Raw genomic sequence first — 222,434 nt, forward strand, 5'->3', positions numbered from 1 at the left:
TACCAGTTGGATCACGAGACCCAGCTTCCTCCATCTCAGTGATTTTTAAAAAAAGAAATATGATCTGCTTCTTCCAGTACTTAATATTGGATTTGATGAAATCTGTCGGACTTTATCTTAGAATGTTGTTATGTTCAAATTTTATTATAAAGTACTCAGAGGAAAAAAGATCACAGTCTGCTTTAAGATCAAAGAAGCAACTTTGTAAGCAAAAGTTAAAGTAAAAAAAAAACCAACCATGAAATAAATTTCAGGACCTCGATAACAAAAAATTTACTGGGAAAGGAATACTGATTAAAGAGTGAATAGGTAGGGAAATCAGCAGCTGGTTCATTAGAGCGACCTTCCCCCAACTAGATGGAGAGACAGTTATGGGCAACAGAACGGACTATGGAGCTGCCAGTGCCTCGGGCACCAGGAGACTATAAAAACTTGTGTAGAAACAACAAATGTAGAGGCTTCTCTATTCTGAGATAGAAGCTGGAGAACTATCAGGGCTAAGATACCCATTGCTAGGGTTTTTTTCCCCTTGAAAAGGACAAGGGTAACCTGATTTCTTTGGGACACGGAGCGAGATTTCTGGGATGCAAGCCAACAGGGCAGCGGGGCCATGGAGAAGGGTGGGTCCACTGGAGACATTTATATCACTTACTGAAACGATTTTCTCAGCAGTAACTCATTGATTGGAAATTTCAATGGAACAGAATATCCTTTCCTTGACACCAGTTACGGTCAATGACAGTGTGGACACACATTTGGGTGCCTGCTATGCATGATTAGGTGTTTGGGAAACTTACTGCTCCTTTTGTTAGTTCAGGAGAGTTATTTTTTTTAAAAAAAAACCTGTCTAAAAGGTCCTAAAGAGTAGAAACATTTTTTCCCCTGATTCTCTTTCCCAGGCTCATATCTCATACATATAATTACTCTGTATACAGAGCATAAGAGGATGAATGAACAAAGGAACAAACAGATTTGATGACAATCTGAGTTTCCCTAAGCGCCCGGCACCTGCAACACAAAACTAACGTGTAACTGAAAAGACAACATGTAACTGGAAGGACCGATGGACTGAATGATACTGCCTCCAGGCTGTTTTCTACTTTCTGTTGAGCCAATAGGTGTAGGTCAGAAAACTACAAAACTTTTTAGCAAAAAGGAACATCTGCTCTGTCCCTCCTACTTAAGAGGGGACAGTGAAGTCAGGAGAGAACAGGTGACTTGTCCAGGGCCAAGGGCACTCAGCAGCTGCCGTGGAGACACAGAAGGAGACGCGGGCCCCTTGACTCCTGGGCTGGTCTTCTCTTCGTTTCTCTGAGAGCTTCTTGGTCAGTGAAGCCTGTTTACTAACACCTGTGTACAGATCAGACTTTACATGCTGGAGCTCTACTCTCTCTCTGTAAAATATCTGTCCAGCTCTATTGGCAGAATTGGGCCATGCAGAGTTGACACCATGGCAAATCAACTTACAGTCTCTTGGTGTCATAACTTGAGAAATATAAGTTTGAGGATCAGCTTTATCATCTGACCTGACAACCTGATTCCTTCAGGTGAAAACCCATTGCTGACTCACGATGAATCAAACCAAACCCAAGGACAGGTTCCTGTTCGGCCTGATTCCGGTGAGCAAATGCGGTGCTCTGGCCTGGCTCCCAGAATGCTGCGGAGACATCAGATGTCAGGCTTTCTCTTACTGCCTTTGACACATTTAATAAACCCTGCATTTCACATATAAATTCCTTTGGGGAAATAAATAGCATCCGTACTTTATCTCCTATCAGACAATCAAAAAGCCATTTCTTGTTGCATGTGAGTGCAATGGAATAGCCCACGTGTTCACGTACTGGCACGCACGGTAGAAGGGCTACTGCACAAACGGACTGTGACCGCGCCGGGAGGCTCTGCGGTTTTCCAGACTGCGTGACCCTCAGTCATTTTCTAATACTCAAGTAAGAGTGGACCCGAATTTCTGAACTGGAAGGAAACTTAGGGAACATCTTTGTTTACTCCCTCATATCAGGGATTGAATAAATGAGAGATGACATGACTTGCTCAAGGTCAGACAGCCGAAGACACCAGGCCTGGGACACACGCCAGGCCCTGGGGCTCCTAGGCCAGGGTGCTTTCTCTATGTCCGTTCTCATTTGGTTCATAAAGAAACTGCTCAGACAGCTTTCCTCTCTGATGCTGGCAACTCGAAAATCTGCATTTCACACAACTTGCTTCCAACGTAGTCAGAAATAAGTTAGGACACAACCAGAAAGGGAAAGCTGGATGGGAAGGCCAGCAGGAAAGGAAGTGACCAAAGCTCAAAGTTCTTGTCCTGCTGTGGTTCATCAGTTTTACTGGTAGCTTGAAAGACAGGATAGCTAAGGAAGTTGATCAGGAAAATAGTAAGGGTTCCCAGAATCTTTATTATCTATTATTTTAAGAAAATGGAATCCCGTGAGCTTATTCTTTCGACTTTCTGCAGTGTTGCATGCCTCTGCTGAGACAGAGCGCCAAGATGGCCCTGTCAGGAAAATGGATTTGGATTTTGGGGGTGGCTCATTCCTTCTCTTCTCTCACAGTACATGGACCTCAGTTGGTGACATAAAAACAGAAGCTACACTTCCCAAAAGAAAAACAGAATACTGCATACTGAAACTCACCTTTACCTTTTAGAATATGGTAGAGCTTGAGAGTACATAACCAGGTGTGTGAAATGTTATTAAATATGAACTGCTGCTACCTTTGATACAGACTCACTGGGGAGATAAATAAGGACCTCAGAAACTCCTGCTTCTGCCCAGAAAGTTAAGGCCAACATGGTCTATGAAAGAGTTCCCTAGGAAACTTGATTTTAAATCCCCTCTCAGTTTTTATACACATATTTGTAAACGCATAGAAAAACTTCTGATTCTTAGGGATCGCCTCTGGAAAGGAGAATGGATTGGCCAGCACCTGTTCATACAGTTCACTTTAGATGTCTGTACTGAGTATTTTATAATGAGCATATATTCATGCATTTCTTGTTTAATTTTTAAAAATTTAAAATAAATGAAAAAATTTATAAGAATTTACTTTTAACACAGAAAAAATGCTGGTATAGGAGTTGGTGACCTGCTAAACCCTACCTTTGTCATTTAACTTAACAGTTTCTCTGTTTACTTATTTCTAAAACAAGGAGGTTTGATTAGATCATCTTTTTGATTCTATGATCCTTCTGGGGTCAATCTGCATTAGAGGAAGTCCAAATTAAATTGTAGTTTCTTAAAGAAGTATAATTTTCTAACGTTAAAGTAAATTAAAAGTCATTCTGGCCATTTGGCAAAGACCGCAGAAGGCTCCCTTTTAACCCGGAAGAGCCGGGAAGGAGCGCTGAGAGCACCGTGAGGGGGCTGATCTCTGGCAACTCCTTCGGAGCCACCAGCCTCGCACTGTACCAAGTCCAGCATGTTTAGAGTTAAAAGTCTGACGAATGTGGGTTTAAAAAAAAAATCATTTTACCAAAGTTGCTGAAATTAATTCTGTACTATCATTTTTTAGCTTTACAAAAATTTTTTTTAATTCTCCCTTCTTGAATGAACAGTGCAACAGTGCAGCTCGAGTGGGATAACATTTTTTTTTCTGGATAGTGCTTTTATTTTTTAAATTTTTTTTTATTTTTGCATTTTTTAATTGTATTTTTTTTCATTACGGGGTGCGGTAACATTTTGCTCTCTTTTCCAGTATGGGCTGAGGGGGAAGGGCACTCTTTGAGGGCTACCAGGTTCCAAAGCACAACAGGAGGACAACATAAGGCAATTTAATGTCCATATTCAAAAATGCAACAAAATAACAACTACAGAAACTTGTTAGAGACCTCTGCAATTCTCATTTCAGGGAAACAGTCTAACTTATTAGACTTGGCTGTGGGAACTGTTCAGTCTTTCTGGAGCACCTGGATTCACTTATGTTCTGATCGTGTTAGCATCCTGTTCAGGAGTCGGTCAGGACAGGGACTGGGGTTTCTGGCCTCTGAGCTTAGGGAGGGGGGCGAGGGGGTGACGGCACCTGTGTCAGGAAGACGGTTCAAGAGGAGGACATCGGGAGTCTCAGGGATGGAGCTGAGGTGTGAGTCATGGGAGGGCTCAGTAAGCTGAGGGACCAGGTAAGGGGGACGAGTGGAGAGCCTCAAAACACTGTTCAGTTAAACAAGAGGCTGATGTTTCAGCCCCGACCCAGGACAAACTTAAACTCTTCATAAAAAGGAGCATGGTTCAGGGGAGAGACTGCCTGCAGTCTCTGCCCACAGCCTCCGTCACTCCCATCCCCTGGCCCGAAATGACACTTTCAGGGGCCTTAGTATTAGTTCACCTCCTAACTCTGAGGTTCCAACTTAAACCAGACAACACCTGAAAAGAAATGGATACTCAGGGCAGCCAAGATTATGTCTGCTTACTGAGCAGACAACTCAGCTCTACGGAGCACGAAGTACCAATGGATGCTGTTATAAGGGAAGCTCCAAAGCTCCCTGCCAAGTTTTGTTCTTCTAGGATGGTCCAACACTTCCCCCCAAAATATTGCTTATATTTCCTAACAGGCTAGCAAACTGTTTGATAGTATAGAAATAAACTTCATCTTCTTCCTTTCTTTCTAATTCCAAATTAGAGTGGAATTCTATTTCTCCTATATTTGAGTCATACAGGCCTGATGGAATTTTCTCATATATACTTTTAATACGGCACTTCACGTCACAGCTTTTGCAGTTGCTTGATAATATGGTATAGTCATACTAACTCCTGTACTTATTATTTCAGGGACAAATGTGGAATTAAATGTGATTTTTAACATTAATTTAAAGCAAACTTACTATGCATCTGTATTTGATCATGAGTTTTAAAAGTGAAGCTTGTGCTTTGTAAACAGCAAGACGAGTGCCTAGATTTTAGTAAGTAGGAAAAAAAATAATTAAAACATAAGTAGATGGGAATTTAATCTCTTCAATTTAAAATCTCTTAGCTTGAATCCCTCATTAGAAGGGCTTCATAAAAAAACAAGTCGTAAACATTCTCAATGATTAAATATGTATATGTGATCTATGATAAAACTTAACCCCTAGGCCATTATATTCTTAACTATACAAAATTATACTTGTACGGATTCCCTTTTTATTAGCTCCATCTTCCAGTGAAATGTTCACATAACTGTCTTGTTTCTATTCCTCCACCATGGACCATTCAAAAAATGCTTCTTTCCAAAGACTGTGAAGCATTCATTGATAAGCCACAGGTAACTTAGACTATAACATGTCCTTTCCAATTAATAATGCTGTTGACTTGGTTTATGAGGACTGAATTATTCTTCAGAATCTTTTTATACCATGTCATCGCAAGCTAAGATTTAGAGATGTTAGAGCACCAACTGCATAAGGATGAAGAAAATGGAATGGTTTTACTTAAAAACCAAATTATCATCTCAATTTAATCTCTGTACTTTCCATACAAAATAATGGCAGTTGGCAGTTTACTCTTAAGCCCCATTGCTTTTGAATGAACACTATTCATGGAACAGTATTCACGAACACTGCCCAATGTCCAAATTCAGCTGCAATTCTGTGAATGTTTGGGAGTCAGCAGATGTGGGTTTTAGTTTTGCTTTTGTCATAAACTAGGGCTGTGCCTTTGGCAAGATCCTTAATCTCTCTAGGATTGTTTCTACAAGCTCTAAAATGAGGGCTTGGATTACTGGAAGGTTAAGATTTCTTTTGGTCACGGAATTTCATTAGGGCTCTATGTTTGTTTAGAAGATACAAAGATAACAGCTGGCCTAGTCTAATGCATGCTAGAAATAACAAAGAGAAAAAAAATATGATTTGAAAAATTCAGGTAAATAACTAATGCGTAGTCCTCCCCCACCCCAGAGCCTTTTGGTTCTCTTCTTATCAGGTTTGGTATATGAAATTTTGATCACTTCAAACAGCTGTAATTTGTGATTAGAACAGTTATCTGCTGGATGCATAAGTGGATGTAAACAAGACAGAGGAGCTCATATATGGTAAAAACAATGGCTGATGTCTGGCACATGCCAGAGTTTTCGATCACTACCCACTTGAGATGTTTTTGAATTGTTTAGTCATGTCAGGTAATATTTTTAAAGTGTTATTCTTTACTTTGCACTGTTAAAACTAGGATTAACCCTAATTAAAATATTCTCTATCAGAAGTCTTATTACAGCAAATTTTATACAGCAACGTTCTTAAACACAAGAGTTCTGACTAAAACCAAATACTTAATAATTCTTTTATCTGCTCTCTATCTTCTTTCTAAATAGAAGGGCTGGTGGTTATTTTAGCATCTGGATTGTGAACTAATGATATCCTTAATGACTGGCTTTCAATCATCTTTAAAAATTCTGTTTTCCTTTTATTTTAATTTAAAAAGAATGACAGAGTTAGTTGGAAATAAGTCTAACTTTCATGGGTTTTCTTTTACTTTTTAGCAACTTTGTTGGTTCCTTTGGTTCTTGTTGCTAAGTCAGCAAAGTGGTTATAAAATGGACATGATTTAAAGGTGACTCACAGATGTTAAATTGTAGGGTTTTCTTACTTTCCAAGTTGCACAATTAAGATCTTAGAAGAAGGCCCAGCAGTAATAGAATCTTCCTCCAGGACCAAGGTGAGTTAATGAATAGTGTTGAACCTATCAAGGGGGCAAGGAGGAACATTTGGAGGTACGCGTGAGTGTGTGCGATGGTATGTGCACAGATGCAGAGATGAGTAAAATTAAGTGCTGAACAGCTTTCCTTAACCATACCTCACCGCCCTGGCTAACCGAAGCAGCTGCCTTGTACTCTGCCCCAAAATACAAATATATATATAATACATACATTTAGCTGACAAGGAAGACACAATTTCAAGTGAGGGAAAGAGGAGAGATGGTTGAATGAGGCTGAGAATAATGAAGGCAAAATATTATTTTTGACTTTGGGGGAAATGTTTGGATTTTCTATGTGAGGGGAATTATGTAAATGTGAATAGTGGTAATAATGCTTATCTGACCAGAGCATATTTTATGTCACAGTGAAATACATATCTGAGACCTGTTTAATGAGTTATTCTTATTTTTTACAAAGTTATCCATAGACAGAACACCAGCACTGACAAAATACCACCCTCTCCAATACACTGACTCTATATAGAATTGAATGTTTTACAACCTGAATTGAAATACAAGAATGTAATTAGAAATCACTTAACAGAAGTTCAAATGTTGTAAGTTGTTATTTTCAAACATGGGTCATTTAATAAAGAGTAACCCTGTAAATAATAGCTGGTGCTGGACTTACATATCTCTCTCTCTCACACACACACACACACACACACACACACACACACACACACACACATACTGAAGACACAGAATGTTCTATGTGATTTGTCATTTTTCTTTTAACAAAGTGCTGAATCAGAACGAAATTACATTTTTCATACAATTTTAATGAGACTACATCAGATATTTAGTCACCTTCAATATAATTATTTAAGAGCCTAGTAGATGAAACTGTATTTCACAGAAACAACAATAAATTAAGAGCGAGACACAAAGTATGTGTTTAGAAGTCACTGGAAAGCACTTGATCACCATAATAAAGATGGCCACCGGTTTCTGACCTAATTAAAAATAAGGAGTCATGTAAGAAGTGGCTTTATTAGAAAAAAATGTAGTATACATGTGGCTAATTTCTATCATTGATAAATCTCTTGGCTATTTTAGAATTAAAATTGAACTTCTTTAGAAGTTATTGGCATTTCTTCCTATTCTGATATGTAACTTAGGGGAGGAGTTATCTTCCGGTAACAGACGCCCTTTATTTCTTTTCATAATTACAGCTAATCAATCAGTAGTTCAGCACTGGCACAGAACACAGAGGGAATCATTTAGGTAGTGCTTTGTGTGTAAGACATCACACTTCCAACCCCAGAATCAGGCACAGGTATGCCATTTCTAGAGTTTTTAAATCCCCTTTTATCACTCAAGTCCCACATTATTATTACTTAGTAGTAATTCAGTTAATGTGATCATCTGTAACCTAGCAAAACCTCTGAATGAAGTTTCTCTCTTCTCCTTTTTATCCCGTTAGGTGTGCAATTCCAAGCAAATGTGCAGAATGCAGTATTGATTTCCAGTCTCTTTGTATAAACTCCTTCAAGTCTGTGCTATTAAACTGAGACAACCACATCGAGATAGAGTCTGTCATAGGATTCCCTGAAGCACAGAATGAGGAGGAGACTGAGCAAACACGACCCGGGAAGGCACCAGTTGAACCAAGACAACTCTGTAAGACAAAAACATGCAGATGTAAGCACAGGGCAGTGTGCAGGCAACCTGCTCTGCACTCAAAGGCACTTATGATTAATGCGCCCTAGGAGGCCTGACAACTGGCTTTCAATAAACAGTGACAATCTGGAGTCTAAGTGATGCATGTAACATATTACAGAGCTTTCATGTGGAATATTTTTAATCAATATTGTTAATAACTTTTTATCAATTTAATCCACCTTGACTTTGATGGCAAAAAAAATCTATTAACTACAAAGAAAAAAAAGATCACCTTTAACTGTTTGTTAATTATTTTTTAAGTGCCCTCTATCACCCTCACTCTTGTCCTTGTTTAGAAATATCTGCTGGACTAGAAATACAAAATCATCTGAACTTTGAGATAACATTTCTGTATTTTTTTGGATAGAAATACCTAATTCTCAGCAAAAACATCAAGTAATAATTCATTGTAAAACTGATGAGAAAATAATTTTAAAAAATAAAGTAAAACATAAAAAATGTAATCCTAATTCTACTCTCAGAAAAACTACTGTGACTATTTTGGCTTATTTCCTTTTAGTCTTTTTTTTCCTACAAGCATAATTGTTATGGGTGATGCCAATTACCAGAAAACCTACAAGAATCATCTGAACAGACAACTCTGTTGTTATCTGACGTAAGGGAATCAAGAACATGCTTCTTCATAAAGGCCTGCTCATGACGTCTGGACTCTCCATCAGGCCACGCCTGGGTCCCTCGCGGGGGCTGCATGCCAGCTGATGGTGGCTGCCTCCAGCTGTTTCCTCCAGCTCCAGCAGCCCTTGAGCTCTACAGCTGTTCGGGTTTCTTCAACCCCGACCCCCTTTACCAGTCAGTCCCGAGGCTCTGTGAGCATAAGTGAGCAGCCTCTTGGCACTGGGGGCAGGGTGAGGGATAACTTCTCTAGTTTAATATCCATTTAGCAGTTTCAACTTTAAAAAACAACGCATGAGATAGAGAAGTTCCCTGGTATATTTTTTCTTTGGGCACTGCTATCAGTTTATATTTTCCTTTTGTACTTCTAAAGAATGCTAACACTGCCCTCATCTTCAAAAATCGTCCTAAAGATCTCCACACTGCTGCTTCAATTTAACATATAATTCATATGGGTAAAAGCAATTTATGCTCAGGAATGGAAATCCGAAAACCAACTGGTACAAAAAGGTGCTGAAATACCTTTTTTACTGGAATATGCTCACAAAACCTGCCCCCCCACACCTCTCAATTTCTACATTTAAAAGTTAGACATGCTACTATATAGCATGTAACAGAGACATGCATTTCAATGATAAATTCATGCAAAGCTATTTTCTGTGGTTTACTTGGATTGAATAGAATCTAACACTCAGAAAGGCTGTGAACTCTGGGATCTTGTCTTTATTCTGATATTTCCTGAGATGACACACCAGGCATTTCCTGCCTTTATGTTAACCATATAGCCTCTGGGGTTCTGATGCTAATTTTAATAGTCAAAAAAGAAGCAGTAAAAAATATGAAGAGAAAGAACAGCAAAAGAGTGACAACAGCAACAACAGCATACTGTTTGCAGTGAGCATTTTGACTTTAAAGTCAAATTTTAAGCATCATTTTATGGGGAAAGAGAACACACAACCATGCAGCAACAATTAACTGGTTCTTGCTCTTCTTAAACGTAATCAAGTTTTTGCCAAAGCAAACCTTATTTTATCAGAGTTGTAAAAGTATTCCTTCTACCTGGGTTCAGATGAATCCTTAAATATGCCTCATAATTGCTCTTTGGTGTCATGCTTGGTTGGTTCATTTTTACTATTATGCCTCTCTCTGAAAAGTCAAATCCACCCTTCTGTAAGTTCACCTGACTCAGCCAACTATAAACGTTCTTTGAAATTCTTTGCCTTTTAAGAAAGCAAAAGGTCAGAGTCTGGAACCTTTACATTTCCCACTGAAAACCAGTCACATAAATCACAATTTAGGTGCTCTAACAAGCAGGAAATGGTTTGTTTAAAAGCCTCATTCGACTTAGCAATAGCAAAGCCAACTGCTGTCTCTTCTGAGCCTGGTGTCTTATGACGTAATTGAGCCAATGGATTCCTGACCCATTGAAATTTTCTTATTTTTACCCTTTAAATCTTTTAAAGTAAGCACAGTTTGCTAAAACCCCTTCCCTTTGTCCTTAACTAGAGACCATATAAATCCATACTCCAAGGCTCCACAGTTTGCCTCTACATTTCTGCTGGTTCTCTACTATTTATTGTATACACTGTAACCTGAGCACTCACTCTCTTTGCCAATCTCCAGTTTAGACAGGTGCTGTATTTTACTCGGTGAAGTGGGCTCTGCACCAAATGGTGATGCTTTTTGGGATGGAACTAATTAGGATTTTGCTCATCTTACCTTTTTCTTCAAAAGCAGTATTATACTTCCCACTTCCTCCTTCCCTTCAATGATGCCATGCTTTCGGTTTCTACCACTTTCAAGTACTTGTCTGGTTCCAGATACCATCATCCAGAGCGAAGCTATTTTTCTTTGGTAGTTTAACTATAATTACAGTGATTTAGCAAAACTGTTTCCATTCTCATTTCAGAGGAGCCAGCTGACATCATGGATTCACACACGGTGTAACACCCTGCTCCCGGCGCTCCTCGTTCATAACCCAACAGACCTGACCATCACACACACTGCATTCTTTTACTCCTCAGATATAAAAATACTTCTCACTAGTTCGCATCTGTTGAACCTGTTCTGGTAACCAGTAGATAACGGCCTCCCACCTCAGCCAGGCCCCTGAATCTCTTGAGCCACAATGTAGCCTTGCATTCATGGTCAGCTACTTCAAAATGAAAGGACTGAAGTAAAAAAAAAAAAAAACAAAAAAAAAAAACACACACACAAACAAAAAACAAAACAAAACAAAAAAACCCAAAAAACTTTTACTGCTTTTAGTCAAAACCTGCTGCAAAGATTCTAGAACAACAACAACAAAACCTAGATAATACAAACTTCAGAATAAGTTACAAAGTATAAAATAGGATACTGGAACACATTTCAGAGGATCTAAGGAATAGAACAGCATTCCCAAATTGTTTCTGCAGGTGAAGCTATTAGAGAAAGGCATCACAGTGCTGTCTGAAATAACTTGCTGAGATCCTCAAAGCAAATATTATAGGAAGCAACTGAGTTTTACAACTATCTCTATATTAGGGAACAAGTAACAATTTTTTAAAAAGTGACCATGACAAAGCCAAGTCAGAAAAACTCTTAAGAAACTTCTGTCGCTGTCCCAGTTACCCAGGGCTCCGAATAAGCCAGTGGCATTGGTGTAAGGAGTCTGTGTGACGTTTGCTGTCACTGATGGTGATGGGCATAATCTGCAAGCCAATCACCAGTGGAGCCTTTCTTGCCAGGCAAACCAATCTCATGTGGTCATTCTGGGGTCAAAGAAACAAAGAAGCTGTCTCTGATATAATCACCTCCCAGATAGCACATTGTGGGGAGATAAAACTCTAGTCAGGAAGTATAGTACTTCTTTAAGAAGAGACCTAAAAAACCCACAGATCTTTATAATGATTAAAAAGCTAGCCTTCTAGTCATGTAATTCATAGTTGAATTGTAACATATAACTTAACTTCTGGGTAAGTTTTTCAAGTTTTAAAATGACTATTTATTATGACATTTGAACAGTGGCTTTAATGGAAAGGAATTCCATTTATCCTAAAAAATATTGAGCCCTGGCCAGGTGGCTCAGTTGGTGGGAGTGTCATCCTGTACACAAAAGGTTGCAGGTTTGATTCCCAGCCAGGGCACATATGTAGGTTGTGGATTCGATCCCCAATTAGGGCGCGTATGTAGGTAACCAATTGATGCTTCTCTCTCACACTGATGTTTCTCCACTCTGTCCCTTCCTCTCTCTCTACGATCAACAAAAACTTATCCATGGGTGAGGAGTAAAAAGAAAATGTTGAGGGCACTATAAGTTATTTTTAGGATATAATTTTACAAAATTTTCAGATGTGCAATTTTTGTGTCATCATAAGCTGTTTTAAGACATGTGGACTTTATCTGCTGTGGGACTTTTGGGACAACATCAATTAATTATATGTGAAAGAATCTCAATACAGTTTTCACAGTGCTAGTAACCTTAGCCTTAGAGAGACGTGGGGTATGCCTGTGTGTATTCAGTAGACACACTCATAAACAAACATATAAAAGCTTTTCTTTCAAATTGAAGTGTAGATAATTAAATTCCTAACACCAACCACCTAATCACCTAGAAGGAAATAAAACATTTGGGGAGCGCCAGTTATGCCCTATCTAGGCTCTTGCACATATGGTCCTCTCCTTAACTCTCTAAAATGTCCAAATGCTCTGAGATTTTTCTTCCTGAAAATCACCTTGTTGTATTAAAAGTATTTAGTATTTAAAAAGTTTCATTTTTCACAAGAATCATGGAGTTTAGGCAGAAACCTTCAACATCTACAGACACATATGAGAACGTGTTACCAGACACCAGCCAAAAAGAGGAAAGATTTTTTTTCCCTAGCTAGATGAATCCTTGATTACATCAGTGAGACAGGAAGGAGCAGAAATGGTACTATGGGCTTCTTCCGCTGCCTGAGTCAAAGAAACAAAAATACCTGCTGGTATCTGGTCACTATGAATCTGAAGAATGAGTGCGCATTGCCTGGCGTCAGTTCCAGTTATTTCATGTTGAACAGATTGACAGCGGCAGCCGGATCTAGGGGAGTGACAGGGATACCCTACTGGCCACGCAAAATGGTCAGGAGTGCACCGGGCTCCCCACAGTCAGACAGTGTAGGGATATTCCCTGCCTTAAACTGATCAACAAATAACGTGTTACAGTCTAGAGACCGCATCGCATGCAAGAGGTGTATTGGGGGAATAACATTATCTGGCATCTACTGTTGTTTTTAAATATCGGGAGGACAAAACTCCACTTCCAGCGGACAGGAAAAACCATGCTCTACTAGGCTGCAAGACCACTTACCAAACCTCTGCCCATGAACTGCAAAACTGCCCTTTAAGGGGCAACAGAGCCATGTCTGAAACTTTACCAGGCAAAAGAGAGGCACTGAGCCTTTTAACTGCAACTGTGATGTAACTGAAGTAGATTAAAGCTGATATGTAAGAGTAATTAGATGATTCTGTTTAGAAAACTCTTTGGAAACAAATACCTTAGTCCAACACTTAGGAATGGCATGTTCCCTAACAGAAACACCTTTTTCCAGAAGGACAGTCAGGAGTGGTCTGACGTCATTAATAGCCGTCTCCTTCATATAAACCAAACATACATCAAGTTTAGCAAAGTTAAAGCCTACTTAACATGCATTACTCATTGATTATTTCTATCAATGAGTAATAAAATTTCTATCAATTTTTGATAGAAATAATCAATGAGTAATTCTGTTGTTAACTGTAATAAGAAACTAATGTATCATTTGTATGCTTTTTGCTGTTAAGTGAAAATACTGTGCTAAAAGTTGCCTGAAACCCAGGGCAAATTCCCTTTCATGAGCTCTGAAAGTTTCAAAAATTTGTTTTCCTAAGGAGGTTAATGTGGTTACTATTTTAACTATAAGGCTGTCCGAAAGTTTTCCATAAACAAGTAGCCTCTTGGAGCATCATATTTTATACCACTTGTTATTACATTTGAATCTTACAGATTCCTTTATGTACAGGTTATCCAAATAAACTGGTATTTGATGAGTAGTCAGTAGAATAGCAACGAGGCGGGGGCAGGGTGGAGCAGGGAAGGTGGTAATATTAGACTGGTTAAGATGAGAAATAAAATGAAATATAAAACTAGTAGAAATTAATAAAAGCTTCATATTCAAGAACCACAAGTATAAATTCTTATTTTAACATGCAAAAAAAAAAAAATCCTAGATAATTTTACCCAAATTTTCTAAAATAGTAAAATAGAATTTGGATTACAGAAGGGAGAATACCAGAGAAAAGCAAACAATTGTTCATAACAAAGCCAATACAAACCCACAGACCCCAGCAGCAGGCAGGCCTGCCTCCGACAAGCTCAGCAATCTCCCCAGTTGTCCCTGCAGCGCCTCCTCCCAGCCCCTCAAAGATGGTCTGAAAGTCTCATTCTCCCCTGAAGCCCTTTCTCCACTTTCTTCCCACCAACTCTTAATAGATCAACTAAGCAGAAAGGTGATGCTATCGAGAATGAACTCTTTTGATAACCTACCCAGCAAAGGTATCTGCCCCTGGGCCCACTAACACGGCCTTCTCTTCCGCCTCCCTTTGCCCAGGGTGAGCTCCTCTGCTTGGGTTCAGGACCCCCTCCCTTCCTCCTTTGTAAGGCTCTCCCTCTTCTTCAAAGGGGTATCCCTGGGTTCTAATTTCAACCTTCTTTTCACTCTATACCTGCACTGACCACATGTAACTATTAAAACTTAATGAAATAAATCCAGTTCCTTAGCTGCACTTGCTTCACATGGCTAGTGGCTACTGTACTGGACAGTACAGATAAAACATTTTCATTGTCATAAAAAGTTCCATTTGGATAGTGCTGTTCTGTACATTCTGTACGCTCCTTAGGTGACCTCTCATTCATCCCTAAGGCTTTAAACTATGTAGCCCTGACATTACTGGTAACTAATACCCTATGTTAAGAAAGGAGATTCTAAGTATTTTTAAAAAAGCAATGAGAACCTGCATATTGGAATCACCTGGGGGGCTTTAAATATAAACGGTGGGCTCCAGTCCAGGTTAATTAAATCAGAACTTCTAGGGATGTAAGGGTGCATTAGATCAGATTAGGATGCATTTAAAGAAATAAACAACTGAAGGTATCTTCTTTTATTGGTATATAAAAGCCCAAATAAAGTAATCTGCATTAGTGAGAATTCTCCATATAAAATCCCTATACAGTAGTGCCACAAACTCTCTCATAACACATTTAGATAGTAATCAAAAGGTCAAATTTCTTACCTGTGTGATAAAATGTGAGAAAAAATAAAAGTACTCCCATGAATATATTACTTAAAAAAGTGACAACTCCACAAGTAATTCCTTCTGGAACTGGGTAGACAGTTTCCACAAAAAGCTCAAAAAATATAGGTATACTGCTATTCAAGAACACTCCCAGGAGAATACAGGAGGCGTACAATGTCACTGAAAGAAAAATACAAACATTTTAGTTTCCTGGTAGCAGCAGTGAGTCATATCAGATAGATCTTCTGGGTCTTCTCTTTTGTAAGTACTGACTCTGCCATTTCATCTCTTTTCAATGGTAGTCGATAAAGAAGTTTGACGAAGCATCATACATCTGTCGTCTTTTTGCTCAGGTGAGCAGATAGGACAAGGTTTTATTGCTGGAAGATTAGCAGTTTATTTGCTTTATGTTTTTGGTGGATTATTCCAAATATTCCAAAGCACAGAAACAATCTTACCACTATAATACAATTCAAAGGACTCTTACCTCTTAGTCGCACACTCCTGGCAAATAGAGAGATAGATAAAATATGGCAACTTAATTTGAAATCTAGACTCATTCTATAATTTTAAAGAGAACTTAAAATCTAAGAATAAATATAAGAAACATTAAGTGTTACTGAAAATTATGTATTTAAGAAGGCTGGTTAATAATAGTCCTCAAGTACAAAATAAAAATTCAGTATGTAATTCCTGGAGAAACACTTAAAATAGAATTAATTCTCCATTTTGGAGTAAGTTTTGTGTCAACTATTGTTTTGAAATTTGTAACTTTTTGGAACAGAAAAAATTTTCACCCAGAAATGTATAATTAACCCCAATAAAAAGCCTATTTATCCTGTTTTGTAGTGAAATCTTTGAATAAGGACATTACTGTTTTTCTTAGAAGAAAGTTTAGAGAAATGCACCCCACTCCAAATAACTACATTGTTTGCTATTATTAGCATACAAACCTTCATAAATTTTAATTTGACGGTGAAAACTATGAGGAAAAAATGATATTCTGTTTAGAAATCTAAGAGATCTCCTATAGACTATTAAATATATCATATCCACTAGTGATAATGAATAGAATTTATTCTAAGCTTCAGGTTACCAGGAAAATATTTTAATAAAAATATTTAAGAAAAAATTTCTGTACAGGAACTATAGAAACTGAGGGAGTTATCCTAAACCTATTATGCATTATTCATAGGACATATCAAATTACCAGAATTTATTATAACTGTTTACATAACAGTCCATGACATTGTTGAAGGGATAAAAACACAATATCCACTGTTTTCTAATAGAATTTCTCCAATTAACCTCAACTCCCACTTCCTCTTCCAATTATACTGGTCTTTCAGGGTTATAAAATATTTAGTGCATTCTAATATCATAAATTGCTGGTGATTACTTTGACTTTCTTTGCATAGACCGCACATGAGAAGATAGAACAAAAGATGACAATGAATAAAGAACATACTGTTGGCTAAAGCAGTGACCAAATTATCCACAGAATGAAATGGCAAGTATCTGATAGTTACTGTACCATTTAAATTAAATCACAAAGTAATTTTCAAGAGATTCTTAGAAACAACAACCACGCTTCATGCTCACTGTTTATTTGCTAGACATAGATCATGTAAATCAATCAACACATTCTACTTAACACACGACTCATTAGTCGCCCATTAGGAAATCTAGGGATGGAATATCACTAAAGCATTTATAGACTATTCTATCTACAAAACACTTTATAATTTATCGGTCAGTTCGTAGTAATCAGAGCAGAGATGGCTATTGACCCAAACACTGATGAGCCTAGGAGTTCAAAATAAGACAACACCGAAATGGACGACAGGAAAAAGCAAACCCTTGAGTACCAAGAAGTGTTACTTCTAAGTAAGAATTTGCCAGTGATAGACTTACCATTTTTTAGGAAATATGTGTGGAAATAATCCTTTTTGGCATTTATATTTCCGGAGGAAATATACCCTCACATGTAATTTGTAATCAGGCAAATTAAAATGTAGTACCTAAAAAATAATCATAATCTGTATATAATAAATGCATGTCGTAAAAGAATGATAATGTAATGATGAGGATATACTGTAAAGGGACTATCTATTGGTATAAAGTCTTGAAGAGAGATTTTATTGATTTTTATCAACCATGCTACCAAAAAAAAAAAAAAAAAAAAAAAAAGAGCAAGAGAGGGAGAGAGAGACATGGGATGTCTCCCAAGAGAATGTGATGAAGCAGGGCTCTGTCTGAACCACCCTCATGGCCACGCCACGCCCATGGATTCATTTTATGCTCATTACAAATCTTTTGACTTTGGTTTCCTAGGTGTCTATTTTCTGGAAAGGGAAGCGGAAATATTTGTCACTGGAAAAATAAAATTTATATTGATTAAATAGTTCATCTTCTAGTGGGTAATTAAGGATGTCTATCAAAATAAATAATGCACACTATTTGACCCAGCAATTCCAGATCTAGGAATTTATCCTACAGCTATCCAGGTGCAAGTATATAAAGTAGACTCACTGAAATATTGTTTGTAGTATAAAAATATATTAAAACCAACCTAAATGTCTACCAATAGGTTGGTTGTTAAAAAAACATATCAAACATCTAAACAAAGGCACATTATGTAACCACTAAAAATGAATTAACTCCAGCCTGGGCCAGGTGGCTCAGCTGGTTGGAGTGTCAACCCATTTACCAAAAGGTTGTGGGTCTGATCCCTGGTCAGGGCGCATATGGCGTATGGGAGGCAAGCAACTGATGTTCCTCTCTCACACTGGTGTTTCTCTCTCCCTCTCGTTCTCTCTCTCAAGTCAATAAACATGTAACAAAAAAGTGAATTAACTCTGTATGTACTGATATTAAGAACATCTAACATACATAAATAAAAAAGGTACAGAAGTGTTATATGAAGGTCTGTCTAGAAAAAGTCCAGCCATTGTTAATATAATGAGAAGTTTGTGCAACTTCAATGTAATCTGGCAGCCAAGGAGAGCGGGCTGGAACGCATGCATATGAACAATGAGGACTTCACTGTATTAGTCAGTGGCAGTGGCAGATGTCATTGAGTGAGCATGTGTACTGTGTGGCTGTCACATTCAAAATGACTGAGTAAGTGGAACAACGGATCTGCATCAAATTTTGCATTAAGCTTGAACTTTCCTCCATGGAAACTATTTGGATGATTCAGAAGGCTGCAGCTATGGGCAACAGGTGATTGGCAGCTTCATCATGACAATGTACCCACTCATGCATCATGTCTCATGCAGAATCTTTTGGCGAAACATCAAATCACCCAGAGGATTCAGCCCCTCTACAGCCCAGATTTGGTGCCCTGTGACTTCTGACTTTTCCCAAAACAAAAGTCACCTTTGGAAGGCAAGAGATTTCAGCCCATTGAGGAGATTCAGGAAAATACGACAGGGCAGCTGATCGCAATTTGAAAATTGTGTGAGGTCCCAAGGTGCCTACTTTGAAGGGGACTGAGCTGTCATTGTCAATGTTTCTTGTATCTTGTATCTTCTTCAGTAAATGTTTCAATTTTTCATAGTACATGGCTGGATCCATTCTGGACAGACATGGTATTTTTAAAAGGATACATACACATTTGTAAATGTATAGGATACTCTGGGCAAATACCCAAGAAAGTGACATTCAGGGTTGCCCCTTGAGAGGGAAACGGGGGATCCTCAGGAGGGCAGACCCTTTATCTACTATTTGAATTTGACTTTTTTACTATGTGCATATCATACCTATTTGACAAAATCAAAAGAGAAATTTCATTGGTAACAAATTAGTGAACTGGTAGCTGACCCAACTTCACTTCATGCAAGTTTGTTAGTTCACTGACTCATCATTGCTATCTACCTCTGGGAGCCACGTAACCCAGTCCTAGTGCAGGATCCTTCGCGTAAACATTCCCACTTATTTATGAGAATTTCTGTTCTATATAGAGAAAATGTACTGTGATGAATGATAGCTTCAGAGGCCAGTAATAAAAAAAGCAAGTATTTTCATTCAGTTCTCTTACTCTCAATGTTTGCTTCTTATACTATAAAAATGATGAGCTAAAGGTTATTTTACACTGGATCAATATACTGAAATCACTTCTTATTGTAGCAATTGAAAAAAAAATGAAAATAATTTGCAAGGAAAGGGTTAAATTAAGATCTTCATAATAGAATGTGGGAAAGGTGGCTGTGTCAGGGCTGATTTAACACACCCCTCCCCAGTGCTCTGGGGCATGCCTAAAGTAGAAGCTGATTATTAATAAGAGTCTGAATTTGACTTCCACTTGAGTTTCCAGTTTAGAGTCTGATGCAGTGTCTCTACACTGGTTTGGCAGATCTAGTGGGTGAATGTCATCTATTAAAGGTCAGGCAGACAAGATAATTTCCTGCTCATCAGAGATGGTTCAAATTACATGATCATTAAATATTTCCATGACTTTCTACAGAACTGATACTAAAATTATAACAGACTGTATTTCAATTAAAAAGCCAAGGTAATTTAGCAGAACAAACACAATGCTGATAAAGAGTTCTTTCAAAGAAGCTAATAAAATTCACAGGCCCACGATTTAAATTGAAAAAGAAAAAAAGTCCCATGTAGCACAAAATACAGTTACAATGGATGTGTTCCAAGAACATAAATTGGATTAAAACCCTGAAAATTACTAGTCCCCCAATGCCACTCCCAATGACAAACTAAGTTACTAAAATTTAGGGAAATAATACTATGTATATATACATTTTTATTAACTAAAACATTCAAATTTTAGATGAGTAGTAGTTATAAAACAAATCACAAAATTTCAGATAAGAATAAGAACTATTTCCACTCAACATTTAATGAGATTCTCAAGATATCATTGATAATAAGAACAATTTTAAACCTTGGATTTATATAACTTTTAAAACATTTTTTGGAAAATGCTTTCAAATATATTATTTTATTTGATCATCCTATCAACTCTTTGAGGCAGGTAGGGTATTTTACAGATGAACTGGCCAAAGTTCTGAAGGTCAAAATGACTTATTGAGAAACAATGTGAGTTAGCAGTGGTAACAATAACATAATTAAGGCCTACAGAATCTAGAACATTTTCCACCAATCCACTGTGTCAGATGGGAAAAATAAATAAAAATAAGGCTTGGTATTTCTTTTATTCAATGGTATTGACACAACAGGCATGCTTCCCAAATCTGCATTCAGCACAAAGCTGGAAGTGAGGCACATTAAGACACATGGCAGAATCAAAAATAGAGCACCGAAAGGTTACAAAGAAAAAGATGAACTTTAATCATGATAAATGGAAAACGGGCCCAAAAATTGTTGCTTAGGTATATAATAGGGAACACTTTAGCTTAAGCCTTTCTTGAAAACTATTTATCCGGGGCCTATTACATGTAAGCCACTATGCAAGAACAATAAATAGGATACACCTTGCCTTCAAATCACTCCTAATCTAAAGGAATATGAGAGATGCCTATTAGCTCAGCAGCCATTTTTGTGCACAAAAAGCATTCAGAAGATAATTATACTTCATCCTCTTAGAAGAAGTTATCTCTAATCATGGGAAACAAGAGCCTCCCAATATTAGGTGCCGAGTGCAGCAGGGAAAGGACGTTAAATTCTAGTAATACATTTCGAGAAGGACAATGGCAAGTGATGGTAGGTTTACAAGATAGTGACTATGCTGGTAAATGATATGGAATGCATGTCCAATGAGAAAAGGTTGTAAGAACTGGGAGATGTTTAGATAAAAAGGCTAAGGTCAGACATGATAAATACCTTCAAATGTTTTGAGGACCATCAATGGAAGAGGGAGGGAGCTAACTTGCTCTGTGGAAATCCTGTTGTTCCAATGTTATCTCAACAGGAGGAAGAGTTTCCCAGGACCCAGGGCTGACTAACAACAGAACTGGTAATGTGTTTCCTCTTTTGAGAGCTTTATAAGTTGCAGTTAGAAGAATATCTATCTGGATTATAATGGAAAACATAACTGATAACATTTGGGGTATGATAAATTATATCAGATGATGACCAAGGTGCAATAAGTAGATCATTAACAAAATTAAACAGATGTAGGTAGGAAAGCTTAATGAGAATATTGAAAATGAAAATGATACAGGTGCTTCTAGGTAGTTGAGAATAATAGAGGCCCTGACTGGTGTGGCTCAGCTGGTTGGGTGTTGACCTGCGAAGTGAAACTTCACCTGTTTCATTCCTGTCAGGGCTCATGCCTGGGTTGTGGGTTTAGTCCCTGGTTGAGGCACATATGAGACGCAAATGATCAATGTTTCTCACATCGACGTTTCTCTCCCTCTCTTTCTCCCTCCCTTCCCCTCTCTAAAAATAAATAAATAAAATCTTTAAAAAAAAAGGATAGAGAATTTGTTTACAGTTTTATTAAGAAGCATAAATAAGAATTAAGAAGGATTATAAAATAACAATACATTTTTATTATGAATTATTTTAAAAATTAGAATCAAGAAATTTCCCTAAAGAGTAGGTTTATAATATTAATACACTTTATTGGATAAACTTTTGTACTTGTGCATACTGACTGAATTTTTATTTTATGATAAGACTTAGAAAAGTTAACTGGGAATTATTAGATTAGACCTTGATTAAAAATGTCTCTATACTTCTGGCCAAGATGGAGGAATAGGTAGATACACTTTGCCTCCTCACACAGCCAAAAGGACAACAACAAATTTAAAAACAAAAAAACAACCAGAACTGCCAGAAAATCAAACTGTATGGAAGTCCAACAACCAAGCAGTTAAAGAAAAAACAATCATCCAGGCCAGTCGGAGGGGCAGAGATAGGCAGCCAGGGCAGAGAGGACATATAGCAAGGCAGCAGCTGGAGGACTGGGCGGTCCCACATTTTCCTGCGGATGAACTGGGAGGAACAGCTAGGGAGCGAGACAGACCGTGCAACCCAGGGTTCCAGTGAGGGAAAAGAAAGCCTTAAAACCTCTGGAGGTAAAAACCTGTGGGGGTTGCAGTGGCAGGAGAAACTCCCAGCCTCACAGGACAGAACATTGGAGAGACCAGACCTACAGGGTCCTAATGTACACAAACTCATCCACCTGGGAATCATCACCAGAAGGGCTCAATTTGCTTGTGGGCAGCAGGGAAAGTGACTGAAAGCTGCCTGAGAGCTAAGCAAGCTGCACTGTTCCCTCTTGGACCCCTCCCCAACACACAGCATCACAACACGACGACCTGGGTTGCTCCGCTCTGGTGAATACCTAAGGCTCTGCCCCTCCCAACATAACAGGCATGCCAAGAAAAAGGAATTGGGTCCAAATGAAAGAACAGATCAAAGCTCCAAAAATAGAACTAAGCAATGAACAGACAGCCCACCTATCAGGTGCACAGTTCAAAACACTGGTAATCTGGATGCTCACTCAGTTGGTTGAGTATGGTTGCAAAACAGAGGAAAAAGTGAAGGCTACACAATGTGAAATAAAGAAAAATAACACACAGGGAACCAACAGTAAAGGGAAGGAAACTGGGACTCAAATCAACAATTTGGAGCAGAAGGAAGCAATAAACATTCAACCAGAACAGAATGAAGAAAAAAGAATTCAAAAAAATGAAGAGAGGCTTAGGAACTTCTGGGACAACTTTAAACGTTCCAACATCCGAATCATAGGGGTGCCAGAAGGAGAAGAGGAAGAGCAAGAAATTGAAAACTTACTTGAAAATATAATGAAGGAGAACTTCTCCAATCTGTCCAAGGAAATAGACTTCCCAGGAGATCCAGGAAGTTCAAGAGTCCCAAAGAAGTTGGACCCATGGAAGCACACACCAAGGCACATCATAATTACATTACCCAGGATTAAAGATAAAGAGAGAATCTTAAAAGCAACAAGAGAAAAGCAGAGAGTTCCCTACAAAGGAGTTCCCATAAGACTATCGGCTGATTTCTCCAAAGAAAGCTTGCAGGCAAGAAGGGGCTGGAGAGAAGTATTCAAAGTCATGAAAAGCAAGGAACTACATCCAAGATTACTCTATCCAGCAAAGCTATCCTTTAGAATGGAAAGGCAGATAAAGTGCTTTCCAGATAAGGTCAAGTTAAAAGAGTTCATCATGACCAAGCCCTTATTATATGAAATGTTAAAGGGACTTACCTAAGAAAAATAAGAACATCAAAACTATGAATGGTAAAATGGCAATAAACTCACAACTATCAACAACTGAACCTGAAAAAACAAAGACACAAACAAACTAAGCAAACAACTAGAACAGGAACAGAATCATAGAAATGGAGCTCAAAGGGGAGGAGGTGGAGGAAGGGGAAGAATGGGGGGAAAGGTACAAGGAATAAGCAGCATAAATAGTACGTACAAAATAGACAGGGGGAGGTTAAGAATAGTATAGGAAATGGAGAAGCTAAAGAACTTATATGTATGACCCACAGACACGAACTAGGGGAGGCAATACTGGGGGTACAGGTGGTGTAGGGTAGAAGGGAATAAAGGGAAGGAAAAAAAATGTCTCCGCAACCTAAACTTGGTATTACAAGTAATAATACTCTTTTCAGAAATAAAGAAGCACCTACTTATAAAGAGAAAGAGTAAACATCCACACTGTTAACTACATAATTATTTTTTCATAGATTTTGAGCATGCAGAATAGACAGAATATATACGTCTGTGTGCACATACCGATACGCGTTTGTGTATCACTGAGCTGTGCCTCTTCTCTCAGAACCTCACAGTTTCTTCCTAAAAATGACTGCTGTGGCCTTCATGATCTACCACTAATTAAAATACACAGTGCATGAAACTGTGGTTCCAAAAGAGGATGGGCTTATTTTGTTGCAATATTTATTAATAGAGATGATTTTCTTTCTGTCTCAGTGCTATTAATCTAATCTGCAGTATTCCTTGTTTTGCCTCTTTGTTGACACAGTTTAGTCCTGTAAAAGTTGACCATTATGTCTGGAGTCTCTAAGGGCTAGAAGGCAAAGTAATTCTCTCTCAGGCATGAGGTACAACTAATAACCCTTTGTAACAATGGGCCCAGAGTAGAGACTAGTTGTGAAATCAGATATCGTAGAAATAGGTTTAATCAGTAACTTTCAACCTCCCAAAGATTTACTTATGGTTCTGAAGAAGGCAATGTACTATTAAGTCAGAAAACACTGACTAATCCCATGGTCAAGCCCCCTACTTTCAAGAAATAAAGATTCTGATTGAAGGCATACTTTTTCTTGAAAATATCATGGATAAACAAACAGTACATGGTTGTCCTCAACAGGCCCTTTAAGCATTTCATACTCTTACATTTAAGATTTTTTACAAATTCATTTTCTTCTTTTAATCTGTTGTATTTTTTTCATTCTCGATCAGTCATAAACATTAGTAACAGTTACTTTTAGTTCACAAAATTGAAAATAATTAAGTCATGTTTAGCCTTCTTTCCTTAAAGCTTAACATCCCTATTTTCTCAATATATGCATTTCTTCAATCACGTTCATTATTCTTTTCTGAATTTTCTTATTTACCATCCAACTTTTGGCAAGTGTTTTTACTTCTTTGCATGCTAATTAAAATGGGAAATAAATACCTTAATAAATACAAAATACATGAAAATACATGAAGAGGATTACTCTCTTATATATGTCACATGCCTTTCAATACAATCAAATATGTTTTCTTTCTTCGAATATCACTTGAAGTCAGCTTGTATCAGCTATCACTTTAAAGGGGCTTATGTCTAGCTAATCATCCCCCTCTACTCCCGGCACCCCGCCCGCCGCCCCCCCCACCCGTTATCTGTTGCCAACGTCATCATCATGGCAGGCTAGTAATTTGAAGCAGATGAAGAACCTCTCCCAGGGCAACTTCTGTTGAACACTCAAATTATACTGTTTCAACAAACTCAACACCAAAGTGCTAGCATTTTTCAAAATGCTGTTTTCAAGTATTCACCTGTTTTGTGAAAAACGATTCTGTGAGTTGTGTCTAACGGGGCTAAATGTCAAGTTCTCAGATAAGGTGAATAATGTATTTTCGTATTTTTTTCCATGGCATAAGCTTCAAGATTTTGAAACTTGCATTATCTAGGCATGGGTTAATTTATTTGCCCTATTGTAGATACTTCAATTAATGAAGATATAATGTAATTTTAAATATTGTTTCCCTAAGGAAATAAAAGGATACTGCTGGCAGTCTCCAAGGAGATGTATATAAGCAAGTATGTACATCAAAACAATATGCCTTTACTCACGATAAAATCATCCAGTTTTCTTCTGTATGGCACAATAATATCAAGATCAGTGGATTACGAAAAGATTGCAATGAAAGGTTTTAGGGGTAGTGGCACTAACAATAAACACATGGGTTGAACAAAATTAACTAGTTTTTAATTTATGTCAACAGTTATAATTAATGCATATATTTGTAAATACTTTTAATGTATATTCTTCTTATATACAAAAAGCAGTAACAAGACACTAAGTTTCCTAGAAATGGGGTATAAGACTAGATACTTTTCTGGTTTAAAAAAATGACTCGTAAAAAAAACATGGATTTGCTGTTACCTAAATAGCTTAAAGGTCTAACTTTGTCTGTCATTAGATTTTAAAGTAAGTTTTCTTTCATGAAGCCTCTTTTACTTAAAAAGAATTAAGCCAGGCTTTTACAAAGGTTGTAAGAGGATCTGTGACAGATTTATTCAAATATTCCACTGTCCCACTAAAATGTGCCTTTTTGCCTTCCTATAGCTAGAGCTGAATAACAAAGATTGGCTATGATTGCTGACTATTACTTGCAATAAGACATATCCACTGAAAACCAAAATGGAGATAACATACATTTCATTCATTCATTCATTCCTTCCTTCCTTCCTTCCTTCCTCAGGGCTTGTGGTAGGTATTGTGGTGGCAGTTGAGGCCAGAATTTACAAGGCACAAGCCCAGGCTCCAGATTTTCAGACAGGTAGGGGAGATGAAACATACACTCAAGTAACTATCAAGTGGTATCAGAAAAGAGAAATAAATATACCATAATTAAGAGAAGAAATGTGAACAAATCTAATCCTTAACCAAGTATATTTATGAAATATAAATATATACAAATATTAAAAATGAATCTTTCAGAAGTATCTAAGCAACATTTAAAAACTTACTGGCAACTGAAAACAACAGTAGAATTTATAAATTCAGTAGCTCTTAAGACAGCCACATCAAACTCAATCTCTTTCAGTTATGGTCTTGATTTAATTTAGAATTCTGCTTTCCTTTCTGTGCAACACAATTATTTTCAGGGACAGACTGGGAAAACAGTCTTGACCTAGGTTAATTACATCACTTTCTTTTAAGATTAAAAAGATGTATTATTTTCAAATCTACACTTTTTTCCTGATTACAAAAGTAAACATGTTCATTATCCAAAACCCAGACAAAAAAGGAGGTAAAAAGTTAAATTCATTCCTAGTGCCTCCATTCAGAGACAAAACTGTTAATTTATGATAATTAGAAAATACAAAAAATGTAATGAAAGTACGATTTTATAATGAATGTCCTACACTTAATTCAAAGGAAAAAAATCTGTTTGGTAGATACTCATGACTGTTCTTGTAAAACCTAGCAGATGCATGCTTGACATACAATATCACAAAAAAATCAGAGTGTAATGCCATGAATAAAAAAAGTTATAAACAAACTGTTCCACCAGAATGTTGTACAACTGCTAAATTATGAAATTATACCAGAATAAAATAAAATAAAATTCTGGCTCAGAATACTCTCTCAAATTGCTCAAAACCCTAAAGTGGGAATGTTGGTGTATAAAAAGTACACAGTATCCAAAAATTATTACTCTGAATAACTGGGCTTTACAGGAAAAGCAATAAACATTACATAAATGGTGATGGGAAAAAAATACTATAAAAAATGAAAAAAAACCCAAATACTACATTACAGAGAAGGATTCCCAGTGGTATGGTATAGAGCAGTGGTTTCCAAACCTTCCTTCTCAGTACTCTTAGTGTCTCAATAATTTTTTCATGGAGCTCTAATGCCAAAAGAAATAGCTAACAATCCTGTTAATTACATCCGATTTTAAAAATAGGTATATCCTAACAGTTTAGTAGCTATTTAAAAAATAATACCCATATATTGAAAGAAATATATTTTATTTCATTCTTTAATAACCACAATTACTTACTAATGGGATGGGTGCACCTGATGGGCACTGTTCAACTTCTGAAATCTTGGTACAAGATGGACACCACCACTCTATTCCCTGTTCCACACTGATTTTGGTGCAGTGTTTGCTTTTTATCACAGCAACTGCAGAAAGCCTAACTTTCCCAAGATAGGTCATCATCAAAAAGAACATAGCAGGTCTAATGCTGAAAGTGGGAACTTCCTGGAGCCAGAGGTTCACACAGCGTCTGGCAGATGTGGAATAGCCACTTCCTAGGGAAATTTAAAATAACTTGTGCTGCACTTGTAAGCTTGCTGTGGCACTCCATGGCAACTGGCTTGGCACGGTTTGGTAATTGTGGCTATAGGACAACCTTACCCCCTTGCCCCATTGTTACCACAATACTGTTCGGAACTTCCGAATAAACAGGTGCCTTGGAAAGACTTGATGCTTCTGATGTGTAAACTGCTGGTCCTTTTATCACAGAGCACGTAAGTCCAAAAGGGACACACAGTATTCTTAATTATCTGTAGACAAAAGGAACCCTCCTCCCATGGAGTCCCACAGAACATACATGCTACTCGGTTAATAGGTGGTTACAGAGCCACTTTCAGACTATTTACTCCTACCCATACAAGTGCTTGTAATAACAAATAATCCTATAAACCTACAGTCTTTCTTTACAACAAGTAATCCTACAATTAAACACATAATCCAACAGGCGGCTAAATATTATTTGCAAATAAGAGTAAAAAATACAGTATTGGATTGGCCAAAAAGTCTAGTTTTTTCCATAAAATAACAGACACAGTTTTCATTTTCACCAACAATTTTGTTGATTTGCATATTTTGAGTATGTCACCTATTTCCCACGTGGTATAGCATTGACCATTCTCAATTAATATCTCCATTTGATCACTGTCAACTTCAACTCGTCTGCCTGACCATGGAGTGTCATCCAGCAAAAAATCCCCAGCATGGATCTTCACAAACCACTTTTGACACAGTCAATCAATCACAGCACCTTCTCCATACACTGCACAAATCATATTTTGTGTTTCAGTTGTGTTTTTATCTTTTTGAAATAATAATGCATAATATGCTAAAAATATTGTGGATTTTCTTCAATCTTTAATATTAAGATGGCCATACAAAAATTTGCCAATTTTGTTAAGTTTTTTTAAATGCACACTGATATGACAACTGTGATAATACAATCTAACGAAATTGTTTCAAATGAAGTTAAAGACAACTAAGTGCTACTAGAGCCATCTTACAGAAAAAAACAAACTTTTTGGCCAACCCAATACTCTTCCCTAAGCTGTGGTTTTGATAACCCAAGGTCAACCTCAGCCTGAAAATACTAAATGAAAAACTCCATATAAAAATAATTTGTAAGTTCTAAATTGCACACCTTCCTGAGTAGCATGAAGAAATCTCTCACCTGGGACATGAATCATCTCTTGGTCCCGCACATCCATGGTGCACATGCTACCAGGTTATACTCACTGAGTAGCCTTCTCTGTCAACACATCAGCTGCCATGGTATCTCAGTGCTTGTGCAAATAATCCTTATTTTACTTAATAATGCCCTCCAAACATAAGAGTAGTGAGACTGGCAATTTGAATATGCCAAACAGAAGCCATAAAGAGATTTCTTTAAGTGAAAAATTACTTATGTGTAGGAAAAAACATAGTATATCCAGGGTTTGGTACTATCCAGACATTCAGGCATTCACTGGGGTTCTTGGAACATATCCCCCATGGACAAGGGTGGGGGATTACTGTATGCATCTTAAACAATCTTTGTTAAAGTAAAAAAAAGAAGCAATCACAGAGCCCTTCTGGTTTATAAAATAATCTGTCACAGTAATTTTACAAAGATTCTGTGGTAGGCAGAATAATGTCCCCCAATTCCCACTCCAAAATATATTCATGTCTTAGTTCCTGGAACCTGTGAATATGTTACCTTACATGGCTAAAAGATTAAGGCTACTAATCTGCTGACTTTAAAATTGGGATACTATCCTAGCTTATCTAGATGGGCTTAATGCAATCACAAGGATCCCTAAACATGGAAGAGGGAGACAGAAAATGAGAGTTCAGAGGAAGATTTGACCTTGGAAGGAAGGCGCAGATGATGTAATGTGAGAAGGATGTAATAGGATGTTTTGGGCTTTAAAGATGGAAGAAGGAAGCCACAAGCCAAGGAATGTGGGCAATCTCTAGAAGAAAGAAAAGGCAAGGAAATGGATCCATCCCGAGTCTGCCCACACTTTCATTTTAGCCTGGTAGGACCCAAGGCTAAACTTCCAATGTACAGAAATATAAGGAAATAATTTTGTGTTGTCTTAAGCCATTACCTTTGTGGTGACTTGTTACAACAGCCATAGAGAACTAATATACACCCCCAAAGATACCAATAACAGCAATAAAAACAACTACTATAAATGTTTCAGGTCAATTGGATGAGCTAAGTAAGATGCCTCTAATATACTTCCAAAAGGCATTTCCAGTAAGTTTTGTTTTGTATTGATGATGTAATAAGACTAAATATAAATAAATTTGTAGTTGCTGGTTTAAAGAATTTTACTGGAGTGTACTACAAATATCGTAGCTTTTTGCCTTTGTTCATTGTCCTTTCTGTTGCACAATGATATAATGGCTATAAAGAAGATACAAAATTTTTTATTATGCTTTGATATGAAATTTAAAAGCATATAAGCTTATCCATGCTTTATAAGCTTAAAGATTACATCTTTTTTCATATGTAAAATATCAGAGAAAATATTCTGTTTTTATTGAGTCTTTTTTTTTTTTTAGATTTTATTTATTTATTTTTAGAGAGAGGGGAAGGGAGGAAGAGTGAGAGAAACCTCAGTGGTTGCCTCTCACACCCCCCCCCACTGGGGACCTGGCCCACAAGCCAAGCATGTGCCCTGACTGGGAACTGAACCAGCTGACCCTTTGGTTTGGAGGCTGGGGCTCAATCCACTGAGCCACACCAGCCAGGGCACACTTTTCTTTTTTTTTTTAAAGATAGGATGATGGTTTTAAGGCTGGACAAAGGAGACCTTTTTGTATATTTAATAATTACTTATAAAAGCAAGAAAAAGTCTTACTGTCAGAGTATACATACTTCTATGAACTAAAAATACTTATTCAAAGTTCAAAAAGTCTGTGTTCACCTGTGGTTAAAGGCAGGTGTGTGATGCTGCTCAAACAGGTCAGGGTGAACCATGTGGATGATAATGTAGCCCCAGAGAACAGGAGGAGGAGAATTAGTTTCAGCATACCCCTGATAAAATCTGCAAACCTAAAAAAGAAACAATATGTTCTATTAATTCTAGCTGGATTTTAAAAATACTATTTAAATCAATGATATACTTTCATTTAATAATTTCTTAAAATTCCATACCTCCTTTTAAAAGCAAGTTAAAAATTTTTTTAAACTGATACATTTTGCATGTGTGATAAATGTTACTTTGTGATAAATGTTTTCTTCTCATAAAACACACAAAAAGTGATCTCTCTTCAGGATCTATAACTTACAGAGTGCATTCTGAGTTTTTAAATGCCACTTTTATAAACTTTCTATATTATTTTTCTATAATTGCTAAACGTCCCATAATGAGTGCATATTGTTTTAGTTCTAGAAAACAGGCTAACTTGTTGACATAAACTGGCAGAGATGGCTCTCCCTAAACTCAAACACATAATAAATACAAATGTTTGCAAGAGAGTCTTTGGGGTCCTACATGATCTGGTCTCTACCTCCACTCCCCCTTTGCCTTGCTGTGCTCTAGCTGGATGTCCCTGTTTCTATTTCTCATACTTGCTAGATCTTTTCCCACAGCAATGACCTTGTCCTGTCTGCCTGAAATGCTGGTGCTCCCTCCGCTGCTTGTTCCTCAGGTTATTCGGGTCTCAGTTCAACAAGGCTCTCCATGCTCACTGAAGAAACTCTCTCCATCCCACCTCCTGATTTTCTTCATAGTATTTATTTCTATTGGAATTTTTTTTGCATTACATTATTTTGTTGTTCCTATCGGACTGTAAGCTTCATGAAAGCAAGAACATAGCTCTGGAATAGTGAATACTATTCTTCAAACCTCATGACTGCTGTTTCATATCATTTTAAGTTCTTATAATCCCTGTTTTTTCCTGAATTAACATGAAACTAAAAGGCATCTGGTGGAGGTGCTCATCATTTAGTTATGACCAAAAATTTTTTCATCTGTTAATTGCTTTTCCTTATCTGCTGATTAACCGTTGATTGTAAAGGCACAATCCTCTCTGGCTGTGCCTGCATACAACTTACTCCATCCTTCAAATTGTTCCTATTGTAGAAAAACAGATTCTGCACCAAATAGGACATTTACCATGTTTTCTCTTTGAGGTTTTAAAAATGATTTTAATTTCTATTGTACTTATGTGACTGTCCCTATCCATACTTTTCCATACCATCTTTTGTTTTGCCCTTATTTGACATGATATGGTTAATCATGTTTGTAAGCATTATCTGGACTAAAATGACTTCCTATGAGAGCTGATGACATCTTTTGATAGGAAATAAGGCTGCACCTTTGCCCAGTGACAGGCTTGTTCTCAACTATGAAAGTTCACAGATAGAAAATTAGTCTGAAAATTTTGAGAGATGCTCCACAGCTTGATAGAAATGTCCCTCAAGAAAATCTAAGAAGCTTATTTTAATTCCATGTTCACCATACAGTTTTCTGATCTCTATTTTTGGCATGCTACCTGAACTTACTTGCCAGATAGGCAGATGGCCAGCTATGAGAGAATAAAACAGTTTTCTGTTACAATCAGAGCTGAGTGAAGTTGAACAGTTAGATAGTTTCACAGGGCCAGATCACCAAGAATAAACTGATCACTGGATCTGTTCTTTTTAGAGCCCTAGTCCTTTCAAATGGGCTAACAGTATCAAAGTATACTATTAGGACCAAAATAGTACATTTAGTAGTAGACTTTGGAAACATAATTTCCAAAAAGAAAAATCATCCAAAACACTCATGTCTATAAGGAGATTGCTTCTAGGAGTCCCAAAAATGGTGTTATAAATGTTATTTTATTATTTACTTAAGGCCGAGGCGATACCTACAATTGATTTCAAATCCCAGAGCAAAGATAGTACTTTTTAGAAATTCCATTTCAACAAATTAAAAACAGAAATGTCTTCATGCTACTTTTCCCTTCTAGTTCTATTTCTATGTAGTTAAAGATTTACAGGAAGAAAATAACGAGAAAGGAGAATGTGAGATGTCATTTCTGATATATAATGGTTCCCTCTGACCTATTTGGTGCTCAGAACAGAATTTGGTAAATGATGACTCACTCTAATTGGCTTGGAGATTTAATTAGAATAATTAGGTATAATTTTTATCAAATATGATAGGTCAATGCATTTCAGTATCAATATAGTGATTTTGCCACAATAGCTATCTTCCTATTCCTCCTCTTTAGCTTTTAGATTTTATATTTTCTGAATAAAAATCTCAAAGTGATTTAGAAATTACAGTGTCAATTTATTTTTTCATTATCCCAGAAACACTTTGCAAACTTTAAGATCTTTTCAAACTATTTTCTTGTGTTAAGCATGCTTAAGTGTTCAGACACTGAGATGATTTACCTATTTAAAATTTTTTTAAAATATATTTTATTGATTAGGCTATTACAGTTGTCCCATCTTTTTCTGCCCTTTATTCCACTCTGCCCTGCACCGCCTTCCCACCAGCATTCCCCCACCCCTTAGTTCATGTCCATGGGTCATACACAGAAGTTCTTGGCTTGTCCATTTCCTATACTATTCTTAACCTCCCCCTGTCTATTTTGTAACTACTATTTATGCTTCTTATTCCCTTTTCTTTTCCCCTCATCTCCCCCTCCCCTCCCCCTGATAACCCTACATGTGATCTCCATTTCTATGATTCTGTTCCTGTCCTAGTTGTTTGCTTAGTTTGTTTTTGTTTTTAGGTTCAGTTGTTGATAGTTGTGAGTTTGTTGTCATTTTACTGTTCATAGTTTTGATCATCTTTTTCTTAGACAAGACCCTTTAACATTTCATACAATAAGGGCTTGGTAATGATGAACTCCTTTAACTTTACCTTATCTGGGAAGTACTTTATCTGCCCTTCAATTCTAAATGACAGCTTTGCTGGATAGAGTAATCTTGGATGTAGGTCCTTGTCTTCCATGACTTTGAATACTTCTTTCCAGCCCCTTCTTGCCTGCAAGGTTTCTTTTGAGAAATCAACTGACAGTCTTATGGGAACTTTGTAGGTAACTGTCTCCTTTTCTCTTGCTTTTTTAAAAAAAAATATATATTTATTTATTTTTATACAGAGGGGAAGCAGGGGAGAGGGGGAGAGAAACATCAATGTGTGATTGCTGATTGCACACCCCCTACTGGAGACCTCACCCGCAATCCAGGCACGTGCCCTGATTGGAAATTGAACCACTGACCCGTTCGTTTGCAGGCTAGGGCTCAGTCCACTGAGACACACCAGTCAGGGTTCTCTTGCTGCTTTTAACAATATCTTCTTATCTTTAATCTTAGGTAATGTAATTATGATATGCCTTGGTGCATCCTTGGCTTCCCTGGGTCCAACTTCTTTGGGACTCTTGAACTTCCTGGATCTCCTGGGAAGTCTATTTCCTTGGCCAGATTGGGGAAGTTCTCCTTCATTATTTTTTCAAGTAAGTTTTCAATTTCTTGCTCTTCCTCTTCTCCTTCTGGCACCCCTATGATTTGGATCTTGGAATGTTTAAAGTTGTCCCAGAGGTTTCTAAGCCTATCCTCATATTTTTTAATTCTTTTTTCTTCATTCTGTTCTGGTTGAATGTTTATTTCTTCCTTCTGCTCCAATCACTGACTTGAGTCCCGGTTTCCTTCGCTTCACTGTTGGCTCTCCATATATTTTTCTTTATTTCGCTTTGCATAGCCTTCACTTTTCCCTCTATTTTGTGACCATATTCAACCATTTCTATAAGCATCCAGATTACCAGTATTTTGAACTGTGAGTCTACCAGGTTGGATATCTGTTCATCGCTTAGTTCTGTTTTTGGAGCTTTGATCTGTTCTTTCATTTGGGCCCTATTTCTTTTTCTTGGCATGCCTGTTATGTTGGGAGGGGCAGAGCCTTAGATATTCACTAGGGCGGGGCAACTCCAGCCACTTCATTGTGGCACTGTATGTTGGGGAGGGGTCAGAGAGGGAACAATGGCGCTTGCTCAGCTCTTGGCCAGCTTTCAGTCATTTCCCCTGCTGCCCACAAGCAAATTGGGCCCTTCAAGTACTGATTCCCAGGTGGGTGCATTTGTGTACATTCTAGGACCCTGTGGGGCTCTCCAACATTCTCTCCCGTGAGGCTGGAGGTTTCTCCTGCCACCGCAACCCCCACAGGTTTTTACCTCCAGAGGTTTTGAGGCTCTGTTTGCCACGCTGGAACCCTAGTTGCTGCGGTGTATCTTGCTCCCGTTGTTCCTCCCACTTTCTCCATATGCAAATGTAGGACTGCCTAGAGGGCCAGCCAGCACCTTGCCACGTGTCCTCTCTGCCCCTCCTACCATTCTGAATGAATGTTTATTCTATAACTCCTTGGTTGTTAGACTCCCAAACAGTTCGATTTTCTGGCGGTTCTGGTTGTTTTTGTTTTTAAATTTGTTGTTCTTCTTTTGGTTGTGCGAGGAGGCAAAGTGTATCTACCTACGCCTCCATATGGCTGGAAGTCACTGATTTACCTATCTTATTTGATCTCCCTAAATAATGTAATTAGATTTTTCCTTTCCTGGTGAAGTTAACTGCCAAATTTTGTTTTTGATTAAATAGGGTAAAATTATTTGGGAAGTAAATGAATATCATCTCTTTGGAAAGACCAAGAGTAGTTCTATAGGTAGTCACATATGGGAGTGACATTTTCATTCTTTTTTCTTTTTAGAATAAATGAGACTTTTTCCTTCTTCTCTCTCATTCTAAAAATGTGTAATCATAATGTGTTAGATCACAGTTTGATGAAACTACAAGTCTTTGTGGATATTTTTTCCATCAAAATGGAATAACTATTTAGACACACCTGCCAAAAAACCCACAAAAAATCTGCTAATCAGGATATACATGGCCTTTTCATGGAAACTTCTAGATGTGCTCTTACAAATGATGTTTTCAATTCTTTCCTATTGATAACTACCAATTTGCCTTTACTACTGTATCACCTTTCTTTGGGTTCCATTTGTAGATGTTGTTCTCTAATAAAATGGTAAGCGGCAACATAAATACACTGGAAATAGCTTCCAAAAACATTTCAGGACAAACCACTCTTGAGAAGGTTTATTGTAGCAGCAAATTCTACCTACTGCATGTTGATTTTCTCATAGCCTGAACAAGTGCCTTTGCCTATTTTACTTTTCCTTGAATTTTAACATTTATTTAGGGGAGCTGATGGTTCCTTTGGGCATTTTGTTTGTTTCTGGCTACTCCATGTTTAACATAAAATATTCTTACCTTGCTATAGCTATTCCAACAACACAGCCTCCAACTATGGACCAAAATCCAATCCAGCCAGCATCTACCTGTTAAGAGAGTGGTAGATACATTTAATACAAGACTATCGTGTTGAAACATAGAAGGCATGAAAAAAAAATCCTATATAATCCATATGTTAATAGCTAAATGGCAAAAAATCTAGGAAATACCATTTAAGAAAATGAATCAAATGAAAGGATTCATGTGTGACTAAGTAATACAAATATCTCAGTTACTAAATCCTTAACTTACTGAAATATTTGTATCAAAAAAATAATCAATGTCACAACAAATATTTTTCAAATATGTTCTACATGCCTAGCATTATAATAGGAAGTCAAGAAAACAGAAAAAGGACAAATGATGGTCATTGATCTCACCAAGTTTAAGTATAGCCAACATACTAGGAAATAAGTGTTAAAAACACCTAGCAACAACTAGTAATGTATTACTAGAACACAAATGGAGGGGGCAATGTAGGTTTGAAGGTTGAGCACCTGGGGAGACTGGATAGAGTAAGAATTTCAAATGTGTACCTCCGTCCACTCTTGAGAAAGCATTTCCAACACTGCCATCTACTAGCTTTGTGACCCTGGGCAAATTTTATCATGTCTTCTTATATATAAAATACACCAACTGAGATAATTTGTGTACAGATCTCAGATCAGTGGTCAGCATACAGGAAGTGCTCAATAAAGGTTATAGCTGTCATTAATACCTGATGATACTTCTCCACCTAATGTCTTATCTCTTTCCTACCTTCATGGCCAAACTTATTCAGAGCAATCTACAAATGTTGCCTTCATTTCCTCATCATGGCTGTATCTTTAATTCTTATTATGACTTGGCTCTGTCTCAACTCACACGCTAAGTCTCAGTTTTCTCATCAGTAGAATGGCGATAATTTTTGAGAATTAAATAAGTTAATAGATGTAAACTGCTCAGTACATGTTAGTTGTTGCTACCACTGAAATCCCCTGTGCCCCTAACAATACTGGTTCATTCTGTTTCCTCTTTCCCCTTCCCATGTCCACCACACTTGCTTATTATCTTATTTCTTACTCTGGACTCCTGTAATAGCATTTTGAACGGTTTCCACGATCTATTCTTCCCAATATTGACAGAATAATTATCCCAACCATTTTACTTCTCTGCTCAGAAATGGTCACTGGCTTCCCTGTTGGGCAGAGGGTGAAGTCCAAATCTGACCTGGCACTTGAGAGCTGCCTCAAATAACTTCTACCTTTTATTATTTTTTCTAGTCATATTTTTCATTATACCTGTGTCACAGATCTTCAGCTGTCCACCAAAACATGTTATCTTTTACTACCCGGGTACTTATCTAGATTAAAGGTCCCAGCCCCTTTTCAGTTACATGTGACCACATGATGTGGTTCTCATTAATGGAAGTAGGCTAGAACCTGGAATACAAATATATGCCTCCTCTGTGCTTTCCTTTCCTTTCTGCCAACTGGAATCCAGTGGGGTCACCCAGCTTCACCCATGCCTATGATGACAAGCTCCTAGGAGACAGAAGAGCTGCAAAGTGGAAGCAACCTTGGTCTGTAAATCAGTGTGAGGAAAAGACCTGTCCAAATTATGGGCAACTGTCCTAGGTTGTTAGGCAAAATGTCTTAGATTGCTATGTGAATGAGAAATGGATTTCCTCCTAAGTTTCAAAATTTTGGGATTTCTACCTCTCGTAACAGATTAGCTTACTCTAAGTAATATAATAATTTTACACAAGTTCTTTGCTGTACCAGTGTTTGGTGCACAGAAAACATAAAAGCTCTCTGGAAGAAGAGAACACCTGAAGCTTAAATTACCTCTATATTTTTTTATACCATTGGCATTTGGAGCTAGAGAATTCTCTGTTCTGCAGAAGTACTCCTCTCATTGCAGAGCACTGAGCATCCATTGTCTAAGGCCCACATAATGCTATTAGGTTCCACCAATATATCCACCTATCTTCCACGGGAATGGGGTCCTGTGCCAGGCTAAGGGCCTCTGTGCATCTAAGCATACCATGGTCCTTTCAGGACATCTTGTGCTTTTCTGCTTCCTTGTTCATGACATTTCCTTTAGTTAATAACATTCTGCACAATAATTAATTTTTTTTGTTTTGATTTTTTGCCTTCATTTAATTTTAAATTTCGCTTTACTTAATACCTGGTGTGATTAATTGTCTGTCTTTCAGAGTTTGTACAGAGATACTTGAAAGGGCTTCTCAGGATTTACAAGATGAAGCACAGGATCTCTGAAATCAGAATCATTTAAATGGGTGCTACCCTTCTCCTTCTTGAAAGTGAGCATGCTTGAAATACCTGCTATTCAGAAAAATACATTAGGAAATTAAAGAAGGCTTACTTCTTATGGTGAGGTATACTAGGTAATTTGGATCAATATTCTGATTGAGAATTAGAAAATCTGGGAGGAAGTGTATCTGATGGCATCAGAGAGCCAAGAAGGTAATCCATAATTATGGAAACATGATATAGAATGACAAGGAGACCAAGGGAGATAAACCTGGTATTTGCGGACACTTTTCTCTTGGGGGTGGGGTGTCTGCTGATTTTAGAAAAGGTGGCTAAGGGGCTGAGAAGTTATCAGCCTCATTGACATAGAGAAAAAGAAAAGTGAGGTCAAGCTTTACTGTGGGGTGGGTGGCCTTGTAAAAAATCCCAGCCTTTAGCTGGGGACTCTGAAGGGCTATACCTAAGAGCACAGTGACTTGAAAATATTATTTTAAGTGGCTAAAGCCCAGCTTTAAGTAGTCCCAACTCCTGAAACTGGATTGAGTGATTGCTAAACTCCTGCAAGAAAGACATAAATTCTTTTTGGAGGAAAATAATATCATCTTGCAGCTTATCTCTACTTTTCAGAGCACTACTATGTCTAGCACTCAGTCAAAAATATGAGAACACATAAGGAGGTAAGAAAATATCGATGGATACCACAAATATAAAAAGACTCACAGGGGATCCAGATAAAGGTATTGAGATACAGACTTTAAATAACTATTTTAATAGTTACATTTATACAGAAATTTGGGAACTGTGAAACAGTTTTATTAACAAAATAACAAAAATTTTATAACAAAAATATAATTGAAATTAATAATTCATAGATAAGTTTAATAGTATATTAGATTGAAAACTAAAATAGTGAGTAGGAAGAAAGGCTAGATAAAATATCCTGTATGAAGGCAAGAAAGACCAAAGGATAAAAAATATGGAAGAGAGAATAAGAGACATAGGGAATACAATATGAAGGTATTACATATAAGTCTCAAAGAAATATTGGCTAAGATTTTTCAGAAACTGATGAGAAACATGAAGCCATATATTCAAGAAGTTCTACAGACCTCAATCAGAATAAATTTTTAAAAAAACTGTCACCTACTTATATCATAATAAAACTGCTGAAACCAAAGACAAAGAGAAAACCTTTAATGCAGCAAGCTTTTAAATTTGAGAACTGACTTCTCTGTTAAAACAATGGAAGCCAGAAGAAAACAGAGTATTTCTGAAGAAACAAAGAAAAAAACTGCCAACCAAGAATATTATGGTCGACAAAAATAATTTTAAAATAAAGGTAAAATGAAGACATTTTCAAGTCATAATAAAAAAACTCCAAACGAGAATTTGTTGCAAATACACCACACACATACACACACACACACTAAAGGGTGCTCTTTAGACAGAAGAGAAAAACCACAGATATCTGACTAAAGATAAAGGATGAAAACAAAAAAATGGGTGACTATAAATAAATATTGACTGTGTAAACAACAATAATGCCTTGTGCAGTGTAAAATACATGGCAATTAAGAGCACAAAAATGCTAGACGGTTAAATGGAGCTAAAGGGTTCTAAAGACGTTGTAGACTATTTCAATTACTTGCAAAAATCAAATATATTCCTATATGACAGCCAAGAGAAAATATAATTTTAAAATTACCAATTATAATAGCTTCATAAAGTATCAGATACTTGGGAATAAATCTAACAAATATATAGATGGATCTTTGCAGAAAATCACAAAGCATCATCTGAAGACATTAGGGACTAAGCAAATTAAGAGAAATATAACGATCATGGTTTGGAAGACATGGTACGATAAAGAAGTTAATTCTCAAATTGACTTACAAATTTTTTTAAAAATTTCATCAAAATTCAAAAAAAAAAGGAATATTATTCTACTAGATACCAAAACTTTCAACATTCGAAAACTTAAGACAATTTGGTACTAGCACAAAGAGAGAGCAAAAATGGGTTAGAAACACATTCATGCATATGAGGACTCTTCATAGTGACAAAGATAACACTAGAGAGCAATGGGGAAAGTATGATCTTTACAAAAACTGCTATTAGGTTAATGGGTATTTATATTGGGAGAAAATTAACTCCTACCTTATAACAAGCACAAAATCCAATTCTAGGTTTAAATATGACAGGATTAACAATAAAACTACAACAGCACTATCTAATAGAACTTTCTGTGAAGATGGAAATGAAATATATCTGCACCAATCAATACGGTAGCCACAAATCACAAGTGGCTTGAAAAGTACCTAGTGCCATTGAAGAAGTGAATTTTTAATTTTTATTTCAACTGATTTAAATTTCAATTAAATAGCCATATGTTGTTAGTGGCTACTGTACAGGACAATGCAGTTCTACAAGGTAAAAGGGGAAATCCATTTATAAACTTGGAGCAATGATTTCTCTCTCTCTCTCTCTCACAAACACATGCACGCACGCACGCACGCACGCACGCACATTACAATCTCTGCTAACTCCAACATTTAGAATATCTCAAAGTTAGTTTCTAGTGACTACTTTGTTTTGTTTTTTAAAATATGGGTCACGTTTTTCTGTTCCTTTGTATGTCCTATGTTTAAGTGATTTTTTAAAAACTGGATAGTATATGTCATGGACAACACAAAGATTCTGGATAATTTCATTTTCTTTAAAATGGTTAATTTTTATGTTAATAGGCAGTTCAATTACTAAATGATCGCCTTGAACTTGTGTGGGCTTGATTCTGTGTTTTATTATGGCAGAGAAGTAGAAACCAAGTTGTTTCCCAAGTCCCTCTCACTTAGTAGGACTCAATCTCCAAATTGTCTCCTCTGCAGATTTCTGTTGGGACTTGGCTTTAGGCTTTGTTTATGGTGGTCTAAGGAGAATAGGCCTTACTCTTTCTAGAGCATGGTACTACATTCTGAAGTTTGGCCTTTCTGGTGTCTCAGCAGAAGGCCAAAATGCTCATGAGGTTTTTCCACTCTGGCTGGGCCAGAACTCCAAGAGCCCAGCATTGTTTGCTCCCTACTATTTGTTCTGCTTTCAAACCTACAGCAGTCTCTCCGTTAAACCTCTGGAAGTTTTGCCCTTTAAATGTGCAGTACATTTCTCACTTGCTGAGGACACCACCCAGTCTTCTGGGGGCCCCCTTCTGCACAGCTCTCTTCTTTACAAATCAGTAAGAAAAAGAAGCCCAATAGGGGGCAAAAGATGTGAATGGGTATGTCACAAAAAAGAATATTCAAATAGCTAACAAACACTTAAAAAGATATCACTATGATGGTGTACAACTGCACAGCCATCAGCATGTCTAAATAAAAAGACCAACTTCATCAAGTGCTGGTAATGATGTGGAACAATGAGAAATTTCATGTACTACTGGTGGGACTGTAAACTGATACTACTACTTGGGGGATGTTTGGCATCACCAATCAAACCAGGTACACGCTATAACCAGCAATTCCATTCCTAGCTATGTATCCAGCATAAATGTGTATAGAGGAGCATCAAGAAACATGCATGAGAATGTGGTTACATAGCACTGTTTGTGACAGTCGAAAACTGTAAACAACTGAAATGCTCACCAAGAGCAAAATGGACAAGTTGTTTTCTATTCAAACAACGGAAATATCAGACCAGTGTGCTGGATTTCTTCCAGGTACCCTTTCAATCTCTCTGTCCCTTCCTATCATGCTATCTGGAGGCAAGAGGAAGGAATGAATGGCATCAAGAATATAGATAAAATGGCTATTTTTAAAGACATGGATATTTTTATCCTGAGACTGGAGAGAAAGTAAGAAATCAGATGCAGGAGTATCCATATATTTGATGATGGGATCTTAATATTTATAAAGTATAAAGGAAAGAAAAAGGATGGAGCCAATAAAACTAAGGTTTTCTTTATTTTTCTGTATAATAGAATCATTAATAACATCCATATACATGTGAAATTTGTGACTTAACAAAAGCCAGGAAGAAAATCAATATTGTTTATAACTATTTCATATGGACCTTGCTTTTGCAATAATGGTATGGAATAATGTTTTACCCAGGCCTTAAAGCTAAAACCAAGAACATTTAAAACACCCACAACACATAAAGAAATAAAATGCTTACTTGGCTGACATGCACTGGTGTTAAAATTAAGTCCAGAACTCCAGACCAGCCAGCAAATACACCTAGTGGTATGGCATACGCTAACGCAATCATCAAAAATCTCAAATTGCTGTAAGAGAGAAGTAAAAGAAAACATTACAGATCAAAATCTAGAATTTAAACTCTTACTCATGAAAACAGTCATTTGAAAACTGGAACACAGGAGACAAAAATAAAAAATATTTGTCAGTTTAATAAATTCAAAGTTCTTTAAATTTTTTATTTTTATAAGAAGTCTTCTTTGTTCATATTGTTTAAAATTGTCAATGTTTATTATACAGATGAATTACCAACATTATTTCATAGAGTGAGTACATAGGTTCAGTTTTTAAAAAAGCTCTTATTTGAAAGGATAAACTACTGTTGTTTAGGTGGGTACTAGTCTTATCGGTGATCACTTTGTAAATTATATAAATGTCTAATCACTACATTATACATCTGAAACTAATATTGTACAACTATAATTGAAAAATTAAAAATTCCAATGTTAAAAAATTACTGTTTCTCCTCAAATAAGGTAGTGAAAAAAACAATTAAAAACAAATATATGTTTTATATTTGTTCATAGCAGCACAATTTACAATAATAGCCAAGTGTTGGAAGCAACCTAAATGCCCATCAGTAGATGATTGGATCAAAAAATTATGGTACATTTACAAAATGGAATATTACGCAGTAGAAAGAAAAAAAGAACTACGAAACTTTGTGACAGCATGGATGGAACTGGAGAGCATTATGCTAAGCGAAATAAGCCAGGGTGCGAAAAACAAATACCATAGATCTCACCTATAAGCAGAACCTAAAAAACAAAACAAAGATGCAATGAAAATAAGACCAGCAACACTGAAAGGAAAAGAAACCAACAGAGACAAGAGGGAAGGAGGGAGGGGTGGGTGGGGGAAAAGGAAGGGAAGGGGCAAGTCAAGGAACATATAGCAAGGACTCATGGACAAAGCCAAAGTGGGGAAGGAATGAGGGAGGGAGAGAAGGGAGGGGGCAGGGGAAAGTGGTGGAGGGGAGGCAGAGACAAATGTATTTGAAAAAATAAATTAAAATAAAATTTAAAAAAAAGAAAATAAAAAAACAAATATATGATTCATTAGTTTTACCATTTTCAGAGTACAGTTTTTTGCTTTATTATTATCATTTGTTTTACTATTGTTTTTGTTTTATAATTATTTAATAGGCAATACAATTCAAAAGGCTCAAAAACTAACAGGTATATAAATATGAGGAAATTGTCTCTCTCTAACCCTTACTTCCCTCTTCCCACAATTAAGTTATCACTTTCTTGGATAACTTCCTAGAAATATTTCAGAATACACAAGCCAATACAAAAATATATGTATATTTCCCTCAATCTTTTACATAAATGATAGCATATTACAACCATTTGCTGAACTTTCCTTTTTCAACTTTAAGTCTTAAATCTCCTGTACAGTCAATATATACAGAGCTTCCTCATTCTTCCTTATAATTGCATAGCAATCCATTATGTCAGTATATCATAATTTAATTAACCAGGCCCCTACTGAGATATAAACATAAATTTTATATGTTTTATATAATCTATAGTTTACATGTTTTTATATATAGCATATAATTTTATTTCTTTGCTGTTAGAGTCGTTTCACATGTATACTAGTGCAAGTGGAGAATCAATTTCAAACAAGTGCAACTGCCATATCACAGAGTATGTATATATTTGTAACTTTAATACAGAATGCAAATTACCCCCTACAGAAATGGTACCACTATGTACCTATCAAAATTGTTAAAATAAAAACATAGTGATAACATCAATGTCTAGTGAGGATGCACAGAAACTGGAAGACTTATATATTGCTCATGGTAATGAAAAATGGTATAGTCCCTTGTTGGGAACCATCCCGCCTGGTTTCAGGGACTGTAGCCTTGCTGACAGGCAAGACAGTCCCAAGGCTGGAGCTGAGCAAGGAGGCCTTGGGAAAATAGGCCACTGAGGAGACAAAACCTGTCCCCCTGGCAGGGACACTGCCCCTGCCTCCCTCACATCACCCTGCTTGGACCCTGAGGATAGCTGGTTAGTCAACGACGGGTAAGACCCCTTGGTGGCAGGGGCAACCTAAGACAGGCACAGTCGCACAGGGACCATCAGGTAAGGACTTGGGGGACACAGAGAAGGGGCAAAAGACCCTCATCCCTCAGCTTTGTCATGGCTTGGAGTCCTCATTCTATCTGAAAGAAGTCTCATCTCTTGGCTGCTCTGCTCCACTTGCCTGGCTCAGGCTTGAAACAATACTAAAGGCAGGTACAGCCCTAAATTGGATCAGGTGGTTCCCGGGGAAAATTAGGCCTGGAAAAAGGAATGCATTAAATCCTATGAAACTAACTTTGCTAAGAATGCCCTGGAGTTAATGAGTACTGATGTTTGGGGTTGAGCATAGAATGTGATCCATTTCTCAGGTTTCAGGACCAAATGGGTGAATGGGTGCCACCCTATCTACCAGACCCTGACCTGAGGCAAACCTCTGTGTTCCTTCAATTGTTATCTATGCTCTCTATCTGTTTTCTGTAACCATAGCTTTTTGACATTGATTGATAAGCTTTGCATCCATGCTGTATACCCCTGCACATATCATTCTCAATAAAAGCCACTTCAAGAGAAGGGCTCAAGGCATTCTCTACTGCAGGGAATCGCCACCCCCTTTTCCTGGCAAACCGAGAGTGTCTGGAACGACTTATTTTATTCTCCTCCATCCGCGGAGACGCAGGGGGACTCTGTGCTGGACGCAGTACCCCCCTCAGCCACTCTGGAAAATGGCATTTTTAAAAAATGAAATACATAATTACCATACTATTCAGCAATTTTACTCCTGGGCATTTATCCCAGAGAAATGAAACTTATGTTTGCACAAAAGCCTGTATACAAATATTTATAGCAGCTTTACTTGTAATAGCCAAGAAAAATAGAAACAACTCAGATGTCTACCAACAGTTAAATAAACTATGTACATAAATACAATGGAGTACTACTCAACAATAAAAAGAAATAAAAATTGATCCACAAAACCTGAATGATTCTCCAGGGAGTTATACTAAGTGAAAAAGCCAACCCCAATATTTTTGTACTATGTGATTCCAGTTATATAACATTTTTGAAGTGACATTATAGTAATGAGAACAGATTAGGTTTGCCAAGGGTTAAGGAATAGAGTGGGAGGGAAGTGGGTGTGACTATAAAAGGGCAACACAAGTGATCCTTGTGATGATAAAAATGTTCTGTATCTTCAATGTATCAATGCCAATATCCTGGTAGTGATATTGTACTATTGTTTCATAAGGTGTTACCACTGGGTGAAACTAGGGAAAGAGTTCATGATTCCTCTCTGCTTGTGAACCTGTAATTATCTCACAAAAAAAAGTTTAACTTTTAAAATATAATTAAAAGTAGATACCATTCAAAATACCTATTAACAAATTTTTAAACTATAAAATATCTAAGAATAATCCAGAAAGGCCCAAGACCTGGGAAGGGGAGCAGCAGCAGAAGCAAGTTTGAATCTAATTAAGAGAATAGAAAATGAAATCGATGAAGAGGCAGTCCATGCTGTCAATTTACCCCAAAATAAGTCTACAAATTCAACACAATCACAGTTAAAATTTCAGTTGCATCTTTTAGAAACTCAAGAACTATGTCTTAGAGTTTATATGGAAGAATAAAAGTCCTTGGAAAGCAAACATGTCCTTAAAAAAATATGTAAAAGAAGGCCTTTGCTCTATCAGATATTAGGACAAACTACCGTACATAACCAAAATAATAAAAAAAGTATGGGATTGGCTCAAGAACAAAGAGAACGATGGAGGAACATAGACACAGAAACTCAATATACACTAAAGTTGGCACCACAAATGAAAGGGCTAGGAATTCTTTAGCAAATGGTGCTAGTTCATTTTATGGAGGAAAAAACCCCAACACACCCTGTATCACTAGTTAACACCATAGACTGAGGTGGATTCTGGGCAGGTTGAAAACGTAAAAGAGAAAGGTAAAACAAGAAAGTTGATAACTAAGGAATTCATTGGCAAAATTAGTAGGCAGAATGGGAATAAATATTTGAACATTAAAATTTTAAATCAACAAGGAATTTATACATAGAATATGTAAATCATTAAGAAAATGATAGCAACCACTATTAATAAATGGGCAGAAACTAAGAGGTATTTATAATAGATGAAATCTAAAAAGCAAACAACTATATAAGAGTATCAAACTTATTAATAACCAGGAAATGCAAATTAAATAAAAGATATATTAGTTTATACCTATTAGACCAGCAAAAATTAGAAAGATGGATAATACCAAGTTTGTTGGGCATACAGGGGAAAGGCACTGCTGATAAGCACAGGGATTTTGTAGAACAATCTAGCAATACTTGGCAAGCTAAGTGTAACATATCTATGATGCAGCAATTCTGTTGTGGGGTCTATTTTCCAAAGAAATTCTCAGGTCTACTGTGATGCATATGAGGAATTCACTGCAGTAGTATTGTGGTGAAAATGAATTGGAGGCAATCTGGGTACACAGGTGCAGTGGGGTTGATAAAATGTGATGATTTCATACCATGGAGTACAGAGAACTAGTTGTATTCAGTCTTGAAAACAGGGTGCTAATATCACAAAATGATTTATCCAGATACCATATGCCTCCTGATGGAAGAAGGAAGCAAGCATCACTTATGAAGTAGTATTGTAAAACCAAAACCAAAGCAAAAGCAAAAATCTGAGTTAGATCATAGCTCTAGCTAACAATTTATAGGTAATACAAAGGGCAGAGAAACATGGCAAACTACACTACCAATAGGCAATCAACAAAATCGAGGCCTTGGAGACAAGGGTTGGCTCCTCAACAAATAAATTACCAGGGAAAAAGAGAGAGATGGAAAGGGAACCTATAAATGATGATAAATTTGAGCCAACTACATTGCGTGAACCTAATTTGGGCCCAATTCAAACAATCTTAAAAAAAATTTATGACATTTATGAGACAAATGAAAATTTAAACACTGATATGATACTAGCAAACTACTGTTAAAAAGTTTTTAGTTGTGACAATGGCAGTATATTTATGGTAAAGAGTCCCTATCTTTTTAACATATATTACACATATTGAAATATTTATGGATGAAATGATTTGTTATCTGGGATTTGCTTCATGATACAGGATGGGGGAAGTAGGCAGAGTACAGATTAAACAATATTAGCTATAAATAGGCAATTATTGATATTGGGTTATGGGGATATGGAGAGTATACTATTCTACCTTTGTATATTCTACCATTTCCAAAATGAAAAGTTATAAAAAACCACAGTGTTTAGTGAAAAGAGTCAAAAAGAATGAGATACATAATGTGCTATCATTTAGATAAATTAAACATAGATGCATACAAAACATACACATTGCAAAAGCACACAGACAGACACACATTAAATGCATTTGAGAGATGGCCTGGGGAGGAGAAGGGAACAGGAACGAGAGTGAGAAATATAAATAAAGAATGAACAAATAAATGTGTTCATGTGTCCTGAAGTAAGGAACATGTTCAACTCAATTCTCCACCTTTGAAATTTGCAGGCAAAAACAACATCTACCATCATCAAATATTAAACCAATATATTGACTTCAGGTCAAGATGAAGGCGTAGGTAAACAGGGCTCGCCTCCTTGCATAACCACATCAAAATTGCAATTAAACCGTAGAACGACCATCACTCAGGACCATCAGAAATTGAGTTGAATGGAAGTCTGACAATACAGAATTAAAGAAACCACATCCATCCAGACTGGTAAGAGAGGCAGAGATGGGGAGATATGAAACAGTTTAGTCTCACATCCACATGTGGTAGATAAAAATTTGGGAGGGATATCTTGGGAGCAAAGGGTCTCAGTGCCCCTCCCAGCCCAGGGTTCCAGTGCCAGGAAGACAAGCCCCCATAACTTCTGGCTGCAAAAACTAGTGGGGAATGAGTTGGTGGAAGAAGCTGCAGGGTACCCAAGCAGTTCCTCTTAAAGAACCCACACTCAAACTCATCCCCTCTTAAGCTCCAGCCCTACGGTAGCAGCTTGAAAGGTACCAGCTGCATATGGGGAAGAACTAAAGTGTCTGGCATCAGGGTGACAGCTGGAAGATACTTTTCTCCCAGAAAGAACAGGGGGCAGAGGCCACTGTTCCTTTTCTGAACTTTCCCCCTACGCAGCCAGAGCCGGCAGGTTAGTGTCATATCTGAAACTCCATCAACCTAGCTAACACTGTTTGCCCTGCTCTGGAGATCTCCTGAGACTACGACCCAACCAATTTAGGGGCCCACCCAAGCTGCTTTTCCACATGAATGGCTGGTCTTGGCTCATGCTTCACTACTCCCTAAATCCTATCAAATAAGCAATGCCAGCCTCAGTGAGCACCCAGCCCCTGTACCTCTTGCTAAGTGGTCCCAGGCTCGCCAATAGAGGCAACAAGCCTAGATTCACAGTTTGGCTCACCTGGGAATCTCCAAACCCAGCACAAGTAGCAGCCATCTCAGATTGCTTCTAGCTCAGGCAGGGTTGCCCAGGGCAAAACTCAGGTGGAGGCTGACCATAGTCTGCAACACCTGGGAAATCCCAGAGAGCACCCAGTGGACAGCTACAGACTTCATCAGAGTATCACCACCCTGCCCCTGAACAGCTGATCCTTCACAGAGGATGGATATTGGTGGTCAGTGGTCACAGCCAGTCCTTGCAGCTGACTGGCCTGGGTAAATCCCTCTCATTGACCTGCCAACAGGAATCAAGGCTCAACTACAAGAGAAGGGTGTACTCAGCCCACACAAAAGGTGCGCCTTGAGTACTCAGCTTGGTGACGGGGAGGTTGTGCCACTGGACCCTATAAGACACCTACTATATTAGGCCATTCTACCAAAACAGGGCATCAAAGCAGCTCTACCTAATACATAGAAACAAACACTGGGAGGCTGCCAAAATGAGCAGACAAAGAAACATGGCCCAAATGAAAGAACAGATCAAAACTCCAAAAAAGAGCTCAAAGCAATGGAGATAAGCAATCTATCAGATGCAGAGTTCAAAACACTGGTTAAGAGGACTCAAGGAACTGAGTGAGGACCTCAACAGCATAACAAAAGATCCAGTCAGAAACAAAGGACACACTAATTGAAATAAAGAATAATTTATAAGGAAACAACAGTAGAATGGATGAAACTGAGAATCAAATCAATGACTTGGAACTTACAGAAGAAAAAAACAACCAATCAGAACAAGAAGACAAAAAGACAATACAAAAAAACAAGAACAGTGTAAGCAGCCTCTGGGACTACTTCAAGTAGTCTAACATTTGCATCATAGGGGTGGCAGAAACAGAAGAGGAAGAGCAAGAAACTGGAATTCTATTTGAAATAATAATGAAAGAAAACTTCCCTAATTTGGTGAAGGAAATAGACATGCAAGTGCAGGAAGCACAGAGAGCCCCAAACAAGATGGATCCAAAGAGGCCCACTCCAAGAACTCCAAGACACATCATAATTAAAATGCGAAAGGTTAAAGATAAAGAGAGAATCTTAAAATCAGCAAGAGAAAAGCAGTTCATTATCTACAGGGGAATTCCCATAAGACTGTCAGCTGATTTCTCAAAAGAAACTTTGCAGGTTAGAAGGGATTGGCAAGAAATATTCAAAGTCATGAAAAACAGGGACCTACAGCCAAGATTGCTCTACCTAGTAAAGATATCATTTAGAATCGAAGGGCAGATAAAGAGGTTCCCAGACAAGAAAACAAGGGAGTTCATCATCACCAAACCATTACTATATGAAATGTTAAAGAGACTTACTCAAGAAAAAGTAGAAGGTCAAAATAATAAAATGAACAATAAAATGGCAATAAATACATATCTATCAACAATTGAATCTAAATAACAAACTAAGCAAACAAGAAGAAAAGAGACAGACTCATGGATGTGGAGAACTTTTTGATGGTTGCCAGATGGGAGGTGGGGTGTAGGAGAATGGGTGAAGAGGTGAGGTGATTAAGAAATACAAATTGGTAGTTAGAGAATAGCCAGGGGGATCTAAAGTACAGTACTGAAATGGAGTAGCCAAAGAACTTACACTCATGACCCAAGGATGTGACCAGAGGTGTGGGGATCGCCTGAGGGAATGTCGGGTGCTGGGTGGAGGGGGGCAAAGTGGAAAAAAAATTGTGACAACTGTAATAGCGCAATCGATAAAATATAATTTAAACCAATACATAAAGGGAGAGGATGTTTACTTTAGGTTACACAGGTTAAATGCACATGAAGAAATGGGAATAATATGAAGAGTAAATAAATAATTGTGGTGGAAACTTCGGCACATAACCATTGATTATTTTCCCCCAGATAATGTAATCAGAGTCTAGAAAGGCAATTATTCCAATTAACCCAGGAAGTAATGAAGTAATCAGGGCTTCTTTGAAGGACAAGAAAAAATTACATTGGTAGGCTAGGGAATAGAGCATGGCAGGCTCTAAGAACTCTGGCAAGCCCAAAAGTACAAGCAAGCAATCCTGCAAGTGAACAGATGACTATGGGAAGAGACAAAGGAATGTTAGGCATTAGCAAAAAGGGTTTGGTGTTTTGTTTTGTTTTTTAAATAGAGAAGAAAGATCTTACTCTTTCACGTTTAAACAGAGAATAAAGATCTTGACTCTAGAGTAATTAGAAGCAAACAGAGGGTGGTCAGAGAGATAATTTTAAGTTGTTTTTACTTATCAGAATACTCTCTTATATAACTCCTTAACTTAAAATGCGTCCTTCAATGACCCCTCATTTCCCACAGAATAGTCGAAAATTATTAGTATAGCTTAAGATGACCCTAACCTACCTCTCTAGCCTTATCCATTAGCCTCAATCTCTGGCTTGACATAATAAAAAGCATAAATAGCATTAAAAAAAAACTATCAATTTAACTGTCATCATACAAATGTGTGCCACTGACAATAATTCAATTTAATATTTTTTCTTTGCCTATTAGGTGGAAAGAAATATACTAGGTGCTATAGAGACCTGGTTTTCGAAAACTGTTCACAGTACTCCAGAGTAAGAAATATATTTTTACTTTGTGACCTACACATATACACTGAAACAAAATTCTCACAAAAGATATGTATCATTACTACAAGTGATACAATGTTTTCTATTCTATTTTATTCCATTCTACTTAAAAAAAAAAAAAAAAAAAAAGGTGGTCAACCTACTTTAGTTGGTTGTGAATCAAAGTTTGAAGAATAATGTTACATAGCTATGCTAACATGGTAGCCACTAGCCAAGTGTGGCTATTCAAAACTTGGAATGTGGCTAGTGCACATGAAGAATTAGTTTTTAATTTTAAACACAACTTTATTTTTTTTTGCTAGAACTACAATTCACTTTAACTGCTGCACTGGGTAAGATAATGCTGTGTGCATGTTGTAGTATGTGCTGCTTCTTGTACTATAACCTGGCACTGATCATCTTGGTGTCAGTGAACTACCTCAGTTCTAAATATTTTTTTACACATGACATAACATTGTAATTTTCTTATTTGAATATTTGATGGAGAAAAGAATAAGAGATTGGAAGAAAATATGCTGCAAATTTCACAATGAATGGCAATTGCAATTTGCTGCAGCAGAGCAATAATGCCTGTTGTGTAAAAAAATTTTAAGATAAGGGGGTAATATTAAAGAGACATGTTTGACAAATACACAGTGAATTTTATAAGAAGTTTCCAGAGAAGTGAAGAAAAAGATCTTCAATTAAGGCCCAAACAATTGTCCGTAGAATATAAGACCTTCCAAACAATATCAGAGATGTGTTGATTTTAAGCTGGAAAAATTGCAGGTACTTTTAACTTTTTAAAAAATCTATTGATTTTTAGAGAGAGGGGAATGGGGACGAGAAAGAGAGAGACAGGAAGAGAGAGAAAGAGAGAAAGGAAGAGAGCAAGAGAAAGAGGAAGAGAAATGATTTGTTTTTTCATTTTTTTATGGATTCATTGGTTGCTTCTTGTATGTGCCCTGACCAGAGATCAAACCTGCAACCTTGACGTATTGGGACGACACTCCAACCAACTGAACTACCTAGCCAGGGCTCTTATTTTTAATTTTAGATAAAATAATGCAATGTGGGAGACACTGCTCACTTGTTAATTTAATAAAATTTAAGTGCAGACCAAGTATTTCTAATCAAAATTTAGCATCTAAATTGAGATAAGCTGTAAGTGTAAAATACACACCAGATCCCAAAGATTCTGTATGAATAAAAGAATGTAAAATATCTCATAATAATTTTGAATACGGATTACATTTTAAAATAATATTTTAGATATAACAGGCCAAATAAAATATGCTACTTAAATTCATTTTTACCTGTTTTTACCTGAAACTGAAACTCTGAACCTATAAGTCAGTTTTGTTATACAATCACATTCCTCCACTCTAAAGAACAGTCTGATGTGTCTAAATTCTGGAGAACAAGATATTTAATGAAGTTACTAGAAAATTTTAAATTATCTATGATGTGGCTCAAATTTTAATTCTACTAGACAAGTTACTCTAAATTTCCAGAGTAACATCTAGAGATGTGATGAATCTCTCAAGAGTTATCACATCTAACTGGGGGAAAAATTCAAAAGATAAGCTGTAACGGCTCAACCGCAAACCATAATCACGGGTGATGGTCTATAAAAGTAAAGAACTGATTTCAGCACTGCAGCATTTGAGCCTTTTAAGGCAGAATTTAATCTAACTACATTTAAATTATACCAATAAAATAAAGTATGATCCTACTGGAGGTATATAGACATTATTTCTTTTATTCACTTTGGCTTAAGCGCCTAGCATTTGTTTATTTTAATATGTATTAAGAAATATAGAATGAATAAAAAGGATTTACATACTAGGAAAAATACAGTAAACACATAAAACCCATGATTTCACAGGTACTATTATGTGATATGGTTCCTCATAAAACATTTGATTTTTAAAATAGTAAGTAAATAATAATATAGGTGCTATGTAGAGAAGGCAAAAACTATACAGGTTTTCATTTTGGGTAATTTTTTAAGATAGATTTCTGATAGGAAGTCCCTTTAAAGTATTTAATCAGCTTTTCATCAATTATTTACAATCTGATTAATAGGTTGCTGAAAAATTACTATTTTAAATTATCTTAAATAAATGTGGAATTATTTTGAAGGTGCTAGTCAAAACCACTCAGTGATTCTAGGTATATTTACCTTAACAATCTGCAAAAGCTCCGCCGATAACTCAGCCGCTGGCTGGCTGCAGCCACACTGGGAGGAAGAGGAGGCCGGGGTGGGAAATAAACTAGAGTTGCAGAAAACAGCAAGCAGACAACTCCAAATTCTGGGGGGGGAGGGGGGAGGGGGAAGGAAAATGTTAACCAGACAACATAAAAAGTTCAATATTTCAAGTATTATTTAACTAACAAATATTTATTGATCATCAACTAAGCACTAGGCATATGAAGATAAACAAAACAGTACCTAACCACAAACAGCTCAGTCTTGTGATAAAGATAATATATAAAGATATAAATTTCGGCAGGTCATTGGTAGAAAGTCACACTACAAGCATGAAGTACGGTGGTATTATCGTACACTGCATAGACAAAAAGATCGAGGCAGTGAACAAATGTTACTCTATGGAGAAAACACATTAAAAACCAATGGTACTCAACTGTGAGATTTTGCAACAGATCTATAATGATTGTCTAGTAAACATAAATAAAGAACATGAGAAAATTGGTAAGAACAGGACAGGAGAAGGTCTGTTTGATAAACCTCAGGATATTCTGATGTAGACAGGCTTAATTTACAGATTATTATGGGAAATTTGAACAGAACAGGAAAGCATACAAAATAAGAAACCAAGGGACAGAGAACAAAACTTATTAACACAAGACTAGCTAATGCAGAATATTAAACAATCAGAACTAAAATGAATATCCCAACAATCTTAGTTTGGCAGCATCAGAGAAAGGAATGTTCCTAGGTACTCCAATTATTCCCTCCAGAGTTCTGGCTCCTTGAAGTCCCACTTTTTGTTAACTGTGCCTAATTTAGTACGAAAGTCAGAAAGTCTTGTAGTATAGACATGCCTATGCTATCAATTAGCTTTGGAACTTAAGTGAATCACTTACTCTTTCGGGGCCAATAAAGGGATTGGATTAAGTGATTTCCAAAGGACCTTTCAGCAGGATAACTCTAATACTCGGGCTAAAAAGGCACAATGTCCTATAAGACATTTAACCACAGACAATGTCTTTTTTCTTTGTCAATCTGAGAAGCAACAAAAGTTAATGAATTGTTTTCACTTACAGTTCTTTTATGTTAGTAACAATGAATGAGCATCTTCCATATGCCTACTGGCCCTTTGTATTTCTTCTGTGGTTGCCTTGTTCATAGTCTTTGCCCATCTTCCTACTGGCATTTTTGTAAACAGCTTGAGATATAATTCATATAACATACAATTCGCACATTTAAAGTTCACAATTCAGTGGTTTTTAGTATATTCACAATTGTGCAATTATCACCCAATTAATTTTAGAACTTTTGCCTCATCCCCAAAAGAAACTCTATCCATTCCCTGTTCAAATCTCCCAGCCCGAGGTTACCTTTCATCTACTTTAAGAATCTATGGATTTGAGTATTACAGACATTTCTTATAAATGGAATCATATAATATGTGGTCTTCTGTGACTGGCTCCTTTCACTTGGCATGTTTTCAAGGTTCATCCATGTTGGAGCCATGAATTTGGTTCATCCATATTCTTCTTTTTGCCAAGTAATAGTCCATTGAATGGATATACCACATTTTTTTCATATTCTTCCTGTTGTTAGCTTAATTGTTGTTTATTTAGAGGAAGAGGGCAGAAGGGAAAAAATGGTTTCAGGTAGAAGTCAAATACAAGCAATTTGCAGAGCAAGCCTATCAGATGTAGTTCCCTTGGTTTTGGTACCAGTATGATTTGTTCCTGTGGCCTCTCAGGAGGGTTTGGGTCATTGTAAGCAAGTTTACAAGCTGGGCTTAGAACACTAGCAGAAATACTGTAGAAAAATAACAAGGGCCCTACCAACATTATCCCTTCTGTGGAAGCAGACGGATAGATGTGTAGTTTGCTTCAGGGTCCTTTTCAAAGGTGCGTGAGTTCTTCCCAGGCTGGGGCGTTACCCCTGAGCACAAGGTTCTGTTCCAAGACTTGCCTGGGGCCTGACCAATCTTGAATGAGCACAGAGATGTCTGGGAACTGGGAGGACATTTGCAAAATAGTTTCAGAAGTTCAGCTGAGAGGGTGGGACCTGAGCTCCTAGCAAGTAGGAAAGGGGGAATCACTCAACCTAGTTCTAAAATAAACAGTGACTTTTCCTCAGAACAAAGAATATCCACAGCACAACTCGGCCCCTGAGAAGAGTGAAAACAAGGAAAGGGCCAGAAAACCCAAGGATCAGTTCTTCCTTCCCTCCTTCCCTCCCTCCCTTCTATTGTTAAATTCATTCTGAACACTTTTGAGGAGAGGGAGCAGAAGACTTGGGCAAGTTGTACAAACATATAGTGCCTTGGTTTTCCCATCTGTGTATCATGGGCTTTTTTTAGAAAATATTTTGTTAAATGTTCGTTGATTTTAGAGAGAGAGAGAGGAAGGATGAGAGACAGAGAGAGAAACATTGATTGCCTCCCATAAGCACCCTAACTGGGGAGTGAACCTACAACCTAGGTATGTGCCCTGACCAGTTATTGAACTCCCAGCCTTTTGGTGTACAAGATGATGCTCCAACCAAATAGGCCATCAGGCCAGGACTGTCACAAGGCTTTTGATGCCCAATACTCCCCATGAGGAAACTTTTAGCATCAGTTGATGCCCATCCAGGTGGCTGGGGCCAAGGTTAGGCATTTAGATCGTTTCTACTTTTAGGCTATTATGAATAATGCTACCATGAACATTTATGTGCAAATTCTTGCATAGATAGATGTGCTTTCATCTCACTTGGATATACACCTAGAAATGAAATTGCTGGGTCATATGGCAATTAGGTTTAACATTTTGAAGAAATGCCAAAATGTTTCCAAAGTGGCATTTTATATCCCTATCAGCAATGTATAAGGGTTCCATTGTATAATTTCTACACTTTCTCATCAACACTTATTTTCCATTTTATTGATTATAGTTATCCTGTTGGGTGTGAAGTCTATCTATTATGGTTTTCATTTGCATTTCCCTAATGACTAATAACAGTACGCATTTTTTTTCATGTGCTTATTTGCCATTTGTATATCTTCTTTGGAGAAATGTCTGTTCTGTTCTTTGCCCATTTTTTAATTGGGTTGTCTGCCTTTCTGATATTGAATTGCAAGTTTTAAAAAATATATTCTGGATAAAAGTCCCTTGTCAGATATGTATGCAACTATTTTCTCCCATTCTGTGGTCTTTTTACTTTGTTGATGGTGTTCTTTGAAGCACAAAAGTTTGAATTTTGATATAATCCAATTTACAAATTTTTATTTCATTTGTGCTTTTAGTGTTCTTTATGAAAAAGCTTTGCCTAAAGCAAAGTCAAGAAGGTTTACTCCAAAGCTTTCTTCTAAGAGTTTATAGTGTTAGCTTTCACATTTAAGTTTACAATCCATTTTGAGTTCATCTGTGTATGGTGTAAGGAAGTGGTTTGAATGAATTCTTTTGCATGTGGATAGCCAGTTATTTCCTACTATTTTTTGAGAAGACTATTCTTTCCTCCATTGAATTGTCTTAGCACCCTTGTGAAAAGTCAAATGACTATAAATAAAATGGTTGGGTTTTTTTTTTTGAGTCTCAGTTCTGTTCCATTGATTTATATATTTATCCTTATGCCAGTACAATGTGGTTTTGATTAGTATAGCTTTGCAGTAACTTTTGAAATTGTGAAGTGTGAGTTTTCCAACTTTGTTATTTTTCAAGGTTGTTTTGGCGATTCTGGGCCCCTTGCATTTCTACATAAATTTTAGAATTGGTTTGTCAATTTCTGTAACAAAGGCAACCAAATATTAATTGGGATTGCTCTGAATTTGTAGATAAATTTGGGGATATTAGCATCTTCACAATACTAACTTTTCCATCACTTAAACATGCGATGTCTTTCCATTTCTCTAGGTTTCTTTAACTTCTTTCAACACTGTTTTATAGTCTTCAGAGTGCAAATTTTACACCTATTTTGTTAAACTTATTCCTAAATATTTTATTCTTCTTGAGGCTATTATAAATTGTTTTCCTAATTTCATGTTAGGATTATTCATTGGTAACGTATATAAATACAACTGATTTTGATATATTAACCTTGCATCCTAAAAATTGTTTTTAGGATAAACTTGTTCATTCTTCCTGAACTTGTTTTTTCCTATTTTTTATTTTACTGTTGTTCTATTACAGTTGTCTCAGTTTTCCCCCCATTGCTCTCCGATGCCTTGCCCGCTCCACCCACAGTCAATCCTCACCCTGTTGTCCATGTCCATAGGTCATCCACACATGTTCCTTGACTAGTCCCTTCTCCTTCTTTCTCCCCTTTGCCCCGTCCCTCCTCCCCTATGGTCTCTGTCAGTCTGTTCCTTGTTTCTATGACTCTGGTTCTATTTTGCTCATTTGTTTGTTTTGTTCATTAGGTTCCTGTTTTTATTTTTTAAGAGTTTATTTATTTATTTTTAGGGAGAAGGGAAGGGAGTGAGAAAGCGAGAGAGAGAAGCATTGATGTGAGAGAGAAACATCTATCAGTTACCTCTCGTACACACCCCAACCAGGGACCGACTCCACAATCCAGGCGTGTGCTCTGACTGAGGAAATGGAACGAGTGACCTTTTACTTTGTGGGACAATGCCCCACCAACTGAACCACACGGTCAAGACCTAAACTTGTTTTTTAGATCTAATATGTTTTTAATGGATTACAGAGAATTTTCCATATTCAAGATCATGCCACTTTCAACTGAGATAGCCTTACTTCTTCCTTTCCAATCTAAAATGCGTTTTATTTCATTTTCTTACTTAGTGATCCTGGTTAGAACCTCCAGCACAATGTTAAGGAGACATGGTGAAGAGTGGACATCCTCGTCTTGTTCCTGATCTCAGGGGACTAGAGGGAACGCATTCAGTCTTTGACCAATAACTATGATCTTATTTGTGGATTTTTCGTATGTGCCCTTTATGAGGTTGAGGGAGCTCATGTCTCTATTTCTGATATGTTTTTTTATCTTCAAAGGGTTTTTGTCAACTGCTTCAAAAGGGATTTGTCAACTGCTTTTTTTTTCCCCATCTATCAAGATGATCACATGGTTTTTCTCCTTTATTCTATTTATATGGCATATTACATTAACTGAGTTTTGAATGTTCAATCAAACTTGCATTAGAAGAATAAATCCTATTTCGTTGTGGTATATAATCCTTTTTATATGTTGCTGGATTTGGTTTGCTAGTATTTTTTTAGGACTATGGATCTATATTCCTAAGAGATACTGGTCTATTGGTCTGTAGTTTACTTATGATGCCTTTGTCTGGAATAATTTAGTTTAAGAGTCATAAGTGATTTAACGTAAGAGTTCTGGCAAATATTTTTAATGGAAGAAAGGTTTATGGGACAACATTTCAGGGATGTTGATCAGCAAATATAAAAGCAATGAAGAAATAACTGGGAAGCTTTGAGTAGGGTTATCTGCTATATCAAAAAGTGCCTAATATCCAGTCATTGGAAGACACGATCACTGTTTAAGTTTTCAATAAAAAGAATGATATAACTAAAATAAAATTTAAAATTTGTTTTACCTGCTTTAAGTTTTATTAACTTATTTACTTTTACATTTCAGTGTATTTTTCTTTCAGAGGAGTAAGGTGTCTGTCTAAAGGAGGGATAAATGCTTTACATACTGCCACTACTTTTCACTTTCATTCCCTCCAAACCATATTTTGAAATATAAATCCCATCATGTAACTCACTAGTGTAAAATTCTTCAGAGTATGGCCACTGCCCACAATGTGGTAAATTTCAAACCCTTCAGCTCTGTTTAGAAGGCTTACATGGCCTGGCTTACTTCTCTAGCTTCGTTTATCACTACTCTCACCAGATCTAAGCCACTCTGGGTTCTAAACTGCTTCAGAGCAGCAGGTTCTCTCCCCTCACTGGGATTCTCCTCCATGGCTCTCTCTCCCTATTACATTCTTCCTCCTAACCATGGGTACTTGGCTAACTCTGCCATCTCTTAGGTTCCAGCTTAGACGCTCTATCTCTAGCAAACTCTACTTGATCTCCAAAATCTGGGTTAGGTGCTCCACCTCTGAGCTCTTAGAGCAACTGTAGGACTTAGGCTATAGTACTTTGTGTGTTTACCTGTTTGTATCCTTTGGGACACTGTAAGTTCTATGAGGACAGAAACCCTGTTTACCTCAGTGCCTAGCACAGTGACAGATACACAGAAGCTCAAAATATATGTTAAATTAATAAATGAATAAATAAATTAATACAAAGTTTATTATAATCTGGTTCCTTATCTTTCCAGCCTTATTTTATGCCACTTGCCACCTACACCCAAACTCACGTATTTATACTAACATAGCCCTATCAAATTACATGCAGATCCCTAGACATATTGAGATCTCCTCAGTTTCTCTGTCTTTGTGGTTGCTATTCCTTCTATACACAACACCCTAACTCACTTAAACATTTGGTGAACTCCTATGAAATTCTTATTTTTATGTATCACAATGCTGGTGAAACCTTCCCTGACTCTGCAAATTCTCTCCAAACTCAGGCTGCCTTCCAAGCTCTGTCTATGTCTATCTGTATTACAATTCTCTCTTCAGTGATCTTACCAATTTCTAGTGTTTACTTACCAAAGTGCTTGGTATATTATAAACACATAAAAAGTTTTCTGAATGCAGAAAGAAATAATAAACAGGTATATGGGGAAGAGGAATATATTTAAGGAGATCTGTAGGAGACTGTAATGTAAGAGTGGACTACGGCTTGGCTCTAGAAATAAAGAGAAAGGATCAAAGAGAATGTTTTGGAAAGGTCATTACCTCTTATTAATAGACTAAACATACAAAGAGTAGGAAATGAAGAGAATAAACTGTGGGTGACCTGGATTTATTAGATAAGAGAATATGGCCAATAAAGGGGAAATTGCAAGGGAGAAAGTGTTTTAACACCTACCAATAGATGCTTAACTAATGTTTATCGTTGATCATGCTCTTTAGTTTTATATACTGATAAGATGTCTAGAATGTGCAGACATTAGACAATATGTTACACAGAGCTTAACTGTAAATGGATGGGAAAAGTAAAGTTAAGAAATAACCTTCCAGGTAGCAATAATACATTTGAAACTTAGTAACTTCCCAGAAAGGGTAAGCTTCAAATAGGCATCTCCATATTATATAACAAAGAAAGCACGTACATACACATGTATACATTAGTCCTTTTAAGTATTTCATAAGAAGTGATCTGGTATATAAAAGCAGAGAGAAGATGACTGGGATAGAAACAAAACATTATAGGAAGAAAATAAACTTCAAAATACCTGCATATAATACAGTCTCTATACGATCTTGAATGTGGGCTCTGCTATTCTCTGAAGCAAGAAGAGGCGACGTCCCATTGGGGGCTGGAACAAGAAGTGGTCCAACTAAAAATGCACATGCTCCACCGAGATAACTGAGCATTGATGCAATAGCTGTGGCAGTGGCCCGTTCATCTGCAGAAAACCATGTTGTGGAGAGGAATGGAGCTGCATTCATTACGGTTGGACCTGCCAGTCCATTCAAAAGCTGTCCTCCATGGATTAATCTGGAATTAAACAAATTAAAAGGCTATGAGGAGGTGAAGCAGGTGTTTTCTAGATAAAAAGATAGTGGCCAAACAGCAGTAAACTAGGGCAATAAGAAAACATATCCCACACCTGAAGGGTAAAGAATGTTGACTCTTGCACTGGCTGGTGTGGCTCAGTGGACTGAGTGCCGGCCTGTGAACCAAAGGGTTGCGGGTTCGATTCCCAGTTAGGGTGCATGCCTACATTGAGGCCAAGTCCCCAGTGGGGGGCGCATGAGAGGCAACCACACACTGATATTTCTCTCCCTTTCTTTCTCCCTCCCTTCCCCTCTCTCTAAAACTAAATAAATAAAATCTTTACCAAAAAAAAAAAAAAAGTGTTTCCTCTAACAGAATAGTTACCATTAAAAAAAAAAGTTGACTCTCTCTGAGGGAGATTAACTACAGTAATAGTTACCCCTTATTCATTTCACAAATATTTACTTAAGTCTATAATCTGTGCAACATACCAAACTAAATACTTCCAAATAACCTTGTTTCATTTGTTTTCACAACTGTATGTGGAAGTGATCATTGTCCCTATTTACAGAGATGTGAGAGCTTCTCCTAGAAAGAATAAGAAACTTGCCCAAGTGCTAACAGGCAAAGCTAAGATTTAGTCTGGCTCCAAAATCCATTCTCATAAAGAGACCTAGTTAAGTGCCACCAGCCCTACAAATAATACAGTCGAGCTCCACATCTCATGCCTACAATAAACAAACAAACAAACAAATGAATGAAGGAAGGGAGGGAGGAAGGAAAGAAGGAAGGAGGAAAAAGGTTATTATGGTACCTCTAATAGAAAAGGAATTGGTGGAGGAATCAGATGACCTGGTCTGCAACTAACTAGTTGAATGACACTGGGTTCCATTGTGGGATTCCATTTCTTCTCCCATAAAATGAGATTAAGTTGCGTAAGTGTGTACTAAGCATTCATTAGGTAAAGGTACAGTAATCACCGGATTATCAGGTCCCTTCTGGTTATAGGTCTCCGACTGGCATTAATTGTAAGGGTTGGTGAAGAGTAGTTTCTTGTTGTCATTCCATTTGTTCTCTTGCCCATCTTTTCTCAATACTCTGTTCAGTGCTTTATCCTGTTCCTTGCTGACCAAATGCTTTCCCCACATTTCCCTCTCCACCCCCAACATATACATTCACATTCATGAGTAGCTTTGAAGAAGAAAACAAGCCAGAAGTTCAAAAATCACAGACAGGAAAGGGAGGTGAATCCCCCTCTTCTGCCTTACAGGTAAAGGGAAGGGCAGGGACAGTATACATGACATACATGATAATTACTTTTTTTGTTCATTTTGCTTTTTAATCACCATGTGGGTATTAAATCATCTTTTTAAACAATTGCCACCTTAAGCTACTTATTTAAAGATTTTTGAATGCAGAAGGAATAAACAAGCCTAGGAGAGAGAGGTAGGGCCCTAATGTAGAAGCAAAGTGAGTGAGAAGTAAAGTATGCTAATTAAGTCTGCTCACATCTTTGTAAATGTTGAAAAAATTTAAAGGCAAAACAGCTCCAAGTGTCATTACTAAATTAAGACAACTTAAGACATTTGAAAATATTCTTGTGTAAGAACTATTTTCTAGATGACAAAAAACAATTTAAAGTGTTTATAAACTGAGTACCTCCTCCAAAAGCCATTGAATCCCCAGCTGCCACACAGCAACTTCATCACAGAAATATTCTTGAAACAGTGTCATTAAGTGGTTTTAATTATGACTCTCTTAATCATGACTTGTGATGCCGCAACAAGCAGACAGCACATGAGGGCCCACAAAGGTAACTGCTTTGATGTGTAATGCTTTAATGACGTATTCCTGAAAGACTCATCTCATCTAGAAAGAGAAGGACTGGAATGAGTATATTTATTACACCTAAGAATGTTAAGAGTAGAAGGAGAACATGGAAGAAACAATCTATCAAAAAAGACAAAACCAAACAAAAACAGGACGGAACAATATGAATCCTGACAGTTTAGTTTAAAACTCAAATTATTGCCATGGCTTAACATTTTGGTACCCCCTCTGCAGAATCACAAATAGACCATTTTTCAAATAGCAAACCCAAGCGTCAGAACTTGGGAGCTTACAATAACGTAAGGATCATTCAAGTCCAGTTTACTCAATTCTCAGATCAGAATGTTTCTCACTACAACATGGTATACATGCTAAAGCAGAAACCAAAGCAGGTAAGATACTAGGGGCATTTCTCTGTCTCCGAGGTCACTGAACTTTGGTGGTAAACCTGGAACACATGTATTATCATAATGAAAAATCATCTCAGGAATTAAAACATGCTGGTTTGGTACTTAAACATTACTCTAACTTAAATAAGTATGTACTTTTTGTATTAAAAGTCATCATACACAAATACACTCCTCACAAATGAGCTCAGCAAGAAAACTGGACCTACAGGATCTTGGGCTTGCCCTGTGAATTCATGGAAGCCTGGCAGGGAAACCCAGTCCTGTCTTACCAATATCTAAGTTTTCCAGAACATGGTCCTGCTCCTTCTCACACTTGTACCCCAGAGTCCCTCAGGGCCTGGCAGTGACCAATATAACTGGTGATAAGCATACGCTGTCCCGCTAATCATGATTTAACACTAACCTGTATTAACTGGATTTCTATGTCTGCCTCACCCTATTTTCTGTCACCTACCATTAACTACCTCTATTTTATAAAACTGTTTGTAAAAACATATTTAAAAATAAAATTCAGTTTTATATATGAAGTCTGGCTTTCTCATTTAATGGCAATGCAAAATTAGAGGCCTGTTTTTCTGGGAAAATGCTAGCCATAAGACATAATAAATCATATAACATTACAATAAACTTTACAATGACAATAAAGGAGATAAATAATTATAAATTGTTCAATATAAGCTGCGTTATTTAACTCATTCAACCAACATGTACCGAGCATTCACTGTATATTGGGTAGGTGTTGTGGCTGGCCTAAGTATATAGGAATATAAAGTTAAAAAGGCAAAGCCCTTGCCCTTAAGAATCCCTAAAAATAGTTGAAGCACTGTACCAGGAATATAAAGAAATTAAGTCAAAAATTAGTCTTGCCCCCTAATGCTTGTGGGACCTCTGACAAGAGTACCAGTGTAGGTTTCTGTATGTCCTCGTTCTCCTCTGACCCCTGGCTTTGGTCAACAACATCAGGGGCTTTACGTGTACGCTCACGGACTTGAAGGTCCAACTCCACCCATCCCCTGCCAAACAGCTGTCCCTTGGGCCTAGGGAGTACATATGAGGGATGCAGTCTACTCTTGGAAGAACAGATTTGGGAAGGACTGCTGCAGGGATTTCTGGGGTCTTGTGTACCTAGAGGGTGGTGGAGGTGGGGTGAGGTCACATTTCCTTGGCCCTACAGACTCCTCAGTTCATATAGAACAACAAAACTGAAGGAAAACCAGAGTGGGACATTTCAGGCGTGGAGTCTAGGACAAGGACCTTTTGGTAGTATTGGAAACAATAGTGGAACTATGGAGGACAGGATGGTTTGAAGAACTGCTCCTAGACACATAATAGATATGGCTAGATGAATGACTGAATATGGGGGGAGGGTGTACAACCATACGTCTGTAAAAATGTCCAATAAGTGGATTAATATAGGCTAGAAGCTAAGAAAATAAGTCTATGCTAAAAGATACACATTGGGGCTGGGAACAAAAACTGGAGAATATCAGTATTTTAAAAATAGAGGGAGAAGAGTCTAGAAAAATGATTGAGAAGGAGCAATTACAGAGCCGGGGGTGGGGGTCGGGGGGGGGAAGAGGAAAGATGAACATCATAGCAACTAAGGAAAGAAGGGTACCAAGAAGACAAGAGCCCTGGCCAGTGTGGCTCGGCTGAGCATTGTCCTGCAAAGCAAAAGGTCACCACTGGTTTGATTCCTGGTCAGGGCACATGCCTGGGTTGCAGGTTCAGTCCCTGCTCAGGGGACATGCAAGAGGTAACCAATCCATGTTTCTCTCTCATCTCGATGTTTCTCTCCTTCTCTTTCTTCCTCCCTTCCCCTCTTTCTGGAATCAACAAAATTAAAAAAAAAAAAGATAAGGGATTATGATAGTGTCAAAACAGATAGTTTAACTGAAATGTAACCACTGGATTCGGCAACAAGGAGGTTATTTGTGATCTAAATATAAGTAGTTTCAGTACAGTGTTGAAGATGGAAGTCGATTTTGTGAGGAAATGAAAATTTCAATTTACACTATTCATTCTGGTAGTAAGAAACAGATGTCAGAACATAAACTAGGTATATAAGCTTAGCAATGTGAAAAAGAAAAGCCACCCAGCTTAAATGAATAGTCTGAACTGAAAAGTCTCTCTGCCTTCAGAGAGATAAATGCACCTCACTGTAACTGTCTTAATGCTTTCTAAGCACTTGTGAAAGAAGTCAGCTTTCAGAAATTAACACCTATTGATTTGGGTTAACAAAAGAAGAGCGATTCACAATCTTCAGCAAAGTAAATCATGTAACTTAATGTCTATTTTTCTGTGTCATCATTACATGCTTCAGTTTTGTTTTGCAAGTAACAGTTAAGTTCCTTGTGGGAAAGGACTCCGGTTTCTAAATTCACAGAGTGCTTCACGAGGCACTAAGGCAGTGTGGATGCTCTCTAGGAATGAACGGACTGGTTCAAATAGAGGCAAATTGGGTCACTGAAATAGACAACTAACCCACCCTTTAAAAATCTCACTTATCTAACACACACATCGCATCAGTTCCACTTATAAAGAGTTTAAATTCAGCAATACAAAAAACAAGTTGTTTAACAAATATTTTGGAAATAAAGCCTTTAAAAAAAAGACATTGAGAGCGGTAAAAGTAAGGCCAACAGTTTAGTACTGTCTCAAACACACTGGACTTGGGAAAGGTAGGCAGAAGTTAAGAGTGTGAGCAGGCAGTTTTGTCTCCTGGGCAATGTAGCAGAAAGGGAGTTCTCTGGAAACTGACTAATTAATTCAAGGGATCTAACTCTTTTTAAAAATTTATTGATTGATTTTAAAGAGAGGGGAAAAGGAGAGAGGAAGAGAGGGAGGGAGGATGGAAGGGAGGGTACATTGGAGGGAGGAAGGGAAAGAGAAAGAGAAAAAGAGAAAGAGAAATCAATTTTGTTGTTCCATTTATTTATGCATTCATTGGTTTATTCTTGTATGTGCCTTGACCAGGGTTTGAACCCACAACCTTGGTGTATTGGGACAATGTTCCAACCACCTGGGCTACCCACCCAGGGCCAAGGGGTCTTACTCTTGCTTCCTCACCTGCAACTTCATGCTTGATGATGATAGGTGTATATTCACAGTTAGGGGATAGCAAGTCTGACCTTTGCAGGTCAAGCTGTAACAGATCACCCTTGTCTCCTCTCACTGATTCCTAAACTTATTCCTTCTCCCTGTCTCCCACCTCCTCCCTTTTTCTTCCTTTCTACCTCAGGTCTTTTCTCTTTTTTCCCTTTTTCTCCTTACCTAGCTTCTGTCTACTTCTGAGGCCTGGTTTGTGCCATCCCCGAAGGCCAGCTAGAAAAATAGATAAGAGAGAGGGGAATTTCCATAGAGGCTCAGAGGAAGATTAGATTAAAGATCCCTGAATTTCTCCAGCATCAACAGAACTAGATGGTAGACACCAGGAAAGCTGAGTGCTGCCCACTAGTGTCAGTATTGCTGAGGTTTGCTGGCCTATGGTAGGCGAGGGGGACGCCTAAAAAGGCCTAACCAAGTGCTGCCCTTGCCCGGCGCACCTTCTGTCCGCAGAGGGGCTGAGGCCTCAGTGGCACATGGTATGGCATTTGTGCACAGCTGAATTTCTTTTCATACTATTTTCATACAGTTTTTCAACAAATGCCAATAACTAAAGTTCAAACTGAAGACTACAGTTCACATTTTCTAATGTACTTGACATTTCAGTTTGTATTTAATGATATTCTGGTATCCTAATGTTTTGCTTTCTGACATCTAGAATAGATACCTATCATTTCTGATTTATTTTCTATTAAGAATAATGTGATGTTTTAGCATTAGAATTTTTATAGCTGGAAGCGACTTGAAACCTCGCCTAGGTACCCACCCTTCTCATTTTATAGATATAAAAATTGAGTTCCAGAAAGGCTATTAACATGTTTAAAATCACACTCATAATTTCATAACTTTCCTACATCTAAAAGTATCAGGGGGGCTCCAAAGTCATACAACTAGTTAATGGCTAAGCCAGAACTAGTAAGTAAAATTAGAACTGATTTAGTCCACAAATTGCTGTAGTCTTCCACATGGTCTCAACTGAAGGTTCTCTGTTTAATAATTATAATAATAATAATAGATTGTTAAGATAACCTAAGATTCTTGGATACAAAGATGTACTGTAGCTAGCATATTTGTATTCCGTGCATAAACCTACTTTATAAATCTTCAGTTTATTAAGACAAGAATTGGTGATAACCTTGGAGAGCTGGCTTTTTAGAAACTTAACAAATACTTCTTTAATACTTCTTTAAAAAGTACAGCATTTTTAACTTAAATTCTATGTATTTTTAATATGAAATAATTTAGAGTCTATAAAAATACTTACCTCTAAGGCTCAATATGCTAATAGTTCACAATTTTTTTTCCCCAATTCTTAATCATCCTACATTAGAATAAACTCGTGTTATAGGTTTTCCTGGATATTGAAAATGGCAAAAGTGTTGGAAAGAGCTTTTTTTATGTAGCCCAAGAAAAGACAGGGCCATAAAAGGGGTTGGAAATGTTATGAATTAGTTACAGGAAAAAGGAAGTTAGGAAGGGAGAAATAGAGATGAAGGTGGAAAGGAAGTGAGCCTTCTAAACACTGTTATCACAGCCTGTTTTCTCTTATAAAAATCTATTTCACTTTTGTATCTTTAATAATTTGGCCAATTATAATTCAATTAAAATATTTACTGAATATCTATCATAGTCAAGGGACCTGCAGCTAGACACTAAAGGGAATATAAAGATAAGTGTTAAGTCTTGGCCCTAAAGAAGCTTATAATAATAACTAATCAAGTACCAGTTATAGAAAGTACATAAAAAACACAGTGAAAGAATATTGGATTAGTTATCACAAGACTCAGCTTCTAGTCTTAGCTAAACTTATTAGCCATGTAATCCCTTTCTGTTTCAATTTCTTCCAAAATATTTTATCTACCTCACAGGGTTTTTATTAAGGCCAATGCAACAATCTCTCGACAAGGTACAGAGGAAAAATAAACAGATCTGAGATGTCTGCCTCCTCCCAATTTATTTCATAACTTTTTTCTTGTCTCCTAACTTTTATTTTGTACTTAGTTTAAAAGTGCATATAAAAAAAACACAAAAGAAAAAGTATATATTCTCATAGCACAGAAGTGCACAGAAAAGAAAAAATGAATACATTCAATAATTCAATTAAATAACTCAGACAACCACTATGAATATTTTGGTTGTTTTAGTCATTTTTCTTTCAGTATTTTTTCCAGTGAATCTCTCAATCAATACATAAGCATATGTAACCACAGATATCATACAGAATATACAGTTTTATGCACTAAATCTTTTTAACTTTACAGTCTGTCATAATCATTTTAGCATTTCATTAAAGATTTTTTATAATTTATAATCATAATTGTTAATGGCTCCATGACAGTCTATTACGTAGAAGTATAAAAACCCATTTAAGCATTTTTCTAATGTTTGCTACTTATTTGCTAATACTGATAATGCTGTTGTGACCTCTTTGTATACAAGCATTTGCCAATTTCCAAATTATTTAAGGTCAATGAAACAAAGGCATGAACATTTAGACCTCATGAAACCTACTCTCAAATTGTTTTTCAAAAGGGTTTGTAGTAATTTTCATTTCCATCAGTGGTGGTTGACAGGACCTGCCTCACCAGCACTATCACTTACACACACACACACACACACACACACACACACACACGTACGTACGTACGTACGTAACTTGGTGTACTAATTTTCCATTGCTCTCATAATGAAGTACTGCAAACTTAGTAGCTTTACAACAATACAAATTTATTATATTACAGTTCTATAAATAAATAGTGCCACATGGGCCTCATTGGCCTAAAATCAAGGTGTCAGCTGGTTATTTTCCTTTCTAGAGGGCAAACCTTACAAACACTTCTAGAAAAGTTTAAGATTGCTGATCCCTAAAGCAATCCTAGGCCCCCCAAATCAGCACCAGGCAGAAAGTGAAATGCAAAAGCTGCATAGCCCTCACAAAGAGCATTTCCCTCAACATTCACAGTCGTGGCCACTGAGAATACCGGACCCAAAAAAAAACCTTCCAGAGGACATAGCCAAAGCTGCAAAGAACAATGAAAGGAATTATTCCCAGAGGGCCAAGAAGATGCAATAGAACCCAGAAATTCTGGATTTTCAGTTAGATGCAATAACTGGATAAGACTGTGGGTTTTCTCCTTTGAGGAACTTGTTCAAATTGTTGATTCTGGGATTCATTCAAGAGACTGACTGAATAGGACTGGAGTGAGGCCCAAGGATCTGTATTTGTAATAAGCAGGTAGTACATGGACCATACTTCCCAAAAATACTGATGTAGGTGAATATGAATCTTATGTATTTACAGAGAAGAATCTTAGTTCTTAAATCTACCAATTGTCCATTTTTGCATCAAAATGTTTATATTTTTGTACTAGGGAAATTTACATATACAAGTATATGTATCTTGTATTCCTTGCCTTTCTTCCTATTATTATTAAAGCTCTAATTATTTCACTTAACTGGTGTTCTCTGTCAAAAGGTAATATATGCACACAGTAAAAATATTCTCAAGAGTAGGAAAGAGTATAAAATATAAAGTAAATCTCCTTTCCTTCTAGACTTCTAGTTCCCCAAAAACAAATAATGGTAATGTTTTCTTTCAGAAACAGTTCTTGCTAAACAATGGCATGCATATCCGTCCCACTTTTTTCTATGTAGGAAGATATTAATGTTACATAATAAGTAATATACAATGTAACATATTATGTTATATAATAAGTAACATAATGTTACATAATAAGTAAATTTTGCCTTTTTATAAAACTCTAAAGTATATATTTTAGAGAATATCCCATATCAGCACTTACAAAACTTTATTTCCTTTTCATGGCTGTATACTATTCCACTATATGTCACCATAACCACTCCTCTATTGAAGACAGAGCGTTGTATCCAATCTCATATTATTACAAGCAAAGCTTCACAAACATGGTTGTCCCTGCAAACTGGTAGAGCTTTATATGTGAGCTAATTTTCTGGAAGTGCAAATACTGGGTTACAGGACATGTACATATTCAATCTGATAAATACTGTCAAAATGCCCTCCAAATAGGGTGCCCTAAACTAGTCACCCTGATATCAGAGGGGCCTGTTTTTCCCTATACTTCAGCAACATAGCACATTATACTTTTTCATCTTTGCTAATAAACAAATATTTAATTGCTGTTTTAATTTTCATTTCTTAATTATGCTGGAAAGTTGAGCATCTTCTTAAATTTATGTCATTTGTATTTCAATTTCAATTACTTGCTCCTATCTATCATCCATTTTCCTACTGAGTTGCTATGTTTCTTATTGAAAACATTCAAGTTGAAAACATTTCCATTTTTTAACTTGTCTTTTTACTTTGTTTTATAGTATATTTAGCCATGCAAATATCCTAAATTTTTATGTATTCAAATGTATCAAACCTTTCTTTATAGCTTTTGGGATTTGTGTTGTAACTGGAAAGCCTTCTCCATTCTAAGGTTATTAAAAAGAGTCTTGTTTTCTAACACGTTTATGGTCCATTTTTATATTTAAATCTTCTTTCCAACTGAAATTTACTTAAGTGATAAGGCAGAAATTTAAGGTTCTTCAATTTTTTTCTAGATAGACAAGCAGCTGTCACAAAACCATATATTAAACAAATTATTTTTTCTGATATGATCATTTTAAATGTAATTTTACCAGTCACAAAACATTTCACAATGGAGTTTATTTCTAGAAAATCTATGTTTACTAGATCCATACTACTTAACTATCTAACACATGTTAGTAAATGTTATCTATTGTTAATATTAATGAAAATTACACTGAATTGAAAGATAATGTGTTAGAGGAATCACTGGATGCGTGTATGATTAAAAAACAGATATAACTTACTATTTAATTTCACCTTATAGAAGTCTTTAAATTGTTTACTGGGTAAGCAATATCACATTTCAGAGTATTGAGCAACACCACCTATAATTTCTTTTGGAATGATTTGTTCCTGATCATAAAAGAAGAAATGTTTTATAGTTCACTATTCTAAGTTCCTTATTTATCTATTACTATGTTAAGAAAAGTGGCAAAATAATTTTTCCTGAATTTTCATCGATACTATGTACATAAAGTAAGATATGCAGAGGTAGAACACCATTTGAAAGGCTGTTAAGACTAGTTTTGATTGAGGAAAGGGCTTGTCAGAAAGCCACTATTCTTGAAACTTACAGAAGCTAAGAAACAGGAAGCCAGAGGTGCAGGGGCACTATTCCAGAAGGGTAGGTCAAAAGTTCAAAAAGCTCCAAGTGAAACAGCGCCACAAAAAACAGACTGCTAAGTGCTGTTTCAGTGCTGGACAAATGCACACTAATGGTCTTTATCGCTTTGCGCTGAGCGTCAGATGGAGACTGAAGCTTGAAAGTGGTGATCTATTGAATCTATTGTCAAAAATACATATTCCAATTGTAGCAGTTTCATTTTAACAGCTGTATATATAAAAGAAATACTGCATACACATAAAATGAAATCTCATTTCAAGGGAATAATATTCCTCCATTCTTTATATCCTTTCAATTTCTATCCTTTCTTCACAAACAATTCAATCTCTCAGGACTCTTTATTTTACTTCTCTTTCCTTCTTTGCTTACATTTCTTTATGAGCTCTATTTCTTTTTTCATACCGCCTTCTCCACCTTCAGAGTCAACTTTTTATTATTCCTGGAATTTTATATCCGGAAAGAACATAAGACTAAACAGAAGTAATAGTATGGATGGCCCCAAACAGAAAAAAAGCTAACAGAAATATTATTAGGCATTTTTAAAGAATGCATTGTTGAATTTAAGTTTATATTGAAATTTGTACTTAAAAGCTGTGGAGGCTTAGAAAAAAACAGATGCTTGAAAAATTTAAGAGCATCTCTATCACAACAATGAAACTCATCTGTTAAAACCTCACATAGACGGATAAGAAATAAGACTAGCTTTCCATAGGAACTCAAATGATTTTTGCTGTCTTCCCTTTGAAATATGAAACACTTGGACCTAACCAGCGTGGCTTAGTAGGTTGGGCATTGTCCCACAAAGCTGAAGGTCGCCAGTTCCATTCCCGGTCAGGGCACAGACCTGCATCGCAGGCCAGGTCCCTGGTTGGGGGCTATCGACTGATGTTTCTCTCTCATATAGATGTTTCACTCCCTTTCTCACTCCCTTCCCCTCTCTCTATAAGTAAATAAATAAAATCTAAAAAAAAAGAAAATATGAAGCTTGTATAGCTTACAGTTTCTAGAAAGATAACTTATTTTGAAAAATTTGAAAATAAAAAGCATTTATTTTGAAATTGAAAAATTCTGTTCCCAATGAAAGACAACATCTTGTCTTTAAAATTCACTCCTTTCTCCTCCTGGGTCCCTTAGGTGAAACCTCAATCACCTTGCCTTCAATTTCTTTCTCTCACGTTCTCTTTCTCATCTGTGCTATCCTTTTCATTCCCACAACTTCCAATGGCAGGAAGTCATTCCAGACTCTATCCTTTCTCTTATTCCCCTTAACTAATCCATCAGCAAATGCTTCAAAACATCAGAATCTGACCACTTTTCACCACCTCCACTGCTACCACTGTGGCCCAAGCTACCATATGTCTCACCTAGTTTATTGCACTGGTTTCCTAACTGGTCTCCTTACTCCCGCCCTTGACCTCCAGCTTCATTCTATAAAGCAGACTGTGACTATGGTTCTCCTTGGCTCAAAAATCCCAGTGGCTTCCTAGCCCGTACTCCCACCCCCATGCATTACTGCTCTGGTCACATTTCCTACCACCATTCGCCTAAAGTCTCTTGGTCAGCTCAGCCCATGCCTCCCTGTCAAGCCGGGCTCTTCCCTTCCCACCCTTTACACTTGCTATTTTTCTGTTTGGAATTCTTGTCCTCTGGATAATGAATCATTCCTTCAGGTTTTTAATCCAAAAAAGTAATCCTCCCAAATGAGGTTTTAACAACCATTCTTTCTGAAATTTTACCATCCTTCCCCTCACATATCAAATCTTTCTGTCCTATTTGATTTTTTTCCTCCATAGCACATACTATGTATTTTACTTGTTTACCTAGTTCATTGCCAGCCTCCCCAACTGGAATGAATACTCCACGAAGCAGGGATTTATCTCTTGTGTTCTCTGCTATATTCCCAATGCCCAGGACACATAGTAGGAGCTTAGTTAATTTTGCTGAATAAATGAACTAATAAACAAACAAACACAAACAAACAGGCAAACAAAAGAATGACTCCAGCTTGGACTCTTACTGCATTTTTCCTGGTCTCATACAAGCAGTCTCCGTAAGTAATCCTATGTAACTATAATCAATAGTTTACCTAACATAGGTCTGATCCTACTGCTGTTCTGATGAAGAACCTAAGTGGCTCATAAATTTCTAGTGAGGAAACTACAATTCTATAGGATAGCATCAAGACCCTTCATAATCTGGATAACCTTTTCTCATCTCATCTCTTCATATCCCATTCTTACAAATTATGCTATGGACAAGTATCTTCCAAACTTGAGTGCTTTACGGGTCCCTTTTAAAGGGAAAATATATCTCAATGGCTTTCAAGGTCACATCTAAAGACCCCTATTTGAGAAACACTAATTTAAGAAATTGATGTTTAGGGTATATAAAAATGTCTTTTAGTTACAGATTATTACTGGTAAAATAATTCTTATTATAACCAAAAGGAAAACAAAATTTTAAAATCTTGTACCTTGCACCCGCTGAGAGTAATCCATGGACTCCCATTGCAGAAATGAAATTACTTACCCATCTTGGAAGAGACCTATGCTCACCTGCCTCAATGACTTTGTCCCTGCTGTTCCTCTGTCCCTAAATATCCTTCCCCTAACTATAGTCATCGCAATTCTACTCATGCTTCAATGCCTGGTTTAATTATCACCTCCTTCATGAACTCTTCTTTCGCATATCTCATCCAAAACTTTTCTCAGTCTCTCAGGGCAATTTTATACCTCTTCTATGGCATTAACTACATTCTTCTTCCTTATGTTACACTATTATTTTCCTGTGGTTATTATAGCACCTGGATAGCAAGAACATGTTTTTCTTTTTTTATTACATACTAGTAGAGTATCTTCCATATGGCAACTAATAAATGTCCACTGAATTAATCATTACATAGGGGAAAAAATAAATGCTACTATAAATATGACTCTATTGATTGTTTTAAAAATAGAACTGTTCACTAGAAGTTTATAAGCAAACATATATAATATACTCATAACAAAAGAAAAAATGTGGGGAAAAACTAAGTTATTTATAGGAGTTACCTTCTTTTAAGCATTAAGTCTGATATAGGTATGCATCTTAGTCCAGTACCCAAAACCATAAGGAAGGATGTAAGCAGCACAGTTATCCGAAGACCTGAAAGGAAACAAAAACATCTGGATTATTTTCTATTTTTCTCTTCAAGTCAGTCCAATGTTAACATTAAGAACAAAGATGTGTTTACTCAATCATACTGACATTATATCCTAATATTATAGTTTTCTCTATAACTCCCAACATGGAAAAAAGACCTCTACATGAGGAAAATGAAATTATTCTAACTTCAATAGAAAATGTGAGAATATCAAGGATAGAGGAGTAAGTTCCATCAGCTCTGTTTTTTAAAAAAATAAATGGCTAGAATGTTTTATTCATATGTTACGCTAAAAATATAGAAAATAATTTTAAAGAACCAGGTATTTTGGTTTTATACCTCTAATATAAAATTTCTAATTTTTAAATGCTAGCTGAAAAAAACTCTCAACTTCCCCTATAATGTCTTTTAATATGATACATTATTGCTTTAAATTTTCTCCAAAAATAATTGGCCAATCATGCATTTTCTATTATAATCAGGATAAGCTAATGCTTGTTATAGGGTCACAGGAGGTGATCTTTAGAATCCTTTGATTATTAACATAATAATGGTCTTTCTTTTTGTTTTTCTTGATTTATCAGATGGCTTTCAACTTACAGAAAGATCTTTTTTAAAAAAGCAGAAGATAACGTGGGTTAGATAGCTTTCCTCTTTGTATCCCAATACAATCAATTATTTTGAAAATGTGTGCCACTGTCTGGTCACATGGATATGAGGGTAAAAAATATAAAAATAATGTAACTGAAAATAGACACAACAATCTAACTATGGCAGAGTAATACAATGGGACCATATCTTCCTGCTATTAGAAAGCTGTACTGCTGTTACTATTGGTTGGCCAAAAAGTTTGGTTAGTTTTTTCTGTACAATGGCTCTAGTAGTGCTTAGTTGTCTTTAACCTCATTTGAAACAATTTTGTCAGATTGTACTGTGAGAGCTGTCATATCATTGTGCACTGAAAAAAACATTAAAATTGATAAAGTTTTGTGCAGCCATTTAATATTGAAGATGGAAGAAAATACACAACGTTTTCAGGGTATTATGCTTTATTATTTCAAAAAAAGTAAAAACACAACTGAAATGTAAAACAAGATTTGTACAGTGTGTGCAGAAGGTGCTATGACTGATTGAGCGTGTCACAAGTGGTTTGCGAAGTTTGTTGGTACTACTGTCATTTTGGCCAAATAATTCTTTGCTGTGGGGCTGTCTTATGCATTGGAAGGTAAGTTTAGCAGCACCCCTGGCCCCTACCCACCAAAAGGCAATAGCAGGAGATAGGTGACACACTCGACATATCCAAATCAATAAAATTATTGGTGAAAATGAAAAATCTGTCTTTTATTTTACGGAAAAAACTAAACACTTTTTTGGCCAACTCAATACTAAACTAATACAGTCTTCCAGTTTGCAAGCTGCCGCATCACACAGGTAACTATATTGAGTATACGGCAGAGGCGGCAATGCTTCTTCCAGTGTCTCCCAAACTCAACACCTCTTTGATACCATTTCACAGTGAGTAGACAAACTGCTTCATGCAAACTTTTTTCAGACCTGTCTCTTTTTTTGGCAAAGGGAAGATGGCTAAATGGTTGGTTTTCAACGGGCTTCTGAGCTCGAAGAAAACTGAAAGTAATCATTTACCTTTCTTCTGAAACATCTAATCTGCTATTAAATTCTGTCCAATATATTTTTTTCACATTAGACACAGATTACATTTTCATCTCTAGAAGTTTAACGGTCTTTTTTTCTGTGCCTCTCCTTGAATTTTTCTACCTTCTTGAACATACACAGCATATTTAGACTAGTTGTTTTGGTGTCCGTGTCTACTAATTCTATCATCTGTGACATTTATGGGTCTGTTTCTATTGATTGCTTTTTCTCCTCTTTATGAATTGAATTTTCCTGCTTCTTTGCAAGCATGGTAATTTCTGATTTGGATATCAGGCACTCTGAATTTTACCTTGTTTGATGATGGAGATAGATATATATATATATATTTTTTTTCTCCTTTAAATATATTTAAACAATGTTCTGTGATACAGCTAAGTTACCTTTGATCTTCTCAAGGAGTATTTTAAGCTTTACTACATGGAACCCGAACATCCTTTAGTCTCGGGATCATCTACCTTTAATACTGAAGCAACGCCCTTCTAAGTATTCAGCCCAACCTCCTATGTATGTGTTATGAGATTTCTCTATTCTGGCTGATAGGAAAGTGAACTATTCTCAGCCTTGTAAAAGGGAACAACTCTGGGAATTGTTCTGCCTGCTCCTTTTTGGTGGTCTTTCCTCTAGACTTGGGTAGTTTCCTTACATGTACCCACTGATCAGTGTTTAGCTGAAGACTCAAGAGAAACTCTCTGTAGATCTAGACCTTTCTCTCTGTGAAGATTTTTCCCTATCTGGTAGTCTACCCTAAGAATTCTAGCTATGTGGACCTCTTTGAATTTCCAGTTGTCTCCTCAACTTAAGAAAACTTCAGGGCTCTATTTGGGCTCACCATCTCTTCAGTGCCGCTTGGAAATTCTCTCCAGGTAGTAAGCCAAAGCAATCATAGGAATCACTGTACTGCTCTGCCTGTTGTCCAATGTCTGAAAACCACTGTTTCATATATTTTTATTTTATTTTTTGCTTTTAGTCGTGGAAAAATAAATTCAGTTCCAATTTCTCCATCAAGGACAAAACAGCTGTTGATTTAATTTTATCAGACTGTAATACTCACTATTCCTGGCTGCAACTGTCTACAGACCACCGCATATCTGCATCCAGGTCATTCACTCTCACTATTTGAATATGAATGAGCTCATTATTACTCATCAGGATATCACTTCTTTCATAAATCCGGAGATTTCAATAGCCACTAGATCATCCTTTCAATATCCTGGCCTCTCAGTCTCCTGACTTCTTAATCCACAATCATGTCTTATAACCTACCTCAGTTGTATACTCTCTTGGCTACACTCTGACTTTTAGTTTACCATAATGGCATCTATGACAATTTTAAGCATTCTGTTTTCAGCCATAACGTTGTTTCTTTCCCACTCATTCCCTCTAGTACTGTAAATCTTCACCTAATTGGAAACTCTCATCCACCTCATGTGGTGTCTTTTCTCCTTTACCCAGTTTAGATTCCACGGCAAATTGTTATCACTGCCTACATAACCCTCTACTCTTGGCCTGCACTTTCTTAGACCTATTCACCTGGTAAAGAGCAACTGTGGTTAAATCTCTCTCTGCCAACGCTGCCTATGCCTGTGCTTGCCTGACAAAGCAGGCTGGAGGAAAATACACAAACATGCTAACTGGCCTCTCTTGAAATTAATGCCAAATAACAGAGCAGACCCTTAATGTCCAACAATCCAACTGTATGTCGTGCACCACATTATGACGTTTTGGACATCATAGACATATGAAATGAATGGTAGTCCCGTAAGATTTATAATGGAGCTGAAAAATTTCTATCTCCTAGTTACATCATAGCTGTTGTAACATCCTAGCACAAAGCATTACTTATGTGTTTGTGGTGATGCTGATGAAACAAACCTACTGCGCTGCCGGCCATATAAATATATAGCACATACAATTATGTAGAGTACATAACACTTGACAGTGATAAACTATGTTACCGGGTTATGTGTTTGCTTTACTGTACTTTTTTATCATTATTTAAGAGTACTCTTTCTACTAAAAAAAAAGTTTGCTGTAAAACATTATCCATGTTACATAGGCAGTGGCCTCATACATCTCGCCTTTACCACGCAACTTGATTGCATCATTTTCTTTTATGTTTGATTTAATCTCATGTTACTTTGTACAGTAACAGGCTGTGCACACTTGCAGTCTAGGAAAAAAGGCTATACCATATAGCCTAGATGTATAGTGGGCTATAGCATCTAGTTTAGTGTAAGTGTGCTCTATGCTGGGCACACAATGATGCAATTGCCTAACAATGCTTTTCTCAGAGGGTATCCCCATGTTAAGCAGTACATAATTTTAATTTCTAGTCCCTATATTCTCTACTTTCCTAGGAAATAGTTTCATAACTTAACCTCTCTCTTCGATCCTCCAATAAATGTTCCCTTACCTTCACTTGTCAGGTGATAATTTTGCTTCCTATTTTCTGAGAACTATAAGCAAAGATAACTTCCACAAGCTCCCACCACTTAGTGTATGCATTTATATCTATACACTCTACCCTCTCTTCTGTTACTACTGGAGAATTAGCTGTCAACGATTTTACCAAAGGCCAACCTGTCTACCTGTGCTCTGGAGGCCTGCAACTCTTGCTTACTCAAGGATATGGTAGAGCAGGTCTTTCCTCTCCCTCTAGCATTGTCAACTTCCCCCTTTTTTATTGGATCCATTAGGATGATGCATTCAAGATATGCTTCAGTATCTCTTACCTTTAAAAATACCTTTTCAGTAGCCACATTCCCTCTGGCTATTGCCCCATTCCTTGCTGCCCTTCACAGCATAACTGCTTGAAAGAAATAGTAACACTCATTGTCTCCAACTTTTCTTCTTGCAATTTATTTTGAACTCACCCCCACCACTCCAGTGAGACTATTTTTCTTAGAGGACACCAAAGAGCTCCATGTTGCTAAATCCAAGGCTCTATTGTCAGTCAACACTAGATGGTTCTTTCTTCCTTATTGTTGCAACCACTAAGTGTTAGAATGGCCACAGACTCAGTCCTCTTCTGAAGCAACACCCATCTCCACCTGTGATCTCTTTCAGCTCCAAGACTGAGTACATCACTGGTGGACAAATCCCAAATTTAGTGCCCAGGCCTCTCCCCTGCACTCCAAATTTGTAAATTCAACTGACAGCTTAACCTATCTACTTGGGTATCTAATTCGCATTTCAAACCCCTGATCATGCCATCTGCCCCAAACTGCTCCTTCCACAATCTTTCACATGTCAGTAAATTGTAACTTGATTCTCCCATTCACTAATGCTAAAAAGTTGAGAAACAACTTATAGACCCCTTTCTTTTCTTTACACCCCACCATCAATCCATCAACAAATACTAGTGAGTCTACTGTTAACATATATCTGGAATCTAACCACTTTTCAAATATTCCACTGCTATCACCCTGGTTGGAAGTTACCGTCAGTCACATCTGTGTTATTCTACTACCCTAATGGGTCTCTCTGGCTCTTGTTCTCGACATAATAGCAGAACCATTATTTTACTCTTCTGCTCAGTCTTCCAATGGAGAGAACCCCCCTCATTCCTCAATGACCAATGTCCATACAGTGGCATATGACACCCTTCATGATTCAGCTCCTACTATCTCTGACCGCATCTCCTACTGATGTTTTCCTCAGGGCTCAACTCCAGCCACAGTGCTCTTGGAGAGGCCAAACAAGTTTAGGACCTTTGTTTTTCCCAAAACAGTCTTGTCTGGAACTGACAAGTCAGGCTTCCTTTTAACCTCAGGTCTTCTGCTTGAACATGCCTTATCAGTGAGACCTTCCCTAACACTCTATACAGATTATCACCCAATCATCTCCCTTTTCTCCCTTGTCTTGCTTTATTTTTCTCCAAAGCACTTTTCACCATTTGACATACTAAATATTTCATTTTATTGTTTTTTTGATGCCTGGATCTTCTTACTAGAAAGTAGACTACGTGAGGGCTATCTCCCCGGCACTTAGCACATATACCTGTTTTCTTCTTGAACCTTTCTTCATTTGGCTTCTAGGGCACACTAGCTTTTGGTTTTCCTGTTATCTCACTAGCTAGTCCTTTTTTATCTCCATGCTGGAAATGAAAAGTGGTAAGAGAGTACAAAACCGATCTCAGGAAGCTAAGCAGTCTTCTAAGCTAAGCTGGATGGGACCCATGGCAGCAGTAAGGCCCGGCAGCTACCTACATTCTAGGGAGAAAGGTATGTTAGAATCCAACAATAGCAAGAACTCACTTTCTATGCATGCAGATAGAACATCTGCAGCAGGACAGCCAATGTATAAAAGTTTAGCAACTTTCTCCTACTGAAAAGGAAAACCATTTCCTAAAAGAGAGAATTTTTAAATTTATTTTTTATTGCTTCGACCAACAGAAAATATAAAATTGAATTCACCATATAGTCACGAGAACTCTGAAACAACTCTTAAAGTAACTTACTCTCTGAAGAGAATAGGTAGTCCCCAATTTTTCTGGCTAGAGATAGCAAATAGAATTATGATAAGGGTAAAAATGAACATTTCTCTATTATAAAAACAAAGTTGGCTAAATTTAGCAAATAATATTGAAAATTGCTCTTGATTAAAAGGTAAATAAACCACAAAAGAGCATTTCCCTCTAAATTTAGTCAACCTTGTAAGAAGTGACTGAAGAATTGCCAAAGACTGCATGAGGTTAAGGAGAAATAACAAATACAGTATGGAACCCTCCACTGAACCCTTGGAACTGAGTGAGGGGGTGGGGAGACATTAGTGAAAAAACTGGTGAAACTTAAATAAAGACTATAATTTAGCTTAAAAGCAAGCAAATGAACAAAAACAAAAAAAACTCCATTTAATACAAGAACCTGAAACCCCACCTCAGCACCTAGTGCACATCCTCTGCACAAGTACTTGCTCTACCTGGAAGTTCCACATCAATCAAGACACACCTTCCAGGGCTGGGCGCCTTTCGTTATTAAAAGGTTCTTCCTTGTGTGGCTTCACCCTTGGTAACTTCACCCAGTTTAGTTCTTCTTTCCAGAACCACACACACATTAAGTCTAATTCCTCTTTTACTTGATCTCCACATATTTTATATCCTGACTCAAGCTTCTTTTTGAAGCCTGACACAACTAGTTCCCTTCATGTTTTACATTATGGTTTTTACATCCTTTATTATTCTTGCCACACAACTATTAAAGTACTCCAGTTTGTCAATAGCCTTCTTAAAATTAATGCTTACACCTGAACACTGGAGTAAATCCTACCAAATTATCTCTCTTCTTGTTTTAGACACTATGCTTCTCTGCCTAAAATCGTCCTTTTTTCGGCAGCTACGTCATATTTATCATGAATCATTTGCCACACTTGTGTGGTTTAATTTAATGCCTTATCATTCAATCATATGACTTTTTTTTTCCTTCCTCACAGAATCACACTGGCAAGTGGTAAAGTAAGATAGGTATCTGTCCGGAATATTATTCTGTGAAGAGAGAGTCTCACTCATTATTAAGTTTTATCTGATAATTATAAATCTCAACTGACACAGCTACCTAGTCACATTCACACACTTTAAAGCTGCCATCCACCTTTTCTCCGAAACCAAAGAGTCAGATCCGAGTTTCCCAACAGCTCTTCCTGGGCTAGAGTCATCTATTATGCAGCCAACTCATTACTTCCTTACATCTGGGCATCATCTGTTTACTTTCTGACCTTTCGCCCTCAACATCCTCAAATCTCTCTGAAGTCAAAGCTAAAGTCATTTTTGTGAGGTGTAAAAACATACACAGCACGTGCACAGGCAGACTCTGATGTTCACAATATGCAAAAAACGTGAACCTTAAAGAGAACGCTTAATCCCTGCTGTTGCATAATGGACCTTGATAAAAATATAATGGCTGCAAAGAAGGCTTCCCGTATTTGTTGCTTTGGGCACAAAGGGTTCCTAGTCAAGAATGGGATGCCAGCAGCACTCTCGTCACCTCACACAACCTCTAAGACGAAAACTGAGGGAGGAGGCTCCCCCAGCAGGGAGAGCGCGGGCCGGGCTTCCCGGAACCCCTCACCTCTCTTGTCCAGGAGCCACATGAACGCGAAGCAGGGCAGGAAGCCTATCGGCCCCCACAGCACGAGGAGCGCGATGTCCCAGCTGGAGAAGCCGTAGGCCTGGCGCGCCGAGTTCTGGATGGGGCCCCAGGTGTTCCAGACCAGGCCCTGCGCGAACCCCAGCAGCGAAAACAGCAGAAGCACCAGCCAGCGGCGCCCGTACACCCGCCCGGGACCAGAGGCCGCCACGGGCAGAGCCGCCGCCGCTGCTTCCCGGCTTCTCCAAACAGTCCCCGGTGCAGGCCCCAGCCCGGGCCCCAGCAGCGGCTGCCGCTCCTCCTCGCTGCTCCAGCCGGAGCCCATGGCGACGCGAGGCCCACGGGGCCCCTGCCCAGCGCGGTCCGGGTATCCCCCGACCAGCTCCGGGGAGATGCGGCGGGAGGCTGGAGGAGGCGGAGACCGAGGCTGCTTTGGACGCCCTCGGCCTCCGGGCCGCGCCTGGTGCGCCTGCGCCGGGTGAGCCGTTTCCCGGCTGGGACGACGGGTGGGTGCAGCGCGTCTGGAAAAGGCTGGGTTGCAGGGGTGGGATGACCTCCCGGGTGGTGAGAGACGGAGTGGAGCCGGCGTCCCAGAGGAAGGACGGGGAGGAATTGGAAAGGCAGGGAGGAGCGCGGCCGAAGCAGGGGAAAAGGAAACTCCCAGAGAGACTGTATTAGAAGAGGTTGGGCAAGGAACCCAGGTTGCTTGAGGAAGTGTCCAAGTTTTACATCATGTGACTAATAAACAACTCGACCTCTGGTCACTTAAGCTAGTGCTTGCTTCTATATTGGGTTTCTTATTTTTTTCTTGAGTTTGCAACTTCATAAATTATAGGAGAAGGTAGCATAAGATTGAGGCGTAGTAGGGACCCAGATGTTGCCACTTGAAAATCATTTTTTCTTTAGGTACTGTAAATACTGACTAGTTTTACCAGCGTTTTGTATTACATACCCAATAAGATTATATTCTAGCCAATTTTATTCATATATAAAAGATAGAGGCATGCTTCTACTTTATCTTCTCATTAATAGGTGGTCAATAAACGTTTGTTGATTAAAACTGGAAGATTTGCCCCCAAATGATTTAGATCCATCTGGGCGTTGTTGACCTCTTGATCACATACCAGTTGTTTATTCTAATATACAAATCTAGAAGTCTTACAGCTGTCGGTCAGTGCCCTTGAAAACCTAAGTGATTTGGCTCGTCTGGGTGGGAAAATGAATCGCAGGGAACACAATTAAAGAACATGAGATGTAGGTTCCCGGCAGCCAAGGAAACAAAGGGAGTCATGTTGCTGCCAGAAGAGCAAAAGAGGTAGAAAGAGAGGAAGAAAAGCGTGAAGTCTCCTACTTTCCAAGGCTAGTAAGAGTGGCAGCAGGGTAAACGAACGCAGAGCCCCATTCCACTGCTCCCAGCCCCGCACAAAAAAAAACAAACAGCCCCTAAAACTCCAATACAATTAGGTAGACGAAAGCGCCAAGGTGAAAAGGAAAGACCTGACTAGAAAACGAGGAGAAGCTGAAACGAAGCCAAAAAAATAAAACACTGAAAGAAGGGTGAAGTCTGGTTAAGGTAAAAAAACAGACACAACCGACACCACGTGGTTACATTACAACAAAGCCGGAATCAAAACAAACCTCTGTAGCTCCGCCCGACGCCCGGCGCCCGTCACATGACTTTCACGTGAGCAGCGCTTCCGGAAGAGCCCAGTAGCAAGCGCGTGTCCACTGTGGGGCGGCTGCAGAACGGGAGTGTTGTCCCTCGGCAGCGCCGCTCACCCTCCGCTCCACTTTCGGGTTCCGGGCGGAGCTGGACTCGTGCTAGCCATGGCTGCAGGCCCGGGGGCGACCGCTGATACGGGCTCTGCAGCTAGAATTGGAGAGGAGGAAGGTAGGTGCCAAATGACTCTCTTGGCACCTCTCTTAGCCGTTTGGTCTAGCTTCTGGCCCTGCTTTTAAACTGTGAAGAAACTATTTGTGTGTCGTGAACGTGGCTTTTTCTGATCCTCACAGAGGCTCTGTATCCCCGCATCGTACTGGCGGTAGTGTACGCAGGACGGTGTTTTGAATGTTACATTGGATTAAAATTAAATTTGTGAAATTGCAGCTCACCCTTGAGGTAAATGGAGATATCTGGGATCTTTGTGAACAGCTTTGAGCTTTGATTTCGGTGGAATCCTGCTTTAAAGAACGGTTGAGTTTTGGAAACTCATGAGACTGAGATCCCCTGTAGCATTTATTGAATGACTGCTCGGTTCCTGGTACAGCCCTGGCGACTGCCACAGGATCCAGAGATTGTTTATTACAATACTTTTTTTCCAGTTGAGTAAAGAGATACAAAAGGAAAAAGAATGATTAATACATGTGGTGACGTAAATATTAATAGTAGTGCCCGCTGAGTGAGGTCTCTCACCGGGAGGAAAGATTCCCAGCGCGGAAAACTAGCTTCAAGGTAGGAACAGTTTGAGGTGGGCCTTTATGATTGGATTAGATAGTGACGAGCTCAGGTGGTTGTAATGGGGAGGCGTGGAAAACAGCAGGAAAGCACAGGATGGACACGATTGGGTATCAGTCATGTTTGTCTAGAGGGGGAGATCATCATTCCAAACAGAAGAAACAAACCAAAACTTTGTATCTGACCCCAGCCTCCTGCCTTTATAACTCACTTGCTTGTATACCCCAAGGGGACAGTTTTGAACTTCATCTGTACCTCCAATTCATTGATCCTTCCATTTTTTTGCTCATCTGTATCCCCTAATCCCATTTAGAGAGTTCATGTCATAGTTTATCATTATGATCTCCCTTGAAAATACAGTATCTCTTGTCCCTCCCTGCCTTTTATCCTGGCAAAAGTAATACTCCAGATGAACTCAATTTTTTGAGCTCTTTGCAGCTCCACCTTTATAGATGAACTTTGCTGGGAAAAGGCCTGGACAAACCGATGACACTATAAAATGAAAGTGGTCAGCTTCTCGAATATTCACTCAGCATTGGCCTGAGATCCTTCTGATGCTCTGTTTCTGTGTAAGCCTACTTGTATTCTCTTTATCTCTTTCTCATTTTCAGCCGCTGACTTCTTTGTAAATCAGGTCAATTCTACATCTAATCTGTCAACTTTTACCCCCTTCACTATCAGACCCTTGTCCAGATCATCCATGTTTCTTACCTAAATCGCTTGGGTATCTTCAGGCCATGTGCCCTGTTTCCTATCTTGTACCCCTTCAATCCGTTCTCTGTTCAGGAGCAAAAAGTGACACTTCCTTACTTAAAATTCTTCAGTGAATTCCGTTGCACTAGAATTTAGAATAAAATCCAGATTCCTAACCATGGCCTACCAAAAGCTTTGATGTGGGTTCTGCTCTTGTTTCTAGGAACATGTCTTGTCACTCACCCCCTTCCTCTTACCTGCTTTTCACATGGCTGGTTCCTTAATCTTCAGGTTTCAGAGTATGTCATCACCTGAGACGTTATCAGAACAATCTATTTAAAACACTGTAGTTTTCCATGACCCCTAATCCTAAATGTTCTATAATATACCATGCTTCCTCCTTCATTTTACTTACCACAATCATATTACTTGTTTATTATTGTTTCTTCCATTAGACCTTAAGTACTTTGGGGATGGGACCTATATCTGTTGTGTTCAGCACAAGCAGCAAGTACAGTGCCAGGCACAATGGGCACTTAATACATATTTGTTGAGGGAAATGACTAAGGGCACTCTGTTCCAAGTACAGAGGCAGGAGGAGAAAGAGCTTGGCGTGGTCCAGGAACTGAAAGGAGTTGGTTTGAGGAGTGGTGAGAGAAGAGGAGTCCCGAAGGGCACTGTGTACCAAGTTAAAGAAGTCTGGACGTTATGACAGTGGGAAACCTTGGAAGTGTTTTTGGCGGGTGGAGGGTAATACCATCAGATACAGAGTTAGGAAGGGTCACTCTGGCTGAAGGGTAAAGCATAGATTCAAGGGAGAAAGACTAAAGGTCAAAGTACTTAATCCCCATTTGTTTCAGTTTTCTTTGTAAAATGGATGATTATTGTGAAAGTTTAAAGATACTTATAGATCATCTAGCATAGTATGTGTCAGGAATTATCTAGTTAAGAATGGTAACTATTTTTACTATTAATAGGAAACACTGGCACTGGTCACTTGACTGATGTTGAAACTGAGGAAAAATAAATTAGAGATATCTGAAATTTTCCAGCCTGAGAAATGACATGTACATTAGGAACCTGAAGAAAAACGGAGGTGGTTGGGAGAGCACTGTTGATTTTTAATGTGAATGTGTGGAGTATAGATTTGGAAGCGTGCTGCCAAAGATGTCAAGCATGCAGCAGGGGAAGACAAGCTTTTTGTTTTTTATGGTATTCACATACCACAAATTCACCCTTTCAAAATGTACAGTTCACTGGTTTTTAGTATTTTCACAAAGTTGTGCAGCTATCACTACTGTAATTCCAGAACATTTTGATCACATCCAAAAGAAACCTGGTACCCATTAGCAGTCACTCACAATTCACCCCTCTCTCCAGCTCCTGGCAATCACTAATCTATTCTGTGTCTGTACAGATTTGCCTATTCTGGACATTTCATATACATGGAATCATATATAATATGAGGCCTTTTGTGCCGGGCTTCTTTCACATAGGGTAATGTTTTTAAGGTTCACCCGTGTTGTCGCATGTATGAGTACTTCATTCCTTTTTATGGTTGAATAATATTCCATACATAGTTTGTACATAACGTATTTTATTTATCCATTCATCGACTGATTGGCATTTAGGTTTTCACTTTGGGGCTATTAGGACTAATACTGCTGTGAACATTATATGCAAGTTTTTGTATGATCATATATTTTCAGTTCTCTTGACCATATATGTAAGAGTGGAATTTCTGAGTCATATGATAATTCCATATTTAGCTTTTTGAGTCAATTGGTGATTCTTAATCTGGAAGTGCTAAGGACGGGGGAAAAAGTGAATTTAATTTCATCCCTGGTAAAAATGTACTATTCTGGTGAGTGATGTTGATAATGAGGTGGGAGGCATGCATGCATGGGTGGAGGGGATCTGTGTGAAATCTCTGTATCTTCCTCTTAATTTTGTTGTAAACCTAATGCTACTCTAAGAAATAAGCCCTAAACAATATGAAACATTTTGTTAAGAATCAACTTAGATTCTGAGTGTGATATCTTACTTCTTGGATCACACATTGGTTAAAACATTTCAGTGAAATAAAAATTGTAATTATTTAAATGTGATGCTATCTTTCAGACTGAGCTTATTATATTTCAGTTGAGCTCTCATAGTTTTAGTTTTAGCTAGGTTCATACCTTTATGAAGAGAAGGATGTATTCTTTTTAACTGTCCTTTCAGGTCTGCACAGGGAAATATCTCATTCCAGGGTTGTACGGATTTGAGTTTCATGCATAGCTGACACTCCTACATAACAAGGTGTACTCTTTAGCAGTGATGTCATACTCTCTGTGTCATTCTTGTTCTCGTTTTTAAAAAAAGGTTGGAGGAGGCACAGGAATTTAAAGAAAAACAAATCTGTGTGATGTCAAAGAGTGAAAAATGTCCATGCACCTGCTAGAGCACATGTGTAGTTCATATGTAGCTAAAATACTTCATATTTGCTAATGATGAATATTAGAAAAATAATACTATTGAATACTTTTTAATTGTGGTAAACAAGTAACAAAAAGTTTATCATCTTTGCCATTTTTAAGAGTACAGTTCAGCAGTGTTAAGTATATTCACGTTGTTGTGAAACAGAGCTCCAGAATCTTCTCATCTTGCAAATGAAATTCCTTCCTCACCCTCCATCAGCTATGGTAACTGCCACTCTACCTTTGAAAATTTCTGTTACTATGAATTTGCCTATATTAGATACTTGTGTAAGTGGAATTATACAGTAATTATCTTTTTGTAATTGGTTTCTTTCACTTGGCATATTGTCCTCAAGGTTCATCCATGTCGTAGCATGTGACAGGATCTCTTTCCCTTTTTTTTTTTTTTTAAGATTTTATTTATTTATTTATTTTTAGAGAGGGGAAGGAAGGAAGGAAAAAAGAGGGAGAGAAACATGATGTGTGAGAGAAACATAGATTGGTTGCCTCTTACATGCCCCTGGTTGGGGGACCTGGCCCGCTACCTAAGCAAGTGCCGTAGCTGGGAATCAAACCAGCGACCCTTTGGTTTTCAGGCTGATGCTCAATTCACTGAGCCACATCAACCAGGGCTCTTTCCGCTAAGGCTGAATAATATTTTATGGTATGTCTATACTATATTTTGTTTATCCATTCTTCTGTCAATGGACATTTGGGTTGCTTCCACCTTTGGCTATTATGAATAGTGCTGCTGTGAATATGCGTGCGCAGATATCTCTTCATGACTCTGCTGTTGAATATTTTTGACGAAAATTGAGATAAAATAACCAGTTTATTTTGGATTATGAAAAATTTACTTAGTGGAAGCTGAAGTGATAGAAACATTTGGTAGAAATTTTGAAGATACTTTGGAGCATAATAATGAGTTTTATAGTCTTTTGCAACGCCATTCTTTCTTGTACTTACTTCACTTAAAATACATATTTACTTTTCCTTTAGGTTTAAGATTAGTATTACTTTTGAACCTATAAGTATTATTTATGAGCCAGTTTCTGGTCCTAAATGGATTAAAGTAAGGAGGAGGGGTAACTGGCCAAGAGTGACAAGTGTAAGAAGACAGGAAGAGGATGGTAGTTGTCCAGCATGCAACTGTCTCCTGTCCCCAGGTGACCTTGCTTGGGTGTTCACCACCATCCAGGTATTGGTATTGACAAGGTAAAGTCATAACAGTGTCATCCTTTTTGTTTGTGGTATCTTCAGTGATAACACTTTCTAGACCTTGAAATTCAAAGGGTTTATAACTGTTCATCAGTTTACTGAAGTATTATGTTAACTTCAGGAGAATTTTCTTAGTTTGTATTAACATTTTAAAATAGTGACTATAAAATTTAAAAAATTATCTTTAGTGTAAATTTTACCATTTGGTCTTTAGTCGTTTTGTTAAGTAGTACTTGCATAATTCCTTCGGCGTTCACTGTTCTTCTGACATGGCCCAATGTTCATTATTTTTTACCCTAATATTTACCATACCTACTATCTACCACTCCAGAGGTTTTAAAATTTCTTTTATGTATATACACTAGTTGGCAGACTGATGAAACCATCATAGATTATTATGTATATATGTATTTAGAAATAAATTAGATCATCATGCCAATTTTTTATTCATGCTTTATCACTATGATGAGTCTCTATTTTAACTTGTGACATACTCTTATGTCACCTTCTGGAAGTTTTTGAATAAGATTGAAAATATTAAATTTAAGTTTAATAGTTATTAAAATTTCTGTTAAACTTATATGTGACATTTTAGAGCTGTGAGTTAATTTTAATTTCAGGATCTTTGTCTTTGTTGTATTCTATTAGTATTAGGAGAGTATTTTAGAAAACTTGTGTTAATATGTGTAGATTCACAGCCAGCTCCGGGGACTGAAAATCTACCTCTGTAAGCAGAAGGTAGGGAAAGATTGAAGAAAGAGGCTGCCACTCCAGTATGGTAATTGGTGGAGATTAGTAAGGGAAATTTACATATGAGGAGCATCTTGGGTGGCTGCAGGGTGAAATGGTTCCCTCCACCTCTTATCAGGCTTCAAAGGATTATATACAGTAAAGCAGAGGATATCATAGTCACTAGTATGTGAATGCTACAAGGTACGGAAAATTACTTTTTTAAACACTCAGGACAATGGCCTGTTCCAGGAACCAGCACCTAGTGGGAGGCAAGGGAGGGGTGCTGTTTTATGTCAGAATGAACATGGATTACAATCAGACCATCTCTAAGGGGGATTTGTAGTAAGCAATCTTAGTTCTGGCCCATGTCCAGCTCCCAGGTCCTGTAGTGGTGACATGGAACAGTCTCTCCTTCACAACTTGGTATGTTTTCCTTATCCTTGTAGTGAATTCTAAGTCTCATATACAAATCCACACCAGATATTAATTGACTGATGCAAGTTGGTAGGAAATTCAGAGAAATTAGATTTCAAATTATCTTGTTCTTTTCATTAACTACAGAAAAAATTATTGAGAAAAGGGCAGTTTGCTTTTTGATGGTATTTCATGATCTCCAAAGATTTAGTTGTTAACCAAACTGTAATAAATTGAGTAACGTGCTATATTTAGAGGGAGAAGAGACTGTTGTGCAATACCTAGATTACTAATCTGTTTTTTTGAGCAGTTCCTAAATCATCTAATTAAACATTGCAGCTTCCTGCTATTTGAGACTTAAATACACTATCTTTTAAAAGCTGTCAAGGTTGCTTCATAATTTTTATAGCTCTTTGCAAATACTGTTGGCATGCAATGACTGGTGCATCCCTAGGCTATTTAATTAATGCAGTGTAGATTGCATTCTTCTTTAAAAGAAATTGTAACACTTAAATTTGTTAATTTAATGGCCCAGTACATTGTTGATTAAACTTTGAGAAACCAAATTAGTTTTATCTCCCAACCAATTGATTGTTTTATTTCACTGATAGGCCTGAAATTCCGTAAGTACGCTAATTTCCTATTATGGTGAGCAGCCTACTGTTCTGTACTTTATATGTTTTACAAGACTTTTCATTCATGTAGCAAGTGTTTGAGCATTTACTATATTCCAGTCACTGGGCCAGGTGCTTTAGTTTTTAGAGTCTCCTATTCAATAATGTCTTGGATTTTTAGGTCAGATCATTAAATACTTCAAAAAGTTAACATTATGTTGGAGGAAAACTATATATTTATTTCTTTGAAGCTGTTCTGTCAAAACACTGGTCATATTTTGGGAACTTTCAAAGCCATATGATTTATTGGCTCTGATTTAAGATAACCAGAATAAATAAACTGCCAGCCCCCAAAAAACTGGTGTTTCTTTTATCTCTGCCCTTTACATTTCTAGAAGTAAAATGTTCAAAGCTTGAATATTTTACAATCTTAGAACCGACAGAATGCTACTGTGAGTCAGACCAGTCATGATTCATCCAACTTAAGCCATAGAGTACTTTATAGGGATGTTCAACAACAACAGCAACAACAACAACAACAACAAACAATTCAACTGAGTAAAATGCAAAGATCTTACTGGCTTTATTCAGCAATTCATGAATCAGGCAGTGTCCCATCTAGCACATGGAAAGGAGCTCCAAGGAGCTATACAAAATGAAAGACTTTTAGGGGCACAAGGGAGTGGAAACAAGGAAATTATACTAGCACAAATGGATTGGTTGTGACAAGGTCATTTTCCCTAGGGAATGTGAGTGTCTGTCAAGCAAATTGCCTCACTAGTGCTGACCAGGTGATGCCTGATTGGTTTAACATTCCATTTCTAGGAGAGGCTGAAAATAATTAATTCTTGGTGATTTAGGGCTTAACATAAGCGACTCCATTGTGGGCCTGTTTTGTTTTTAACAGAAACAATATGGTTGTCGTTGAAAACAGTGGCCTCAGAAGGTAACATATTATAGTAGTTATGAGTTAATAACAGAGTCTTGACTATATCAGTGAATTTTTTCTATGCGAAAGGATTCAGGAGGTAGAATTTTGCTGGTTTTAACTCAGTGGCACAAAGGTGGACATCTTTCCATTCTTTCAGCTGAGGTTGCAATTTCTTGGGCCTGCCTTTTATCTTTGAAGATGACTAACCATTTTATCTATTTTCCAGGCCAAAGGTAGAAGAAGAAGATAGGGGTGAAAAGGCTGACTGAGAAACTTCCAGATATATCTCTTGTCCATTTCTATCTACAAAGGAAGCTAGGAAATGTAATTTATCAGCCTCTCCCATTGCCCAAAGTTCTTTTAGTAAGAAAGAAGAGAATGGGTATTGAGTAAGGTAGGCAACCAGCATTCTCCACTACAGGTGTTAACACCAACCACACTCATGCACAAATCAAAACATTTCTCCCTCCTCAAAAACACATGGATTTATTATCTATGAATCAATCTAAAACTTTCATGAATCTAGTTATCTTTTCAGCTTATACTACCTCTCCTGAATTTTTAGCGTTAGTGCAAGTCCCTCAATTTTAATTCTTTGGAACCAGGATAGTACAGTGGAAAGAGCACTGGACTTGGAATCAGGGAACTTGACGTATAGTTTCAGTTCATCATGAGGGAGTTGACCTTTGATATCTGAGCTTCCGTGTCTTTCTTTGGATAGTGGTAATAAAATACCTTCTCGGCCCGTGTTTTGCAGGCTTCTTAGAGGATCACGTGTGCATTTTTATTTTAATGTATATAAAAATATATGGCAAATTTCTCCATCTTTACCATCTCTGCCTTCCTCACTGCTCCTCCTTATTGTTCAGGACCCTCTTATCACACTTTTCACCTGGCAATTTCAATAGCTCTGAGTCAATTCCAGTCCCTACATCTCTACACATTTCTACATAGCCCTCATTTTAATTGTTAATGGAGATATGTACTATGGAGAAAATATTTAGTCAATAGTTTTTACTTTAAGCATTAGGTTGTTTATATTTTCAGATGTATGTTGTGTTAGTATTCTATGTGTTTGTGTATACATATGTAAGATATATGAATGTATATATAGTGTATGATTAATTATTTGGTTAAAAGCCAATTCCATGTCCTGGCTGGTGCGGCTCAGTGGATTGAGTGCCAGCATGCTAACTCAAAGGTCTCTGGTTTGATTCCCAGTCAGGGTACATGCTTGGGTTGCAAGCCAGGTCCCCAGTAGGCATGCGAGAGGCAACTGATGGAGGTATCTCTCTTACTCTTTCTCCCTGCCTTTCCCTCTCTCTAAAAGTAAATAAATAAAATCTTTTTTAAAAAAAGCAAATTCCTGTAACATGAGTTACTAGGTTAGTGGCTGGTTCTTTGATACTTCTGCTTTATTATCCCAGTTGTTTCTCAAAGGATTGTTCTAATTTGTATGCCACAAATGAGAGTATTATGAATGTATTGTAGTTTTTATACATTGTCTGGCAAAACTATAGAAATATATAATAAAAAATGTAGCTCATCCATTTCCTTTTTTAAAAATTTTATTAAATTTAAAGAGAGAGAGAGAGGAAGGAGAGAGACACATTGATTCCTTGCTCCACTTATTTATGCATTCATTGGTTGTTCCCTGTATGTGTCCTGACTGGGGATCAAACCTGCAACTTGGTGTATCAGGATGATACTCTAACCAACTGAGCTAGCTGGCCAGGGCCTCCATTTTCATACTCACAGAACCTAGGCACTACAAGTACAGGAAGATTTAGTGCACTGCAATCTTGGTAACCTTGTATTTATAAGCCAGTATTGGTTCAGACCTTAAAAATGATTTTATCATACATAAGTGGAAAAAGAAAAACATCTCAAGGAGAGATAGAAGAATTTTTTATTCCTCGTCATATCCTGTTTTCTTTAACAGGGCTCTTCAGTATTTAAAGGTTACTTAAAGATAGACTTGCGGCTTCTTTTACATTGAGACCTAGGAGTGCTGTCTCCCTTCCTCACTCCACGTAGTCCCTAGCTCTCCTACCTACTCCCACCCACTGAGCATCCACACTGATATCCTCGCTACTTGGAAGCCCTGACTATGTAAGTGACAGATAATTCTTTAGTGTCAACTGCTGAAGGCTTAGAGCCTGCTCACATTCACCAAGGGTTTAAGAAAGGATTTTGAGTTTTTACCATTATTTGAGAAACAAGGCCAAATTGATTTAAATTTTTATTTTCTTTAAAAACAAGCTTTATATTTAGACAAGTAAAGTACTACTAAAGTTCCTTGATGAGTCCTTCCCTATCCCACTTCCTTTTATCAAAAAGTTTAGGAAAAAGTTGGATGGTGAGAGAATTTGTATTTATGATCTTTTCTTATTTTTTTGAATTAAGTGTAATTACAGATTAGGTAACTGAAATACACAGTTTAGCTGATTTAGAGAATCATAAATATATGTTTTGGGGGTCAGAGTGTGAAGCATTTTTTGCCTTTTGCCAAAAAACTTTCATCTGAAGATGTCTTTTACTTATTCTTTTATTTAACAAATACTGATCTTTACTATCCTATCCAGAATTAACATTCTCTGATTCTGTGAAATTTATTGAAGCACTCAGTGCATTGCCCCTCTGCTGTTTATAGATGCAGCTGAAGCCAAGGATTAACACCCTAGTACATCCTTTATCCTTTTAAATCTTTCAGTAAAAAAAATAAAAATAAAAATAAATCCCCTTTTCCTATTGACTGATGCATTTTTGTTAATTCAGTAGTCTTTTTGGGATAAAAATATGACAAAACAAGTAGCATTATTGCTGACTCCAGCAACTCTAGTTGTTCTAGAGGTGTTTCTATCAATATATCTTACCCTATTTAGGAAGTAATACTTGGAAAAAATTGCATCTCTTAAAATTTAAATAGTTGAAAAATCTTTTAAGAACATTGAAAATTGCAAATATTTTCAAACATTTAAAATTTAAAATAAGATATTTAGGCTCTGGCTGACATGGCTCAGTGGATTGAGTGCCGGCCTATGAACCAAAAGGTCTCCAGTTTGATTCCTAGTCAGGACACATGCCTGGGTTGCTGACCCGGTCCCCAGTTAAGGTGTGCAAGAGACAACTGATTGATGTTTTTCTCACATATTGATGTTGCTCTCCCTCTCTTCCCTTCCCTTCTCCTCTCTCTAAAAGTAAATAAATAAAATTTTTTAAAAAATTTTAAAAAGAAATATTTAAGAATTATGGTTGTTTGAGGCTAAATATTTCTATGAACAGTAATAAGTGAAGTGCAAATGCAGTATAGTTACACAAAAAGATTTGCCATAAAAAAATATAATACTAGCTGTTTTTTTCATATTATATAAGATAACTTTATAGTTATCTATATGTTGCTCTATTTCTCTCCCTAGATGATCATGTCAAACCTTTTACGCCGGAGAAAGCAAAGGAAATTATCATGTCTTTACAGCAACCTGCAGTCTTCTGTAATATGGTTTTTGATTGGCCAGCACAACACTGGACTGCTAAACACCTTTCTGAGGTCCTTCATGGCAAGCAGATAAAATTCAGGATGGGAATGAAAAGCACAGATACAGGTAGGACCATAAGTAATCATTATAATGTCTCTTCAATAGCATTCCCACATACCCAATAGTGGTTTCTTTATCTCTAGAAATCCTTTATTTCTAATTCCCTTTTTGACCATTTGCAGATAGGGAATATTTTATTAGAAGTTCTAGAAGGACAGTTTGTATTCAGATTGTTTTTTAAGAAGGAACAACCTGTAGATTATAATTTCAAATAAAATGTTTTTGTTCATGTGTGTGGTAGGCACTTAATAAATAATTGTTAATGTGCCATTATTACTGTCCCCATGTGACTGAAAAAGACCAATAGTAGTCTGGGACTAATACTAATCATCAGCCCCACTTTGACTCATGTAGAATGTGTTCTTTAATTTGTGGCTTCAGGCACTATTTATAGTGCTCTGTTGAAATTTTGTCTCTGCTTTATCAGCTGTGTGACCTCTATTGCACTGCATAACTATGAAACATATGTAAAGCTATATTTTTCATTCTCTTAAGCAATTAGATTTTGCCAGCTCCCTCTTCTTCCCTGAAGATTTTGATTTTTTGCCTTATAGTCAGATAAAGCAATTATTGTTACCTCTAAAAATAGTTAATGTAAGGGAAAGATACTCTGGCCCGTTGGTTGGAGCATTCTCCCATGTACCAGAAGGTTACAGGTTCAATTCCCAGTCAGGGCATTTGCCTAGGTTGCAGGTTCAGTCCCCAATTGGGGCATGTGCAATAGGCAACTAATTGATCTCTCAATCCCTCCCCCACCCCTTCCTCTCTCTGAAAGCAATAAAAAAAAATGCCCTAGGGTGAGCATAAAAAATATAATAAAAGAAAGAAATAGTGCTGTTTATAATGTAAAGGAGTTCAAAGCTATTGGCTTCAGAACATGTGCTTAGCTTATATTTAAATATGAATAAGTTTGGTAGTTTAGAAACTCAGTGTTTTAAGTATTGCTGTGAAGTGGCTCATGAATATCCATTGATAACTGAGATGCAATAGAAAATAACCCAGTTTCTCCAGGCTTTTTTCTTTCATGTTGACCTAGGAGATCTCATAGAATTATTTGGTTTTTGGTGTCTAGAATCTCCTTGTACCCTCAGGACAGGTAAAGCAAGATTAATATACCTGAAATTCTATGGCATCTCATTCTAATTATGAACCAAAATGTTTACTGCATTTTAAAATTAAATGCTAAACCAGCAGCAGCTACATAAAAATCAGCTTATGCTTTTTTCATCTTGATCGTAGTCAATTACATGTTCCACTCATTGAAGACAATAATTTGGAGAAATATAAGAATTGTAATTTTTTTCCCATCTTGATTAGACTCCAAATACAGTACTACTACTAATAGCTAACAGTTACTGAGAGCTTTTGTGTCAGGCACTGTTTTGCGTGTTTTATACATATTAACTCTTAATCTGCTTCTTAGAATGGTACTATTACTCTGTTTTGTAGATGAGGCACAGTAATTTGACATTTTCAAGTTGATATTAAGCATAAAAGAAAGATAAAGTAGAATGTCTATTGATTGTGAGCAATTCCTCTGAGTTTTTACTAAAGATATTTTGTGTTTTTTTAATAATTCAGATAAAATTCACATAATGTAAAATTCACCATTTTAAGTATACAGTGGTTTTAGCCTACTGACAGTGTTGGGCAACCACCACCACTAATTCTAAAACATTTTCATCATCCCGTAAGGAAGTCCACTACCGCATAAGCAGTCACTTTCTATTCCACCTTCTCCCCAGCACCTGGCAACCACTAATCTGCTTTTCTGTTTTTATTGATTTGCCTATTCTGGATACATCATATAAATGGAATCACACAATATGTGGTCTTTTGTATCTATTTTCACTCAACATAGCATGTTTTCAAGATTCATCCATGTTGCAGCATATATCTGTACTTAATTTATTTTTATTGCTGAATAATATTTCATTATTTGTATACATCATATTTTATTTATCCATTAATCAGTTGCTGGCCACTTGGCTTGTTTCTACATTTGGCTATCATAAATAATGCTGCTGTGAATATTTATGTACAAGTTTTTGTGTGGACATATGTTTTCATCTCTCTTGGGTTTATACCTAAAAGTGGAACTGCGGAGTCACACAGTAACTTTGTGTTTAAACCTTTTGAGGAACTGCCAAATGGTTTTCCAAAGCAGCTGAACCACTTTACATTCCCACTGCAATGTATGATTGTCCCAATTTCTCTATCCTTGCCAACACTTATTCCAGTTTTGATTCTACCCATCCTAGTAGCTATGAATGGTTATCTCATTATAGTTTTGATATATATTTCCCTTGACTATTGATGTTCAGCATCTTTTCCTATGCTTACTGACCACTTGGATATCTTCTTTGGAAAACTGTCTAGTCAGATCTTTTGCCCACTTTCTAATTGAGATTTTTTTGCTTTTTTTTTTATTGTAATTTTTTCCATTACCATTTATCCTTCTTATATCCCCTCCCTCCCACAGTCACCACACTGTTGTCCATGACCGTGAGTCCTTTTTCATTTTTTGTTCTGTCCCTCTGCCTCCTAACTACCTCCCCCAGAGCAGTCAGCCTGCTCCCCACCTATGAGTCTGTCTCTATTTGCTTGTTAGTTCAATTTGTTCATTACATTCCACATACGAATGAAATCATATGGTATTTGTTTTTCTCTCTCTGGCTTATTACACTTAACATAATGTTCTCCAGGTCCATCCATGCTGTCGCAAAGGGTAAAATTTTCTTTTTTTTAATTGCTGAGTAGAATTCAATTGTGTCAAGTCCCATAGTTGTTTCATCGACTCATCTGTCTATCGACACTGGGGTTGCTTCCATATCTTGGTGATTGTAAATGATGCTGCAGTGAACATACGGATGCTTATGCTCTTTTGAATTAAGAGTTTGGTTTCTTTGGCTATATTTCCAGAAGTAGGATCTCTGTGTCAAAAGGCAGATCCATTTTTAACTTTTTGAAGTATCTCCATACTGCTTCCTGCAGTAGCTGCACCAGTCTGCATTCCCACCAACAGTGCAAAAGGGTTTCCCTTTCTCCACATCCTCGCCAGCTTGCTTGTTGTTTGTTGATTCATTGATGATAGCCATTCTGACAGATGTGAGATGGTATCTCATTGTGGTTTTAATTTGCATTTCTCTGATGATTAGCGAAGTTGAGCATCTTTTTATATGTCTATTGGCCATCTGTATGTCCTCTTTGCACACGTCTATTCAGGTCGTTTACCCATTTTTTAATTGGATTGTTTGTGCAGTTTCTTTGATCCTGATTTTTATAAGTTCTTTATAAATTTGGGATATCAACCCCTTATCAGATGTATTGGCGAATACGTTCTCCCATTCCATGGGCTGTCTTTTTATTTGTTGATGGTTTCCTTTGTTGTGCAAAATGTTTTAGTTTGTAGTCCCATTTGTTTATTTTTTTGAGATTTTCTTTTGCTTTTGGGGGTTTTTGGTCTTTTTGTCACTGAGTTGTAAATGAGTTCTTTAAATACTCTGGATACTAAATACTGATCAGATAACTTGCAAATACTTTTTCTTATTCTGTGTATTGCTTTAATAACTTGTTCTTTTTAAAGTTATTCTTAGAGTATAAATGCAGTTCCGCTACAAGCAGTATAGAGTAGTGGTATAAGAGAACTAACTCTAGAGTCAACTTGCATGGGATCAAATTTTGGCTTACTGTGTGACTTCGGGCAAGTCACTTAACTTTTCTGTAATAAAGTCTTTCAAGGTTAAATGTGTTTGTGTACAGAAAACATTTAGAACAGTGCCTAACACATAGTAAATGCTTGAGAAATGTTATTTAAAAATAGAAATAATTAAAAAATAAAAATATGACTACCTCATTGTAGAGACTATTGAAAAAGATGGAAAGATCCAAACAAATTTAAAAACACTTGGTCCTATTATCAAAGTGTATAGATGACCATACAGACGTTTTTGTATTTTAAAAATAATGTATTAATTTTTTTGCTTTTATCTTTTTTAATTAATAAATCATGTTTATTCTATTACAGTTCTGTTTTTCCCCCTTTACCCCCTCCACCCATCCCACTCCCACCCCGCTCTCCCACTGTCAATTCCCACTCTGTTGTCCATGTCCATGGGTCATTCATACATGTTCTTTGTCTAGTCCCTTCCCCTTCTTTCCACCATTGTCCTCTCTCCCCATCCCCTCTGGTCACTTTCAGTCTGCTCCAAGTTTCCATGCCTGTGGTTTATTTTGTTCCTTAGTTTATTTTGTTGAATAGATTCCACTCATAGATGGGAGATCATATGGTATTTGTCTTTCACCCACTGACTTATTTCACTTATCTCAATATTCTCCAGTTCTATCCATGTTGTCGCAAAAGGTAGGAGTTCCATCTTTCTCTCTTTCCTTCTTAAATGCAGATTGATTTTTATTTTTTAAATGTCAAAGTTATTTATAAAATATTTTTAAAAATTTAAAACCATTATAAAGTGTCAGCAACTAAACCAACATGACACCAGCACAGAAATAATCAAGTAGATCAATGAAATACAATGAACATTCTAGAGACAAAAGTAATGTATTAATTTTCATAGCCTGCTTTTTTCTACTTAACATATTCTGAACAGCTTCTCTTGACATTAAATGTGACTTTTAAATAGCTACCTAATATTCTATTGTATGATAGTATCATAATTTATTTTTTAAATTCCTATTATTTTGATTATTTAGATTGCTTAAAAGTTTTAAATTTATAAATAAGACCTGAGTATGATGTCCTAAAGGCTTAACTATTAAGAAAGGGAGTGGACAGACAGAAAGGAGAAAGGGATATCTTAAAGAAATGCAGTTTCTACACGGTTATGCTAATGTGTTTCTCACTTTATTGTTTACGTTTTGATTTTGCTTATTTTTACCTTTTCATATAGTCAGATCAAATAGTATTTCTTAGCATTTTAAATCTTGTTTATTTATTTAGAAATTTCTTCTGTATCCTGAAAATAGATAAATATTCCAATATTTTTTAATAATGAGGTTTTTTTACATTTTACTCTAATCCATTTTATATTTATTTTAGCATATGGTATGCACTGACTTTTTTGTAAATAGTTAAGTTGGAAATATCAATACCTTTTATTTCATTACCATTTCCTGAATAATCCTTTTTTCCCCTACTGACTTTGAAACCACCTTTGTTATATTATTATAGCGTTATATATTCCAGCATCTGTTTTTGGACCACATATTGAGACATCAATATGGGGGACAGTAAAACACTTTCTAAAAACTATTTTAGCAACAATATATATTTTAGTATTTGAAAGAACAACCTCTCCTCCTTAGTTACTTTTCTTTCTCAGTATTTTCCTAGATATTATCAAATTTTATTCTTCAGGATGAATTTTAAAATACAACAATGTACTCATATTAAACAAGTCCTGCTGGGACTGAAATGAAAATTCATTAACCACTATAAATCAATTTGGAAAGAACCTACCTTGTGATATTGTATCTTCTTACATAAAAACATGTTATCTTCACTTATTAAGTTTATTTTATCTCTCAGTAAAAAGATTTGGAGTATTCATGTAGGTCTACAAATTTCTTAAAATGTAAATTTTTTATATCTGTTATGAAGGAATTATTTTAGCCTGTTATATTTTTTAACTAGTAGTGATTGGTTCATAAATAAAAGCCACTTATTTTTGTATGTTTATTCTTTTATTCAGTGTGTATAAGTAAGTTTATTCTTATGGGTTTTCTAGGAAGACAGGCATGTAATGTTATAAGCAATGATAACTTTGTTTCCACGCTACTGGATTTATATCTTTTCTTCTGTTTTTGGTCCTGGTAGAATGTTGTAAGGATGCTTGAAATAATAGTATTAATAATTAAATTGAATGTAACCTATCTCTTACTCTATTTTACAACACAGGTGGCATCACATAGCTCTCTGAAACGAAATCAAATTCATTTGCCAACATATGTGCATAGCAACACTATACCTCACTCAGCTGGCAGTAATTTGGAAAGCAGTTTTGGAAATAACCTTGAACATTTGTAAATAGGGGGTGGAGTGATGATCAAAAGACCTATTCAGTAACCACATTCCATGCAGTGTTTCTTGCTTGTAAAATGATGAGGTTTAGCAAAAAGGGGAACTACTTGTTTCCCTGCTGTGCAAAAAAATATTTTAAAACTCTCTTTTAAACTCAGTGTATACGCTTATTTCCAAATTCTGAATTCAGCTGAGCTTCTGCTTAATATTTAGACAGTAAATAGGGTGAAAGTTGCAGCTGCCAAGGATACTTCAATATTAAATGAAAGAACAATAATAATAAATGTAGAAAGAAATAATTCCACTGCAAAGAATAGACTAAGAAAAACAACTGTACTACCCAGAAAAATATTGTCAAGATAATAGAATGAAAACTACCTTTGGTGCTGCTACTACCAGAAAGGAGTGAAAAGATTTGATTTTGATATCACAATGTAAATTAAAAAGTCTGTCATTTCCATTCATTCCATTCATTGCACTTTTCCTGACAGTAACAGTTGTTACATGTAATTTTTGCATTTTTTGTATTTTCATTTTTTAAAGTACACATGCCATGACAGAAAATGAAGCCCCTGATGTGGCTACAGTGCAGACATGCCCGTGAAAACTGGCCTTAACTGAAGTCTTAACCAGTCCACCCCAGGAGCAAGCAAGTGGCTCAACTAATGGCGTTAGCAGTCAGTTGGATCAGTGGGATTGAATTCTGTGAAGTGAAAACTCTACAAGAAAGTGTAATGTCTTCAGGCTTGGAGCTTACTGCAGTGATTTAGAAATGACTCCTATTTTCAAGCACCATGCAGCTTTCCTGCCACATGGGTTTTTGTCTGTAAATTCTTTATGATGATGTTGATGATGGTAAGAGCTTCTGTATATTGGTGGGTTACTGTGTGCCAGGCAGTGTTTTAAATGCTTCTCAAAAGTTATCAAATTTAAATAAGCTCTTAAAATGCAGATTTTTATCTGTTAGATAAAAGTACCCTAGTAAAGGTTTCTTGCTTCTCAAAGTCAGGCGACAACTAAAGTAGATGAATAAGATGACTCTTTGACACACACCCGCTCCTCTACTATTTCCCTGACATTCTGAGGTTCCAGGAAAAGGATAGGAAGAGGATAGATGATCCATAGAATCTAAGCAGTTTAGGGGGAAATGGAGGGGAAAGATAAAGCTGTTGAAAGAATTCGAATATCCTCCTCCTACTACTGCTTCAGCCAACTCTTAAAGGGCCCCAAGTAAATATATGAATAAATTATAAGAAGTACTAATAATAGAGCCTTTTACTGAGCATCTGCTGTGTGTGAAACATTATGCTAACTGATTTACATGCATTAGATCTACATCCCACTTGAAAGGATTTTATGCTTTCCAAAGGAGATCTTAGTAAGATTTCTTGAATGTTAACTTCCCAATGTGTATTTAAAATATTCTGCTAGTGGCAAAATTTTTTTTATTTCATCACTATTTAGAAGAATAGTTCTTGTATAAATAAGTCATACCCATAATAACAAACCACTGTGGACAGACAGTAGACTTCAGTCTAATCTCTCCTGATCCACCCTCATCTCTGCCTTTTCTCAGTTGCCTGTGGTACAAAATTTTGCATTTACTTATATGATGCCTCAGATTCCCTGTTATTCTGGTTAAAGCTTTATCTTTGTCTGACTATATTCTAACTCAAGAGTATTATCTATTCATGTTTCCACAAGCCTGAGTATGGTGCTAGTTACAAATTAGGTCCTTGATAAATGATTCTGAAATAAATGAGTTAATGAATAAATGAACAGACTTTAAATTGCCATTGTCCACGTAATGATTCTGTGGAACTGTGTATGATATATATATAGAGAGAGAGCATAAAGTCAGAAAATTTTTAAAAGACAGTTTTTTGTATTGTCTTTTTTTTTTTTTTAATCTGGAAAAGGGTTCTCAAACTTTTTGGTCTGAGGTTCCCTTTACACTTAAAAATTATTGAGTACCCCAATGAGCCTTTGTTGATGTGGGTTATATCTAGTGATACCATATTAGAAAATAAAATCGAGACATTTTGAAATACGGGAACATAAGCACATATTCTTCTAGCTGTCAAAGCAGTTGACATCAATACATGTCCACAGCCTCTGGAAAACTCTGTACACTCATGAGAGAATGAGAGTGAAAAAAGGCAAATAATGTCATAGTATTTAAATGAAAATAGTTTAGATCTCACAGACTGCTGCAAAGATCTTGGAGAATTAATAAGCTAAACTGTTCCTTTGGATTACTGTGACAAGAAAAAAACTCAGATCTCTTAAATTACAGCACGCTGGAGGGTAGAAAGAAGAGACAAGGGAGGTTAATCAATTAACTGCAAGGCAGAACCAACAAAAGACTGCTTACATTCCTGAATATATGTTGAAACTTTGAATTTCCAGGTGGCTCTTTCCTCCATTATACAAAATAGCAGAGTACCCCAGCCACCAGGTGCCACTGCATCTTTCTGACATAGGAATTTCCCAGACTACTGCCCACAAGCAATACTAAAGAGCAAACACCTGTTCCATACAGACTACGCACCTATCCCATACTAGCCCCACTTCACCTTCTCCCACCCCCGTTATCTACAGCCAGTGCAAATTCCTTCAAAACACCTTACATCTTTCTTCCCTAAACTATTTGTGTAAAAGAGCCCCAAGGATTAGACTGCATGCCTCAGGAACTGTCTCTTTTCTGGCTAGCATATGGCTCAGAAAACCCCTTCTTTCAGAAAAGCTTTTGGCTTTTTTGTGTAACAACTGAATCAGCCAATAGTAAGGGTAGTCTTTAATCTTAAGGTTAAAACCATGTCTTTTCTCTTTGACTTGGGATATTTCACTATTTTATTTAAAAATGAACAGTTAATTCAATAGTGTCTTTTAAAAATTTTTATTAAATTTATTGGGGTGACATTGGTTAATAAAATCACATACATTTCAAATGTGCAATTCTATAATGTATCACCTGCATATTTGCATTGTGGTTATTACCATCACCATGTGTTTGACCCTCTTTACCCTTTTATATCCCTTCCATCCCCTTTGTCCTCTGGTAACCACCACATTATTGTCTGTATTTATGAGTTTTTATTTGTCTCTTTGTCTTGTTTCTTCATTTCTTGCTTTCAGTTCTATATTCCACATATGAGTAAAATCATATTGTGGAAAAACTCAGTTCTTGCTGACACAGTAAAGAATTACAAATCAGCAAGTCTATTAGCATGCAAGCAGAGTTTATTAGTGATAAGTTCTCGTGGAAGAGAACAGACCTAGCTGAGGTGTGGGTGAAAGGCATAGGCTCAAAGCAGGGAAGGGCAAGGCAAGGTAAGGGAGGCTAGAAGGAAGGGTAGCAAAAAACATCAGGTCCTTTGTCCCGAAAACAATATAGTCAGCGGGATTAAGTGAGGGAGCTACATACTGATTGGTAGGTAAAGGTGGTGCCAGCTTCCCCCAGGGGACATGACTACCTAAACTCAGGCATGTTTATTGGATTTTGATTATTCCAGGCATGTGTGGGGCTCTGTTCCCCCGAATTCCTATCTTGTTCCAGACCATATTTGTTCATCTTGTTGTAAAACAGGTACGTGACAGGGGCAGTTAGTTAAAGTTGAGGCAGTCACCCAAAGTTATTTATGGGCTCTTTCTATAAGCACTGTGGACCCCCTGTACAACAGATATTGACCAGATACAGGCAATTAACCAAAGCTGTTTCATGGGCTTTTTCTTGGGCATTGGAGACTCCCATCCTCTTCCTTCTTTTAGACCTTGGGATGAATACACAGTTTCAAAGGCCTTCTTTCCCAGATAGTGAAAATGATAGATACAGAACTTTAAGGTCTCCCCTTCTCCTGTGCTATCATGCTGTTTCATGTGATGTTGGAACACCTGGCAATCTTTTTGGACCAGGCTCAGGACTGCTTAGTTACTGGGTGGGACAGGTATCCTTCCTCCTTCCTGCCTTGATTTACTGTCTGTACCAACCAACAATATGACTGTTTTTCCGTTTGACTTATTTTGCCCAGCATAATATTCTCAAGGTCCATGTTGTCACAAGTAACAGTATATCTTTTCTTATGACTGAGTAGTATTCCACTATATATATATATATATATATATCTCACATCTTTTTTATCTAATCATATGTTGAAAGATATTTTGTTGTTTTTTATTTTTATGTTTAATCATGAATATTGTGAATTCTATAAATTATTTTAATTATCTAGCAAGTACAAAATTAATTTTTAAATAATTTAAATGATAGTTAACATTTTTGGTTGACATTATCTTTTTTTAAAAAAAAAACAACAATTTTGGAAACTGTTCCATATACATTTAAAGTTGGGTTCTCTTACATTGCAGTTCCTCAATTTGAAACTACATGTAGTTACATAGAAGCTACGCTTGAAGAGTTTTTGACCTGGAACTGTGGCCACTCCTGTATTTCTGGACCATTTAGGGATTATGATTATTCCAAATTTTGGGCTTATGCTGACTATAAATATGTTGCCAGCCTATTTGAAGACAAGACAGATATTTTTCAGGTAAGTCAATACATTCTTTTTTTCCATGGTAATAATTTGTTCTTGAGAAAAGATCACAAATTTACATTTCCCTGGTACCTTTTTCCTTCACTGTCTTTTTTTCTCAAAAGAGGTCACTGTGAGTGTGGAGTATTTTATCCGCTTAAGCCAAAAGATTTGGCCAAGGGAAGCAGAATGTTTGGCACACATAGATGAGCAGCCTTCTCATTATTTTTCTACTCTCCAAATTTTCTTATACACTCTCTCAATTGTGTATAAAATTTCATTTCCTCCGAACTTACATATAAGCTCTTGGTCTGTCAATGAGGCATATGGAGGTACAGAGCTGATCACATAGAAGCATTCTTAGAATCATGGAAGCATTCTAGGCTGCTGCTTCCATCTCTCCCTGCTCTGGGGGTTTATATAGGGTTATGGCCTGCATCAGATGCTGGACTCGCAGTATTTGATTGTAGAAGTCCTGCAGAAGTGTGGGCATACTTTCAGAATTAGGAATGTGGAAGTTCTTTGCCATGTGTTGACGTAATTGCCAGCAGAGTTTGCAAGCTACGATATCCTCTTTCCTTATAAGTGTTTTCTACTTCAAACTGCCAATTTATTTTCTGGGGTGATTTTGCAGATTGCCTGCTCTGGTTTCTGTGTTAGTCTTAGGCCTAGGGCACAAATGGGAGTAGACCCAAGAAGCTGTTAGGAAGACTTGGCCCTGCCCACAGTCAGGCAAGGCTGCAGAGTCCTTTATCCTGCCCCTTTTCTTTGCGGAGAGCAGTCTTTCGCCAACACTGCAGGCTCTTAACCACCGCTCTGTCCTGCCGGTCACCACCACCCTTCTCTGGACTTCCTTCTCACATAGGCGGATAGTCCTTGGACTTCTGAGTGGTTTTTTTCTCAGCCTGTATTTTTCTTTTTCACTTTGAGTCAAGATGTAGATGCTGATATTTATGTAATTACTATGATACAATTGTTAATACTTTGTAGCTTCCCTTTATTAAGTTGTTTAAATGTTTACTTAATTTTTGCTTTCTTTTAAAAATGAAAAATATATCACCTGCTTCATAATTGGTAGTTGAGGGTATATTTTTATTTTCATAACCATCAAAGAAATGCATCAGTTTTCAAAACATTCAGTAAATGCGTTCTGAATCGAAAGTCTATTACCAGATCTATTCTTTACTGATTTTTAAATAATAATTTTGAAGTAATTTTTTTTTTCTTCCAACCTTAATTGTTACTGCTTTATGGATCTTTAACCCTGGACCTTTTAGATATCACAGTTAACTTTTAGAGTATCTTACTATATTTCTTATACGCCCCACCCACCCTGTAGATCAAATTAATGCTTTTTTACTCCATACCATACATACTTCAGGCAAATCATTGTGTAATACTAATATTTACCAAGTACTTTCTTATACTTTGTGCTTTTCTAAGTGTTTTACATTTATAATCATAACAGTAACCCTGTGATTTAATAATTATCCCTATTTTATGAAAAATGAGGCACAGAGCAGTTAAGTAAAACTCCTTTGAAAACACACCACTAAGAAAAGAGTAACTCAAGCAGCAGTCTGCCCTCCCAGCTTTAGCTACTGCACAGTATGCCTCCAGATGGTATAAATAAACTCAATTCTGTGGGGACTCTACAGCTAGAATTAAAGAATTCCATTTATGCTGAGTCTAGGCTCACTCTGCCTTGGATGGCTCTCTAACCTGACCCATCAGTTGTCTGTCTCAGCCCAGGCATAACAGCACTGGGCATACACGTGTCCAGTCCATTAGGCGTGGATATAGAAGCAGTCTTTTGGTAATGTGCTGGAATTCTAATTAAGCCCTATAAAATCTGATCTTTTTACCTGCATAAGTTTTTTGTCAGCTCACATTATGGTGATTAATGCTGTGGATTAGAACAGGCAAATCTGTGAACAACCAAGTCCATTTAGATTTTATTATTTTTTGGCTCAGTTTTCTGAGTACCAAGTCTTCTTACATCAGGTACCAAAGTTGTTGTCATTCTTTTACCACTATAATTCATTCAGGCACTAAGTCTTACTGTTGTTTCAAGTATTCTGTTGTCTGTCATAAAATGGTGGGTAGTTAAACATTAAAACTGGTGAATTTGCAAAGTACTTATTAATTCATTTTAAATAAATCCTTGTGAACATAAGTAACATTTTTAATGAAAGTAACTATATTTTAAGTTTTTTCAAAAGTTCTGAGAGGAATGGTACTGTTTCACATTTTTGTAAGTCTTTTTAATATCTGGCTTATTAGAAGACAGCTGGAGTCTAGTATCTGCTTCTTCATTCAGTCTGTTATAATTTGTTGGTGTATTTGAAGTATACGAAGATTATCTTGCCTCACTCACATGAAACTGAAAAAGAGTTTTTTAGCAGCCTTTTTAGATAGTTGTGGATTTCTTTTAATACTCCACCAAACTTGACAAGGGGTAGTTTCTTAAAAGGTTCGTTTGTTGCATTATAGTGTCTGAACCCACAATCAACAAGCTCTTGGTACTTTCACAATAAAATCCATTGGTATCTGGCATGGAATCGGGCTTTTGTAATACCTTTCATCAGCTATTTGGAAAACATTGGTTTATTGGGTTATATAGATCTTCCAACTACTGATACACTTCCATATGCTTCATTATTTTTTAAAAAGTGACAATTTTCCAATATCATCACCATTCTCATCAGAAAGTCTTTTTAAGTATTAGGAAGCTTTCAGGCTCATGCATTTTAGGATACAAGTCTCCAAAATCATTTTCATTCTGTTCAGAATATTTTCTTTTTATTTTTTAAATGTTAAGATTTTATTTACAAAGCTTTTTTGTTGTACAGAAAGGAAAAATGCTTTCTCGGTGTAAGTGGCAGAGGGAGATGGTTGACTCACTCACCAATCACAGCTGTCTACACTACAGCAAGGGTCTTATTTGAAAACTGAACAACACACAATTTTGTTGGTTTGTAGTCCCCAAAATTTGTGGTGAATTTCGGTCATGGGGAGCATGGGGCGCAGGCGCTCCTGGATCTGAGGATTACTGTCCAGAACCAGCTGAGGAGGGAGCAGGGGCTCTCCTGCAGAGCCCATCCCAGGGTTGTCATGGATGCGGGGAATAAACACGAGTCATCGCAAACACTTCTTTGTTTGCCAAGAGAGGGGACATGGCTCTTCCCTCTAGGGGAGAGAAGGCTCTGAACCCCCATGTCCAAAGCCTTTTATTGAGAACCGTATGCACAGGGGTATACAGCAAAGCTCATCAATCAATGTCAAAAGGCAGAAAACAGATCAATGGATAACAATTGTAGGAACACAAGAGATCTGCCTCAGGTTAGGGGCTATGAATAATGTAAATCTCCTTCCCAGCATGAGCCGCTTATCATCACTTTTGTGGGAAGAACAAAGCTTGCTTAGAGGAGCTTACTTCTAGGCCTGACTGTCCCCAGGAATCACCTGATCCAGTTTAGGGCTGGACCTGCCTTTAGTATTTCAAACCTGAGCCAGGTGGGCAGGGCTGGGCCACTGAGAGATGAGGAGACTTCTTTCAGGTAGAATGAGGACTCTGGCCACGTCCAAGCCAAGCTGAGGGGTGCGGGCCTTTTTGCCCTTTCTCTGTGTCCCCCAAGTCCTTGTCTGCTGCCCATACCGGCTAATGTCATCTTGGGTCTTCTCTCCTCCTCAGAGAACTTACCTGTCATCTACAACTGACCATCACAGGGCCAAGCAAGGTGATGTGAGGGAGGCAGGGCCTGCACCCCTGCCAGGGGGACAGATTTGTCTCCTCAACGGCTTGTTTTCCCAAGGTTTCCTTGATTATTTCCAGCCTTGTGGCCCTCTCGCCTATCGGTGAGGCCACAGTCCCTGAAACCAGATGGTATTTCCCAACAAATTTCCAAAAGGAACTAAATGGAGGAGGGCAGAATGCTGTTCAAAATATTTTCTAATTTCCCTTGACAAGGGAAAATATTCTAAGACTTTTAGGTTATTTAGAAGTATAATGTTTAATTTCTAAATATTTGGGGATTTTCTAGCTCCCTTTCTGTTATTGATTTCTAATCTAATTCCATTATAATCAGAGAATATACTTTGTATGATTTCACTCCTTTTAAGTTTATTTTTTCATGGCCCAGAATATGGTCAGTTTTGATAAATATTCCAGGTGTATTTAAAAATAATGTATATTCTGTTGTTGTGTGTTATAAATATCAGGTAAGTCAAGTTGATTGTTCAAGTCTCCTGTATCCTGACTTATCTTCTGTACACTTGTTCTATTCTTTAGCGAAAGTTATTGAAATTTCCCAACTATAATTGTATATTTCTTTCTCAGTTTAGGTTGGTCAGTTTTAGTTTTATATATTTTGAAACTATTAGGTTCATGCACATTTAGAATTATTATGTCCTCTTAATGGATTGATCTTTTATCTAGAAGAAATAACCATCTCTCACGGTTCTTCCTTGTTTTAATATCTACTTTGTCTGAAGTCAACTTTGTGTGATTTGCCTTTAGATTAGTGTTAGCATGAAAAAGGAGTACTTAATATATGATTCTACTTATATAAAATTGTAGAACTTGCAAATAAATTGACTAGAAAATAGATTACAAGTTGCCTGAGAAGAGGGAGTAGGGAGAGTTGGGTTACAAAGGATCATAGGGGAACTTTTAGACATGATCAAAATGTTTCTCATTTTGATTTTAGTAATGGTTTCTCAGGTACATACATATGTAAAAATTCACCAAATTGTACACACTATATATGCTGTTTATTGTATATCAATTATATCTCAATAAGCTGTTTAAAAAAAAAGGAATGCAATACCCTTTGGTTCCACTATCTTGACAGCAGTTTTATTCACCATTGTTTTTGTGCCCTCAGAAAAAATATCAACACAGTGAAATAGGCAAATAACATCTTAGTAGTAATATGAAAATAATTTTAACCTTACATATCCCCTGAAAGGATCTCAGGGATGCCCAGGGGGGTCTATGGGCCACTTTGAGAACCTCCAGTTTTGACTCTTCCTCTAATTATTTCTAAAACAGTTTCTTATGAAAAAACATTTCAAATCATGTTCCAGATTAAACACTGAAATATGTTAATCATGTTCACAAACACTTCATGACTTAAAATTGTGTAAGGAAGCCTGGCCAGGGAGCTCAGTTAGTTAGAGCGTCATCTGGATACACCAAGGTTGCAGGTTTGGTAACCCTGGTCATGGCACATACAAGAGTCAACCAGCGAATGCATCCATAAGTGGAACAGATTGATGTCTCTCTCTCTCTCAAAATCAATAATTACAGATTTTTTTAATTCTTAAAAAAAAAAAAAAGGATAGCATTCAAGACTTTCCCCAACATGACCAATGCGACCTTTCTCCTCTGTAAGTCCTTGTCTGGTCTCCTCCCTGAGTGCTGGACCACTATTTCTCTCTCACCTCCTGGCCTTTGCTCATGCTCTTCTCAATTTCTGCCTATTGAAATTCTACTTCCTAGGGCCTGGCTCAGATTCAGCCTTGGCTATGAAGTCTTCTCAACCACTTGTACGCACATCCATTCATCCCCAGCCTTCATTCCTCTGTGTTTTATTTGGGTTGTTATATAAATGGTATCTGACATAGAATTCCTCTAACAATAGTAAGCTCTTTGGGAATGTGGACTATGATTCATAACTTTGTATTCCCCGAAAGTGCTAACGTGATTCTGAATGTAGTAGTCCCCCTAATCCACTGGGGATGTGTCCCAAGACCCCCAATAAATGCCTGAAACTGCAGATAATACTGAACCCTATATATACTATGTGTTTTCTTTTCCTAACCATACACACCTATGATAAAGTTTAATTTATAATTAAGGCACAGTAAAAAATTAACTAAAAGTAAAATAGAATAATTATAACAGTATACTGTATATAAAAGTTATATACAGTATAACTTTGTTGTAATAAAAGTTATGTGAATGGCTTTGGAGCCACCATTAGGTAAAATAAAGGTTACTTGAACACAAGCATTGAACACAGTCAGTCTAATAACCCAGAAAGGCCACTGAGTGTCTAAATGCTAATAGCATATACAGCAAGGATACACTGGACAAAGGGATGACTCACGTTCTGGGCAGGATGGACCTGGACTGTGTGAGGTTTCATCGCGCGGCTTACGAGGGTGCACAATTTAAAACACATGAATTGTTTGTTTTCAGAATTTTCCATTTACTATATTTGGACTACAGAAAACGAAACTGCATATAAAGGGGGGTGGGACCACTGTACATAGTAAGCCATTGAATGATTATGTAAATACATATCTTTTTCTACTCTTATTTCTTGTTTTGATATTTCTTTGGTCTTTAGGGCCTTTCAGAGAATGTTCTAACATAAACCCCTAGCTTCACCCTAGTCAAATTTTTTGTGTCTTCTAGTTAATCAGTTGTAGTATTTGTCCTTCTTGATTAAGAAATTGTTAGCATTCCTCTGCCTTCTACTACTATTATAAGTTTTTATTTATAGCCTCTCCTTAAAGTTTCTATGTATTAACCCCTTTCTTCCACAAATTAAATTCATCTACTGATAAATTTGGAATATATATACTGTTAAGTACACTGGCAAATATGCTGATATGATTGGAAAATATCCAGTGGCCAGAATTATGATTTTGACACCTAACTGACTTTCATGTATGGCAAATGAAATTAATTAGTCTCACTATTTTTTAGTTAAATATGATATCATTGACTAATCTAAGTAAAGCATGTATTTAGGACATTTTGTTCTTACCCAAGAAAGGTAGGGAATTTGCAACATTATCATGTAAAACAGTTTTTTCTCTTTTTAGGTAAGAATGGCAGGTATTACTTTTTATAATTTGCAGTGAGCATCATCATAATTGAAGCTATTAAGAATCAACATATAGCGCACCCTGGCTAGTGTGGCTCAGTAGATTGAGCACCAGCCTTCAAGGTTAGCAGTTGGATTCCCAGTCAGGGCGCATGCCTGGATTGCTGGCCAGGTCCCCAGTTAGAGGCGTTCAAAAGGCAACCAATTGATATTTCTCTCAAACATCGATGTTTCTCTCTCTCCCTTCCCTCCCTCTAAAAATTAATGAAAAATTTTAAAAAATCAACTCAAGCAAAAGGGATTTTATCCCAAGAATGTTTTTTCAGGTAGATTCTATTTCTATGTTGTGATTGAGGTTGGCTACTCAGAGTCAGGAACCTTGTTAAATCACCTGGAAGCAGAATCCCAAAACATAACACATGGAAGATTAGTTCTCCCTAACCCGTCTTGGACTTTATAACATAGTTACGAGAGTATGTTGAAATTGAATCCAGTGGTTTAGTAATGATCAAAGGTGTTTACCCAAGCCTACCTGTTTTCTGTTTATGTGACTTAATTTTCCTAGGAAAAAAAAGAGCCTTAAATGCATGTACACTTAACTTGTAATGGCCTTTTAAAGGTTGTTTGAAATTTAAATCAAAGTATTCTTTATAAGTTTTACATAATATTTATAGTTAATATCATTTTAAAATTTCATTCTTATTTTTTTTATCAATATTAGGTTTTTTTCTTTTTTCTTTAGATTTAAGTTCATTATGGAATTACATGTAATCAGTTTTCCTATATGTATTTATGATCTAGGCCTGGAGAAAAATAGAAGACAACTTTTAATGTGACAGACTCAAGTTAACCATGATTACAAGTTGCCCAAATAGCATGAAATAGATAAAAAAACAAAGCCTTTTGAGTTGATGGTTTCTCAAAGCCTCAGTTCAGTATGAGCTATTGTAAGCTTAGTTAACCTGCTTGATCTTAGATTTCTTATCTGTAAAACAGGAATGAAAATAATAATGTATATGTGAAAACATTTAAATATTTTACCAAGTAATATATTGTCTTCTAGAACTAAACAACTTAAGAATTATTTTTGGTGATTGGTTTACATGGTAGGCAAAAAAAGCCATCCTTCTCTATTATAAGCATCTTACTAGTTTTTCTTAAGTTCTCTGGTTAAAACTATAAAATTATGGAAGATTTGGTTACTTGTACAACTTTTTTTAAGTGCTGTTTGATTCTGCAACAATTATTTAACTTGTTAATTGGGGCAGTTTTAGGAGATGCTAGAGATAAAAATAGACTTAGTTACCTAGATCAGTGACTGAGCGGTTTTTTAGCATTTGTTTTGTTCCCTGTGTTAGGTGTTTGACATGCCAACTTGAATGAAGTTGGGACGCCATGGGACTTGAATGTTGAGTGCAGAAGCTAAACCTTAAGATAGAAGAATATAAAATGTTCTGTTAGAGTTCAGTACTGTTTCTGACATTTTATCAGTTAAATGTTGTAATAGTTTTAGAATATTATATATGATCAAGAATATTAAATGAAGCCTATACATTTTCTTGAATTTTATTTATTACAACCAAATTTTTAGAGTCCCTTGTTTTGGTTAAAGTGTTGGGGGACATTTTTAATTAAGCAATTTTAAAACCTTATCCTTATTGTTTCAAAGTATTGTGATAACAGAAAATAGGTCTGTGGTTGCTAGAGGACTGAGGATGGAGGGAGGCAGACTGACTACATGGGACTAAGAGGGAACTTTTTGGAAGGGAAAGAGGAGAGGGAAGGAAGGAAAAGGAGAAGGCATGACAATTTTTCAGATAATTTAAGACTGCAGTTTTTGGCATAAGAGAAAATAAACTTGTCTATCAGTAAAAAACAAGTCTAGGATCTTCTGAAAGTTACAAGAAAGCAGTGTTAACTAGACATTTGGTTGTTTTTTTAAGAGGTAGTGTTGGAATAGAATTTTCTTTATGTAGGTGATTTTTAAAGACTTTTCCAATGCTTGAGGTAAATGTGAGAATCAACTCCAGGGTGGGTCACCCCATCAGCCACCTAGGTTGGTTTCACTGATGTCGCAGCTTAACGGGGTCACTTGCTTTTAGCAAGACTTAAGGCAGATTCCTTCTGCGCCCCTATTTCAGACATTTGGCTGCCTGTAAGTAGCTGAATTCAATTGGCAGGAAAGGCCCAACTCTCAAATGCTGTCTATTTTCTGACAAATTTACTTTGATTCACTCTCTCTCCGCAGCCCCACCACCACCCTTGCTTCATCCTTTGGTTTTCCCAGACAATTTACTGCTGAAATTTAGGTAGTTTAGGTCACCTTGATCTAATCATCCCAAAATAATTTTCCTTTTTTTAGTCATTATTGTGTTAGATAGAAAATCAGGGAAGCCTCTTGTCAGTTTCTCATATAGTAACCCCACCTCTCTACACACACACACACACACACCCCCACCCTGTAGAAAATACTTTTTTCTGATTCTTTCTGAAGCAGTGCTGTAAAACAGAATTTCTCACCTGTGGTCAGTCTCTCGACTCCCTCAAAGTATATATATGTGAAATTTTGTGTGTGTGCGTGCATTTCTTGGTGGAAAAGGGGTGTTGGCATTCATTAGATTCCCAAAGGAGTGTATTTAGAAGATTAAGAATTACTTAAACCAACAAATCAGAGTTTTCTTAGCTAAGATAAATCCCTATTTTTTTGTTTTTATACAGCATGTCTTTCAGCTGCCTTTAGTTAAATTCCAGACTGAGATGTGGTGAACAAAGACCAGGTTAATTGGAAGCCTTCCCTAAGCCCCCTGTTTGAGACTAGGAGTCCTTCTTCTGTTATCTCAGAGCAGCCTCTGCTCACTTCTGTCAGAGTATTTGCTACATTATAGTGATAGGGTCCATTTATGGGACTATCTCCCTTTATTAGATTTGAAGAGTGGGCCTGGATTGTATTAATTTTTGTATTCCAAACATTGGGTATCATACCAGCTACGTGGTAGATGCTTAAAAATGTTCTGACCTGAACCATTTACCCATAGTCGGCCAACAGATTCCTCGTTTCTTCCCAAGCAGCCAGTGTTTTGAGCACTTACCCTGAGCCAGGTATAATTTTAGGCATTGGAAATACAACGGTAAACACACTGCGTGGCATTTATGGGCTATATCCAGAGGACAAATGATTTTTGCCACTCCCTAGAGCTGCTACCTGTGAACATCCGCATTTAAAATGGTGCTCATCTTGCAAAAACTCCCCCTTTTATAGCAGACATTAGTTATATGCACATGTTCTGCTATTTTCATCACTCAGAACAAAAATGGAAATGCTTTTTCTAGTCATCCTCTAAACGATCTATTAAATGTCTCCCCAAAATATTATTTTTCTGAATACTGCTGTTAATAGTTTATCTCTAAAAATAGAAAATATGGATTGAAGGTACTGATAAAAGAAGTGTCAACATTTAGAACCATGTTCTGCACATAGAAGTGCAGAAGTTTTTTTGTTTTGTTTTTTTAAACTCAATAGGAAAAAATTCATGATTAAAAAATTAATAAAGCAAAACCTTCATGCCTGGTTCAGTAGTTTGCTCTTTTCTAGCTTATACATATTTTTAATTCCGTGGATTTGGGTTTATGTCAAACTAACTATGCAGCACTGCCATAAAGAGGAATTGATTCTTGATGGACTATAACTTTATTTTTGAAACAGGATGTGATATGGTCTGACTTTGGGTTTTGTGGAAGAAATGGACGGGAGAGTACATTGTGGATTGGCTCCCTGGGGGCTCATACGCCCTGCCATCTGGACTCCTACGGTTGCAATTTAGTGTTCCAGGTACAAGGAAGGTACTACACATGCCTGTGCACGAGAGAGTGTGTGTGTGTGTCTGTGTGTGTTGCACAGGAGGAGGAATCAGGAGGCAGTGGGTCCGCAAGCTCTCGTCCCAGTTCTATCCTGTCATCCTGCCTCATGACCAGTGCAGATCTCTTGACCTCTGGTTGTTTCCTCCTTTGTGAAGTGAAGGGAACAGTCTAAATGGTGGTTTTCATGTGAGTCTCAGCCATGTTCAGGATTGCCTTCAGAAAGCTGATCATGGAATTCCAGGATTTCACTCATAATTCAGCTGGACAGCTCTCTGCTTAGCTCTTTTACATAAGAGGTTGTGTAGTTTTCAAACTTTTATTTGAAAGCAGGAGCACCCTTTCTTCATACCTGAATAAGTAAGAGCAGAGCAGTTTTGTTGAAAGGAAGAGGCAGGCTTTGCTGCTACTCCAGGCCCCCGAGGGGATGCCAGGGATCCTGGTTTGAGAACTGCTGGACCAGAACCTCATCTTTCACTCCAAATTTTAGTTTGTGCCTATCTGTAGACACAATGCAGTATTTTTTTTTTTTTAACTTTAGGTCAGTTTTGTATCCTCAACTATCTGTGGACCCTAAGAGATAGAAGGGCTAAGTCAGGTAATACTTTCAATAACTACTTCTAGGAGTTATGTAAAAATTTAAGTGTTTCCGCCATTTGGAAGCTGTACTCCAGCTGTTGTATATGCAGCCATATTTTCCCCTAATTAATGATATACCCTGGTTTCTTCTCCTGGCCTCAGGGAATTTACAGGCAGCACAGAAAGAAAAGCAAAAATGGTCATGAGGGTCTTGACTCCCAAGCAAATGCCGCGTATTCTCTGTGTTCTTTCAGCTTGCAGAACCATGAGAAGTTTTTTGAGCGGGGGATGACATGATTGACTACATTTTCTGATAAACAAAAGAAGGATGCATATATATTACATTTTAAGCCAAGCAAATTGTGTGGGATGGTTATCATTATGGCTCTTCCTTTGGGAAACAAGCTATGGTGCAGAGGTAGCAGCTGGGACCTGGAAAGGTCAGGGGATGTGTGACCAACTCTGGCTCTGCCTCTATCCATTGCCCAGTGAACAACCCAAGCAAAGTGCTGGGTCCCCCCTTCTACTACTTGGAAAGTAAAATTGACTCATGATCTAGGAGTCCTTCCAACTCCTAACATTGGAAACATACTAAATACCAAAAATTTTTCTAAACCAGTCTTAGATGTAGTAGAATGGAGCAGCTTTATCATCTCTAAGGCAAAATAAAACTTTAGTGTATTAATTCTTAGTTTGAAAATAGCAGCCCGCTGCTTCCCAGTCTGAAAGGACATGACAGCCCCACTGTAAGTGCTTTGTGGGGCTGTCATGTCCTTTCACTAGTGGGCTCAGGGCTTCAGGCTTTTCTCAGAACTAGGTCTTTTTCTCTCTGTTTCTTTGCTTCCCCTTCAGTGTATTTCTGTCAGTGTCTCTTCCTTTTTGACACTTCTCCCTGCTTTGCCTCCCCTGTCCTCCCTGTATTGGCTCGAAGTATGCATGTGTCTGGTGTTTTGTAAGTTAAAATTTATCACCTCCATTTTTCAAAAATTTTTAAAGTGAAACATCTTAACAGTTTACTCTTTGAAAATTTCTGTATTATACTACTTTTTAGTTATGGGGCCTCATTTATGCATTTCTCTTCCTTAATGAATTAACAAATGTTTAATGTAAGGAATTTACAACCCAAACAGTAAGAAGTGTGGAGACTATTTGGTGGGTAGAACTACGGTTGGTTGCTCTGGATAATATATGAATACAGATACTTGAAAGGGTGGGGATTATTCTGGGTAGCTCTAGAATCAGGGGTAGAAACAATTTATGAGAACTTTGATTTTCAATAAGAATTATCTTTCAAACTAGATCCTGTCCCAGCAAAGAGGCTGCCTCAGGGCATCATGAGATACCCTTAGGAGCTGCCCTGGGCACCAGGCTTTAGCAGAGGAGATTCCAGCACTTTCTGAAAGGCAGGCCAGGAGACCACAGACATTGCTCCTTTGTTCATTTATGGAGTAAATGAAAGGGGTAAAAACAAACACTTTGCTGCCTTCTTACGTGTTTTGTCTCAAGTTCAGAGTACTAATGTGTATCTTATTTTTTTAAATTAGGAAAAGATGGCATCTCTTTCCTCCTGAAGATACTCCTTTCCTATATCCAACTAGAATCCCTTATGAAGAATCTAGCGTGTTTAGTAAAATCAATGTCGTCAATCCTGATTTAAAACGTTTTCCTCAGTTCCAGAAAGCTCGAAGACATGTGGTTACACTGAGCCCAGGACAGGTAATGGGGGCTTTAAAACCTTGATGGCCTGTCCGAGGACACCCTAGCTGTAACTTCTCTTGAGTCCTTAAGCCACGTGCCTCTCCCTTTCCTCCCCTCCTTCCAATACAAATAAGAATGGTTTCTTCCCTGGTGCTCTGCTGTTGGAAGGTAGCTTTTCCACTTAAAGGCTTCATTCACATATACACTTCTCTGCTTCTCAGTTCTTAGAAAGTTGGGATCAGGGAACACAGCTCCTCCTACTGGTAAAGAGGAGAACAGACTGTGGAGAAGACAGCTCTGGAACATTTATTCACAATCAATATCTGTTCAACTGTGCTAGAACCCAGACACATATACCCAAGTTGTAATGCATCTAGGTAGTGGGTCAACAGACATAGAATGAGCAGAAAATTATTTGCTTCTAAGCAAGAATGGATGTTGCTTTCATAACTGTCTCTCAAACATTTTCAAAGGTATTGTACCCAGTAGGGAAAATCACCTTTACAACACTGGCACTTGCTGTCTCATGTTTTATTGCCCATTTGAAAGGTGTTCTTAGTCTTTTACAGAGAGTTTATTCCCTCAGCTATCCTCCTCCCTGCCTGTTTCCCTTCCTCCTCTCCGCTCTCACTGGCTCCCTTCCTGCTTCCTTCCTACTTGAGTACTCCAACTCAAACAGTCTGACCTGACCAGGTTGCCTCAACCCGTTGGCAGTTACTCCCCTTTACCTGTCCTCCCCTCCCCCTGGCAACCACTGACCTGTTTTCTTTCTCTATAGATTTATCTATTCTGGACATTTCACATAAGTGCAGTTATACACTATATAAGTTTTTGTGGTTGGCTTCTGTCACTTAGAATAATGTTTTTAAGGTTCATCCATGCTGCAGAATGTTATCAGTACTTCATTTTTTTATGGCTGAATATATTCCATTGTATGGAGATACATTTTGTTTATCCATTAATCAGATGATGGACATTTGGGTTGTTTACACTGTGGGGCTATGATAAATAAGGCTGCTGTGAACAGTTGTTCACAAGTTGTTGTACAAACATGTTTTTAGTTCTCTTGGGTATGTATTTAAGAGTGGAATTGCTGGGTCATTTAGTAACTCTATGTTTAACTTTTTGGTGAATTACCAAACTTTTCCACAGCAACTGCACATTTTACTTTCCTGCCAGCAATGTACAAGGGTTCCAATTTCTCCACATCCTCACCAACACTTGTTATTTCCCTTCACTATTATTGTTGTTGTTATAAACATTTTTCTTTAATTTTAATATACAAATTTGAATGAGTATTTGTCCTATCAGTTTTTCTTACCTCCTGCTTGTTCCTTAATCTGCCTCAAACCAGCTCACTTGCTCTCAGTACTTCTACTGAAAGTATCCTCAGCAATAGGATATTCATGACCTCCTAATGATGAAATCCAGTGGTGGTTTTTAGTGTCCCATTCCACTAAAGGAGCTCTCTTCCCATCTCCCAGCTTCACTCTATCCATAGAAAGTGCCAGCAGTTTACTAAATCTGGAGCCTAAAAGCTTCAGGTCATCTCCATGTGCTCTACCCAGCCTTCCATAAGAAATCTCATACTGAGTTTGGACAAGTACAGTCCTCCTTGACTCTTCCTGTGGCTTTTGTCTACTATACCTTCCAGCTTTGATCCTAACATTTTATAATTGAGCTATTGCAAGAATCTCTTGACCTTCCCAGACTCTCCCATAGTGTCACTATTGTAACCATCCACCTACACAAAGTTTCTCAGCAACTCATAATGCCAGTAGGATGAAATCCAGATTCTGTATTCTGATTGCAGAGCCCCCCACCCCACATACCCTGACATAACTAATTCTCCTACCTTTCTCTCAAGACCTGCTTGCTGTGCCTCAGCAGTCCCATCTCCCTTTTCTATGCCACATCTCCCTCCTGCTATGCCCTCCTTCTTTGCTCTCTAAATTTCTCTACCAATCCAGATTCAAATCACACTCTCTCCGTCCAGGTGCCCCTGACGTTAGTTCCTGTCTGCTTCTCCCATCTTTGACGTTCTCTTATAATAATGTACACTCATCTAATTTATCACTTGTGTAATGCCACCTTTCTACTTACTACTATTTCACTGGCTAGATTTTAGACTGTAGGGAGACAGAAACTATGTCCTATATTTTTACCTATGCCCTTTCTCAGAATGCATACAACTATTTTGATATGGAAAGGAGGAAATATTAGAATCTCAGAATCCTTTACTAAGATTTAATGTAAACAGAGAAAGTCTGAGTTAAGGAGAGTAGAGACTGGAGAAGCTGACAGTATCCTTTATAGAACATATGAATTTGTCATTACAAGAAGAAATAAGAGAGAGAGAGGAATCAAGATGGCGGAGTAGTGAGTGGAAGTTACACTGACCTCCTCCCAGGACCAACCTGGAATGACAACTAAATTGTGGAGAAATCACCTGGAACAAACAACTGAACAATAGCAAGAGAGGAGCCTTGTAACCTCAGAGACAGAAGAATCGGCTTTAGCGCAATCTGACTGGTAAGGAGTGCGGTACAGACCTGAGAAGGTGGGCAGGGCCCCCACGGACAGCAGCACCAGAAGGATATTGAAACGGCCAGTTGGATCCCCCTGAGAAGAGCAGGGTCTAAACCAAAAGCGGGGATCTCTAGCCCACAGCACCAGATCCCAAAAAGTACCCAGAAAACAGCCAGCTGCAAAAAGCAGCAGGGTCACTCTCTGCCAGAGACAGGCAGCTGGAGACGCAAAGAACCATTTAAAGGGCCTACACAAAATTTTTATTTGCAGCCACTTACCCTGGTCTCCGTCAAAGGTGGGGGGCAGAGTGGGCTAGAAATGCCTGAGGAGAGACTGGGGAAGGAGGCTTTGGGGAGAGAACTGAGAGAATAGCCGGCAGGATCTCGGTGCTGACTCATCCCCCATACGGCAACAGCATGAAAGGACCCAATAACCCTGCCCCCAGGAGGGACTCTGCCCCGCCCTGAGCTGTCTAAGGTGGCCTGCTGAGTGCAGAGAGAATAGATCAATGGCTGAAGGACACAGTCACAAACAGTAGATTACCGGAAGTCTCGAACAGACTGCCTGAGGCCAGACAGGATCAACATCTGACATCCTCAGAGGCAAATCCAGAAAGTAAACACAGCGGTCTCCAACCATAGAAGTTCACACCACAAAGTCAGGAAATCAAGACAGATCAATTTAAGAAGCAGAAGCAAAAGAGGAGTCTCACAAATAATGGAAAGACAAAGAAATAACCCCCACTTGAAGGGAAAGGAATTCCCAAAAAGAGAACTAAATGAAATAGAAGCAAGTAAATTATCAGATACTGAGTTCCAAACAACGGCTCTAAGGAAGTTCAGTGAGCTCAGAGAGAATTACAGAAAACTACAGGGAAACTACAAGGAACTTACTGCAAACTATATCTGCATGAAAAAGGACATAGGAACTATCAATAAGAGACAAGAGGAAATGAAGAATACAGTTTCTGAATTGAAGAACACAGTAGAAGGAATCAAAAGCAGGCTAGATGAAGCTGAGGTCCGAATCAGTGAGCTGGAGGATAAGGTAGAAAAAAGCTCCCAGAAAGAGCAAGAAAATGAAGAGAGACTGAAAAAGAATGAAGAAGCATTGAGGGAAATGCAGGACAACCTGAAACGTAATAATATCCATATAATAGGGATACCAGAAAGAGAAGAGGATAGGAAGGGATAGAGAACCTGTTTGAAAAAGTGATGATGGAAAACTTCCTTAATTGGAGGAGAGAATAAGTCACACAAGTCCAGGAAGCACAGAGGAGCCCAGTGAGGCCCACTCCAAGACACATCATCATTAAAATGGCAGATATCAAAGACAACCAGGGAATCCTAAAGGAAGCAAGGGAGAAAGAGGTAGTAATAACATACAAGGGAGCCCCAATACAGCTAGCAGCTGACTTCTTAACAAAAACCCTGCAAGCCAGAAAGGAGTGGCAAGAAATATTCCAAGTCATGAAAAGCAAAAGCCTGCAACCAAGACTGCTCTACCCAGCAAAACTCTCAATTTAAATGGAAGGTGAAATAAGGAGTTTCCCAGACAAAAGGAGGCTAAAAGAATACACCTCCACCAAACCAGCACTGCAAAATATGCTAAAGGGACTGTTTTAAGATGAAAAACTTTCTGTGAATACCCAGTTCTTTTCAGATTTGCCAATACTTGATATTACCAATATTTTTAATACTCATTAACCTGATTGTGACAATGTTATTTTAATTGTTCCTTTATTATTTGTTGAAACTAAACCTGTTTTAGTATATTTCTTGCCTATTTCTGTTATTTTTTTAAAAAAAGCTTTAAATAACTTCGGTATTCTTTATCCATTTATTGATTAAGGGTTTGTAGAACTTTCTCAAAACAGAAAAAAAAAAACCCTATTAACCATGTTTTAGATGTGTTGCAGATACTTTTTTATTCTATTCCTTGTCCTTTAACTTTTTTTATATGTATATTACTATACAGTTAAATGTTTAATATAGTCATATGGTCAATATTTACTTTATAGCTTCTGGGTTTGAATATTTTACTTCATGTCATGAAAAATATTGGTTCTATTTTCTTCTAAAACTCCTTAGATTCTACATATTGATTTTTAAGTCACCTGAACATATCTTGTATAATGTGTGAAATAGGTCTCTATATTTGTTTTATTTCAAGTAATAGTGGTCCATGCACCTTATTTGTTGAATAAACCTTATTTTACCCATTGACTTGAAATATCAAGTTAATCATATATTGTTGTACAGGTATATACATTTGCCTCTGGAATGTTCATTATATACTTCATTGATCTACTTGATTATTTCTGTGCTGGTGTCATGTTGGTTTAATTGCTGAGACTTTATAGGAGTTTTAAATTTTTTAAATATTTTCTAATTAACTTTGGCATTTAAAAAAATAAAATCAATCTGTATTTAAGAAAGAAAGAGAGATGGAACTGCTTCCTTTTGTGATAACATGGATGGAATGGAGAATATTACGCTAAGTTGATGAAAGACAAATACCATATGATCTCACCTATAAGTAGACTCTATTCAACAAAATAAACTAATGAACAAAATAAACCACAGGCATGGAAACATGGACCAGACTGAAAGTGACCAGAGGGGATGGGGAAAGAGGACAGTGGTGGGAAGAAGAGGAAGGGACTAGACAAAGAACATGTATGAATGACCCATGGACATGGACAACAGAGTGGGAACTGACTGTGGGAGTGGGATGGTGGAGGAGGGTAAAGAGGGAAAAATTGAGACTGGTAAGAGAATAAACATGATTTATAAATTAAAAAATAAAGTAAAATTTAAAAAAAGAGAATAATAGAATTGGGGGGGGGTTTCCCTTGTTTTCCCTTCCTACAGCAATATTGCTATAAAATCATTTGTATTATTGTACTTTCTTTTTGTAGTATCTTCTCCATTAGGATTTCATTCTGATTTAAAATAAAGTATCTTAATATCATATGATTCCACTCATATGTGGAATCTAATGAACAAACTGAACTAACAAGCAGAACAGAGACAGACTCAGAGCAAACTGACAGTTAGTGGGGGTAGAGTAGGGGGTGAAGGAATTGAGCAAAAAGGAAAGGGACTCGGGGACATGGACAACAGTGTGGTGACTGTTGGGAGAGGGTGTAAGGGGACCAAATGGTAATGGAAAAAAAATACAATAAACATTAAATTAAAAAAATAAAAATAAAATCTCTCGTGCTAACCATTTTTTGTTTGGTTTTCAGGTTCTGTTTGTTCCCAGACACTGGTGGCATTACGTAGAATCCATTGATCCTGTCACTGTCAGTATAAACTCGTGGATTGAGTTGGTACTTTTTTTTTCTTAATAAATGTATTCCCTGCTTTTAAGCTACACAAAGCCTGTTTATCGAATGTGGTGATTCATTTTAAACAACATTCCAGTGTTACATTGTGTTGCTATGCTATAATTTATGTGTTCTATCATTTGTTGATGGATGTTTAAGTTGGACATAGGATTTTTAGCCATGTGCCATTTTTTCTTTTAAGGGCACACAGAGAGCCCTGAGGTTGGCGTGCAGGGTCTTTTTCTTTGACCAGTGTTGTTAGGAGAATTGCGTTGGGCCTGGCTGCCTCTGCCATGTATGTCTCATGTCCCCAGTCCCATTTAAACCATCTGGGCCAGAAATAATCTGCTTCTTGGTTCAGGGCTCCCATAACTAATTGCAGAATTCTCAGTCCTGGTTCATACATTTCTCCAAGCAAAGTCTTTTGGTGCTAGGATTTTATCATTTCATTTCTGCCAGAAGCCTTTTCCCTCCAACACACTATGCTTAATCCTGGTTGCCTGTTCCACTTAACAATTAAAATGACTACTCATTCAGCTCAAGTCTCCCTCTTCAACCAAAGGCCTTAATTTCATCTCTGTGCCCTTTAACCAAAGGTTTTGACTGCACCTATGCCCTCTTTAACCCTAGAGCTTCATTGCATCTCACCTCTCCCTAACCCAAAGCCATGGTTATACTAACTCCTCTCTTTGGCAGCTGTATTCTCCCCTCAGTCAGGCTTTTCTTACACTTTGGTAATGGGAAAGGCTTTGATGGAACATAAAACAATACTGTAATAGGAAGGTGTATTGTATGAGCTTAGACAAGAGCCGTAGCCCTTGGGAATTAGGTGCGAGGTATGGCAGGAGATCAGTAGACTCACAGAAGTTCCGGTAGCCTGCCGAATTGAAGCTGGAGCAAATGCCAAGGTGTAGAGTCCATGGAATCCACTTCTACTCCCAGTACCAGTCACCTCTGCAGTAGCCCTGAAAGATGCTTCTTCCCCCAAGGTAGCTCATTCTGTTGTTAAACAGTGGGTTTGTCATCTGCCTGCTTCTAACCATACCCATTATTTCTGAAACAATACAGAATTTCTTTTCTAAATACAACATCTGTCCAGAAAGTATCCAGCCATTTACTACGAAAAATTGAGGCATTTACTGAAGATGATACAAGAAACATTGTACAAAGGACAATGAAGCCTCAGTCTCCTTCAAAGTAGGCATGTTGGGACCTCACACGGTTCTCCCAATTACCGTCATATTTTCCTGAATCTTATCAATGGTCTGAAATCTCTTCCCTTTCAAAGGTGATTTCAGTTTTGGGGAAAGCCAGAAGTCCCAGGGCACCAAATCTGAGCTGTAAGGGGGCCGAGTCACCTGGGTGGTTTGACATTTTGCCAAAAAAATGTATGAGAGATAATGTGAGAGTGGGTGTGTCATCTGTCATGAGTAAGCTGCCAATCACCAGTTCCCCATAGCCATGGCCTTCTGAATCATCGGAATGGTTTCCAATGTTCAAGCTCAACGTAAAATTTCATGCAGATTCGATGCTGTACTCGCTCAGTCATTTTGAATGCGATGGCCACACAGTACACATGCGCACTCAGTGGTCTCTACCTCCCCCACTGACTAGTACCATGAGGTCATCATTGTTCATGCATGTGCATTTCAGTCCACTCTCCTTGGCTGCCAGGTTACATCAGTGTCATGCAAACCATTCTCATAATATTAGCAATGCTGTTCCAAAACCTTGTGATACCTCTATGATCCCAATCTTTCTTTCCAGGCTCAGCCTCCTTCTTGATGATTTTATGGCCAACATGTTAACAGGTCCGTATCTTTGTTAGTTGTCTAACCAAGATGGTTACTTAATCTCATCAAGACTAACTTTCTTCATTTTGTGGGGATTATAATTGCACTCACTTTGGTAAGGTGTTGTGAGGCTTAAATTGGTAAAAACACGTATAAGCATCTAATACAGCATCTGGCACATGGAAAATGTTTTAAAAATAGAAATTGCTATGAGGAAGAGTAAGCTATTATGCCAAGCATAAGACGTCTTAATAAATGGCACCTAAAACTGAATACCAATGGGCCTCATTTGATGGAGTATAGGATTTCTGCCTCACATGATTTAAATCCTAAATTTCTTCAGTACTGTTTATAATATTACATTAACTATTTCAGTAATCTTACCTCACTTTGGGTTCATATTCCGCTCTAATATATCCATGCTTTTTTTCATATGATCAGCTCCCATGCCAGATTGTCCACCACCCTGAACCTGTAAAGCTTGTTCTTTAAACCTAAATCCTGTTCTTTACTCATCTTTATTAGTTTTCATCATGTTGATTTGATTGAGCATTCCAGCTTCCCAAGGTGATTTTGAATTTGAGTCTCATTTATGCTTTTAATCAAACTCCTTGAAGCTGGCCTGTACCCCTTTTGTATGTCACCATTAACCTTTGAGTTTATCCTTGCTTTCTGGTATGTAGTATATACCCCAGGATCACCTTGTACTTGCCCTGCCCCAAACTTGGAAGTCAGTAATTTCTCCTAGAGGCCAAGGCTCCTTTTAGCGGGAATGCTATTCAGAAATCCAGATTTGGGCTATAAGACTGCTCATTGCTACTGGTGTCACCATTTCCAGACTCTAAGTGATGAAGCTAGAATGTGATAAATAGATGATTGATAGATATTGATATATTTCTAATTCAAGGTTAAAATTATAGGGGGGGGTTTCCTTGTTTCTGTACTCTTATCTCTTACACTGCATTTCTGGGTCCTTAATAGCAGTAACATATTTACACCTTTGCTTTATCCACCAATGTTTTTTAAGATGTTAAATTTACAATTCCAAAATTCTAGTACTAATATTACTAACTGTAAAACTTGCCAGTAACATTTTATTTCTTTGCAGTCCTTTTTGTCATTAGACTGTACCCCACTCAGAGGGTACAGAGCACTGTGCTCAGTGGTCGTTGTGAAGGAGTTCTTTCCATTTGTGGTTCTGCTATTGATTTCAGTTAGCTTCATTTGTTTCCATTTCCTTCCAATGTCAGGATTTATTTTTTTCCATTTTGATCTAATTTAGTATTACAGATATGTAAAATGTTTAACTTGTCAAAATTATATTGAAAGGTATACTCGGAGAAGTCTCCTTTCATTCCTGCCCCCTCCACTCCACTCATCCCCTCTAGGGGATCCACTCTTATTTACTTCTAATACATCATTCCTGTGAATCTTTGTAAATGTGTGTGTGTGTGTGTGTAAATGTATATGTAAATATATGTATGTAAATACATAAATGTAAAATTAAATATATGTATGCATTACTAATGTGAATGTGCAAACCTATATATGTATTTATTCATATTTATCCATTATTATTTCCTTTCTTAAATACAAATTAACTATAGTGTTTTATACCTTGCTTTTTTCACTTAACAATAATATCCTGATTGTGACTACATAGTAGTATAGAAAAATCTTTATTTTCAAGAGCTGTGTAAGTACCCTCTCATATGGGTGCACCGTTGCTTATTCAGTTGTTCCCATATGGGTGAATGTTTGGGTTGTTTCCAATCTTTTCTAATTACAAGTAATGCCAGTGAATAACCTTGTGAGTATGTGGTTTCATATTTTCTGAACTGTGTCTTTGGGGTAGGGCCTTGCAAATGGGTTAGTCAAGTAGTAGGGTAAAGGCATCTTTAATTTTGTTAGGTTTTGCTCAATTCCACTCTGTTGTGATTGTGCCATTTTGCATTTCCATCAATAGTATATGAGAGTGCTGCTTTCTTCTACAGCCTCACCAACAAGATGTGCTGGTAAACTTTACGGCTTCTGGTGTGTGAATCATAGTTAAAAAGACTCTTCTGTCTCCCAGGTCATAAAGGAATTCACTAGTGTTTTTAGAATTTGGAATTTTTTTTTTTTTTAGCATTTAGATCTCTTGTTCATTTACAAGTTTTTACTAGTATACGGTGTAAGGTTGAGATCTAGTTTTATCTCTTAGTAAATGACAATAGAATTGTCAGGGCCATCATTTATTTTAAAGTCTGTCTTTTCTCTGGTGATTCAAAATGTCACCTTAATCATATACTAGGTATCTGTACTTACTTGGGTCTATTTCTTCCATTGGTCTTTCTTCACATTCTTTCCTCACTTCTGTGTTTGATTACTTAGAGATGTCTTACGGTATGTTTTTAATATCTATAGGGCTAGTTTAGAGCTTTTCATTTGCTGTGGTTCCCTGGCTCCTTTTGATTTTTTTCTTCCTATGCTCTTTAGAATCAATTTATCTAACTTCATGGATAAAAACCATTTAATATTTTTATTCAATCCATATTAAATTTTTTATGACATTTATGAGATTGACTTGTTCTATCCAAGAATAAGATACCTCCTTACTTGTCTAAGTCTAGTTTTCTTTATTTCCAAGAGTATCTTAAAGTTTTCCTCACATGTCATTTGCATGTTTCTAAGGTTTATCTCTAGGCATTTCATCTTTTTTGGTAAGTAGGATCTTCTCTTTCATTGTATCATCTGACTAGATATTATTTGTGTATATGAGGGCTATTGAATGTGTTAATTTGAATTGTTTTATCCACATGTAGTGATTTTTTTTTAGTTGACCATCTTGTGTTTTCATTTATCTCTCACACTAACTAAAAATTAAAATAGTTTTCCCTCTTTCTTTCCTATTCGTTTACTGTAACTCTTTTCTTTTATCTGATTACATTGGCTAATGCCTCAAAATCAATAATAAATATTAGGTAGATAACAGCATCCTTGTCTTTTTTTTTTTTTTTTTTTTTCTTTAGAAGAAATTTCTCTAGTGATTTCTCTTTATGTAAAATGCTGGGTTTGGAGCTAAGTTGTGTATATATTTTATCATGTAAAGTATTTGCCACTCCTATTTCATTACTTTGTTTTCTAAAATCAAGAAAAAGTGTTGAATTCTGTCAAATGCCTTTTAAGTATCACAGGAAATGATCCCATAATATTCCTCTTCGGTAAATATCTAAGTATTGCAGTAAATTATATCAAGGGATTTCCTAATATTGATCCATCCTTAGTTCCTGGAACAAATCCCACTTGGTGTGATGTGTTATTTTTTAAGATACTGAACAATACTATTTGTACATATTTTATCTAGATTTGAATTCAGCCCCAAGAGTTTGAAAGCTTTCACCCTGGACTTTTTAAAGCTTGTTATATACCATCTGTTGTAGTTGTCCCTCCTAGAATTTTCCAAAGGATTGGTATCATAACTTATTTTGTGTTACAGTTTGAAAACCATTCATTCTTTCTTTAAAAACTAGAGTGCAAAATAGAAGTTTAGTAATTATATCTTCCTCTGTCATGTATTGCTTTTATTTTTGTCTCTTCAAGCACTGGCCCAGAATTCCTCCCTGTTGCCAAATTTAGCCCCAAAAAGCCCTTAGGTCTTAAAGTCTGTCTACCATAGTCGTATAACTCAAGCTAACTCCAGGCTTTGGTGACATCAATTTGGAAGAAAGTAGATACTGACTGGTTCAGTTCAGGAGGCACAATATTCATCCTTTCTCAGTTTTTCCATAAAAGATATGTAGATTCTGCCTGTTCTAATATACCCAAGGGGATAAAGTAAATTCTCAGTTCTTCCCAATGTTGTCTTTTTCATTCATCTTACATCCTTATTCTTTTAGTATTGAAATAGTTTTCTTTTAGTAGTTTATCGGTATTTTTCCAAACTTTTTTGGAAAATATTTTTGGTAATTTTTAAAGGCTATCCTCTCACTCCTGTAATTTTTCTTTATTATGTATTTTTTATATGCATACATATAGAAGACTATATATGTAGCATATATATCTTCAATATAAAGAGTAATATAATGAATACCAGTGAACCCAACCCCAAAACCAGCAAGTTACAGAAAACTTGCACCGGTGTTGCGCTTTCCCATCCTATCCCCTATCTGAGTCCTTCACTAGCTTCATTCTCTTGCTTAAACAAAAAAAGTTTTATTATGTATTTATATGTCCCTATAAAATACACTCTTCAGTTTCGCATGTTTTTCTGCTTTATGCAAATGAGATTATATTTAATGTAGTCTCTGGGCTTGTGTTTTTTAATTTTATTTTTATTATTATATTTTGTTGATTATTCTATTAACAGTTGTCCTGATTTTACCGCCCCCCCCTCCACCCAGCACCCCACACTCCCTCAGGCAATTCACACACCTTTGTTCATGTCTATGGGTCATGCCTTCGTTATTTGGCTACTCCATTTCCTATACTGTACTTTACATCCCCATGGCTATTCTGTAACTACCTATTTGTACTTCTTACTCTCCTCACCTCTTTACCCATTTCCCCACACCCCACTTCCCCACAGCTGGCAATCATCAAAACGCTGTCTGTAGCCATGATTTCTATCTCTGTTCTTCTTGTTTACTTAGTTTGTTTTTTAGATTCAGTTGTTGATAGATATGTATTGCCATTATATTCTTCATAGTTTTTATCTTTTTCTTAAATAAGTCCCTTTAACATTTTATATAATAACGGTTTGGTGATGATGAACTCCTTTAGTTTTTTCTTGGCTGGGAGGCTCTTTATCTGCCCTTCAATTTTAAATGATATCTTTGCTGGGTAGAGCAATCTTGGCTGAAGGTCCCTGCTTTTCATGACTTTGAAATATTTTTTGCCAGCCCCTTCTAGCCTGCAAAGTTTCTTTTGAGAAATCATCTGACAGCCTTATGGGAATTCCTCTGTACGTAACTAACATCTTTTCTCTTGCTGTTTTTAAGATTCTCTCTTTATCTTAAACCTTTGGTGTTTTAATTATGTTGTGTCTTGAAGTGGGCCTCTTTGGATCTATCTTGTTTGGGGCTCTCTGTGCTGCCTGGACTTGCATGCCTTATTTCCTTCACCAAACTAGGGAAGTTCTCTTGCATTATTATGTCAAACAGAGTTCCAATTTCTTGTTCTTTCTCTTCTTCTGGCACCCCTATGATGCAAATGTTGGGTCACTTGAAGCTGTGTAAGAGGCTGCTTACACTAGCCACTTTTTTTTTTGTTTTGGTTTAGTTTTTGGATTCTTTTTCCTTCTTGTTGCTCTGATTAGTTGTTTTTTGCTTCCTTATGTTCCCAAGCATTTTTTTGATTCTAAGCTTCATCCACTCTACTGTTGTTTCCCTATAAATTGTTCTTTATTTCAATTAGTAGTATCCTTTGTATCTGGCTGGATCTTTTTTAGGCTGTTGAGGTCTTCACTAAGTTCCTGGAGCATCCTTACAACCAGTGTTCTGAACTCTGTATCTGATAGATTGCTTATCTCCATTGCATTGAGCTCCTTTTCTGGAGTTTTGATGTGTTCTTTCATTTGGGCCGTGTTTCTTTGCTCATTTTGGCAGCCTCCTTGTGTTTGTTTCTTTATATTCGGTAGAGCTGCTTTGATGCCCTGTTTCGTTAGAATGGCCTAATATAGTAGGTGTCCTTTAGGGTCCAGTGGCACTGCCTTCCCTATTACTCAAGCTGGGTACTTGAGGTGTAACCTTTGTGTGGGCTGAGTACACCCTCCTCTTATAGTTGAGCTTTCATTGCTGTTGGCAGGTCAATGGAAGGGATTTATCCAGGCAAATCAGCTACAAGGACTGGCTGTGACCACTGACCACCAGCCTCTGCACTCTGTGGAGGATCAGCTGTGCCAGAGCAGGGTGATGGTGCTCCAGTGTGGTCTATAGCTGTAGCCACTGGGTGAGCAGGCTCTGGGGTCTCCCAGGTGTGCGGGCAAAGGTCAGCCCCGACCTATGTTTTGCCTGGGACCACCCTGTCTGACTATAAAGCAATCTGAGATGGCTGCTGCTTGTGCTGGGCTTGGAGATTCCCAGGTAAAGCCAAGCTGTGAATCTAGGCTTGTTGCCTCTAGTGGCGAGCCTGGGACCACTTAGCAAGAGGTACAGGGGCTGGGTGCTCACTGAGGCTGGCGTTGCTTGTTTGATAGGATTTAGGGAGTAGTGAAGCATGAGCCAAAACCAGCCATTCATATGGAAAAGCAACTTGGGTGGGCCCATAAGTTGGGTGGGACAGAGTCTGGGGGGGTCTCCAGTATGGGCAAACAGTGTTAGCCAGGTTGATGTAGTCTCAGATATGACACCAGCCTGCCAGCTCTGTGGCTCTGTGCTGGGAAGGCTCAGAAAAGAGACAATAGCCTCTGCCCACCTTTCTCTCTGGGAGAAAGCTGTCCCCAGCTCTCACCTTGATGCCAGACACTTCTGTCCCTCTTTGTATGCCACTGGTGCCTTTCAGGCTGCTACCCTGGCAATGGAACCCAGAGGGAGTGAGTTTGAGCAGCTGAGTCTGTTTAAGAGAAACTGCTTGGGACTCCAAAAGTTTCTTCCATTGATTCAATCCCTGCCAGTTTTCGCAGCCAGAAGTTATGGGGACTTATCTTCCTGGCACTGGAACCCTGGGCTGGGGGCCCTGGTATGGAGCTGGGATTCCTTGCTCCTGAGATATTCCTCCCATACTTTTATCCGTCGCATGTGGATGTGGGACCAGACCATTCCACATCTCCACCACGCACCCCACCCCCCCCCCCGCCCCGCAACCAGTGTAGATGGATGTGGTTTAATTTCGTAGTTGTCGGACTTCTAGTTCTGACACTTCTGAGTGATGGTTGTCCTGTAATTTAGTTTTAATTTTGATATGCTTGTGCAAAGAGGTGAGCCATATTTACCTATGCCACCATGTTGCTTGTGTTTTTTTAAACTAATGACTTTATTAAGATATAGTTTATATACCATGCAATTCATTCTCATTCAGCATTCACATACTGAAGTGTACAGTTCAGTAGTTTTTAGTATATTCACAGAATTGTGCAACCCTACCAAAAATCAAATTTGGTACATTGTCACTACCCTGAAAAGAAACCCCATATCTGTTAATAGTTACCCCTTTTCTTCTCTAGCCAAATCACTAACCTATTTACTGTCCTTTAGATTTGCCAGTTTTGAAATCATATAATGTGGTGTTTTTTGGCTGGTGTCCTTCACTCAGCATAATATTTTCAAGATTCATCTATGTAGTAACATGTATCAGTACTTTATTTCTTTTTTTATGGCTAAATGTATTCCATTGTATAGATATGTCACGTTTTGTTTATCCACTCATCAGATGGTAGACATTTGAGTTGTGTCTGCTTTTGGCTGCTATGAATAATAATGCTACTGTTAACATTCATGTACAAGGGCTATGTGCATATGTGCTTTCATTTCTCTTGGGTATGCAACGTGGAGTAGAATTACTGGGTCATATGATGTATAAGGTAAGGCAGGGCAGCAGGCTGGAAACTCACTCAGGATTTCTGTTACAGTTTTGAGGTAGAATCCCATCTTCTCCAGGAAACCTTGGTTTTCACCCTTAATACCTTCTGCTGATTGGATGAGGTACCCCCCGACATTGTATTCTTTACCTAAGTTCAACTGATTGTAAATGTTAATCACATCTACAAAATATCTTCACAGCAGCATCTCTGCTAGTGCTTGACCAAACAACTGCACACCAAAACCCAATCAAGTTGACTTATAAAATTAGCCATCACATAGAGTAACTTTATGTTTAACCTTTTGAGGAACTGCCAGACTGTTTTCCAAAGCAGCTGTACCCTTTCCATTCTCATTAGCAGTGTATGAAGGTACTGATTTCTTCATATCCTCACCAACACTTGCCGTTAAGTCTTTTTGATTATATCCATCCTAGTGTAAAGGCATATCTCATTGTGGGGATTTGCTTTTTTAAATTTAATATTATATTTCTAAGATTTATCTGTGTTGTCACATGTAGCTGGTCATTCATTTCACTGTGGTATAATATTGTGTTAATTACCACAGTTTGTTCATTGCTTTATTATGGATAGTGGGTTTTTTAATAATTCTTTTACTTCTATAAATAGAATATTCTTGTGCCAATGTGCAGGAGTTTCTCTAAAGAATATGTGTATATCCCAAAGTGGAATTACTGGCCTGTATGGTATATAATACTCAAGTTTACAAGATAATGCCAACATGTTCTCCAAATGTCTCTATCAGTTTACACTCAAATTATCAAAGTGTAAGATTTCTGTCAGTGCACATTTTTCTACCACTTGGAATCATCAGACCTGTTTTACTAGTTTCATGGGTTTCTTGATTTACAGCTCCCATATTTTAATGAGATTAAGCATATTTTTATAGATTAATCATATAATTGTTTTTTGTTGAAATGCTTTTCATGTCTTTTGTCCATTTAAAGAAATTGGGTCATTTTCTTATAGAAGTATGTGCGGATTCTTTGTATATTCTAGATATTAATCTCATATCAATTATACTATATATTTTGACATCTGGGTTTTTTTTCTTTTATGTGTTTTTGATGAGCAGAAGTTGTTGATATCTAATGTAATTTGTCATTAATGCTATAGTTTATACTTATTGTATTTTAGAAAATATTTTTACATGTTTAACCATCTCATTCTTGTGGCTAAGCATAGTTACAATTTTTCTCCCATTTCTCAAACAATTAGCTTATCAAAATCAATAGGGATTTTCCTCCATATATAACCTTTTTTCTTAAACACGTCAGAGAATGGAAAAGATTAGAAAAACATCACAGGGTGGTTCATACTCCAAGTCTATGCCTAATAAACAGGATATATACTTAAATTTGGTTAGTGAAATATTCTACAGCTCCTCTAGATGGCAGATGATAGCAAACACATAAAAATTGTGGTCTTCTAACATGTTCATTCCTCTTATAACAAAAGTTGTATTAATGAGCACAGAACACATAATTAAGAGACTGTACTCTCTGTTTTAAGCTATGAGACAGAGACAAATGAAAAAAATTTTGTGTGTTTTGTTTTTTTTTGTTGTTGTTGTTATTGTTGCGACTTAGGAAGAGGACCACCAAGCTCGGGTCGAAGAGGCAATCACCCGCACACTTGTGTGTGCCCTGAAAACTGCAGAGGATCCACACAATACCAGAGCTTGGTTAAACCCAACCGAGGTAGGCCGTTCCTGGTTTCCATCATGGCTGTTAGTTTCCTGTAATACATCAACCCTGACCACATTTTTTTTCCTGTTTATATAATCACCCTAAAATGTTTTTCTTTTTCCTTAGGTTGAGGACACATCCCATGAAGTCAATTGTCTCTACCTAAATAGAGCTGTTTCTGCCTTTTTTGATCATTATGGAACATCTAAGACAATAGAAATTCAAGCACTCAGAACAAACAGAGAGCACATGAAAAAGGAAGAATTAAATGTGCACAACCTCAAGGAGGTAGAACAAACAGGTAGCCAGAACTTAACCCTGGGAACAGTAAAACAGGAGGCTGTAAGTCCCTTTGGCCCTGATTTGGTTCCTGTATTACCAAGTTCTGAAGAACCACCCTCAGAAAGAGGAGACATATTTAAAAATGATGGTAAAGACTTGGCTGGCAAAGATGGAGAACATGTTGGAAAATTGCACTGCACCAAGCAGCAACAAATGATGAGTAAAAATGAGAGTGCAGTTGTTCAACAAATTGCTTCAAATAGTACTGTGGCCCCCTCTGAAGCATGCATTTCTACAGATGATTTGCTGGACTGCTTGGTGCATCCACAAGTAACCAGGATAGTGGCACAACTTTTGATACAAGGAAGAAGTTTATGATTGTAATAGAAAATGGTTTTTTAAAGAATATTTTAAAATATTTTTAAAATAATATAATTTTTAAATAAAAGATGAAACAACAAAAAGTCTGTTTCTACATGTTTATGAATGTACTCATTCTTTATATTTTTTTAATCATGGAAGGAAAATACTTTTATTTTTTATTTGTATTGTTCAAATACATTTGTCTCCATTTTCCCGCCACCGCTTACCCTGCCCTGCCCACCGCCACCTCCCACCCTCAATCCTTCCCCAATTTGGCTTTGTCCATGGGTCCTCCACACATGTTCCTTTCTTTTCCCCGTTAGCCCCCTCCCTTCCTTCCCTCTCATTACTGTCAGTTTCTTTTTTTCTTCAGTGTTGTTTATATTTTCCTTGCTGCTTGTTTTGTTCATTAGGTTCAACTTATAGATCAGGTCATATGGTATTTGTCTTTCACTCCCTGACTTATTTCACTTAGCAGTGTTCTCCAGTTCCATCCATGCTGTCTCGAAAGGTAGTAGTTCTTTCTTTCTACTGTGTAGTATTCCATTTTGTAAATGTACCACAGTTTTCTGATTCACTCATTTATTCATGGGCACTTAGGTTGCTTCTAGAACTTGGTTGTTGTAAAATTGCGCTGCTATGAACACTAGGGTGCATAAGCTCTTTTGAATTGGTGTTTTGGGATTCTTAGGGTATAGTCCCAGCAGGGGAATTGCTGGGTCAAAGGGCAGTTCCATTTTTAGATTTTTGAGGATATTCCAAACTGTTTTCCACAGTGGCTGCACCAGTCTGCATTCCCACCAGCTGTGTACTAGGGTTCCCTTTTCTCTGCAACTTCGCCAGCATTTGTTATTTGTTGATCTGTTTATGATGGCCATTCTTACCAGTGTGAAGTGCTAGCTCATTGTGGTTTTAATTTGCATTTCTCTGATGACTAGTCATGCTGAGCATCCTCTCATAAGTCCCTGGGCCCTGTGTATGTCCTCTGTGGAGAAGTGTCTGTTCGGGCCCTTCTCCTATTTTTTAATTGGATTGTCTGTCTTCCTGGAGTGGATTCATGTGAGTTCTTTATATATTTTGGAGATCAAACCCCTGTCCGAGGTATCATTGGCAAATATATTTTCCCATATGGTTAGTTCCCTTTTCGTTCTGCTGCTGTTTTCTTGAGCCGTGCAGAAGATTCTTGTCTTGATGAAGTCCCATTTGTTTATTCTTTCCTTTATGTCCCTTGATCTAGCAGACATATCGGTGAAAATATTGCTGCATGGGATAACTGAGAGTTTCCTGCCTATGTTTTCCTCTAGGACTTCCATGGTGTGGGGACTTATATTTAAGTCTTTTATCCATCTTGAGTTTATTTTTGTGTATGCTATAAGTTGGTGGTCGAATTTCAGTTTTTTGCGTGCAGCTGTCCGGGTCTCCCAACACCATTTGTTGAAGAGGCCATATTTTACTCCATTATATGCTTCTGCCCCCTTTGTCCAATATTAATTGACCATAAAGACATCGGTTTATTTCTGGGCGCTCTATTCTGTTCCATTCATCCATGTGTCTGTTCTTATGGCAGTACCACACCGTTTTGGTTACAGTGGACTTGTAATATAGTTTGAGGTCAGGTATTGAGATCCCTCCTACTTTGTTCTTCTTTCTCAAAATTGCTGCAGCTATTCAGGGTCATTTATGGTTCCATAAAAATTTTTGAAATGCTTGTTCTGTACCTGTGAAATACATCATTGGTATTTTAATAGGGATTGCATTGAATCTATAAATTGCTTTGGGTAGCATGGACATTTTGATGATGTTAATTCTACCAGTCCATGAACACGGTATATGCTTCCATTTATTTGTGTCTTCCTTAATCTTTCTTCAGTGTTGTATAGTGTTGTACGTACAGGTCTTTTACCTCCTTGGTTAAGTTTTTTCATAGATACTTTATTGTTCTCATTGCTATAGCAAAGGGGATTTTTTTCCCTGATTTCTGATTATGATATTTCATTGTTGGTGACAGAAATGCCTTTGATTTCTGAATATTGACCTGGGAACAGAATTAAGACATTGGTATGAATGGATTCTAAGTGTAAACAGGTAGTAGGAGATAATTTCCTTACTTCATATGAAGAGAAGATTATGACACAGCAAGAGGTTCTGTCTGTTTGCAAAAGAGGAGCCTGAGAGTGAGAAAAGATAGTAAAAGGGGTAGGTTGTCAGCCACCAAGATGCCGGGGTTCCATTTCATCCCACATTTCTTAGATGAGCATGTTGGAGTGAGTGAAATCTATTATTAAATAAAGCACTGACCCCCTAGAGGCCAGAGGGGTTAAAGAATACAAGCTCAGCCTACACCTAAAGTCACAGTATCCAGGTATCAGCAGGGCTGACCTACAGAGTAGACATACTGGCCAGGGCCCATGAGCTTTTCATGGTCCAAAAAAAAAAATTGTTTTAGTTTCATCCAAAATTGTATGTATTTTCTAGCCTTGATTACATTCATGTGTGTATCAATGCAATTGCAAAGTACACTTTTAATACTTGTAGAGTAAGAGGCCCAAACAGGGAAAAGAGCCTGGGGCCCATGAAAGTCCTGAGTGTCTGTGGGAATCCGGAGTTTCAGAATCATTTGAGATGCTTGCTGAAAATGCAGATTTATGGGCACCCCTCTAAAAGCTACAGAATCTGACTGCTTTGGGAGGGGCCAGTATTTGCAGTCTCAGCAGATACCTCAGGTGATTGGAAAACCAAAAATGTTTAGTAATCCCTGGCCCTAGAGTAGACCACTAAGACCTATTACAGGTTCAAGGTGGACTTGTTTCAGGAGAGGCTACTTGCTGAGATCAATTTGCCTTTCAGATTTACTGAACTAAACCAGCACTGCATTGTACCCTTCCTGTAATTTTCAGCCAAATATTAATACTCTTTTGAGTATCACCTGATGTTCTTATTTAATTGTGGTCTTTTATCAGCAGTGGTTTGTGTTCATTATCAGACACTCCTGTATTTGCCCTTAATAATAAAAATGTTTACCACCAAATGACATTTTCCAAGTATTTTACTCAAAAGAAGTAAATGACCTGTTTTTCTAGATTGGAGATAAAGGTAATATTTACTGACTGGATCACTGAACCTTGGTTCAGTGCACCCTGATATTCAGCCTTGTCCTAAGTTAACAACCACTGGAGAAGGAGGAGATTAGAGAGCAGGCCTCTCCTTTTCTATTTTCTTACATTTATTGTCAAGCCCAAGTTGACATGCTGGTGGCTGAACATTCCTAAGCAATAAGTAGTCTTTGCCAATCCACTTAAAGAAAAAATAGCAACAGCAAGAGAAATGTCAAGATGTCTGTGTTAATGAAGCAGCAACTGTGACCCTCTCCACCACCTCTACTAGCTGGGCAGGTGGTGTTTCTTGTGGCCTGGAAAGAGTACCTTTATTCTCCTAGTGACCCCTAGTGTCTGGGTGCACCATTTGCACTGGCTTTGTACAGGCATCAGCTCTGAACTCAGCCTACAGAGCTTCAGAAGAAAACTATGATAGAAAACAAAGCCAGGAGAAAATATAAAGGGGAGTCACAGATTGGCTGAGATGTTCCTGAATTAGTAACATTAATCTAGAGGTCATGTTCTGTAGTGGGAAGAACAAAGGGCTTGGAGACACAGGGGACCAAGATTCAGTTGCTGGCTCTGAAGGCCATTACCTAAGAGACTTCAGCCAAGGAAGCTTCTTGCACTCTAAACATCAGTTTCCTCAGCTTTAAAACGGGGATAAAATTCTTACCTCACAGGGCTGTTTGAGGAATAAAATAAATATGTGAAAGCATCTATTCTATTGGGTTGGCCAAAAAGTTTGTTTTTCCTGTAAAATAAAAGTTTTCATTTTCATCAATAACTTTATATCGATTTGTGTTGGGAAACGCCATGGCTGGTTTCAGGAACTGTAACCCCACCGACAGGCGGGAGGGCCCCAAGGCTGGAAATAATCAGGAGGCCTTGGAGAAACAGGCCCCTGAGGAGACATAACCTTTCCCCACTGGCAGGGGTGTACCTCCTTCCTCTCTTCTTGGCCCTGTGATGGTTGCTTGTTGATGACGGATAAATTTCTCTAATGCAGAGATAATGACCTAAGACAGACATCGACTGGTATGGGAACCAGACAAGAAATTGAGGGACACAGAGAAAGGGCAAAAAGGCCCGCACTCCTTGTCTCGGCTTGGACAGGGCCAGAGTCCTCATTCTATCTGAAAGAAGTCTCCTTGTCTCTTGGCGGCTCCCTCCCGGCTCCCTGGCTCAGGCCTGAAACAATACGGGAGCCAGTCCTAAACCAGATCTGGCAGTGCGCAGGGAAATAAGGCCTAAAAGTAAATTCTTCAAAGTATGCTTCCTTCTTCCCTCAGAAGCTCTAACCAGCTTATGCTGGGAAGGAAATTTACATTGTTCACAGACCCTAACCCTATACCCTTAGGCAGTCTTGTGTTTACTATGCCCTTCTGTTTGGTCATCTCTCTTGTTTACTAGTCTCCTCTCAGACCTATGCAAATCGGTGTGTTCCTGCCATTTGTTTTCTTCAAAGTATCATCTATTCTCTGTGAATATTAACATACAGATGTAATGAGATAACCTGTGCATTCCTGTTACCTAGCACCACTGATAACCTTTTTAGTAAAAGCCTTTGAACAAAGGGACTCTGGGCCTTCCCCACTAGGGGGATATTCCATGTCCCCTCTCAGGGCAAACAGAGAAGTGTTTGCGATGATTCCTGTTTATTCCCCACCTCCGTGACACACCCTGGATGGGCTCTGAGGGATTCAGAGTCCCCGGTCCCATCTCAGCTGGTCCTGGATGGTAACCCTTGGATCCCAGAGCACCGTGCTCCCTGCAACACACTCCGTCCCCCATGGCAGTTGTTGCCCTGACTGGGGAGGAGACGCAACCCATGGCGGTCCCCCAACATGCCACACGTAAGAGATTTGCATATTTTAGGTGTGTTACCTGTCTCCTACATGTTGTGGTGTTGATTGTTCTCAATGTCTTGATTTGATCGCTGTCAATTTCAGCTGGTCTGTCCGACCATGCAGCAGCATCCAGCAAGAAATCTCCAGCACGAGACCTTGCAAACCACCTTTAACACATTCAGTCAGCCACAGCACCTTTCCCATACACTGCACAAATCTTTTTTTGCATTTCAGTTGTGTTTTTACCTTTCTTTAAATAATAAAGCATAATATGCTGACAGCATTGCATATTTTTTCCATCTTCAATGTTAAAATGGCTACACAAAAATTCACTAATTTTGATGTTTTTAAAAATGCCTGCTGATATGACAACTGTCACAATACAATCTAATAAAATTGTGTCTAATGAAATTAAAGACAACGAAGTGCTACTACAGCCATCTTACAGAAAAAAACAAATGAACTCTTTGGCCAACACGATACTACCTGGTAAAATCTAAGTGCTCAATAGTGTTTGAATCTGAAATTTACTTGAGGAAATTAACAATGAACCTTTCGTACTGTCCAACAGATGCTGAGTTAGCACATTAACATGTTTCATTCCTTTGGTTTATTTATGCGCCTTTAAATCACCAAAAGCTAGGCTGCCAAGGAAAATATGCCATTTAATAACCTCAGAATTCATTTAATCTTAACATAGTAGAAGGTTTCACACTAAAGATATTGCAGGCTGTTATCCTACTGTTTTCACTGAGCAAAATTACCACCAAAAGAAGTTAGAAAAAGGCAGGTTTGGATTCAACATAAAAAGGACCAGTTGGAGCTGTTACCAGGGAGAGACTCAAGTCAGGGTACCCTCCCACCCCCGCCTCAGAGTTTGTTCCTCCGTTCTTGCCTTACTCCCAAGAAACAAATTCAAGCAAGAGACAACACATATAATGGAAATGAGAGAGCAAGTTTACTTATGAAACATGAGCACAAAGCTGCAAGCAGGCATCCTGCTAGTCTGAATGCCCCACATACAAAGGAAATAACAGTTTTTTCTACACAAGAGCTGAGACTACAAGTGGACACTCAGCTAATCTGAGTGCGCCAACCACTGGATTTCAGGGGTATACGCTTTAGTCAGCTGCTAGATTCCCCTCCTTACCCTTGCAAACCTTGGGAATAATGTACAGCTACAAAGGCTTTCTTTCTGGGCTTCTAAAGGCTCTTCATCTTAGTGCAATTGCTACAGAAGCTCCCTTTCCAAGCAGTCTCAAGGACTCTGCTCATCCTGCACTACCGGTGCTTGTGATGTTTGGAACACCCAGCAATCTTAGCAGACCAGGCTCCAGATTGCTGAGTCAACAGGTGAGGCAGGTCTTCCTCCTCCTCCTCCCTGCCTTAGTTTACTACCTATTCTACCTAACAGGAGCCACAGCTGCTGTGCTGCACAGGTCCATTCGACACAAGTCATTTGACCACAGCTCCTGGGCTGTGCAGGGCGCAGCAGCACTGCAATCCCAGAGTCTTGACTGGAGCTCCTATGTCATGGCCTGGGTCACGAAAAACACTTTCTTGTCATGGAATTTGTTCAATTTGAGGCAACGTGACAATAAGTCAAGGATGTTGAAGAAATGGTTCCTACTTGAGTAGGAGTTTGACAAGGCTTTTTCATTTTTAATTGGTTTATGAAACATTTCTGGAACATCTATTGGACAGTAGGCACAGACTCAGTCCAGAAATAAAAAATAAAATGAATAAGACACCATCTCTGCCCCGAAGAAAGACAGCAGTCCAACCCACTTAGTAAGATTGCTTCCCACAGTAATATGGCATCCTGACGTGATACCAGCTGTCTCCTTCAGAGGCAGCTGAAATTGCACAGCTGTGCCCTCTGCTTGTAAGATTAATGTTATTCTCTCCTTCCTGAATGTATAAACCTGTTCTTTTCTTCTGCATATTTGATGTCCATGGTTGTGGACACACAGTTGTAACTAAGTTACCTAGTTTAATTCTCAAGTTTACTGATTTCAATAATGGTTCACTCTAGCTATGAAAGAGAAACTGAGGAAAGCCTGATTTCAGTGGCAAGGATCCTTTGATCATAGAAAAAGCTGTTAAGAGGAAAAAAATCTAAAACTTTTTTTATAGTTACACAGATATGCAGATCAGCAATTTCAACCAGTGTGCCACAAGACTTCTTAAAACATTAAATACCTGGCTCTTTAGTCAGGGGCACAGACCTCTTTTCCCTTAGACTGTCAAAAAAAATGACAACAGCCAACACAACAAAAACAATGACAATAGCCTCTGGTGTGAATGACTCAAAATTATACCTTCTTTTGTCAGATCAGCAAAATAGATATATATATTTTTTTTTTTTTTTTTGGTGTGCCGCAGAATTTTAGTAATTAGTGTATGTGTGCTGAGAGATGAAAAAGGTTGATAATCCACTGGTAGAGATGAATAACGTCTTCTGTGAAGGATTCCAAAATGTTATTGAAAAGTAATGAGGTACTCTGGGTAAGTATGGTTGTCATAAAACACCACAAATAAACTTGGATTTTGCACATTATCTGTGACAGTGTCATACAGGTCAGTAGGATTTAGAAGGTCTTTTGGAGGAGGCACAAGTAATGATTGATTTCCACGTTCGTACAATCCAGTAAGTACTCGCACATAATAGATATGCTTCTTCCCATTTATGTCTGGTTTGGAGTATGTATTATTGGCAGAATAACTGGCATTGACAGCAAAATAGGTTCCCTTTCCATATGCCACAGCTGTGAAAAGAAAAACATTTTTAGGAATTTCAATTTAGTCTATAATTTGATGTGTTGACCCAATATGTCAAATAATATTAATATAATGTTCAATTCTAACACCTTTTTACAATTTTTTTCTGTTTTTAATTTTAAGAAATCATTCCTCCACCTCAGAGAGCCAGTGGGTCCCTTTGGGGTGAAACACGGTGAGTCTGAACAGACATTCTGGCCCTCACATGGCCATGAACCTTGAGGGAACACAGTGCAATCCACATGGTCCCTTAGCCAGTTCGGCTTCTCGTGGCTGCACCTCATTTGGAGCAGCCGCATTACTTGCTTCCTTACCATTCTTTCCAGCATAACTGCGGTTAAAACCATTTTTGTTGACATGTGGCAACGAGTTAGCATCTGTCCCATGGAAGAGCAGCCTCTCATTCTGTATATGTTTATTCTTCTCAACCATGTTTTTTTTCTGGATCTGGTAGGCTTTCCAGAGATGTGGATTCTGGATTCTCTCAATCTGCAAATCAATAAGGAAAAATATTCCATCAGTACGAAGAGCCCATGGCAAGATGGAGCAAATGAAATATGACCACTATTTTTTATAGGTAAAAATTACTATAAACAGCAAATTCAATGCCAGATGGCAACTTTCTGCACTCAGAAACCTTTTTAGATCCAGTTCAAAAATCAGACCTTGGAAAGAAAGTTGATTTAATTTTTTAACACCTTTTACGCACCACACGGCAGAAAACAATGTTGAGGATCTTGGACGACCAAGGCAGTCATACCCCTGCTTGCCTCTCTCCTCCTCAGTCCTGGGACACTGCACAAGTTCTAACCGTGGGAGAAGCACCAGCAGGGGTGTCCAATCTTTTGACTTCTCTGGGCCACACATTAAGTACATTGTGACATGTAATCACAAAAATGTTTCATACTGTTTCAAGTAAGTTTACAATTTTGTTTTGGACCGCATTCATAGCCATCCTGAGTCGCATGCGGCCCGTGGGTCACAGGTTGGACACCCCTGAGGGATGCCTAGGCAAGAAGGAAATGAATTGATGAAAATTAATCTCTTGTCCAGTTGGAAGAATGGGGCATGAATCCTGGTGGAAGAGAATCTGGTTGCAGACCACAGTGGCCAGGCTCTTTTGTTTTTTCTATTTTTCAATTACAGTTTATATTCAGTATCATTCTGTATTAGTTTCAGATGTACAGCAAAATTGTTAGAAAATCATGTACTTCACAGTGGTCCCCCTGCTGCTTCAAGTACCCACCTGGCCCCACACCTAATGATATTATTGAGGGTATTCCCTATGTTGTAATCTACATCTCTGTGGCTAAACTGCAACTATCATTTTGTACTTCTCAATCTCTTTAATTTTCACCAAGCCCCCTCCCCACAACCTCCTCTCCTCTGACAGTTGTTGTCAGTCTACTCTCTGTATCTGTGAGTCTTTTTCTATTTTGTTTGTTTATTTTGTTCATTAGATTCCACATATAAGGTAAGATTTCCTTCTTTTTTACAGCCAAGTAATACTCATATATATATATGTAACACCCCTTTCTTTCCTATTCATCTACTCATGGGCACTTGGGTTACTTCCAAATCTTGGCAATTGTAAATAACACTACAGTGCACATAGGGGTGCTTATATTCTTTCAAATTAATGTTCCAGTGTCTTTGAATATACTCCAAGAAGTGGAACTGCTAGATCATAAGGCAGTTCCATTTTTAATTTTTTCAGGAACTTCCACGCTGTTTTCCACAGTGGATGCACCAATCTGCATTCCAAGGTGGCCATACTTGGACCATACTCTGGTTTTCAGGGCTTATGGGAAGACTCCTTGGCTGTCGGGGTGCAGATCAGCTTAGAAACTTCCCTAATCAGTAGGTAGTGACAATTTCATAAAGTTGTCCCGGGAAAGAGTGAGGAGTGGGTGAAGGGGCTAGCCCCTCTTGGAACGACACAAGGTGAAGGTTCCACATTCTCCTAATCTCCTTCTACAAAACTCTCTGTTCTAACACTTTTACCTGCCTTCATCAAGTTCTTTTTTATTTTTTTCACTTTTGTTTTGGGTCTCCTACTTTTAATTAAGATACAGTTTGACCTCTAGCTCAAAGCCTCAGCTTTATCATGTATTTCATTAATCTGATTTGTGATTTTCAATTTTATTCTTCTTTTTACCTACAATTAAGTTTCTAACCTTTAAACTGCCTACTTCCATTTCATTTCTAGTTACTTTAAATTTTATTTATTTTACTCATTTTCCAAAAGCCTTAAGAATTTCTTCTTAAAGAGTTTTGAAATTATTCTTAAGTCTTTTCATTCTTGTTTCTCACTTTTTTGTTAGTGTATGTGCTGCTGCAGTGAGCACTCACCCTTCTCAAATTTTATAACCACACAAAAGAATTATTTTGAGTAATTTTGAAAACAGTAATCTGAGCCTTGGCTGGTGTGACTCAGTTGGTTGGCCCTCATCCTGAAAGATAAAAGGTCACCAGTTTGATTCCCAGTCAGGCAGGGTACAGCCCTGGGTTGCAGCCGGTTGGGGTACGTGCAAGAGGCAACCAATCAATGTTGCTCTCATATACTGATGTTTCTCTCCATCTCTTTCTTCCTCCCTTCCCCCTCTCTAAAAATAAATATAAATAAAATCTTTTTTAAAAAAATAAAACTAATCTGATTCTATATTCCTAGTGGGATAAATTATAATGTCAAAAAAACAATGCAAATAAATCTTAAACTTTACTTAGTAGGTATACTTTAGCAGCAGGCTTCCAGCTGTGACAAACTACTTGTATCAGATGAATCCTCTTGCCAACAACTACTAAAAGAGCTGGGGAGAAAAATGTCTGTTTCAAGGTAACAAGGATTTGTTGGGCCAAGTTCCCAGAGAGAAGGGCAGTGCAGAGTGAAACAGAGTCAAAAGAAAATAGAGTAACTTCTCCAAAGTGCTTAAAGAATATAACTGCAACCTAGAATTCTACACCCAGCAAAAGTATCTTTCAAAGAATGAAAGTAAAATGAAGACATTTTCAGCCAAACAAAAACTGACACTACCAGATATATCATGATAGATCTACACTAGAAGAAACAGTATAACCAGAAGTAAATGATCCCAGGATGTAGGCATGAAAATACAGGAAGAATTGAAGGGCAGTGGGGTGATAGGGTAAATATAAACAAATACTGTATAAAAAATTAAAAACATTTTATAGGGTTTCAAATATACATAGAATTAAAATACAAGTTAAATAGTAGTACAAAAGGCAGAAGGGGATAATTGGGTTTAAAATGTTCAAAGTTCATTGCATTGTTTGGGAAATGATAAATATACTAATCGACATTAGAGTTTGATACATCATGATACAGCACTGTAATCTCCAGGTAACCAATGAAAGAACTATAATAGACTGTATAATGAACAATCTAATAGGGCATAAAAATGGAATGATAAAAATGCATGGTGCAAAAGAAGGTAGAAAAAGAGAGAAAAAGGAACAAAGAGTAGATGTAATGAATAAAAAACAAAGATCAATATGGCATTGCTAACCCAAACATTATCAGTAAATACATTAAACAGACTAGCACTACAATTAAAAGATAAAGATTGTCCAACTGGATGGAGAAAAACAAAACTCAAGTATATGCTATTACCAAAAGATCTTAGAAAGTAGGTATCAGAGGGGCAAGGTGGCAGAGTAGTGAATGGAAATCACACTGACCTCCTCCAAGGACCAATATGGAATTACAACTAAATTGTGGAGAAATCAACTGGAACAAACATCTGAACAATAGTGAGAGAGAAGCCTTATAACCTTGGACAGGCAGAAGAATCAGTTTTAGCACAATCTGACTGGTAAGGAGTGTGGTGGAGACTTGAAAAGGCTGGCTGGGCACCCACAGACAGCACTGACAGAGGTATATTTAAGTGTCCAGTTGGATTGCCCTGAGAAGAGTGGGGTCTGAATCATAAGCAGGGATCTCCAGCCAACAGCACCAGAGCCCAAAAGGTACACAGGTAACAGCCATCTGTGAAAAGCAGCAGGGTTGCTCTCTCCCAGAGACAGGCGGCTGGAGATGCAAAGAGCCGTTTAAAAGGGCCAACGCATAAATTTGTAATTGCAGCCACTTACCCTGGGCTCTGACAAAGGCAGGGGCAGAGTGGGCTAGAGATGCCTGAGGAGAGACTGGGGACGGAGGCTTTGGGGAGAGAACTGAGAGAGTAGCCACCAGGATCCTAGTGATAAGTCAACCCCATATAGCAGCAACCGTCTTGCTCAGGCAGACCATGCCCCTGAGTGGCAGCAGTATGAGAGGAAACAATAGCCCCGCCCCCAGGAGGGACTCTTCCCTGGCCCAGTGGTTCTTAAGCCTGACTGCTGAGTGCAGAGTGACTAGATTAACAGCTGAAGGAGGCAGTCAAGGACAGTAGATTCTTGGAAGTCTTGAACAGACTGCCTGAGATCAGATGTGGTCAACATCTGACATAGGCAGAGGTGGATTGAGAAAGAAAAAATTAGTAAATACTAGAGGCTACTGAGACGAAATCCACTGTGGTCTTCTCCATGATTTGTGATATTTTCTTTACTACATAGCTTTTTAATGTTCATTTCAGGTCCATTAAGTTTGTACATATTAAGTCATTAGATTTTATACTAACAGTTTATTCTTCTCCTTTCTTATAATAGTCTTAATCTCTTGAAAGGCTTATTAATACTGATTTGTTTGATGTTGATAATTGGATTGCTGGGGGGAGATTTTTTTTTGGATGTGGGTTTGTTTCCTGGACTTTCTGGTTTTGTTCTGGCAGAAACTGCACAAAAACACAAAAGACATGGTGGGCAGAGTGATCCTCAGTCAACCAGCTGAAGGGAAGGACCCACCAAAGAATGACCAAACAACAATCAAAACCCAATTACATCCAGAAAGCCAACAAAAACAGCATAAAGGGAACCACAAGAGCATCAAGTCAGGAGATCAAGGAGACTGCACCACTAAATCTTACAAGTCTGCTATCATAGAAGCTTACACCACAATGTCAGGAAATAAAAACAGATCAATTTAAGAAGCAGAAGCAAAAAAGAAGAGCCTCTCAAATAAAGAGAAGACAAAGAAATGACCCCCAATAGAAAGGAAAGGAGGAATCCCCAGAGAGAGAACTAAATGAAATAGAGGCAAGTACGCTATCGGATATTGAGTTCAAAACAATGGTTCTAAGGAAGCTCAATGAGCTCAGAGAGCTGAGGGAGAATTAGAAAAAAACTACAAGGAAACTATGAGTAACTTACTGAAAACAATATCAGCATGAAAAAGGACATAGAAACTATTAACAAGAGGCAAGAGGAAATGAAGAATACAATTTCTAAACTGAAGAAGACAGTAGAAGGAATCAAAAGCAGACTGGATGAAGCAGAGGATTGAATCAGTGAGCTGGGGGACAAGGTAGAAAAAAAGCTGCCAGAAAGAGCAAGAGAATGAAAAAAAGACTAAAAGAAGAATAAACAGGCATTGAGGGAAATGTAGGACAACCTGAAATATAATAGTATCTGTATAATAGGGATACCCTAAGGAGAAGAAGAGGAGCAAGGGATAGAAAACCTGCTTGAAAAAGTAATGATGGAAAACTTCTCTAATAGGAGGAGAGAAAAAGTCACAAGTCCAGGAGATACAGAGGGTCCCATTCAAGAGGAACCCAATGAGGCCCACTCCAAAACACATCATCATTAAAATTGCAAATATCAAAGACAAACAGAATCTTAAGGGCAGCAAGGGGAAATAAGAAGTAACATACAAGTGAGTCCTGATAAGGCTTGCAGTTGACTTCTCAACAGAAACACTGCAAACCAAAAGAGAATGTCGAGAAATATTCCAAGTAATGAAAATCAAAGGCCAGCAACGAAGACTGCTCTACTCTACCCAGGAATGCTCTCAATTAAAATGGAAGGTGAAATAAGGAATTTCCCAGACAAAAGAAGGCTAAAAGAATATACTTCTACCAAACCAGCATTGCAAGATATGCTAAAGGGACTCTTTTAAGATGAAGAGTGAGAAAGAGAGGAACACACGTACAAAGGGAAAATTGAATAAGTACCTATAAATAATAACTTTAAATGTAAATGGATTAAGTGCTCCAATCAAAAGACACAGGATAGCTGAATGGAGAAGAAAACATGAATGACACATATGCTGCCTACAAGAGACCCACCTCAGAACAAAGGACTGACACAGACTGACAGTAAAGGGATGGAAAAAAATATTCCAAGCAAATGGACAGGGACAAAAAGCAAGGATAGCAATACTTACATCAGATAAAATAGATTTCAAAGCAAAGGCCATAAAAAGAGACCCAGAAGGACACTTCATAATATTCAAAGGAAGAATCCATCAAGAAGACATAAACATTGTAAACATATATGCACCCAACATAGGAACACCCAGATATATAAGGAAAATCTTGGACGACTTCAAGAAAGACATAGACAGCAACACATGGAGAGTAGGGGAATTTAACACCCCACTGTCAACAATGGATAGATTTTCCAAACAAAATATTAACAAGGATTTTGTGGAACTGAACCACGTATTAGGTCAAATGGATTTAAGTGACATATATAGAAACTTCCATCCCAAAGAAGCAAAATACACATGCTTTTCAAATGCACATGGAACATTTTCAAAGATAGGCGACATCATAGGACACAAAACAAGCCTCAACAAATTCAAGAAAATTGAGAGCATAACAAGCATTTTCTCGGACCACAAGGGCTTGAAACTAGAAACCAACCTCAAGGAAAAAAAATAAAAAACATTCAAACTCATGGAGACTGAATAGTATGCTATTAATGAATGGGTCATTAATGAGATCAAAGAAGAAATCAAAAAGTTTCTGGAAACAAATGAAAATGAACAAACAACAAATCAAAACTTACAGGACACAGTGAAGGCAGTCCTGAGAGGGAAGTTCATAGCAATACAGGCCTACCTAAAGAAGATAGACATATTTCAAATAAACAACCTAACCCTCCAGCTTCAAGAACTGGAGAAATAACAACAAACAAAGCCCAGAGTGAGTAGAAGGAAGGAAATAATCAAGATCTGAGCAGAATTAAATGGCACAGAGACTAAAAGAACAATTCAAAGGATCAATCAATCCAGGAGCTGGTTCTTTGGAAAGATAAATGAAATCGACAAGTCTTTAAGCAGACCATCAAGGAAAAAAGGGAGAGGACCCAAATAAATAATATCAGAAGTGAAAGAGGAGAAATAACAACTTATACCACAGAAATACAAAGGATTGTAAGAAACTACTACGAACAATTACATGCCAAGAAATTTGAAAATGTGGGTGAAATGGACAAATTTCTAGAAAAATATAACTTTCCCACACTAAATGTAGAAGAAGCAGAAAGCCTAAACAGACTGGTAACAGCTGGGGAAATTGAAGCAGTAATCAAAAATCTCCTGGCACACAAAAGCCCTGATCATATCAATAGATGTGGAAAAGGCATTGGATAAGATACAGCATCCACCTATGATAAAAAACGCTCGGCAAAGTGGGAGTAAAGGGGGCATACCTCAACATAATAAAGGCCATATATGAAAAACCTATCATCAATATCATACTCAATATGCAAAAACTAAAAACTTTCCCACTAAAATCAGGATGTCTGCTTTCACCACTTCTTTTCAACATAATATTGGAAGTCCTGGCCAGAGTGATCAGGTAAGAAAAAGAAATAAAGGCATCCAAATTGGGAAGGAGGAAATAAAACTGTCATTGCAAATGACATGACACTGTACATAGAAAACTGTATTGAATCCACCAAAAAACTACTAGACCTACGAAGTAAATTTGGCAAAACAGCAGGATACAAAGTCAATATTCAGAAATCAAAGGCATTTTTGTATACCTACAATGAAATATCACAATCAGAAATCAGGAAAAAAATCCCCTTTGCTATAGCAACGAAAACAATAAAATACCTATGAAAAACTTAACCAAGAAGTTGAAAGACCTATATGCAGAACACTATATAACACTGAAGAAAGAAATTAAGGAAGACACAAATAAATGGAAGCATATACTGTGTTCATGGACTGGAAGAATTAACATCATCAAAATGTCCATGCTACCCAAAGCAATTTATAGATTCAATGCAATCCCTATTAAAATACCAATGATGTATTTCACAGGTACAGAACAAGCATTTCAAAAATTTTTATGGAACCATAAATGACCCTGAATAGCTGCAGCAATTTTGAGAAAGAAGAACAAAGTAGGAGGGATCTCAATACCTGACCTCAAACTATATTACAAGTCCACTGTAACCAAAACAGTCTGGTACTGGCATAAGAACAGACACATGGATGAATGGAACAGAATAGAGCGCCCAGAAATAAACCGATGTCTTTATGGTCAATTAATATTGGGCAAAGGGGGCAGAAGCATATAATGGAGTAAAATATGGCCTCTTCAACAAATGGTGTTGGGAGACCCGGACAGCTGCACGCAAAAAACTGAAATTCGACCACCAACTTATAGCATACACAAAAATAAACTCAAGATGGATAAAAGACTTAAATATAAGTCCCCACACCATGGAAGTCCTAGAGGAAAACATAGGCAGGAAACTCTCAGTTATCCCATGCAGCAATATTTTCACCGATATGTCTGCTAGATCAAGGGACATAAAGGAAAGAATAAACAAATGGGACTTCATCAAGACAAGAATCTTCTGCACGGCTCAAGAAAACAGCAGCAGAACGAAAAGGGAACTAACCATATGGGAAAATATATTTGCCAATGATACCTCGGACAGGGGTTTGATCTCCAAAATATATAAAGAACTCACATGAATCCACTCCAGGAAGACAGACAATCCAATTAAAAAATAGGAGAAGGGCCCGAACAGACACTTCTCCACAGAGGACATACACAGGGCCCAGGGACTTATGAGAGGATGCTCAGCATGACTAGTCATCAGAGAAATGCAAATTAAAACCACAATGAGCTAGCACTTCACACTGGTAAGAATGGCCATCATAAACAGATCAACAAATAACAAATGCTGGCGAAGTTGCAGAGAAAAGGGAACCCTAGTACACAGCTGGTGGGAATGCAGACTGGTGCAGCCACTGTGGAAAACAGTTTGGAATATCCTCAAAAATCTAAAAATGGAACTGCCCTTTGACCCAGCAATTCCCCTGCTGGGACTATACCCTAAGAATCCCAAAACACCAATTCAAAAGAGCTTATGCACCCTAGTGTTCATAGCAGCGCAATTTTACAACAACCAAGTTCTAGAAGCAACCTAAGTGCCCATGAATAAATGAGTGAATCAGAAAACTGTGGTACATTTACAAAATGGAATACTACACAGCAGAAAGAAAGAACTCCTGCACTTTGCAACAGCATGGATGGAACTGGAGAGAATTATGCCAAGTAAAATAAGCCAAGTGGTGAAAGACAAATACTATATGATCTTACCTAAAAGTGGAACCTAATCAACAAAACAAACAAGGAAGGAAAATATAACCAGCAACATTGAAAGAAAAAACAAACTGACAGTAACCAGAGGGGCAGAGGGAGGAGGGTAACTGGGAAAAGAAGGGGAAGGATCAGGTCAAGGAACATGTATAAAGGACCCATGGACAAAGCCAAAGTGGGGAAGGATTGAGGGTGGGTGGGGCAAGGGAAAGTGGTGGTGGGAAAATGGAGACCACTGTATTTCAACAATAATAAATTTTTAAAAAAGAGATACATCTTAAATATACAGTTATAAGAAGGTTAAAATAAAAAGGGTTAAGATGCTAACAATAACCAAAAGAAACCTGGCATAACTATTTTAATATTGCTAATAATAATTTTGGTACTATAATTTTGAAAAAATTATATGTACTCTATAAGATAAAACAAATAAGTAAATATGTAATATTATTAGGAACCAAAATTTCTATTGTACAGGAAAAGAGACAAATACAAAATTAAAAAATTAAGAAAAAGACCTACAATAATATTACATTTTAATTGAAAACACCCTATGAACTCTTGGTTTTCTTAGTTCTAGCCACACAAGACCCTAGAAGCAATAACACCTCAGTAGCAGTGAACACATCCAATTCACAGCCCTTTTTTTTCTCACTACTAATCCCCACTGAAAGGAATCAGGATTTCTTAGAGAAATGTCTGACTCCAGCCTGAGACAGGGAAAGTACAAAGTGAGCTGAAGAGATCTTTGCCAGAAAGTGAAGAAATGTTGAAAGATTAATGGGGCCAGAAAGAGAAAAAATGTTGAAAGATTAACGGGGCCATCAAAGGGACATCAGAGCCTATTTGAAAGGGTCCCTACTAGCCAAATTAACTTGTGCATCTAAAAGAATAACCACTATAATTAAGTATAACATACGGAATTTTTTTAAAGCAAGAGGTAAGAAAATTTCCTCTTTACAAAAATGCCAGATAAAAAATATAGAAGAAATGAGAGGACTAAAATATTACCACTTTCAACCTTCACTGTAAAAATGTATTTAGGAAAGGATCATCAATAAGTGTTATAGTTAATCCATAAAAGATTGCTGGGGAACAGGGTACTGACTACAATGTGACTAGAGTATCATCCCACAGATTACCAACTGATTCCAATTGAAAGAGACGATGGACACCACTCTAACTAGTGATCACACTTAGCCTCATTAGTAGTGGAACAACCTTACCATCTGAGGCTTCATGTGATGTATCACTAATGAAATTTCCTTACAAAAAATATTTATCTGAATTTAACCAAGACCTCCAACCTAATTTCTGGTTTACCAGAAATAAAGAAGATAGAGAAATAAATTCAATGACAGTATGAAGAATCAGACAAATCTAGAACCAGTTTCTTATAAGAAAACTGGCTTGGGTTCTCAAAAAAAAAAAAAGAAAACAACTGGCAAGACAGAACCAGAATGTGAGACTTTCTATAATACAACTGGCTTAAACTCTTTAAAAAATTCAGTATCATAAAAATATTTTTTTTAAAGTGCAGTAATGTGAGTACTATTCCAGATCAGAAGAGATGAAGGAGAAAAAAATGACCAAATGCAGTGTCTGAAACTGGGTTAGGGATGGGGTCGGTGAGAATTAAAAGAAAAATGTTTTGAGCAACTGGGAAAATATGACTATGGATACTATATTGGAAATTACTGAGTTAATGTTATTTTCTTACATGGGACAATGGTATTCTCAGGAGGTATGTGCTAAAATATTTAGGAGTGTCATGATGTCTGCAACTTACTTTCAAATGCTTCAGCAAAAACTGAGAGTAAGGGAGAAAAAGCAAACATGGCAAAATCTTTGAATCCAGGTGGAAGTTTATAGATGTTAAAAATTGTACTCACAAGACATAAGAGTCATGGAGGATGACAGACCATCCATTTTTCATGTAAATGTTTTCACATAATTAGAGACCTCCACAGAGGTGCCTTAAGTACTACCTAGCTCTGCTTTTATTGGTGTCATACACCAAGATCTCACATAAAATTTTATTTGAAAAAAAGGTTCTGCTACAAAAGAGTAGTGAAATCATTTCTCCGGTCAAGGCCTGACAACACAGGGCAAGCCTCCAGGGCACTGCAGACACTGCTGGCCAACCGGACCGCCCTGCTGGGGGGCTCGGCATCTCATCACAATGTGCCAGTCGGCTGCCATCAGATGGTATTTGGAATGAAACTTATTTGTCATCTCAGAACCAGATCATAGTTGAATCACTTTGTCTTACTACCTCACAGAATTGTTTTTGCTCAACTGGTTTACATTGAGAGATTTTTTTTAAGTGGTATAAAATTTGATATTTAATGTATTGTGAGGATGATTTTGAAGATATTCTCCAGTACTTGATTCACAGAATAAATCTCTCAGGAGTCAGTCTCAGTACTATGAAAGGCTGTGAGTCTCCTGATCAAGTGGTTTGCTTTTTGATTTGTGGACAATATTATGAATCTTGTAGCTGGTTATTTACTTCTTTGCTTTGTCTACTAGGAAGCTCCAGGACAAATTGGTGGTCCTCCTCTAGTAACTATCTACGGTTTCATGTTATATATTTTTATGAAATAACAATACTTCTGTGTTATCTTATTCTCCCTATTTGCCTTTTCTCTTTGTCCATTTTTCTTCATTTATTTATTTTATCTGAAGGTACGTTATATATCTTTTGGACACTTAAAATCTTTTTTGAATTATTAAGTGCTTAACTACATGAATAAAGAGAATGGTGGCAGTAAAAACAGAAAGTTTGCAAAGAAAGAAAAATGCAGACTTTATTGGCACACTCATTATTATAGATAAAGAGAAAGTACTCAAATCTCTAGCTTTACTCAGTGGTGGAACTAAGGATGGAAAGGAGAAGGAAGGGGAAAGACAATTACTTAGAGATGATTAATTAGGTTTTAGGGAAGTTGACCTAGCAGAGAGAAACCAAGTGGAGATTTTTTTTTTTTTTTTTTTTTTTAGGCTACTGAGAATATGCTCCACAGCTGGAGTCAAAGATCCACACTGGTGATATGCTGATTTAAGAGCTATTAACATTAGAAATAATAGTTGCATTCAAGAATGGTAAAAACATTCCCTGGTGAAGTGCAGAGACACAAGACCTGAGGGTATAAATCCTGCGGGTAAAGCTAGGATTAGAGGTTTAGAAGAGAAACATTTACCACTGATAAGGAAGAGGGATTTAATTAAGAAGAAAGCATCAAAATAATATTGCCACAGGAACCAAGAAAGAACATAAATTTCAAAGACCAATATTAATTTCTAAGAGTGAAAGATGCCAAAATAAATGAGATAAACAATGAAAGGACCATTGGATTTCCTAGAAAACAAGCACTGTTGATGTGTTGATCTGTGAACAGCAAAGCAGAGGCACGTGACCCTAACCTGAGAAGCCTTCGTGTGTCTCTTTGTGGTGGTTTGCTACTCAACAACTCCAACTTTAAAGCTGTATCTCTGAATTTTGATTAGCTTGCTTCACAAAGGAAATATGTGTCTTTAACATTCTAATATCATATTGCAATTTATCATATTGTAATAACTGACACAAGAATTTCAGTCTTAATGTCTCAGTAATTACAGAGACATAAGTAGAATCTAGAATCTAAAATCTAATTACCATAAAATATTCTAATTCTGGGTTAAAAATATGTTAGAAAATGAATCAAAGTGCATTTATCCAGGGCCCTGGTATCCCTTTCTTCTACCATTAAGAAACTCCACGCCAGCAGAAGGCTTACCTTCTTTATACTGAATTGTGAGCAGGTCTGATTAAATGCGTTTGCCACTTTGTCGTATTCTGCATGACCAGGCTGTAGCTCAACCAGACAGACATCCTGCTGCTTCATATCACTCCAGTGAGCAGGGATCTCAACTGCAAAGGAGACATTTGAGGATATTCTCCACCCAGTAACACTCATCTACGCAGTCCACCTTCCTGATACGCTTTGAAAAACTGAGTATCACTTGTGTTCTTATTTTACAATTTCTTAATTCAATGTATTCAAGACAATTGTTTGGCTTTTCTAGGAGAATGTTTTTCCAGCATGAACACAGACAACCACAGAGCCAACCATGCTGCTTGTTAAAAACAAAAACAAAAACAAAAAACCCCCCTAGATATAGCATATCAAAATCTCTGAGGGCTGGAACATGTGTCCCTACATCTTAACGAGTTTTGATCATGCTCGGAATTGAGAACTGCTGGCACAGGGTGACTCAGCTGCGTATCCTGCTCAGTCAATAACTTAACAATAAATTATTTCCCTACAACGTTTTAAATAGTCTCCATTGTCTTATTTACAAGTGCATGGGTTTTTGCCAGAAGTCCCCACTGAAAGGCCCTCCACATCTGTTCTTTCATTATTCTCCACAACATCCTTAAGAGTTGAGTGGGTGGCGGGTTTTGCTATGTGGTAGCTTGTGGTGGCAGCTCTGTCTCCCCTTCTGCTAAACAGAATATCATTCCTGACTTCTCAGTTCTCCAGGGTTGCCCAGGGTCTGAAGAGTTCATTCACACTGATCTCACAAGAGATGAAGGGAACGTACTGGAAGGGAAGCCATTTTTACTAGTTTTCAGAGGACAAGCATTCCCTTTTTGGGAAACAGATCCAGCCAGAGAATCTGAAGGCTGCTTCCCGATGTGTACGTCAAGGAACCTTATTTTCAGGGCAGGGGAGAGAGTGACTTCTGGGAGAAGATCCTATGGGCTCCCGATCCTCTCTGGGTGTCAATCACAGATGCAGAAAGTGCCCAGTCTCTGCCTAGGCTGTCCTCTCCCTTTTGTTCTAAAAAACAGTGGGTCACTTTCCTTTGAAGCTCATGGCTTTCCCTCTCCTAATTGAAGCAGCCATCACCTCCCAGAAAAACTGGCTCTGGGAAGCTTGTAAACTGTAAATATGCAAGTTTTGGCTAGTGTTACCACTAAGATGGTCATCCTCAGGCTGTGGGGCACCTATGCTGTATTTTCCCAGCCATAATATAAGCTTTCAGCTCAAAGACAAAGTGTTCTATCTTATTCTGTAAGGGCTACTTGAATTTTGCCTACTTGAATACAGTTTTGATGTACGTACAACAGAGTAAGCCCAAAGGAAGTGTAAAATAATGGATTACAAGCATGAAGCTTCGACTCACCTTCAGATTTTGTGAAGCGCTGAAGAGGTAAACTGTGTCCCTTTGCATCGGTAGCGGTGTATGCTTTCAAGTCCACAGTGTATCTCTGATTATTAATTTCAACATTAACTGTATTTTCGTGTCTTTTTCTTGCTTCCTCCAATTGCAGATTGGTTATTTTGTCAAAGTGATGAAAACTGTTATTGTCATTATATTGCCACTCTACAAATTCACTGACATAGTCTGCTCTGGATTCCTGCTCTTTGGCTACTCTAACTGTCTTGATCATTTCCTCAATTGCATTTCTAGCCTGTTCCACATCTCTGCTAAGTCCTGTGACCTCAATCAAAGGTCTTTGAGTGTCCAAGCATATGGCAATATTCAGGTTCTTCTGCAGCTTAATCAATTCCTGATGTTCCTTTTCATCAAAGTCTTTGATACATTCCTCTTCACTGGTATAAAGACTCTGTTTGTTTTTAATCAGATCCTGTATCAAGGAGAGGGCATTATCCACACATTTTTCGTTTTCACCACACACCTGAAAAATTGCTGATTCTGTTTTATTTTCCAAAACCAAAGTCTTTTGTTTTTTAGGGGTTGGTTTTGAGAGGCCAAAAAATGCTAAAGAAGAGAAGAAAGGGAATGCAACAAATGTTTGGATTAAAAAAAATTAACTATTAGTTACTTCTCTTTTCCTTCCTGCTTTCCTCCCTCCCTTCTTTCCATCTTTTTTCTTGTTTAGTCACTGTGCTGTATAACACATCCCCAGGACTTATTTATCTTATAATTGAAAGTTTGTACCTTTTGACCCTCTTCACCCATTTTGCCCATCCCCTACCACCCCACCTTTGATAGCCACCCATCTGTTCTCCGTATCTATGAGCTATAATTTTTTAGAGTACTCCTGTAGTAGAGAGATCATACATTATTTGTCTTTCTCTCTTATTTCATTTATTACAATGCCCTCAAGTTCCATCTGCATTGTTGCAAATGGCAGGATTTCCTTCTTTTTTGTGACTGAATAATATTCCATCCTATATACAAGGTATTGCAAAAGTAAGCTTTCAATTGTTTGTATGAAAAATAATACAATAAATAATAATACAAGAATAAACTCTGTTTCACAACTCATGCCTGTGATTTGCCCCACCCTGTGTGTGTGTGTATATCACATCTTTGTTATCCATTCATTTGATGACAGACAGTAGGTTGTTTCTGTGTCTTGGCTATGCAATGCTTCCATAAACATAAGGGTGCAGCTACTCTTTGAGATAATGATTTCATTTCTTTCAGATAAATACCCAGAAGTGAAATTGCTAGATCATGTAGCAGCTACATTTTTAATTTTTTGAGGAACTTCCAAACTGTTTTCCATAGTGGCTGCACCAATTTACATTCCCACCAGTGGTGGACAAAGCTTCCCTTTTCTCTAGCACTTTTCTTGTCTTTTCCATAATAGCATTCTAACATGTGAGATGATATCTCACTATGATTTTGATTTGTATTTCCCTGATGATTAGTGATGTTGAGCACCTTTTCGTGTACCTATTGGCCATCTATATGTCTTCTCTGGGGGAAAAAACGTCTATTCATGTCCTCTGCCTATTTTTAAATTGGATTATTCGTTTTTTTCAATTGACTTATATGAGTTCTTCATATATTTTTTATATTAACCCCTTATCGGGGATATGATTTGCAAATATTTTCTCCTATCGAGTCAGTTGCCTTTTCATTTTGTTGATGGTTTCCTTTGCTGTGCAGAAGCTTTTTTGTTTGATGTGGTCTCACTTCTTTATTTTTGCTTTTGCTGTCTGTACCTTTGATGTTGAGAAGCCTACCCCCTATATTTTCTTCTAGAAGTTTTATGGTTTCAGGTCTTACATTCAAGTCTTTAATCCATTCTGAGTGTACTTTTGTGTGTAGTGTCAGATAGTGACCAGTTTTATTCTTTTGCATGGCTGTCCGGTTTCCCCAACACCACTTATTTTAGCGTATGTGCTCCTGAAGAGAGCACCCAACACTATTTATTAAAGAGACTATCGTTTTCCTGTTGTATGTTATTGGCTCTTTTGTTGTAATTTAATAAAATGCACTGGTTTATTTCCGGGTCCTCTACTCTCTTCCTTTGATCTATGTGTCCATTTTTATACCAATACCATACTGTATTGATTGCTATAGTTTTGAAATAGACTTTGAAATCAGAAAGTGTGATGCCTCCACCTTTGTTCTTCTTTCTCAAAATTGCTTTGGCTACTCAGGGTCTTTGTGGTTCCATACAAATTTTAAGATTGCCTGTTCTATTTCTGTGAAAAATGCCATTGGAATGTTGGTAGGGATTGCACTGACTCTGAAGGTTGCTTCAGGAAGTAGGGATTTTTTAACAATACTAATTCTTCCAATACATAAGTACAGAATATCTTTCCATTATTTGTGTTTTCAGTTTTTTTCTTCAGTGTCTTACAGTTTTCAGTGTACAGGTCTTTTACCTCTTTGGTTAAATTTATTCCTAGGTATTTTATTCTTTTTGATACAATCGTAAATGTGGCTGTTTTCTTAATTTTTCTTTCTGATATTTATTAAGATTTAGCCTTTTCAAGTCGCACAGAAAAAGACAAATACCATAAAACTTCACTTACACGTGGAATCTAAGCAACAACAACAAACCCAGAGTCATAGAAAAAGAGATCAAATTTGTGGTTCCCAGAGGTGGGTTGGGGGAAGGGGAATTGCTGAAAGGTGGTCAAAGGTACAAACTTCCAGTTAGGAGATAAATAGGTACTGGGGATAATTATAGTTAACACAGCTGTATGATATGTATGAAAGCTGTTAATTCTAAGAGTTCTCATCACAAGGAAAAAATCTTTTCTTTTTCTTTTTGCCTTCTCTTTTTATTGTAACTGTGTGAGAAGATGGATGCTAACTAAACATATTGCAGTAATATATGTAAGTCAAACCATTATGCTGTATACCTTAAACTTATACAGTGATGTATGTCAATTATATCTCAATAAAACTGGTGGAGCTAGCGAACTACTGCAAAAAAATCATTTATAGTTTTAGCTATTTCTCATGTGACATCAACATTAGCAACATGCATTGCATAAAAATCAACAACTCACATGCAATTTTAGACATCACAGACTGTGGGGAAGAAGGCTGAGAGCTTCCTCTTTTTTTCATGTTGGCATAAAACACGTCCAGTACTTGAGGTAGAAAGATAACAGCTTTAACTTTTTTCACGGACTGGACTGATCCTTTCTGGATAAAGTCTTCAATGGCATCAATTATGGCTTCAGCAACCTTGTCTGGGTCTTGTTTAGCATTTCCTGGAAAGACAAATAAAAATGACCAGGAAAAAAAAAAAGACCCAACTGGAAGAGGCTGAGGAATAAATTAGGGATTCTAATTCTCACAAGAATGAATTCACACTCCCCAAATATTTTTATCTCCACGGATTTTTCTAACAATGCATCAGCAAACACTTTTGAAATCCTAGATGCAATGGAGAGTCCTTGTGAAGAAGCCAACAGCCCAACAATGAGCAAAGGACCCAGAAATTTAACTTTTGGTGTCTGATGTTGATATCTGCTCTACTCAGCGGATCCCATCCCTCCGTGTTCCTCTGTGTACAAAGCACATTTAGTCTTTCTTGGCTCACTGGTGTCCTCAAAATACCCATAAAAAGTAAAAAATATTAATATGTGTTGAAATATCATGCTTTTTAAAGATTATAACAATTTTTTTTTGCTCAATCATCACTTTCTTTACACATGTATCCTTATTGTCTCAGATGTCTTGGGGGACTTAATTTACACTAAGATAATTTTGTAAGACGCATGGAGCTATAAGCTATATACTTTTTTACATGCAGGTTAGCCATGAGCCTCCAGGAAGTCTTTCTTTCCACACCCGCTGAGCTTTTAGCTGACCAGCAGTGTTCATGGTTGCCACCTGAGCAGGTCCTTTCCTAATTAAGCATGCTCCATACCTTGTTTCTCCAACCTACTGCCTATGTAAGATCATGCAAAGTTCCTTGAAAAGTCTCATGAAAACCATGTAAGAAGTCCCATAAGAATGGTAGCTGTCACAAGGTGGGGGAGGGTGGTTAGCAATGTAAAAGTCCCCTGACCAACCCGGTACAAGAGACTAAGGTCTCTCTTAGATTATCCCCGTTGATGGTGCCCACCATTATTTCAGGAATAAGAGCAGAGCTCTTTGACTTGGCTATGCAGACAATTGTGGGAATGTAAACAAACCCCATATAAAACTAACCAAGGGGATTTGTTCAGGTTTTCTGTTTGGTTGGTGTTTTAATTAGATGAGCAGGGAAAGAGGGAGAAAATTCTCCTTTGCAAAGCTGTGGTTATCTCATGATATTTGGAAAAATTTAAATTGGACTATTTAGATATATTCACTCACTTTCTATAAACATTTACTGTGTCTCATCAAAAGCTATATGCTCATCCAGGTACTTAGGACACGAAAGATATGGTATGAAAGGAGGGACAGGTGTTCAACAGGTGAAGTACGGAAATTGAGGGAAAGCCTAGAACGGTGTAACAGGGTGTGATACTTTCAACTTCAACCTGGTGTGTTCAGGAAAATAGGTCTGTTTTTGAGAAAAATCAATCTGGGTTGGGAAGGTGGTGGAGACAGGAGGCACTGGAGCAGAGAACCCAGGTCTAGATAGGAGGCTATAACAAAAGTTTAGGCAAAAGACAAGACCTGAACAAGAAAGGGAGCCAGAATGAAGACCGAGGGTGTAGGGGGCGAGGAGACATTTAGAAGTAAATTCAGCAGGATCTAGTGACTGACTGTGTGTACCCTTGATCTCTCCCCCAACCTCTTTTGTCACCCCCATTGGCTTCCTGTATTTACCACACGTACACTGTATTGTATTGTTGTCTTACATGCTTGTCTCTCATGACAGGCTAGGTGCTCCTGTGGACTGGATCCTTTTCTTAGTCATCTTTCTACCCCCCATGCCTCTGCAGTGCCTACCACATGACAGACACTAGGAAAATATTCAATCAAACTAATTAATAAGCAAATGAACATGGCAGTGATAAAGAAGGTAGAGTCAAGGATTCTAGACAGAAAGTGATGTTTTTAACATAATTGGGGATGTAACAGGAAAGGGAGGTTTGGGAGAGAAGACAGTGAATTGGAGTTTAGAGTTTGGAATATGCATTGACCTTGATGTTCTTGCAGGAATCACTGACCACCCATTCTCTCCCCTGAGGGCAGGTACCTGGGAGTAACAGGTAGAGAGCTTCCTTTACTGCCAGAAGCCGTCTTGATCCCAGTCAACCCAACTTATAAACACCGCTAAGGGTAAAAGCTTCCCCATCCAGTAGTCTAAGGACCAGCTCAGGTAGTGATAGAGCTAGGTAAACCTGCTAACGTGCAGTATTTGTGCAAAACAGCAATGCCACCAGGTCAGTGGAAGGAACAAAAGGTCTGCAGCAATCCAGACTACTCAAATGTATGAACATATTTATACAAAACCTCCTTATTTCTTTGCTCCTCTTTGCACCCAAGGGACTCCCTTGGGAAACTCTATGCCAAACCTGGGCTGCCTGTTTTCTTGGCCCAAATAAAGTGAAGGTGGAAACACGAGACCAGAGCAAGAGGAAAAAGCAAATGGAGACAAAGACTGGAGAGTTATTAGTGAGTGTCCATCAAAGATGACAGATAGATAGACAAGCAGATAACATCCTGGCTAATCAGCTAGGACTAGATGATACTACAGGGTAATGAAAACATTAAAAGGCTATAAATTATATTTTTAAAAATAAAAAAATAAAGCAGACATAGCATTCCACATGGGAACAGTAAGAGGAGTGGTAGAGATTTACGTAAGTCAAAATATGGGACACAGGATTAGAAGGCCCAGAAAGTGACAAGACTAAACTTTGGAGGCTAAACTCTGTCAGTGCAGACATTCAAATTTAGATCCTTGAGCAATGGAATGATCAATCCAGTGCCCAGTCAGCTCCATTACACTTCAGGCCTGAGGGGGTTTGCCTTTCCTGACCAGCTTTCTTAAGGGAGACTAAGCAAAAATTCCTGATCAATGCACATGACTCAGGTTTCTGGGAAAAGAGCTCACAGAGCATCACCTTACTAATTATTACCCAGGTTACCATGTTTATATATGCAGAATCAATCACACAATCACTACATAGTTTGAGGAAAACAGGAAACTTGAAAGAGGCAAGGAGGCAGAAAAGAGGAAGGTGGCAAGTTTCTGACCCATTAAAACCCATTGAGTTATGGTGATTGATAGGTTTCTGTGCAGCGATGCCCCAAGCCAACCTACTTAGCCGCTGCTGAAGAGGTGAGAGAAGAGGGCTGGAAATGCCCACATGGCAGTCAGTTACAGGGGGCAGAGGTCAATACACTGATGTTCACCATGGAGGAGGGACGGAGCAGGAAGCTAAGGGCTAAATAATGGGGTATATGTAGGGGCTGGAAAAAAGAGAAAGGAACAGGTGAAAAGAGAGAGAGGGATGGCCTTTCTTTCTATTGGCTCCCTTCCGCTCTTTCCCTCTCCCGTTCCCCCATGTCAGAGAGCAAATGTCTCTAATATTCCAATACTCTCTTTGGTTTTTTTCATTTTTTCCTCTTTTTCTTAAGCCACCCACAGGCCTTGCTCATTCCCTTAGCGGCTGCCTTGGGGTGAGGAAGCTGCCTGTCCTTCCTCAGACTCAGCAGAGCTACATTCACACTAGCATCAAATCCAAGGGAAAGGGGACACCCAGGAATTTAGCCTTGAGAGGCAACAAACCTGTCCCAATGGCTGGGAGGCAAATGGACGAGTAATTCCGTTTTTCACACTCTTGCAAAACACAGGAAACTGATCTCTTGACATCATTTCCGCCAATGACATGAATAATATTCTTACACTTCAGGAATCCACCTTCAGTAATTATATAACCATTGTTGCCCTGTTGAGCTAAGAAACAGAAAACAAAAAGATGCAAAATCAGATGCTAAACCCATTCTCTGGTTATTCAGGAAACAAAATGTCTGGTTTGGAAAATAAAGCATTTTACCTTCATAAGAGATTGCTGAAATACCTTTAATGAATGTTTCTTGCTTACCTTCTCTTTTTAACTGTGATTTCACTTTTTACTTCCTTTCATTTCTAATTCTCTATGACTGGAATTCTTTAGTAAAATATGTGATTTTAAGATTAATACATTATCTCCCCAATCCCCAGCCTCTCTACAGCCTCCATATTCTGCCTTCCACGTATAATTTAGGACTAAAAACCCACATTGTGCCTTACCTAGGCGAGAACATTCCATTTCCACATTTTTCCCAGCCTGCTCCAAAATTGCTTTGGAGACTCCTATGTGAGAACATTAACATGGTCACAAACATGGATTAAAAAAATCAGTACAGTACATTTGGATCAGAATGATTGCCTCATTGTCTAAACGCTTTCCCCATCATCAAAGAAATCCTATAATCTGAGTATTTCTGATCACGAAGAAGAAAAATTCCTACAATAACTGCTACCAATGATAAGAAACCATATCCAAGTAATTTTTAAATTATTAATTAATATTAATAAGACAAAACTGTAGAAGCCATTTTGGCTATAGCAACTGTAGAATAGTTTGGCTATAGGAACCCTCCATCATGGGATCTACTATGACTATTATACTAGTAAAAATCCCAAAGTAAAGTACCGGCTTTGAGATTAAATGTCTTTGATGTTGAATTAACAATCACATCTGCTTCTTCTTTAGTAATATCTCCAGGGGCCACCTGGAAGGTGATGGGACCAATTTTCATTTCATGCACTCCTAAGTCAGGGCTAGTAACAGCCCCATAGAAACCTGAAAAGGAAAAAAAAAATGGAGTCAATAATCAAGTCAAGAATAGCAAGAATGACTTAGGTCTTATGTGCTCACATGTGCCCTTCCTATACTTCTCTTTCTCTCCTCCCAACCCCCATCCCTTTGGCTTTTAACATGGTCCTGACCCTTAGCCCCAAAGACGGTCTGTTTCTGAAAAAGGATTATAAAATGTAATACATATCAAATGTGGACTTCTGGTGATGGCCAAAGTGAGGTCAGCTCGGTAGAGCCATCTCGCCCACTGATTATAACTAAAGCATGAGACAGACACAAAAGGTCCCTAACTGTGTTCTGAAAAGTAAACAACAGCAGGCAAATTGGGGACCGCAGTCAAAAGCTGAAAAGGCAAACTGTACAAAGGGGAGTTTTGTTTTGAAATGTTTCCTCTTTTCCCTCCCAGCTTTGACCCAAGGATGGCCTTAGTTGTGGAATCGCACAATGAGCACAGGTAGCAAAACTCTCAGAGGATCCCCATCTTTGTGACTGGAGGACTGAGAAAAGGGGGTCCTGGGAACTGAAGAATATGGCAGCCATCTTCCTTTTTTTCCTTATTAATTATTTGTTAATCCAGGTCCTACTCCCAAGGAGACCCCAGTTGCAGAACACAATGGTGGCACCACAGGGAGCTAAAACTCTGAGAGACATTCTGTATTTCAGCCCAGAAGAATCAGGAAAAAAGGGCCCTTGTGGTCTGAAAAGTATATATGGATATGTGGGAAATCTCTGTTATCTTTCTCTCTCCACTTTACCCGAGAGTAACCTGGATCAGACAACGTTATGAAGCAATGGAACAGGCAGCTTAAACTCCAAGAGAGCACTGTCTCTCTGGCAAGAGGCTGGAAAATGGGCCCCTGCAAGCCAGAGAGTGTGAAGGGAGTCCTGGAAAAGGCGATCCCCTCTTCTGTTGTGAACTGGAATAAATCCTGAGCCCACCTTGGAGCTGCACATGTGGGAACAGTCCCAAGAAGCATAGCGAAGGCTTTGAGAACTTCAGTGACATTGCAACTGCTACCCACCCACAAGGTGCGACAAAACCGTTTGAATAAACTTAACCAACTGACTGCCTGCACTACCACCATTTTCCAGAGGATTTTAACAAGATCCAAGTTTTATAACATAATAATTAAAATAACCAGCCTATAATTCAGACATGCTTGTCACATAAAGAACCAAGAAAATGTGATTAGTTCTCAATGATAAAGATACTCAATACACATGCTAATCTCAAGATGATCCAGATGTTGGAATTATCAGACAAAGACTTAAAAGTATCTACTATAAATATGCTCCCTGAGGTCAAAGTTAACATATTTGAATGAACAGAAATGATTTTGAACAAATGGAAAAACAGGAGTCTCTGCAGAGAAATATAAAGAATCAAATGGACATTTTAGAACTTAAACATATCTGAAATATAAAAAAATTCACTGGATAGGCTCACTAGTACAGTAGACAGAGAAACAAGTCAGCGAACTTGCAGGGAGATCAATAAAAATTAGCTAATCTGAAAAAAAGATTGAAAAAAAAGAACAGATTCTCAGGGACTGATAGGACACTATCAAAAAGCTTAACATTCATGTTACTGGAGTGCAGAAGGAAAGGAAAGAGTCCAGTGCAGGAAAAATGTTTGAAGAAATGACTGAAAAATTCTCAAATTTGATGGAAGGCATACATATTCAGGTTCAAGAAGTCTCGGCTAACTCCAAATAGGATAAAGTCAAGTAGGTAACAGCAAATTTGACAGAGAAGAAGCATTTGGTTGGTATTGTCTCTTTAAATGTGTCCATTTCCAAAAACACATGTCCCATCATCCCTAGAAAACAGTGGCCCCATCACTACTTAAAAACCTATTGCACAGATTATCTAACTTGGCCTGCTTATTCTTCCATTCCAGATCACACAAACATGGCCAATGTCTTGCATGCTCAAGTGTACGGAATATAATTTAATATCATCTTTATCACAAAATGATTTTTCATAAAAATCATCACTATCATCTTTCACTTATTGTTAAATAGCTATTTGGTGATTAGAAATAATTTCTCAATGTAAAATCTATACTGAACCCCCAAAGAAACAATGAACAAAAAAGAACAAAAAAAGAATAAAATAAAAATGAAAAAAGAAATCTTTACTGAACCTTGTGTATTCTCAGCCTTGGGAATTTTGTCACTGATGAAATTTCCATTAGCCCTTCTGTCAAATTCATTTGAAAATGCCTGGAATTACAAAGACAGTTTTGGCTACTATGGTCCTCTGTAGATGGAGGAATTTGATTCATCACAGCTTTTGACCCTGCACCCACAAATATTTAGGAGAGAACAACTCTCAAAGTATTGTTTGTTATCATTATAGGTTTTTAAAACTACAAAAATACATATATTATTTCTACAAATGCATCTCATGAAAATTATCAAAGATAAAAACAAAGATATAAATACAAAAATATTCATTACAGAGCTATTTATAATCAAGAAAAAAAAGAAACAGTTTAAAATCCAGTAGGGAACTCGTTAAATAAATTTTCGTATATCCATTTGTTAAAATATTTAGCAACCATTAAGAAGTACATTTTCAAAGAACAGTTAATGGAATAGGGAAATACTCACTTTACACTAGTAAATGAAAGAACAACTTTAATTATATGACAACACCTTATAAAGTACACACGTAGAGAAGGCTAGAATGAAATGACTAAATGAATGTATGCATTTTGTATTGTTCAAAGCTTCTCCAATGAATATGTATTACTTTCATAATCAGTAAGAGCAAATAGCTCGCCAGTTGTTAAAAATACAATGTTAAGAGAAAGGCAATCACAAGGACCCAAACACTAATTTTTAACTTCTTATTTGTACAGGAGAGGAATGGCTAGGGGAGTAGTGCATTTTGCAGCAAGAGGCTGTATTTTAGGGTCAAAGAACCCGTGAATTCCACTTCTATGCATGATGGTAACACCCCAAAATCATCACTTTCTTCCTCCTTGTAAACAAGCAACAGAGAACTCTGTTGGTTAAAAACGTAACATCTTGGCTAAAAGGCTGATGCAATAAAGGGAGAGGGACCGGGGGAGACCACAGAGCCAAGGAGTGGCACTCACAGGCCTCCAGGGGCCAGGCAGGTGGGCCGCAAGTGGAAAGTGGGCGGCTGCGGCCCTGGAGGACTGCTCAGCGCCTGCCACTAGGCCACAGCAAATTGCTCAGGCAGAAATCCATGTCCAATGTGCCAGAACATTTGAAGTTTTAGGTCGCAGTGAACATTAGGAGTTTATGTGAAATGTTTGATTTTTAAGTATTAGCAACTGATTCAAATGTTTTTTAAACCAGCCCAAATAAAGCACATCTAGAGGCCATGTTCCGACCACGGGCTTCTGTTTTCCAACCTTTGTTAGTGTCCACCAATAAACATCTCAATAAGTTTTTTTGTGAGCGCAAATAAAAAAATTTAACTGTCTCTAACAGTCTTAAGAGAAAAAGTGTCACAGCCATGTATGGAGAATCAATACTCTCTTCCCAGTGGCAGTAAAGGTGACCTTTTAGCCTTCCACAGAATACTTGTAGAGGATCCTGAGTCTTTGGGAAAGAAAACAGAATCTGGGGTTACAGAAATAGTGGAATTTGAAGGTTCAGGTCCATGTCATTGGACTCACTCCCCTATTCACCCACTCAAAAGCACTCAGCAGTTTTTCTCTGATTGTGTTCATTTTATGTATAAACCTTAGCTCCCAAAGTAATGATATTTACAAGAGGAGAAGTATAAGTACTACATACCCATTCCATGTTCCACATCACCTTGAATTATGCAAGCCATAGGGAGGTTCTTCAGAAAGCATTTATTGACTAGAAGTTACTATAGTTATGGAGCAACTAAATGGGCCACAGATTTTGCTCATGTGGTTTGACTGTCTGGTTAGAATTTAGATTTAGGATTTTTTTTGCCCCCAAAGAACTTAAAGGTAGAATTTAGATCTAGAAAAAAAAAATTAAGCATGACCTAAAAATTCAGAGAGTCCAATGATCCATGGATATCTCCTGGGTTGCTGGCCTAATCTATTTGTTTAATTTCTGCACTGCCACGGAACTTTCCAAACATTTAATGTCATTTACTCTACTGGACTGCAAACACTTGGAGGGCAGGGATAATGGCCTCATTAAATACCTCTTGTTCTCCCATAATAGAATCCGATGGCTCTCCCATAGCTGACATTCATCAAATGTGAGCTGGTCAATGGACTCTGTGACTGATGATGGTTCTAGTACTTCTGGTCCCACCTCTTCTATTCCCATAGGGATGTGCTGAGTTCGTTCTAACTACACCCTTCAGTTGTATTTCATCCTGACAATCTCCTATTGTAGGACCACAACTGTGCTTTCACATTATGTATAAGAATTTCTATGTTTATACGGAAGGGGATCCTAGCGATTAAAAAAGAATTAAGGATATCTCAACTCCATTGCAATATATAAGCTTTATCTGGATTCTAATTCAAACAAATAAGCTGTAAAAACAGAACATTTGCCCTGGCTGATGTGGCTCAGTGGGTTGAATGCCAGTCTGCAAACCAAGGGGTCACCAGTTCGATTCCCAGTCAGGGCACATGCCTGGGTTGTGGGCCACGTACCCAGTGGGCAGCACGTGAGAGGCAACCACACACTGATGTTTCTCTCCCTCTCTTTCTCCTCACTTCCCCTCTCTCTAAAAATAAATAAATTAAATATTTTTTAAAAAATTTATGAGATAGTTGGCAATTTGAACACTGACTTGATAATTGATGAAATAAAGGAATGATTGTCAATTTCTTTTATGTGTGAAATAGTACTGTGGTTATGTTACTTTTTAAAATAAAATACTGAATTGTTTATGGGTAAAATGTATACCTGGGATTTGCTTCAAAATAATAGGAGAAAAGGAGAAATAAATGAAGATAGAGATAAAACATAGTAGCCATAAGTTGATAATTGTGAGGATGAGTGATGGGTAGAAGGGAGTTTATTATACTATATAATATTTTGTCTACCTTTGTGTATGTTTGAAATTTTCCTTAATTAGAAGTTAAAATTTTTTCTATATCCACACATTCTCTTGAAGTTTGTCATGGTACAACTAGTCTACAGTGCTCTTTTTACTTTTCTGTATAGGAAATACATGAAAGAAACAACCCATTAGGTGACGAAGACATTGGATACCATTGGGGCTCAAATTGCCAAAATAACCAGAAATGAGTGAGGCTGTACCTGAATATTAGCGTGGTCATTTGGGTGCAGTAGAAAGTAAACCTCTTGTAAAGCTGTTGGTTGATTGTTGCTACTAAATTTGAACACTTCTGAAATGATTAATTCGGCAAAAACATCTTTAGGAAACCCCAAATTGCCCGTTCCTATGGCTGGAAATGCAATTGATTTTAAGGACAAGTTTTCGGTAATTTCCAAACATTTTCTGATTATGTCTTCCATGATCTGAAAAATACAGAGCACATCCTCATACATTTTGCCTAGAAATAGGAGTTATGACCAAAAAAAAAGAACTTATCAACCTTGTGATCTTTGTACACTTCTTCTTTCTTCTTGCTTTCAACAAAAGGCAGGCTAAGGGCAGTCAGAAGAGGAAAAAAGGACACAAGAAAAGGAAAAGAGAATGTGAGAACCCCTCCCAAAAGAGTCAAACTCACTTAGAAGTGAAGGAAAGAAGCAAAGTCTTTACTGTTCTAATCCCTTGTGCTCTTCCATTCCTCATGCCCTCGCTTTGCCTTCCTCACTAAAGATGTATTATCTTCAATAACTCTTCCCTGAGGCCCAATTATGATTGAGCACTATAATCAATTTTTATTAACTAGCTTTCACAAGAAATCAGCTACAGCTGACAAAAGGGCCATAATGATGGAATCTGCCAATAATGTGAAGTTATTATAGGAGAGAAACAGACAGGGTCCAATCTACATTATACTGACAGGAGTCCAAAAAGGTACCCAATTCCTGGAGAATTTAAAACCAGGCCCCACCTTGCATGAAGACGTGTTGTTCCATTGCGGAGCCACCACATGGAGCACTCGGTGGCAATGCAGATTGCAACCACTGGTTTGGAGAACCGTGCCCACATCAACAGGGAACACTTGTTCAGTTCTGTGCAATTCCTTCTGGAGATCTGGCCCAGCTTTTTCCAAGAGGGACTGAGAAAGGGGCCCTTGATTAAGCTCAAGATCGCAAGAAATGGAGTTGACGACAACATCAGTCTTAAAGACAAAAACAACAATTTGTTTCAAATTCCAAGGAAAACCATTCATCAAGGATTACTATATTTTAGCCACTGGGCTTGGCACAATGGGAAACAACTAAGGTGATTAAGTTTTCAGAGACTGAAATGCCACTCAAGACAAAGTACTATTAGACACTTATTTAAATTACACTTCAGGCCCTGGCTGATGAGGCTCAGTGCATTGAGTGCCAGCCTGTGAACCTAAAGGTTGTGGGTTCGATTCCCAGTCAGGGCACATGCCTGGGTTGCAGGCCAGGCCCCCAGCTGGGGGTGTGTGAAGATAGGTGTTTCTCTCTCACATCGATGTTTCTCTCCCTCTCTTTTTCCCTCCCCTTCCCTCTTTCTAAAAATAAATACATAAAATCTTTTAAAAAAAACAACTTTAAAAAAATAAGTAAATTATGTTTCAGGACAAAAGCAAGCTGTAAAAAACAAAACAAAACAAAACAATATATAATGGTATGGGATCGATGAAGGAGTCCAGAGGAAATGCCTTTGGTGGCCAGTTGAAACACCGTGAGTGATATGGGGTCCTAAAAGTGGGAATAGTTGCAGCAGGCGGAGAAAGACAGGGAAGCCATTCAGAAAAGGGAACAAATTCATGGTAGGTTGTGAGCTGTGAGCAGATCTGTTTGACCTGATAGAGAGCTTCTGGGGCAAAATGATGCAAGCCAGGCTAGAAATGACACACTGAGGAGAGGCTAGAAATGATACACTGGGGAAAAGTCTGCAGAGGATCTCAAGTGCTAGGCCAAGTGGACTTCCTGACAGACAGTGAAGAGCCAGGCAAGCTTTTTAGCAGGACAGTTAACATGAGCAGATTGATCAGCTAGATTAAAGTACCAAGAGAAGACAGGAGAAGGAATGTGACCAAGTCATTTTCAAAGCTGCCCTGCATGGGCCAACGAGAAGCAACACCCAGCAGGTACTGTGGCATTGGGAGCCAAACCTCTATGGAAGTAAAATGAATGGAAGGAGTGTCTTAGTATTTATTCAATGTTCAAGATGGAAGGGGAACTGAACTCATTCCAATTATAGACTCACAGTCAAAAGAGTTTCTTGTTTGTCTGGTTTCTCAAATGAGAAACAAAATTATTTTTAATATTTTTGAAATAATGCAATGGTTAAGAACCTGAGCAAATTCCAATCCTGGCTCTACCATTTGTTAGCTGTGGGACTTTGGCAAATTACTTAACCCCTCTAAGTCTCATTCCTTCATCTGTTTGAGAAGAATAATTATCCTGGAATCTGCCTCATGGCACTGAATGAGAAAATACAAGCCAAGCACTTAGCACAGTGCCTTGCACATAGTAAATAATCAATGTTAGCTATTTTTTTTTTATCCTCACCCGCGGACATTTTTTTCATCGCTTTTAGAGAAAGGAAGAGAGAGAGGAGAAGAGAAGGGAGGGGAGGGATGGGAGGAAAGAAACATCCATGTGAGAGAGAAACATTGATTAGTTGCTTCCCGTGCATGTCCTGGCTGGGGGTTAAACCCGCGACCTAGGTGTGAGCCCTGACGTGGAACTGAACCCAAAACCTTTCGGTGTAGGAGAGTGAGTCTCACTGGCCAGGACAGCTATTGTTCTTGTAATTATTATTTAAGCTTAAGGAGAATGACCCACAAAATGGAAAAAATATTTGCAAATCATATGTCAGCTAAGGGACCTGTATCCAAAATATATAAGGAACTTTTAAAATTCAGTAATGAAAAGATCACCCAATTTAAAAGTGGGCAAAGGACCTGATTAGATATTTATCCAAAGAAGATAGGCTGATGGCCTTCCCTAAGAATCCCTTCCCTGGGCCTGCCCACAACCCCCTAGAGCTGCTGCTCCTATCACATCGAGCCCGTGTTGAAAAGGCCGTTAAATACATTTTTTTAAAAAACACATCACCCTCTGGCATACCCATAAGGATTGTCCCCACATAGTACGCAGACCCTTCCCAGGTCCAGCCTCTACTTCCCTTCCCAAATTCTCTTACTGGTGTTGGGTGCTGATGGTCCTGCAGACTCAGGCCTCCCTACTCAATCTGGTTCAGCCTCATTGACAAGATTCCTTTCTTGTGTCCCCACTCTGCGCTCTAATTTTTCTGTATCTGCTATCAGTAAATTTGTTAGGAAATTAACCTTAGATTTGCTATAATATGACAGGTGTGAAGGCACTGAATAAGTAGAGAGAGCCTTTTAACTGTAAGCTATTACCATGGATTTTCATATTTACTGGAAACCTAGCGATCTGCATACACTGCCAGTTCCCACACAAAACTAGCCAATCTCTATCAGTAAATGCTGTGGCGAAGTAGCCCAATTTTCTAAGGAAACCCGTGTCCAGGCCGGGATGGAGGGCACGGGACTCTCTCCCTTAATTCTCCCCTGATCCTAATCTTCCTTTGGCAACAGACTCCCTGGAGTCGCAGCACCTCGGTGGGCGCTCTGTAACGGGGGACACTAACCGTAGCATTCTGCACCTCTTCTTTCACCAGCAGGATCCTCAGGCCGCCTGGGCACAACAGCATCGGTCTCCTTCCGTCATCTTTTCTCAGGGCTGGCTGGACCGCGGCCGGTAAACTGGGCTGGGAGGTAGTACCAGGCATGGTGTTTTTAAATACAGTTTGCACCGCTTTGGCAAAGGCCTCAACAGTCTTCTCAGATGTATCCACAAGGTAAATCTCTTTCAAGGTGTGTCCATCCCAGTTATACTGGTAGGTTTCTTTGACTGCCAAAACAATGGTCTCCACACACTGAGATAAGGGAAAGCCAAATTCTCCAGAACTAATGGCAGGGATGGCTATGGATCGGTACTGGAGTTTTTCGGCCAAATGGAGGCTTTTCTTCACAGCTTTCCTTAACTGGAGCGCACACCCCAGGGCATCATCCCTCTTCCACCTGGGTCCGACTGCGTGGATGACCTGGCGATACGGGAGCTTTCCTGCTTTTGAGACAGTGGCATGGCCAGGTGGGATCATGCCTTTTTTCTTCACTATCTGATCACAGTCTGCCTGGAGCTCGGGGCCAGCTGCTTTGGAAAGGGCAGCGGCAAGGCCCCCATTGTGCCGGAGGTCCTCATTTGCCGCATTCACCACCACTTCAACAGGAAACTGTGTCAGGTTGCCTTGCTGTACCATCAGAGAGACTCCGGGGGCCAAAACTGTCCGAGATAAGCACTTCTGCCCATCAGCGCCACCTCCCTCCCTTTCTTTATTCTGCAGTAGTTCCACAAAACAGCCAAGTAACCGTACCTCACGTCTATAATACCATGGACTATCCAGGAATAACTGGCTGGCTCCTGGCTTATCAATACAGACGCTTTTAACACAAACTGAATCCCTGGCCTCCTTGAGGATGTCCATTCCCTCCAGGACTTCGGCCTTTGAGCCTGTGAGTAAAATGCCTTTTGGTTCTCTCCCAGGATTGAAATCCACCTGAACATTTATCTTCTTTAGCTTCATCTTTTGTAAGAACAGCTTCTTCTCTGCCTTTAAATAATCAATAACTAAGGGAGAATTTATTGCTAAAAATCTCTCTATTTTCATGTTTTTTCCCACAAAGTCAGAAAGGATGCTGTAGATCTCATGTACTTCTTTCACACAGCCTGCAATAATGACCTCAGGTGTGGTTTCTGAAGTTAAGTCACTGATTATTACAGTCTTTGAAGAGGAATTATGTTTCTTAAGCAAATTGCTAGTGATCATTTTCCACTTCTTACCATTAAGAACTTCCCTGTCTTCAATGTCTATGCACTTATAACATAAGGCACTGCCCATTTGCTTTTCAGCTTCTAGCAGGACTTCAGAAGAATAGCTGGTTAAGAGAACACTTGTATCCTCTAGCTCATAAACTGCAAGGATTTTCTGTGCTATGAAAAAAGACTTAGAGAATTCTGCACAGCTGACCTGCTGCAAAAACTGGAAAACCTCATGGGGAAGCTGAATGCGTTTCTGAGCCATGGTGTACACCTTTTCCTGGATTTCACACTTTACTTTATACACATCTACACCGAGTCCCTTAAAGCACATGTGTTGAGTGGCTTCATCATAAAAAATCTCCAGCTCTGGGTACTCTGTGTGGAGGCGCTCCTTAACACCGCTGCAGAGCAAAAGAGAATACTTTGCTGGAGAAATGGCCACTTTTTCCTTCAGACTTTGCTCTTCTCTTTTAATTTTTTGAATGGTGTTTTCTATTAATTCCTTGATTTGTGGCTCAATGTTTTGCACATCCTCTGATTTCCCTGCTAAAGTTACAGTCTCCGTAATTGTATTAAACTCAATCAAAAGTCTTTCATCTTCTATATCGTTTTTTATGGTGTCCCACACTACTGGGTCCACTTTAAACGGGGTAACTTTATATCTAGACCTGATGCCACAGAACACTGTGGAAGCATCTTTCTTCCAGTTCTTGATTCCTTTTCTTCCTTGTTTGACTAAGGTGGCTGCAGGTCGGACGGTAACTTCACCATTGAGTTGGGACCATGTTAGCTCACAGTGGCAACCTCTCACTTCTTCATTTATCTCCTCAATCAAGTGATTCTTTTTGTGTAAGAACTTCCATAAAGAAGGATCCAAAGGTTCTCTAAATGGTGCTGGAAGCTTGATCAGAGGCTTCTCCTTTCCATACAAAGCTGTGCCCAAAGATGTATAGTATGGAAACACAGAGAGCGGCATATTATTGAAATCAAGTTTCTTGGTCATGATGGTGTCTAACACTTAAAAGGAAAGAAATGAAATAAAGTAATCCCAGAGTAATAGGTTTCAAATGAAAACAAACAAATAAACAAAAATCTTTCCTATTCTAGAGGGAGGGGAAATCCTAATGTTTGTAGAACTGTGATGTTGCAACATGGTGTTAAAAAGCAGTTACTCTCAAAGTGCTCACATATAAATGATACATATTAACACTGCATAGGTATCCCTTGTTTAATGAGATAATTACTTTCCAGCTAAGATCATTCTATGTCGAAATTCTGTTACATAAATTCTATTTTTTGTTTTTCTGACAACACTGACAGATCACCACCAGGTTAAGAAATAGATATAACTTTGGTCACAAGCATGGGGATAATGCTTGCCTCGATGTAAAGAATATTTTGGCATTCAAAGCGAAGCTTGTGTAAGAATCATGCTATTTGCTGTTTCTTGTACTTCTCACAATTTTAGGCTTCACAGGTGACTTAGATTCCATTAATACTTCTCAGGGGAGGAGCATACTAATTATTATCATAGCTTACCATGTGTCAGACACTAGTCTAAGTACTTTACACATGTTTAATTAATTTAATCTTCACCACAACCATTTGAGGTAGAGATACTATTATTATAATCACTATTTACAAATGATAAAACTTAGACTGGTAAAGATTACATAACTTGAACAGGGGTCATGTACTGTAAATATCTAAGATTCAGGCCAGTATCTGACCCCAAAGCCCATGCTCTCACCCTTCGACCAGGGATCCAAACCAAGGTCATCCTCAGAGTCATCAAAGAGCTCAGCCCGGAGACTGACTCGCCTCCCCCGTCCCTGCTACAATCCACCTCCTGCCACTTTTACTGGGACAGTACCTAGTTACACTAAGAGTGCAACCTTTGTCAAATTATTTGATCTTTCTGTCCCTAAGTTTCTTCATTCATTGGCCTTTTATTCTTTGACACTCCCTTCCCCCCGCCCCCTGCCCCGCCCATCACCACACTGTGTCCATGTCCATGAGTCCTTTTTCCTTTTTGCTTGATCCCTCCACCCCCTCAGCTGTCATACTGCTCTCTATCTATAAAATAAGGATTACAATAATAGCAATGCCTAGACAGCAATGTCTATAAATGCACTTTGTAGCACACTGCAGAGCTGCAAATATCCAGAGAAAGGGAAAGTCATTGTATCTCAGACCCTGGAGTACAGGGAATGAGTGAGGGTAGAGGAGAAGGCATGGCCAACATAGCAGATGAAGCAAAAAAGTCAGGTGAAATGGAACGTTTTAGAGGGCCCTACTATGCCCAGGTGTAGCTCTGGTATGAAATAAATCTTAATCAAATAGTTCCTATTTTTAGTAGTACACATGTAACTAGACATCCTGAGGACATATGCAACTGCCCCATGCCCTCCAAATGTTCAAAAGTCCCAAAGTTGTCGACTCCCACTATTAGCTGGGAGTTAACTTCTAGAATAGACAGTTTTGTGTGGCTCTCTACCTGACGCCAAGATTAGGCTGAGGGAGATTTTTAAAAAGCGACAGAAATTCCTCTTTTGCTCCTGTGCCCAAGGAACACTAGGTCTTTCATTCCCTTTTAATCTAAACCATACCCTCACCCTATTTTCTCCAATTTAAAAAAGCTGAACAGAGTTTCCTCCAAGTACCCTACGAAACAATTTATTGTAAGTGGGTGGCATATCACCTGATTCTGTCTCATGCTCCCCCAGTTAATACCAAGCACAATGTTCCTTCTTTTTCTAGCAAGTCTAACAAGGAGTAATTCTTACTTCTCAGCCTTAACCTCTAAACATCAATTGAATCCCCAAGCTGACTTTGCACATGCCTCAGAGAACTGGCAGTCTATGTCTACAAAACCCTCAGAAGCATTTGCTTAAGGTTCAACTGGGCACGGTCTTCTCAGGGTCCCAGCAAAGAGCAATGCAGCAGGCATCCACTGATCATATGAAATCACCCCTATTAATTTCTGAATGATGACACTGATGAGGTGAGAGAGGAAGTAGTGACACTCTCTAGGAGCTGTATGTGTTTCTATTTCTTTACCTAACCTTGTGGAAATGAATTTAAGAATTTCTACCAAGTGTATAGCTAAAACATATCTCTTTTTTAATACAATATTTCCAGGATTTTAAGAATTATATATTTTTTAATTCATCATAGTTAGAAACTCATGAGAAAATCTCTTTATATCTTTCAAAAACCTGACATTACTTCTCTAAAGTTTGAATCACTGGACACATTAAGCATCATATGCCAGATGAACAAGATTCCTAATTGGATTACCAATGAAATATATCAATGAGAAATATTAATAAAATACATCAGAATTCAACTGATAACTGTTAAGGTCTGCTAACATAGTTTAAGTTATGCTCAGTAAGGTTTACAAAATCAGGCTGGTAGAAATTACCTTTTCTGTCGAAAAATTCAATCAGTGCTGAACTCTCTTCGGGAAAATATTCAACATTGACAACTCTTCCCCCTCCATTTTGAGGATTTTCAAAAAAACATTTCAAATTATAGTTGTCAATCCCAGGCGGCAGGTTTTCGACCCTGATCTTTTTTGTCACTTCCAGAAGTCTTGGAGAAAGCTGAAGCTGTTTCACCAACGGGTGCATGGCACAATCATCAACAAATTTAACAGGATCTTCAAACCAAAATCAATCAATTAGAAAATTATGATTCTATCTTTATATTATATAGAAAAAACTGTCCAAATATTAACTGAGGGAAGGCAATATTAACTAAAGGGAAGAGCTAAGCACTCACTGTTTAGATGCAAGTTTTCAACTCCTAAATGAGAAAGCACGTGCATAAAATTCCCAGTCTCTGAACAACATTCATCTTACCAGGATCACTGCACCTGAGCTGTGTCCCTACCTCCGTCCACAGCCCTCTCCAACCCTCCTTGACACAGCTACCTGAGTACGTTCTCTACCACACGAATCTCATTTCACCCCTTTATCCAGTCCTTCAAAGGCTCCCCATTACCCGAAGGCATGAGTTCACACCCTTTAGCTAGGCTTGCAATGCCCTTTGCTATTTGACTCCAAACTAACTTCCAAATATCACCTCTGGTTATTCCCTGCCATTCATTTTGTTTTCCACATTGCCACAGAAACCACTCATTATTTTGAAAAGCCATGCTCTTTTGCCTTTGTATATATAATTTCCTGTGTCTGAAATGCCCTTCTCCAATTTTTTATTTTGGTCCTATTTCTCCTTTGGGACTTGGCCCAATTTTCTCTTTCAAATAAATAAATATTGATGATGGGCCCATCATGGTGAAACATTTCAGGCAGAGGAAACAGCAGGGGCAAGAAGTATATTTGAGACCTGACAGACTGGTACAGCTGGAGTCTGAACTTCACTGAAGGGAGTAGGCAGGGCAAAGCCAAGCTCCCTTGTTCAGGTGCCCTTTCCTCCCATTCCCCACCGCCTGCTGTTCATAGCCCAGGGAGGCAGCTTCTCCTCTTCATCCTCATTACTCATTTATGTGTGGGTTTCCTCCCTGCCCCCTATCAGCTCCTCAAGAGCAGGGACCAAGAATTATTCATCTCTGTACCCACAGCACCTGGAGAATTCAAGAATTTCAATCAGTGAATAAAAGCAAGTCCGTTTAGTTTTCCCTTTATAAGAAATCATCATAAATTTGAAAATAAGAATAGCTCCCTGCATTGATTCTTTACCATGTTTCCGGCACTATGTTAAGAGCTTTTCAACATTATTTCATTTAATCTTCACAGAAACTGTATCAGGTACAAATTATTATCCTCATGTTAGAGGTGAGGAAAGTAAAGCACACATAGGATAGTAACTTGGCCAATCTCAAATAAGTAGCTGAATGATGAGGCTAGAATTCTGACTTTATGACCTGTGCTCTTAATTAACCAATTGACTGCCATAGCTCTGGCATAGTGAGACTTGGAATTGGAAAATTTCCTTATATTTTCTGGAGATGGCTCTTCCAACCCACAACTTCCTCCCCCAGACCTCAAAGAGCACTCATTTTCTGCATCACGTGCATTTACTCTCGCTGCATATGTGGATGACCATGAAAGTACGAAGAAGATACATGGTAAAGGGGATACAACAGCAGGCTGTACAGAGGTATGCAGCTGGGTTCACATCCAGTTCATCCACTTATTAGCATCTCTACACCTCTGTCTCCTCAAGTGTAATGACAGATAATAGTAATAGTCTCAAAATGTTGTTGAAAGGAACAAATCAATCAATACACGTAAAAAGCTCAGCATAGTACCTGACTTACAGTAACACTATGTAAGTGTTTGCTATTATTATTTTTTTACTTTCAAGTCCAGTTTGGTAACACCAATATTTACTTCTCATAATGAGGTAACACATGTGAAAATGCTGACTCATGCAATCACTTTAGTAACCTTGGACTTTTAATAACCTTCGATTTCTTTTTGGGTGTGCTGTTTCTCTCTCTTTCCCTGTGTCTCTGTCTCTCTCAAAAACACACACAACTCATATAATAAAGTTTAATTCATTAAACTTGCCAGAATTTGGATCCAAAGCAAAATTGTTTCTCTTTCGAATAAAAAAGGATCTATATTAACCTGGAATCCTCTTACTAGCTACTAAAAAGAGTCAAACTTCCAGAAACATGCCATTAGCTAGATGTCCCAAATTCCAAAAGTGTGGTGCAAAGAAAACTGAAAATGAGCATCACTTAATCTTACCTATATATTTTTGGAAGGTAACTACGGCAACTTCAAAGTCTCTGATTACTTCCACTTGAAAACCATCACTGGACAGGTCACTTATGTTCTCCACCAACAAGATTAACATGATGTCAGTCACATTTTCTTTGATATTTTCAAAGGCAATCAAAGAGGGAATATTTTCACATTCTCTTGGGATATCTTCTGACACATCTGATTTTAGGGATACAAAAGTGGTCAAATGTTATGATTATCTACCATGGTCTTAGCAAAGTAAATTACCATAAGACGATGTCCTCTTTCCTTTCCAACCTCTTAGCTAACTCAAGTAAAAAGAGATCTTAGATACTTTTTGCTTACTTTAATTATGAAATGATAATGATGTTCAATTTTATTACACCTGTTTCTGCATACATATACATAGCACCATACTGTAATTATTGAAGTCAGTTTCTCAAAAGCGAGAAACAATCCTGGTCAGGTGGTTTAGTGGTTGGAGCATCATCCCATATACCTAAAGGATGTAGTTTTGACTCCCTGTTAGGGTACATACAGAGATTGAGGATTTGATCCCCAGTCAGGGCATGTACAGGAGGGAACAGATCAATCTCTCTCTCTCTCTCTCTCTCTCCCCCCCGCCTTTTCTCTCTCCCAATAAATTTATCCTTGGGTAAGGATTCAAAAAAAGCAAGGAAAATGTTTATGTATCCTTATATTGCTAGCACATGGTATATGTTTGAAGCTCAATAAGTGTTTGCTGAATTGGAGATTTAGTTCTTGGACCACTGAGGGAGAGCAAGACTATCTGATGATGCTAAACATGAGGATCATCTATGCTCTGAAAAACAATAACTTCCCATCTCTGAAGAGAAAAATAGATACTTCACTGAATGACAAAGGAATACAGAGAAGGTAAAATGGCCTGGAGATATATGTATACATCAAATTCATTGATTAGTAGTCACCCCAGCCAGCTTGTTCCTCCCCATTGTTGACCATAAGTGAATTACACATATGCATAAAGTCAGTCTCACTCAATGCTTGCCCAGTGCAGTGACACATGATGGGTACAATATGATCTTTAGACCTCCTTTGAGCAACTATTCAACTGGAGTCCTTATTATGTTTAAGGTGCTGGATATGTGAAGAGGGGTGCATACAAAAAACATTGGTAAGGACTTACAGATTTTCTAACAGAGGTATTCAAGACAAATGAGAAAGGGAACTGACATTTGTAAATGTTTATTATGGCAGATGCCATGCGCTCATCAAATCCATTTTGTTTCCTTTCTAGGAAACATTGCCCAGACTTCCTACAGTTAAATTGCCATGGTAGAGTTCATGTGCCTAATGGAATACAGGTGGAAGTGGTGAATTCCACTTCCAAGGAGAGCCAATACAAGTCTCCTTCATATGGATCTCCCCTCTCCCTTGCAGTGACGTTAGAGGCCACATATCAAGATAATGGTATCGAAAGACAGAGGGAGCCTGGATTCCCAAATGGCTGTGTGAAGAGATCTAGATTCCACCCACCACACTAGCTGCCAACTACGGTGATCTGGGGCATTGTCTGTTACAGCAGTTAGGTCACCCCAACAAACATCCCTGCTGTGTGCTGGATTTGGCACCACACTCACTGATGCTAAATAAAAAATAACATAAAAATTCAATAGCAGCATAAACTATTATTCGATGGGGGCAGGTATGAGGAACCAGAATGAGTACTGCCTGGGAGTGAGGCTGTAGAGTTCAACCCGACTCTGCCACTCTTTAGCCATGTGACTTGGGGCATGCCTCTTAATTATAAAATGAGAGTATTTGACTAAGTGAATGGTAAGAGCCTTTCCAGCAATATAGTTTTATCACCCCATGATTATTAGAAGCTTTGTCACAAGAAAAGCTTGGTTAACTGCCAAATAAAGAACACCAACAATCAAGCCAGGATTCCAGAAAGAGACAAAGGGATTGGGCCGACTTGTAAAGGCTTAAGAGAAGATGAGAAAGCTGAGTAGATCTTGAAGGGTAGGTAGAATTTAGGTAGAGAAATGCAGAGTAGAGAGGCTTATGAGCAACAGAAGTACAGGCAGAGTGCCGTGATTGTGCTAAACCATTTAGGAAATGGTGATCTGACTGATGAAGCTCAAGGAGCTCTCGTATACAGCGATGTAAGAAATGAGGCCAGGAAAGTCAGCTTCATCCAGAACATGGTCTTGACTTTATCTTGCAATTGGTGGTAAGGGTGAGTCAGATAAAGCTTCTGTGAAGATGACCAGATATCCAGCAACTCAAAGGACTGGTCTGATTTAAGGAGAGGACATCAGATAGAGAGAGACCAAGCAGGGTACTCCTGCCATTCTGGATCTGTGACGCAATAATGGTGGCCTGGGGTGAGGGAAGAATGGATGAGGAACACTTTTGAAAAAATTGATGTCTCTGTGACCAACATATGTGAAAGCTTTTCACATATTCTAGTCTTTTCTTTTAAAAGGTGATGAGCCTTTTAAAAATGTGGCTAGCTGATTGACCTTTCCCTGATCTGTCCACTGACTATAGATCTTTAACTTGAAGCTCGGGGTTTCAGGCCTGCCTAGTGCATCCATGATGCAGTGTCCTCTGCTCTCCTCATCCCTGAGATATGGGATCTATTAGGTAACCACCCTCCATCCCCATTTTGCTCAGTTCTGAAAACTGTCTACATCAGTCCAATTAAGTTCAAGAGTTCTAGACTTAGAGCGATTGTCAGAACTCAGTATAGAACAACCATTCAACAAAAGACCTCCTCTGCCATCTCTTAAAGGGGCCAACTTAAGTATCTAGTTGAAGACAATCCAATGTTTTGGCTGGTTAGAGTCTGGGTCAAGTAAAAACAAGCTAATAAATGGGTCTAAAATTTCCAGGACAAGGAGAAGTCTATTGGTAGAGCGGGGCTGGATGACTCTCCCTGAGAACACATACACCTGGGATCTTAAGTGAATCTGAAGCAGTGTTAACAAATCAGTACAGACAGAGTTTAGGTAAAAACTATGAAACCATAAGAAGCACAGACTTGATTATACTCTTAATGTGGGAATTGGTACAGATATAAAAGTACAAATATAACACCACTTCCTGGTCTAAAACCGAACTCGAGGCTACAACATATAAGTTACCTTCCAAGAAACAGATAAGGATTTAGGGGGTTGCAATGAACAAGAGGAGCTGGGTGAGCTAGTCTGATATCTGAAAAATGGAAAGCAGGAATTACTCTAAAGAGACAAAAAAAAAAAAAAAAAATCCTCTCTCAGCCCTGACCGGTGGCTCAATTGGTTGGAGCATTATCCTATACACCAAAAAGCTGCAGGATCAATTCCCAGTCAAGGCACATACCTAGGTTGCAAGTTCAATCCCCAGTTAGGATGCGTATAGGAGGCAACTGATCAATGTTTCTCTCACATCGATGTTTCTTTTTCTCTCCCTCTCTCCCTTCTTCTCTCTTTAAAAGCATTAAACATATCCCCAGGTAAAGATTTTTTAAAAATCCTATCTCAAGGAATCATGAGCTTCTTAAGGAAACCGTGCATACTAGATTCCCCAGTTTAATCATATGTTCATGTTAGGTAAAAACAATCTATACATCCCTATCCAGTCACTTTACCAAGTAAAGATGGCTCTCATCCTAGTGCCATTTTAAAAACTTAAACGTGTTCTCAAGACAATTTCAACTTGAGAGAAAAATATTTAAACATTTTTTGGAATTTCTTTTCCCTAAAATCTGGATATGAGTATCTCTTTATCTCTCTTGATCAGCCATTCTACATGTTCCTTCACTTCCTCCCCTTTATAACAGCATGCTTAACCACAACAATTGGTCACTTCTTTAGTAAATGTCAGGTGTTATATAGGCCAAAGCCCAGACACTAGTTAGGCAACAGAGTCCACAACAGCTACTAGGTTTCAGGCTCTTTCTTACAGCAGATGGGACAAGAAGAGCCACTGCTGGTCTGGAGGGCTGTACCCACATCTTGCGCCCCCCTACTCTGAAGCCTTCATCCACAGAGGACACATACCTTCCTGCTGTGACTCCAGAGGACTCCACTTTCCACACCCAGTGCTCAGAAACTGACTTAGCCACACACAGAACCCACTGATGTGTCATGTCCTTGCTTCTCAATGGCACCGTGGGTGCAAGTGGCCTCTGAAGGTTGGTTCATCACCACCTCCCAGGCACCTCTTTGCCCATGTCTCCCAGTCCCCATAGAGACTTGTTCCCATCCTTCTGATCTGAGCTCTTAAAGTTCAAGTGGCACCCCATGTCCACCCCCTGTACAGCTGGCTGAGAGTATGAAGATGATGCAGCCCAAGGCACCTACACGTTGAGAAAACCCTGCCTTGTAGGGCAAAGAAGATAAGGATGATATCTACCTCTGCCATCTTTAATAAAAGCAAAGCTGCCTTGCAAAGGCCTGTCATCTCTACTGAGACCTTACCTGGTTCTTGGGCATCGTCTTTGGTCTTGGATTCCTGAAATCGAAACAATAAAGAGGAATTAATAAATTAGTAATAATTTATTTTTTTAATCCTCACCCGAGAATGTATTTATTGGTTTTAGAGAAAGAGGAAGGGAGAAAGAGAGAGAACATCGACGTGAGAGAGAAGCATTGATTGGTTATCTTGCATACATGCCCCCATCAGGGATCAAACTGTGGTAGATAAATGTAACATCTTGACCTCTTTTGTATCCTTAAAATCAGACACTCCAACTAACTGAACCACCTGGCCAGAGCTACTAATAGTTTCTTTACATTAAGAAAATGTGCAGGAGACTGGCCTAGAGGTGTAGGGTCAATAGAAATGATAGTAAAAAGGTCTGGCAATGATGCTTTTGAATGCACTCCATGTGTCACGGCACATCCAGTTACTCAGCATAAAAATCATAAGTAAAAATGAGTCACAAATAACAGAAGCCCCAATGAACACCAAGTGTCCAGGGTATGGGGTAAGACCTACATTTTTTTCTCTATTTTACATTTATTGAGTGTTTCCTATGAATAAACACTGTGCTATTTGTTTTTCAGAGGTTGTCTCATCTAATCCTCACAACAATCCCACAAGATAGACACTATTACTACAGCATTTTAGGAAATACTTAGCACATGCAGTATGGATCACTATCCCTTCAAAACAATGTAAAAATAAATATAGCAGGTTCCAGGTTAAGAGCACTCAGGACAAACAGACCCAACATTTTACATCTCATACCACCCTGATTATAACCCCCAAATCTTGACTTTTCCCAAATCAAACAAAAAGTGTCTGAAATCAAACAGAAAATGTCCCTCTTTCATTATTCCATACCTATTCCACCACATCTGTAAGTTGCATTTCTCACTCCAGTTTGATTTATACTTTTCATTCCACTAGGTTTTCCTCATTGTGCTTCCCATCCCACATACCTTGGAAGAACACTCTACTTCCCTCTCACTCACTCTTTTACTTACCTTTGTTGGAATTTCCCCCTCAGATACATCATGAACTTCATCTGGGGCTGGGGGCAGCTGGACAGTTAACTTAAATGTTCCTTTTCCTGGCCACACTAACTCGTGGTTCTTGCTCTCCAGAACTTTCTGCCGAACTGAAATATCAGAAAAGAAGAAAAGGTGGAGGTGGAGGTGGAGGAGGAGGAGAAGAAGGAAGAGGAAGAAGAAGAAGGAAGAGGAGGAGGAGGAGGACGAGGAAGTCAGAGTTAATTGTCAATCAATCTTTATTCACAAAATTATTTCATGATTTCCACAGGCTTTGTCGTCATCAATCAAGAGAGGCCTTGTGTGGTGAAAAAAGGAAAAGTTTAGCAAGCAGACATGGATTTGAGTTCTATCTTTAAACTTATTTTTTAACCTTAGGCATGTTCCAAAGCCTCTGTATTCTTGTATATTAATAAATAATTACCAGTAATAAAGGTGGTGTTACGTGGATTAAATTGAAGCAACACTATAAAGAATTTAGCAGAGTACCTAGTACTCAGTATGCACTCAGAAAGGGAGCAATATTCATTGTGTAGTAAGTAAAAGGAAGTAATTAGAAGACTGGGTGCTGGGGCAAGGCATGAGAGGAGTCTTGTTTTAAGAAGGTGACTCAGGTAATCAGGAGCAGAATGGCCAGGCGACTACTTCATAAGCTAGTCCAATCCATTTTTTAACTCATGAAGATAAGAGCCTCACATCTGATAGTAAAAGGAGAAGAAGAGAAGTGATGAAGAGATTTTAAAAAAATAATAGCACATCAGGCAGCTGGGAGGTAGTAAAAAAAAGGGGGCAATAGACATAAGCATTCAGGAAATCTGGATTTAAATCCCAATTTGGCCACAAACTAGACAGTGACACTGAGAAGATACCTTAGCTTCCCATAAAGTTGTTTCCTCACGCAAACGAGGGTCTGTGAATGAATTTTCTAATATCCATAAGAGCTATGCAAATGTAAGTTTTAATTATGAGAAAGAGCAGCCAGAGAGAGAAAGGGAAAGCCCATGTCGGGGGAGACTGTGGAGGACAGGGAATGAGTTTCGACAAGGAGGTGTGCTCGGCACAGCCAGATGGTACAAAAATGTCCGGGTGAAGGAGAACCTTTGAGGGGGCCCTACTGCTCACAGGTGTGGCTCTGCCAGGACTGCTGGGATACTATGTTGTATTCTGATAAGGTTGGTCTGATGAAGCCAAGGATATAGGTAGGAATCTTCAAAAGGAAGGGCTCGAATAGCTTTTCCACCTCAACATTCATGAAGAGGGAGGAGAAATGAGGTGGAATGATGTTCCACCTCAACATTCATGAAGAGGGAGGAGAAAAAAGTTAACTGGATGCCAACTGGATGAAAGAGACCCCCAGAAACAAAATGAAAAGAAATGCCGGACCCTAATTCACTCTTTATGGGAGGGCAGATGTCTTCACACAGACTCCTTATGGGCTGGCTGCCCTAAGCTTGATTGAGGCCTGGATAAGACCCCTGAAGCCAGAGAGGAAGCTAAGTTTTCTAAGTCATGCACCTCTGTGATGCTTCTACTTTATTATTCCCTAGACTTTCTCCATCGGGGCATTTAAATGTGCCAGCCTGTTCTCTGTGCAACATATATAGGCACAACTACTTCAAGAGTGGGGAAGGTAACAAGATCAGTAAGTGCTCCCCGACCAAGCAGAAGTGAATCTGGGAGGGAAAAAAAAGACCTGAAACTCTGATGCCCAGCCATGCTTACCCGTGTGATCCATGTCCCTTCTGCACTAACCTCAAACCCTCCACATTTACTTTTGTTTAAAGAGAAGATAGGTTTCCTTACCCCAAAGAGACTGATGATAATCAGGAGGCAAATTATGACCAGGGAGGATGATAAACGTACACATCTGAAACAGGGTTTAAAAATCTTCCAAGTCGATTTACACTCAACTTTTCAGAAATTCAGTGAACTATGTAAAAGTAAGATATAGCTTCTAAGTAGTGCTCCGCTTAGTGTGTGCTCTAGGATAATTTCTACAGAGAAATGCTGGTGGGCTCATTCTTATTATGTGAATCACAGGACTACAGCCATATCATACAATGAGCCTGCACCTGCTGAGGCCGCTGCTGGTGTGGAGGGGGCGGGTATCCCTGTAAGAGATCTGCCCTAGGACTGCTAGGTCAGGTCCTTCACTGGCAATTTGCTGCTGAGAAATCTATTCTTCTGATAGGAAACCGAAACTGACTGGGACTTTCCCCTTCCCAAGAACCTTGACCATATAAGTCCTTGAGTACACTAAGTTTTGAGTTGTCTGTGCTGGAGGTATCACAAAGGAACATTGGAGCAGCCTGGGGGCGGAGGAAGGGAATTATAGGTAGAATATGTGAAGGAAGAAGCCTCACAGGAGACTGAAACTAGTTCTGCTTTGAGCGCTAGAACAGAATGTTGTTATCATCACAAAATTATATTTTGCACTGATTGCATTTTTATGCTGTTTGTATTTTCTGTAACTGTCTCCCTTTTTGTTCATTCAGCGTCAACACCAGGCAACTGGCATCTTAAACTTTAGTGCGTTGGAGTCACCTTGGGTGCTGGTTCAAAGTGCCGATTCCTTCTCACCCGCACACACTCAGGGTTCCTGAGTCTATTGGGGACAGAGCTGGGCTGTGTCTGTTTAACCTGTGGTGAGTTGGATGCAGGGGGCCAGTGGCCCCAATTTGAGAGCTGCTCCTGAGGGTAATGGGATGCTAAAGAAGAAAGAAGCGTCCCTAAGGGCCAGACCCATGGTCATGTTAACAGCTGTAATCAAAGTGGTAACATCCCCTGAGAAAATGACTTACATCTCATGGTTGCCTTTCTGAGCGTTCCTTGGTGAAATTAACTCTTGGAAAACTTTGTACTTTGTTTTCTTAAGGTTCTGAGCCAAGTGGGTCTCCTGCCCCACTGCCCACCTCACTTCCTTCACACTTATCTGTGTACTCCTTTCCTCTTGGGGTTTCATCTTTTATTTCTGGATCTTTGCCTAAGCTTTCCAATTGCTCTCATGGTCTTGTAAGCCTCCTTGCCTCTCCTCTGGCCCAAAAGATTCTCAAATCCTGCAACAGGAAAGCAGGACCCAAGGTTGTCCACATCCTTTCCTATGAGATTTCTATGGAAAAAATGCATGCTCTGGGAGCAGGTGGTCACGTTGCTCCCAGTGCAGGACCTGGTGGAGATCTTAAGCAAGCAGATGTTTGGTAGGTATTTGTCCTCCCCCCTTTTCTTAAACAACAACAGCGAGAGAGGGAGGAGAGGAGAACTCAGCTGCTCAACTTCCTGTGAGGAGGGAATTTCCCCCTCAAAAGCTCAAAACTCCCAACCTTGGTCAACCCAGTCTGACGGCCACCCTTGAAACCAAGGGACAAAGTACCAGACTGCCAACAAAGATACTGTGTTCATCAAGAACAAGCTGTCACCCCCGCCTCCAGTAACTCTCCTTAGTTCACTCAGACAATGTGATTTTAAACAGCATCTCTGCCCCTGTCTCAGTTGACCCCAGAAGCACTGGGAATCTCCACGACCCATGGGGGAAACCATTACCTCTCCTCGCCTTGCTTAGCCCCTTTCTTTCCTCACCTAAAAGTTAACAGAAAGAAAAGGGGCTTTCCCTCTCCTTCCCTCTCAAAAGGAGCACTGGCCATTCCCACAGAGTCAGTTACCAAGTCCAGACCAGCATTTCTTCCACCCCGACACTGACTTCCATCGTTTAAGGACTCACTTGTCCTCGCTCAGAACGCTGCAGGGAACTCCACCGGGGTGTCCAAGCCACCCCTCACGGGCCACGCGCGGCCCAGGACGGCTATGAATGCAGCCCAACACAAAGTCATAAATTTACTTAAAACATTATGAGAGATTTTTGTGATTACGTGTAGCAATGTATTTAATGTGCGACCCAAGACAACTCTTCTTCCAGTGTGGCCCAGAGAGGCCAAAAGGTTGAACGCCCCAGTAAAGGTCTGAGTTTCATGGTGTCTCTCAAAAGAAATCGAAGTATTTTCAACCAAAATTATCTCCCTAAAGTATTCAATATATTTGGACATACTGCCCCTAGAAACTTTCTCTTCACTTGAAATCGTATTCCCATAAACCTTGGGGGTTCTAAAACTGCTGCTTTAATAGGCAGAAGACCAAAAGCTCAACTGATGCAACTCTGCCATTAATATACTTTGTCGCCTTGTAAAATGAGGTCAGTGATTCTGTTCTATACCTCGCGCGGTTCTCCCGCCAGCTCAGGGCAGCACCGCTGAGCACCAGCAAGCGCAGGGCAGGGGAACTGCCAGGACAGCTCCCTCGCTACCCCCCACCCCGGGCCGCGCACCCTTGGCTCATTTTGTAACTCCCCACTGCTGCTGCGGGAGTTAGGCGGATTCTCCCGCTGCGTACCCCAGTCCCAAGTTTCTCCAGCGGGGAGAGAGCGGTTGTCCCCGCTCACATCCGCCCCAGGCGGCCCTCACCGTTCTGCGAGCAGAAGAGCACCAAGAAGCTGGCCGGGTTCTCAGGCTTCGGACGAACCTCACACTCTCCGCCTCCCGATCTCTTCTGGCTCTGGAAGTACATCTGCAACTTGGCGCTCAAGTTCTTCGGCGGCTGGGGGCCCCAGGACCCCTCGACCAGCAGCGGGAAGAAGCCGGGCTCAGCCATCCTCAGCTCTGCAGCCAGCGCTGCCAGTCCCACCGCAACTCTAGAAAGTTAACTTGGCTTCTTTCACTTTCGTTTCTGGGAAATCTCCCTGCACCTAAGTTCTGCTTTTGTAAACAGCAGCCCGGAATCTGATTAATCACCAATCTTCATTTCTATCAGTGGGCCAGAGCAAAGGCATGTGGGCCTAAGCGGGTACCTACGCTCAGGTCTTATTTGCCGCTCACACAAGCCACAGGTGAAATCAGCATCTTTGGGTCCTAAGACTGCATGCCAACAAAATTTTATTTTTGCCGCACCCGTCACTTTACAAGGAAGTAAAATGGCTCATCAAATTGTGATTCCTTAGCATGTTTGGGGCCCATTTGGGAACTTCTTTCTATCAATTAACTGTCAGGATTTTACCTTCTTTCCTTTGTGTGCAGTCTATTCCATGATCTGTTAATTAAATTATATATCTAGAAATGGGGTTGGGAGGGGAGAAGAGTACATTAACAGTTTGTTGTTGTTGTTATTGTTATTGTTGTTGTTACTGCTGTTGTTTAAATCCTCACTCGAAGATATTTGCATTGATTTGAGAGAGAAAGAATCATGGATGTGAGACAGGAACATCCACTGGTTCCCTCCCATAGGTGCCGGGATGGAGATTGAACCCACATCTTAGGTATGTGCCCTGACTGGGAATTGAACCTGCAACATTTTGGTGTACAGTTCCAACCAACTGAGCCACCTGCCGAGGGTCATTCACAGTTTTTTTTGTTTGTTTGTTTTTTGTTTTTAATGGAATATTTACAAGGTGCCATGCACCCAGGGTGGATTCAACAGACTGACAAGTTCCTACCTCCGCTGAGCTCTGGAAGCCGTGGGACACAGAGGAGCTCTGACAGAGTGGAATAAATGCTCTTGGAAGGACTAGAGGAAGGTGTTCAGGGAATAAGCTGGGAGGGGCTCAGGGAGGATTTATGGGGAGGTGATATGTAACCTGAGGTTTAAGGATGATGGGCAAGATAACCTTGGAGAGTTGAGAAGAGGGGTGTTTCATAATGTGATTTACTTGTAAATAATCACTCTGGCTGCTGTGTGATAGCTAGGGTAGCGGTAGGGAGGCCACCAACTGGGCTACTGTTTTGTCCCAGGTGAGAGATGGGAGAGGCTAAGACCAGGGTGCTGGCAGCGGAAGATCCTCTGAGTTAAGGTAGAATTCTAAATTAATCTGGAAGGCACAGCTCACGACTGGCTGACAGATGTGGGGAGTAAGAGGAGATGCTTACGGATGACTTCACGGTCACCCACAGATGGCCTGAGCAACTGGCTAGATCAGCGATTTTCAACCAGTGTGCCACAAGAATTTTTAAAACATGCAATACCTGACTATTTAGTCATGGACACTGACCTCCTTTCCCTTAGACTGTCAAATTAAAAAAAAAAAATTATAACAGCCAACACAATGATAGCCTTCTGGTAGGAATGGATGAAAAAGGTTGAAAATCGCTGGGTTAGATAATAGTGACATTTATCAGATGGGAGCCCCCAGGGAGACCAGAAGGGTAGACGAGGGGCTAGGAATGTGTTATTCTTAACACATAATAAAAGAATGTTTTTGGTGAGGAGAGACTATCAACCAAACACTACCAATGCATCAGGTGAGAAAACAAGTGTCCCTTGGACTGCTGGGGACCTTGTAAGTACTGTCTCCTAGTGACTTGCAAGTATTGTCTCCTAGTGAGGGGGCAGGAAATGGAGATGGCAGTGGACAGAGGCCTGAAAACAAGGGAAGGAAGTGGAGGCAACAAGTGAAGTCAGCTCTTCCAGAAGTGTGACTAAAGGGGGAAAATGAGTTAGGCAGCAACTTGGAGGGCTATAGGATCAGGCAGTAGTTGTACTTCTTTTCTGATTTTTAAATTAATTTTAAAATGGAAGAGTCTTGGGCATGGTTAAATGTTGATAGAAAGGAGTGAAAGAATTGAAGAGACAGGTTGTGAGACAAGGTGGGATGGGATCCTGGGGGCAGTAGCCTTAGGTAGGGGACACTCCCCACTGCACCAGGAACAAGGCAGAGATGGAGTACCGAAGGCGGCCGTTCTGAATGACTGTTGATGGAAGATGTGGGAGTCCTCCCCTGATGGATCCTGTTTCCTCTGCGAAGGAGGTGGTGAGGTCTCTTAGACTCTGCCAAAATTAGAGCTGCATCTCCCTGCAGGGCTGGGCCTGATATATTGTCTCTCGATCACAATGAAACTGAATTTCGGAGATGAAGAGAACCAGAGATGGGCCAGAGTTCACCAGGCTTTTGTGCCTGATCCCTAAAGATGTTAAACAGCATTCAGATGTTTTCTCCAGTTTTCCACCTGCAGGTGGCGCTCATCACCCAGTCCAAACTACCCTGGTTTCTGGTTGAGGAAGCAGGGAGGGCACGGAAGAAGGAGGCCAGCCCTGGCTGTCAGCCACACAGAGGTGACTTTTTCCCCACGGAATGTCCCACCCAAATCACAATCAAAATCAGCATCCTCTTCTGCCCAAAGTTTTGGAATCCGAACTGGGCAAACAGTTTATCTTTTTCCTCACAACATCATTTTACAAGAAACAAAATCAGAGTGAAACTGAAACCCTTTATTTATAGTAGAAGTTTTAGCTGGCCATTCCTGTTTTTTTCTTCCAAGGATTCATTTAATTGTCAGCAATGTGTCTTGCCACTGGAGGTCTGCTCCTCATTCCTGGGTGGGTCAGGAAAAAGCCAGCAGGGGATCAGGATAGCAGGTCTTGAAAGCCAAGGAAAGAAAGTTCTACAAGAAGCAAATTGTTGACTGTCTTCAGCCCTGAAGTACAATACTTTGTCTTCTCTCTTAAGTTGTTTTGAAAGGACTCACTGTTGAACTCACACCCTTCCCCTTCCCACAGTGGGCTTATCCTCTCAATTCTCTCTCTCCAGAGAGTGTCTACCCCCGGACACGCATTTCCTTCCAAGGAAGCAAGGACCTGGGTAGGGATGGTCGCCCTCCAACGTAGGAGTGGCCATGTTCACAAGGCTCTTCTAGGTTCTTTCGCCTCATAGACACAGCTGATCTTAATATAAAAACACACATCTACATTTTTGAGCTGAACTTCCTTCTCTCTGCTCCATCTAAACCTCTTTCAGCTCCTCTACAACCAACTATGCAAACTTCTAACAGCAGGCTCCTCTCAGCTTCTCTACAGACTTCTCTCCTACAAACTCTCCCCATTTCTCCCATTGCGGTGTACATCTTTCCCATCTGTTTTGGCTCATCTAGTTGTGAGCCCCTCATGTCCACTTCTCTGCCTCACTTTGCCCCTGAAACTCCTGGCCTAGTCCCCAAAAGTAGGATGTGACTTCAGAAGAAGAGAGCAAGCTCTCTGTTACCACTGCAAACTCAGTTCTCAGAGAGAGTCACCTGGTAGACACGCCCAATTCCTGGCTTTGTTTCCTGTGCCCTGGTCCCTTTCAGGAAATTCATCTTCAAACCTGCACAGAGAAAGTCTCCAATACATTTCACTCTGCCAGGACAGTAATTCCTAATGTCCATTTTCCCAAATAAGAGTCATTTAGGCTTACTAATACCACCATCAAGTGGGAAGTGGATGGAGGTTTCTGCAGAAGAGTCCAGAATAAACTGGATCTTCCCCAGTTTGTGTGAGGTGAAGACTAAAGCAGAGTAAAGACCCTTCCTGGTCATCCTGTAGGTAACCACCAAATCAGACACACAGGCATATATCTCAAGACAAGCATTAACTCTCAGAAAGAGCACAATCTAGGTCATATTAAAAAAGAAAAACACAGTGTTTTATTTTTACACCATGCCATCAGGATCACCCGTGACGTGCTGTTCAATACTGAACAACCAGCTCACTGGGAAAGAAGAGTTTGCATAAGTCTTAGTTCATTATACATTTTATGAATATAAAAGATACATAACACAAAATTTAAAAATAATAATAAAATATACAACATTTTATATTATAAATTTCAAATAGCCAGTGGATTCTCACATAATCTTTCAAAGATTTTTGCCCAACTCATATTTGTACCCAACCTATGGCTGCAATTAATGAGTGTAGTTCTGATATAAAAGTTGGTTTTTACTTTTGTTTATGCTAACAAGTGAGATGAAAATGAGACAATGAAGACACATGTCAGAACTTCTCTTATTGTCAGTGACATGAGCTCCTTCCTGCTTTGCTGAATTGAATAATAGTTTTCAAATACTGCAAGAATATTTTCTCAATTATCCGTGCTCTTTACAATGTATGGCTATAGACATGATACACTTTTAAATTGAATCTGCTTTATGAACATATTTTCTATCACTTTCCTAAGTTCAGATGATCAACAAAACAATAAATCAAAAGGCCCTAATAGATACAGTGTTTGCCAAATCCGTGGTGTAAATATTCCTGCCACGGCTGACTTTAAGTTCCCAATGTAATATCACTGAATGTGGATTTAGGAAGAAATGACCAGTAGCACGCCCTTACATAATACTTGTACCTTACAGATACAATAGACATCAACAACTCACAGATAATAACAAAGTGTAGTAAGTAATTAGGAAGTGATGAATTTTCAGTATTCATTATTTTTTAAAAGAGAATTATTTTATTATATGTATATACAATGTAACTCCAAATAATGATAGTTAATAACTGGCTCACAAAATTTCTGAAAAATTAGCAATCAGCTCTGGTAAACCAATATGAGTCTGCCCCAGCACAAAACTCTACCCTTCTTCAACAGAGGTAGTATCATCAGATAGAGCAGCCGGTACAACCCCCATCCCCAAGCCCTGCCCACCAACTGTTGTACTGATATTCTCCTAGTTAAGCAGGTTTAAAAAGTGATTGCTCCCCTTCATTCTTACAGCCAGTCAGTCACCACGACAAACATTTATTAATCTACTCGTGACTTTTGAGAAATCTATCCTGGAAAAAATACATATCCTTGAAAATCATAAAACAAGTGCAAACATAGTAAAAAAAATTTAAAGTGTAATAATACTTACAACAAACTTATAAGAAAATTAATATTAACTCCATTTTACTATGAGGAATCTGAGACACGAAAAAGGTTAAATATCTTACCCAACATCACACAACTAGTGAATGATCAGGCTGAGTGAGACACAAACCCAGACAATCATGCCCTAGAGCTAGGCAGTATGCTATACTTACAGAGCAACGCTCTGCTCAGATCTCTTCTTCAGGGAAATAAGCCCATTCTTCAGCTACTGGAGCTCTCGACAGCTCACAGAGGTGCCCGTGATTGGCTTTGTCTTTGTCTCCTCTCTCTTACCTATAGTTTCTGTCTCCTACTTTTGAGTCCAGTTCTACCTCCAGGCCAAGTAAACCATCACATTGACGTGATCTGAATAACAAAGCTGAGGTAGTGAGGGTATGGGGCTCTATATGTGGTGCGTGATTTGTTCATTTCTCTTTGTAAAGTAGTCTCCCTCCACCTTATCCTGAGGGGATACATTGCAAGACCCCCACCCTCACCCCCGTGGATGCCTAAACCTTGCAGATAGTAAAGAACCCTACATAGTCGTATACTATGTTTTTCCTATACATACATATCTATGATAAAGTTTAATTTTTTAATTGGGCACACTAAGAGATTAACAACAATAGCTAATAATGAAATAGAACAATTATAATAATACACTGTCATAAAAGTTATGTAAATGTGGTCTCTCTCAAAATATATTATTGTACTGTCTCTATTTTTCTTGTGATGATGTGAGACGATAAAAGGCCTACGTGATGAGACAAAGTGAGTTAAATGACATAGGCACTTCAATGTAGCATCAGGCTACTACTGACGATCTGACGATACTTCAGAAGAAGGATCTTCTGCTTATGGTGATCATTGAGCCATAACGGTTCATTGAGCCATGACGCTGTTGATGGCTGGATGTCAGGAGCAGATGATGTTGATGACTGGAGAAATTTAATATTTTCAAACTGGTTGACTATGGGGTAACTGAAACTTACCATGGAAACTGTGGACAAAGCAGGGACTGCTGTAATTTCACCACTTTTTGCATATCTTCTTTTGCTTTTGCTTAATATAAGGATTCATCATTTGTATTAGGATTCATCATTTTTATATTGTCTAAGTGAACTGCTGCTTGTTGTCACTAGTATCAATCATTCTCCTTTATACATTCTCGTTGAAGTCCATTTTATCTTGTATTAATATTGCTATGACCAATTTAATTTAGTCCGTCCTTGCTAAATGTGACAGACACCTCAAATAGGTTGGTTATTTACTCAAAGGCAGCCTCTCCTTCCTTGTTAGGAGAAATTCAATTTTGTTTAGACGCTGAGCAGCAAAGTGTGCAGGTAAAAGGATAGACACCCTTTCGAAACCATGCTTAACTGACAGTTGGGCTAAGCCAGTTTCAGTCATCTCGTTTCCCCCTAGTGGGGTTGGTTTCAGGACAGCCCTGTTCTAGGCAAAGAAACACAAAGGAAGTTCTGCCATCCATTCCTCCATAAATAGAGACACTTAAGGAGAAATCCTTTTTCTCCCCTGTTTTTGGGATGTTATGCAGTGGGATGTGATCACGAGAAATGCTGCAACCATTTGGTAACCATGAAGGTTAATTTCTCAGAAACACCGAGAATGGCAAGTTGGAAAGATAGGCAGAGCCTGGTCACTCACCTCCAGATTCCTTTTTGAGTCAGTAAATATCCTTCTTGTATGAGCCTCTTTTAGTTTTCCAGCTGCCTATGGCAGAAAGCATTCTATAGAATATACCTGAATAACTGTTTCTTCAGTTTTCTGTCAAAAGGTCCATGTCCTTAGTTTAGTTATGCCTCTTGTTAACAGAATAGAGCTGGATTATTTTTAAACCAATTTCTTTTAATCAGTAAATATAAACTTGTACACATTTTAAATGACTAATATATTCATTTATTCCCACCATTTATTTTGTGAGGCTTGAAATTTTCTGTTTTTACTTGCTTATTTTTCTTCCTTTCTTCTCTCAAATTAGATTGATATTTTTTCTTTATTCTTTCTCTCACACTCTATTTGGTTTGAATTTACAAATTCTGTATCCATTCTTTTGTGGATCTTAGACTTAACAAAGTCTGAAGTTAATCAATACCACTTCTCAAACATCATATAGACCTGAGAAAAAAATTAGTGTTATTTTTCAATCCTTTTGCTATTGTTGTTTAGTAAAAGTTTAAATCAGTCTTTTAAAAACTGGTTAGTATTTATTTAGACTTATCAACAATTTCTTTGTTTATGAAACTCTCTCCTTTCTTTCTCATTCAATTTTCTTCTTCCTAAACTAGATGGTTATGCTTCACAGTTCTCTGTGCAAAAACTGCACAGTGAAACTTCTCCTTCTGTTTGTCTGAAAACGTCTTTAATCTTAAAGATAATTTTTACCTTTAAGAAAAGTTGCAAGACTAGTGCAAAGAACATTTTTTCCTAAACAATTTGAAAGTAGTTGACATGATTATTGTATTTCCCATCAAGTATAAATGTATTAATTTATTATAATTTTTGATATTTAATTTTATTTAGAAAAGCATGCCATAATATGTAAAGGATAGGTCTTATTTGTTTCCTCTGGAAGCAAACTCTGAGATGGCAAATTGGATGCAGAGGTTTATTCAGGAACACCTTAGGGAGATTTATCTGTAAAGTACTAAGGAAGACAAGCCTGGCCACAGGAAGAAACTGGCTTGCAATACAGTTGCAACTGAAGATTCAAATACCCTAGCAGGAACTCTGGAGCTAAGATAGCTTTTGCAATTGTCCCAAACTGAAAAAAAAAGTCTTTTCCTTTGACTCTTTTGGGGGAGGCAGTTCTCTGCAGGCTTAGATCAATTTCCAGTGCGGGATGCAGCTATGACCTGTCAGCAGCAGATACTCCTAGCAGCTGGGAGAAAAGTTAGTTATTCCTAAAACAGGGATCTGAAGGACACCCTTGTATCCTCTTCAGGGGAGTTAGGAGTTAGAGTAATGTGATGGTTAAGGTCTAGGTCAGACAGACTTGAGTTCAAAATTTTACCAGCTATGTGACCTTGGGCAAATTAACCAAAATCTATAAATCTTGGTATTCTCATCTTTAAAAAACAGGTATACTATTCCCTACCAGGAAATGTTTTTTTCAAGATTATGTAAGATAAAAAGATAAATATATATAAAGAACATTATGTAGTGCCTCACTCAGGTTTCAATTATGTTGTTATATGTTATCACACTGCTATTGGTCTATCGATTTATTGATTTGTCAAAGTGCTGGCTTTCAGATTTATTGATCTTTTCCCCTCTACTCTTTTTTTACTTTTGATTGCACTGATTTCTGCTTTTATCTTTATTATTTCCTTTCTTTTGCTTGTTTTGGGCTTAACTTGCTCTTCTTTTTCTAATTTCTTTAGATGTTTTATACTACTACCTTGAGACCTTTCTCTTTCTCTAGATAAAGCATCTAATGATATAATGTTGTAATTTTCCCACTTAGTACTGCTTGAGCTGCATCCCACCTTTTGTTTGGAGTGAAGGGCAGGGAGGGGTGATGAGCAGTGGTGAGGTGACCGCTTCTTTCTGGGGCTCCTTAGAAAATATACTGGAAATCTTGGTTATGGACTCTTGGTCCCAAATTGGACCAGCTCTGCAGAAATAGCTAATAGTGGATATAACCTTTCCATAGTTAGCCTTAAAATTTATCCTTTGTCTCCTATATTAACCACAAAGCTTTCATTCACTTAATGTTATGAGTAAAGATGACTATTTCTCGCTTTTATTAAGGAAGAAGTATAATTGAAAGCTATAATTTATACATGTAGACTGTCACAGAGAAATATAATTTAATTATATATACAATAATAACATTATTTTGGGTTCCCCCAGCCTGAGTTCACTAATTCTCTAGGACTCACAGGACTTGGCATACAGTTAACTTACAGCTGTGATTTATTACAGTGAAAGGCTACAGAGCAAAACAAGGAGAGGGGAAGGTACATGGGAAGAAGTCTGGAGGAAACCAAGTACAAGCTTCCAAGGGTCTTCTCCCGGTGGGCTCACATGGGATATCCTTCATTCCTTAAGCAGTGAATTGTGTGACAGTATGTGTGAAGTGTTGTGCACTAGGGAAGCTCACTGGTGACTCAGCGCCCATGGTTTTTATTTGGGGCCAGTTATGTAGGCAGCCTCTGCCAAGCACGTACCAAAATTCCAAGCTCCCCAAGGAAAGCAGGTGTTCTACACAAACCTTGTTGTTTGTACCGTTTAGGCACTCTGTGAGCCACTCTTCTTATCAGTTAGGGAATTGAGGGAGCCCTTCCCAAATCTACATTGAGACACAAGCCAGGGAGCCAATGTGCAGGGCTTTCTAACTGCCTCAGGCCTGCTATGTTAACTCCCTTTTTTCTGCACAAGCATGTTCCTGTCAAATCAATTGGCTTAAACCGTACTCTTCAAAGTAGTAACTTGAAAAATAATGTGGTCACTTGGGATTACAAGCTTCCTATAACTAAATGAGACATAGGGTATAAGAAAAGTGGCTTTTAACAATACGACATCCACATATGTTTTTATTAAATCTTGCGTTCTTACTAATTTTACTTCAAAAAAATTTTCAAACCCAGTGAGCAGTGAAAGATGTGGTCAAGTTCAAATATCAGAAACTACAATATATTCATCGACTTGAGTTGACAAAAACTTTGCCCAGAATTTGGCCACATAACCAGAAATTTCAGAATTCAAGGGTTCATAGAATCATCCCTTGTTGAGTCTCCTTTTCTTTTCTCACGGCTCAGTCAGTTTCACCTGAAATTCATTGCACTGGTTAGAATCCTGAGGTTTGCACTCCAAAGTCAAACTTCGAAACAAAATGGATGGTCCATACTCAGCCAAAATTTTAATTTCTTTTGAACTTCTGGTAGTCACTGTGATGCGCCATAAAGAGTCCCTTTTGAAGGACTTGTTGACTCAGCTGCTCAAGGATACTTCCTAATAAACATCCTACACATTACATTTCAGGTCAGAGTCCCTAGAGAAGCCAGCCCATGACATAACTGGGTTTGACATTCTGCTTAACCCAACTGTCTATTACAGCCCGACAGGAGCACCTTCTGAAAAAATCAGCAGTGCCCTTCCTCCTTGCAGTCTCAGATTCAGGGTATTTGGATGTTATATCTATTATCAGTCAGAAAGCACAATCAGTTCTGGCCAAGATGGAGGCATAAGTAGATACACTTTGCTTCCTCACACAACCAAAAGAAGAACAACAACAAATTTTAAAACAAAAGTAGCCAGAACTGCCAGAAAATCAAACCATATAGAAGTCCGATAACCAAGGAGTTATAGAAGAAACATTCATCCAGACTGGTAGGAGCGGTGGAGATGAGCAGCTGGGCAGAGAGGACGTGACATGCAGCAAGGCAGCGGCCGGCAGACCAGGCGGTCCCACATTTGCGTGCAGATAAACCAGGAGGAACAGCTGGGGAGCAAGACAGACCATGCAATCCAAGGTTCCAGTGCAGGAAAAGAAAGCCTCAAAACCTCTGGCTGCAAAAAACTGTGGGGGATGTAGCAGTGGGACAAACTCCCGGCCTCACAGGAGAGTCCGTTGGAGAGACCCACAGGGTCCTAGAATGTACACAAACCCACCCACCCAGGAATCAGTACCAGAAGGGCCCAATTTGCTTGTGGCTAGCAGGGGAAGTGACTGAAAGCGAGCCAAGAGCTGAGCAAGCAACATTGTTCCCTCTCGGCCCCTCCCCCACAGACAGCATGACAACTCAGTGACCTGGGTTGCCCTGCCCTGGCAAATACCTAGGTCTCCAACATTTCCAATATAACAAGTGCACTGAGACAAAGAAATATGGCCCAAATGAAAGAACAGTTCAAAGCTCCAAAAATAGAAATAAGCAACTAAGAGATAGCCAACCTATCAAAATCACAGTTCAAAACACTGGTAATCTGGATGTTCACTGAATTGGTTGAGTATGGTTGCAAAATGGAGGAAAAAATGAAGGCTATGCAAAGTGAAATAAAGAAAAATATGGAGGGAACCAACATTAAAGGGAAAGAAACTGGGACTCAATTCAACGATTGGAAACAGAAGCAAGACATGAACATTCAGCCAGAACAGAATGAAGAAACAAGAATTCAAAAACTGAGAAATAAGAATTCAAAATCTCTGGGACAACTTTAAATGATCCAACATCCAAATCATAGGGGTGGCCAGAAGGAGAAGAGGAAGAGCAAGAAATTGAAAACTCCTTTGAAAAAATAATGAAAGAGAACTTCCCCAATCCGGCCAAGGAAATAGACTTCCCAGGAGATCCAGGAAGCTCAGAGAGTCCCAAAGAAGTTGGAACCAAGGAAGCACACACCAAGGCACATCATAATTACATTACCCAGGATTAAAGGTAAGGAAAGAATCTTGAAAGCAGCAAGAAAAATGGAGACAGTTACCTACAAAGGAGTCCCCATAAGACTATCAGCTGATTTCTCCAAAGAAACCTTTCAGGCAAGAAGTGGCTGGAAAGAAGTATTCAAAGTCATGAAAGGCAAGGACCTACATCCAAGGGTACTTACTGCATCCAGCAAAGCTGTCATTTAGAATGGAAGGACAGATAAAGTGCTTCCCCGGTAAGGTCAAGTTAAAGGAGTTCATCATCACCAAGCCCTTATTCTATGAAATGTTAAAGGGACTTCTCTAAGAAAAAGAAGATCAAAAACTATGAAGAGTAAAGTGACAACAAACTCACAACTGTCAACAACTGAGCCTACAAAAACAAAAACGAACTAAGCAAACAACTAGAACAGGAACAGAATGACAGAAATGGAGATCAGAGGGCAGGGGAAGGGGGAGAAGAGGAGAATAGGTACAGGGAATGAGAAGTATAAATGGTAGGTACAAAACAGACGGGGGAGGTTAAGAATAGTATAGGGAATGGAGAAGCCAAAGAATTTATATGTAGGACCCAGGGACCTGAACTAAGTGCAGGGCGGGGGGGATGCTGGTGGGAGGGTGGGTGCAGGGAGGGAGGGAATGAGGGGAAGAAAAAATGGGACAACTGTAATAGCATAATCAATACAATATATTTTTTAAAAAAGAGCACAATCATGTGAGTTATTCTACATACAATAAGGTGGACATCTCAAAGCCCTTACATTCTAGAAGTCTTTGATCTGTGGAAGAGGTTTGTTACATATTTTCTGTTTCCATTAAGTTAGTCATATGCCCAAATTAAAATAAATAAAATCTCCCATATGAACTTCTTCCCTAAATCCTATAATCTGTCAGTGAAAGAACAGCATGAACATAAAGAAATTTCAGCATAAATGACTCACTTTTCATATCAGGCAATGTGCCTAACTTCTAAAAATTCTTGCCTGGGACAACTCAAAAGGTGATGTGGGAGGAAGGCTGAACGGCTGGGGCTCCTCTGGCATCTCCAGCATGGCAGCTGCTGGGCCGCTGGACTTCGGACACGGCAGCTCAGTTCCTAAGGTGTCGGGGAGAGACAAAGAGGAAGCGGCCCAAATTTGTATCATTTTTTTATGCCTTAGTTCTCAGGAGCAACCAGTGTCATTTCTATGGCATTTCATTCGTTAGAGGAAAGTCACTAAGGTTAGCCCACGTTCAAGAAGAGAATTAGACTCCACTTCTTCATGGGAGGAGTGTTTAAGAATTTACAGACATGTTTTAAAACCATCACATGCACCAAACCTTTTCCTTTTGAGCTGAAAAGTGGTTGCGCTTCCTTTGTTTCTTTCTTGGAAGTTGTTGCATCCTGGCCAAGTGATCCACGTTTCTGGATGTATTCCAGAAAACAATAGTTAAATAGAAGAGCAAAAATTTATTGAGGACTTATCATATGCTAGTCATTATTCTAAGTCCCCAAGTTGTCTGTCCTGTTAAATTTATTCTCCACTAATATCCATAAAATATCCCAAGTTCCTATCCAGTGTACTGCAGGAAGGTTCAGAGCCCACTCTAATACATCTTTTTTCAGACCACATTTTTTCCAGAGAAAGTCCGCATTGAAATCAGCTTCTTGGCTCCTATTTCCACACTGTTTTTATGCTAGAGACACCACCCCTTTTCTTTCCTTCAAATCATCATTAACTCGTTCACTGAAGGTTTACCAATTACATCTCAAGTGCAGGAATGAACTCCCAGATCCATGTCAAAGATATGTATTTCTAGGAATTTATCGGCACTTTCCTACCGCACCATTTTCTCACTCATAGTTAACATGGAGAAGTTCTCTCCTATTGGCTAGGTCAGAAGTTAAACTTTGTGATCACCAAACTGAAGCCTGCCCTGAGACCTGCTTTTCAAATTTGAACTAGATGCCTGCATTTTAAAAGTGTGAGTTGTTATATTAAACCTCAGATTTTCCGCTCCTCTTGGAAAAAAATCAGATGGTTTGCCTTTGCTGGGTTGGTTTACTTCCTCATGTATCAGCAATTAAGTGGAGCCAGGACCAGCTGACTCCTGGCTTCTGTTCACTCAAATTTCCATTTGGCCCACTTCACTCATTTACTTGAAACTCCAACCCCTCTACACATGTGGGTTTGCATCCTAATATCCAACTCCTCCTTTATACCTTCCCCATGTTCCCAGGCCCCTAACACACAAACTTAGCTTTTCCAGGAATCTTGTGCACACACCCAGACCAGGAGTCTTTTTCTATAAAGAGCCAGATGATAAGTATTTTAGGCCATTTATATAGCCTCTGTTACAACTACTAAATTCTGCCATCATAGATCAGAAACAACTGCTGGGGAAATAAAATTAAAAAAGCAATCTTCTGCCAACCCAAAAAACCTCTCCACGAAGTAGAAGAGGAAGAAAATAGTTTTATTACTGACTAAGCACTAAACCCGAGTGTGATACTCATTACAGGCAACCCACTAAAGGGAGTGCAAAGACAGAATGAAATCTCACCTTTTTCTATAGCCAGGCAGATACAATTCATTACACACATTCTCAAGACAAATGATAACTAGTCCTCAAGTAAGAGGACTTGGCAGCACCGTTTGTCACACTAGTTCACCCTAATTTCATCTGGTCATTATGGCGTCCATCTGTGATAGCTAATTGTTTTATTCAAAAAAAAGTTTCTCATCTCCCTCCGACAGGTATGTAGTTACAACTTGTAGCCGGGTGCTGGTGGCAGATAGGCTCCTGCCCTCCGAAGTAAACTGGGAAATGGCGTGCCCTCTTCCTTGATGATTTCTTTTCAAAGAGATGGTTCCCTGATCCGTGGGAAAACATTCCTGCACTGTAAAACTGGCAGGAGGCTTTTTAGCTTTCAAAGCCATTGATATGCATCTCAAAGCAGCAGAGAAAGAATGCACAACTGCAAGTTTTTTTAAATGCAAATGAAGAGTGGAGGGAAGATTTCTCCCCTTTTTATCACCTGGGCAAATTAATTTTTAAAATTTTTTAATCTATATTCACTCTTACACCACTACAGAATATACTTAAACAAATGAGTATGGCTGTGTTTCAATAAAACTCTATTAAGGGTAGAAACTTGAATTTCGTTAAATTTCATGTCACAAAATGTTATTCTTTCTTTTTTTTTATTTCTTCCCCCAACCATTTAAAAATGTGAAAGCCATTCTTAGTGTGCAGGCTGTAGGCTGGATTTGGTCTGCAGGTCGTAGTTTTACCACCCCCTGACATAGGCTCTACAGGGGTGGGGACTCCACATGAGGTGCTTTTCTAAAAACAACGAATCATGAATTTTGCCACTGTCCTAGAGGCTGTGGTCAGGGTTTTGTTTTAATTAGTATTTCTACGAGGCTATTCATATTTAGTCCCTGTATTAGTTTCCTGGGGCTGCTGTAACAAAGTACTGCAATCTGGGTAGCTTAAAACAGAAACTGACTCTCACAGTTCTAGAAGCCCCAAGTCCAAAATCAAGGGATCAGCAGGGTGGGTTCCCACTGGGGGACTCTGAGGGAGAGATTGTCCCCTGCCACTCTCCTAGCCCCCGATCCTTGCCATTCCTTGGCTTGTAGCTGTGTCACTCCAGGCTCTGCCCCCACTGGCACACAGTACTGACTCAGTGTCTGCCCGTGTCCAAATTTCTGTCTTCCTTTAAGGACACCAGTCATCAAATTAGGATTTACCCTAACCCAGCAGGAGTTTACTTTAGCTTAACTACAGCTGCAAAGACCCTATTTCCAGAAGTCACATTCACAGGTATGGGGGTTGGAACTTCAAAATAATGTTTCTGGGGACACAATTCTACCCACTGTAGTCCCACTTCTCCAATTACTTTCTGCCAAGTGGCTAGACCTAATAGTTCCTTTCTGTTCACTAACTAAGAAACATTCTTTTTTGTTAACACTCTCAGTTGGAGCTGAATGTTTGTAGAATATGCCACCCCAAAATATGAATTCAGGCATGCCATCCCCAAAAGATGCTGCTTTGATATATTGATTATTTTGAGCTGTAGTAAGGCAGGAGATAATGAGGAAGCAGAAAACTACAGAGGTGCCCCAGGGCTAAGATAAAAGAAGATGGATAAAGGGCGGAGACCCTGTTCTAGGACTGGTAGTTTCTGCATCTGGAAAAGCATTAAATCTTAGTTAATCAGGAATGCACCTGTGCAGAAGATGCTACCTGACCCCTGCTTCATTATAATATCATTATAATAAATTAGCATTGTGGGGGAACCCACCCTAGAGGAATAAAAGTCCTCTAGCCCCTGAGTTCCAGGTTGCTGCTACTGCGGCAGCAGTGGCGGCAGTGGCGGCGGCGGCGGCTGCTGCTGCTGCTGCTGCTGCTGCTGCTGCTGCTGCTGCTGCTGCTGCTGCTGCTGCTGTTAGGCTCTTCTCTTCTCTTCTCTGCCCTGCTCAGAGCTGGCCTGCTCCCATGTTCTGCGTGGCTTAATAAATCTGCTTTTTTCTCACTTTCTGCTATAAACTCTGTGTGTTCGGTTCAATTTTTTGTGTGCCATCACCAAGAACCTGGTTACCTGTGCCCATCTGTGACAGTAGGATCTTATAAAACAGCAAATACAATAAGAAACTTGCTCTGAACTCCCCTTATCTATCTAAGGATAGGTAGATAGGTAGATAAGGATAGGTTTATGATAAGTTCCAGAAGGAACTTATCATAAACCCCTGCCCAGAGGTTTATGAACCAGGAAGACTGATTCGTCACAGGAGAGGAGGCCAGAAATTGGCAGAACATCCACACAAATTTCAGACTATCATATATCTCATCTTACTCTTCTGAGACCCATTCATCTCTCCCCCTAAAATTTACCCTCCCCTAAGAAACCTGCACCCCCTCTGTCCCTTTAGCTATTAAGATGGTATTTGAATCTGAATTCTAAATCATCTCCAAGAGCTGTTTATTCTCCCTGGGTCTCCCCCAGGGCTACATGAGGCAGACATGTTGATAAACTTCTGTTTGTTTTTTTCTTTCATTAATTTGTCTTTTATTATTGGGGTCTCAGCCAAGAACTCAGAGGGTAGAGAGAAAAAAGCAAAAGTATACCTATGTAATGTTTATTTAATGATAGTAAAACAAACTTTTTACTATCATTATAGGTTTGCTTTTTTCCTCCTCTACAGAATGTTCTCCTGGAGTGGGGTGACTCGCTCTGACTACTGTTTACTTCTGACCTTGTTTCTTTTTATAAAAATATGGATTCATAAGGCTCACATGACTAAATGGAAATGCCATTTTATTCCATTTGTCCAGTTCAGAAGGCAGCAAATAACTTTATTTCTATTAGCCAGTACTGTGCCCTGCAAAGAAAATCCTGCTCTCATTACAACAATATTAAATTCTTTAAAAACCTAATTGTAACAACTTTACAGAATAGCTCACTAAAAGTCTTTTTCATCTCAACCCAACTAAAAGCATTCCCTGTATCTGTGCTTTTGCCTCCTGTGTGCATACATATTGGTGGTCCTTTGATAGTTATTATGGGTGTGTATACACAATTTGATATTCTTCCTTTTATGTAATATGATTTAACCAAATGTTTTCTATTTCCTACATCATCTTTACATTGATCATTTTTAGTGTATCATTAGGGTACATCATTTCGGTATACCACAGCTTCTATGTTTCTCTATTTTTGGGATCTTAGCATTCTTCTAGTGTTTTACTCTCATTAAATAAACATTGCATAGGTATACTTTTGGTTTTTTATTAAACATTATTTCCTCAGGATAGATTCTATTATTTGGTCATGGGTTAGGCATATTTATAATTCTTTTCAATAAAGTACCCTTTGGCCCTTCAGAAAGCCTGGAGCCATTTACATTGCTATCATTAATGCATGAGTATATCTGCTTTCTTGAAGCCTTGCAGGCTTTTTTAAAATTTATTTTTTATTGTATTTTTCCATTACCATTTATCCCCTCCTCCCCCTACTTCGCAATCACCATGCTGTTGTCCATGTCCATGAGTCCTTTTTCCTCGGTCCCTCTATCCTCTGGCTTTGGATTTTATCACTTTTTCAAAGTTCTTCTAATTCCTTTTTTTTTTAGATACAAAATGAAACTTCCCAGTAGGTTTAATTTGCAGTTATTTTACCAAAAAGTCTGACTGAATGCTTTAAAAATTAGTATTTAAAATCATGCTTCTTCTTGTATGAACTCTTTAAATCATTTATATTTTTTAGTTATTGAACTTTTGTGTTTTACAATAACATGGATGGACCTGGAGAGCATTCTGCTAAGTGAACTTTTCTGTTTATGTGGAAACATTTTCTCCATTTTTCTGAACTTTTAAATCTCAGCTTTATTGGTATTCATTCTATCAAAGATAAAACTAAGTAATGAATCTTCCCATTTTTTTTTAAATTTCCATTCCATCAATAGTCAAAAAGTGATTTCCCCTTGTGCTAGTCTATTCACATCTGTAGGAAAGTATTTCTTTTGATTTCTAACTATTTAACTTTTAATCCACCTGGAACCTTTTGGAGAATATGACACAAAGTGTGGGTATTTTTAATATTCTCATTATTGATATTCTTATATACCAAGGGTCTCAAATTGGTAACCAGTGCGTTTTAATGTCTGCTAAGACAAGTTCTTTCCATGACCCCTTTTGAACCTAGAATACTATTTGATGTTCTTGCTCATTTATGTTCCCATATGAAGTAAAAATTACATTAATTTTAATTTTAAATTATATTACATTTTAATTTTAAAAAGCATCTTATTTCTAATTGAGGCTGGCCACCTGAATCCAGTAATGTAGCTTGCCAAGGTACTTGCTGACAGTACTGAACCCTGTATACAAGTATGCTATGCTTTTCCTACACATACATAACTATGATAAAGATTAATCTATGAATTAGGCACAGTAAGAGACTAACAATAACTAATAATAATATATAGCAAGTATAACAATATACTGTAATAAAGGTTATGTGAATGTGGTCTCTTTCTTTCAGTAATATTTACACTTTTCAGTCCAAGCTCATTCCTGAATCTGTGTAGCCATCCCTTACCTGCAGTAAATGGTTGGGTGTCATTTGTTTCAGGGGATCCCTTGCTGAAGTCTTTATATAGGCTCACTGCTTTCTGGATGCCATTAGTTGGAACGTTTTCTGTTCATGTTTTTCATCCACAAATTTAATGCCTTCTCCATCATAACTAAGCATTTATGCACTGTAGCTGTAACTTGTGCAGTTTGAGGTGCAACAGCAAGACTAGCACAAATTTTTTTCCTTTTTCGTAATTTAATGGATAGAAGATTCATTCTCACCATAAATCTTAGCAATCTCACCATACATTTTTTTTCTTTCCTTCCTAAGTTGCGAACATTTACCTTTTCACTGAAAGGAAGAAGTTTGCAAGTTTGCCAGCACCACTCCTTTTCCGCCTTGGGACTATTCTTAAGTAACTTAAGGGTTACTTGAACACAAGCCCCGTGATACCACAACAGTCAACTTAATAACTAAGACAGCCGCTAAGTGACTAATGGGTGGAGAGCTTATGCAGCGTGGAGATGCTGGACAACAGGATGATTCACATGCAGGTGGGACAGAGCAGGATGGCTTGAGATTTCGTTACACCACTCAGAACTGTGTGCGATTTAAAACTTATGAATTGTTTATTTCTTGAATTTTCCATTTAATATTTTTGGGCTGTGGGTCACCACAGGTAACTGAAACCAATGAAAGTGAAACAGCAGATGAGGGAAGACTGCTATATGTGGGAAAATATTGGTAATTAAAGACTAGTTAGTAAAGTTTGTTGTGTACATTGTGTTAAGGGTCTGAAATTGTCTTCAGTGATTAAGTTTTGTTCTTCCTGATAGAAAGGAGAGGAGGGACACCTTCCTAAATTTATGTCCTGTTTTTAGCCAAACAGAGAGAGACGAGAGAGCTTTTCTAGCATTTGCTGCTATGTAATTGTCTTCAGCTCAAAATAATTCTTATGTCACAAAGGCATATTCTGGGGTGACATATTCTAGTTTCCTTCATTCCTCAAGAAAGCCTTCCCTGATATCTTAATCTCAGTTAAATCTTCAGTGAAGTAAATCTTATGGCACTCTCTATTTCTCCTTTAATACTTACCACTGTTTTGATTCATTAATTCTGTAATTCTTCCTTTAATGTCATTCTCCCCTGCTAGATTACATGCTCCTCAGGAGCAGGAACTTTATCTATCTTGTTTACTGCTATTCCTATCCTCAGTGCCTAACATAAAGTCAGACATACAGTCAATAATTGTTGAATAACTCAATGAATATCATCTGTAGAATGAATGAGTGATGTTCAGATTATTTAAATAAAGATGCATTTCTTTCATTTTTACATGCACTTATGGATTGTTTCTTCTATTTTATTGCCTCCAATTTTTGTTTGTTTTTATACATTTAAATTCTTTTTATTATTTTCTTTGCCGCATATATTTATTAATCACTAAAGATTCAGTTTACTGCCTTTTGACTTAAAAATATACTTGCATTTGATTGCTTTATTTTGTTCAACTTTTAAATTACGGCTTCTCTTTTCTTTCTTCCTCTCTCTCTTGTTATCTATGCAAACCCTAAGCAGCAAATCAACTGGTTTTGTGTGACAGCGCAGTTCATACCCCCAACCAAGTCAGGGACAGCAAACTCAGGAACTGGAATGGGTGATTGGTTATTGTGATCATTAATTTTACATGTGAACTTGGAGGGCCATGGTGCCCAGGTATTTGGTCAGACATAATTCAGGTGTTACTGTATGTGTTTTTAGATGAGATTGACATTTAACTCAGTGGACTTTGAGTAAAGCAGATTGCCCTCCATAATGTGGGTGGGCCACCTCTTATCAGTTGGAAGTCCTAACAGAATAAAGACTGACCTTTCCAAAGTAAGAAGGCATTCTGCCATCAAACTGCTTTTCGACTCAAACTGCAGCTCTTTCCTGAGTCTCCAGCCTGCCAGCCTTCCCCATCAGATTTTGGACTCACCAAGCTACTGCAGTTCTTTAAAATAAATCACTCTCTATAGATACATAACCTATGGGTTCTGTTTCTCTAGAAAACTCTGACTAACACAGTTATGTATCTCCAAGGCCAATTTAACAGTAAAGAGCTTTTCTAATTTCTATTACTAAAATGTAAAAATGACCCAGAAGCTCTTTTAGCAAAATATGGCCTAAAAATTATGATGCAATAGATATGCTACTCATATATAAAAATACTAGCTCTTGCCTAGATTTAATTTCTTTTTATTTTTTTAAAATTTATTTATTTCTTTTAAAAAATTATCTCAAATACATTTGTCTCCATTTACCTGCCACCACTTTCCCCTGCCCCTCCCACTTCCCACCTCCCCCTCTCAATCCTTCCGCACCTTGGCTTTGTCCATGTGTCCTGCACACCTGTTCCTTGATCTGACTCTTCCCTTCCCCTCTCTGCTACCCGCCTCCTTCCCTCCCTCTCATCCCTGTGAGTTTCTTCTTTCTTTCAATTTTGCTGGTCATATTTCCTTGTCTGCTTGTTTTGCTGATTAGGTTTCACTTATAGGTGAGATCATATGGCATTTGTCTTTCACAACCTGGCTTATTTAACTTAGCATAATTCTCTCCAGTTCTATCCATGCTGTTGTGAAGGGTAGTAGCTCTTTCCTTCTTTCTGCTGCGTAGTATTCCATTGTGTAAATGGACCAGTTTCTTAGTCCACTCATTTACTGATGGGCACTTAGGTTGCTTCCAGGACTTGGCTTTTGTAAATTGTGCTGCTATGAACATTGGGGTGCATAGGCTCTTTTGAATTGGCGTTTCGGGATAATTAGGGTGTGATCCAAGCAGTGGAATCACTGGGTCAAAAGCAGTTCCATTTTTAGCTTTTTGAGGAAATTCCACACTATTTTCCACAGTGGCTGCACCAGTCTGCATTCCCACCAACAGTGTACTAGGGTTCCCTTTTCTCCACAGCCTCGCCAGCACCCTCTGTTTGTTGATTTGTTTATGATGGCCATTCTGACCGGTATGAAGTGGTGTCTCATCATGGTTTTAATTTGCATTTCTCCGATGACTAGTGATGATGATGAGCCTCCTTTCATATGTCTCTGGGCCCTGTGCATGTCCTCCTTGGAGAAGTGTCTGTTCAGGTCCTTTGCCCATTTTTTAATTGGATTGTTTGTGTTCTTGAAGTGGAGTTGTGTGAGTTCTTTATATATTTTGGAGATCAAACCCCTGTACAAGGTATCATTGGCAAATATATTTTCCCATACAGTTGGCTCTCTTTTCATTTTGCTGATGTTTTCTTTAGCCATGAAGAAGCTTCTTATTTTGATGAAGCCCCATTTGTTTATTCTTTCCTTTATGTCCCTTCCTCTAGGGGACACATCGGTGAAAATATTGCTGCACGGGATATCTGAGAGTTTCCTGCCTATGTTCTCCTCTAGGACTTTTATGGTGTTGCGATTTATATTTAAGTCTTTTATCCATCTTGAGTTTATTTTTGTGTATGGCATAAGTTAGTGGTCAAATTTCAATTTTTTGCATGTAGCTGTCCAGGTCTCCCAACACTATTTGTTGAAGAGGCTATTTTTATTCCATTTTATGCTTCTGCCCCTTTTGTTCAATATTAATTGACCATAGAGACATGGGTTTATTTCTGGGCTCTCTATACTGTCCCACTGATCGATGTGTCTGTTCTTATGCCAGTACTAGACTGTTTCCATAACAGTGGGTCTGTAATATAGATTGATGTAAGGTATTTTGATTCCTCCTACTTTGTTCTTCTTTCTCAAAATTGCTGCAGCTACTCGGGGTCATTAATTGTTCCATACAAGTTTTTGAAATGTCTGTTCTATTTCTGTGAAATATGTCATTGGTATTTTAATAGAGATTGTGTTGAATCTATAAATTGCTTTGGATAGTATGGATATTTTGATGACGTTAATTCTTCCAATCCATGAACACGGTATATGCTTCCATTTATTTGTGTCTTCCTTAATTTTTTTCTTCAATGTTGTATAGTTTCCTGTGTACAGGTCTTTTACCTCCTTGGTTAAATTTGTTCCTAGTTACTTTATTTTTCTTGTTGCTATAGCAAAGGGGATTTTTTCCTTGATTTCTGATTCTGATGTTTCATTTTTTGTGTACAAAAATGTCTTCAATTTCTGAATATTAACTTTGTATCTTGCTGTTTTGCCAAATTCACTTCGTAGGTCGAGTAGTTTTTTGGTGGTCTATGGGGTTTTCTATGTACACTATCATGTCATCTGCAAACAATGATAATTTTACTTCCTCCTTTCCAATTTGGATGCCTTTTATTTCCTTTTCTTATCTGACTGCTGTGGCTAGGGCTTCCAATACTATGTTGAATAGAAGGGGTGAAAGTGGACATCCTTGTCTTGTTCCTGATCTTAGTGGGAAAGCTTTTAGTTTTTTCCCATTGAATATGAGTTTGGCTGTAGGTTTTCATATATGGCCTTTATTATATTGAGGTGGGACCCCTTTATTCCCACTTTGCTGAGTGTTTTTATCATAAATGGGTGCTGTACCTTATCGAATGCTTTTTCTGCATCTATTGAGATGATCATGTGGTTTTTGTCTTTCCTTTCGTTTATGTGATGTTTACATATGTTAATTTGTGAATATTGAACCATACTTGCATTCCAGGGATGAATCTCTCTTGATCATGGTGTATGATCTTTTTAATGTATTGCTGGATGCGGTGCCAAAATTTTGTTGAGAATTTTAGTGTTCATCAGCAATATTGGCCTGTAGTCTTCTTTTTTGGTGATGTCTTTATCTGGTTTAGGGATTAGGATGATGCTGGCTTCATAAAAAGAGTTTGGGAGTCTTCCCTCTTGAATTTTTCGGAATGGTCTGAGAAGGACAGGGGTCAGCTTTTCCTTAAATGTTTTATAAAATTCTCCTGTGAAACTGTTCAGTCCATGCCTTTTGTGTGCTGGCAGCTCTTTGGTTACTGCTTCAATTCCACCAACTGTTACCAGTCTGTTCAGACTTTCTGCTTATTCTTAATTCAGTGATAGAAGGTTATATTTTTCTAGAAATTTTTCAATTTCATCAAGGTTTTCAAATTTCTTGTCATATAATTGTTCGTAGTAATTTCTTGCAATCCTTTGTATTTCTGTGGCATCAGTTGTTATTTCTCCTCTTTCATTTCTGGTATTATTTATTTGGGTCTCCTCCCTTTTTTCCTTGACGAGTCTGCTTAAAGGCTTGTCGATTTTGTTTATCTTTTCAAAGAACCAGCTCCTGGATTGATTGATCCTTTGAATTGTTCTTTTAGTCTCTGTGCCATTCAATTCTGCTCAGATCTTGATTATTTCCTTTCTTCTACTCACTCTGGGCTTTGTTTTTTCTCCAGTTCTTGAAGCTGGAGGGCTAGGTCATTTATTTGAAATGTTTCTATCCTTTTTAGGTAGGCCTGTATTGCCATGAACTTCCCTCTCAGGACTGCCTTCACTGTGTCACATAGGTTTTGGACTGTTGTGTGTTCATTTTGATTTGTTTCCAGAAACTTTTTGATTTCTCCTTTGATCTCATTAATGATCCATTGATTGTTTAATAGCATGTTATTCAGTCTCCATTAGTTTGAATGTTTTTGAGGTTTTTCCCTTGAGGCTGGTTTCTAGTTTCAAACCCTTGGGTTCAAGAAAATGCTTGTTATGATTTCAATTTTCCTGAATTTGTTGAGGCTTGTTTTGTGTCCTATGGTGTGGTCTATCTTTGAAAATGTTCCATGTGCATTTGAAAAGCATGTGTATTTTGCTTCTTTGGGATGAAAGGTTCTGTATATGTCAGTTAAGTCCATTTGATCTAATGCATCATTCAGTTCCACAATATTCTTGTTGATGTTTTGTTTGGAAGATCTATCAATTTTTGACAGTTGGGAGTTAAAATCCCCTACTATCAGTGTGTTACTGTCTATATCTTTCTTGAAGTCCTCCAAGATTTTCCATATATATTTGAGTGTTCCTATGTTGGGTGCATATATGTCTACAATGTTTATGTTTTCTTGATGGATTCTGCCTTTGAGTATTATAAAGTGTCCTCCTGGGTCTCTTTTTATGGCCTTTGTTTTGAAATCTATTTTGTCTGATGTAAGTATTGCTATCCTTGCTTTTTGTCCCTGTCCATTTGCTTGGAATATTTTTTTCCATTTCTTTACTTTCAGTCTGTGGAGGTCCTGAGGTGGGTCTCTTGTAGGCAGTATGTGTTGTTTATGTTTTCTTACCCATTCAACTATCCTATTTTGATTGGAGCATTTAATCCATTTACATTTAAAGTTATTATTGATAGGTACTTATTCATTTTTTCCCTTTGTACCTGTGTTCTTCTCTTTCTCACTTTTTTTCTTCATCTTCTTAAACCAGTCCTTTTAGCATATCTCATAGTGCTGGTTTGGTTGAGATGTATTCTTTTTGTCTTCTTTTGTCTGAGAAACTCCTTATTTCACCTTCCATTTTAATTGAGAGCCTTGCTGGGTACAACAGTCTTGGTTGTAGGCCTTTGCTTTTCATTCCTTGGAATATTTTTTGCCATGCCCTTCTGGCTTCTAGTGTTTCTGTTGAGAAGTCAGCTGCTATCTGTATCGGGGCTCCCTTATATGTTACTACCTGTTTCTCCTTTGCTGCCTTTAAGATTCTCTGTTTAAAATTCTTTGATATTTGCCATTTTAATGATCATGTATCTTGGAGTGGACGTCATTGGGTTCCTCTTGAATGGAACCCTCTCTGCTTCCTGGACTTGTGTGACTTTTTTTCTCCTCAAATTAGGGAAGTTTTTCATCATTACTTTTTCAAACAGGTTCTTTATCCCTTGTTCCTCTTCTCATTCTGGTATCCCTATTTTAGGGATATTATTACGTTTCAGGTCGTCCTGCATTTCCCTGAATGCCTCTTCATTCTTTTTTAATTTTTTTCATTGTCTTGTTCTTTCTGGGAGCTTTTTTCTACCTTGTCCTCCAGCTCACTGATTCAATTATCTGCTTCATCTAGCCTGCTTTGGATTCCTTCTACTGTGTTCTTCAATTCAGAAATTGTATTCTTCATTTCCTCTTGCCTCTTATTGATAGTTTCTATATCTTTTTCATGCTGATATAGTTTGCAATATGTTCCTCATAGTTTTCCTGTAGTTGTTTTTAATTCTCTTTGAGTTCACTGAGCTTCCTTAGAACCATTGTTTTGCACTCAATATCTGATAGTTTATTTACCTCTATTTCATTTAGTTCTCTTTGTGTGGATTCCTCTTTTCCTTTGATTAGGGGGTGTTTCTTTGTCTTCCCATTTTTGTGAGACTCTTCTCTTTTGCTTTTGCTTCTTAAATTGTTCTGTCTTGACTTCTTCACTTGCGGTATGAACTCCTATGGTAGGAGATCACTTTTTTTTTTTTTTTTTTTTGCTTTCTTTCTGAATCTTCCTCTGGTGATGTCAGCTATTGACTCCATGTGACCTTAGTCAGTCTTTAAGAGACTTCCAGGAATCTACTGTCTATCTCTGTCTCTTCCAGTTGTTAATATAGTTACTCTGCCCTCAGCAGTCAGGGCCGGGCAGAGTCCCTCCAGTTGGTGGGGCTATTGTGTCCTTTCACGCTGCTCCCACTCATGGGAGTAGTCTGCCTGAGCAAGATGGCAGCTGCAGAATGCAGGTGGTGAGTCAGCACCAGGACCCCGTTGTCCACTTTCTCAGTTCTCTCTCCAAAGCCTTCCTCCCCAGTCTTTCCTTAGGTGGCTCCAACCCACTCTGCCCCCGCCTCCACTGGAGCCCAGGGTAAGCGGCTGCCACTACTAATTTTTGCATTGGCCTTTTAAATTGCTCTTTGTGTCTCCAGTCACCTGTCTCTGGCAGAGAGGACCCTGCTGCTTTTCACAGATGGCTGTTATCTTTGTGCTTTTTGGGCTCCAGTGCTTTTTGGGGTGGGGCTAGAGATCCCCACTTATGGCTTAGACCCTGCTCTTCTCAGGGGGATCCAACTGGCTGTTTCAATATCTCTATGCCTGTGGGCACCTAGTCTACCTTCTCAAGCCTCTATCACAATCCTTACCAGTTAGGTTGTGCCAAAGCTGATTCCTCTGTCTGCCCGAGGTTTTAACGCTCCTCTCTCACTGTTGTTCAGTTGTTTTCCAGGTGATTTCTCTACGATTTAGTTTTATTTCCACATTGGTCCTGGGAGGAGGTCAGTGTGACTTTTACTCACTCCTCTGCCATCTTGAAGTCTCTACTCTTTTTTTTTCTTGGAAAAAAAAAGACTTCAGGATGATGGAAAGAAGGAAGACAGGAAGGAAGGAAGGGGAAGCAAATTGCCTCCTCAGGGCAAAGAAAGAAACTGAAGAAGCTACAAATAAGTAAAAGCACATAATGTGTTCATGAATAGAAGAAAACTTCAGTAAAATGTCCATGCTACCCAAAGCAATCTATAAATTCTATTCAATTCCTATCAAGAATCCAATTATGTATTTCATGGAATTGAACAAACATTTCAAAAATTCATATGGCATCACAAAAGCCCTGCATAGCAATAGCGATCCTGAGAAAGAATAACAAAGTTGGAGGAATCATACTGCATAATATCAAACTATACATAAGGCCATAGCCATCAAATCAGTATGGTACTGGCATAAAAACAAAGATGCAGATCAATGGTATAGAATAGAGAGTCCAGAAATATACTCACACCTTTGTAGTCTATTAATATTTGACAGAGGAAGCAAGCACATACAATGGGCTAAAGATAGTTTATTCAATAAATAGTGTTGGGAAAATTGGACAGATATGTGCAGAAAAATGAAACTAGACCACCTGCTTACACCACACACAAGAATAAATTCACAATGGATTAAAGACTTAAATTTTAGATGCAAAACCATAAAAATCCTAGAAGAAAACATAGGCAGTAATATCTCAGACATTGCTTGTAGCAATGTTTTCTAATATATTTCCTCAGGAAAGGGAAACAAAAGAAAAGATAAACAAATAGTCCTATTGTACATCAAACTAAAAAATTTTGCACAGCAAAGGAAACCATCAACAAAATAAAAAGATAGCCTATGGAATTGGAGAACATATTTGCCAATATATCTGATAAGGGGTTAATACCAAAATTTACAAAGAACTTATAATACCCCAAACCAAAAAACAAACAATCCACTTAAAAAAATGGGCAATGGACATGAATAGACACTTCTCCAAGAAGCACATACAGGTGGCCAATAGACATATAAAAAGATGCTCAACATCACTAATTATCAGAGAAATGCAAATTAAACCCATAATGAGATATCACCTCACACTGGTCAGAATGGCTATCATCAATAAATCAGCAAACAAGAGCTTGAGGATGTGGAGAAAGGAGAACCCTTTTGCACTGTTGGTGGGAATGCATGTTGGCCCAGCCACAGTGGAAAGTAGTATGGAGATAACTCAAAAAATTTAAAGTGATTCTGTCTGTTGACCCAGTGACCCCACTTCTTGGAATATATTTGAAGAAACCCAAAATGCTAATTCAAAAAAACATAAATACCTCTATGTTCATCACAGTGTTATCCACAGTCACCAAGATATGGAAGTAGCCCAAGTGTCCATCAGTAGATGAGTGGATAAAACAATTATGGTACATATACACAGTGGAATACTACTCTGCTGTAAAAAAAAAAAAACTTTTTTACTCGTTGTGACAGCATGGATGGACCCAGAGAACATTATTCTAAGTGACATAAGCCAGTCAGAGAAAAACAAATAACATATGATTTCACTCATATATGGAATCTAATGAACAAACTGAACTAACAAATAGAGACAGACTCATAGATAGAGAGCAGGATGGCAGCTATTGGCAGAGAGGTTGTGGTTAGGGGGTGGAAGTACAGAGCCAAAAGGAAAATGGACTCATGGACATGAACAACAGTGTGGTGATTGTGGGAGGAGGAGTTATAAGGAGAATAAATGATAATGGAAAAAATAAAATAATAAAAAGAAAGCCTTTTCTTCAGTAATTAGCAAAATTTGAGGAAGACTTCCACTGTAGTTAACTTGAAATAGTGGGCTCTTTGACCATTCTAGTCATGTGGATGGAGAATGCCAAGCGAGCTGGGAAAGAGATGAACTTAAAAGATAAGAGGACATGATTTGCTTCAGACTGATGGAAAGTAGAATTTATAATAACTATATAGTTGATTTATATTTTGTTCTTTTAAGAAACCATTACAACTTAACAATACAGGTGTTTTATACTCAAGACTTATGTATCTTACTACTGAAGTAAGAGTGGAGCAAAATAAATTGGGGAGTCCTCAAGTAACAGCATCAGATGAGACAGATGACAGTAGTTTACATTGTAAGAAAGAGTCTAACTTACCTAAGGAAAAGTTGTTCCATGCTCCAATACGGCTCATTAGAATTCTACAGTGGGATTGGGAGCCAAAGATCAGGTAGTTAACAGAGTATTGTTGAATATGGTTTTGTTCTCTAGGGCTACATTTCCCTCAAGAAATACAGGAAGTGGTGTCTTGTTGAAGGTAGATTACGGTCTTTGCATCTCATATTCCAATCATATATTTATTGAGAAATATAAGCACTGCATTTTAACATAACATATATGTAAGAACATACATTGAAACACAAGTAAAATAATGTATAAGATATTTAATGACATGGGGAAATAATACAGCCATATTGCAAAAGAAAAATTGGATTATTAAACTATAAGTAAAGATGATGACAAAACTACATATACATAAAAAGGAAAATACATAGCAAATAACTCAACCATTAAGGCTATTTAAAGAAAAAAATAACATGAGAAAAACACTTGTAATGTTAAATGTAGATACAGTATTATATAATTGGTATTGAACAAAATGTGATTTTTACTTTCCTGAAGATGGATAAAAAAACTAGAAGGGAGTACATAGGAACACTGGCAGTGGTTTCCTTGGAGTGTTACAATTATGGGTGATGGAGTTTGGTGAGAATTTTTGTAAATTTTTTATTGTATTACAGTTGTCCCAATTTTTTCCCC

The 222,434-nt window shown here is 38.3% G+C and overlaps 3 protein-coding genes across 4 annotated transcripts; 1 reads left to right on the forward strand and 2 right to left on the reverse strand.

The window, feature by feature from the left end:
- Positions 1-7,803: 7,803 nt before the first annotated feature.
- On the reverse strand, positions 7,804-83,492 carry SLC49A4 (solute carrier family 49 member 4). Its single transcript, XM_054575210.1, has 9 exons — positions 82,791-83,492; positions 74,960-75,053; positions 61,059-61,324; positions 53,736-53,865; positions 42,415-42,523; positions 35,972-36,039; positions 30,639-30,766; positions 15,264-15,446; positions 7,804-8,295 (listed from the first exon to the last, which is right to left on the reverse strand). The coding sequence occupies exons 1-9, from the start codon at positions 83,131-83,133 to the stop codon at positions 8,180-8,182; spliced, it is 1,437 nt and encodes a 478-aa protein (XP_054431185.1). The 5' UTR covers positions 83,134-83,492; the 3' UTR covers positions 7,804-8,179.
- Positions 83,493-84,513: 1,021 nt separating this feature from the next.
- HSPBAP1 (HSPB1 associated protein 1) lies at positions 84,514-137,015 on the forward strand. 2 transcript variants are annotated; one of them, XM_054575208.1, is made up of 8 exons: positions 84,514-84,699; positions 95,744-95,929; positions 106,332-106,513; positions 117,041-117,177; positions 119,316-119,487; positions 125,249-125,332; positions 136,228-136,338; positions 136,453-137,015. In XM_054575208.1, exons 1-8 carry the CDS (start codon positions 84,636-84,638, stop codon positions 136,984-136,986), a joined length of 1,470 nt encoding a protein of 489 aa, XP_054431183.1. In that variant the 5' UTR covers positions 84,514-84,635; the 3' UTR covers positions 136,987-137,015. The 2 variants fall into 2 exon arrangements, with proteins under 2 accessions (XP_054431183.1, XP_054431184.1); XM_054575209.1 differs by lacking the exon at positions 95,744-95,929.
- Positions 137,016-142,937: 5,922 nt separating this feature from the next.
- On the reverse strand, positions 142,938-193,007 carry PARP14 (poly(ADP-ribose) polymerase family member 14). Its single transcript, XM_054575211.1, has 17 exons — positions 192,785-193,007; positions 188,307-188,440; positions 187,296-187,329; positions 182,848-183,042; positions 180,552-180,788; positions 175,893-178,141; positions 173,182-173,412; positions 172,418-172,639; positions 169,324-169,402; positions 167,013-167,162; positions 166,607-166,669; positions 166,103-166,270; positions 162,432-162,638; positions 159,334-159,933; positions 157,941-158,074; positions 145,012-145,186; positions 142,938-144,684 (listed from the first exon to the last, which is right to left on the reverse strand). The coding sequence occupies exons 1-17, from the start codon at positions 192,969-192,971 to the stop codon at positions 144,398-144,400; spliced, it is 5,352 nt and encodes a 1,783-aa protein (XP_054431186.1). The 5' UTR covers positions 192,972-193,007; the 3' UTR covers positions 142,938-144,397.
- Between the last annotated feature and the right edge of the window lie 29,427 nt (positions 193,008-222,434).

This window comes from Pteronotus mesoamericanus, unplaced genomic scaffold, assembly GCF_021234165.1.
Source record: "Pteronotus mesoamericanus isolate MK-2021 breed Mesoamerican mustached bat unplaced genomic scaffold, CSHL_Meso_final contig_27, whole genome shotgun sequence".
In the NCBI taxonomy this organism is placed as follows: domain Eukaryota; kingdom Metazoa; phylum Chordata; class Mammalia; order Chiroptera; family Mormoopidae; genus Pteronotus; species Pteronotus mesoamericanus.

Excerpts from the sequence above, each read along its gene's own strand:
- HSPBAP1 (XM_054575208.1), top strand. The coding sequence starts at position 84,636 with ATGGCTGCAGGCCCGGGGGCGACCGCTGATACGGGCTCTGCAGCTAGA. Across the intron at positions 95,930-106,331 it reads AATGAAAAGCACAGATACAG|TTCCTCAATTTGAAACTACA; the intron begins GTAGGACCATAA and ends CTTACATTGCAG. Across the intron at positions 106,514-117,040 it reads ACAAGACAGATATTTTTCAG|GATGTGATATGGTCTGACTT; the intron begins GTAAGTCAATAC and ends TTTTTGAAACAG.
- SLC49A4 (XM_054575210.1), bottom strand. The coding sequence starts at position 83,133 with ATGGGCTCCGGCTGGAGCAGCGAGGAGGAGCGGCAGCCGCTGCTGGGG. Across the intron at positions 75,054-82,790 it reads GTGGCTCCTGGACAAGAGAG|GTCTTCGGATAACTGTGCTG; the intron begins GTGAGGGGTTCC and ends GTTTCCTTTCAG. Across the intron at positions 15,447-30,638 it reads ACACCTGCCTTTAACCACAG|TGACATTGTACGCCTCCTGT; the intron begins GTGAACACAGAC and ends TTTTTCTTTCAG.
- PARP14 (XM_054575211.1), bottom strand. The coding sequence starts at position 192,971 with ATGGCTGAGCCCGGCTTCTTCCCGCTGCTGGTCGAGGGGTCCTGGGGC. Across the intron at positions 188,441-192,784 it reads GCTCTTCTGCTCGCAGAACG|TTCGGCAGAAAGTTCTGGAG; the intron begins GTGAGGGCCGCC and ends CTGATATTTCAG. Across the intron at positions 172,640-173,181 it reads ACAACACGTCTTCATGCAAG|ATCATGGAAGACATAATCAG; the intron begins GTGGGGCCTGGT and ends TGTATTTTTCAG.